General features: G+C 57.2%; 2 protein-coding genes across 7 annotated transcripts; both read right to left on the bottom strand.

Annotated features, from left to right (window-relative positions):
• Nucleotides 1-18,402: 18,402 nt before the first annotated feature.
• Nucleotides 18,403-84,397, bottom strand: PXDN (peroxidasin). 2 transcript variants are annotated; one of them, XM_057742551.1, is made up of 23 exons: nt 84,102-84,396; nt 58,451-58,522; nt 57,442-57,513; nt 53,710-53,781; nt 50,427-50,498; nt 50,013-50,084; nt 47,928-48,097; nt 45,634-45,751; nt 43,870-44,039; nt 38,517-38,789; nt 37,348-37,464; nt 36,059-36,217; nt 35,206-35,318; nt 34,278-34,434; nt 31,879-31,987; nt 31,107-31,264; nt 28,627-30,130; nt 25,900-26,034; nt 25,388-25,596; nt 22,998-23,118; nt 22,689-22,821; nt 21,143-21,253; nt 18,403-20,466 (listed from the first exon to the last, which is right to left on the bottom strand). In XM_057742551.1, exons 1-23 carry the CDS (start codon nt 84,299-84,301, stop codon nt 20,347-20,349), a joined length of 4,437 nt encoding a protein of 1,478 aa, XP_057598534.1. In that variant the 5' UTR covers nt 84,302-84,396; the 3' UTR covers nt 18,403-20,346. The 2 variants fall into 2 exon arrangements, with proteins under 2 accessions (XP_057598534.1, XP_057598535.1); XM_057742552.1 differs by lacking the exon at nt 53,710-53,781 and having other exon boundaries at nt 84,102-84,397.
• A 15,230-nt stretch (nt 84,398-99,627) lies between these two features.
• On the bottom strand, nt 99,628-236,170 carry MYT1L (myelin transcription factor 1 like). 5 transcript variants are annotated; one of them, XM_057741706.1, is made up of 20 exons: nt 236,116-236,170; nt 235,924-235,957; nt 235,690-235,752; nt 211,100-211,464; nt 193,332-194,303; nt 188,696-188,830; nt 184,458-184,548; nt 182,798-182,905; nt 178,927-179,138; nt 171,737-171,984; nt 169,288-169,524; nt 167,456-167,577; nt 166,518-166,586; nt 136,429-136,491; nt 129,823-129,906; nt 128,372-128,593; nt 112,540-112,631; nt 105,054-105,163; nt 100,697-100,840; nt 99,628-99,654 (listed from the first exon to the last, which is right to left on the bottom strand). In XM_057741706.1, exons 1-20 carry the CDS (start codon nt 236,168-236,170, stop codon nt 99,628-99,630), a joined length of 3,453 nt encoding a protein of 1,150 aa, XP_057597689.1. The 5 variants fall into 5 exon arrangements, with proteins under 5 accessions (XP_057597689.1, XP_057597688.1, XP_057597685.1 ...); XM_057741705.1 differs by having other exon boundaries at nt 105,060-105,163; XM_057741702.1 differs by lacking the exon at nt 99,628-99,654 and adding an exon at nt 100,087-100,386 and having other exon boundaries at nt 105,060-105,163; nt 193,326-194,303.
• Nucleotides 236,171-282,526: the final 46,356 nt, after the last annotated feature.

Below are 282,526 nucleotides of genomic sequence, written 5' to 3'. Positions count from 1 at the left end.
ATAAAAAGGAACGAGATAATGCCATCTGCAGCAACATGGATGGACCTAGAGATGATCATATTAAGTGAAGTGAGTCAGACAGACACGTATCATATGATGTCACATATGTGGAACCTCAAAAATAGTACAAGTGAACTTATTTATAAAACAGAAACGGACACTCAGACGCAGAAAACTAATTTCTGCTTAGCACGGGGGACGGGGGGATTGGGGCACAACGTAGGCGTTGGGGCCGGACAGATACACACCATACTATGTGAAACAGACAAGCAACAAGGGCTGCTCTGCAGCACCGGGGACTGTATTCAACCTTGGAATTACCTACAGCAGAAAAGAATCCGAGAAAGAAAACAGATAAATATATATATATATATGGATAACCGAATCATTTGCTGTACACCTGAAAGTAACACCACATTGTAAATCAACTATACGCCAACAAAAAATTAAGCAATTAATTAGTAATGATGACAGCGGCGACACTGGGGTGTCCTGAGGCGACTCTGATGGCAGGCAGACCCAGTACACCGGCGGGCTTGAGATCATTTCTCATTTCTTTGTTCTACAAAAGCCTCAGATGCGGAATGCAAACTCATTCAAATCTCTCTAAACGGCTCTGTGCTGTAAAAATCCTCCTTGAGAAAATAGAGTTGTCCAAAGCTGCCATGTGAAATATTTTTTGTTGGCAGCATTTAAATCCACTTTCCTCCAACCCCCAACCTGGAAAAACAATTTTCGTCTGGAAACGCGTGGGATGCCGCGGCTGGGAGAGAGAGCGTTCTCAGGGTTTGTGGTTTCCCCGCGGGGAGTGCTTCCATATGTGCGCTGGGCTGGGACTGGTTTTCGTCTTTTCCAGCCAAAACGTGTGCACTTCCTGCTCCGACTGAGCGGGTGAGGGGCTGGGAGGTGGCCAGTCCACCTCGGCGAGTTTGGGAAGGGGTCACACCTGTGGCCGCAGCTCCGTGGACGCCTGGTGGCCAGGCCCGGCCTCTCTGGAGGAAAGTGAAAGATGCTGGGTCATGTCCAGGGAGCTCAGCCCCTGCATGTAGCAAAGGCCTCCTGGACCCGCTTCCTCGAGGATTTTCTAGTTCCCTGTTCCCCCTCAGACATTAAGGAGCTCGTGGTCCCCGCCATGGGTGACGTGTTCTTCTGCAGAAGCCCCCCCCGTGGCCCCCACCAGGCAGTGAGTCAGGGGGCTGTGGTCAGAGCTGCCCGGGACCCTGGCATGAGGCCCCCGCAGATGAAGCATGAGGCTGGAGAACCGCACACCTGCACTCAGCAGAGGAGACAGGACCAGCCCGGAGGACGAGCTGGGACAGAGCCACCCCGCCTCCCCCCTCGGTGTCCTCAGGAACCACGGACTGCAGGGCTGCCCGTCCCCTACTCGCTGAGATGTGTTTGTGACCCCAAATCGATGCTCACCGTATCCCAAGGTCACTGACAGCATCACAGAGCAGCCCCCGTTCCCAGCTGGGGGGCGAGCTCGGCCTCCACGCCACCCTGTCCTGTGCACCAGGGTCTCTCGCAGCCCACTTGGTGCCAGAGGTTTTGTGCTTTGGGTGGTGATGTCTCTGTGGAAAGTGTCCCCCAGCACAATGCAGCAGGGCAGCCTGGGGGCCACGGCCCAGGGTCCAGGAGGCACTGACATGCCTCAGGGAGAAAACACACGTGTCACCTGGGCATCTGTCAGGTACCCCTGCGGCTGGCCGAGAGTTCAAGGTTAACAAATCAGTCATCGGTACTGAGTATGGTGTCTTTACACAGAAGCACAGGGAAAGCAAGGTTGCGGGTCCCCTGCGGATGGAAGGCGACCCCAGGCCGGCCCCACGTCGGCAGGAGCGGGAGCGCTGGCTGCTGTCTCATTTCCTCGAGGGGCCGTGGCCGCGTGTCCCCCGCGCTGGGCCTGAATGAGAAGCACGTCCCCCCGACGGCCTGGGGACGCCCAGCGGGCACCGTGATGCGGAGCCAGCCCTCAGCAGCTCCGAGGGTCTGTGCCTCAGTCTTCACGACTCCAGCCCTGCAGGTGGTCCCATCGGGAGGGCCCAGGATGCGCTGCTCGTGCCGTCCTGATGGACAATCTCAGCTGCATCTGCAGGAACAGAGAGGACAGGGAAACCGCGACTCAGGCACCTCCGGCTGCAGGAACAGAGGACAGGGAAACCGCGACTCAGGCACCTCTGGCTGCAGGAACAGAGGACAGGGAAACCGCGACTCAGGCACCTCCGGCTGCAGGAAGGGAGAGCAGTCAGCACCCCCCCCCCCACGGGGTGCACGCCCAGCCCTGCCGACCTGGAGGCTGGCTCAGGCCACTTTGCAAGTGATTCCCCGAATACGTCAGCTTCAGGGAGGACAGTAAACCCCTCATGCGTGGCTGGATGTCCGCGTTTGGGAGGCTCCCACAGTGACTCAAACACCCTCTGCCTTGGTGAGGCTAAGAAGCAGAAACAAAACAAACAACAAAAGCCTCTGGTCAGACCCCTGCCAGCACCACCAAATCAGCCCCTGCCCCCGGGGACCCCGCGACTCTGCCCCTCATGTCACAATCCACCCTCTGAGACCAGGAAAGTGAAGCTGAATACTTCCAGACAGAGTCTACCTACAGGCAGTGTTGTGCTCAGCCAGACAAGATTCAAGGAGACAAGGGGTCCAGTTCATGGCCCCGTGCCCGGCTCAGAGGTTCACCTAGCAGGTTGGTTCACACCCGTTCTTTCACCTCCACTGCCCTGTGCTGAGCTGGGTCCTCAGAGAGGCATTAAAGAGAGCAGGCTGGGTCATTCTTGCATGAAAGTCCGACTAAGTGAGCACTGGAGACTTTACCTTCCCAGCTCGACTGTGGAATTGACCAGGCCCCCAACTGAGCATGGTTGTTACAAAGAGGCTTATTGTTAGCAGGAGGGAAACCACAGGCTCCACCCTGGAAATCATGAGTTGTTACTCGTGAACTTTCCACACTCAGAACCGTGAAATTGCTCAACTAGGCAATTTGGTGCAATGACACATTGCAAAAATAATACTTTAAAATGGTATAAAGAAAGCAGAAAAATAATCCCACCTTTACTGTAATAATTAGATTCAAAAATTCTCAAACAACAAACTGTTTCGAGCACCATGCCTGTTTATGCAGGAGAGAACGAGGGCTGACCACCTGCAAACCCAGCAGCCGGGCGAGACCTGCCAGGCCACGGACAAGCAGGGCACCCCATGCCACGGACGGTGGGCAAGAAACAAACAAAACTGTCCTTATTTACAAAAAAAAAATTGTATATGTAGAAAAATTGCTAAAAGCTATTAGGAGTTATGACTGAATTTATCAAGATTGTCGGCTACAAGGTGAAAATCCAAAATTCACTTGCACTTCTATGTACAAACAACATACAACTAGAAAGCGATTTAAAAAAAAGTGTTTACAGCAGTATAAACCAGCAATTACAAGAAGTAAACCTAAGAAAGCTGTGCAAAACCTTTGGAAAAGGCTCCAAAACTTTGCCAAAGCCTATTAAGCCATAAATAAATGTAGAACTATTTCATGTTTGCAAACAGGAGGATTAGGTATTTAAAAAGTCAACTGAACTTGAAATGAATTACAGATTCAATGTGATACCAATCAAAACCCCTGCAGACACTTTTCCTTGGTGGGAATTGACAAGCTGATACTAACATACACGTGGAAAGGGCTGGGACCAAATCCGCACAGATGGTCCTGAAGAAGAGGGACACGGCTGAATCACTTCCACCACCAGACGTCCAGGAGATGCTGTCACACCTGTGCGGTGTCGGTGCGGGATGAAGACGTGAAACCCAGCGCAGATCCGGGTCACTCGGTTAGACAGAGCCAGCACAGTGTGCTGGGGAGGGAGGGCCTTCTGCACGGACACCAGGCCCCAGAATACACACGGGAAAGGACAGGAGCCGTCACTCCTGTGAGGTTTTTAAAGTTATTTCCAAATGTATCCTAGAACTAAGTGAGAGGGGGGAAAATGTCAAACTATTAAGTCTTGTCAACTTAAAAAAGTGCACAACCTGAGAGTTGCCAGTTGAGTTTATCTGGGGCAAAATTAGGACTGCAGCCCTGGGAGACAGCATCCCAGATAACCCCGGGAACCTGTTCCAAAGAGGCAGGGGCAAGATGGGTATATATGTATTCTTGGTAAAAGAGGAGCACATGCCAATCAGGTACATTTTTTTGTAGGGGGTTTCTTCTAGTCACGAAAAGCAGACGTCACCATGTAGGAATTTAGTGCTTTTCTAGATATGAGGGGATGCAAGGGTTGGGCTCGTAAAATCAACTCCTGAAAACATCTAACTATCTGAAGACCTGTCCCGCCCATTTTTTAAAGCGCAGAGCGCCTCATTCCTGGTCTCCACCCTGAACTCCCTTCAGGGGGTGTGGAAGGTCAGCAGGTGTAGCTGCTCGGTGATTTAATCCTTGCAGTAGAGGCAGAGGGCAAGTGCCCATGGCAAGTGTCAGTTTATAGTTGACAGTCTCTAGACAATCACGTAGGGCAATATCTTTTATTTTTATTTTATTTTTCCCAGGTCTTTCTTTTATTTACTGATTCCAAAGAGGAGTGGGAAAGGGGTGACAGGCAGAGAAAGAAAGAGGAAAGAAGGCGCTTAGGAAAGGCCAGTCGACAGAGGAACCGGCAAAATTTGCAAAGAAAAGCATCAAATTTCGTGTAGCCTTAGTATGCCATCATGAGCGAGTTAATTTCTTAACAAGGTCTATAAAGTCACAGACTTCCCCCTTCAGATCAGTAATGAGTTTCTAACTGTAATATGGACCTGGGCTTGAATTTATTAAAAACAAACAAACAAAACTTAATGGACTGACAACTGTGTCTTTTAAGTTTACAATTTTTTAGCCTAAATGAATATAATCTACTAAGAGTACAAACTCCTGAGGAAAGGAACATTATCGTTTTGTTCCTTGATGTATTTCCAATTCCTAGAGAGGTAGAGAGGGATATTATCTCTGTCTCTATCAAAGTCCATAGGAGAATATCTTAATTTCCCTTAAGTTTTCTTGAAAAGGACCCCAAAAGCCCATAAAGGGAAAGACTGAGGAGTCGGAATTTGATTAAGAGCAAAAGTACCATAAATATATTAACTGTACTAAGAGTACAGTAAGAGAAGGAAAGGCAGCAGGTAAGAGAAGGTGGCCTTTCTGTGCGGTCTCGGGGGCCTCTGGCGCTTCCCTCGGTTTCCCCGTGACCCCGGGGAGGACCTGCAGCCTCAGCGCTGGGTCCCGGCTCCGAGCTGACGGGGTGGCCGTCCACGCCGGCCGCACGCACAGCTGTGTTAAGCTGAAGTGGGTCAGACCCCACGCCTCCACCACGGCTGAGTCCCCAGGAGCCCGGCACCCTTGAACGCCCGCTTTCCCACACCTGTCTCCCTTCTTCCCTCCCTCGCTTCTCTCTCTTAAGAGGGCTTCCCACCCACTCCCCTGTGACAGACTCCCCCTGGGGTTGGGATTTCTGCCCAGTTTCCAGAGTGACAGCCCTCAGCTGCATCCTCCTCCAAATCCTCTAAGTCCGTCGGACCTCAGCACAAAGCTGCCTGGTTAGAGAGGAGCCCGGCCGCCCAGGCCTCCGCCCCGGAGAGGGGCAGTAACGCGGGCACCTTGGCCGCCCCGCCCGCAGCATCTGGTCTGCAGTTGCAGCTCGGTTTTCACTTCTTCTCTCCCGTGTACCGAACGCGGGCGACTGGGGAGCCGTCCTGACAAACGTGGTCCTGGTCTCTCCCGGCCCCTCTCTCTCCTAAGAGACCACGACGGGAGGGTGGGAAGGTCACACCCGGGAGGACCTTCTGGATGGGCCAACCCCCAGAACACAGGAAACGGGATTTTACCGCCTATTTCTGTGTGATAAAATTGTCCTCCCAGGTCTGGCCGTTGGAACACAGCTGTGGGAGTCATGCCGTCTTTAGGGAGAACCCAGCTCCCCCCCACTTTTCCAGAAACTGGAGCTCAGTCCCCCTTCACGTGTGGCCACTCAGGCCTACGTGGCGTGTAGGGAGCAAAGCTCGTCACCCCCAGGGTCTCTGGCCTGTGGATTATTTTGAGCTGAAATCAGTCAAGGGGCAAGTGACCCAGGAAGAAACTCCGAGCGTCCCCCTCGCCGCTAAGGAATTGAGGTAGAGGGTGTGTTACAGGGACGCAGCATCGCCAGACGCGCACGTCCGCAGAGAGCACGGGCAGGGCTGGCGGGGAGCCTCCCGGAGACCAGAGCCTGCTGTGTGCCGACTGCGGCCTGCCCCGGTGCACCTTTGCTTGTCCGTCTCCCTGGGAATTGCCTTCCTCACGTTGCAAGTCCCAAAGCCCCAACATCCTCCTGTCTCTGGTTGAAGATGGAGTTTAAGGTGAGGGTTGGGGCCGTTTTGGAGCGCGACTCCGTTTTCCTGGGTGTCTCCTATGCATGCATGTTATTAAAACTTTGTTTGATGTTTTCCTGTTACTCTGTCTCATGTCGGTTTAATTCTTAGACCCGCCAGGGGGACCTAGAAAGGCAGAGGAATGCTTGCGTCTTCCTCCCTGGCAGGTGCCGAGGCCGAGTGCCCTGGGGCAGAGCGGCCCCCTCCCTCTCCCTGGAGCCCCGGGGTCCCTCTGCCATCTGGGGCGGGCACGTGTTGGCTGGGACGGAAGTGGACGGGGCCTGGCTGGCCCCCACACAGGTGTCACCACCCCAGGTTCTCGTCCTCCGGAGCCTCTGCTCTCTGGCCCTGTGTGTCCTCCCTCTGTGCAGTCGACCAGGAGAGAGGCAAGGGACCAGCTGCTTTTATAACCCTCCTGCCTCCCGCACCACCTCCTGGTCCCCAGCGCCCACACACACCGCCTGCCTCTCGTGCTGGAGACCAGGAGGGTCTGGCGACACGAGGCCTGATTTGGTCCCTGTACCCCTCAGTCACCAGGGTCTTTCAAGCAGAGGCGAAATGAGCGTTGGGGGACGCCTGTCCCGTGTCACCCCCCCAGATTCTCCCGTACTGCAGCTCACGGGAAAGCTCTGCCGCGGGGCTTGGGGTCAAGGACATCTCTGGACACTGGGGGACCGCAGCAATGTCCCTTAGTGCGACTGCATGACTGCGCCTGGCCAGCCTTGCAGACAAGAGAGGCTGTCACCTCTGGACACAGCAAGTTTTGTGCGGATGCAGGCTGAGCCTTGCACGTACCTTCCCGTCTTGCAGCTGAGGCTCTTCAGGTGGGTTCAGGGCACTTCTTAGGCTGTAACCACCTCCCCCCGGCAGCTGCAGAGCCTGGGCACCAGTCCGTCCTTTCTGGCCCCAGGCAGGGCAGGCGCAGTGACACGCGTCACTGAGGTGAGCCCCGAGGCCCCAGAGGCGAGGGGGCCCGGGCCCCCCACTGCAGATTCTTAGACGTCACTTCTGCCTCTGCCCGGACTGGGACAGGTGCTCTGGACGGGGGCACAGTTAGGGTCCCCGGGAAGCTGTGCAGGAGGAAGAGGAGGTCCCAGCTCTCAGGGAGACGCCTCCTCCTCCCCGCGCCCTGAGGGCACCCACTCCCCCCCAGCCCCGACGTTATCCTTTGGGCACCATTCCTCCTCATTTTGCTGGGCTGGGTGACCGCTGTGACCCCACAGGTGCCCCTGCTGCTCCGGCTGCCCTCCTCCCCTGGAAGCCAACACAGCCGAGGCAAAAACAACGGGCTTTTGTGAAAGAGGCGCTTGACCGGGAGGAGCCAGCTCCCACGCGTGGAGGACGGCAGCGCCCGCGCCACCTGGACCCTGAGATGCTCCGGCCCCTCAGGGACTGCGTGGTGGGGGGGCTCTGGGCAGGGAAGCAGCACAAGGACGTCTCAGCCTCAGGGGGACCCACTGAGTCAGAGGTGCCGGCCCCTCCTCTCCGCAGCTCCTGTCCCGGTGGGCGCGGCACATCCTTGGGGCCCTGCCTCCTGGGGGGAGGGGGCGGCCGCCCGTGGGCAGGTGGGCGAACTGGGAGCTGGTGCCTCTGTCCCTGCAGCGAAGCCCCTGTGCCAGCAGACATGGATTTTCTCACAGGGACTCTCACTTCACACGGCAGGACGGCAGGACCCCAGTCCCCAAACGGCCCTCGGTGCCGTCCCGAGACCGCGGGGTCCCAGCCCTGCCCTCTGGGCCAGCGTTCTTCTCTGCGGCCCCAGAGAAGGTCCTGGGGAGCGGAGCTCGTCCGCCTGTGTCCTCAGTGCCTGGGCTCCACTGGGCGCCGGGGCCTGCTCATTTCCTGCGACCACAAGAGCCTGGTGCCCGCCGCGTGGCCCCGGACACCTTGGGGCTCCCTGGTCACAGGAACCAAGGCCAATGAAGCGGGCCCCCTGGGCCCTGACCAGCGTCTCCTACATGGGGGTGGACAGGTGTGGGTGCTGCCCTGGGTCGGGTGAGAGGTCCTGTTCCTGCGCGGGGCGCTGGAGACGGGCTGCCTCCCCAGCCAGGGCGCACGGTGGGCTGACCAGGCAGCAGGGCTGTGACCACAGGTAGGCTCAGGCCAGACCGCGACCGGGCTCCGGGGGAGGCAGAGGCCCAGGGGCCCGAGGAGGCCTCGCGCGCCTGCCGCTCCCTAGGCGGGGCCGCTGCAGGCGGCGGCCATCCTCCTCGGGCCCAGCCGGTCACCGCGAGAGCAGAGCCGATGGAAGAGATGCCGCGTCTGTCCCACAAGCACAGCCAAACCCACCCGTCCGGGGTCTCTGCCCCAGGTGGCCCCCGTCCCACGCCCGCGGCGCAGGCCCCCGGGGGGGGGGGGGAAGGGCTCGGGGCCTCACAACCACCGAGAGCTTGTGCAGGGAGCTCCACCCCGAACCCCGACCCCTGTGCGCAGACTGCGCTGCACGCAGAGGATTCTGGGGCCGGCTCCGCAGTAGATCGCAAGCCTACCTTTCACCCTAACTAAGGGTTATCGAGAACTTGCCGCGTCCCAGATGCTGGGTAAGTGCTAGAGATGCTGGTGAACAGCTTCAGCTCTCTCTACTTAGAGCACAAATGCCAGACAAAAATACAGACAAAAGCAATTTGTGGGATTTCCCCCTTTTTCCTTACCGATAGAACCTCTTTTTAATTTTGTAGGTAGAAACTCGCCCATCTGAAAACTGACACTTCTCAGCCCATCCTGCAGATGGGAGTGGCCGTGGGCCACAGTCCTGGCCAGAGGCGTGGCAGGTGAGTCTTTGGGGTGGCTGGGCGGAGGACTCCGTGGCATGTCTTCCAGAGGGGCAAAGCCAACCAGCAGGCACCCTTTTGCTCTTGGGCCTTGTTTCTTCCTGCTTTCCTGAACTAGTAAACAATGGCAGGAGCCCCAGGAGCCACTTTGGGAGCATGAGGACAGGGCCCTGCAACAAGGATGGTGGAGCAGGAAGGCAGGCCTTACAGTGCCCACGGCAGATGTCCTGATTTATGAGAGAAAAGCAAATCCCTGTCTCTCTAAAGTGACTCTCATTTAGGTTTTCTGCTGTCGTAATCCACTCTCACTGGGAACTCTGCAGATAGACTCCATCACCAAGGCAACACAGGAAAACAGATGAATCGGGGAGATGTTCCGGTTGACGTACGGACACGGACGGGAGAGAGACCCAGTGGCAGGAGGAAGGTGCTCTGGATCCGGAGGTCGGGGAAGGTCGAGCTGGGGTGCCCGGGACGCGCCAACCCGCCACACAGGCCAGCCTTCCAGGCAGAGGCCGCGGCCACCCCGACATCTGAGTCTCAGGGAGCCGCTGGTTCGGCCGGAGGAGCGGGAGGAAGTATGGTGGACAAACGGCACTGAGCGGGGAGCCCGGGGGCGGGAGGTGGTGTCGGGCAGAGCAGGGAGGGTCCGGGGGCGAACGGGAGAGCCCCACAAGGCAGGGCTCCCAGATCACGGAGACGGTCGTGCAGCTGAGGGCCGGGCCGTGAGAGGTCGCCACACAGCGCTCGGGGGGATGGGAGGACCTGACCTGGGTGTCTGCCTTCCGACCGGGACACTGGAGGCGGCCTGGGCTGGGGGGGACGCGCAGCGGCACCACACCCCCCCCACGGCCCCTGCCGTCCCCAGGCACCGCCACGCTCCCCTGTCCCGTGAGGAGGGGACAGGGCACGAGAGGGGCGGGCGGGGAAGGGGGACCAGCGAGGAGGGCGCGGGGGCGGCGGGGCCGGGCCACGTGCCGGGAAGACCGCTGACAGACGTGCCGGCCTGTTGAGTGGCCCCCGCCGGAAACAAGAAGGATCCTGCGGGCCTGGCCCGTGCACAAACTGGGCCGCAGAACGTCCCGGACGCACGGAGGGGCCGGGCCCACGGGGGGGGGCTTTCTGCGGGAGCCGCCGGCAGGACTGAGGGATCGCGGGGCGGCGAGCATGGGGAGGGACCCCCTGCCCGGTGACACGGGTCTTTCATCTGCTGCCGCGGGGGGGGGACGAGGGCCCCGAGCGTGTGAAGCATCACGTGTGGACTCGGGCCCGAGAGGAGGCCGCGGGCGGTGGTGCTGTCCCTGAGACGGGGCAGCCTGGGCCCAGCGGGGGGCCCGCGCGCGCGGTGGGCCGTGGACAGCGCTCAGCTTCAGGGTGGACACCCGGGCGGGCAGGCGGCCTGAAGCCGGGGGCCGGGTCTGAGCTGCAGAAACGCTGCAGGAGCCTCGGGGGGGCGGGGGTTAGACGCACCTCCAGGGACCCTCGCCTTCACCGAGCGGGTGGCCCGTTCTCCCGCGGCAGGCCTTCAGGATGTGGGGACACTGCACCCGGTCTGGGGGTGGGGGGAGTCCTGCCATCCAGCCGCCGGCATGACGGCCGCTCTGTCCAAAGCAGAGCCTCTCGTGGCTCCTGTGACCCGGCGGCGGAAACGCTTGCCGTCTCCTGAGGGATGGAGGCCTCGGGCTGGGAGAGTGTACAGACCAGGACCTTTGGGGGGTGAGGTCAGGAGGCTCCCTCCGCTGAGATGACAAAGCACCTGGAAAGCACCGGGCCCAGACAGCGCGCACCAGCGGCTCCAGGAGTAACGTAAGCACCAACGGCCCCAGCTCTCGCCAAACGCAAGAAACACTCCCAGGAACCCGCGTGCACGGCCTCCTGACAGAAACAGCCCTGCGGGTCCCGCCGGCCCTGGCTGGAAGATTCTAGAAGACTTGGGCGGGACCAAAGCCGTCCACTCCCTGCTGATGGACAATCCAGATCGCTAACGTTTTCCTGAGTACAAGTGATTATAATAATTCCAGGAAACCAGATTTCAGTGAAGGCACTTTGGGCAAATCTGGAGGAAACACCTTTCGTTTTGTAAGACTGACTTTTGCCCTAAAAGATGGAAAAATACAGAGGTGGAGGGTAGGACCATAAACAGACAAAGTCTGAGTGGCTGTCAGTTGCCCCGATGACAGCCAGCTCTTCAGTTGCTGCTCTCCTGTGAAGGACCTGTGCTCCCTGGTGGCTGAAGGCGCGACGTGCCCGTGAGGGACCCGAAGGCCCCTGTGACGGGAGCCTGTGTTCCTGGCTCCTCTGAGCGCGACCGGCACGCCCTCCGCCTTCCTGAAGGCCCTGTCTTGCGGGAGGGGGCTCACCCTCCGGGAGGGGGTTTGAGCACGAGCGGCTGTGTCCCCACGGCCCCCAGGGAGGCCCCAGCGGCGGGCACCGCTGGTCTCCGGGCTGTGAACGGGGCCTGGTGTCAGGGGTCCTCGTCCTCCTGGGGGTGAAGCAGACGATGAGGCCCTGGAAGCCGCTGAGATCCACGACTTCGGCTGAGGGGTCATAGCAGCCGCGGGAGGGAAGCGGAGACAGGAGCTCAAAAGGGGGCCTGCCTCCTCGGGGCCCAGGTGCACCCATGTTCTCACGTGCCTCCCCAGCCACGTTCACGTTCTCTCTGTGGGTTGCGCTACGTTTCTGTCATTGGCTACGAGGGTTCTGACGGATCTAAGTTGTAATCCTGGGACTCGACGGTTCATCTTTTGAATTTCAGCCAGAGGGTGTCAGCTTAGCCTCTGAAAACATCTCCTTGGCATCAACAAAGACTCAGTGTCTGTCTCCAGGGACGGAAGGAGAGGAGGAAACCCACACCTAACGTGCTCTTACTTTATGAGGAAGGTGCTCTTCTTCCAGTCTCACATGAAGGGAAAGGGAACCCGGGTAGGTCAGGTGACTTCTCAAGAGTCAGGCAGGGGGCACGTAGGTGTCAGGAGAAAAACTCAGAGCACACCTGGTTTTTCATCCCGGCACACTGACTCTTACAGTGAGCAAGAAGGAAATAAAAGAACCCTGTCTGAGCCCAGAGGTGAAAGGGTGGGCCTTGAAACACCCTCCCTGCAGCTAAAGTCGTCCCCCAGAGCCGGCCACTTGTCCTACGACCCCAAGGGGCTGCGGCAGTGCCGGCCAGCGAGTGGGTCACACGAGAGAGAAGGATCCGGAGTCCGTCGGCGCCTGGGCTCCCCGGGCCCTGTGGGTCCTGGGGCCTCGTCCAGGGTGGCAGGGCCGAGGGGCGGGGGGCACAGTCAGGCAGGCTGAGGCGCGGCCGGCCCAGCTCTCCATCGTCCCCCCGTGCTGCCGGGACCCGCGGCCTCCCCAGAGTCTGCAGCCGTGGAGGGTCTGGGCGCCTCTGCCCCTCCGGACACGCGCTTAGGGCCTGGACTCCAGGCCGGTGGGGCCCGTGCCTGGCTGCCCCCTGGGCAGGTCGGAATTTAGAGTGGACTAATAGTTTTATGAGATGTAGGAAAGAAAACCAAGTTCACATGGCTTTTCCTAGGCCTGAGGACGGTATGTTTAAGAAGAAATAAAAAATGGTGGGGCCATTGTGGCTCACTTTTATGAAACCCAGGGGAGCCCCTGCGTGATCTCCCTGCAGTTTCTCTCTTCTCCAGGGCGGTGTCTCCACGGCAAAGAGAAAGTCGCGAAGGAAGCCTGTTCCTCGTCCGCTCGGTGAAGGGCAGCAAGTCCCAGCCAGCTGAGGAGGGCACGGGCACCATGGGCACAGAGGTGAAGGGTCACCGTCACGTCCTCGGGGAGGCGGCGGCCCCACCCAGACCGCGGGCAGCCCTGCCCTTGCTCCCCGCACCCCAGGCCACACCCACAGCGCAAACGCTTCGGCAGTTTCACCAGCTCACCTGTGTCTTCAGACGCGTTATTCGCAAAAATATTATTACAATCAGCCTCCAAGTAGAGATCTTCACCCTGAAGGGCAGTGGAGCTGCTGCCAATGAAACACCAGGAGCAGAACCAGTAGTGAATTTTTACATTTAATTTTAATTTTTTAAATAAATTATATCTCAATAAATCTGCTCTGTGTGTTTATTGGCTGCATGGGGTCTCTGTTGCTGCACACAGGCTTTCTCTAGCTGTGGCGAGTGGGGGCTGCTCTTGGTTGCGGTGCGCGGGCTTCTCAGTGCGGTGGCTTCTCTTGTTGCGGAGCACGGGCTCTAGGCACACGGGCTCCGTAGCTGTGGTGCACAGGCTCCGTAGCTCCGCGGCATGTGGGATCTTCCCGGACCAGGGATCGAACCTGTGTCCCCTGCGTTGGCAGGCAGATCCTTAACCACGGTGCCACCTGGGAAGTCCCCACATTTAATTTTTATTTTATACAGGGGTATAGTTGATTTATAATGCTGTATGTTTCAGGTGTACAGCAAAGTGATGCAGTTACATACCTATACCTATACATATTATCTTCTTTTTCAGACTCTTTTCCCATATAGGTTATTACAGAATATTGAGTTCCCTGTGCTACAGTAGGTCCTTGTTGGTTATCTATTTTATATATAATACTGCGTGTATGTTAATCCCAATCTCCTAATTATCCCCCCCAAGTCTCTCTGCCCTTGGGTACCCACACGTTCGTTTTCTACACCTGAGTCTGTTTCTGTTCTGTAAATTAGGTCATCTGTATCACAGCCTAGATTCCACATGTACGCAATATCACATGATGTTTGTCTTTCTCTGCCTCACTTCACTCGGCACAATCATCTCTAGGTCCATCTGCGTTGCTGCGTGCGAATGGTGTGATTGCATTTTTTTAATGGCTGAGTGATACCCTATTGTTTGTGGGGAGCAAGCAGGAACTCACAGAGACAAAGGCAGGAGGGGTCCCTAAGGAGCCTGTAACCCGGCCAGGACATAAGAGCCGAGCTCAGGGAAAGACGATGGTTGCGTCCGGGGAAGCAGGGCAGGCGGACAGGTGCCCCCCCTTTCCCGGCACTTTCCCGGAGGCCGGCAGCCAGGGCTTCAGGTGGTCGGGGGAGGAGGGAGGGCGGCGGTGGGGGGGGACATAGGAACAGTTCACTTAGTGAGGATGAGGACAAGGTCAGACACAAAAGCAGGAAAGGGGCGGGGGCGTGGGGGGGGGGGCGGGAATTCATCCGCACGGGAAGGAGGCTGGGGAAGGAGGCTGGGGGTGAGGCTGCATCCAAGGGCGTCCCGGCCTCTGCAAGAGCTGAGGCGTCAGCCGCTCGCCTCTCGTTTCAACATAGTCCGCGTCAAACGAGGAAGCTCCTCGTTAAAACTCGGCTGCCTTTCAATTCAGGCAGCCTAGGGAATATTTCAGCCTCCTCTCCCTCTTTCCTGTTTGAATGAAGACCCGCGTTACTGCGTACTGTTATTCTGAGATCTAACTGTGGAACCTGGGCACTCCGTCTCCAAGGCAGACGCCCCTGAGAGCACGGCTGCGCCCGAGTGGCCAGGACGAGAACCACACTCACGGCGCGTGTGTCAGAGCCCAGTTCTGTGCCCGGACGCGGTATGAACCCCGCTGTCCGTGCAGCCGGAGCAGGTGGTGTGAATTAACCTACACGTGTGCACAGTCCAGGGGCAGCGTCTCTATGAGCTAACACACGTGTAGGTAGGACTTAGTCTGGCCCAAGTAAGAACTCCTACTTCAGGCACGCAGGTTCCCAAAGGTGCAGAACATGTCCTCCCACGCGAGGAACAGTCAGTGAACCAGGCACTTCCAAGCAGCACCTCGGGGATCCAAGCATTAACTCAACACAGGTGTGCAGCTTCTCTAAGTGTGCTGAAATGAGCAAAGTACTGGCCTCAGTGTCAGAAGTGGGTCGGAGTCTTGGGTCCACGATTCCCGACTTCTGGGGGTGCCTGGGGGTCATGGGCAGCAGAAGGGAGACCCAGCCTGGCTGAGACGTTCCGCGGACACACGGCCAAGGCGGCACCCGCGTCCCACCCCCTCTCACTTTACTCACGCTGAATCACGGTTACAAGAAAGGATGACTGTGGCTATTCTCTGAGTTAATTTCTGGTGCTGTAATGTTTAAAGAACACAAACACCAATGTTTTACAGGAACTTCCTGTGAGAACAGCTGCAAACTAAGTCACCAGCAGAGGCTCCGTCTGTGCTCCCTGATCTGTTTTGCTCGAAGAGGACAAAACAAGGAGAGAACCTGTCCGTGTGCCAGGAAGGGCGGAGGTAATGGGAAAAGCATGTAACGACGATGTCCTGCAGCTCCGGAATCTCGGGCTTTCGATCGAGGGTTAATAACCATCACAGAGTGATTTGATTCTGATAAAACCCATCGAAAATAGCATTTTCTGTGATACTTAAGATTATGCTCCATGTTGGAAAAGGAAAGAAAGTTGTAATGAAAATCAGAAGGCTGCTACCCTCTCCTTCCCCAAACCTTCCGGACAGAAAAGCCACACCGGACTCCCGTGCTACCCTTGCACAGTCCCTGCAAGGGACAAGGGGACAGTCCCCTCCCTCCCCAGTAAGCACGAAGTGCCCGTAAAGAAGCTCTTTCTGAGAAACAGGGCTTCCTGGCGGAGCCGACGGGACGGGCGCGAGGCTGATGTTCAGAGTGGTGACGGGAAAGGCCTGAGCGACAGTCGCCGCGGAGCCAGGGAAGCGGCTACGACAGCCGGTGAGGCTGTCGCGGGGAAGACCGCGGAGACCCGCCGGACGGGCTCTCTTCCTCCGGAGACCCCGTCTCTGAACAAAGAAATCCCGACACTGAAAGAGCAAACAGGACGCTATTGTTAACAAACCCCATGGCCGTGAAAACGGGCACCGCCGGAGCTTCCGGAACCTTCCGCGTGCCAGCAGGCTGCCTCGCTGTCCGCGCCGCCAGGTTTCGGGTTTGAGAGTCTCTGTTACCACAAGCATAAAAGAGGACGAATCGCAACGTGACGATTTCAAGCATAAAGGGTTGGCACGCAGCACCCCAGCAAGGCCGCGGTCTGCTCAGGGCCTTCGTCCCAGCAGCCGCCTTCAAGGACGCCGGACGGCAGCGCAGAGGGCCGCCCCAGCGGGAGGGAGCCCCTCAGCCAGGCGCTGACGGACCGACGCAGCGGACACGGGCGCCCCAGGGCTGCCCTGCACTTGCGGGGGGCCTAGCGCGGGTCCCCCTGCCTCTGGGCCCACCTTCTCCTCCGCAGTCGCAGGACACCCCCTGCGGCTGTTCAAGCCGAGGCGCCCACCCGTCCACGGCGGGGATTCGAGGAAACTCAAGGCCCTGGTGGCTTTGGGGACGGACGACCCTGCACCCGATCGCTGACGTGCTCGGTCCTGCTCCCTCGTCTCCTGTCTCCAAGGTTCTAGGGTCTCGTGGCCACAGCTGCAGATGGTGATGAGGTAGGAAAACCAGAAAAAAAAAGGAAGAGAAAGACAACCTCAGATGACTTCCTGAAATTTTGTCAGGAAATATTTTTTTGAAACGTTTTTGGGTAGTCCACTGCGCACGTGGAAGCCCTCTGTCTTTTGGCAAATCATTTGGCAAACAAAACATAACCATTTATGTCACTGAGCACCTCATTTTGCTGTAGGAAACAGGTGTGACTATTTTAAGGAGGCACTAGGAATGGTTCCATACATTCTCCTCATTTTTCCTTTAAATTAAGACTTTCTTTAAGGGCAGTTTCAGGCTTACAGTGAAAGTGAGAGGAAGGTACAGAGGTGTCCCACGTACCTCCCTGCTCCCCAGTTGTTAAAATTGCTTACATTTTTAATATCTTTTTAATGATTTTAGATTTTTATTCTGAAACACAACATGCAAAAAATTACCTAAAACCGAATTGACAGCTTCATAATTACACAGAAACGCTCATGAAAACCACCGAGGTCAAGCAATTGGATGTCGCCGCAATCACCTCAAAAGCCCTTCCTATGTATCTTTTCAATTACTGTCCAGTCTCTTCCAATAGCTCCCTCCTTGAGCTTTTTTATATCAGTCCCTCTCCTCATTTTCTAAAGCAAGATGCCAACCCTTTTTGCCAATTTTGGAGCACCCATTTCATTTCAATTAAAATGGCACAGGGCACTTGCCTGAGTGGACCTGGTCAGCTACGTAGACCAGGAAAGCACCTCATCTAATTTGTCTTCTGTTGACTGACGGGTGGCGAGCAGGAGAGCTGCAGGTGGGCCAGGTGAACTGAACCTCTGTACCTCGGGCCCCAGCCTCCGGCCAAGGCAGCTTCCGGCCGAATGGAGTGGACTGTGGACCCCAGGTCCCCTGGGGAGGGGATCGAGGCACCACCCCATCCCTGTGCCTGCTCAGAACCTGGCCAAAGAGGGGTTCCCCTCCCCCCCCCCAGCTCAGACTGACTGATGGTCCTTCCATGGGCCAGGGGGCCGCCGTCCATCCCAGGCGTGGCTGGCACACGGCACAGGTGCAGGTCTTGGGGGAGGGGGAGGAAGACCAGGCAGGTCCGGCTCCAGGGCCACAGCCCGGCCTCCACGTCCACCTCACCCAGTCTTTTCTATCAACCTTCGGCCCACGTACCCTTCTGGAGCCGCTCTACCTGGGCATCTGCTCCTCGAGCTCCAACTCACGGCAATCCTGAAACACCCAAGACCAGGTGGAGCAGTTTATTCACGCCACACAAAAATGTACTGTGACACCTGTCACCCAAAGGGAAGACGGCTGCTGGAGTCCTTCCCCGCGATCCCTCGGCATCCCCCTGAGAGCTGGGCGAGCCAGCAGAGGATGCAGGCTTAGCATCGCCTGCAACGAGGCGGGGGCATGGACGTTCAAGTGTCTCGTTACACATTTTGGAGTGATTTGGCAACTTCAAAAAATTCAATACTTAATTTTTGTCTTTCAATTTTCTTCTTGTGATAATTCTATGAAGAGTCATGATTTTTCCATCTCCTGCAGAGACACCCTCACATCCCTTCCAGGTCCCTTCAGAACAGCATCCTCTCTCCTGCCTGGACCCAGGGCACCAGGGGCTGGACAACTGTCGAACAGTCACAAGTTTCTGGCCACAGAGCCAGAAGGGGGGGTGGGGCAGGGCAGGGGCTGGAGGTTTCTCCTGGGAGCTCACGCCCCACCTGCCCAAGATTCACAACAAGGAGGCCAGCTCTGCCCACAGGACAGCAACGCAGCCACAGGGGAGGACAGATTCCATTTAACGACTCCCCTACTCTTCCTTCCTTTTCCACATTTTTCTATGAATGGTGGTCTGTGCGGCCCCTGGGCTCCCCCGGGGACCTGCCTGCGTGATCAGCTCGTGAAAATAAGAATCGCATTCTCCGTTTGAAAATGTGGCCCATTTATTGGAACGGAAAGGCATCGTTACATAGTGCAAACGTCTCTTTGGTGATGGACTGATTACAGTGAACAGAAGAAAGGCACTTGCTGCTGGCAAACGGTTAGAAGAGTCGGTGAGTATGTACACGCTGCTTCCCCCACGGGGGCTGGGAGGCGCGTCCAGGCCCCACCCACAGCCTCGCTAACCCGCGGAATCTGCAGACGTTTCAACCACAACTGCAGAACTTTCCTGTGACTCGCAGACGGCCTCCTGTCAGGTTAGACAAGGCCGTCCAAGCCACGTGTCTAAACCCACCCGAGTGCCGCCGCTGCACGAGACCACGGATCAGCCTTCCCGGCACCTTCAGACACCAAAACCCTCCAGAATGTGGGATTTTATACCTGAGCAACTTACATAACCATCAACTTTCAGACAAAGTTATCCATTTTCTGTTTACAGAGATTGGTTCCAAGATGTGGTTATTTATTCAATTTGACGTGATGTTTGAAAAGAGGTCCTGGGCCCCTGAAACGCGGGGGCTTTACTGGTCACCTAGTGAGGTGAGGACACACGTCAAGCTGACCGTGTTTAAGCCGACGTCACGTCCTCAGGCTGGAATGTGAGCACGGCAGGCGCTGCGGTCTCCTGCTGCGGGAAGGAGGCCTGTGCTGGGCTAAAACCAGGCTTTCACACGGCCCACTCCCTGCGGGACGCTGACGGGAGACCTGCCTCCCCTCCCCCGCCCCCGTGATGGGCTCTGCACGGGGCCACCGGCCTTGGACTCGCCCATGCAGACCGAGACGGCCGGGGTCCTCGAGGGTCTCCCACGGGAAGGGCAGGCGGGGGCCGCGGACACGCGGGTCTGTGGAGCTGAGGAGGATGTCCAGGGACACAGCTCTCAGAACACAGACCACTTTGTATTTGGAACAAAACAGGAGGTTTTCGGTCAATTAAAAAGGCAGAGACCATGAGGTATGAAAGTTGCTTTTCACTGACGCCTACGAGAACTTTTGCAGAGTGGAAATGATTTCTCTGGCGTATCTAGAACTAAAACACAGGCGAAATTTCATAAAACATCACACATGGTGAAAATACAAACGAGGTACAGGGACTGGTTGGTTTCCTTCAACGCACTCGCAACCTGCCGTTAGTTCCCAGCATTCGAATTCCCCCTTTGGAAGACGCGTCTGGAGCCCCGGGGCCCTGCTGGGGGCCCTGGCGGGACAGCACGCTGGCCGTGGACCACGCCGGCCTCGTGGAGCAGTAGGTACCGTGGGGGTGGTGGAGGCTTCCACGTCCGGGCCACAGCAGGCAGCGTGCGCGCGAGTCACAGGTGGACGCGGACCTGTCGTGCACGCGGCTTTCCTAACAGCCGTCCAGTCCCGGCTGAGGGCGTCGGGAGTTGCAGGATGTGCGGCTGCTGCGGGCGGCGGGTCACCCGCCCCTGGGTCCAGGCGACGCCCGGGAGCCGCGGGGGCCGGGGACGTGCACGCTGCCGAGACTGTCCGCCGGCGCGCTCCGCTCCGTGGAGGTGGTTCCGTGTGCCGGAGACCCATCTTCCTGCACATCCCGCATCCCCTCTGGCAGCGGCCCTCTGCGAGCTCCTGGTGCCAGAGCAGGCAGGGCTGACTTTCCGTTGGAAGAAGCGGTGTATTAGGTGAAATCAATTTAGGAGCCTAAATGATTTAACTGTGCAATTTAATAGTAGCACCAATTTTTCATTTAAAAAAATTAAATAAAAACCTGAGAAATCTAACATGACGTCAGGACACGTGTCTGCTCCGTGCTCTGTGGGTGGTGGACACTCCGGCCTGTGCCTCCTGGGCGGTTCCAACACGGCTCCGTCCGCGGCCCCGAGACGTCCGAGCCTCGCTGTCCCCGTCCCCTGCGCCGCCCGTTCCGGTCTCGCTCTCGGAGGCCGAGGGAGAAGCTCTGGGCTTCCAGGCACTCAGGGCTTCTTCCCCGTGGAGTCTGCCGGGCAGACTGGACAGCAGGTCCCGCCAACCTTCACGGGCACTGGACACTTGGCCGGCTGGCACGTCTCCACGAAGCAGGTGACCTGCCCGTCCTGGGGGGAGACAGCGCCCGAGCCCGTCCGTCCCGGAAGCTGCCCCTGCATCTCACCCCTGCCCCCCAGCTCTGACCGCGCGGGCTCTGGCCTCCTGGGGGGGACTCTGGATGAAAGAGCGTCTGACGCTTGGGGCTGCTTCACAGCACTGATGCCCCGCTCCTTCCAGAGGGTCCGCTCCCCACCCCCCACATCTGGCCATCGTCCCCGATGTGGCCTCACACCGGGGGCCCCGGGGATCACGTCTCTCGTGTTGAGCAGGAGGAGGGCCGGCCAGAGAGGAGCTGGGAGGACAGGGCTGTGTCCAGACCATTAGCCAGGTGGCCCCCGCTCTGCCCGGGCCCGGAGCCCTTCTCCACCTGCACCGACCCGCCCGCCGTCCTCCCGTCCTGTCCCCCGACTCTGCCCAGACACTCCTGCCCAGCCTGGGCAGCAGCCAGGCCTGCACCCACCCCCCGTGCCCACCGCTGCCCCTCCTGTCCACTTGCTCCGAGACCGAGACCTGCCCGGCAGAGCCACGCCCTCACCGCCCAAGCGGACACCCCCACGCTGACCAGAGGCAGCGAGGTCCGGGGGAGGAGCCCTGCGCGCGCACGGGAAGAGGGAGGGTACACCACGGCGGAGCGCCCTGACCGCCCGGCCGCCTGCCCGGGTCCCACGTGGGGCCCGCACTCACGTGGCATTCACAGACGGTGCAGGGGTCCCGCTTCCACTTGGCACCATCGTCGTGAGAGCCGCCCTCCGCGTCCACGCACGCGGAGCTGAGCCGAGACTCCAGTTTCTTTATCTGCAGCAAAGCAGCAGCACTGGTCACGTGGACGCAGCGGTCCGCGTGGGGACCGCACCTGCGGCCCCGCTTGAAACGCTGCCTCGTGCCAACAGGGGCCAAGACGAGTACTCTAAAGTACTTTCCTGGTACCTCAGATGTACTCATTAGGCAGCTGGTAGCTGTCTGTCCGAAAGCTCCACGGCGACAGCCGGACCACTGCCCTGAGGCCAGAAGCGCGTGGATTGGAAACACGGTGCGTCGTCAGTAAAGAAGAGAAAACTTAGAAAAAAGCAGGAGGACGCTGACACGGGCCTGGGTGATGAACACGCCGCCCAGCTTCTCAAAGGAGCGCAGGGCTGTGACCGGACACGGATGCCAACAGCATGCCGGCCCCGCGCGGGGTGTCGCTCGTGCTGGGAGGGTGGTGCTGACGGGGTGACGGAGGCTGGAGACCCTGGGCCTCTGCACCGGGGAGGGCCCAGCAGCCCCGGCCCCCCACGTCCCTCTGGAATGCGTGAGCCGAGAGTAAAGCTCCACTTCACTCGGAACACCCTCATTTGGGTTTTCTGAATCTCTACGAACTAATAAATGAGGCCAGGGCCGGGCACGGCAGGGTGTGGGGTGACCGGCCTCGCGCCGCCCTGTCCTGCCTCCCTCCCATCTCCGGTCAGCCTGGCCCGTCTGTGCAGCGTGACCAGAGCGCACGCCCTGCCCTCCACTCCCTGTGGACTCTCAGGGGTCGCGGTCCCACCACCCGGCCCTGGGCCCTCAGGACACCCGGTGCCGTCAGCTCAGCGTCTGCTCGGGGCTGCGTCTCCAGCTCCAGGCAAAGGGGCTTCTTGTCCCGGCCGGGGTGGGCCCCCTCCCTGCCCCCTGCCCGCCCCCTGCCCACCTGTGGCCGAGTGTGTCCGCACCCGAGGCTGCCACCGCTGTCCCCAGACCCCGAGGCAGGAGATGCTGCAGGGCGAGCACAGGGATGCAGAGCAGCCAGGGCGCCTCCCCGCGGGCTGAACAGAAGACGCGGACGTCTTCCAAGCCCGAGCACGGGGGCCCCCAGACGCGGGACGAGGCCTGCGCCGCAGACCCCCACTCACAGGCCTGTCCCTGCAAAGCTCCGCAGCATCAGGACCCCTTCTCCACAGGCCCTTCTGAGGCCCGCACGCTTCTGATGAACCTGCGACCTCCCTCTCTACTCGCGCTTAGGGGGCGTCCCATGGAGACCCCGGCACAGACACGGGGTTGGGGGGAGCACTCGCTGTCTGCAGACCCCACGGACGCCCAGGGAAGAGCCCTGGAGGACGCACACGCGGTGCCCGCTCCGCACCCGAGGGGGCCTGACCCCCAGGGCCGAGGACCAGAGGCGTCTGGGCAGCGTTTCCCTTCGCGGTCGTGGAGGAAACGCACGCGGGGCCCAGGGGTGCAGAGGGGACTCTCAGGCTGGGGAGCTGCCCACCTGCGTCCTGAGGTCCGTGATGGTCTTCTGCATCTCCAGGACAAACTCCCGGAAGGCGCTGGTCCCTGCTACTTGCGGAGGCTCCAAGGTGGCGGCCGTGGCGTTCCTAAGACGCGTCCCGGGCTTCCTGGCTCTGCTCGGGAGACGCAAGCAAGACTCAGCGACACAGCTGCGGGCGCGTGGCCCCGGGGCCGGAGGGCGGGGGCGCGTGGTGTGGCCGTGTGGGTGGCCTCACGGGACCTCCGCACCCCACCCCGCGCCCAGGGACCAGCTGGCAGGGTGCGCGGTCTAGGTGGGGCTCGGCCGTACCCTGGCATCTTCCCAGGCGCCACCTCCGTGGCCGGCGTGTCCTCCTGGTGGCTGAACTCGAGGGACCGCCTGCCTCGTAAGTGGTAGGAAAATGTGTTGAACTGCCCCCGGGTTCTGCAGTCTGAGGGCAGAGGGCAGACGCGTCAGGCTCACGATCCTCAGGACGGGGACAGTAAGAACATCTCTGCGAGCATCCCCGTCCCGCCTGCAGGACACACTCGGCCTCACGTCAGCAGGGGCCGAGGCGCCGCCCCTGACCACCCCTCTCCCACCCCCTCCCCCGACGACACCCTCCCCCGGGGGAGCACGCGCCTGCTGCCCCACCCCGCCCGGGAGTGCTTGGTCCTATGCCAATAGTTTCTACAATCACTCTCATGCGTGTGCGTGCGTGTCTTCCTCTGTGCCTCCTCAGCCCCCACCGAGGAGCTGACATTCATAACTTTGGTCAAAAAAAAAGACACTGCCTCCTCCCAGCAGCAGCGTCTTAGGTATCTCACATGCGCAGATTTCGTACGTGGATTAAAGGTTAAACAAATACTCAATTAAGAGATGAAGCGCGAGAAACTTTGCGCTGAGTCCTTCATGAACAGTGAAGTGAAAAGTCAACCTCAACAGACGTGTGGTCCTGTCAAACCTTCACTCTTTTTTGGGGCACTTTTTAAGTATGGCTTTTGGATGAAGTTAAACACAGATAACGCTTATAAAGCATTCTTTAAGGTCTGGCAGCTCAGAGCTATACCTGCTATTTCAAGAGGAAAAGAATCCGGAAGAAAGTGTGAGAAACTGCGTCGGGTGCCTCAGCCTCTGAGCGCCCAGCTGCGGCAGGAGGTGGCTCTGGGATGCGACAGAGGACAAAGCCTGGACCCCAGACGCGGGCTCTCAGAGGACCAGGGGTTTCTGGAGCCAAAAAACAGAAAACCTGGCTCTCGCTTCTTAAGCAGGCACAGGGAATCTGGTACAGTTACCAGAAAACGAAGTTCCTGTATCTGAAAAGAACTGGCTTTTTACAAAGATTTCCAAAGAGAACCATTTTCTGCAAACACAAGAATAAAACTCCCTGCCCTGTGTGTGGAAAACTCAATAAGCCAGTCGGAACAGTTTTTTAAAAGACGCTAAAACAAAGCACGTTCCCAAGTTCCCAACAGTGATAAGAATGAGAATTAAATGCTTTGGAAGATGCGGGCAAGTAGTGAGCAAAGCCTTAATTTTTATGTGAATTCTCCTACGACATTGCAGATCACATTCGTTACATATATATTTAATGTATTATATATAATACGTACCATGTACGTACATCATATATATGCACAGAGAGAAGCCAGACACAGCATCACATCAGAGACACCCACACGTGCGCACACACATACACACGGAACACGTATCAGACCAGATTTCAGTACTTACTAAGGAAAATAACAGCTAATTGAAATCAAATGCTAGTGAGGACAACCTGGCCAGTGCTATTTCTTCAGGGAAAAGAGGTGGAAGAGGAGACTGGCTTCTGCACCTGGTGTTCTTGGGCGTCACAGGCCGGGGGCCGGGCTCCACGCCCACCTCGCCCACCCCGCCCGTGGCTGCGTGGCCTGGGGGGTCGCCCAGACTCAGGGCCCCATTTCCTCACCACAAGAGCGGGTCACCCAGAATGGGTCCTCAACCTCCCCCCGCTGTACTGTCGCCTGGGTCTCTGATCCGAGTTGGAATAAAACCAAAATCATGTTCAAATGAGGAGGTGCAGTGGAGGTTAACCACGGCCCGGATTCCGGAAGGCCCCGCAGGGGCCGCAGGGCCGGCACAGAGCTCCCTGGGCGGCCTGGACGGGGCACCCAGCAACGGCCCCCCGCCGCCCTCGCGGCCCCCTGAGGCCGGAGTGAGGCCACCTCGCAGCTGCCTGTCACCCCTCACCACCTCAGAAGGTGTTTTACAGCACGTCTCTCTGCTTCCACAAGTTATTCCAGACATGTAGGACACATGGCACACATTTTCAAACATCAGATTTGATGTCTGATGTGCTGTTGGATGTGCTTCTTGTTCATCTTTTCCCTGCAGGTACAGATATGCAGGCCATCAAATGTAGACATATGATAGGATTTACAGAAAAACTAGGAGCTTCCTGCACTAAAGTCCTGTTTTCTGTTTCTTGTTCTTAGCACTTCGGTTATCGTACTAACTCCTATCACCTTGGCACTAACATTCTTCAAAATCGTGACTTTAATTGTTTGAGGTTCCCCAGCACTGCTCCGCACGGACACACCAGCACTTAGCAACTCCCTCGAGAGCCTGTTTCTTTCCTGTTCTCACTGCCGCGCTGGTTCCAGCCCATCCTTAGCGGGGATGAAACGCCCACCCCCCGCCGCCGGGAAGGAGGACGGACCCAGCGAGCACACGCCCACCTTCACAGCAATCCTGCCACACGCGGAGGTCCACCCGGGGGATCTCGTCACAGCTGCTGTACCCGTGGGGGAACTCGGCCACTCGGAACACGTCCCTCTGCACACGTGTGATGTTGTCGGAATTGTCGCACACGATCCGGGCCAGCGACGTCTGCTTGATCTGCGTGAGCTGGGCGGGGGTGAAGACCCCCGGGTTTTCATACCACAACCTGCGTTCCCCAGAACGAGAGCGAGATCAGAGAAAACACGGAGACGCCGAAGCCCAGGGGGCTGGTAAAATATTCCTCCGCTTGATTTCGCCAAGGACACAGACGTAAGTGGTTCAACGAGGTTTCACTTAAAAACGGATTCAAACGTTGCTCTGAGCCACTCAAAAAGCAAAGACCAAGAAGTCTGCACTAGCATCAGCAGAGGCCAGCTCCTCTGATGAAGGGCACAGGCGACTCTCCAGAAACACCGCCCGCACGTGGCCACCTGCTGAGTTACCCGGCGGCAGGTGCATCTGCGTTTACCTGTCCCCGTCCCGTAGGCGCTTGAACTGTGTGCTCAGCAGACACATCAAGGTGGGCCCCAGGCGGCTGCCAGGGACCAGGTCCTCCACCATGAGGGCGGGAAACAGGTCAATGTTGAGAGGAGAGCCGTAGAGCCTGCAAGACCAACGGCGCCGTGAGCCCAGCGCGCAGAGCTGCGCGGGCAGGGAGCCCGGCAAACGCGAACGGAACCCGCATCCCGTCTCTACCGCCACCCGACGCCAGTCAGGTCTGCACTTAAGTACAGTCCAGTCGTTTCTTTAAGGCATCTATCCGTTATACTTTAAAAAAAGGTTCCTACTTCCTGTTTATAGATACGTGATAAAATACACAGATATATTTATTATGCAAAGCTTAGAGAAGCCAAGAAAACACAAGGAGGGAAATTAAAACCACACCTTTCCTGACTATTCAGAGACAGCCTGACATCTCACCGTAAACCCTTCCAATCTTTTTATCATACACACATATGAGGAGTAAGCTGAAGACACATTTTCAAAAGAATACTAGGATTCTACCACATGCTGAAAATAGATGTGCTATGAAGAAATTACCCACTAAGTAGAAATCGTGCAAAAGACCAACACAGCAAGGTTTAAACGTTCAGAAACAAACTTCGTCATCAGCTTCTTCCGATTCCTTAGAAATATATGCTCACAAGCAAAGGGCTGGCAGTTTCTACAACGTCACTCTTATCTAATCTCTCCTGACATCCTCTCAAGACGATCACAGCTTAGCTTCAGCTGCCATCCTCAGCTCCGCTGGATCTTTTAAATGCGTCCTGTAACCGAGACAGGGCCGTCCTCCGTGCCGCTCACGTCAGGTGCAGGGCGAGCGTGAAGCTGCCGGGAGGGCGTTTAGTCCCAGGACACGCCGTCCTCCCTCTCCCCAAGTTCAAGCACATTCACGCTGAACGTCACCCAAGTTCAAGGACGTTCACACTGAATTTTAGCTCGGATGGAAATACAGTCAGAAAGAGCCTTGCTAGTGCGGTTCTCTGCCCGCAGGGGCTTTTCCCAAAGGAGCCGCTCCGTTCCCGGGCGGGGCCCCCTCTCTGTCTGCCCCCACCCCCGAGCTTTCGGCCAGCACAGGCAGGCCCCCGCACGGGGGCTGCAGACCCCAGACCGAGGCAGGGCGCCCTGCCCGCTGGCAGCCCCAGCACAGGCCCTGCTCCCCTCTCACCACCTGCCCAGAAACGGACAGATCGGGCTGGATGCCTCTAACACGGTGGGACCACGCGCTCGTGGAAGCCCCGTCTAAAAGCCTCTCCCCTGACGGCCTCACCGGCCGACAATAGGGACCCTCTGTCCTGTGTGGTCACTCCTCCCGGGCCCCTGTCGCACCGCCGCTCCGTGAGGCTGGCCAGATGCAGGAGGGGATAAACGCGCGACTCTCGTGGTGGGGGAGGGGGGTCCCGCTGACTGTCTCTGCAGGGCCCTGGCATTCGAGGCCCAGGTCCCCCGCCCCCAGCCGTGCTGAGCTGGAGAGCGGGCTCCTTCGCAGGGTTTTGATGTACGTCGGGCACAGGAGAGAAACACCGGGAGAGTGGCCTCGTCAGTCTGGACAAGAACGATGGTGGGTGTGCGGACTCTAAGAGCAGGGTCCGCACGCCCCAGCCCAGCAGCCCTGCGACACGAAGCTCCCCAGGCCCGGGGTGGGGCGATCGTCTGCGGACCCGGCAACCTGAAACCATCACTCACGCCAACACGGCAACGTGTTAAACTTGGTAGACCATAATGTTCTATTAGTCGCAGCCTGCAACAAACTACGAGTAAAAAAGTCACTTTCTCCAGAAGGCACAGGCCAGGCCCTAAGGAGGTCACCGCCTGAACCGCAGCGTTACGTGGGCGACTCAGAGTGAGCGATTTACCTCTCGGGGAACAGGAGCCTGCAGAAGATACCCCAAACGAGTCTTTACAAGATTCTTAGACAAGTCTTTCAAATGCGACAGAACATACTGTGAACACACAGTGACCAGTGGGAAACCCTACAGAGAGTGGCTGTTTCCATGAAAGACCCCCGCAGAGAAGCTGGGATAAATAACATGAAAAACAGAACTTGAGGAGCCAGGGCAGACTGGACGCGAGAAGACAGGGGTGGGAGAGGCTTGAAAACTTTGTCTCATCAGCGACCTGAACACGGAGGGTCTGGGGAGGAGGCCAGCGCCGGCAGGAAGCCCCCTTCAGCCAGACCTCGGCCCCCTGCGGCCTGATGGGGCCGAGCTTGGCCTCTGCTCTGCCCGTGGAGGAGGGGCTGCCCGGGGGTCCTGAGGGGCCCGGGGCCCTCGAACTTCCTCCGTACGTACCCCCAGCTCAGGGAGGTCTCTGCCAGGAAGGGTGAGACTGCTGCCCGTGGGGGATGGGGGTTCAGGGATGTGGCGACGGGTCCGCGTGGGGGGCAGCGCGTTCAGGGAGAGGCTTCCGGTCAGACCCTCACAGCCGGGACGCGCGCGTCCTGCGGCCCGAGGCCTGGCACTCGGGCTCCCGAGGCTGCAGCCGGGTCTCGTCCCGGGAGCGCGGACGGGCCCGTCTCGGTCCTGACGACCTCATCCCTCCCGCCCCTCCCGCCGGGCCCACCAGACGGGTTCCTCACCTCCAAAGAAAAACCCCCGTCGGCCCCCGCCCAGCTCCATCCGCCCAGGCTCCCGTCGCCCGACCCCACGGCGGCCGCGCGACCCCCTCGGGCCGCCCGGTCCCCCGGCACACCCACCGTCGCAGCGTCTCCCGGATCTCAGGGCTCTTGATCTCGTTCCTCAGGTCCTCGAAGGTGTGGGCGGCGGACAGGTTGCAGTAGACGCGGTAGTCGTGGTAGGGCGGGATGCCGTGGTCACGGCCACGCTGGATGTTGATGGCGGCCAGGTCCAGCGCCACCGCGTGCGCCATGGAGAAGAGCCGCTCCGTGAGCTCTGTGTTGAGCAGCTGGGACGGCACGCGCATCTTGCCCGGCACGCCGAACAGGCCGCGGAGCAGCGGGTCTATGCCGCCCTCGTTCACGATGCGGAACGGCGCGAAGAAGGCCTTGTGCAGCGGCACGGGGCCGTGCGCCGTGGGCTGGAAGGCCTCGTCCAGCCGCTGCAGCACCGGGTTGACCAGCGTGTGGCCGAAGCGGAAGGCGGCCGTGGCGAAGGCGTTGAGGATGCCGGCGTTCACGCCCGGGTCGTAGCCGCGGTACTCGCCCAGCATCCTCAGGCCCGCCTCGCCCAGCACCTTGGGCAGCCAGTGCCGGTAGGTGATGTGCTGCACCTGCGCCCCCACCAGCTTGCGGGCCTCGTGGTAGATGGTGTCGCCGTCCCAGTGCGGGTTCAGCGCCAGCAGCTCGGCCGCCACGCGGTTGTGCTCGCGGAACCACAGCGTGTGCATGCTGGTCAGGCCCAGCTGCTCGTTGGCGCGGTGGTCGCCGGCCAGGAAGCAGGGGACGGGGCTCTCGTTCTCGTCGCGCATGCACTCGGTGGGCGGCCCGGCCGCGAAGGGCAGCAGGGGCTTGCCCGAGCGCTGCACGATGCCCTGGCGGAGCAGCCCCCGCTGGCTGGCCAGGTCGCGCACGGCGAGGGCCTCGCGCTCGGAGCTGCCGTAGACGTTGGAGGCGTCGATGTAGGAGGTGAGCTGGTTGATCTGCTCGCGGGGCAGCACGGCGTTCATGAGCAGGGACGTCATGCCGCTGCCGCACACGGGGCTGGAGCGCACGAAGAACATGCAGCGCGCCCCGCTGCGCGCCCGCGGGTCCTCGGGGGGGATGGCCACCGGGAAGCAGGGCGGGTCGCTGCTGCACACCGCGCTGCAGTGCTGCCCGTCGGAGAAGCGGGCCTGGCTCAGGGCCACCACCGTGGAGTCCAGGTCGTGGTCCAGGAACTGGCCCCACTGCATGAGCATGTGCGTGTACTGCCCGTCCGGGGTGACGGCCTCCGTGCCGATGAGCGCCGTGGACACCAGGCGCGGCATGGGCAGCGGGTGCCCGTGGTAGCGCCGGCCCGGGTCGATGCCGCGGGGCGTGTTGAAGCCGTTCTCGTACACGGCCTTCAGCAGGCGCTCGAAGGCGGTCAGCGAGGCGCCCCACATGGGGTGCTGCAGGTTGTTGCAGGTGCCGTCGTGCGTCCGGTACTTCTGGTGGAAGCACATGTCCGAGCAGTTGTTGACGCGCCTGTGGGCCGTGCAGCCCGACAGGTTGGCGATCAGGCTCAGGTACTGCGGGGACACGAGGTCGTTGTAGTGGTAACCTGGGTGGAAGCAGGGGATGCCGCTCAGCCACCCGGGTGCCAGGCGGGCACGCGCACTGCCCCGCGGCCCCTCCCAGCCGCGCCTGCCCGACCGCGTCGTGCGGGGACCCAGGAGGGGAAACGCAGGCAGGTGACAGTTCCAGCAGGAACGGCTGGGAAGGACCTGCTCCTGCTCTGAGCTCTCCCGGACCAGGCACACACAGAGGCCGCGCTCCCCCACGTTCCCACATGCTTGCCCACGGCTGGGGTCTGGCCATCAGGCATCTTCCTTCCAGAGCATCTCAGAGCCCATCAGGACCAACGCCACATACGTTTAAAGGAAACAGGAGACGGCACCCCTCTACAGAGGACAGCGCCTGAAACACTCCCACAGAGAAGCGGAAAAGAGCCGGAGGTGGAACTTCCCAGGTTGGGGGAGGAGCAGTGAGACATGCGCACGGGTGGCCGGCACAAGAAAGGCGCTTTGCAGGGACAGGTCCCGGGGCCCCCAGCACCACCCGGCCCCGGGCACGGACGGAAAGCCCGGCAGCTCCCACGTCCCCGGAGAGAAGGACGAGGCTGCAACGGCTGCTCTGTCACGGCCGCCCTGAAGAAGCCCCAGGGGTCTCAGTCCCGAACAGCCAAAGAGCCGGCAAGGAAACGCTTCCTCCTAAATGCCGTCTGGGAGCTCGTCCCCCTCTGGCTGTGCAGAGGTGCAGGGGCTGGGCACCGGGTGGAGGGGAAGGGGAGGGCGGCATCGCCCCCCCCCCACCCCGTCCGCACAGCACCCGCTGGGCCCCATAAGCATCCCCTCTCACCCCCCCCGGCCCTCCCGGGGGCTCTCCTCTGTCTGGAGGGGGACCTGGTGGAACCGCAGGACGGTCCCAGCTCAAGGCAACCTGCACGTGACAAGGCTCGTCACAGACGCCGGGGTGGCAGGCGGGCCCCGGTCGCCGGGAAGGGGCCCGGGGGCGTGCACCCAGCCCCAGGTACTGACTGGTCCCGTTCAGGTCCACCATCAGGCCGTGCTGCACGTGCTCCTGGATCAGCTGCAGCGTGCGCTCGAATATCTCCCCGGCCCGGGCCTGCTCCACCGTGTACGGGTCCCGCGGGTACCGGAACAAGGCCAGCAGGTCGTTCGGGGAGCGAGGTCGGCTGGCGCGCGTTTGGGGCGGAGAGGGGAGAAAGGAACACACGACTGAGAACGCACGTCTCTCGCGTCCAGAGAGAACGGCTGCTGTTAAATGCTTCTGTGGCTACGTTTCTACAGACACGAGGTACCGTACCTTACTTATTCCAAGCGGAAGGCAACAAAACAAACAAAACCAAAAGACACTAAAAACACATAATTAATTACGTCAACAGAGAAAACACCCATTTTTTTCCCATCTATTTTATTCTATCTATTTTATTCTACGTCTGGTCAAATGCAGAAAGAACACGTTGGCAGTGCCAGGATGAACAAATGCACTAATGGCTTACGAAATATTTTGTTTTTGCCAAATCATTGAGTAACAAGCCCAAATACTGAGTCAAAATGTTTAAAAAATGTTCTGTTTGTGAATCACAGTTCAGCTTCTACTTGGAAAGGCGGGTCCTTCTGCTGTCTTAACCCCCAGCAGTTACCGCTGGCTCTGTTTATGATCTTCAAATGAAAACAGTGTTTCACTCCCATGAAGCGGGTAAAAACTGCACGCGAGGACCGCCCGCCCTCTGTGAGCCACGGCCCGAGCGAGTGCGGTCAGAGCTCTGCCTGCCGCCGCACGTACCTGTCAAACAGGTGCGTCCGCGTGGAGTTTATGGCTCTGTCCACCGTGGCGATCGCTTCAACAATGGACGTGGCCACAAACGGGTCCCCGTTCCGGCTGACGTCGGGAACTGGGAGGGGCGAGGTCGCAGGCCATCGGGAAACACACACACGAGTGAGTCACAGAGCAACGTCCAGACACGACATGGCTTAGACTGAGGCGCGCTTTTCTCCAACGTTATTTCTGTCTCTCACACCAAACCTTAAGTTACTTTATCACAAATGCGGTGAGAAACTGTTTTCAAACTGTATGGAAGTTGCAGACGCTTCATTTTTAAAATCAGGGGATCCCCACAACAGGACAAAGAGGTATCACTTAAAACACGGACGTTCTTCTACCAGAGCACCACCCAACAGGGGAGGCCCTGACTCAGGCCCACCGAGCGGCCGCCCTCCCGGGCGGAGAGTGTGGTGCTTGGACGTCCGGCGGGTTCGGCGTGTTCCTCCCGTCAGAGGCCAACCTGCCCGGGGCTGGACCCCAACTCACTCCCCCTCCCGAGACTCCGCTCCCCTCACCCCACGCCCTCACCCAAGGATCCGAGCTGCGTGCACGAGCGCACGTCCACACCACGACCATGTGTACACACGTGCACACGTGTTCACGCACATTCAGGCACACGCGGCCAAACCTGCCCTCTGAAGCCACGGCTCCCTTTCTACTTTCCTCCCTTCATTCTTTTCTCACTTGATATTGACATTTTTCTAGAGTTTGCTAAATAAAATAACCTCGTTCCAACCAATATGTTATCTTTATCTTTCAAAATGTCTCACATCAGCTCGCCGACAACATGCATTTTAATAAACACAACAGTATTTTTTTCCTCCAAAACACTGAACCCTTCTAGAAAATCTGACGTGGTTGAAAATGTTCTTATTGCAATGCTGCCTTCACTCGGTTCTGGGGATACACACCCTCCCGCCTGGAATATACTCCCTCCTGACACTGATCTCAGAGCCCAAATTTACGCATTTTCAGAACCTAATATTTTTGTGCCACACGTCAGACAAATGGAGAGGACAATCTTACATAATTTTATCAGCCTCATATTTCATCATTGCCAATGATTTAAACTGAATTTGTTTTTATCTAAGCAATGACCACAGAAAAATAATCCAAAAACATATATATACCTTAAAAAAAGGGTAGAGAAAATTCACTAAAACGTTCATGGTGGTTATTTTTGGGGAGTGGGATTATGGCTGGGAGATTGTTCTTAAATTTCATGTATAACTAATCCATGTTAAAGTAACATTTTCAAGTATAAAAATAAATACTAACTGAAAGAAACACTGTTTTTAACTCAGGACATTCACTGGTTAAATTTAGAACCACTTCGCACTCTAATATAATGGGAAGATAAGGCCATTTAACATTAAAAAAAAAAAAAGCCTTCCAGTTTTGCCTTTACTGTTCTCTGCAGGTGCCTACAGGCTCAAGGTGCCGCGTGGGGCGTGGGGCGTGGGGCGTCCGCGTTCAGACGCCTCGCGCTCAGGCCCGTCTGAGGCTCGCCCGCCCGCGGGGAAGGCACGTTAGAAGATTCAGGTGGGGAAGGCACAAATGCAGATGCAGGTGGAGGCTGTTTCCTGCAGGAGGAACCGGGGAGCCGGCCAGAGGAGCGGCCTGGTGTGGAGGCTCTGCACCCGGGAAGCGAGGCTTTCTGTGCCGCGGGGGCCGAAAGCGGGGCACAGAGCGCGCTGGAGGCCACGCGCAGGTCTGGCGGGCACTGCAACCCCACGCAGGGCTACAGGCTGCGCGCGCCGCCCCGTTGGCCCAGCCCACACGGAGCCTTAGGACTTGCATTTCTAGGAAGATGGAGGTGACGCCTGGACGGACCCGATGGTGGGGCCGGCGGGGACGCTGTCTCCGGGCGAGCTCTGCAGGCCGGCACAGAGCCTGGGTCCGCCTGGCTCTAGGGCCACAGACCAGATCCAGGGAAGGGAACGATCCCTGGTTGTTTGTGGGTTTACAATGAAGACAACACACCCCAGGACTGCACACGGCCACACACACCCAGAACAGAGGGAACACAGAGCAGAGGGGCCAGGGTGCCTTCACCGCAGCAGCTGCATCTGTGCTTTTGCCAAATGGTGACTGTAAATTATATGCTGTAGAATTTGAGGGAGTCTGGGTGACCACTAAACCAACCACGAAACCCAGAGCGAGGAAAGATCTGCACGTGCACCACCACAGCAGCCTGCAGAGTCTAGAGCAGCAAGAAGGGCGGCTGTGCCTCTCTGGGCCCCGCCCGCCTCCCTGCAAAGTCAGGATGCGCTGTCTTCTAACACCCGCCCAACCCCCAAACTCCCTGCGTCCCTCTGTCACCTCCGACCCCGCGGGCAGCGTCCGCGCCGCGACCTCACCGTTCACGCTGAGCACCACGCTAACCGACGCCTGCCCGATGGTGTTCCGGGCCACGCACTCGTAGCGGCCGGCGTCCGCGGTCCCCACGTCGTGGATGGTCAAGAATCCCTCGGGGCTAATGTGAAATTTCCCACTTTCTGTCACCTGAACCCTATCCTGGAGCAAAATAAATGGAAAGAATAGTGGGATCAGACTGAGAAGCAGAGGCGTTTATCCTGGGGGGGGGTGCCATCTGTCAGGACCTCAGGAACAGAACCGACCGTCCCGGCGGCTGCGCTCAGACCACCCGACCCTGAGACCTCGCGGGATGCACATTCAAGGGGATGAACTTCTCCTACCCGCCTGCAAAAGACCCAGGAAAGCTTAAGACACAGACCTCGCTCCGCAGGACTTTACGGGATCTCGGGGGGCGGAGGGGCACAAAAAGCGACCTTCATGGGATGTGTGGTGGGGTGGGTGGTGCAGGGCAGGGGCACCGGGTCTGCAAGAAGCCGGAACGGGCACAAGCCACGCCCGGGAAGGCAGGCGATGCCCCAGGACGAGGAGAAAGCCAGGGAGGCCGAGGCTTCAGGCCGCCAAGGACCCACACTTCCCTCCCAGGGGACCCCTGCACGACTCCAGGGACGTGTTTCACATTAAAGCACTTGTGTGTGTTTAAACACTGACGCGCATTCTGTACCGGGCTTAAATAGAGCAACACAGAAAAACGAAGCAACAGAAAATCTTTGCTAGTGATTATGGGACCAAGGACCTAGCACGGGTTTTGTTTTTGTTTTTTGTTTTTGCTTTTGTCACCAAGGAGGACGTGTAAAGGAGAGCGTCCCGAGCTTGTCTCGTTACGTTTACAGTTTGGCTGTGTGCGCACGGGGGTCTGAAGAAGCAGCGGGCAGAGGCGCGGCCCCGCCGGCCACGCGCCGCAGCCCTTACCTTGTTCCAGGTGATGGCGGGCGCGGGCTCGCCCTGGGAGCTGCACGGCAGCTGCACGGAGCTGCCCACCTCCACCGTCATGTCGCCGGGCACGCTGCTGAACACCGGGGTGACTGCAAGGCAGGGACGCGGGCTGACGCACGTGGAGAACCCGGGAGCCTCCTGATGCGCACCAAAAGCTTCAGACCAGCAAAGGCCCCGCCCTCGGTCCGGGGAGGCCCAGGGCACCCAGCGCTCCCTCCGCGGCCGCGGGGTCGCGGGAGCCGCCCGGGACCCGGGGGCGGTCCGGGGCCGCCGCCCGCCACCGGAGCAGCAGCGTCCGGGCAGCCGCCAGCCTGTCCGCGCGGCTCCGGTGTGTCTGGGGGGCCGGCGGTGTGGACCCGACGCCCTGCCCCCCAGAGGCTGGCGATGGGGGAGGAAGCAGGGGGCCGACGGATGGCCTCCCCCACAGGCCCCCCGCCGTCCTGCCTGCTCGGCCCTGGAGGGGAAACCCGAAGCCCCCTGCCAGGCCCAGGCCCTGACCCCTACGGACCCTCCGCAGGCACCCCCTGCCCCCCAAGCCACCACCTCTGCCGCCTTCCTCGCCCGGCTTTGAACGGGGACACGGGGCCGGCAGGAGGCAGAACCACGCGTCTGGGTCGGGGGAGGTCCGCTCCCAGGACGGCCGCACTGCAGGGCCGGGGCCGCCTTGCTCGCCCCCGGGGAAGGCGACGTGACACGGCCTGTTCTACTGTGAGGAGCCGGCCGTGCCCGCAACCCACAGGCGGCAGCGTCCTCCCTGCTGACGTCCCGGGACGTGAGTCCAGGGGACAGTCCGCGGGGGAGGGGGGAGGGGCCCGGGACCGCCGCCTACCTCGGGGCTGGACCATCAGGTGTGCGGTGACCCTCTGGGAGCCAATGATGTTGACGGCCTGGCACTCGTACTGGCCCTGGTCGTGCAGGGCGACGCCCAAGATCCGGAGGGTCCCCGAGGACAGGACCAGGTGCCGTCTGTCCACCGACAGCTGGCTCCCTGCAAGGCGGGGAGGCACCCTCAGTGCCACGGACACACGGCCATGAGCCTGGCCTCCGTCAGAGCGGGGAGACGGGGGCCTCGGCGTCAGGCAGACCTCTGACCGAGGGACAAAGGGGTCCTAGAGCTTGTCTTCGCCGGGTCTGGCCCGGAGTCACCGTCCCAGCTTTCGTCACAAGCCTGTGCGTGTGTCACAACTGAGGGACAATCAGCGCACGGCCCCTGCCCCTCCAGACTCTCCAGGGAGGGAGCGACGGGCGGAGACCCGGGAGTCGGGGGCTCAGTAAGCAGGCACCGGGGGGGCACAGGGACTCAGGGACGCGGAGATGCTGGGCCCAGGCTGGGTGCAGAGGGACGGGGCCGGGAAGGGGGGGAGGGCGGGGAGAGGACAGGGCCCGGGCGTAGACGGACCAGGGGCGGGGAAGGGGTCGGGGGTGGCGTCGTTTAAAGCCAAGCGGCTGCCCAGGCAGGGACGAGCCTCTCCTCCCGAGAGCGGGGAGTTCTCCCTCGTCCGGGCCGCTCCCAGAATCCCTGGAAAGGGCTCCTCGGGGCGGAAGGCACGGCACCGCCCTTTGGTTCAAGGCCGGTCGCCCCCTTGGGTCCGGGGCAGACCCTGAGGGCCCACCAGCTCGGCACCTGCCTCCCCGGCCTTCCTGGCCAGGCTACTGTCCCCCCGGGGCCCACAGGCTGGGCCTTCCCCACACGGTGTGCCCAGCGGCCTCCCCGCTGGAGAAAGGGGCGGGGTCCACCCGAGGCGTGACCACGCTCGAGTCCCGACAGCTTGTGTGGGCAAGAGCGAGAACCCCGGGAACTCAGGTGAGAAAGTCACATGTGCCGACAGACAGTCTACCACCGGTTTCTAGAAAGCTCCACCTGCACACGACCAATCCCACCCAAGGGACGAATGCCGTGCGCACTGAAGGCAGGGCCCAGACTACGTGGGAGGGGACGGGCCCGACGCCCTGGTCCCCGGGGAGGACAGATCTCCCGTCCTGCCTGTGGGTGGGGCCCGTGACCGGACGCGCCCGCAGCTCGGGGTCAGGTCAGGTCCGGCCATCGCCGGCCTGCCCGGGGGGTCTGCGTCCCAGGAAGGGAAGGACAGAAGGTTGCCGTCCTGGCCGCCCCCTCACCTCCTTTCGTCCAGGCGATGACCGGCTGTGGGTAGCCCTTCGCCTCGCAGTGGAACTCAACTGTCTGACCCTCGATGACAGCTCTGTCCTGGGGCGTCACGGTGAACTGAGGGAGAGCTTCCGGGGGAAAGGCGTTGGAAACACACATTTAGGAGACAGCGTTGGGCGAAAACGGCATTTTTCTTCCCCGGAGGGAGGAGCCCCGCCCTCAGGGTCCCGCCAGGACCCCTGCTGTGGACACAGCGTCCGGAGCAGAGGAGGAAGATGCTGAAGAGTGAAGGGGATGCGGGGCAGGAAGAACGGCCAGGGCCGGGGCTTCCCTGCGTCACAGCGACTGCCGTCTGACAGCACCTCGGCCACAACCCAGAACACAGGTGGCGACCTGCTCCGGTGCCAGGGAGGGGCCTGACGTAAAGCGGTTCGTCTCACTCCTCAACCACAACCAGTATTTGCCGGTGTGAGATGCCACCCAGTGCCACTGTGCACAGTAACAGGAGTTATGTCATCCTCAGTGGGTGAAAAAAATAAATTACAGAATAACGCATGCAATATACTTCCATTTTCATAAAGGCAACCGCCTCCCCCAAAGAAAGTAAAAACCGGTGACGCGACTGCGTGGCCACGCACGCAAAGAACGGGCCAGAGGACGGACTAAGGGCTGACTTTTAGGGACGTGAAGAAGCTGGTGGGGACGGAGGAGGCCGGTGGGACGGAGGAGGAAGGAGCACATTCTCTGCATTTCCCACTCCTGTGTTGTCCCCGTGTTTCCCAACGCATGTCCCACTTCGTGATTTATTTGAAAACTAATAAACTCATTCTGGAGTCAACTGAGGAGTCTGGAAATACAAAGCATTACGTCTGAAAACTATACGTACTCTCAGACCTTAGGTCCAAACATCGACCTGAAGGACATCTCAAGACGTGTGCAAGACACGCTGACCGATTCAAGACACGTGGGCCTCAGCGAGTGCGCACGTATACCCACGTTCACATGGGAAACGCCGTCGAAAAATAAGCCCTGACCGCCTACGGCCTCCGTCCGGAGAGAAAACGTGCCACCCCGTCTTCCCACCGGAGGGGAGATGTGCTGGGAGAGGACGAAGCGGGTGCTGGGCGGGAGGACCAGGCGGAGCCCGCGGGAGGCGGGTCTGCGCGAGGGCCGCTCTCACCTTGCACGATGATGAGCGCCGTGGCGTGGACGCTGTCCACGGTGTTGGAGGCGAAGCAGGTGTACTCGCCGCTGTCCTCCTGCCCCACGTTCTGGATGAAGAGGCCGCCGGACGGCGTGATGCTCACCCGGGGGCCGGCAGGCACGGGGCTGCGGTCGCCTCTGGTCCAGGAGATCCGCGGCGGGGGATGACCCGTGGCGCTGCACTCCAGGGTCACGCTCTCCCCCACCAGCACCTCCGTGTTCTGCGGCTGGATTACAAAAGCGGGGCGCGCTGTCACAGGAAACACAGATTCCGAATTAAAATCCTCCAGCGCAGCGAACGTTTTTGCGTGGGGTTTTCTATGTTCACGCGACTCATTCTACCCACCGACGTCTAACATCAGTAAAACAAATACAGTCCAATGGCATACTGTGTCTCCTTTCCTTTTTATTTATTTTTTTAATTAATTCATTCATTAATTGGCTGCACTGGGTCTTCGCTGCTGCGTGCGGGCTTTCTCTAGTGGCGGCGAGCGGGGGCTACTCTTTGGTGCGGTGCGCGGGCTTCTCACTGCCGTGGCTTCTCTTGTGGAGCACGGGCTCTAGACACGTGGGCTTCAGTAGTTGTGGTGAGTGGCTCACGGGCTCAATAGTTGTGGCTCGTAGGCGCTAGAGCACAGGCTCAGTCGTTGTGGCGCATGGGCTTAGCGGCTCTGCGGCGTGTGGGACCTTCCCGGCCCAGGGATAGACCCCACGGCCCCTGCATTAGCAGGCGGATGCTTGACCACTGCACCACCAGGGAAGTCCTTCCTCTCCTTTTTTAAAGAAATGTGCAGACAATAAAGACGGTCCGTGGCCTCAGGTCAAACCACCATCCGTAGCCCTGACGGATCAGTTCCTTCTTCAAACATGGACCGGACTCTGGAGAAGGCTTACTTTTGTTTATTCTAAGTGTATCATGTCAGTCTTGTTGGTAAACCTTGCTAGCAGTTCTTACCGGTTATAAGACACTGTTTTCAAAGGGTGTTTAGAATACATAGAAATAACAGATTTCCCTCACAGAAAGAAAAATACAAATTAATGCTCTGAGATAATTATAATCACCACTATGATGGGATAACTTTTCAACTCTAAATCCAGACGAAAACTCCACACGTTTATTACTGAGCTTGTGCACCGAGGACGTACAGAAACAGAACGCTCACAGGTCAGTAGCGTAAACCGCTACGGTCCACCTGGACAGGAACGTGGCCACACACGTCAAAACTAAAAATCCATTCACCTTTTCCCCAGAAACTACACTCCTAGGAATTTACCCCACAGGACTGGGGTGGCCAAAAAGTCCATTTGGTTTTTCTGTAAGATGTTCCGGAAAAACCTGAACGAACTTTTTGGCCAACCCAATATTTTTATAGGCTTTAAAACAATATATGTACAAAAACCGTTTTTAAAAATTACTGTGCTGTTTCTTCAGGCTGACATTTTTATCCCCAATTTTCCAATCCAAAAATAAAATATCTTTTCACAACTCCTTTGTTGACAAACCTTGACCTCTCCAGCACGAGGCTACCCAGAGGCCTCACCGAGCCCCTCACTGGGAACAGCCATGCAGTTTGCTACAGGATTTCATATACTCACGGGGGGGGGGGGGGGGGGGGGGAGGGGGTCATCCAAGATTCTGTGACCATTCAAGTCAGCAAATGCATTAGGTACCACGCAGCCCTCCTGAAAAAGAGCCCCAAAGTCTGCATTTCAAACAACCTCTGGCCCAAGGGGTTTTGGATAAAGAGATGCAGACCTGTGACAGCCAAAGACGTCACGTACCTCAAAGGGAACTAGTTACACAGACGTCTCATCTGAACAAAGGGATTCCATGCAGCCGCCGTAAAAAGCGAAAGAGTGAGAAAACCCCTCATCTGCTGATATGAAAGGCCTTTAGATCCAGCAGGCGGGAAGCAGCTCTGGCCTTGCAGGCACTGACAGTATTTTCTAGAAGGATGAGTCATTTCAGGGGGTGGGAATGACATGGACCAGGGAAGGTGGCAGGAAAGAGACCTCCCCACATCTTTTCATGTTTGTTCATTTTTAAGCCCTGCTTACCACATATCGAAGTGCCAGTGGGTGACAGAAATTGCAGAAATGACATTAAAGGTTAGCAAACAGGAGACCGTGGAGCCGTTTACGGGGCAAGAACCAAAGCCGAAGCCCATCCTGAGGCATCTGCAGGGCCCTGCCGTGGTACCTGTGGCTCGTCAGAGCCTCAGGAGACAGAGAGACGAGGAACCCAGGACAAGAGTCAGACAGAAAACTCTAGGACGGGTCCCCGAGGGGCTCCGCCATCAGCACGAGAAGAGATAAAGTCAGCTCCTACCCCCACCCCCAGGAACTCTGAGTAAAAGCAAGAAATAAACCTCACGTTAGGCTTTAGCAACCCAAAGCGGGTCCTCACATAGGCCTGCTGTCTAATGCACCCCACGTCAGGCAGAAGGAAAGTGACCCCAGTGGAGGAGCTGAGATGCAGGGGGAATAAAAAGAGCGGGAAGCGGTAATTCCACGGTACAGCTAGAGAAACAGTAACAGTACAAAATAACCTTTTATACATTAGAAAACAGAACTCAGCCTAGAAACGAAGGTGGGTGGTTATACTTTGAAGACAAATGTAAAGACAGTAGCTGTAAACACTGATAATTATGGAATGGATTTGAAATTGTCTAGAAAACCACTTAAAAGAAATAAGGTTTATAACTTCCAAACTAGAAGTAGGAAACAGAAGATGAAAAATAATTATTTCAAAATAAAGCAAGACACACAGAAAAGGTTGGATACATAGTCCAAAATAAGAGGTAGAATTTATAAATCTAAATATGTTGCTACCTACAATAAATGTAAATGGACTCATTTTTAAAGTCAGTGTTTATTTTTTTTTAAACCTAGCTCTATGCTGTGTATAACGAACATCGAAAATATATAAATATGGAAAGTTTCAGAAATGGAGTCACAGATAATAAAAACAAACGTATGGTGCCGGGGGGAAGGAGGAGGGGGAAGGATGCACTGGGGCTCGGGGACTGACACACACACACACACACACACACACACTGCTCTGCACAAAGCAGACAGCTGCTAAGAGCCTGCGTGCAGCACAGGGAACCCTGCCCCGTACTCCCCGAGGGCCTGTGTGGGAAAGACTGTCTAGAAGAGCGGACGTGTGTCCATGTGTACGTCCTGAACCGCTGTGCTGAACACCCGAAACTAACACTACGTTGTAAGTCGACAACACGCCAATAAAAATTCATATAAAAAAAGAGAGGTTCAGAGCAACATGATGGGAAAGGTATAGCTGACAAATGCTAATCAAGAGACAGTGGGTTGCACCTGTATCAAATCAAATTAATCTTTTTCTTAAATTGTAGGAACTTTTATTGAGATACAATTGACATACGACTGCATATATTTAAAGTGTACAATTTGTATTTTTCTCATTAGGAATGTATATGTGGCAATCCCAGTTTCCCAATTCATCCCACCCCAACACCCCCCCCCCGTCCCCCATTCCCCCCTTGGTGTCCACATGTTTTTTCTCTACATCTGTGTTTCTATTTCTGCCTGTGGTTGATCTGCACCATTTTTCTGGATTCCACATATATGCGTTAATACACGATATCTTTTTCTGACTCACTTCACTCGGTATGACCATCTCTATAAAATCAAATTAATCTTAAGGCCAAAAGCACTGACAGAGATAGAAGTGCCAATAACCAAAAGTTTAATTCACAAGGAAGATGAAAACTGCAAAGGTATATGCCCCTAATAACAGAGCTTCAAAGTAGACAGAAGTCCATTTAGCCCTCGTGACTCACGGAGATTTACAGATGGGCCCATCATCTTTATCTACATCTCTGTGTTGATAAACTCCTGTAAAGGGCCACGGAGCGGATTTTTTGGGCTTTTCAGGCTATAAATCCTTGAGTGTGATTATGTTCCAATAAAACTTAATTAATAGATACTAAAATTAGAACGTCACATAATTAGCATGTATTCTAAATTATCACTCTTAAGTGTTTCAATTACATAAAAATGTAAAACATATTTTTCCTTCAAAGCTCTTGGAAAAACAGGCAGTGGTCCAGGTTTGGCAACCCCTGTCCGGGCTGGTGCCAACATGATCAGACTAGTGCATTAAAGGAGGCCCTCGTTCCCGAGACAGAACCAAAAATTCAGATCCAAAGGGGTTAGATTTGCAACTCTCATGTCAGAGAGAGACTGTAATACTCCCGTCTGGGAATCAATGATCCCACTAACACGGCAACTCTGCCACGGAAATGTGTCATTCACGTTCTGTCACTCCCTTTTGTCCTCTGACATATCCCTACAGAACTCTGTTCCACATTGTGTGGGTTTCCCTGTGCCTTACAGATAAAACACAAGCTCCTTCTGTGAGCGGGAGCTCTGTCTTATCTATGGCAGGCTCACAGCAGTGGGACTTTGCAAAGATGCTGGGCACCTTGTTCCACTCCGGGAACGTGGCTGCAGCGTACAGCCTGCGTCTTCCTTTGAAGTGCTCATTCATCGGTAAATCTCGGCTGTGCCTCTGCTGGGATGGATCAAGCAACCAACGAGGCTTTCATACTAAGAATCTAAACAAAGAAACACACAAACCACCTATCTTGCTGTCGAGGGCACTGCAGTGCCCTGGGCGCACGAGGGAAACACAGACCCCGGCAGGCCACACGAGGCCCTGTGGAGGCACCACAGCCGCCTCGCTGCTTCCAGCCGCCGCGGGGCCCAGGACCACCCCCCGGGGCTCTTCTCCAAGGGCAGCTCCTCTTCCGGCCGAAGCTCCAAGACTCAACACTTTGCCAAGGGTGGGGTCTGTGACCTGGTGGGACCCAGGCCGATCAAGGCCGCAGCCGTGCTTCCTTCGGCTGGAACAGTCTCTTCAGACCAGGTGCCAAAATTTAGATGTGGGCATTTTGCATAAAAATTCAGATCTTTGGCTTCTTTTAAAATAACTAAAGCCCTTAGCACAAGAGAGAGCCCATCGATAAATGACAGTAAGTGAGAGACGGCCTTGGGACCAGCGTGAGTGGGAGGTGTCGGGGAAGGCGGGGCCTGTCTCCCTAGGTGTCCACGGCCCCTGTGGACTGTGCTCCCAGCACTCCCTGCCTCCACTGTCCACTCTGAGTGCCCGCCCTGGATTAGGGCGTGCCCGTGGACCAGAGCAAGGGTCGGGGGTCACCTATGACCCTGAGCCAACCCTACGGCAGGAGCGTCCACGGGAGACCCTGGCATTGGTCTTTTACCAACAAAGAAGGGAGTGGACGGGGCGGGGGGAAGGCGGCTCTGAGAGCCCGAGGGAGCCCTCGACGTACCTGGAGACTCGAAGTAGCGGAGGGTCACCTCCTGCGTTTTCACCTCCCCGGCCACGTTCTTGGCCATGCACTGGTAGATGCCCTGGTCCGTCTCCCGCGTGTTCTGGATCATCAGGGTCCCGTCATCCAACAAGTTCAAGCGGGAATCTGTCTTCATGCTCAGCTCGTTACTGTAAAGACAGACCCGGCAGGCTCAGGCTCTGAAAGCACAAGGAAGTACCTGGTCCCCTGCGAGGGCCTGTCCTGGGACGGGGACCCCAGCCTGGAGGCACGGAACACCTGCAGCTGTGCAGCCCTACCTCGTGTTCCCAGGAACTTTCCTTCCCAACAGCCCGACGTGTTGGCATTTCTGGGAAAAGTGTGTATGCACGGTGTTTATTTGCATCTGTGATTAACTCACACATTCAGTTTTATCATTCACATGTTCGACCTACAAATGTTTTAAAGCGGTCCCTGTTCCAAAGGGGAAAAATGAACAGAGTGGAAAAAATTCACAGGAACACTCTCCCTTTGTTTTTGGAAAACTCACTCAAGATAAAAGGGTAGAAACGTTTAAGTTATTAAAAGCAGAAGATTACAAATGCCGAAAGAACAACACTGCCACCATCTGAGAGATTTCTCAGCACGCATCTCAGAACGCAGGTGCCGCAGGCTGCAGACCCCGTCTCGTGAGACGCTGGCCTGTTCCCCAGCCGCCTCCCTTGTGCTCCTCTCCACCTGCACCAAAGCACCCCCGTGTCTCGCCGTCCTTCACGAGGACTCCGGGTGGAGGCAACAGTCCTCTCAGGCCCCGTAAGTGAGGCTCTTGCAGACACGGACAAGCTGTCCCAGATCGACGGCACTGGGGACAGGCCAGCGTCTCACGTGGTCCCCGCGCAGCATGGGCCCCGAGCCCAGTGTCCACTCAGCTATGTAGACAACAAAGCCAGGCCTAGAACCACCGCACATCTCCACGCAGGTGCATCTCAGGTGACCCCCCGCCTCGGCCGGCTGCCCTGTTCTTCTCTGCAAACACCGCTGGACTCGAGAGCTGAGAGCCGGCCTCAGGGCGCCCACCTCCTTGCACCATCGTGACTGAACTTGGCCAGGGGCACACGGAAGCCACAGGAGGGCTCTGTCCTTTGGTGAGCGTGTGCCGAGGTCCTTGTGTTTATAACAAACACGGGTGACGAGGACGTGTCTCACGCTGAGGGTGCCTTCCCAGGACTCAGTTCAAAACGGACGTGTGACGACCCTCGGTGACCTGACCCCAGGGCCCCGTGGGGATCCGCCTGCACCCCCTCCCCCGCACCAAGGTGCCTGTGGACCAAAGGGCAGGCCTGGCTCTCAGGAGACCGATCAGACGCACAGGAGCAGAGGGCACGCGTTCACCTAATGGGGTCTCCCTGCAGACGCCGCCCGCAGGGACGACCCGCCCTCACCTCCTGGGGACCCGGGGGCCAGACCCCACAGCTGCCGTCGGAGAAGGCGGGTGGTGGGGGGGGGCACGGCCCCCGCTGTGTGCACGCGCCTCGCTGACCAGGACCAAGCCCGGCAGAGGGCGGCTCGGGCTGAGCACCCTGCAGAGGCCGGGATGCGGTGGAAACCTCGCCCCGCCTGGCGGCACCTTCAAGTCAGGAAAAACGTTCCCTCCCCTTTGCTTCCCTCCAGGGAGGAGGAGGAGGGGTCGGGGCGGGGCCGCAGGGGGCGCGGCACAGCCAGAGCTCGCAGGCAGCGGGAGGGACTGGGGCCCGGCGCCCCCGCGCCCCGTCCAGGACCGCTTACTTGTTTCGCAGCCAGATGATCTGGGGCTTGGGGTTGCCCTCGGCCCTGCAGGTGAAGAAGACGGTGTTGCCCAGTGTGACGTCTGCGTCCTGCGGCTCCGACGTGATCCGTGGCCTTTCTGCACCAGAAAGGAAACCAGACCCTCCGGGTCTTAAACTGTCTCGTGAACAAGGACCCAGAGCAAATGCCTTCACACGTTCAAACCAAAACCCTCCCCATGAGAACGGCAGGTGGGCATCTCCATGGAGAAGGCGCTGTTAGAGCCGAGTCCCACGGCCTTTCCAGCACTGAGGACCGTGGGACCACCTCCGTGGACGCTCCCCTCCGAGTAAGCAGACACAGCGTGAGAAGCGGCTTTCGGGAGTGAAAGGACAGGCAGCGGGGCTGCTCAGCTGAAGCCACGCCGAGGGTGGAGGCTGAGGCTGCACGGGCAGGGCCGGAGGCCCCAACCCCGGGACCACCTCAGTGTGGGGTCCCCGCTCCGGTCCCCCTCGGCCACCCAGTTACTGGCCACAGAGAGGTATCCTTCCTGCACTCCAGCTGCTGGGTGACTGTCCTCTCTGTGTCCTTGTGGCAGCCTGGACTGGTCACTTGCTAACTCGGAAACTCGGAGAACTGACCCCTCTAAGCCCAGGCAAACTCATCAACCTGCCCCGGGCACGCAAAAAGAAAATGTGTGCTCACAAGTGCACATACATGTGTTCCTATGTGTGCATGTGTGCACGGTGCCTTCACAACATCTGACATCCGACGGGCACAAACGGCGGTCCGCGTGTCTATCACTGCACAGCCGTCAGCAGGAAACCCCTCAAACTCACCGCCACCCACGCTGAGCCCCTGAAGCTGTGCTGCTCCCACTTTCACCCCAGGCATCCCGCGCCCCCCCCCAGTCCGGACGTCACGCTCCCTCCTGTGTGTCCGAGGCCCCCGGCCCACCTGGCCACCCTCACCCACGGGCTCTCTGTCCTCCCCGCCGTGTCGCGTGCGGGGGCTTTGGGAAAGCTCCCCTTCCCCACGTTCTCGCTCCAGAAAGAGCCAACAGTGGTGAAAGAGCCAGAGGAGGGAACCACCCGCCTGCGCCCCCCCCGGAGGCCCTGGACGACGGGCGGCCACTGAGGACCTTCCAGGACACTCGGGGCAGGAGCACCGTCCCCAGGCGTCCCTCGAGGCCCCAGGATGTCACAAAAAACTCGAGGCACCGCTGCCTGTCCCCCCGCAGCCCGTCCCTGTTGACAAAGTCGGTGGAGCTGGGCTGGCGGGTAGGAGGGTCTGCTCCTCCCCCAGGAGAGAAATGGGCAGAACCCGAGCTGACTCTGGAGGGAAGACCCAAGAAGGGCACAGGGAAGTTAACCGTCATGGCGCCCAAGCAGGTTCAGAGGTCAGAGGTCAGCGGGAGCATCCTCCCCTCCTCCCCCCGTCCGTTCCCCAGGAAGCTGATCCTAAGGAGGGAGTCTTGAGAAAGGGCACGCAGCCCCTGCCACCACTGCGGCCCCTACACAGACGAGAGGGCAGGACACACAGAGGCCACGGGACAGCCCGGGACTGACACCGGTCACCTGCACGCAAGGAAAGCCATAGGTGCTGTTCACAGAAGGTTACAGATGGTGACAAGTGAGGTTACAAGTAATCTGGGGGGGTACTATGACACGGAGTGACTCTCAAAGTAATCAATTTTGTTTTCAATATTTGAAAATAACAGTGATGCTTTGGAAAAGCTAATTTTAGCCGCCCCCAATCCCCAGCAAAAGTGCTACACCTAAAAGAAAAGCTGGATTCCTTGGGCATTTATTGACAAGCAAGATTCTGCCCTGAGAGGTTTGATTTCACTCCTTTCCTTATGGTTTTGCATGAGATGTCGCATACACGCAGGCAACGCACAGGTGCAACCAGCTGGACGAAATCGGCCTCCAGCCACCCTGGGTGGCCACCGCCCAGATCCAGGCACAGGTGCCGCCGGCTCCCCCCGGCCTGTGCCGCCTCCCCCAACGGACGCCCCGCCCGCCGCGGGTCCTGCCAGCCAGGCCGCCGCAGCCTCTAAAGGCAGAGGCTTGGAGGGAGCAGGGCATTTCACGTGGCTATTGTTTTTGCAGGGAAGCCTGAAAATAAAAGCCACGTTTATCACCAAGTCGTCTCGTCCAGGCACTACAGAGACAGGCTGCGTCAAGCGGGGTCCCGGTCAGGCTCCCCCCAGACGTGCGCCGCGGGCCCGGCCGGCGACCGACGGGGACAGACAGCGCCGCCCACGTGCCGCGGCCACCGAGGGCGACGCGGGAGAGGGCCCCAGGCTCACTCACCACAGTCCAGCTCTTCCGGGGTGATGGCGGCCACCGAGCGGCCCTGGACGCGCCGGGGGTACTCGCAGGTGGCCGCGGCCTGCGCGTTCCCCGACCGCGCGTAGCTCTGCAGCAGCTCCGCCAGCCACAGGCTCTCGCAGTCGCAGTGAAGCGCGTTGGAGTCCAGGCGCCTGCGAGAAGGGAGCGCGGCCGCTGAGCCGCGGGGCGGGCAGCGGGGGGCCTGCCCGCGGGCGGCCGCGGAGCCCGAGGGCGGGGGCCCCCGTTACACAAATAAAGGGCGCTCCGAGACCGTGGGTTTCAGGTTCAAAACAGAGGGACAGAGGCGGGCTGCCCGGGCCGGGAAGGCTTCGTGGAAACACAAGAATGGGCAACGCAGACGCCCCCGGCGCCCGGAACTGCTCCTGGGCTCCCACCACCTGGGTACCGCGTTCCCCTGCATCACCTCCTGTCGCCCCGAGACGCGCCCTAAGGGACCGTCCGCCCACAGGGCTCAGAGGCTGAACTATCCTGAAAGTCCCTGGGAAAGCGCCCCGAGAGGCCGGACCGCCTGTGCCAACACGTGGGGCCGGCGGGATGTCACCCCGCCCGCGGGAACCATGGCCTCTTCTGCAGCAAAGCACAGCGAAGGAGGCCCAGCGGCTCGGCAGAGGGGCGAGAGCCAGTCCATCACACCCAAGGAGGGGTCGCAGGGCCGGCTCCAGCTGGGGGGGCTCCCCGGGATCAGAGCCAGGGGCTGCCGGGGTGTCCAACGAGCTCACGCCCGCGGGCCAGAGCTCCCCGGGCGGCAGGCCCCACGCCACACCCCCCACCTGCGCGTCTCAGAGGCGCGGCCTCGGAGGGGTGGCCGCGCACCTGGCCCCCGGCCTGGACGGTCAGCTCTGACAAGCACATCCAGCGCAACCTGTGGGGCCCAGCGCAGACACAACAGGAGCCACCCCGGGTCCTCAGGCGAGCCGGCCGTGGGGGGCCCAGCACCTGCGCGGGGCCCCCTGCCCCACAGCCCCTCTGCATCAATCACAGGACCTCTGTGCTCAGGACGGGCCCCTGGGGCAGCGAGCGCGCAGGTGAGCCCAGGTGTGCGACACCCACCTGCCCTGCCTGGGCCGAGCGGCCAGCACAGGAAGCCCCCCCTCCCCGCACCCTCCTCCCTGTCATCTGGTAGGGAGGCGGATTAAATGGGGCCGAGAAACCTAGGGCTTCACAGACTGAGCAGAGAGGCAGAGCCAGGCCATCAAGGCCGAGGGCTGCCTTAGGCCAGGAAGGAGGTGGAAACAGAGAAACATTTCCCGCCGTCTCTAGACTCAGGGACCGGCCCTGAACGCGGCGTGCTAACTTCTGGCAATTTCTTTCCTCCTCTCTCATCTGTCACATGCGCGGTACCTATCTCATCTGCCACCCTAGAACGTAGCTTTCAGTTTGGCTGGGGATTTCTTGATCCTAAAGATAAAAATCAAAAGGCGTGAGGGAAGTCCGTGTCTCACTCCCCCGCGGAGAGGAACACAGGTCGCCCTGGGCCCAGGCGTGGTCATCTGGCTTTTCTGTCTCTTTCTTAAGTCTCTTTCTTAAGTTCATTGTACACTCTCAGGAATACCTAACTGAAAAACAATGGCCTTCGAGGCCTCAGAGAAAAACACAAGGAAGATGTCAGGTAGCTTTCTCCATCAGCTCTTACAAGAAATTACTCTGTGTAAAGATAAATTATTTTTGGAGACCTAAAAATGGACAGAATTTCCTTCTGCGCATACCTAAATAAAAGGATGGAATACAGTTTAGAGATTACTTCTGGGCCGATTTTGTTTCCATCAGTACAATATGTAACATGGAATTAAACATTAATTTGAAGAATTTAAAATTGATTTTTTAAAAAGTCCTACTTGCCCATTAAACGGTTAATCTGTGGCCACATCTTCTGAGCCAGCCAGGTCTAGGTTCTGCGTTCTGATGGTTTCATCCACCCTCCCTTCCTGACGCATATTCAGACTGTGATGAACTCTTCGAAACACCCAGTAAAAGGGGTCAGGTGAACGCATGGCATGGGGAAATTAGTCTTCGCGGAAAAGACAGCATAAAGGTGGTTATACTTACAATCTTTTCATAGACTCCAAGTGATTAAACGTTCCAGGAACCAAGTGTGTAATTCGATTGTTATGTAAAAACCTGTTGAAAGAGGTGATAAACCAAAGCGGTTCTTTAAATACTTTTTAGGGCATATAGAAAAGAGTGCTAGCCGTCAAATAAAGCGGCCTTTAAAGAAGACCCCAGGGACCAGGGACGGCACTTGTTTAACACGAATGAATTAGAGGACGATGCTATTTAGTACATTTTATGTCCACTCCCACTTCTGAACGGTTAGAGCAGGAGCACAGTTTCCCACCGAGACGTGTCCCGGTGCCTGAACAGACACAGACGTCTTTTCTGTTACAGGGAAGGTGCAGAGCCACAGCTCCAGGACCTGCAGGTAAGGAGGGGCGGGGGGGTGAGGGAGGAAACGCCACTTACAGCCTCTCCAGCTTCGGCAAATGTTGAAACGACTCTGGGTCCAAAGTTTCTATCTGGTTAAAGTGCAGGTATCTAGAGAAGTTTTTAGAAAAGGGAAAAAGAAACCAATTTTAAACAATTTTATGCTTTTTACAGATCTATAGAGTTTTGCTGCAAACATTTGTTCTCTAAGTCTTTTCAAATCCACACGTCAATAGATAACTCTAGATCTCCTACATTGTATGGAAAACAAGTGAAGTCATCAAAAGGAAGATTAAAGACAATGGAAAACTGAAAACTGGGCGCAGACTTTCAATGACTGGGCAATATAACTAAGGGTCAAGCACACCGGCTGGGCTTCCTCCCCACCCAGGGGGGAAAGCCAGGGATGCTCAGCTCTCCACGTATATGGACTTTTCCAGAAAAAAAAAACATCCTCGTAATCACAGCACACATGCAGGTATGTGAATGCCTTCACTCCAATCTTTTAACTTACAAACGGATTTAGGAGACTAACTTACACTTCAGGGTGACAATGGGCATGTTATTTTTCAGCTACAGAAACAACTACTACACAAATACCACAAGAAACCGGGCACTGAGTTGGGCGAAAAATGCATTTCCTCAAATGTCCTTTAGTTACATAGAAGATCCAGAGCTTACAGTCCTTTCCACTTAAGATGAGTCCTTACTTGCCACAAATAACACATTTTCCATAAAACTAACTTCTTCTAATTTTCCTGAATACTGCTTTTCTCACTTTGAAAACTGGTGGGTTTTCCCCTTAGAAAAACACGTATGTCACCTTCCACCTGGGTGCTCCTGCAGGAGCCTCTCCTGCCACCCAGGCACCCGCCCCGACGGGCACACGGCCTCATCTTCGCCAGATGCCGGGACCGGCAGGGCCACAGCACAAACTCACACAGAGGGGAGCTCTCTCCGCACCCCCTCCCTCAGGTACAGCCTCTCCCTAACCTTCTGAAATGACCTCAAGGTCCCCAAATTCCAACTGCCCTCGCCCTGCCCTGCCCTGTCCTGTCCGGTGCCCCCGGGCCAGCTCCCTGGGAGAACCCCCTCGGTGACCACGTGGCTGCAGAGCTGCCCGCCCTCCCCTCCCGGCAGCCTGGTGGGGCCGGGTCTGTGCCCCCCACCCTCCCTGGGAGAGCGGGGGCCTGAGGGCAGGAGGACGGGGCGGGAGGGGAAGGAAACCCTCCGGCCCGAACAGGACGTGCACCTCGAGCGGCCGCCCCGGGGCAGCCCCGGGGCCCGCCCGTCGGGCACAGACATGGCGGGGAGGGGCGGACGCGCTCTGCCCGTGCTGCTCAGGGGAGCCTGCGGGGCCGGCTGGCCATGCCCGGGGCGAAGCCAGGGGAGGGAGGAGAAGGGAAGACGTGCCAGGCCCGACGCGATGCTGTTTAAAATTCCCGTGCCGGCAGCCGGCAGCGCAGGCGGCCCGGAGGAGGCGGCCCGGACGCGGGTGCGGCCCGGGGGGCACAGGCCCCTGCTCCCGACGGCGGAGGAAACGGAGCCAGAGGCAGGAAGGGCACCCCCCGTCCCGTCCACTGTCCCTGACCCCCGCCCGCGGCCTCCCAGGGAGCCCGGGTGGGACGGACCCCGGGCTGCTGGACGGGCGGCTGTACCGGGTTAGAGACCAGAGGCGAGGACACGCTCGGGGCAGCCGGCCGGCCCGAGGCTGCGGCCCACCGCCCAGTGCCCAGCGCTGCACCCACACCTGCTCCACGAGCCTTCCCCCGAGCTGGGTGGGGGGTCCACACACGGCCGGCGAGGGAGGCCCCGTCCCAGTCGACGTTGCTCAGATAAACTCTGAACTGTTGGATAAGCCTCCGTTTATCTTTGAAGGCCTGTGACAGCAGAGACGCTGGGCCGACACGGGGCCTGGGACCGCGGCCTCCGCTCTGCTGGGGGCACGTGCTCCGGTGCTGGGCGTGGAGGCCCCGTGGATGACGGGGACCCCGGCGCGCTGCACTCAAGGGGGGCAGATCTGACCAGTTCCTGGGGAAGCTCCCCCGCCTTGTGGTGCCTCCCCAAGGGCAGGACGGGTCCCAGCCTGGCCTCACCCCCCACAGCGCCTGGTCCCGGCCTTGGAAGCAGCTTCCTGACTCCCCAGGGCCTCAGTCACCAAGTCGCACTCCGCCCTCTGTGGGGCCACTCCCCATCGCGCCTCATTTCTCCCAGACTTTGCCTCTGCTTTCCTCAAAAATAACCCCGCTCACCCCTCCCAAGGCCTCTCCTAACCCTCACGCAGTTGCAGTCCTGGCAGCGCCTGTGAGTCCCGGCCTCAGACCCGTTAAAACCAAGCCCGGTGCAGGAGCGTGTTCTGTGGGGACCCCCCTCCACCCGGGTGTCCTCCAGATACTCCCATGTGTTTCTGTGATGATCTGGTCTCTGCGCCATTCTCCCTGAAGCCCGGAGGACACAACCCCCCACACACAGCTGCTTCCCAGATCCAGGCCACGCCGAGCGCAGCAGGCTCGGGAAAGCGGCTCTCAGCTGGGGAGATAAACAGGGATTTAACCCAAGCCCTGCGTGTGCTTCTGAAGCTCCTGGTTCGGGTGCGGCCTCCCCAGCGCTGCCTCAAGGTCCCTGGGGATGTTTCTGTGTCCGGCCAACCAACAAAACACGAAACACATCCTCCGCTGCGGCATCCGCATGAGTAACACTGCCTGACACACGACGACTCCAGCCCACTGACGGACAAGTGACCGGCCAAGCAAATAAGTCAAAAAACGCCTGTGACCAGCAATTCTACTTAAAATGGACACACTGACTTCACAGCAAAGTCGGACTTCTTACGCAGCCCAGAAACAACATCCGGCATACCCTAACTGGAAACACATGGGAAAGTTTATCTTCTCCAAAATAATGACGTCATGAGTGAGGAAAGTAAACGGGACGTGCAGATTCACAAACAGGAAATACTGTGCGAGGAAAACAGCCTCCTGGTCCCCACTTCTCCCCGAAAGCCCTCCAGGTGCTCAGCTCTGCTGGCAAGTCTATCTTGTTAAACGGGGAGCCCCGTGGAGACACGCAGACACGGGTCAGCGGGCGTCACTGGTCCTCGTCCCAGGAACGCAGGGCACAGGGTGTGCGGCGGCTGCCCGGGTGGGCGGGGTCGGACGGAGGGAGAGACCACGGCTTTGGCTTTGTCATCGCATGCACTCGTCCCTACGCCCCCCGGGCACAGACATGCATCGTGCAAACAGCGGACATGGCCCAGTTTCCCTGCCAGAGGCAAAGGGCAGGTGAAATCCGACACACCGCAGGGCAGAGGAGGGGCACTTACAGTTGCTCTAGGGAGGCAAGTCCCTTAAACGCTTGCCTGTCAATTGCCTGGATCTCATTCTTGTAGAGATAGCTGAAACAAGAAACACGGGGGGTTAGCACACGCACACCCGGCCGCCAGCCGGGAGGGAAAGAGGATGTAGCCGGCTCGTGCACACGGCTTTCAAATTCATGATCGTATCAGGCTGCACGCAGGACGGAAGCACCACCGTTCCTCCGAGGAGGCCCCCCTCCCCCTTTCTGAGGAAAACCTCCCACTGGAGGTGGTCAGACCACCGCCATGTCTTCAGCAAACCCACAGATCCCCGGAGGACAGTTTATGAGTGGCTGACAAAGCATTTGCTTCAAAGCCTGAAGAAAATAAAACCATTTCCTGACAGACACGTAAAATGCATTGAATATAAAGTTCTGTAACCGATACTGATACAGTTCCAAAATGCCCAAAAATAACCTGGGGAGTAGAATTACAAAGACTCAATTCATCTGGACCTACTCACCCACCCAGAATCCCGTTCCTCTAAAACAGAAGCAACCAAGGCTGATCAGGAGACCCACCCCACGAGCCTGGTGCCTGTTTCTGTACAGCCTGCAGGCTAAGAGGCGGTTCTTTCATTTTTAAATAATTGAAAATTTTAAAAGAAGAAGAAGATTTCGAGACACATGAAAATCACGTGAAATTCAAACTTCAGAGTCCGAAAATACAGTTTTGTTGGCATGCTGCCACGCCCACTCAGTTACTGTGGTCTACGGCTGATTTTGTGTCCCCTGGAGACAGAGACGTATGGTCCTCAAAGCCTCAAGTGTCTACTGCCTCGTCCTTTCCAGAAGTTGGCCATCTCCTGAAGAGACCCTCAAGGATGGAGACTTTCACACCAAAGTATCCAACTCCCCCAGAACCACAAGGCCGCGTGCGCTGGGTCTGCCTATCTGTCCCGGCCCTCGGAACACATCTCTACCGCGGCCATCTGTACGCAGATGCAGACGCCTGCCCTGCGGCTTCCTCCGTCGCTGCCGTGGGCAGAGGGACACATCAAAGCCACACCTTTGCTACGGTGCAACTCAGGCAGATCCTCCTCTGCGTGTTGGCTGTTCCGTGGCTGGGCTCTCACTTACCTGCCCTTCTAATAAACGACACCGCTCTATCTCAGTGCCTGTAACATCGCCTACTTTGTTTCCGGGACATGTGTTTGACTGCATTTTACTTAATAACACCTGGTGCAGGGCCCAGTCTCACAGGACCCGCTCAGCTGCCTTCAGTCGCTACAATCCTTCCAAGAGTTTCCCCTCCACTCTCTGCACAAATCTGCAAAGGCGACTTCACAAAGAACTTCAAGCCTTAATACAAACCAGCCAGAATTCCCCTGACACTGAGGCCCAGTGCCTGCAAGAGGCCTGGCACGGATGTTACTTCTCCCAGGCTGTGGGGTTTGAATCCTTGAACTGACACTTACTGGCTGTGTGTCTTGAATAAGAATTAACATTTCTCTGCCTCAGTTTCTTTGTGTGTAAAACGGAGTGAACAGCAGTGCCTTACAGAATCACTGAAATTCAACAAATGCACAAAGAGCTTTGGAATACGGCCCCACACATGGTAACTCCTGTCCAGGTGTGAGTTATTTCTCCTATTGCTACTCCTACAAGAGGTAAGTCTGAACGAAGGTTTCTGTGCCTGTTTCTTAAAAACAAATCAAAAACAAAACAAAATATCAGCATGGACATCAGCTCGCATACACTTCAAAAAGATGAGAGTAAAGGAATCCTTTTAAAGAGAGCATACAATTAAACCAAACGAATATGTGTGAACGCACGCCGGTAAAGACATCGGGGCATACTTTGTTTTCCTAAGAATGACTGGGTATTGATCATAATCTAATAATAAACTATAAATAGTTCTCTACTGCATCACAGAGTTGACCCTTTGAATGAGTTCTAAGCACCTCGAGGGTTAATTTCATCATTAGGAAATCTTAGCGAAGGTGAAGGTGTATTCGTTACCAGAAGTCAGCGGGACTCCAGCAGATAAGAAACACTCAAGCTGCAAAGACGCGCTGGCCCCGATGAAATGAACACCAAGGCCACAATAATCAATAACTTGTGGACGGCTTCTTAAACGTTTAAGCTGCGTATTGCACAGTCTCCTAAGTCAGTGCCTGTCAGGACGGACCCTCCGGATGAGGTCTGGGGGGTCAGAGGTGGAGGCCGGGAACCGCGGCAGCCAGAGGGCAGGGTCACGGGACCCCTTCCCGCCACGGCGGCATCCCTGTCCTGGCGCCTGTCCTCACTGTGGTCCGCCTGCCCCGTTACTCAGCCCATCCTGGTGGCCCTGGGGCCTGCCGCGTGGGCGTCTCGGATGAGTTCGGGTTGGGGGGAAAGGCTGGCGCGTGGATGCCTTCAGAGGAAGCCCGTCAACAGACGAGGTTCAAAAGCGTTATTTTTAAAAATTGTCTTAAGTGAAAAATGAAGTATCCCAAACTACTGAACGTGAAATGTATTCACACAGTAAATAATAAGTTTCTCTTAAGTAATTCAAAAAAAAGTAAAAACTTTTTTAAAAAAAAGACTACACATGCACACACACTACCAGTACTGGCTATCAGCGAACAGACACCGCTTGCAAGAAATCAAGGCTTTCTTCTGGAGCTTACACAGCACTCAAAACAAAAACACACAAAGCACAACATAAGTAAGTACATGAAAACTCAAGAATAAATAGAAGGCCTTTCCCTCATTTAAAAAATGAGCAACAAGGCTTCGTGTGAACTTTGCTATTGAAAAATGAACACACTGCGTCAAAAGTGACAGAGAAAAATGGGTAAACACAACCCTTTCAGATTCTTTGTGGAGGAAAATGTATTTAATGAAGAGTTAATGTTCTCTCTTGCTCAGAACCACTGTCTCATCTCAACCCAACAGGACGTGGAGACATCCAGGTTCACTTAAGTCACACGTCTCCCTCAAAATCACTGATACAAATGCCTCATTAAAATGGCTCTAGCTGAACAGTTATCTAAGTCCTAAAATAAAGAGTAACTTCCTCAAAGCACATGATGCTTACTTCTAATCCGCTAGAACCAGCAATGTACTCAGTGTTTTGTTAAAGTTTCCAACTCAAACGCCTGCGATGGTACTGAACCAGGCGAGGTCATTTTCTAACTGCAAAACTGCCTTCAACAAGCAGATGTTTTAAATGCTAATAAACTCATTAATTCAAATCAATTTTTAAAAGTAAAATAAAACTGAACTACATAAAAACAAGAAGGTGAAATCACTTGGTGGAGGATGGGGGAAACTAGCAGGAATTGGCGATATTCCAAAGGGGTCAGTCTTTGTCACCCGCAGCTGGAGACAGTGCACAACGCTGCCCGGAAAGCTCAGATCCCACAAAACACGCCTCAGCTGTTCACACCGGGAGCTGAACGTAAGCTACCACCTTCCATCTCAAGAAGCGTCGTTATTACCCGAGGATGATTTCCAGAAGCTATAGTTTTAAATTTTATTCAATCTATTTTACTTAAGGCTCAGCAGATAAACACTAGAAATCACGTTAGCACGTGACAGTATTAACTCATTTTAAAAATCCCAGCCAAAATTTCACTCACCTTCTGAAAATAAAACCTCTTTTTCACACGAATGTATTTCCAATAATTCATGAACAGTATAAAATTTAGCTCAATGATTACACAGTCCTCATACAGGTAACAGACTTTGGGGTAAAGAACTGGTCATGACTTACAGGTATTTTAGATTCTCCAAGTCTTCAAATGACCCACCAGGTATACTCTTGATCTGATTATTGTTGAGAAGCCTGTGAAAGAAGGTTTCAGTAAGAATTTAAAAAACAACACCGCTTCTGGACTGTGGTATGAAAATCATTCCCATCGCCGTGGAGAAGGCCACGCGATGATTAAGCCACACCCCTTAATACCGACATTCGCTAAGTGCAGACCAACACCACCAAGAGCTGTACGGGCGCTGGACGCACGCGCCCCGCTGCAGGCTTCCTCGGTCGTCTCGTCCGTGTCCACGCACGGTGAAGCAACTCCCTCCCTCCCACACGAAGGTCTGTCTTCCTCCCGTGTCCGCCTTCCCCTCCGCTAGCCGGGACGGGAGGCCCTCATGGAGGAGCAGGGCGTCCCTGCAGCGGGTCTCTCGCCAGGGAGCCTTCCTTTCTACAGGGAGGGGCCGGGATGCCGAGCCACCCGTGGTCCTCCCCGGCTCACAGGGTAGCGGTGACAGTTCCCGACCCCCAGGCCCTGCACAGCCCCCTGCACGGGACAGTCCCCTCCGGGGGCAGAGGAGCCGGAACCCACCTCCCACGACGCCCACGGAGGCCTGGAGTCCGGCCCCTTCCCTGCATCCACCCTTGGGGTCTAAACACGGGGGCACAGCGGGACAGCACACCAACCCCGCCAGGGTCCGCACTAGCTCAGGAGGAGGGCCGTCCCCTCGACCCTGCGGAGGGAGACCGGCCAGCACAGACCCAGAGGACGGGCAGGTTCACGGATGTCAGACGAGACGGACCACGGGGAGAAAGCCCCGAACGGCCACCAAGCCTGGGACCCTCAGTCCTGGCCTCTTCACGTGCACGGCCCTCTGTCAGGCTCCACAGCTACCTCTCAGCCACGCCCACCCATCAGGGGTGACGGGGTAGACCTCCCCCAGCACCCGGGACCCACCCCCAGGGGAGGGTGTGGTCATTTTCATATCTCTTTTCTACCGGCTCCCAGTACGTCTGGACTTACAATGTGTTCAAGTTTCTCAGCCCCCGGAAGGCCCCCGGCTGGATCTCTCTGATTCTGTTAAAGCGAAGATCCCTGTGAAGAGACAAGAAACGCATTTACAGAGAGACATCTGGGACTGTTGCTAGTTGTCTGTCATCTTTAAATACTCAGTTTCCAAGCAGTGACAAGACGTTTAAGAAACTAAAGCTCACGGTTCATCCTTGGATGAATCCGCTCCGGACCGAGGCTAAAAACTCACGAATGTTTGTCTGAGTAACAGGCGGACGCTCTCACCTTACAGAGTTTGTTTAAACAGTAATTACTGGGAGATAAGAGGTTCCTCTGTCACTCATCCATCCGTCTCCGCCAGCCAACGAGAACGCTCAAGTCTCCGTGTTCATACAACAAACACAGGACAACAAACGCAGGGCCTCAGGACGGGAGTGGCCCGCGGAGCAGGCGTGGAAACACTGGGGTCCCCCCCACCCCGTAACCTCTGCGCTGGAACTCGCTGCCCCAGTGTGGACGTCCAGCCCGAAAGCTCAGGGCCACAAAGCTCATTCAGCACGTGAACTGGGAAAACAAGGCTATCTCACGTGTGCCTCTTAACACGTTAAATAAAGTCAAGTGCACAAGCAGGAGGATGGACAGAGGGAGGACCTGGGCGGCCCAGAAAGGACCAAATCACGAGGCGGGAGCCGGCCCGGCAGCAGGCGACGGGCAGACGCGGAGCAGGCCGGTGGGGGCTCGGGCCGGGCCGGGGCGGGTGTGCAGGGACAGGAGGTCGGCTGAGGTGCCCTCCCACCCTCCACCAGCTTGAATTAAAGTCTATCAACTGAACAAGGGCAAGTCACTGAAAATTAAACACAAAGACCCCTTTCTTGACCAAAGAGTCTTAGAAAAATTAAGATTCCTTTCTCACAGACGTAACCCCTTCCATCACAGTCCCGCAGGGTTGTCATTGGTGGAGCTGTGTCCCCACAAACTCCCAGGCTGAAGGCAGCCTCCCGGGGCCTAAGCACGGGACCTTATTTGGAGACAGCACCCTTCCAGAGGTGACCAAGGTAAGGTGAGGTCAGGGGTGGCCCTGGCCCACGACAGCTGTGTCCCTGTAGAAAGGGGAGACGGGGAGACAGGCACGCGGGGGGAAGCCGAGGACGGCAGCAAACCTCCAGAGCCGGGGCGGGGGGCCGTGGGGGAGGGACCTGGCTCACCACCCCCTCGCCGCCGTGGAAGGAACAGCCCTGCCGGCCCCCGACCTGGACATCCAGCCTCCAGGACGGTGGGAGAACAGACTCCCGTCTGAGCCCCTCCCGCCTATCCGTGGCGCTTTGTCAGGACGGCCACAGGAAGCTCCCAGGGGGCTCCCGGGGCAGCACCGGTCCAGGTCACGGCTGGACGGCTCTCTTAGGATATTTACCGAGCTCTCAGCGAATCTGATTATGTTGAGAAAATTCAATAGCTGTAATGGATCACAGAACTGGTCTTAGTTTACGGTGTGACAAGAGGCTTCGTGGGACGTGTCTGCTTGAATGGCTGAAACCACCTGTGTCCGGCATCGGGCAGAGAGTGAGACGCGCTGCCTTCGGGCATTTGCCTTCTGGCTTTGGGTCAAGTTCTCGGACCCAGGCAACCACGGTCAGCACCTGACCCTCGCCCAGGTCCAGTCTCCTCGGTGACCCTGTTATCCACCAACATGCTCCCCCAGGACGCCTCCTCCCCCGCACAGACAGGCTTGTCTCCTAATAAACAGCAATTTACATCCGTATTCAACACAGGGCAAGCGGCCCCTGGGGGAGGAGCTGGAAGGGGAGGGCGGGGGAGGGCAGTCGGGGGCCCAACCCCCCCCCCCAGTTCCCGCTTTCTGCTCGACTTCAGTGGCACCATCGACGCCTGGTTCTGTCCCCCCAGAACTTAACCCGGGTCCTGCAGGGCCCTCAGCCCCGGTCCCAGTGCGTCACCAGGCCGGTCCACCGTCCACAGACACGTCACAGCACCAGGCCCACCTCCTCCTCGTCCTCCACCGGCGGCTCCCGGCCGGGCCCGCCTCCTCCGCTCCTCTGATCTGAGCCCCGAGAGCCCGGCCGTGCCTGCAGAACGGACCTCCCTGCTGGACCAGACCCTGTCCATGACTGCTCAGCCCACTACCCCCCCCACCACAAATCCCCGCTCGGGATGGAGGGGGCCTTTCCGGGGGGGGGGGCCTTTCCGGGGGGGGGGGCCTTTCCGGGATGGAGGGGGCCTTTCCGGGATGGAGGGGGTCTTTCCGGGATGGAGGGGGCCTTTCCGGGGGGGGGGACCCACCCAGCCCTCCCGATGCTCCAGGCCCACGTGCAGCCCGCAGGGGGGACGCCGGTCCCCCGCCCAGGGATGCCGCCTGCAGACCCCGGAGCTGACGGTTCCGTGCCGGGGGCACCCGCGCCTCGCCCCGTGCCAGCACGGGGGATGGGGCTCTTCAGGGCGGCCACGTCCCCTCCACGGGGCCCCACAGCATGCATCGCAACCAGCTTTAGCGTGTTTCCGTTTTCTCAGCACTAATAACTAAGTAACTGTGACACGAGGCGCACCCGAGGCCCCGCGCCGTGCCCCTCCCGGCTCCCCCGGCTCCGGTCACCTGCCGGGATCTCCCTGCCCCACTCTCCCATTGTTCCTTTCTGAAAATAGAAGCACGAGGCGTGTCTATCCCTCCCCCACGCCTTGCACAAGAGGCCGCTGGCCGCGAACACGCTTTTCTTCCGGGATGAAGAGCGCGGCGCCCCGCAGCCGCGTGTGGACGCCCCGCGCTCCTCGCGGGCAGTGCCCTCGGCCGCCCCTGCCCTCCTGCGCGCCAAGCCGCCACGCAGGCACCCGGGGCGGCTCTCCGGACCCCTCGATGCAGGCCGTCGCTGGCGTATCCCCGGGGTCGACTCCTAGAAGAGGCGTGGCCGGGCCGCAGGATCAACACGCGTGCGGACCGCTGACGTCGGCGCGCCCACCAACACGCCACGGGAGCCCGGCCTCGGAATCCGCCCAGCAAGGCGGGGGCAGGTGACCCGTGGGAGCCAGACGGGCCCGTCGTCCTCTGCTCCCAGGACGACGCTGAGCAGCCGGGGCCCCAGGAGGCCAGAGCCTGGGGACCCAGCGGCCCAGGGTGACTGCACCGTCCCTCCCGACAAGGGGGGCGGACCCCCAGAGCCCGGGGGCGGGGGCAGCACGCGAGCCGGAGAAGCTTCAGGAGGAGCCGAGGACGATGGCAGAGTCGGTGGGCGCCGCCGCTGGCAGGAGGGGCCTGGAGGGCAGAGGAGCGAAGTGACAGCAGGAGGTCCGGGGACAGTCCTGGGGCCCCAGAGGAGGCACGCGGCCTCTTCCTGTCTAAGCACCAGAGCCGCACCAGCCACGTCCCTCGGGGCTGCCCGGGTGCATCCGTCATGAACACGCAGCCCAGCACCGGCTCTCCCAGGCCGGCCCGCGCAGCACAGACGGCAGGGGGACCAGACCCTGCCCGTCCGGAGGGGCCGGCGGGCGGCCCTCACCCTGCCTGCTGGTGCTGCCTAGGCCAGGAACGCGAGGCCCCACCCCCCTTTCTGGGCGGCCCCCAGAGCCGAGTCTGCAGGCAGCAGCCTTGAAGGGCAGGTGTTACCGCCTCCAGCCGCCCCACTGCCTGCCCACCGCTCCCCCAAAAGGGTGACCTCCCCAAGGTCAGTGCTCCCCTCCTCCGAGGGATGTGGGGGCTCGGGGACCAACACCCAGCCTCGGGGAAGGAGAGAGAGGCCAGGACGTCACCGCTGGGTGGAAGCTGTGTCCCCAGGGAGCAAAGCGATGGGTCAGGCGCTTCTGGCATCACCTGCTTCACTGCAGAGTTCGGCTCAACCACGGGACTCACTCTCACTAGGCTCTCCCCAAAGTCTGGTACTGATGCTGCTGGTTTTTAAAATGTAATAGGACTCAAATCAGTATTTCCTGAGTAGATTTGAAAACACAGGGGTCACAGAATGTTGCTGTGCTATGATAAGTGTATATTTATTTATGTTCATCTCTTTCCTCCTCCTTTCACAAAAAATTTGAGCCGCATAAAACAGTGCCCATAAAACAATAGAAGAAACAGCTAAAGGAATGGGGGGGGGGGTGTTTGAAAACAAGGGCAGAAACAGGACAAAAAGGGAAGCAGGCGCCGGCGGGAGCAGGTGCGGCTCAGAGCATTTGATAGGCGGTGCAGAGACAGCCTGAGGAGCACGAGGCTCAGCGCCAAAGAGCCCCCAGCCCGCTGCCCGGAGCAACGCGCTTTACTGATGCTAAGACACAGGCGAAGTTCCTCACAAGGGTGCCCACAGACACCGGGCGTGCAGGCGCACCTCTGAGCACACGGGCACACCTCCCAACACATGGGCGCACCTCCCGAGCACGCAGGTGCACCTCCGAACACACGGGCACACCTCCGAACACACGGGCGCACCTCCCGAGTGCGCAGGGGGACCTCCCGAGTGCGTGGGCGCTCCTCCCGAGCACCCGGGCGCACCTCCCCAGCACGGGTCCCGTGGCTGGCTCTGCGTGTTGCCCCCCGACCACTGCCCTGGACGCAGCGGCAGGGCTTCGGTGCGTGATTCGGCAAAGCAGTTACAGAACCTCATCCTGTCCATCCAAGCGCATCCTCCCAGCCTCTGAGGCCTCCCAGGGCCCCGATTTGTAGCAAGGACTCACTAAACCTCCCAGGAGTGTGTCACCTGCAGGCATCATAGCCACCCACGCTCCTTCACCCATATTACTGAAAAAAACAAAGGGATTCCCTGGCAGTCCAGTGGTTAGGACTCTGTGCTGTCACTGCCGAGGGTGCAGGCTTGATCCCTGGTCGGGGAACGAAGACCCCATAAGCCACTCAGTGCAGCAAAAACAAGAAAAAAAAAAAATTCAACCACGTTTAAAAAATAAATAAACGAAACCAGAAATGCAGGTCAGAGAAGAAAAGCGCAGCGTGTGACGGTGATGGGCCCGTGGGTTGCGTCAGAGGCTGAGGAGGAGCCACAGGGCCCAGGTGCCCTGGACCAAAGGCAGGGACAGAACCTCCAGGTGCGCCCATCACGGGGGGACGGCCCCACTCCAGGAAGGCCGGGCCCGCACACGCCATCTCTGCATGTGCAGGGGGCTCTCGGACACCGGACACCAGGCGGCCCTGTGTCCGCGGTAACGACGCCACAGTGCAGCCCTCCCGAGGGCCCAGGGTGGCCGTGCGTCCCGGCTGCCCGCGAGGGCCCAGGACACGCCTCTCAGCCCCACGCCTGTTAGAAACCACTCACCTTTGGGAACAGAGCCGTCAGGGCCAGAGAGTCCTGGCTGCCGGGTTCTGGCCCTGGTTGGTCTCGCTGTGGCACGGGGTGACCCACAGCTGACCCTGAAGGGGATGCGCCCGCGGGTCGCAGAGGTCCGTGCCTATCCCGCCACCGTGGCAAAAGGCCAAGTGGCTGGCTCTGCTCCGTCCTCCCACCTCTTTGTGAACTTTTGTAAAACCCAGAAGTGCTGTCTGGCTGCTGGGAAAGTGCCTGTATTTACCGGTGACAGAGCGGCCTTTGTGGGGCAGTGGTGCAGATGGCACTCTGAGCTTGGCTTCTTTGGGTGATGTTCAGGGCACCAGAGAACACGCGGGCCCCCCACCCGCCACAGGAGCCTCAGGGCACAGGGAGGGGCCCCAGCAGAAGGGCGCCCCTGCCGGGGGCTGGCGCTCCCCGCGGGGGGGTGGGCGGATGTCAGGGTCTCTGCTGACCGTGGCCTAGAGGACTTCCCTCCACGGCCCTCCAAGGAGATGGGTAACATGCAGGCCCCTGGGCGGGGGGGCCCGGGGTGACCAAGGGGCGAGTCCTGTGTTCCCCAGGAACAGCTGTGTTCCCTGCCACGCCTGCCGTCCGTGCAGGACCTCAGATCCCAGAAAAAGGCCACAGGGACAGAGGGAGGCGGGACGTGGGTGCTTGGGACACGATCTGCTAAGTGTTTCATTTTCCGTCGTCTCTGCCTCCGGGATTTAAGCCCAGGAAGCCAGGGGCCCGTCTCTTGGCTCACGGGCACGGAACCTGCTCGGAGAGCCGCCCGCGGTTCTGCAGACGGACGGGCCTGGGAGGGCCCCGGGCCGCCGCCGTCTCCCGGCCGTCGGGTCCTCGGGCACGGCCACCTCCCGCTCCCGGGGAGTCGAGACCAAAACCCGGCCAGGAGGGTGCAGCCCCTTGGCACAGGGCGGGGGACGCACTCCACGGGCAGCCGCGTCCTGACGCGGCCGGGCCTCGACCCGCCGCCCCGGCTCGGCCTCCCGCAGGCGGGACCCGAACCGAGTCCGCTCTCCAGCGACCTTCTGAGGCGTTCAGGGACGTCGGGCTCGCTGCGCGCGTGTGTGAATAAACACCAGAGGAAAGGAAGGCAAGACAGCCTTTCTCTCCTGACAGAGCCCTGTCAACACCCTGAGAGAAGGCGCAAAGCACAGCGCAGGAAACGCTGCTCCGAGAGAAAACTGACGTTTGGGAGATAAAGCAAGGTACTGATGCACTCAAAGAAAGGACCGTGTAAAAGCAGGTATTCTGGTCTTTGTTTTAGGTTTCGTACGGCTTACAAGAGAGGCCAGGAAGCACCAGCAGGGCTTCGGCAGATGGGAGGAAGGAGGGAGCTCACGCGTGGGGGGACCCTGGTCCCCACCCGACGGCCTGCACAGACCCCAGGACGGCAAACGTGTCCACCGCCCTGGAAACATCACGGCATCTCTGCTCCTGGCGCCTCGGGCAGCTCCGTTCTGCTGGGTGTCTCCGGGAACAGCCCTCGGCACAGAGCACTCAAGAGGCTGGACGCCCCGGCCTCGCCACCTCTCCAGCCCCCCGGGGGTCAGCAGGGACGATGCTGTTCACGTGCGGACTGCCCGGCCCATCGCCGTGCCGCTGCGCTCGGACTGCTGGGTCATTTGTTACGCGTCTCCTTGGAGTCATCACCGGGCCCCCAGCAACCACTTGGAGGGGCCGACTCCAGCCCAGGTCCCGTCCCTCCCCTCCGGGGACCGGGGAGGCCCCAGAGGAAGGCGCACCTGGCAGCGCTCGGAGACCAGCCGCGTGGGCCCGGGCAGCGCCCACCTCCTCCCGGCAGTGAGGGACCCCCGGCTGCACCTTCCAGGACCCACGCCGGGTGCTCCAGGCACAGGCCCCCAGGGCGGGTGTGCCCACGTGTCCCCGAAAAGGCTGGGCAGGAAGACGGTCAGACTCAGGCCCACGTGGTCTCCGTGGCAGCCCCCACGCCACTGTCCCGGCTACGCAGCCAGGGGCCTGCTCTGATCACGCACAGCTGAGAGCACGACGGACACCTGAGTCTCAAAAACCTACGACATCAGGAAACGTCACGCTTCTGACTGCTTTCAACTATTTAAAAACGTAAAACGCGGCGTCCGCGGGACAGCAAAAGCAGGTGCTGGCCGCTCCCGGCCTGGGCGCCGGGTCGGACGAGGGTGCGGCGAGGGAGGCGTCTGCCGGCCGTCCCGGGAGAGTAGCTGTTCCTGGGCCTCCGTCCCAGGAGCTTGGTGCCCAGGCCACGTGCAGACGCAGCGCCTCCCCCCAACCCCCCGCCGCCTCACGAAGGAGCGAAATGTATCTACTAGTTCACGCACGCTGTGTCCTCTGGGAAGAATGCCCAAGCTTCTCCCACGCCTGTTTAAAAAATGAGATCAGTATTTTCTTGCTTCCCAGGCCAATAAATGGCCAGACTGTGTACCAAAGACTCCTCCCGAGGCCACGTCACTGCGTCCCAGGAAGCCCCCCGTGCAGGGGCTGAGGCTGAGGACAGCCGTGTCAGCAGGGGAGAGGCCCCCCTCTCGTCCCCAAGCCCACGAGGAGCCGAGGCAACAGCCTGGACGAGCGTGAAATCCGTTCTCTCCAGCTCAGCGTGGCAGGGAAAACACGGCGGCCTGACGTCCTTTTCGTGAGAAACAGCCCAGGAAGCCGCGCTCGGCTGGAGGGGCTGCTTCCCAGCAGAGGCGCGCCGGCACGGCCGGCCGTGGGAGACGCAGCCCCCGCCTCCGCTGGGAAACAGGAGCAGGCGCGGCTGAGCGGGGGTCTCTGCGGCACCACGGCCCACCCCACCCCTGGCAGGGCTCGGGGTCTCGGAGGCTGGCTTCCCACCCCGGCCCGTGGAAGCCTGAGGGGCTGCGAGGGTGAAGACACGGGCCTGGGCGCTGGGCCACCCTGAGCAGCCACGTGAGCCGCTCCCAACCAAGGGGTCCTGAACGCCTTGCGCCCAGGCCCGGCGTGGGAGACGGGAGGAACGTGTGTCCGTGGGGCCCCGGCAGCTGCTCTGGGAACCTCATCAGCTTCCCAGCCGGGCGGCAGCTGGGGAATGTTCCCCAGAGGACTCACCAGGCAGGCCCGGGCTCACACCCCTGCTCCGCTCCTCCCCGGCTGTGCATCCTGGACACGTGCCTTGACCTCTCTGATTCCCGGTTTGCTCATCTACAGATGTCCCTGCCTCTCCTGTGAGGGCTGCACCAAGTGGGACCAGCAGAGCAGCACGCTGGCCGGTGACAGGGCCGGCGGCCGCAGTGGGCGGGGGGGGGGGGGGCACAGGTCACAGGCGGCCTCGGAAAGGCACAGGCCACCTCCCGCTGGCGCGCGCGGCGAGCCTTCACTTCACGCTCGGTGGAGAGGTTCAGAGAAGGGATTCAACTGGCCTGAAACCACACAGCTCAACCAGGCAGCCTAGGAGGGGCCACGCCTCGTCCTCCACGCCAAACGCATGTCCCCGGAGCCCCCCAGCTGGGCACAGTCCCACCCGCCCCCACCCGTGTGACCTGCACACACCAGAGCAGCGCCCAGCAGCCCCCAGGTTCCACCGGGTGAAGATGCACGCGCGGCTGGACACACACGCGTGATTTCAACACCACACTCACCTGGCGCGCGCACACCACCCCAAGCCCAGGGCTGGTAACCCGGCGGGGTGAGGTTCCCCTCCGGCTGCTCCCTCCCCCCCGCCCCGCCAGCAGGTCGCTAACCAGCAGGGAGTCTGCAGCAGGCTCCCAGGATGGCCCTGGATCAGCTCCAGTACCTTCCGCCCTGACAGGTGGATCCCCCCCGCCTGCAGCGGCGTTCCTGACCGAGACCGTGACCACACACCACCAGGAGCGAGGGATGCTGCAGACCTGGGGAGACTCCGGCCACCAGCCCCGGGAAGCCACTACGGGAGACCCACCTCCTTTACCTGATGGTGAAATTGCTGACGTGGCAAGTTCTCATCTACAGCGGAGTCTCACGCGGAAGGAATCTCAGAGCAGCAGCCTGGCCGGCCAGGCGGACGGAGACGCCCCAGCACCTGCGGAAGGGCCCGGTCTTCCCGGCTCCGCCCGCGCGCGCTCAAGGCACCGTCCAAGCCCGCCGAGCCCGGCCCCGCGCCCTGCAGGGCCGGGCGGGTTAAAAGGACGGGCACTGGTGGCCCAGCTCGCCCACCGCCGCCACCCCCCGCCGGGTCCCGGCTCCGCCCCTGACCGGCCACCTGCCGGGCGCTGTGGCCTCCCCCGGGAACCAGGGGCTCCGTGAGTCATGCCGGAGACCGCGTGCCCAGGGGACGACCACCGGGGGGTGGGCAGGGAGAGGCGCGCGGGGACCCGCGGACACCGCCCCGGGATCCCCAGCGTCCTCCGGGCACAGAGGACCGCGCAGAGGGAGGAGGGAGACGGCGTGGTGAGGGAGGGGAGGTGCCCGCAGCCGCAGAGCTTGTCTCCTCCCGCAGGGTCAGGAGGGCAGTGGAACAGAAGTCAGCCCAGAGATGCCCGCGAAGGCAGCCTCTGTGCCCCAAGGCTTGCGGGCTGCGGCACTACAAGCATTTTTCTCTTCCTTAAAGTCTTAAAAAATCTTAAACGAGCGGCCTTGCTTATGTACACACAGCTAAAGATGGCATTTTTCCCTTTCCTTTTTAAAAATAATTTTAATCAAAGTAATCAAGAACAAGGACGCAGGTGCAGAGAATGGACAGGAGAACTCGAGGTTTGGGGGGGCGGGGGGTGAAGGGGAAGCTGAGACGAAGCGAGAGAGTAGCGCAGACATATATACACGACCAACTGTGAAACACCCAGTGCGAAGGTGTTGTATAACAAAGGGAGTCCAACTCGAGGATGGAAGATGCCCTAGAGGACTGGGGCGGGGAGGGTGGGGGGGACTCGAGGGAGGGAGGGAATACGGGGATATGTGTATAAAAACAGATGATTGAACTTGGTGTACCCCCCCAAAAATAATAAATAAATAAATAAAATTTAAAAAAAAGTAATCAAGTTTTGGGCTCAAGGAACAAAAACTCATTCAACAACTTGCAGCCCTGAGCGAAGAGAGGCACGGACGCTGCAGATACTGGCTGCTCTCTGAGAGTCTCTCTCCCGGCCGGACGTGCCGTCACAGGTGTCCAGGTGTCCGCGCTCTTGCGACCCCCCGCCCCACCTCTGCCTTCTCTGCGTCCTCAGAGCTCTGAGCCTCTAATGGGCTTTCATGACCCCCCTGGAACCTCTACAGCACAGCCTGCCCACCTCAGCTCCACTGCCAGCTGTTTATTCCCCATGGATTTTCTAGTTCCTGTTACCCAGAGAGACATCTGTGCGCGCTAAACCTGACCACAAGTAACCGGCCAGCACGTGGACAGACTGTCCTTGATCTGGCGTCCACCCGCATCCAACCAACCAGCTATGGCCGAGAGAACCATGGTCACGTGACACTCAACATGGACCCGGTATCAGTCAGGGTTTCCCGGAGAAACAGAGCCAACGGGGGGGGGGGGGGGGGGGGGTGTGTGTGTGTGTGTGTGTGTGTGTGTGTGTGTGTGTGTGTGTAGAGAAAGAGGCTGAGATTGGCTTCTGTTAAGGAGAGACCTAATGTGGAGGCCGGCAGGTCCACAATTTGCAGGTGGGCCTGCGGGCTGGCCCCCCAGGGAAGCACCACCGTCTGATCCCAGGGCTGTCCTGCTTTTCTTCTCCCAAGTCCTTCCGCTGATGGGATGAGGCCCACCTGCGCTGTGGAGGGCAGTCTGCTTCCCTCAAAGGTACTGACTCAAACGTTCATCTCCTCTAGAAACACCTCCACAGAAACCTCTAGAATAACATTTGACCAAATACCTGGGAACTGTGTCCCAGCCAAGCTGACACATGAAACTAACCATCACAGCCCGCTGGGGTGTAGCCTGCTTGTTACAACAAATATTATAATTTACACAATGGAACGGGCTGAGGTTATTCTTACAGAGACAGACAGAGCTTACTCTCTGAGTTTAGCAAAATAAACGGATAAATCACGTTATCCCACTGGGCACTCATCCAAGACTTGGCCAACTGGCAAGTGGACAGTCACAGAAGCCAGCGGAAGCCAAGCCCAGGAAGTAGATTTCAGGCTCTATGAGACAGACTGGCTTTTGCCTGTTGCTTTTCTAACTGCCTCAAATTAGACTGTGTTGCAGTTACCACCACGGAGGAAATGGATCAAAAAGGGAATCAAGAAAGGAAACTATAAGCAAGACAAAAAGACAACCCTCAGAATGGGAAAAAATATTTGCAAACGAATCAACAGACAAAGGATTAATCTCCAAAATATATAAACAGTTCATCCAGCTCAATATCAAAAAAACAAACAACCCAATCAAAACATGGGCAGAAGACCTACACAGGCATTTCTCCAAAGAAGATATGCGGATGGCCAAGAGGCACATGAAAAGCTGCTCAACATCACTCATTATTAGAGAAATGCAAATCAAAACGACAATGAGGTATCACCTCACACCGGTTAGAATGGGCATCATCAGAAAATGTACAAACAGTAAATGCTGGAGAGGGTGTGGAGAAAAGGGAACGCTCTTGCACTGCTGGTGGAAATGTAAACTGATACAGCCACTATGGAGAACACTATGGAGGTTCCTTAGATAACCAAAAATAGAACTACCATATGCCCCAGCAATCCCACTGCTGGGCATATACCCAGAGAACACCATCATTCAAAAAGACACGTGCACTCCAATGTTCATTGCAACACTATTTACATAGCCAGGACATGGAGGCAACCTACGTGTCCACCAACAGATGAACGGATAAAGAAGATGTGGTACATACATACAATGGAATATTACTCAGCTGTAAAAAGCAATGAAAATGGGACATTTGTAGAGACATGGGTGGACCTAGAGACTGTCACACAGAGTGAAGTGAGTCAGAAAGAGAAAGAGAAATACCGTATATTAACACATATACGTGGACTATAGAAAAATGGTACAAATCAACCAGTTTGCAAGGCAGAAATAGAGACACAGATGTAGAGAACAAGCATATGGACACCGAGTGGGGAAAGCGGGGAGGGTTGGGGGGGAATGAATTGGGAGATTGGGATACCAAGTTGTACACTCTAAATATATGCAGTTTATTGTAAAAAATAAAAAAATAAAAAGTTAAAAAAAAAATCCAATGCCAATGCAGGGGACATGGGTTCGATTCCTGATCCGGGAAGATCCCACATGCTGCGGAGCAACTAAGCCCATGTGCCACAACTACTGAGCTCTGGAGACCACAAGCCACAACTACTGAGCCCACATGCCACAGCTACTTAAGCCCGCACACCTAGAGCCTGTGCTCCAGGGAAGCTACCACAGTGAGAAGCCCACTCACCACAACTAGAGAAAGCCCGCAAGTAACAACGAAGACCCAATGCAGCCAAAAAACAAGAGAGATGGCTGGCCAAACCGCCAGCTGTGTGCATTCGCCCAGCTGAGCTCTTCCCACCTTCCTGACACAAAGAAACCATGAGAGAATAAACTAATTGTTTTTAAAAGAAAAAAAGGGAATCAAGAAACACTGATATCAAATAGTCACCCTCCACCCAAGAGACCCGGGCGGGCTTGGAGGCTTCCTATGTACACAGCATGTGCAGTCCCAGTTAATTACTGGGTGAAAACACATTTTTAGGGCTTAAATGAGATCGTCTCATCAACCAGAAAACACCACAAGATAAAAGAAGTGGGGCGGATAATACATGCCAAGGGGCTTGCGACGGGTAGGTCGGAGGTGGACCGCTAGGAAGGTTCCTGAGGGAGGGGACACGGAGCGGAGCCCTGTGAGGGGAGCTCAGCTAGACCTCAGCTGAGTCACCGAGGGGACCTCACGCGGCCGGCCTGCCCCTCCTCGTGGCCTCCCCGGCTGGGACGCGGGCGCCATCCTCCCTGTGCACTGACGTGCAGGCTTCTATGGTCTCGCTGTCCATCTCCAGGGAGAAACCGAGAAGCCCTGATGCAGAGCCCACTGTACGTGAGGAACTAGCACCCAGGTCCCAGCCAGGCAGGACCTTTGAAAGAACTGAGAAAACAATCACTCCAATCATTTTCTGCTGGGCTTCCTTCACTCCCGACCCAGCGGAGAAAGGCTGCTAGACACAGAACTCTTGAGAAATCGTAGAAAAATGAGAAGGCTCCCTAAGACGGGGAAAATAACGAGGAAGTTGGATTTTAAAACCAGAGAGTTCTGAGCTTCGGAGGAAAGAGGCTTCGGTCTATGAAAGTTCTTCCCAGGCCATCTCCTTTCTATACCCTTCCCTGCTGGGCTTCCAACTGCACCCCTGAACTACGGGGTGGGAAGGATCAGAGATAGGTCTGCGCGGGATAGAGGCGCACTGCCTACACCATAGAGTGTGCCCCACAGCAGTGGGCTCTGCGCATCTCAGCACCAGGGCCTGACACTTACCAAGGACACCAGAAGCGGCGGGGACAAACAGACGGATGGATGGATGGATGGATGGATGGAAGAATGGATGGACACATGGATGGGCAGATGGATGGATGGATGGATGGACGGACGGACGGACAGATGGATGGATGGACAGATGGATGGATGGACAGATGGGATGGCAGATGGATGGATGGAAGGATGGACGGACAGATGGATGGATGGACGGATGGTCATATGGATGGATGGATGGATGGACAAATGGATGGACAGATGGATGGGCAGATGGATGCATGGATGCATGGATGGACAGATGGATAGGCAGATGGATGGATGGACGGATGGATGGATGGACGGACGGACAGATGGATGGATGGACAGTTGGGATGGCAGATGGCTGGGTGGCTGGCTGGCTGGCTGGGTAGACAGATGCCTGGGTGGGTGGGTGGATGGAAGAAAGGGTGGGTGGGTGGACGGATGGGGTGACATAGGCACTGACCTAAGAAAATTACACAACAAAATAACACGCACAAGAAAACAAATGCTCAGGATTAAGACTTGGCCGCCTGTTGCCATGCCAACACAAACATCCCACGTGTCTGAATCAGTAACAACCATGACTAATTGCATCCACTTTAATTGCTATTTTTAAAGGTTAAAGTGCTGCTCAGCTGGTTATGGATTTTTTAGAAATATCCTTCCACTCAGGAAGCGACAAGCCTAATCTAGGCTCTTCCCCTAAAGGAAGCCGGGACCAGGAAGAGAAGCGCAGCCCACGTTCCTCAGGCGAACGGCTGGCTCTCTCGCATTCGTCTGCAGTCTGGTTTCTTTCTGAGTAAAGAAATCTCCCACTTTTCCCCACAGAAAGGGAAAACATCAACCCGAACATTGCAGAGGCAAAATCTCCCCGTCTCCACCAACATTTACAGTAACTCTGAACTTCCATGCATGTCCTTAATTCTTAGCAAGTGATTAACATTAGATCTGGCTGGAATGGCATTTTAGAGACGTGTGAAGGGCAGGAACTCACAATTTTGGAGCATTTCCTGGGTCCCAGGACCACGAAAGGCACCTTCGGGTGCTGCCTCACAAGGGGCCTTGAGATGCTTCTTAAACATTTGTGTTTGGCCTGTGAGAGAGAACTGACTAAAATGCACTGGAAACTGGCCTAGTGGTATTTCCTGTTTGCATCGCAAGTATCTGCTTCAATTAAAGGCAGTGAACACAGTCAGGGACCAGCCCCGTCCCGGGAGCCCCCGCGGCCCAGCTCCTCCGCTGCCTGTCTCCCCTCCTGGGGCCCCTCTGGCTCTCGCCTGCCGGGTCGTGAACACAGATGGGATGAGGACGACAGCTTCCCCACAGAGCATCCACCCGGCAGGCCGACGCACGTGCACCCCCTCCCCCACGCCCAGGACGCCGCTGCAGGCAGCCCACCGAGGCTGCGAGGGGTGAGAGCCCTGCCCGGGGGGCACGAGAGGAAAGCTGGGAGGCGGCGCCCGGCTGGGCCGACCACACCCTGCGCCGCAGCCCGGCTGGATGAGCTCTCCTTCCCCCTCCGCAGGAGGGGCAGCCCCCCAAGACCAGTCTCTGTCCTCAACACCGTGGCCCTCACTGACTCCGTCTCCCTACCCAGGAGACCACGGCTCGTCCAAACCGAAGGCAGCCGTGTCCATCTCCAGGCCGGGCAGCTGGCCCGGGCACCTCCACCCAGGACGCAACTCCTGCCGTGTCACAGACAATAATCACACTTAACTTTGAACTTGATGGAAGCTCAAAGGCAAGATACTTTCTCCCCAGAGAAGATTAGATAGAGACTCCTAAAGACGGCAAGCGTCCTGCTACCTGGAGGGACCTGCCCTGTTCCTAACCGGCCGCGTGAACCCTGAGACCCGACTCCGAGGGAGGTCTGGGGGGAGCGACGGGGACGTTGCCGGGCGGGCAGCGTGACATGCCCCCCCCCCCCGGGCCCTGCACCCTGAGGTCACAGAGTCTCCGCCTGGAACACGGAGGACACTGTCCGGCCCATGGTGCGCGGATCCCAGACCTGAGACTCTTCCCACGCGCTAACGCCTGTCTCTGACCCCAGAACCGGTCCCCGCGGTGTCCCTGCCGCCCCTGAGGTCGCGCGCAGAGATGACGACAGCGGGAACTGGTGCCGTTTCAGGGTCTCCCCGGTGCCCCCTTGTTTGCGTTTTTGTGCCTTTTGTGGGTGACTCTGCTGTTTAAAACCTCCCGCGGGCGCGGCGCCGACGGGCTGCCTGGTGAGGCGCGTGCCGCGCGCTGCCGCCGGCACCCCGGGGAGGCACCCGCCCCGGCCGTGAAGGGAGGCTCTCGCGGCTGGAGCTCACAGGCCCGGCTGGGCATCGCTGCCCCGACGGCGGCGCGGTGGCCTGCGCCCGGCGGGACCCAAGCCTGGGTCTCTCAGAAGCCGGGTCCCCGGCTCCCTAACGCAGAGTCCTCGGCGACCTCGTAGAACACGAGTCCTCAAATGAGCAGCATCAGCCTTCAGCTTCGCCTCCGGGGACAGAGGTGGGGCAGAGCTGGAGCTCTCACGGCGGACCGCGGGGCCTCAGGTGACCAAGGCCCAGCAGGGACGGCCGGCCCCAGGGCGGAGAGCACGCAGGAGACCGGCCGGGACCCCACGGGCGCCGGGGCCGCGCGGGAGCCTGGGGCGGGGCCCGAGCAGAGCGGCCTCCCCAGAGAAAACGGGGCACGATTGTCGGAGCACAGCGGCTACGGAGCGAGGCGGCACAGGGCACGCGTCGCATCTCCAAGCGCAGCTGTGAGAGGTGCCCCCGGTGCCGTGCTCCCCGCGGGGCGCGACACGCACTCCCCCCTCCGCAGGACGCGCCCCTGGGCCAGGAGTGAATGAACCCGTTCTGTGGGAGGTGAGTGTGAGACGTTGGGCCCACGGAGGACCCCCGTCCTCGGGAAAACAGGGACCGTGTCCGGGAAGGAAGCCCCCAACGTGCAGACCCGTCCCTGGTGCGGACCACGCCCGCGGAGCACAGACACGTGCCCCGAGCTCCTCAGGGCACATGATCCCTGAAATGTGGACAAAGGCATCCTGAGGTACAGTTTGCAGTCGCAGAAAAGTGGAAGCAAAGAAATGACCCATAATAAGGATTTGATTCAATACAGTTGGCAAATCCCCAAAAATGAGCACCACGTGGCCAACGTGGCCGCCCGCAATGATGGTTGGGGCCTCTGACTCCTGCAGACACAGGGCTGCCCTGAGCGGGCGGGCTGCTCGGCATGCGGTGGGCACGGGACGCACACTCTACCCCGTGCTTGGAAACAGGGAGACAGGTGGGTGGGTAGATCCCAAGAGCTAACGCACAGACAGATGAAGAGACAGACACGGAGAGACAGGACCACAGATGAGCCACGGGACACAGCAGACAGACGGACGGAGCTGCAGACACACAGACACCCCCGCCATTCCGTGACCTTGTGCACTCACCCGGCCGGCTGTGTATCTGAGGCAAAGCCCGACCCGCTAACAGTCTCCTCTAATAATAGACATGTGAGTCATTTATTTTGGTGCTTTTATCTGTATTTTCACATTTCTCTACCACTGACATGCACAGCTTGTTTAAAAGTATTGAAAAATATGTTCTAAAAGGAAAGTACACAGAACGGGGCGCTGCGGTGGGTGAGAGGGCAGGTTTCACAGCAGGAGCCGCTGCGCCTCCAACCAAACCCTACAAACTCCACCCACGACAACCGCTGAGGGGCCTGAGGGGAGGCAGCCTGCAAATTTCCAAAGACCGCGCGGGCGACGTTGCAGGTACAAGACGTAAACGAGAGGAGCGGGGATCCCCGCCCCTGGGCAGCAGGCAGGGCACAGGCCCGCCCACCGCCCACGGGCACCGGCCGCCTGGCACTCTGGTGGCGGGAGACGCCGCTTACGTCCCGAGCAAGAACCTCAGAACCGCGGCTGATTCCGGGGGCCCAGGAGCTAAGGATGGAGCCTGAGGACTGAGGACTGAGGACCGCCCCCCTGGACTTCCTTCCTCCAGCCCCTCACCTCTTCGCCCGTGATTCCTGCAACTACCGAGGACCTGCACAAACCCCCGTCTGCCTCGTCCCGGGAGAAAATCTGAGTCAAGCCCTTGGCTCTAAGAAACCCGGCTGTGATCTACGGGTTACAGCCGCCGAGGCTGTTCAACACCTGCCACGATGGTCACATGGGGCAGTCCTCTGCTGAGCAGAAATGAACAGAATTCTTGTTAGAAGAAGGAGACGCGAGTCTTTAACCTCTCCTTACCCGTGATGGTCTCTGCCACAGCCCACAGTGGGGTCTAAGCTAACGGGGAAGGGAGCAGGGAACCACCACACGACACGCGACCCGGAAAGCAGGGCCAACGCCTCGCAGCCCTCTCTGTTCTGCAAGTGAGGGACCAGAGGGCCCCACGCGCGACCCAGCGAAGGCAGCGGGGCCGCCAGGCACCACCCGTCAGCGCACGCGACACTCCACATGCAGTCCCTTCCTGGGCAGGCCCGAAACACGTCCCAGGGCCTAGGCACCGGGCGGGGACGGGGCACCAGCGCCCCCCAGGCACCGGGCAATGTCAGCACAAGTGAGCCGTCCCCTCAGGGCAGCCGGGGCTCTCCCCTTGCTCACTGCCCCTTTCCGCTTCCCCAACAGCCCGGAGGGCCAGGGACAAGGATAGCAGAGCTGCAGGGTGGATGGAGCCTGGGTCCCCAGCTCACTGGCAGAGTGCCGTCACCTTAAGGAGCCAGACAGGAAGCGTACTCTCCTGTCACAACCGCCCAACCATGCCTTTGTCTTCAGAGGCAGTGCAGCCACAAGTGGGTGATGGGCGTGGCATGTCCAACACGATCAGCCCAGCACCAGGCCACTGTCCCACTGGCCGGGGTATGCAGACCCCTGGCCGAGAGCAGAGCCTCCAGTGACAGCTGCCCAGCGAGGACATCTGCCCTGGATTCTGCGTGAGGGAGGCAGGAACGCACATTGTTTTAATCCCCCGAGACCCTGCAACTGTTTATTACAGCAGCTGAAGTTTAACTCCCTGCCCGGTACAGAGCATTCCAGAGGCAAATGGAGAGTGGCGGGGCTGAAAAATTTTTAATTTTTTTGAGTCTAGACTTGGGCATGTGACTGCATCATTCTATTGTTACTTGCTTTATAAGCCATGTTGTTATAAAGTTGCAGAAGAACTTAACCAAGGTTTTACAAAATTACCAAAAGATGAGAAAACAGGGGCCAGACTTACTCTCCAGCCGGAAGCAACCAAAAAGCCGACAAAATACATGAAACAACTGTCTCCAAGATACCGTACATGAATCAGCAACAGACGGGAGCCCCGAGGGAGTGAAAACTAAGGAGGTGAGCACAGAACCATCCCAGGTCACTGCCCAAGGGACAGCAAGAACCCGCCGGACGTGGGCAGGACAGCTGAAGCTCCAGGGACAGAGAGGACACCCGGGACCCCGAGCACCCGGCGCTCAGCGGAGCCGCGCACGTGCGGGCAGCAAGGGTCGGAGCAGAGATCAGCAGAACAGGACAGAACCAAAAAGAGAAATCAGCGAACCCAAAAGCTGGGTATCTGCAAAGATCAATAAAACTGAAACCCTCTAGGCAGACGGATCAGGGGAAAACGAGAGAAGACACACACTTCTGACATCAGGAACAAGAGAACTGATCCCTACAGGTTCTCAGATGCGAGAAGGACAACAAGGGACAACTTCACGGTGACGGTCCCACGACTTGTGTGACGTGGCCAAGCTCCCAGCTCCCCGGGCTCACTCAGGAAGAAACAGCCCTGTGTTTCCTGAGGAATCTGAAATCACAGTTTAAAACCCTCCCACAAAGCGGACGAGGACATCTGCCCGGGGGCTTCCCTGGGAAGCCGGACCGGATGTTCAAGCAGCACGAAGCCTGGTCCCCTGGACGGGAGGCAGTGCCCCGCACTCGCTCTGTGAGGCGAGATCTACCCCGATATGCAAACCAGACAAAGACATTCCAGGGAAGGAAAACAAAGCCCAGAATCCCTGGTGAACAGGGACGCCGTCGCGTCCAGCGAGGCAGAACGCGGGAGGAAGGGCTGTCGGGGCCTGGGCGCGGGGGTGGGGGGGCCTCACCCTGGACGCTGCGGTGGCTGCGCACACGGGACCCGGCAGAGGCGCCCAAGTGCCCGCCACACACACGAGCCCCACTGCCTTGTCGACGGAATCTCATGAGGCTTTTTATTTTCCCAAGTGACAATTCGTCCAGACAGGAGTCAGAAAAGGGACTCATCGCGGGTTAAGCTTCCACCGAGGACCTGCCCGCTGAACAAAAGGGGATGAGCCTGCCGGCTGCTCGTGGGCCTCTGCGCCCCCCCAGGCTGGGTGACAGCAGCCACCGGCCCTGAGCTCCCCGGTGCGGGGCACCCACACGCCGGCAGACGCCGTCCCTCTCCTCGATGAGCTGGCTATCCAGTGGGCACCCAGATCTGAACAAACCACCCCTAACAACAGGAGTCTGAGGAAACCACACAAGGTCAAGGAGAGCCCTGGGGACACCGCGTCGGATCCCTGTCCACCCAGGATCCTCGGGGGACGTTCTTCGGGGTCAGCACCCTCTCTTCCCTACCCCCGAGGGTGCTGAGAAGCCGGGGAGAGAAGCGACTGTGTCCTGAAAAAAGAAACTCATCCAACGAGCAAGGATAAATGACCCTGTATCCGAGGATAAATGACCCTGTATCCGAGCCAGGAAAGGGGGAGCTGCGAGCTAAACCCTGAAACAAGCAGAACATTCTCACCTAAATGTTTTGCCAGTTTTGAGTCAATCACATGAGTCACCGCCGGACGGGGCCATCTTGGGATTCACCTATGTTTTCTGTGGACGCGTAGCATCTGAAGAGAAACCCAGGGACCCGGCGAGAAGACGTGTGATTTCTAGTTTTCAAAATCAACTTCAAGGTAAAGAAAATGTGAATCACCGGACTTAACAAATTTAGAAGGGGCCTAAGTTAGCGTCGATGACATTATTTTAAACACCAAAAAGCATTCCCTCCCCCACCGACCCTGGGGGCTGAGTTCTGTGCAGGTGCCCCAAGAGGCACGTAGCCCCCAGGTCAAGGCCGAGGCGGACGCCAGGCGCGACCGCCCGCAGACACATGGTAACACACGAAATGTCCAAGCTGACTATGTAAGCATCAAATTCAGTTATGCGTAACAGCTCTTAAACTGAATTTACCCAAAACTGTATTTGTAAACACGTCACGTTTTCTCATGTACCCCAAATCCCATGAAAGTCACAATTAAAACGCTTGTGAGACCTGGACGCTCGTTGAGGGGCCTTGACGTCTCAGGCACGGACGGTGGGCAGCGCGCCCCTCAGCGGCACGTGGTGGGAGGGGACGGGAGGACCAGGCCCGCCTCCAGCCCTGGCCGCTGCCCGCGGAGCTCGGCCCGGGACCCCGCGGCCCCCAGGCCCTCGCCACGGCACCGACGGAGTTTCTTTCGATTGGCAAGTGCCCAGGAAAGAGCCCGGCATCTCCAATCAAGTCAGCCAGCAGCACTCAGCACGTGCGCGGGGACCTTCCAACCTTCACCCAGTTTTCAAACGGACGACGAGACCAGCTCCGGAGACGGGGACTCTGTCGCTGTTCTGCTGGCACCTGTCACGGTGCCGTGGACGGCTCTGTCCAGCCTGCCCCACAGCCCTCCGGCAAGGAGCCCTGACCTGCTTCCAGCCTTGTCGGGCAGAGCAGATCCCATCCTTGGCTCCAGGAGCCGCCAGGCCCAAGCCCGGTGGGCACGACCGCCTGCCACCCAGGGGGCGCTGGGGACAGATGGTGGGTCTGTTCACACAATTCCCAGAACTGGAGCTCGTGACCGAGACTCATCTCGACACTTAGGCTGTGGGAAAGTAAGCAGACAGCTGCCGGGCCGTCACCAGGCAGGGAAGCCGAGTCGCAGGACTGAGGGGGCGGCCGGAGGCGCACCGAGGGGAGGAAACCACGTCCAGGCCACGGTGTCTGGGCCCCGGATGAAGCCAAGCTGGAGTCGGAGCTGCCTCCCGGCTTCAGAGCCACGGGGCCTGATGTGCTTGCTTTTTACAACTATTTCCTTGACTCGTTAGGAACACAAAGGAGAGGGGCCTCCCACAGCCGGCCTGCCGCAGCTTCCAAGGAGAGCTTTTCCAGACCAGCTTCCAAAGGCACGTTTTCCAGCGTAAGGGGGTGTCAAAACCGAGCACGGACCCAGGACCCACTCCCCGACGGCCGACGTCACGTGCAGCATCCGAGGTGGTCTCTGGAAGCTTCCGGGGTCACCCAGGTCTCCCCTCTGCACGCAGCACGCCGGGCGCCAGCAGAGCTGTGGGCCCTGGACGCCTCAGAGCCGTGAGCGGTGGGAGGAGGTACCTGGTCCACCACCATTTTGGAAAAATTAATCACCAAGATTCGGATACTTAAAAAATGTTCCTATGGTACTTTTCAAGTGCGTTTAAGCTGTGATAATGAGGGCTCAGACTCTATCCCGACACGGGGTCCAAACGCACAATTAGTTTCAGGTAAGCCACCGCTGCAGCGTAAAGGCTGCTGTCGCCGGCGTGCGAGGTGTCCTGCAGACACCGGGAGCCACAGGCTGCTCACATCTGCTGACCTTGTAAATCCCCACCCAGGCAGGGAGAGGCCAGCCGTCCCCGGGGGCCCAGCGCGTCCCCACAGGACGGGGGCAGAGAGGGGACCCCCTGAGCCCCAGGAAGACAGGAGAGGGGGAGCGAACAGTGTCGCTGGACAGCCCGCCCTCCATCCTGACCCAGGACACCCCCTCCCTCCGGCCACCTGCAGGCGGGAGACCTCGCCTCCACGCACAGGGAAGCTGGTGGGAAGTTAAGATTCTCCCATAAGCCGGGTCCCAGGAGCCCCGATGGACGCCAGAGAAGGGGAGACGCTGCGACCTGCGGGCTAGTCTCCAGGGGACGCGGGCAGTTAGGTGGCCTGAAGACTAGCCACCTACCCGTCCAGATCCCCGCGGGGGCCCTGCAGAAAGGCGGGCTCCGACCCGTGAAGCAGCAACAGGGACCTCCCGCGGGTGCGGCTACGGCCGCGACGGCAGGCGTCCACGCGCCCAGACCGCCAGAGGCGACGGCGCCCAGCGCTGGCCGCCTGCAGTCCCACACGGCCAGACACACCTGGACGGTCGGTCACCCTCACCGCGGGGCCACAGGGCCCCTGACCCTAGGGCCCCCGGAGATTGGGGACCCCTAGAGGCGGGGACCAGACTCTGGCACAGGCCCCAATGCACAGGTCACCAAAAGCTGATGCGGGGGGACAGCTGCTGGCGGGCTGACCGTGACCCCAGAGGAGGCGCTCTCGCCAGCCTCCGCCCGCTGCAGGGCCAGTCCGCCCTCCCCGGGGCCATCCAGCCCACGTCTCCGGGAAGCCCTCCAACACCAGGGCTTCCTTTCACGGGCGGGCGGCCTTGGGGCGGCGGTCAGCTTTAAGGGGGTGACCCCGCGACTTCACAGAGGAGGCTGCGAGACGAGAACGGGGTGGAGGGTGGGGGGCAGAGCCCTGGCGCGGGTGACGCAGGTGACTCAGGAGGCTGCAGGGATAGAACGTGACCTCCCCGAAAGGTCTGGGCTGAGACGCAGACAGGAAGCGGGCAGAGTAAAAATACCAGGTTTTAACACTAGCTTTTTAATTGTTACCGTGACAAACGTCCACTGCAGTGCCGAGCAGAGTAAAATATTCGAAAATTAAACAAGTATTTCAACAAAAGCTAAGCTGAGCCGGGTACCACGGCCGATGGTGAAGGGCTGAGACCGGCTCCAGCACCAGAGCCCGAGGACTCCAGACTCTGGGCAGCTCTGGAATCACAAGATGCTCTTGGACCATCATTTCTGAAGCCCCAAACAATGAAGCTAAACAACCCACTCTCTGGCCCCACCTGGACGCACCCTGAAACACCATGAGCGGGAGTCAAGTCTGATACTGCCAGGGACTCCCGTTCAGTCTCTCTGGGGGGCCGAGGGGAGGGTCCCGAAAGCAAAGGGATGAAGGGATGACTGGACGGCCCCGCGTCTTCACCCTCGTATCTTTTAAGTCCCACTTGTTACCAAATCAGTTTTGTAAATCGAAAAGAACAGCAGGCGCGTGAGAGCAGAGGCCTGGGAGAAACGCTGGACGTCAACACGACTCTTCTGCATGAATGGAACTTGTGACGTGGCTACATCCCAACAAGCAGCCCCCCAAGAAGGCAGCAGGAGGGACCCCAGAGGCCACGGCAGCAGGGCACCCCTGAGCTGGCCCTCCCTGCCTGGACGGCCTCCGCTGTGTTCCCAGGCCCGCGCCCCAGCTGGAACCCCTCACGCCAGGTCTACACCGGCAGCAGTGGGAGCTTCCTCCCCCGCGCCTCTGTCTACACAGCTGTAAAATGGGCGTGTGTCCACGTCACGAACAACCCGCTTGGTTCTGCAAGGGCTCCGGTCAGACCCCCCGCCCCCTCACAGCATCCGTGAGACCAAGCGAAGTCCTTTCAAAGCATCTCTGAAAACTATGCAACCCCATGAAAGCAAGAGGTGGAAGAAGGGTTTCTGGAAAACCTGCCCGTGTTGCCTGTTTCTGTCGCCTTCCCTTCCTGGCCTCCGCTGTTCTACAAGACCCTGTGAGGTTCTGTGGAGAATCTCACCCCCCCGCGGGAGGCTGCTGGCCGCATCTTTGTTCTGCAAGGGTCATATTTTAAAATACGGTTGTTTTTGAAAAGCAATTAAGATGTGAGGGCAAAGCACAGGACAAGTATTAGCTTTGGCCAGATGTGACAAATGGCTTCAGGGCCCACGTTTTTTCCACTGACTCACTAAAAAGAATTAAATGACCGTATCCAGAAAACCCTCACTCTTCCGCCTCCGAGCCCCCTTCTCAGAGCCCGACGGAGGCCCTCCTGCGGGCGCGCCTTGGCTGGCCGGCCCTCCACACGGGAAGGAAGGCCGCGTTTGTCTCTCCGGGAGGAACAGTGTCCAGACCGGGAGTGAGCCCTGCCAAGGACCCCGGAGGGAGCTGCCAGGACAGCCGCGACCACTAGGAGAGTGGTCTGTCCCTGCACTTCATTTTAAAAGTAAGAACACGGACCGCCCACTTCCTGAATAGTTCACTCAAAATTTTACAACTTCTGCAGGCTCTTCAGGGGTGCCAAAAGCACTCCGGCTCAGCCAAGAAAAGTGGAAACTATTTTTGGCATCCAGAAGGGCAGCTGTAGGACGCTCCGTACAGTCGGCGCCTGCAACGCAGACTGCCTTTTGCGATTTTGAACCTTTCTAGTGGGAAGCGCCTCCGAACAGGCCCGGCGGCACCCGGGCCGGGATGCGCCGGGGAGGGCGGGGGCGCCGGACGGCGTGCCCACCGGAGCGCCCGGCCTCCGCCCGCACCACCTGGGCGCCCCGGCTGGAGACGGGGCGGGCCGTGCCCCGGGTGCACACCCGCTGTGTCCACGCCCGCGCCGCCCCGCACCCCGGCCCCTCCCGGCCCTCGGCCAGGCTCGCCGGCGAGGGGAAGCCCGGGCGCCCCGCGCGCCCCGCGGGGCCCGGGCCACGGCGGGAAGGAGGCTCCCGGCGCCCGGGCGCACGCGGGGGCGCCGCCGCCACCCTGTCAGAGGGTGCGCCAGGGAGGCCCCCCGAGCCGGGACGGGGTGCAGCGCTCGGGGAGGAGGGGAAACGCGCAGCGGGCGCCGCCGAGGAGGAGGCGGCGGCGGGGGAAGGGGGGAGGGGAACGGAAGGGGGAGGAGGGGCCGCGGGAGGAGGGGGCGCCGGGCTCGGGCAGGAGAGGGGCCGGGGGCGGGGCGGGCGCGCTCCCCGGCGGCTCCGACCTCGTCCCGGGCCCGCGGGGATTGCGAGCGCCGAACAAAGGCGGCCCCGGCGGCGGCGCGCGCTGCGCTCAGGTCCGCCCCGCGCCCGGCCACGGCGGACAAAGGCCCGGCCGCACGATCCCCGCCCCGGCCCCGGCCCCGGCCGCCCCGCGCGCCCAGGTCCCCGCGCCCCGCCGCACTCACAGGATGGAGGTCTGCGGCGCCACGGCGGGCACGGCCTCCAGCAGCAGATGCATGCAGCGCACCGTGGTGCGGAAGCACAGGCAGCGGCTCGGACACCCGTTGCCCGGCTTGGGGGCGACCGCGGCCGGCGCCGCCCAGCACGAGCACAGCACGAGCGCCAGCAGGCAGGGGCGCGCGGGGCGCGCGGGGCGCGCGGCCATGGCCCACGGCGCGCGGGACGCTCGGACGCTCGGACGCTCGGACCGACCGCGAGGGCCCGGCGCGTCCACCGCCGGCTCCCGACTGCGCCCGCCCGCCGCCCAGCTGCGGCCCACGTCCCAGCTGTGCGCAGGGGGCGGGGGGCGCCAGCTGTGCACATGCGCGCGGCTCCTGCCTTCCCGCCCCCACCTCCCCAAGGGCCGGGGCGGGGCGAGGACCTCCAGCCGGGCGTCCGGCCGCTGGGCTGCCCCGGCTGCGGAGGACAGGTTGGGCCCCCGGGTTCCCATCCCAGGTCTCCGCTCACGATCTGGGGCCTGGGCCAAGCCGCGCCGCCTCGCCTCGCCTAGCGGCCCTTTCCACATGCGTGCAATGGGAGGTTTTGTTGTTTTATAAAACACTTTTAGAGTGCTTGGCAAGTTCCAGGCGAGATTCCAAGCGCTTGCGCGCCCGCGCTCTCTCTCTCTCTCTCTCTCTCTCTGTCTCCCCCGCCCTAACCCCCCCCTCCCCCGCCATGTGCACAGAGGCTGCAGCAGGATCAGAGCCAGGGGTCGGGCTCCAGGCCTGAGCGCCGAGGCCTGCTAAGCGTCCTGTGCGCTGCTGACCCGGGGACACTGTTAGGAGCACAGAAGACGCTTGGGTGGAGGCCTGCGTGCAGGGCTGGGCCAGGAGGATGCTCACTGCCCTTCTGTTTCTTCCCTTGAGGCCACACGCAGGAGAGCCCCACCGTGCCTCCCCAAGGGGGCCTTGCCTGGAGCCACCAGAAGATACAGGACCCAGCGGGAAGGAGGGGAAGCAGTCCCACGTCCGTCTGCCTGTCTGCCTGCAGCCCCATTCTAACACTTCACTCTCCAGGATGCAGGCTGTGTGTGACAGCCGGGGACGTCCAGGCTGTCCTTTGTCCAAAGCCACGTGGCCACCAAGTCCCAGCATCAGAGGGGAGCCTGCGTGTGCTCCGACCTCCACGCCATCCTGTGACCGGAGGGCGTGCTGCCCGGGACGGGGGGGACGGGGGGGACTGGGTGCTCTCCTGCAGCTGTGTCAGGGAACCCCTGCACCTGCACAGTTCCCGGGGGCTGGGCTGCACCCGGGGGCAGCGCGCTGGGGTCTGGCTCGGGTCCCTCTGGAGCTGCACATCTGTCACGGAGGCTGTCATCCCTGTTGCCACAGGGAGCAGCACGCCCAGTCCTCCAGGGACCAGGACCATGCCAGCCAGGGGTCCTGGGGTGTAACCCATCACAGGTCCCTCCCAGGGCTCCACACTCCTTTACAAATGCTGCCTGATTGCCCCACAAGCATTTCAGACTTCTGTGCAGGAACCCAAAACCTTACTCTCCCTGGAAAATGTCTGTTGTCTTCTGGGTCACTGATGTGACCCTCCAAATGGCTTTCTCAGACCCTCCAACCCAGAAGTGGCCCCCTGGGTCCTCACACACATGTAGAGAGGTGAGGACCCTGTGGATTCCAGTCGCCCCTCGTGGCTCAATCAGTTTCTGTTCTGCCATCCTCCCTCCCATAACCACTGACCGGCCCGGCCCTGCCCGTCGGCCTGGACCGCCACCGAGACCCCTGCGTGGTCCACCGCTCCATCCTCCCTTCAGCAGGCGGAGAGTGTGCCGCTGCTCGGACCTGCCCCTCCCCGTCGGAACGTCTGCAGGCCCCTCCGCTTGCCGTGGGCCAAGGCCATGTGTCACCCAGCGCCTCAGCCCCTGCTGCCCCAGGTGCAGGCGTCCTGAGCAGCACACGTGCTTGGCCGCTCTTTTCCGTTCAGCACCAGCTGCAGCTAAGTGTATGCGTCCCGTCGGCTGGACTGTCGCCCCCGGTGATCTGACCAACCAGGAGTCCAGGTGTTGTGCCAAAGGTATTGTCTAGATGAGGTCGGCATGAACTCCGACGAAGAGGAGTTCCCTCCGCAGTGTGGGTGAGCCTCCGCCACTCAGTTTAAGGTCTTTAGGCTGGAAACTGGGGTTTCCTGGGAAGAAGCTCTGCCTCAAGACCTCAGCATCCACTCCTGCCTGAGCTTCTAGTCTCCTGACCTGCCTCTGAAATGTAGGACCTACCAGTGCCCACAAGTGCGTGAGCCAGTTCCTTAAAATCTGTCTGTCCTTCCCTCCCTCCCGCCTTTCTTCCTCCCTCCCTCCCTCCCTCCCTTCCGTCCAGCCACCCAGCCACCCAGCCATCCATCCACCCTATCGTGCTGTCTCCCCGAGGACGTCTGTTGGGCGCACCGCCCTCCGCAGAGCCCTGGATGGAGGTGTGAGGCAGCGGCTGGCCGAGCCGGGGTTGATGATCAGGCCTGAAGGAATTCGTGTTTTAGTAACAAAGAGCCAAGTGTGCTTCCCACACCTCTTCTGCGGTATCTCCTGCATCTGCCCTCTGGAGGCTCACGGAGGCCTCACACCTTCAGGGTCTTGACCTTCCTGGGGAATCCTGTGTGGACATCAAAGCCACTCGAGTTTTCTGTTGCCCAAGGCCCCAGTGACTACTCCCATTTCTCTCTGATGACCACTTTCCAGACCTCGTTGTCTGCCCCCAATCCTGTGATCTGCCCTACAGCAAACATTCCGTTCAGGTGAGACTGTGCTGGCTGACAAGCTCCAGTCGTCCAGAGGTGCATACGAAGAGGCCGAGATGAGCGCGTTCCTCTGTTTTCTGGGAACGGGGTCACTGAGCCCCGCGGTGGACCAGGCAGCCGTGGGGGCGGGAGATCCGTCCTCCCGCTGTCTGAACGCCTGCTCTGGGGCAGGGCCTGTGCACGACTGCTGTGCACAGACACCTGAACCTCGAGACATCCCTGAGGAGATGTTACTATCCTCATTCTGTAAAGGAAGAAGCCAGTGCTGAGCAGAGAGAGTCACTTGCCCGAGGACCCGTCACGCATCCAGGCCATGCAGGAGGAGGGAGGGCAGGATGCTGACGGGGCACCGCACCTGCCAGCCCTGACCGGGGAGCCTCCGCTGCTGCCCTGGGGGGCGGTGGGGACCCTCCCGGATGTCCCTGGGCCCCGCACACCCCTCCCCCGCCCCACCCGCAGTGGCCGCGGACCTTCTCCAGAGACGCGCTGGGGCTCTGGGGGCCACACCCCGACGAGGCTGGGCCCGCTGCCCCTGCGGACCCCGCCCGCACGCGTCGGCCGTCAGGCTGCGGGGCTTCCTAGGCCGGTGTCCCCCCTGCTCCGTCGCTGTCCTCGCCCTGAGAGCCCCTCGCGCCGCAGGCTCTGCGGGGAAGACGCGTGCGTCTCCTCCTCGGTGCCCGCCGGGTCCCAAAGGACAGGACAGTTGGCATTTTCTGCCACTTCTCCCGACGTGGTGACCCTCCTGTCCCCCCCCCGTCTGTCTCCCCACCTGTCTCCGTAAGGATTTATGAGGAAAAGAACACGGGGTTTGCTACCAGGCCGGCTGGGAGGCAGGTCAGCCGCCCCCTGGCTCCCGGTGACATTCTCGCCCTCTCTGGGCCTCGCTTTCCCGTCTTTCAAAGGAGCAGAGCGGCTCCCTTGCAGGCTGTTGTGAGGCCGGAGCGAGGCGTGGGGGGGATGAGTGTCCTCCTCTCCGGGGAGGCTTCCCGGCTCCGGGTGGGCCCCCAGTCTGGAGGCCGAGGGGCCATTCCCAGACGGTGAGTCACCCCTCAGAACCTGGCTGCGCCTGCGGCAGCCCTCCCCTCCCCCCAGTCCCCAGGGCCTGTGCCTGCGTCTTCCTGCCCTGGGCCCGCCCACTTGCCGGCAGCCCAGGGGAGCAGGGCCCCCACGACGTGGAGGTGGCTCCGGGAGCCCATTCCGTCTCGGGGCTGTGGCCGTGAAGCCTCCCTCGCGGGCGCCGTGACCAGCAGAAACCTGTTCTCCCACCGTTCTGGAGGCCAGAATCCGAGGTCAGGGTTCCCTCCGGAGGCTCAGAGAGAGCACCCGTCCCAGCCTCTCTCCGCCGCCTGCGTTGCCGGGAGGGCTGCAGGCCTCCCGCCCAGCCCGGCCCGGCCCCGTCACCACGAGCCCTTCCCTGACTGTCCTCTCTCCTCACGGGGACACGCTGGCTCCGGGCCCCCCCGACGCCCTCCTCCTGACCCTGGTACTTCTGCAGCAGCCCCACCTCCAGAGGAGGTCACGTCTCGAGCCCCAAGGCCGGACTGGGGTTCTGGGGGACAGGGACAGTGAGATGGGGGTGGTGATGGGCCCTGACACGGGGGCCGGGGTCCTGCCCACCTGGCCGGCTGCTCCCGGCTGATCGGGGCTTGGTTCGCAGCGGGCTCCCTGAAGGGATGAGTGGGCTGGGCTGAGGACGAGTGCAGGATTAGGTGTGGCTCCCGCCGGGGGGCCGGGCCGGGTCTGCAGGCTGCCGAGCGCCGTCTGCTGCCTGCAGTTCCGCGATACACCTGAAACGCTAGGATCAGAGCTAACCTTGGGGCTCCCAGGCAGGCACAAGGCCCCGCACCCCTGCGCTGCGTGTCTTCCCTCCAGATAAGGACGCTGGGGGCCCCTTCCTCCTTTCAGGACTGCCCGACACCCCCACCCAGGAATGAAAGCACCGCCATGAGCCTTGCTGTCAGGTTGTGGTCATGAACTAGAAGGCAGCTTCTCAGCCACACGGGTCTCAGGTCAGCCCTTCCCCCGGGAAAGCCTCTCCTGTTACAGACTCCCTGTGCTCCGTAGCAACCCCGCTCGGAACCCTTTCCTGCACCCGGTTTATCTTGAAGCTTCGTGCAGCGATTTACACCGCTGCCCATTAGATCATCTAGAGCCTCTCGGTTTAAATTTAAATTCTGAAAAGGAAGCTGGTGACTCAGTACACCCACGTAGAGCTGCTTTAGACGGAAATCGACGCAGCCGCCAGCGGGCCTCGCCCCGAGGCTCCGACCGCCCCTTTGGGAGCTGGAGTGGACGGAGGTCCTGTCCCTGTCCGGCAGGTGTGGGGCTTGGCCCTGAGCAGGCCGAGGCGTGGCCTCTGCGGGTCCTGTGCCCCGTGGCCTGTGTCCTCTGCAGCCCCGCCAGGGACAGGCAAGCAGTACATCCCGCCCGGCAGCACGTCCCCGCTGTCCCAGGGCGCTCAGAGGTGGGCCGAGGTCGGCTGGAGACAAGGCTGCCGTGGCCTAGTCACCTTCAGCCCAAAATAACCCCCATGCCGAGGGGGTGCTTTTCGGGGTGTCCCCATCTGCTCCCCTCCACCTGCCGAAGCAGGTCCTCCAAGAGCAGCTCCATCGTGTTGGGTCCCCTCCCTGAGGGTTTCCCCAGCCGGATGACGCTTCACAGGACCGGAGACGAGATGGCGAGCCCACATCCAGACAGACTGTCACGAACGTCACCCCCATCCCGCCTTCTAAGAGCATCTGTCCTAAAAGCACTCCCCTCAGAGGCCTGCATCCCCTCCCCTCCCCAGTGAAGATGTGCGTAAACTCTCACGGCTCCCCAGTCTGGGGACTTTCGTGTGTCTCCTGGGAGGCTCTGTTCACACTATATTAAAAGTTCACCCACATCCGTGCCTCTCCTCCTGCTAAGCCCCCCGTTGTCGGTTCATTTCACAGACTGGCCATCAGAGCCGGGAGGGCCGAGGGCCTGACTTTCCTCCTCCGCGGCTTCGAGCCAGGACGCGGTGGCATCACAGGCACCCTGCCCGGAGACCACAAAGGCGGGGAAGCCTCAGCTTTGTGTGGCTGAGTGCGTACAATCCACCATGGTTTGGAGTCCGGTGACCGCAGGCCTGTCTCCTCCCAGGGGACTGGGCAGCAGGCCTGGGTCCAGAGGGCTGCGGTCAGAGATGCTCTCGGGTCCTGTGGGAAACTGCAGAGAGGGCAGAGGCTTACTTTAGCCCTTAGGAATGTGTACACACATTTGAAAAGGACCGGGAACGATTTCTGAAAGGAAAGGGAAACAATGGGACGTCGCTGTCTTCCACAGGAGAATTAAGCCTCTGGTTCTACCTTTTGTTCTACCTCACGTCCCCCTGACCCTGGAACCATCACAGCACAGACTCCAAAGGGCTCTGCCCAGGGTCACTGACACGTCCCGGGGGCAGGTACAGCCTCCTCCTCCCTCACCTGCTCTGAGTGGAACTCCGGTCTCTGGGTGGAGAGCACCGCACCCTCCCTGCTGGTCCCCTGAGGAGCGTCCCAGAAGGGATGCCAGTGTGGGTGCAGGGGGCGGGGGGTGGCGGGACAGCTCCTGTGGAGGTGGCTGCCGGGGGACCCAGGCCGGCCCTGAAGAGCCCTGAGCTGGGGCTGGTGGCAGCCGGTGTCCCCGTGTCAGTCTGCCTCCAGGTCTTTTTGGTCACATCTTAACAGGGCTCAGCAGGGCCACTGTCTGCTGCGGAGAACCAGGGCCGGAGTGGAATTTCTCCGGCTTCCCCTGAAACAGCCCTTTCCTCGGCTCCCCTCGGAGTGCCGCTGACCCTGATTCTTGCAGGATCCCGGGACGGGGCCTGTTCTCGTGACGACGTTCCCTCTGCCCTTCGGCTAAAGGTTCGTGCGCCTGACACGCAGGGAGGCCAAACAAACTGAAATGTCGGAGTCTGCCGCAGAGAAAGGGTCACAGCCGGGCCCGCGAGGGGAACGGGCGGCTTGTGCTCAAAACCCCAGACTCCCTGATGGTTTCCGGGGAAGCGCTTTTTATAGGCAGACTTCGGGGTGAGGGCCAGAGGGTGTGTGACTTTCTTCTGATTGGCTGGTGGTGAGGTCGGAGGGCGGGACCCAGGCGTCTGGGGCTCAGCCTGAAGTTACTGTCCTCACCGGGGTGCGCCCTCAGTTGCTGCAGAAGAGCCCAGGGATGCTGTCTGTGTCCCTGCAGGGGGCCAGGACCTGCGCCCTTGTCTCTGCATCCCCTCCCTCCCAGGGTTAGTAACTGTTGGCATCCGCCCTTTGGAACGAAGGAGGGTCTGGGAGGCCGAAACCTTCTTGCTGCTGTTACCGAGTCCACGCTGGCTCCGCTTGCCACAATAAATCAGGCCAATGCGTCGCGAGACAAGGTCTCGAGGGAAGCAATAGCGACTTTATTCGGAAAGCCGGGTGTCCGAGCAGGCGGTAGACTGGCGTCCTAGAGCACCATCGTCTCAGGGTTTGGTTGCCAGTTCCTTTTATAGGACAGAGGGGGGAGGAGGTGGGGAAGTAAACTAAAGAGGCCATGAGTCTTACAAACTCTCTCCTGGAATGGCCAGCCTCGGGGAGGGGTGTGTTCATCTCCTCTTCCTTGCAGCCATCCACGAGGGGACAGGGTCCGGATGCTTCCCTGAACAGAGGACTTTGGTTTAACCTGCAGGCAGAGGGGCGGGGCTCCCCGTGGCAGGCCACTGTGTCTGTCCACGAATCAGGAGGGAAGGAGCAGGGCACCACCTCTGAAAGAATGACACGGCCTGAGGACGCGACATACACTGGCTAGAACCAAAGGGGTCCAAGGTGGCGGACAAGTCAACTTCCAGGCACCGTGACAGTCCCAAGGTGGACCATGGGCATCAAAGAGTGGGACGTGGCCCAGTTCTGGAATAGTGTGCCCACTCATCAGCCTATGGCATCACCCACCCTTACAAACACTGACAACCCCCCCCATGGTGCCTTTCTCACCTTCTGAGACGGCCCACACTCTGTCTGCGGAGTGTGTTTCTCTCTAAATAAATCTCTAATTAAACTTCTTACCTATCACGTTGTCTCTTACTGAATTCTTTCTGTGATGAGACACCAAGAACCGGGGCTTCATTAAGTCCTGGAGGCAGGTGTGCGGTCTCAGCTGGAAAATCTCGGGTTTGGGCTGGGTTTGAGTCCCGGCCACGTGGGTTCGAGTCCCAATCTGAGCTGCACGGCTTCACCGACAGCTATAGACAGAGCAAAAACAATGTCAACGGATCCAACACGGGGGCAGATCCTGTTCTTTCCTGTCACACTGAAGAAACGGGGGACACGGGGAGGCTTTTGTAGCCGGGAGGGCCCAACACGGTCCTGCTGGGTTCCACTCCTGTTCTCAGCTGGGGCCCCTGGAGTAAAAGTGATGGACAAATCAGACGTTACCCACAGGTGCGCCTCTGCACTCCGGTGGCTCCTGGAACGCGAGGGTCTCAGCCAGGTGGCTCAGGGTTCAGGCGTGGTCACCCTCTTCAGCCAGGTCTGCGGGGAAGCGTGTGGAGGCCAGCTGTGGGGCAGGGGAAGCATGGCGAACAGGACGGGCTGTCGTGGGGCTTAAGTCGGGCCCTCCGGGGTGAGAGGCTCTGGTGACTTGGACTCACCCTCCTCCCCGGGCTCAGAGCGGGAGTTAGGGTGAATGAAAACATTGCTGCCGTCTCAGTAAACAAAGGACATTGCAGCCACGACAGCTGCCCCCATGGTGAGCCCCGAGGAGACTCGGGATGGAGACAGGGGGGCTGAGGACGGTGTTTTACTGGGGGGGCTTGCTGAGGACGTAAGCCCGGGACGCATCCTCTCAGGTCGCTCTGAGGGGCAGCTCCGAAGTGGGAAGGGAGGGGCAGGATATACAGGGGTTTTTGCAACAAAGACCAGGTAGTCAGATTACTGCTAATTAAGGAAAGCCAAACATTTCAAGTTAATGAATGTTGTGCTTTTCTGTGTATGGCGAGATGCAAAGTCTGGGCTCACGGAGATCATTCCTTTGATCTGCACCTCAGCTACCTGGGGCCAGCGTCCTGTACGCTCCCATCCTGAGTCTCCGCGGAGTGCACCGTGGGGGCAGCTGCCGTGGCTGAGGGTGTGGTGGTGGGCATCCTGTCTCCATCCTGAGCGCCCTCGGGGTGCACCGTGGGGGCGGCTGCTGTGGCTGAGGGCTGCAGCATCCTTTGTTTACAGACACGGCAGCAATGTTTTTTCATCCACAAACCCAGGAACGTAGTTTTGTGCCGGGAAGTGAGACGCCAAGCACGAGCACGTGTGGGCAGAACTGCTGCAGACCTCTGCTCTGAGCCTGTGGGCCCAGCTTTAGCAGAGGCGGACGTGCAGCAGGGAAGGGCTAAATCAGGCTCCGCGTTGGGTCTGTTTCTTTGACTTTAACCTTTGCTTTTCGTTGCTTCTGTTATTATAACCAGGCACACTGGCCTGCCTCTGGGAACCCTGCCCACCTGTCAGTGGCTGCAGAAAAGAAGAAATAACACATCCCTTCCCTGAGGCTAGTCGTTCCGGGAGATGTTTTGCAAGATTGATGGTCCTTTTGACTTTACTTCCCCGTCCCTCCCTCTCTGATTCTATAAAAGAAACTGGCATGCAGACCCAGATAAGATGGTTTTTCGGGCACACTAGCCTCACATCTTCTCAGCCTGTCGGCCTTCCGAATAAAGCTGCCTTCCTTGCCTTAGCGCCGCGTCTCCGATGCACTGGCCTGTCGTGTGGCGAGCACAGGGAGCTTGGACTCAGTAACAGATGTAAATCTTTAAGTTAAAGGGTCCAGAGATAAGGAAGGAAGCTACAAACAAACAATAAAAAAAAAACCCCACAACAAACCACAGAAAAGCCCCAGATGGACCTGTTGCAGAAAAGGGTGGGGCATGAGAGCAGGGTCAGGGCCCAGGGCTCCCTGGACAGGCCACCGGGGTGGGTCCCGGGCTTCGCGCGGGAGAGGACTCAGGACCGAGCCCCAGCAAAGTGAGAGCAGGTTGGTCTAGAGAGGGGCACACGCCATAGACAGGATGTGAGTGGCCCTGGGAGAAACACACGCCACAGGCAGAGTGTGGTCCATCTCTGAAGGCGAGAGGCCCCCACATACGGGGGGTCCGTGCCTGTGGGCCGGGCAAGCTCACAGGCCCGTGGGCAGGAGGGTTATCCCAGCTGTTTTGGAGAAGGGGCGGGGACTTCCAGGAACTGGGCCCCGCCCACATTTTGTCCACGTACGGCCTCGCCTTGGGACTGTCATGGTGCCTGTAGGTGTGGCGTTTAGCCGATGTGTTTCAGTGAGCGTGAGGTGAGGCTCAAGGTCCACTGGAAGTCAACTCGTCCACCACCTCGGACCTATTTGGTTCCCACTGATTCGTGTCGTGTCCTCAACAGCTGTCGTTCTTTTAAAGGTTGTGCCCAGTCCCTTTCCTGTCTCAGGACAAGCTGGGACCAAGATGGCGAGGAGACTGACCTCCGGCAGAGCCTGTCTCATCCCACGCTGATTGTACGGCACGAGCCTCTAAGCGACACACCTGCAGAGCGGGGCACGATTGCACGGGAGGGTCCCGGGAAGGACGCAAAGGGGACGCACCCCGTTCCCTGGGGGGCGCCCCACGCCTGCCTCCCCCTCCAGTAGAGGAGTGCACAGGCCTCCCGCCGTCCACCGCGCCCCTCTGCCCTTTGTCTGCACTGGTTTCCTTAAATCGCTTTGGCCAAGGGGGCGACAAGCTTATCTGTGAACTTAGTTCCTCTTCTCCATTCTTTGGCCCCTGAATAAAGCGTGTGCTGTGTTGATCTCAGCTTTGGTTTTGGCTGCTCCAACCTGAATGGAAAAGAACCCTCTGCTGCCAAGGCCGGGAGCCTCGGCCTGGCGGGGGCCTGAGCAGGGTCCGCACGTGGTCGCACGTGGAGGACACCGGCCACAGGGGGACCGGAGATCGGAGGGGGCAGCTCCGGGCGGGCTGAGACACCAAACCCTTCCCTGCGTCGGAGGACAAGACAGATGGGGATCAACTCCAGACATCCAGACACGCGTCCTCACTCGGGAAAGTGAGAGGGACTCCCCCTCATGCTGCAGGAAGGAAAGAACCTTAAACGTGTGACCCTGAGCTCCTCTTTCACGCTTTGCATCAGATAAGCCTAAAGGGTTTAGGAACATGTTTGAATCAACGTTTCACTGGATTCCAGGAAATGTTTTTGGCAATACGGCACATGATAAATGTAATTCACAAAGCCAGTGAACGGCAGAGACTTCCAGCTCTTCTGACTCTTGAGATGGGAGTGAGGAAGCAAGGGGGTCTGGTTGCTTCTAGTGTGATCGACCATCCGCTCGCAGCAAAACCGAGCCGGGCAGAACCAAGGAGGGTCCACCAGGGAGAACCTGAGGGTCGGTACCGCAGATACGGCTCCGAGGGAGCAGGGACACCCGTGAACACACATGTGAAAGAAAATTCATATTTTATGGGAAGACAAGAAAAATTTAAGCAAAACGTTTTCTCTGCCCTCTGGCCTCCTTCCCCCACTGTGCACTGCATATCTGCATTAGTGACCGGACCTCCCCATCAGCAGAAATACCTGCTCAGCCATAAACAGCAACATTCTCCCAGCATCTGCAAGACCACTCCTTAAAGAGAGCGTTTTTCTTGACCTTACTAGGGGTCATGTGACCCACCACGATGCTGAGGCTTGGCGCTGATTGCATTGATTACATGATTACACGTCAACAAAGCCGGGGGAGAAAGACCCGTATGAGGTGGGAGACGAACGAGGCTCGCAATCTGACCACACGGAGAGAATCCGTGTGATGGTTTTTGTGAATAGACGTCTAGATCTAAAGCTGTACAAATGCAAAAGAAAGAAGAATGAATAACGTTTGTTTTTCTTGATGAACATTTTAAATTGCTTAAGGCCAGGGCTCTCCTGCATGGCTCTGCTTTGCTGAAAAGCCCACACCGACTGGCGTTAAGGACGTGGAGGGAGGGCTCTGCTCACGGGAACCCTGAGCGTGCCCGGGTCTCCTGGAGCAGAAATGGCCCCGGATGAACGGGGCAGGGGGGAGGCAGCTGGGGGGCTGAGGTGCTCTGGGCGTCGCTAAGGGCGTCTCCTGTTCCTAGAGGGGCTGCTTCCTGAGGGGAGGGACCTCACCTTCCTTCCTGCTGAAGGGGCTTCCAGGAGGAGACTGAGGACAGGACCGGACAGACCCCGCCCCCCGCCCCCCAAACTGCAGGGCTGCGGGACACGAGAGCTGCGGGTCTCCGTCTCCAGCGCAGGTCCTGTGACCCAGCCTTGCTGCCTCCAGCGGCTCCGGAAGGTGCTCATGGTTCGCTTTCTGTGCTGTTCACCTGCTTCACCAGAGCATCTTATTAAGAAGGTTGGCTAACCATCGCCTCTATCACCACCGCAGCGTTCCGTACAGGGCAGTGGTCAAGCCTTCCTCTGTAGTAGGACTTTGGGGTTGTTTTCACTTATTTCAGTGCGTTTACGATTGTTTTGGTGTTTTCAGGAGGAACTTCTGGAATGACTGGGTCAAACATTTGAATTTTATAAGATCTTTGACATTGTTGCTAAACTGCTTCCCCAGACGTCTGCACCAGCCCTCAGGCAGGGCAAGTGGCTTCAACGACCAAGTTGCAAGAATTCAATCACTGACAGCAGCGCCTTGACGCACCACCACCGGCTTCCACTGCGTTTGACCCTGAAGGCGGGCCTTTCACAGAGGTGCACCCCGCAGCCTGGAGAGACCGAGGAAGCGGGGTCCTAGACGCATCCCTCCACCCTCCCCTCCGCCAGCCCTGACGCAGCTGACCAAGCTGTTAGGTATCAAATGCCAGTGACACTCTCTGGAGAGAGGGACTCAGCTGGCCTTGAATCTCAGAGCAGAAGATGCGGCTGGGACTGTGTTTTGGTTTTAACAAAGAGTATGTGGGTGTCTTCCTCAAATTTCATGTTTTGGGGGGCTGTGTCTATTATAGGTGAGTCTTTCTGGGATTTTGAAGGGTAACTGTTACTCACGAAGGTGATGGGCGGCTGGGTAATGCCTGGTTAAGTCACGCTTGGAGGGTACTTGAAGGGTTGTGGGCGACCCTCGCTGACAGCGTGGAAGGAACCACCGTGAGGATGCCCCCAGGGGCCGGTCCCAGGGCGAGGGGCCCCAGGAACCAGAGTGGGAGGTGCTGAGAAGGACACAGCATCTTCCTTGCAACTGAACCGCCTGGAGGCGCCATGAGACAGCGCTGACCGCCTGGACACTCCTCAAACCTCGGTGCCCTGCAGACGTGGGAAGGCAGGGGAGGGAGGGGACCAGGGCTGGGAACGTGGGAAGCAGCCTGTGAGCCCGCATGACACCAGACCCGGGAAAATCCATGCAGGACGTTATCGGCTCAAGCGGGAACTTTGGGACACAGATGCGTGTTAAGTAATGATGATGTCATCTCAAGAGGGGTAACCGTGGCTGTGAGGGTGCCCCTGTTCTGGGGGGGACACCTGCATTTGAGGTGACCTCAGCACGTGTGGCCTCCAGACAAGCTCCGTGCAGGAGCCTCCTAGACTCGCACGTCTGCCCTCGCAGGCCTCGGAGTAGAGAACTCAGCCTCCAACGCCTGACAACGAGAGCACCCGGCACTGGGGAGAAACGCTGCCAGGGGTCCCACCCGCGCCCCAGACACCAAGCGATTCCGGACTCCAGTGAAGACGTACATCCAGCTAGAGACCCATCGTGCTACAAATGCGGTAACACCTTTTTTTATTTAGAGTAAGATGTGTTAACATCCAGCATGACAAAATTTGTACAAAGTTCACAATTTAAAAATGAATATCACTGCAACTTGTGATTCCACACATTTATAGCAAAATTAAAGTGTCAACAAACCCATGCCGTGTAGTACAAAAATAAATCAAACTTCAGTTCCACAGAGAGCACAATAAATATTTATACAAAATTCTGTCTTCATAAATGATTACTTAAATTAACTTAGAAATGATTATGGAGAATAAGTTATAATAAATAAACTCTGATGACTCACAATAACTCCATATGAAAGGTCAGCATTCTAATATGTGACACTTGTGTGACCCCTATATAATAGTCACGGATAACTTCTGATTTGATATTAGGTACCAACGTTAGATGAGCAGCAGATTTGTGCTTGAAACCCCTTTCCATTGTACATGGGTGAGAACAATTAGAATCCCAAATGATACTACCTATTACTCTACGAAAAGCATCACTATATTGGCAAAGAAGCTGCAGACACGACGGGGCAGGAGACGCATGTGCCGATATGAACAGGGGCCCCCAGGGAGGCTGGGCCCTGGACGGGGCTGTGTGGCCGCAGGTGACGCGGAGCACCTGGCTTCAGCTCTCGAAAAGGCAATTCTGAGCAGGGCAGCTACAGCTAATCACACAACAGAAAGAGGGCTCTCCAGAGAAGGGGCTGCAGAGCCCGACTCATTACAGAATCTCTCCCAGCTAATGAGTGAAGTCCTCCTGGAAAACTGTCGGCTTTTGTACAGTGAGCATATAAAGTGCCGCTGGGATGTACATAGATTTATACAGATATATATACCGAGGTTGAGTATTGTATCAGAGTATTTGCTGTGAGGTCCCTGTAATCTCCCTTAGCATCATCGGGTCAGCCGGGAGGCCTCCTCGGATTCCTCCAGGGTCAGTGTCACGAGGCTACTGACGCAGGAATTGCACACCTCCGTACGGATATATAGGACAAGGTGAGTGCAAACAGTCGACTGGCACGTTGTGGGGACAATGACCCTGTAAGTCCTGTTCTGCTAAAAATATTTTTTTAAATTTTTACAAAACCCATCTTTTTTTTTTTTTTCATAACAAAATTTTAAAGTACTTTTGTACTTCCTGCATAACATCAAGACATGGAAGGAAGAATGCTATTACACGTGAGTCAAGTCAACAGCAGTCGAAAACACGACACACGTCGTCCCAGGGACGAGAGAGAGGAGGGGAGAGCGCAGCCGTGGAAAGTGGTCTTACGCATCGCGTCGTGCGGTCGTCGGGTAAAACAGTCTCCAGGGCGTAAACGCGTCTAAGATGATCTAGTGTAAAGCAAAAAAGTGCTGAAGTACCTCTAGTTACGCTCAACATCCGATTGCATTCACTCTCAGAGACGGTCAGGAGACAGCACGCAAGGCTATGCGAACGTTCTAGGGCCCGCTGGTCTCCAGCGGACGGGACGGGACGGGACGGGACGGGACGGCCGGCAGCGCGCACGCGCCCTGACTCTGAGCAGGACCCAGGCCCGCTCACAGCCAGCGTGGGGCGGGGGCCCTTCTCCGAGCTGCGTGCCCCCGCAGGCCGGCAGAGGAGTCAGCCCGGGCACTCGAGGGCCCACGGATCTCTTGCCTGAATCCCCCGCACGGAAAATCATGACAGCGACAACAGGAAGAAGGATCGTTTACGGCGGAAGGGAAATTGAGCGTAAGTGAAGACACGCGGCTCTGCTGGGAGACAGACAGTGCGGGGGCACGGAGCTCTCGGGGAGGGAAGAGGAGGCCGTTCCAAAGTGCGTGCGAGGGGAGGAGGACGTCTTCGGGCCATCCACCTCTCCTCAGCCCCTGTCTGAACGGAAGGTCCCACAGTCACACCGCGGAAAGCTCAGGAGTTAATGTAAAAGTGCGGTTTAAGCTGCTTTGAATCTTCTGCCAAGTTCCATGGCTTGATGTTGTCTTACAATAAATTACTTATCTCATTTCTTACAGCTAATCCACATGCCATTTCCTTGGAATGAAAAAACCTCATTTATTGCCCCCACCATACACCATCCTCCTAAAACAAACAAACAAAAAAATCACATAATATTTCCAAGCATTGTTCAAAAATAAAGCATTTTTTTTGCAACCAAGTCTTGCTATGAAACAATATGCACACAGAATGTATTTCTTAAATTCCGTAAAATCCTCCAACATGAGGCAAAATGATAACATCTAAAAGGTGGCTGCAGGACCACCGAATGAGCATTCAAAGCTGTTTTTTTTTTTTTTTTTGTCCATTTCAGTTCAAAATACTAAAACATTTAATCACTAAAGCGTTAAAAAGAATGTACACTCTATTTATTTTGATCGGCTTACCTCTTCAGAAATATATATACCCCCAAATGTGCGTACATTAGCAGCTATAAACAGTACATGGTATATCACACTATGTCAGCTTATATGAAAACGTACAAAAATGTGAATGTATTCCAAAACTATTCTGCAGGTACTATCTTTAAAGCAAGACATAAAATCATTATGAAGTCTTGTAAGCATAACACTGTTTCCAACAGAAATAAATATATAACACTTTCTGGTAAATTACAGCAGCAAAAAACAAGAGGCATCCTTTTTTTAAGCAAGATTCCATCACTACAGCAGCTGTTCAGACCTGAATTCCTCTCACAGCCTGCTTTATATTTTCCAGTAGAGCTTTATTTTCTGGGCTCTGATAACGGTCTTGATTTGTATACATGTCCGTCAAAGTAGTCACGTATGCATCAAAATTTTGTTCATTGATTGGATCCTACGAGATATTAAATAGTAGTTCATATGCAACTTTTATTTTCTTAATAGGATATTCACATCAGCATAAAATAGTATCACAGCATAACGCCACTGTCCTTATATCAAGGTTAGGAGGCTCTCAGAGCAACTTAATCTTAGGGGATTCCTGCTTCAGCCCCGCCGGAGTCTCTAGCAGTTAAGGCTATGGTCTGGGGAGGTAATGGCAACAGCCACCGTGCGAAGGACCGTGAGAACAGAGCAGACAAGACGCCTACTCGAGGACGCGCACGGGCACGGCCCCCGCGGCCCTCTGCGCGCCCGCCACTTACCATGTGCGGCAGCTGGATGTTGGCCAGGCTGTGGATCAGGGACTGGCTCAGGGTGGCCAGCTCGTGCAGCAGGGACTCGTTCTGCTGTTCGATCGCCTTGTTCTCCTCCTCGATGGTCTTCAGGCTGGACTCCATGGTGGTGATCTGCAAAGCACAGACGCGGGGGGCATGTAGCGCGCGCCCCTCCCGCGGGCAGAGGCGGCAGGAGGCTGCCGCGGGACAGGGCGCTCACCGGAAGGCGCGTTTTGTGTGCTTGGAGTCATCACGCGCTCACTTGGCACCTGGACCCTAAGCCCTTGTCTCTCTGGAAAGGGATTCGTGCGTAGGGGGGCTGGGTTCCTGGGCTGTGCTGACTGGCACTCAGGGTTTCAAAAGTCCTGCTCGTGCAGAGACAGTCACGTGGAGGCTGTCCCTGTGCCAGCCTGGCCCTCCAAGGGCGTGAGGGGATCACCTATTTGGATTGGTATCTTACACCGGGCGGCAGCTAACATGTCTTCTTTATAACCTGAACCTGACTCTGCACCGATAAGACTTGAAACATGGACGTCGTTGTGAGACACACCCCTGTCCTCTCCTTAGGCGGGAGGCGGGTGTCCTTACAGGCGTGTGTGACGTCACTGCATCCCTACATCGGATAGAGGTCTACCCGGGCTTCTTGGCCCACTCTCCCTTCCTCTGATGTTCCAGAGACAGTCTGACAGTTGCCGTGGGGACCAGATAACCAACACTTACTACATAGCCCGTCGGGAGAGCTGCCCCCAACGGCGTGGGTTGTAGGGACACAAATCGGCAGCGGGACGATGCAGCAGAGGCTGGTTACCGGGGCCGGGGGCTCCTGGAGGCCACGGAGTGTGTGCCGGGCCCCGGGGGCCCCCTGTGCAGCCCGGGCCAGCGTGGGGGGATGCGTGCAAGCCAGAGGCGCAGCAAGCTCACAGCCTCGGCGCTTTACACCGCCACCACCCACTGCCCCGAGTCACCGGGATGTCTGCTCCGTGAACTCTAAGCTCCGATTTCCCTGCTCACATCCAAGGTGCCCAAGGAGCTGGAGCCAGAGGGAGCCCCGGGCCTGGGCTTTGCGAGAGGAGCTGGGCTGGACTGGGCTCTTTCTGGAGCCCAGGAGCCACAAGCCTGGCCCATACGCACGTCTCCGTGCAGGAGCATTTGCCGTGAGGAGATGTGTCTTCTCTGAGACTTCGGATCCAGCCAGGGGTCCAGACTAAGCCCAGCGCCCCAGGAGCCTCTTGGAGAAGTGACACAGGAGGTGGAGAGCTGCTTGGAGACCCTGGGAACAACAGCTTCTCTCTCCTCTTGCTGGGCCCAGTGGAGGTGGCGGGGGGGAGGTGCTGACCGAGCTCCTGGAGGAGCTGCCCACAGGAGGGCGGGGCAGACGCCTTCCTCTCAAGCCCACCCCAGAGCCGCCATGGGTACCAGGTGTGGGCATCGCCTGGTACGGGAGAGGCCAAAGCTGGCTCTGATGGAGGAAAGGCCTGCGCGGCCCCCGGCGCCAGTGTGGAGGGGAGGGGCCGGTGGGAGGGCAGCTGGTTCCGCCCGCCAGCAGCCCTGTGCCCCGGGCCACTCAGCCTCGGGACAGGGATGTAGCTCGTCCTCCATCTAAGTGTTTGAGGAGCATCTCGTTTCGTGCAGCGGGCGGAGGAGGCCCCTAGGATGGTGTGTGTGTTTACGCAAAATCTAGACCCAGCTCAGGATAAAGATAAGCTGTATAGGAGAGGTACACAATCACTGATTCAATGACATGGAAAATATATGCAATTCTTCATGCTGTTCCAAGCATTTCTTTTTGTTTTTTGTTTTTTTGGCCGCCCCCGAACCTTGTGGGATCTTAGTTCCCCGACCAGGGATAGAACCTGTGCCCCAACCAGTGGAAGCGCAGAGTCCAAACCACTGGACCACCGGGACGTCCCCAGGTCTGAGCATTTTCAATGGAGAGGCCGTGAACTCTGTCCAGGCTCCAGCCTCGGGACCCTGCAAGGAGCCTGGTCTTCCTCAGTTTCTGCAGTTGGAAAGTGAGAGGGTTGTGGGCCACACTGACTGTTCAAAGCCTTTGAAGCCGCAGAATCAGAATCTAGTTTTACACTGAAGGCTCCCTGGAGCCTGCAGGTAACACGGGTAGGAGGGGGGCTCTGACGGCTGGGGCTCGGGGTCTGGGGGCGTCAAGCGCCGTGACCGTCGCCCCTTAACCATCCCAGTGGCCGTGCCGAGGGCTTCTGGGCGCCGTGCACGTTCCCCGTGTGGCTGGGGGGCCAGGGACCCCCGGGAGCTCTGTCCTTACCTCCGGTCACCGGACAAAACGCAGCACCGGGGCCCTCCCTCCCGGGTGTCGCTGATCCGGTGGGAGGTGAGGGTGCCACAAAGCCCAGCGGCAGGGCCCCCAGCCTTCCCGCGGAAGACGAGGAGGCAAAGGCAGGGACAGCAGAGCGCGTGGCCGAGTCGCCGTGGCCTTGGCGGGCTGGCCCGCGGCCTGGTCTGTCCACCAACACTAGGGGCGGGGGCCCTGGGAGGAGGAGCCGGCCCAGGTGTCAGCTGTGGTTTCTGGGGAGTTCTGCACCAGCTCTGCCCGGTCCCCAGCGCCAGGACTTTCCGTGATGTCCGTGGCCTGTCTCCTCACGTGGGGCTGGCATTCACCCAACCCACCACTCACCCTGCAGCCCACACGGCAGAGCTCAGCCCATCCCACCCCCTGAAGACAGCCGCCCGCCTTCCCGAGAGGGGAGACCCGCCCTGCACCTCTGGGGGGTCACCTCCCGTCAGCCAGGCCGGGGACACACGTCTACCCTTAGAGTTCATGGTGACGTCGAACGTGCACAGGTGCCACCAGAACAGCCACAGCGACGTCAAAAAAGACCCAGATGGGTGACGCCCCCCCGACCGGGGACAGTGGGGTCCTGGGGGGGTGGGGCCCCTGTGCTTCCCGCGCTGTGTCCAGGCCCCCGGGAGCCGGGTCCCCCCCCCCCCCCGTGTCCCAGGCTGGGCTCCGCATCCCTGCCTCGTTCACCGGGGCGGGGTGGGGGTGGGGCTAAGAACCGGCCTAGGGACAGGCGGGCAGACGCGCGGGGACCCGGGGCTCCCGCGGACGAGGGGCCTGAGGGGCTCGGGAGCTCCCAGGACGTGGGGGAGGGGGTCCTGGGGCCGCGGCCCTGTCACCCCGCGCAGAGGAGGACACGCGGCCTCTCGGGGCTGCGGAGAAACGTGCGGTTCGGGGAACCGGCGGGGCTGTCTGGAGCGGACGGGACGCCACAGCGCGGGCTGCCCGGCCCTGAGCGCCCGCCGCCCGGAAAGCGCCCTCCAGCCCTCGGCCCAGCCGCGGCCGAGACAAGCCCAGCTGCGGGCCGGGGGTGAGGAGAGCCCTGCCTGTCTCAGGAGCGCCTGCGGCCGAGCACGGCGGCGTGGGGGCGGGGGGTGAGGCCGAGGTCGCCGGGCGCGCGGGTGTTCACACCCGCGGACAGAACGGCCGGCAGAGAACCTCGGCCTCCCCCTCGCCTGGGGCCACGCACGGGCGGCCCTGGAGGCCCTGCGGCGTCCCGGCGGGGGCACTGCCGGAGGGCACCCCTCCCTGGGGAGACGGTGCCCCCGGGGACGAGGACGTGACCCATCCCTGGCCCCTGAAGCCTGCCGGCCGGCAAGACTCCCCCTAAGGCTGGGATGCCCTGGCGTGGACGGCTGCGGAGGGGCGGGTCCAGGCCACAGGGAGGGTGGCTTCGAACAGGACAGGAGCTGCTGGCCTCGTCTGTGGCGGCGACGGGAGGGGACAGGGGCTGAATCCCACTCCCTGGGCCTCGGGGAAGCGCGGTCCAGGCGATGCTCCGGCCCTGCGCCCTGCGGCCCTGGCTCTGCAGCTCCGGAATGTCGGGTGTCGGGTGTCGGGTGTCGGGTGTGGTGGGAGGCGTGGACACTCACCGTGTGGAGGACGGTGAGCACGTGGGGCGCGGGACCAAAGCCCTGGGGTCGGGCGTCTAGCAGGTGCGCAGGAAAGGCCCGCCTGCTCCCCTCCCAGGGCCTGGGCATCAGCACAGACGCAGGCGGCCCCAGGGAGTTGGAGGAACAGGCTCCGTGTTTACTGAGGTGGGTGGTGACCTCAGGGCCTTTGCATCTGGGGGAAGAGCTCACCGGCTGCCGGAACAGCAGCCTCGTAACCGCATTTCATTAAAAACACCAACACGAGACGGAAAACCAGTCGGCCAGTGTCCCCTCTGTTACAGCACGTTTTGCCACTGAGATGATCTCAGCAGAAAAGCGAGAAAAATGGTGAAAAAGTAAAGGGAAAACTGGGCAAAGCAAAAGGCGATGGCGTCTCCCCTACTTGCCCCGGCGCCAGCGGCTCAGCTGGGGCCTCAAGAACTGTTACCTGAGTCCTGAGCTTGATCATGTCGGCCTCCATCTGGGAGTTGGACTCGTTCAGCTCCTTGATCTCCTCGTCCAGCTGTTTGATCTCCTCATCGTTCTCTATGCCTGGAAGGGCGGGAGGGGCTCAGACACCACGCCTGGGACACCAGGCATCGAACACGGAGGTGTCCTTCTGTCTGGATTTGGAACCGAATTTCCAGGGAGAATATACTCTTGAATTAAAAAAAAATGGTCAGATTGTCTACCCCCACTGCCATCCTCCTTACACTTAAGGCAACTAAAAACAGAAAAAACCAACTGGGGGACAGAGACCCTCCCCCAGACTGAAAGTTTCCATCTCCCTGGGACGATTAACCCGAGCCTCGGGGCGGGACCCTCCGACTCTGGCCAAAACCATCTTTGTCCCAGATGTGGGTTTCCCAGGTGCAGCCCGTGACCGTGGCCTCTGTTTATTCGCTGTCTCTGTCTTCCTGTCTCAGTCTCTCTCTGTCTCTCTGTTGCTGTCTCTCTGTCTCTGTCTGCATCTCCATCTCTCTCTCTTTCTCCTCCGTGGGAAGGAACTAGGCTCTGCTGACACATCTGAAAATGAGGCCAACAGGGTCCCTGCCCTCCCGAGCCTAGATTTTGGGGAGGAAATTGATAAAAGATCCGTAACTAGAAACCCCGGTCAGTGGGCGCTGAGGAGGTGGTCCCCTGTGGGAGGATGAGGGGCAGTGACAGACGCTCTGAATATTGACATCTGACTAATAAACACGTGCCCCCATCTGAATGGCCAGGTTGTGAAGCTTTGCGGGCTGCGGTCCTGGGGGAGGGGAGGGCATGCGGACGCCCGGCCACGAGACGCCCCGGGGGCTGCACGGGCCGAGTGGCAGGGTTTATGAAGGGCGCGTTCGAGGCCGGATGGCTCAGCTGGTTGCTGGAACGTGGCCCCGGCAGGCTCAGGAAGATCCCCGTGTCTGCCGCTGGTGTCCCACGGCCGAGTGGCCTTAGCAGAAGAGCAGACACCCCGCGAGCACAAGGGCGGGACGGCACTCCCTTCACTCGCGCGGCGCCCGGGAGGGTCTGGGGGGCCCCTGCCCAGCTTTGCAGAGGGAGGGGGCCAGGACCCCCGAGGTGGAAGGCCCCAGACAGCCCGAAAGGCTGCAGACCCTACAGAGGGTTCCTCCTCTCCCAGGGGTTAAGAAGACAGAGAAAGGAGAGGGTGGGGCTTTGGATCTTAGCTGCTGTTTTAGTGACATGGGAGGAAAAAGAAAAGATTTGAGAGAGTAAAGGATCTTCCTGCAAAGAATCGCCTTTCTTCCACGACATCGTTTCCTCATAGAAGCCGTCACGAGGAAGGTGTCCTTGTGTTTCATCTCGTTTCCCCCCTAACTATCCTTCCCTCTGCACCACTTTTTCACATGGAAAGCGAGCCTCACGGACGCGCTGGTCTGGAGCACCGCCCGAGTCTCCCCCCTCCAGCGGCGCTCCTGCCGTCACCGGGGGGGGGGCGGGGGCGACCTTGACTAGAGGGACGGCTCTCCCGTCCGTGACCCCTGGGTGGCCTCTAGGGTCCTCCAGCGTCCAGAACATCAGCACGAAGTCTTCCTGTTTACCACGCACCCAAACAGCACTTCCAGATGTAATGAAAACACTGCCGGGAATGAAACGGGGTTCGCCCTTTCTCAGGTGTGGGCTGCTGTTTTCGCTCTTTTTACATGTGACCAGGCCTTCGTGGTGATCTCTCAGAACTGGCGGTTAGGACGGACTGAGTCAGTGTGTATAAAACCAGCACAGGGGAGGTCCCCGTTAAGGCAGTGGAAATGTCATCATTCTTCCGTAGTTGAAGTTCAGGTGCAACTCGAGATAAAAATGGGTAAAAATAACCAAGATAAGTGCCTGAAAATCCTGACTTGCAAACCAACTAAACCATGAGTCACTTTACCATCTAACGAGGATTCACCACAACATTCCTTTAAGTTGCTGGCCGTCCAAACGCACTGAGAGCATCCCTTGTGTAAACAGAATTCTTATAACCCCTCTATCCTTGGGCTTTGAGGGCCGGCTTTTCCAATGAATTTCTGTTAAGATTTCCGGGCAAGCTCTTCATGTCATATTTCTTCCGTGTTTTAGGTTTGGACAATTTGAAACTTTCTCTTGTTTCCAGGTGTGTTTTGCAGTTTCTGTGGAAGACCAGCTGTGTGAAGAGAGAGTTATCACATTTTTCTAAGAAGCACAGGAAGTCTTCCTGTGTTCTCCAACCCCTGAGGTTGGCTGCCTTTTAAGATTTCCGGATCCTTTGTTCAGATTCAGGCTACTTTTGAAGCCACCGTTACAGGTTCTGATGTTTTGCCCGTGTCCCCAAGGCCCCTAAGGCAACGGCTCTGAGCCTCTCTCTGTGCTGTATTAATACACTGTGCAAAGGAAATGCATCGGTAAATACAAGAGCAGTCTTCTCTCACACATTCAACAAAATGTCTAATTTTTACTTGCAGGTGACACTGAAAGTGTCAAAGAGCAGACACAACTGCGTATCCCGGAGGTAACTCCTGCCAGAGTCCGTACGCGAGGCTGGTGTATCTCTCCCTGGGGAACCAGCCGCTGTGCACCCCCAGGGCTGTTTGATCAAGAGACTTGATCTTGGATAATTCGTGATAGGAAGGGTGAAACGTGTACTGTTTAACTTTTGTGGAAAACCACAGTCCAAGCAGGGGACAGAGATCACGTTACCGGGAGATTTCCTGAAGTCTGGAGGCATTTCTGAACTGCCTTGATGAGAGGTTGTAGAAGTCTGGGGTTTAGAGCTGGGCTTTGAAACACCACAGACCTGGAATCTGAGTCCTGATTCTGCTCCGTAAGGGTCCTGTGATGAGTACTTTCCTTAATCCCTTGAAACCTCTAATCCCTCCATTTAAAAAGGTCCCTATCCTACACAGTGGCTGTAAGAAATCAACTAACTATATAAGATACCTGGCCTGCAGTGAGACCCGCCCAAAGGGGCCAAAGAAAAACATCAAAGGCTGTGTTGTCTGAGCAGACCGGCAGCAGCAGGGCGTCTGCAGGCCCACCTCTGCTCTGACTGGAAAGTAGCACAGACTGGTTTTGTCCTGCTGACCCAGTGATGCGAATTGACAAATAGTTAAAAGAAAAAAAGATACTGAATGTGGTCTAGTGCAGTGGGCTTCAATACTTGTTGAATTAAAGAATTTAAAGACGACAGCTCTCCATCACAGGTTCTAAAATTGGCATCTACACGTTGTTATTGTGACTTCAGTTGCTAAAAATGTATATATTTCTAGAAAGTTGTATGTTGCAGAGTGCTTTCAATACATTGATATTTCCATCAAAGCCTTGGACCAAGTGTTTAACTTATGAAAAAATCTACTGTAGAAACTAAGTGGCAAATCAGGCTTCATTATCAAAACAATCTACAGGTCAGATCAACCTTCCAACAGCCGGCACCATAAATCCAATAAAAATGTTAGCCAGGGCCGCCATAACGACTTTTCCTTCTCTAAATTTTATTCTAGGAGATGGATGGATGGGTGGATGGATAGGTAGGTGGGTGGAGGGATGAGTGGGTGGGTGGGTGGATGGGTGGGTGGATGGTGGATGGGTGGATGGATGGATGGGTGGATGGGTGGGTGGATGGGTGGGTGGATGGGTGGGTGGATGGATGGGTGGATGGGTGGGTGGATGGGTGGGTGGATGGGTGGGTGGATGGATGGGTGGGTGGATGGATGGTGGATGGGTGGATGGATGGATGGGTGGATGGATAGGTGGATGGTGGATGGGTGGATGGGTGGATGGGTGGATGAGTGGGTGGGTGGGTGGATGGATGAGTGGATAGGTGGATGGATAGGTGGATGGTGGATGGGTGGATGGATGGATGGGTGGGTAGGTGGGTGGATGGGTAGGTGGATGGTGGATGGGTGGATGGATGGATGGGTGGGTGGATGGATGGGTGGGTAGGCGGATGGGTAGGTGGATGGTGGATGGGTGGATGGGTGGATGGATGGATGGGTGGATGGGTAGGTGGACGAAGATGTGAGTTTTTGCCTGGATGAACTAAGAAGCACAGGCTGCATCACTATTTCCTCCTGAAACTCTCGGCCCTGCCTTCTGCCCTCCTGAGAGCGCCCTCAGGAGCCCAGCATTCGAGAGTGGTTCCTCGTTAGGTGCCTGCATGTGTGTGAGTCCAGGACTTGGAAGCAGCCTTTCTTTGGTGACGGCGGGGAAGGTGGAGAAGAGCTGGCAGATGACAGACAGGTTCTCAGTGCAGTGGAGTCTGGAGAGTCGGGTGGAATTCGAGGGTCTGGAATGAAAGCCATCCCTGTGGATATGCCCCTAGGCCCTCCCTGAGAGCCCCGGGGCAGGAGCACCCGGCTGTGAAGCCCAGTTCCAGAGAGAGAGCCTCAGCCCCAGTAGAGTGCGGCGGGGCCCTGGATGGGGGGTGTCCCCTGGCCTTGCTTTCACCTTTCACCTCTTCGAGTTTCCTTTTCCTTCCAGGGGAAGGGCAGCGTCCATACCCACAGGCGGGGCTGTTGGGAACGTAGATGAGTAAGTGCACGGAGCCCCTGACAGAGCTGCAGGCGGGCGAGGGGCGTCCCTCAGCTCACCATCCCCGACGGTAGCTGAGACGGGAAGAAGAAGCGTTATTTCATCTACTTCTCTCCTAAAGGCTCGGCCAAAACCCACAACCAAAAACCAAAACCGCCAAGCCACCTGCAGCTCAGCTCCGGGCGGAGATGCTCACAGGCCTGCAGTGACCAAGTGCAGAGGGTCCTGGACAGGACCCCGGATGACTTCGCGGAGCCCCGGCTGCCCGGAGAGCCGAGAGCTGACCGACAGTGTGGGGTCACTCGGGGGAGACCCTGAACCGTGAGACTCTCTGGGGGAGGAGACGCGGGCCGACTCTTCTCTAAACTTCAGAGAGAAAAAGGAAGCACATGGCATTTCAGAGCCAGAAGGAAGCTTCAGACTTTCGACTCGCTCCTTCTTATTCAGATAAATGCTTGGGAGAAAAAGCTGGGTCCCAGGACAGGAGCTGCCCGGCCCGAGTCGGCCCTGGGGCTGCAGCCGGTCCCCGGGCCGCGGTGCTCCATCACCGTAAGAGGACACGTGACACACGGAGGGTGAGTGATCTCGGGTAAGGTTTGCACTCAGGATGTTCAAGAGAGAAGAGCGAGAGCCCGTCTCTTCCTCGCACACAGCGAGGGCCACGCCTTTGACCGTAAAGCCCGGGCACAGCTGCAGGGCCGGTGGCCGCCGACCTCCTGTCCCCCGAGGAGCAGCAGCGAGTTTCTAGGAAATGCCTCTGGTCTTGGCAGAAAAGGTGCCCGACAGGCGAGAGGCAAGGGGACCTCCAGCCCTGGGCCCCAGCGCGGACGGGGCTCCGGGAGACCTGGGTTTGACCCGCGTCTGCTCTTCCGCTCCAGGTGCCCTGGGCGTCCCAGCATCCCCGTCTGTGAACAAGCGTGTGACAGAACCGACAGCAGGATGAAACGTTCCGAAACCTAGAATCACAAAGCGGAGCTCAGAAGCAGAGAGGAGGGCGGATGGCGGGCGACCCTGCAGGCGACTCCACGGGCGACCCCGCGGACCAGAGCGGAGCCGGGAGCTGGGCGCCCAGCCGGGATGAAGGCTGGGTTGGTTCCTCTCCTTTCTGGTTAGCAGCTGTGCCTGGCAGTTAGGAGGGAGGATTCTGAACATCAGGTGCCCCAGGAGAGACTCCAGCCTGGGGGACTCCCTGCTCTCCCCGGTGGGCAGCTGTCTCCTCCGGGTGTGCAGACCCGCTCCCGCCAATTCTGCCCGGCTGTCTGCACTGCCCTCCGTCCGGCTGGCCTCAGAAGCTGGCACAGACTCACATCCATTTGCTGAAGGATTTTTGCTTTAGCCCCTGGGTTGCTTTGTGGGTGAAATGTCGTGCCAAGTATTTTGGAAAGAGCTCAGTGGCTACTGTTTTCTCCCTGGCGAGCGCTCTGCCCCGCGATGGCTCACTGAGGAGTGACGCTGGTGACCCTAGAGTCTCAGGCTGGGCCCCTCATGCTGGCGGGCGCGTCTGAGAACCTCCCTCCAGCGGGTCCCCACGTCTCCAGCCCCTGAGCTGCCGTGAACAGAGGTGGGGCTCACGGGACCTGAGCTTTCAGGGGAACATCCCGGCCCCGTCTTCCTGGTAAAGGGTGGGCGGCGGGCTAAGGAGTGTTTCCTGCTGAGCCCCTCGCGCTGTCCTCTGGACGGAGAACGCGTGTCCGGTGAGCGACGGAGGCCTCAGGACGTCGGCCCTGCCCTGAGCCCGGCCAGGCCAGGATGCATCAGGGCCGGGTCCCTGTCTACATGGATCCGGTGGGGAGGTAGCCAGGGAAGCGGGGGGCGGGGCTGGGCTCTACCTGCAGCCCAGTCCTGGGGGCGGAGCTACCTGTGACGGGTCCGGGCCTCCAACCAGGCAACGAGCTGTGTTTTCTGTGGTTTGGTTTCTTTGGGGAACACAGAGTTCAGGAGCCTGCTTCACCGCTTTCACGGTGAACCCTGCTCTGCCTGCACCCCGTCCCTCACAAAGCCCTCTGGAGGGGCTGGAGGGGAGGCTCTCGTAGGCCCCTCTGCTGCATGGTTACAACTGCACAGATCATTGACTGCACGGAGAGGAAATTACAAATGACTCTCCTCAGTCGTGAGTTCTGCTCTCCGAAGTCCCTGTAAACTGCACCGGTGACCGCCGGACCTCAGCTCCCCCGGGGACACACGCGGTCCAGCCCCTGCGTGTCTCTGGCGGGAATACGTCATCAGCACATCGGTACGTGTGTTTCTGTGACAGACACGTCCTTACTTAGCGTGTGTGCTGATCCACTAAGACTGCAGCCCCGGCCAGCGGCCCTAAGACCGAGCCTGTCTAATGCGTGTTCTCTCCCTGAGGCCCACCGCAGCCACGCCCGGACTCCAGACAGCACTCCACTGGGGGCCTTTAAACAGTGCTGTCTCCAACAGCAACGCGCAAAAATTCAAAAAGGCAGCGCCCCGTAGACCGTGAAGAGGACCCTCGTTTAGGGCTGAGCTGGAAGGAGGAGGCAGAGAGGACGGGCCTTGGGGGAAAGTGGTTGCAGGCTCAGGCGTTCCTCCCCTCCCCGTGGCCTGAAAGCACCATGCCTGCTGGTTTGGGGTGAGAAACAGACTTTAGAGAGCAGGCGCATTCACAAACGTGGACCGCGAGGGCCACGAGGATGGACTGGGACCGTCTCCCAGGCTGAGCCGCCGCGTGCGCCCCCCGTGGCCTCCCGCCGCATGCAGTGGGGAGCACGGAGCGCCTGGGAGGAGGGCTGTGAGGACAGACGGACGCAAGGTCAGGCCCCAAGGGAGGGCGAGGGAGGCAGCGAGCGGCTGCGTGTGGCCGAGGGCCCTGCCTCTGCCCCGGACCGGGCGGCGGGAGAGACGGCCTCCCCCAGGGACCGGCCCTGCCCGGGGGGGCGGCCTCTGCCCCCGGGGCTCCGGTGGGGCAGGCGCGTTACCGTTGCTGGCCCGCTGCCGGATTGTCAGCATCTGCTCCCCCGACAGCTTCGCCTTCTTCATGGCCGACGTGGCCCGCGGGCACCCGGACAAGCTGGGGACGAGAGAGGAGACGGCGTGAGGCACGTGCTCGGCCCGGGCCTGCCGCGGAGCCGCGGTGGGCGGCAGGTCCCCGGTCACCGGCAGGTGGGGGCCGAGCGGGCGGTGGGCAGGGCGGCCACGCCCGGGGGCGGGCGTGCGTGGACCGCGGGCTCCGGGGCTGACCCGCAGCTCAGGGCCGCAGTGTGGTCTGGGGGAGGCCCGGCCGCTCGGCTCGGGCGGGAGGGGCTCGAGCATCTGGGGGAGCGACTGTCTTGCTGTAAAAAGCTGCCTTATTGGGACTCCCCTGGCGTCCCACGGTTAGGACTCTGCGCGTCCCCTGCAGGGGGCTTGGGTTCCATCCCGGTCTGGGAACTAAGGTCCCACATGCCTGCCGTGCCGTGCGGCCAAAAAAATAAATAAATAGCTTCATTACTATGGAAAGTCTCCAACTTACACAGGGTTGATTCAAAACTTAAGGTCAAACGTACAAAAGGAAAAGGCAGAGTGATGTGCTCCCACCCAGACCCACATCCTGACTCACCGGGCCCCTCCCCAGCTCCGCGTCTCCCCTGAGGGTGTGAAACGCCCGCTGACGCCCCAGTCGTGCCCCGAGGTCCCCGTGGGCTCTGCCCCCCGGGCAGCGTCTCTGCAGGACTCCCGCCTCCCTCTTTCTTTCTCTCTGGGTCCGTGTGGAGGATGAGGGCCTGAGCACCGTCCACGGGGGCCGAGCCTGGGCCTCCCCACCCCTCCCCCTCCGCCCCCACCCCCCCAGCTATGCTCCCAAGAGGCCACACGGAGGGCCCACTGCACCGTGGTCCGTGTTCCCTGGCGCTTCACACACCGGTGAGACGGAAGCCAGCGTACGTGCGTAGTGTTCTCCAGGTGCTCAGGGCCAGCGGACCCTGTCCCCTGGGGGTGGCGCTGGCTGGGGTTTCTCTACATCTGGAGCCACCCAGCACCCGGCGGGGGGGCAGGTTACGTGGTCACTAAGCGACATCTACGTAACGTCCGCGTTTACACGGGGAGGCCTCCTGAGTGCCTTCAGACACGTCTTCCAGCACCTCTCCTGCGGATTTTAGCAGGTGTCTTGAGGGAGGACACATCTTTGTGCAACAGATGCCTTCACTGTTCTTCGCGAGGAAGTTCCGAGCTGCTGGTTCGGGAGATGCTCGTGTCTGGCGACTGAGCGGGGTCCTCCCCGAAGGCCGCGTGATCACCGTCCCTGCCGCTCCTCCCAGCACCGCCCCGGGGCCGGGCTCGCGCCCGGAGCTTCCAGGTCTACAGGGGAGGGGGCGGCGGGACGCCCGCCCAGGGGGTCTGCCTCCCGTGGGTGCCCACCGGGGCCGGCACCCCCGAGGCCCCTTGCCGAGCGGCCGGCCTGTCGCCCGGCGTGCCCGGGGGCTCCAGGATGGGCAGCTGTGCACGGCGGGGGACGGCCACCCGACTCTCCCCGGAACACCAAGCGGCCCGAGGGGCTGCAGGGCAGGGCGAGGGTGGCGTAGCGGGAAGGAAGCGCAGGCCCGAGGAGCCCGAGGAGCGAGGGCTCGGCGTCTCCGCACACCCGTCCCCAGGCTGGCGGGGCCCACACCCCGATGTGCGGCCGCGGGAGGACCCGGAAACAGTTTAAAACACAGCGTCCAGGCCCCACGCGGAGGGGCAGAACCAGCCCTCAGCCTTCCGTGGCTTCTCCTGGTTTCCGGTGAACTCAGCTGCCCGCGGGAATGACGGATCGCGGTGTCCGCGGCCGGAGCCGGGGACTCCACGAGGAGACAAGCCAGGCCCCAGCGGGCTGTGTTCTGTGCCGAGGGGCCTGCGCCGCGCTCCTTCCATTCCGATGCAGTGACTGCATCCCGGCGCCGGGCAGGCCTGGAAGCGTCCGGCGCAGGCGGGGCGGGCGGCGGGGCCCGGCGGGGGCGCAGTGCCCTCTAGCGGCAGCTCGCGGCAGCTCGCGCCCGCCGCGCCTTGGGCGGGCGCCGCGCGGGCCCAGGGCCCTCAGGGCGCGGGCCCCGAGCTGCTCCCGCCTGGAGAGGCCCCGGGGTCTCGGTGCGGTGAGCGTGGAGTCCTGAAGCGGAGACCCGGCGGCCTTTGCAGACGCCTCTCACTCACGCCAGAGCCCGTGGAGTCTGGTCGGGAAAGGCCGCAGGATCCAGGCGGCAGGAGCCGCCCCGTCTGCACCAGCGCCCACCTCTGCGCCCCAGACAGCGGGCCCCGCTCCACCAGGAACTCCAGGGAGGCCCCGGAAGACACGGCCCAGGGCTTCGGGCGGGGACGGAGGAGGAGGAGGACCAGCGTTCCATCAGGACAAGCCCCCCACCCTCGCCCCCATGAGAGGCACTTCCTTCAGAACATCACCACTGAAAATGGCTCACTGCATAAAAATGTCCGGGGGTGGGGTGGTTAAAAAGACACCGGACTGTGCGGGTCCACCGGGAGGAAAGTGAGAAATCTGAGAGCGCGTGGGGTGGGGTGTCTGCTCAGATGTTGCTTCACGGCCCAGCGGGGCTGGGCATCGGGAATACAGGGCCCCGACGGGAAAGGCCCCGTGACTCCGTCTCTCTCCCAGGAAATGCGGGTTTGCTGTCATGACACCTTGTCTGGTTCACTATTTACAATTTCACCATCGATGTTAAAATCGGTGGACTCTAGAAAATGGTACAGAGGGACCTATTTGCAAGGCAGGACTAGAGACACAGACGTAGAGGACAAACGTACGGACGCCAAGGGGGGAAGCGGGGGCAGGGGGATGGTGGGATGAACGCGGAGACTAGGACTGACATATACACACTATGGATACCATCTGTCAAATAGAGAACCAATGAGGACCTGCTGTACAGCTCAGGGGCCTCTACTCGGTGCTCTGTGGGCACCTAAATGGGAAGGAAATCCAAAAAAGGGGGGATACATGTACATGTGCTGCTGATTCACTTTGCTGCACAGTGGAAACTAACACAACGTTGTAAAACAACTATACTCCAATCAAAACGAATGCCCTTAGTGAGGACATGCTACCTCCCTGCAAGCACACAGGTTGCTATGCTAATGCCACCCTCCCTGTCATAACACGGCGCTGTGTCACCAGCTGACTCTGGGGGGCAGGGCACTGCAGGAAGACGCTGAGGGGACTGGCCTTAACACCAGGGGCTCACAGCCCACTCGCCGGAGCAGCCAGTTTTGCACGTGCTTCCTGGGACCTCAGGGGCATGTGTTGAGGGCACAGGGTGACCTCTGACCCCCAGGGAATGTCTGCCTCCGAGGATGTATCTGATCTGCTCCCGTCTCGGTGGGAAGGGGTGTCCTTGTGGTCCCTTCTCAGCCCACGATGCAGATTTGGAGTTTCCCCCCCCAAATATTCTGAGTTTCTCCCAAAACATATTCAGCGCTGGAAGCGTGCCCTGAGCCTTGGACGGAAGGAAGCGTTGGAGCAGGCGCCGACACCCGCGCCTGGTGTTGACTAGCGGGGGCTGTGGGTGGGACAGGACAGGGGCAGGCTTTGCGATCGCCGTATGTCTCCTGCTCCATCGCCTCCACCCGTGCATTGTGATGGCGTGTGGGGGGATCAGGCTTCTGTGAGCATCTGGGTCCTGGCCGGCGGCTGTCACAGGTTGCTGGGGTTTCCTCTCCCCGCCGAGGACGAGGGGCTGAGGGCTCACACACGCTCCTGATAAGGCCACTGCTACTCACACTGCTCGGACCCCGTGCTTTTGCCCAGCGTTACTGCTGAGCCTGAGCGCGCTCCGTGGGCAGATGAAAGCACACGTGCGCTCAGTTACAGGGGTGGCTCTTCCGAGGGTCCTTCCTCAGGTGTTCTTTCCCTGAGTGTCGTGACGGTCACTGCTGAACTGCAGGGGCTCCAACGTTCACCTCTGGGGCGAGTGTCCCTCTCGTGTGGCTGAGAGTGACGTTTGTTTATGAAAACAAGGCTGGTGCCTCGGGCAGGAGGCCTGGGCGCTGGGGAGGGGGCGGTCCTGCGGCCCCCAGGCCGCCCAAAGGCCTCTCCCGCGGCCGTCCCTCGGGGGCAGCCTGGCTGATGGGCGCTCCCCTGCGCTGCCCTGGTTACTCGCGAGGCGTTTCTCAAAACTCAAAAACCCAAGATCTTCTCAAAATTCAAAACCGTCAAGCTCTCAAAAACGCAAGGGTTGGTCCTGGAGGTTTGTCAGGTTTCCTTCTTTGATCATTTTCCTCTTCCACTGTCTCTCTTTTCTCTGCTTTTCCAGAGATTCCCAGTAGTTGGTTATTAAGTCACATGCATCATTTCTCTATTTTTAAAATATTATCTTCTTTCCTCCCCTCTTTATAACTTAGGGGAGAGTTCCGCAGCTCTGTGTTCTTTCTGTCTGGAGTTTCAAGTTTTACTTACCTTATTTCTTTTAAAACGATCTTCCTTGTTCTCTGAATGTTTCTTGAATTAAGAACACAATAAACGATAAGGTTTTTTCTATCCTCCTTTTCTGTCTGATGACAAACCACAGTTTTCTGGGTTTTCTTTTTTGTCTTTTCTTTCCTGAAATGTCTGCATTTTCTCTGAGCTTTTTTTCCTTTCCTTTCTTCTAAATGTGTTTATTCTGCTTTCTGTCCTGTTATGGGTGCGTCCCTTAAGTAGCTGGAAATCCTAGGCTGCTCATCCCATTTTCCAAATACGGGCACGCAGGCCTTTCTCCGGGACGCGCTGGTCTCGGTGGGGGAGCCGCCGTGGGCCGTCGAGGTGGGCGGGGGGGTGCGGGGCCTCCACACGCCACTTAGCGCTCCCGAGTGCAGCACGAGGGCCACCCCGCGTCCAGCCGCTGCCGCGGTCCCAGGCCAGAGCTCCGCCCGCCGCTGGGGTGACGGAGGCCTAGGCTGGGCATCGAGCGGCCAAGCTTCTTCTTGTGGAGGCTCTGAACTGGTCCTCTGTTTCCGAGGCTCCTCTGAAGCCCCTGCAGAGGCCCCGCTGGTCCCTCCGCCCCGTTCCCTGCCGCCCCTCCTCCCTCGAGACGCAGCTCCCGGGACTGGGGGGGCGAGGCGGAGTTCACGTCTCTTTTGAACATTTTTTATCATGTACACGTATTCGTGGGTTTATAAAATGAGAGCAGGTCACTTCGGTAAAGTTCTCAGATTCAGCGGAGACGGACGAGCTCTCAGTCTGTGCAGCGTGACCAGGACCTTCCGCAGGGATGCCCCCCGAGTCCGGGGCCCCGTCGGCTCTGTGGAGTGACGTGCGCGCTCTTTCCGCCCCTTTCCTGGGGGTCTCCTCCTGCTGCAGTGACGGCAGTCCTGGTGGCCACGTCCCGGGCCCACCCGGTCCAGGCAGCGGAAGCAGACGCGTTGCCGTGACGCTCGGTGGACCATCCTCCAGGACGGAACCGCTCTCCATCCAGGGACAGAAACGGACCTGGAGACGCAGCCCCGGGGAGTCAGAGGGTGGAGCCGGGGGCTGGGTCCGCCCTGCGGGCCGGGCCTGGTGACGTGGGGCCACGCCTAGTGACCTCGTGGCCCCCGCGCCCCGCGCGCTCTCCTGCCGCGGACGGCGACCGCGTCCCAGCAGACGGCGAGGAAACGGCGCCTCTCTGGGTTTCTCCTCTCGCGCGTGTCTCGGGAAGCTCGGGGCTCAGGCTCGTGTACGTCACTGCCGTGTGCTGGCGGTGGCCCTGACTTCCAGAACCCGTGACGAGTCCTTATGGGACACGGGGCCTTGGCAGATGCCGTCGGGTCAAGATGAAGTCGTGCCGGGTGGGGGGGCGCGTCCTGTGACTGTGCCCTTACGAGAAAGAAGAGGGGCATTTGGACACGCACACAGAGGAAGGCCAGGCGACGACGGGGCAGAGGTGTGGGTGACACCAGGGACTGCCGTCCCCCCACGCTCCGCCCGCGTCGTGACCTCTGGCCTCTGACACCAAGAGGATAAATTCTGCGGTTTTAAGCCACCAGGTCTTGGTGTGCGTCAAGCAGCCTAGGAAACTGATTGCATCCCGTGCGGCAATGAATGGTGGGCTCCTGATCCAGATGTTTTCCCACTTCCTATGAAATTCCTATTAGCTTTTAGATACGTGAACCTAACTGTTCCGTGAATATGCATTTCGGCCATGAGCTCAGGCGGCGTTGACGCGCTGGGGTGGGGGACAGAGGTGACAGAGGAGACCGCGCCCGGCACTGAGGACTCAGGGCGGAGACCGGCAGGAGAGGGGACGCGGGCCCGGCCGCGGCGGATAGCGCGTGTGGCCAGGCCTGCCCTCACGCGGAGGGGGCACCGGCGGGCAGGGGGCGAGGACGGCAGAGGGCCACCCCACGGGCCGCGGGGCCGCGAGCCTCGGGGAGGGGACCGGGCACGGTGGGTCGGGCCCGCGGGGCGTCCGAGGCAGGAGCCCCAAGCCCACGTGGGTCGCGCTGAGACATACTAACTGAAACCAGGCGACTTAAAAAGCCAGCCCCGGTGTCTCGGGGACCGGACGGCAGCCGCGGGCCCGCAGCCTCGCACGTCTGGTGACGACAGAGCCGCCAGCGGCACAGCAGCGGCCGGCCGTGCCTTCGGTGATGGGGGCACCCCGGAGCGCGTCAGCGTTTCTGCAGGGGGAGCGCGCCGTCTCCGGGGGTCGGGCCGCTTTGAGTTTGGACACGGAGTCTTCTCGCAAAGGGAAGTCGAGGAGGAGCTGGTGGCAGCGGCCGACGTATTAAACTCACCTCACGTCTAAGACGCACGCCACGCGCAGCGCTGACGGGAGCGGCCCCGCTGGTTCTCCCAGGGACCTCAGGGTCGTGGGGTGCGTTCCCCCCATTTCTCCAGGGTCACGGAGGCTCCCAACGAGCCGGTGACACCGCCCGAGGGGCCAGCATGCAGGGCTCCCGCCTCTCGTGCTGCTTTGTTTCCCAGGAAATTTCTTCTGACTCCACGCTGCTCAGAGGAGGAGAATAGAGCACGAAAGTCGGGTCCTCGCAGGCCCGGACGGGGCGCCCGGGGGACAGCGGCTCGCGGGGACGACGCTGCCCTCGGAGGGGAGAAAACGCGACGCGGCCCCGGGGCCAGCCCCGCCTTCCAGCAAAGCTCGGCAGGAACACAGCGACGAAGACGGTCCTCATCCGAGGGCTCCCCAAACGGCACGAGGACCAGGGCTCGAGGGCCGCAAGGCGCGTCCGCGGGGGCGCGGCCGGGAAGGGGGCGAGGAGGCCGAGGGGGGTCTCTCCCAGCTGCCCGGTCCTCCTGCTGTCAGGATGGACAGGGACGCTGCCTCCGCAGGGTGTGGGCCTGTGACGCCCCAGCCCGGGCTCGTCTGCGTGCCGTCTGTTCCTGCGGTCCTAGTGCCTGGACCTCAGGGGCCCAGGGAGGCCTGGCCATGTGACGGGGCCCCTGAACGCCACCCTGGCGGGGGCTGCATGGCACCCACAGGCTGGGGTGGGGTCGGGACGGGGAGGGTGGATGGGAGCCAGCGTCCCTCAGCGGGTGCGGTGTTCTGTTCTTCCTCTTTGCTTCACCACCGGTTTTGCTAGGAGACGCGTTTGCTGCCTTAGAGCTGAAAGCGGAGAAAGGGTTTGGGAGTTTCAAAGCCTCATTGTTTTGGAGACGCCAGATCCCAGAGTCAGAAAGCGGTCAGGGTCAGCGTACAGGCTGTGGGTCTGGAAGAATTCCTCCTGGCGAAATAAAGACTCCTGGAGAAGGGGAAGGAGAAGAGACGGAGGGGCGAAGAGCTGAGATGCTGGTGGTTCCGAGAGGAGACCCAGCCCGGCAAGGGGCGGAGCTGCTGCACGGACCCGGCTGCCCCCGGGTCGGGGAGGTGGACGCTGCGGGAAGCTGGCCGGACGGGCCCGGCGACACCGGGAAACCAAGGGCCACGCGTGTGGGCTGATGGCCAGACCAGACGACCGGGGGGCCCCAGGCTGCCCGCTGGCGGGGAGGGACACCCTTGGCGGGTGCAGGGGGCACAAGTACTGGAGGCCCCGGGCTAGGCTCGTGTCCCACAGTGAGGACGGGACGGAGACAGTCACAGAAATTGGGTGGATGTGTGGGCTCTGGATTTGTTACGACACAATCACATTTCAGAAATTGCTGAGTTCTGGAAAACCTGCTGTTTGCTCAAGAATTGAGGGCGATGTGCTGGTCGGAAATGATGGGAAGAGTCGAAAGTCCCGTGTGAGTGAGTGTGTGTGAGAGTGAGTGTGAGAGCTGTGTGAGTGTGTATGAGTGTGAGAGTGAGTGCGTGTGAGCATGTGTGTGTGAGTGTATGTCTGTGAGTGTGAGTGTGTGTGAGAGTGTGTGTGTGTGAGAGTGTGAGTTTGTGTGTGAGAGTGTTAGAGTGAGTGTGAGAGTGAGTATGAGTGTGTGAGCTGTGTGTGAATGTGTGTGAGAGAGTGAGTGTGTGAGCTGTGTGAGTGTGTGTGTGTGTGTATGTGTGTGAGAGTGTGTGAGCGTGTGAGTGAGTGTGTGTGTGTGAGTGTGTGTGTGCAACTGAGACTGAATTGCATTCTGGACCCGAAGCTTTGAAGACTTCAGTTTCTCCATCTGTTTGTTGGAGAGAAGAATGACCTCATGGGTTCGTATTAATTTTTTGTTTGCACATCGCTTTTCCCTATAAAATTGTGATGGGCCAAGCTTCTTGGGGCAGGACCGTACTAAGAGATTTATTTCTCCAGAGAGCCTTGCACTGTGGCCAAAGCAGCAAGCTTGCGGGGGTCCACGTTCTAAACCGGCCCTTGGGTCCCTGCGAGGTGCCCAGGCCGGCTTCAAGCCCTCCTGGAATGCCGCAGTGCCTGCGGTGGGCGGTGGTTCCCGTGGTCGGGTCACAATGTGTAAGGCAGCCCTGGGCGACTGGAGGGGGCCTGTCTGCCTGCCGTATGGAGGGCGATGTGGCCAGCACGGAGGGCACCTCCAGCACCGAGAGCCACCTCGGCCAAGAGCCAGCAGGAAGACGGGGCCTCAGTCCTGGAGCCTCAAGGAGCTGAATTCGGCCCAGACCGGGATGAGCGCTGGGCTGGGTGTGGGCCGGGTGGGAGCATACCTGCAGACACCTTGGTTGCAGCCGGTGAGGCCCGAGCCGGGCCCCACGGAGGCCGGGCTGGACTACAGTCCGCAGAATCCGAGGGGGCAGCTGGGTGCGGCTTGAGGCCCTGCGTCTCTGGTTCTCTAGAGAACCGGAGGGAAACATCCAGAAACCTGCTGGGGACGCGGCCCGGGCGTGTGCACCACTGGGAGCCCAGCTCCAGGGGAGAGGGACGCTCAGCTGAGTTCCTGCAGCCTGGCCGATGCGTTCGAGGCCCGGGATGGACGGACGATGGACGTGAACGCACTTCGGGAGGAGAAAGTCTGAAAACCTCGAACGCGCTGGTGCTTCCCCAGCAAAGGCTGTGCCAGGGACGCCGTGGTCTCGGGCCCAGGAGGCCGGCAGCCGTGGGCCGGCTTCTCTCTGTCACGGGCCTTTGGGACTCGGTTTGGAACAGAGGTTGGATCTGAGCTTTTCCCTCGTTAGTGCTTTCTGTCAAATTTTGACATGTGGAGACGAGAGGAAGGAGTCGGGACGCCCGAGGTGCTTGCGGGGCAGTGGTCAGCGTGGGGGCCTTTCCCACGGGCGCACCTGGACCGGGGACCGCGGGAAGCTGGACTTTAAGGGCAGCGGATTCAAAGCCCCTGAAGGCTTTCTCACGCGGCTGTGGGACCAGCAAGGCCAGTGGTCCCAGGAGCAGCTCCGAGGAAGCGGGCACGCAGGGCGGCGCGGAACGTGGCCTCGAGGCCGTGGGTTCTCGGTGCTGCCGGCTCATCACCGTGGGGCCGGGGAGCCCCGCGCTTGTCCTCTGGGGGTGCAGGAGGCCCGCAGCCCCAGCAGCCTCCCCGCACAAAGGACTAGCTCCTCCGCGGGTCTCACCACACTCCCTCCTCCCAGGGGCTCAGCCCCGCGCAGAGCACAGCGCAGCCCCCGTGCGGGCCTGGCGCGGGCGAGGGGGGCGGTGCTCCCGGTCTGGCCTCTTCCTGCATCCGAACAAGTGCAGAGAACAGGCCGGTCGGCTTCCTGTCTCCTCCTGACAGGCGACCTGGTCGGATGACCCAGGAAAACAGAGCGAAACAGGGGTGTGGCCGCTTCCCCGGGAGCAGGAGTCCCAGGAGGCACACACGCGGAGTCAGCACGCGGTGGGCTCTGCATGAAAATGGTTTCCACCCCCCACGGCATCTACTCCTCTGGAGGGGCCACCCCAGCCTGCCGCCTTCCTCACCCCCCACCCCTGGCAGATCACAGAGAAACCCAAATGCAGATGTTTCCTCCAGTTGTAAAGTGAAATACGGTGTTTCCAATGTTTTTGTCAAACACAAGACCGTCAGCTGGTCTGGGGGCCCTGGCCATGCCTCCCGTTCTCCAACCCTCTGGCCCGGAGGTGGCAGGAGGGGGTGGTCGGGGCTCAGAGGGCAGGAAGGGGTGCGCGACAGCCCCAGGGGAAGGCGACTGTCCAGGGGCTGGACGAGAGCCCAGGAGCAGCGGGTGCAGGGCTGGTCTGCGGCGGGGTCGCAGCTCCTGGGCTGTGACGCTGAGGAGTCTGGGCTCGTCATCAGCCCGCCCTGAGTAAGAAGCACGGGCTGCCTCGGTGCCCTCCGTCCCACGCTTGGCTTGGGCCTGGGAGGGAACAGAAGGCCCACCGCCACGCTCCTGGGCAGACGTGGACCCGTCCGCGGAGGCCAAGGGCAGCGGGCATTCCTCCTGGGGGAGAGCTCTGCCCTCTTCACGCCCTTTCCCTGGGGTCCAGCCAGTGAGACCTGGTTTCTCCGCTCCCTGCCCTGTGCAGGCCCTGTGCTTGGTCTTGCAGGTGCACAGACAGACAGACAGACAGACAGGGATGCAGAAGCTCCAGGGATGAAGCCCCCAGATAGTCCTTGGTTGAATCCAGCTTCCTCCTTACTGGCAGCAGTGTTCTCATCTCTAAAATGGGATCTACATAGACCTCAGGGAGCTGTGGCTGCCTGTTCATGTATGTTTGGTAAAAACTATGGCTTTTCCATATTACAGGAGGCAGGTGCATAGAGGCTTGCTCTTCTCCTGGGCTCACAAGGACCACAGTCCCCAGCATCCCACACAAACTACATTTCCCAGCATCCCATGCAGATGACATCTCCCAGCATCCCACATGAACTACATTTTCCAGCATCCCATGCAGACTACATCTCCCAGCATCCCATGCAGACTACACTTCCCAGCATCCCAGGTAGACTACATTTCCCAGAATCCCTGGCACTAGGTGATGCTATGGACCTGGTTCCACCAATGGGATGTAAGGGAAGGGATCCGTGCTCCCCTGTCTCCCAGGTGGATCCTCCAGGTTCTTTCTCTTCCTGGATGTGGAGTGAAGACCACCCCCCCTTGGAGAAGGTGCTGAAGGTGGCCGAGCGCTTTTCTCCTGTTCCCTCATCCAGTTCTGTCATGTGAGCAGGAGATAAACTCCACTCTCTGGAGCCAGTGTGGGTGCCCTGCTGCGGCAGGCAGCCTGTCCCGCTCATACTTACAGTAAACGAGATGCTGACTGCAAAAGAAGCTCTTAGTACATGCTCAGTGTGGTGACGTATTCTACCGCAATTCTCCTGGGACGTATCCAGCACAATAAACATCCTGAAAAGGCCTGTCTACTCACTTATAGAGAACGGTGGAGGGACTGAAAATAGATGAACTAGGTCATGTGGTTCAGGTGGAAGGGGTTTAAGGGGATCTGTGAGGTCATTTTTTAAAAAATTATTTTGATCAAGCTCCATGAGAGAGGACTTACTTCTAAGATTGTTTATTTATTTGCTGGGGTTAGAATCGGGGCTGTGATTTTGGAGCACCTGCCTAACCCACGTGAGGGGGTAAGGTGAGGTGACGGCATGGCAGGCTCAGCCCACGGGCACACGCGCAAGCGGTTCCGCAGTTGAAGACCCCCCACCCCTGCCTCAGCCCGTCTCTCTCCCGCATCGCGGGCTCCGCAGTGCACGCAGTCCGGACACCCCCACCCGGGCTCGGGGGGCTTTCCGGTTAGCCGAGCCATCGCCCACCCTCCACCCCCGCCCCAGCCGGGTGAGACCCTGGCAGAGTCCTCTCTCCCGACCTCGCACCTGACATTTCTGCCCCTGATCCTGGAGTCCTGAGTCCCTGGACCCTTTCAGGTACCTCGTCAGGTCTCTGATGAGACCCCAGTGCCTCCGTCTGCACCTCAAGATCTCGCCCCATTGGGTCCCCGTGACCGCTCTGTGCCTTTAATTCTTTCCACCCCCCAGTTTCTTTCCTTCAGGTAGATCTCGCGTCCAGTTTCTCCCCTCTTAGAAAAGACTCCCTTGCTCCCCAGCCCCTACGAGCTAGTCTCCCATCCCACCCTCAGCTTTTGAAGCGGCCAGTCCTAAGGATAGAGGGAACCCCTTCCTAGTCCTTCAGAGCAGCTCTGCTCAGGCAGCAGGGACTGGGAGGAAGACCTCCCACCCACCCTTACACGGGTGAAATGAGGGGAAATGATTTCACCGCAACGGGGACCGTGGGAGCTCAGGGCAAGCAACACCTCGCAACGTCCCTGTCCCAGAATATCTGTGTGGTCATCTCACGAGAGGACCGTGAGGCGAGCGGGCTTCCCGGGACCTGGCAGCCAGGGCGGGTGCTCCCCCTCATGCACGGCGCCTTAGGAAGCGATCCTTTATCATCTCACTGTGTGGTCACGACTTGGAGGAATTTCTGTTTCCTTCTGCTCTTTTTCGGATTCTAAAAGCTGCTTGGCTTTCATGGCACGTGGGTCGTACAAGGAACCCTGCATCTCAGGGTACCACCCATGTCTTCCTGGGAGGCCCCTCCTCACCGACGCCTTAAAGGTCTGGGGAACTGCCAGTCGGCTCTGGACAGCGGCCATGCCCTGGGCCTCCGGGGGGAGAGGCACACGGGCTCCCTGCTAAGGCCGTGTTTGTGCCCAAGCTGTGTTCCTGCCCAGGATTTCGATGCTTACTCCTCCAGGGAACGATGTTTCATCTACGTGATAAAATAGATGAAAACGTGTTCAACAGATGAACACTGCACGCTGACATGTGACAGGACACGGTTCAGCCTAAAAAGGAAGGCGATGCCAACACGGGGGTGCTGTGCTTCACAAGAGACGTGATCACGGGGCAGACGCCCAGTGAGTCCACGTAGGTGAGGACCAGGGGGTCAGATCGCCTGGACGGTGGCGGCCCGGGGCCGGGGTGGGGGCTGGGAGTGTGTGTCTTAGCGGGGACCGGCTTTCCCTGGGAAGGGGAAGGGCTCCAGAGGTGACGGCAGCGGCGGCTGCACGACAGCGGGACTGTACACGTTGCTCCGAGACTGGACACTGACAGGTGGGTGAGACAGTACAGGTTACGCTATGTGCTTTTCACCACAATTTAAAAAATGCAGGTCAACACTCTCAGGGTCCTGTTCATCCCTCTAACCACTCACCCCTGCAAGACACGTTCACACCTGGAAGGAGGGCACCCACCACCCGACGCCTCTGGGTTCCCAACCCTTTCCACGCAGCATCTACGTCCCTTTCCTCCTCAGAAGTGACAGAAGTAGCAGGTCAGACGGCTCTGATTAAGTTTCACGGGGAAATGAAACACCCGAGGCTCTGTGCAGCTCTGCCCACCACGGGCAGGGCCCCCCGGGAGCTGCTTCTGAGATGCTGCGAGACTCCGCCCTCCAGCTGCATCTCACGGGGGAGCCACAGTGCCCTGGACCAGAGCTCCCAGCACAGGCTGGGCGGGCACTGGGGTGGACCGGGCTGGTCGGTTGTGCCCTGGCCTTGGGGAGCTCCTCCCGGGACCCCCTCAGGGCTCTGGGTGAGCTGTCTGCAGACCCCAGGGTGCATCACGGGGGAGGCTAGAAGAGAGAAATTCTGCCCGGGTCACAGGAGTCACCAGCTGTGACTGTCATCACTAGACCTGTCCAGAGAGTCCCTCCAGCTGGTCAAGACGAGGGCACCTTTGAATCAACGCCCCCCTCCTGGCCAGAGACCCTGGAGATGTGTCCCTTAGGGGAAAAGGAACAGGGAAGTCCAGGAACCAGGAGAGCCTGGGTGTCTCTATGAGATCGCTGGGTCCCGGCACCTGGGTGTGGAGCCGGAGGGTGAACAGGCGTGGGGTGAGGGCCCAGCAGCACGGGAGGGCTGGGGCCGAGGGGCCCGCCTGGTGGACTTGGAGTCTGGGGCCGCCGGCTGTCCCTGTGAGCCCTGCAGGTGCACTGAGCGGCTAGCCTGTGCGGGCAAGTGTGATCTGCGGGGCAGGTCGTAACAAGGCTTATTCTTCTGCGCCTGAGGCAGCAGTGCGACAGGAGGCCTGCGAGCCAGCCGTCACCGCGCAGCTGGCGGTTACACGGACGCCCGGCTTCTGCTGCGGTTTCTGGACCCCGAGCGCGTGCATTTAAGCGGCGAAACGGAGCTTGTCTTCATTTGTGTCAGGCTAGCCAAACACGTATACCCTTACTCACAGGTCGTGTGGGCAGGATTCTAACATTTGGAAAAAATGTTATTGATTGCCGAAGACTTAAGGAAGTAGGCATTTTTTTTTGGCGGGCATTTTGGCACTACCTACGGACACGTAAAAACTAGCATTTTTGCTTCTAGGACTGTATCCTGAAGACACCCTGGCCCAAGGATGTCCTGGTGTCTGCAGAAGGGAGCTCCCTGTCGGGTAACACCCCACCTAGAGGGGGATTGGGGGTGCAGGTCGAGCCTTCCCGCTGGGAAGGAGGGGCCCCTTTGAGAGGGAGTGAGACGTTTATTGGGCAGAGGGCACGCCTGCTGCCCGCTGGGCGGCAGGGGGTGTGCTGGTGAAGGGCGGGCCCTCGTCCCATGCAGACACCTAGGAAACACCGTGACCTGTTTCTATCACCGGGAAGAAACCGGTGTGCGGTGGGGCCGGGGGTCTCTGTGCCCCGGGCACGTTAGGCCGGGCTGTGTGCCTCTCTGTTCAGGGGGCGCTGTCTGAAGGGGGACGCGGGGACCGCCCGCCTTGGGAAGAGTCAGGGAAAGACACTCATGTCTCTCTTCAGGTCCCTCTGTCCCGCCTGCCTCTCTACCCGAGCTGGAGTTTCTTTTACAATAAAACACACTTCCTAAAAAGTGTTCAGCCTCACTGTCACCTGTCACTCCTTTTGGCGGATTCTGTGTCCTAAGTGGTTTTGCAGATGGTGGCAAGGTGCACGGGGTCTGTGGCCGGAGTGGCCGAGGGAGCCGCGCGGGTTTACGCCGCACGTGTGATGCCGCGTCCCCAGCACCTGGCTTCCGGGAAGCCGGGACACGCCTCTGATTGGTCCACAGCGGTCATGCACGCTGACCCCACAGGCAGCACTGCTTCAACAGAACAGGCCTCTTCTTCTAAGACCAGGTAATCGCACATATAGACATTTTAAAACGAAGCAAATGACAGTCAGTGGGGGTGGCGGGCTCTTCCGCAGGTTTCCTGACGCATCTGATAAGGCCCCTGTACCACGTGCCACTCACCTCCCTCAAGCGGGACCTGCCTGCAACATTCAGCTGAAATGAAAAACGAAATCCGCAGGCATTCTTGTGAGCGCGTGCACGCGTGTGAAACGACAGCCTATTTCTTCCTGCAGATCCTGATCAAGGACACTTGGAAACCTCTACACCGACACAGACGTGGCAGGATGCGTCTGTGCTTTGCAGAAGAAACAACTTTGTTCCTTCTCTTCCCAAGCCTCAGAACGTCATGAGTGTAGACCACAGTTTTCAGCATTTTCTTTGTCAGCCTGAGGGATGGGCGTGGAACCGTCGCGGCCGCCCCCCACCCCCGCCCCCGCGAGGAGCCCAGGCAGGCGCGCTCACCTGCGGTGTGTGAGGAAGCTGCCGCTGACGTGCCCGGACCCGTCGCAGCCCGGCGTGGGGCACGACATGCCCTCCGTCTTGACCGACTTCCAGGAGAACTGGGAGCCGTTGAGGTACCCGTCCTTCTGCCTCTTGGCTGCCAAGGGGCACCCGGACGCGCTGCGGTGAGAGGCATACTTGCCGGTGATGTGGCCCTGGCCGTCGCACCCGGGCACGGGGCACCTGGGGGACAGAGGATGTGCGCTTGACTCTCTGGCCACCCTCCACCCGGAGGCCCCGCAGCAAAGTCAAATTAACCGGACACGAAAGGAAAGCCAGCATCCTCTGCTCCAGCAGAAGGAAAGAAAAAGAAAAGAAATAAATAAAAATCGCTCACAGACGCCACCTCGTGGAGCCTCGCAGTAGTGCGCCCTCCCGGAACCGGGTGCAGGGCAGGTGCGAGGAAGCTGTCCCGGAACAGAAGGTCCCGGCTTAGCGAGGGATGCGCACACGATGGTGAAAAAGCAGAACCGGTTTGTTGGAGCAAGTGAGTTGCAGGCGTTGGACAGAGTCACGGCTCTTATGGTGGAGATGTGCAAAGTCAATGGGATATTATGGGATTCTTTTTCAAAGATGATCTTATACACCTGTGTTCTCGGGCGCTGGAGAACATTTATTTGTTGGCTGTGTTTTCTGAGATCACAGGATACCCTTCCAGCGAGGCAGGATTTTGAGCAGCAGAGGTGGTATTTCGTTAAGTTTCCTGGAATAGCTTTGGCACGGGGCACCCCAGGAGCATTTTTTTTTTTTAATAAAATAAATGGGAAAATCATGGGCTGGAGCTAAAGTTCAACAGCAGGCTAATCAAATCGCGCTTCTCAAACTTCTCTAACCGGGTTACGGCCACGGCCTGAGGACTCACGGCCAAGCCGCAAACATTTTAATTTTAATTTTTTTGTTTCCATCAAAACTTTCCTCCAAAGACACGGAGTGAGATTAAAATTTCAGGAAGATGGCAACAGGTTTATCTCACAGATTTTTGAGACCCAGGCTCACTGGGCAGTGATTTGGGGCAAATGCCTGTGGGGAGGGGTGGGGGCCTGGCCTTCGACCCTGGCCTCCAGCCCGCCAGAGGGAGAAGCAGAGCACAGACGTAAGCTGGACGTCAGCCAAGTGTTCACTTCAGTGCTGTGGTTAATAACTTCACGTCCTCTCATGAACCTAGCGTTCCCAGTTAAGTAAGCTGCTCTTCCCAGCGAAGGGTAGAGGGAACTTATAATTCGGTTACTCAGAGCATCGAATGGGTGCATATTTGGTTATCGCCTCACCGGTCACCTAGAGGATGTTTTTGGCCAGTTAGCAGGCGTGGGTGGTTCTGGTTGCGATGCTGCCACCTCCGACGTGACCGACCTCTCTAAGTCCGCCCCCCCACCCCGCTCCCGGCGTGTCCTGACCGCCCCCGGCCCGCGTACCTGATGGGCTCCTGGTCCTCCTTGTCCTCTTTGCTCTGTGCTATCCTGATGCCACTCTTCTTCGCTCTCGGGCAACCTGAAAGGCTGAGGAAGAAGCGTGATTTCAGAAAGCGTCCTGTGCCCTTCAACCTGCGGGCCCCTTTCCTGTCGATGGTGCCTTGACTCAGTTTCCTCCAGAAGCCAGTGCTTCTTGGCGTGAAAACAAAATCCAGGGGAGGGAGTCCTTTTGGGAACAGCCCCTCTATGCTTCTCCAGGCCTTCAGACACTGTCGGCGCCCGCCCCCTCCCTCCCAAGGGCACCCAGAGCCTGGTGGGGAGAAACCGGCCCCGGTAGAGTCAGGAGTCCCCAGAAGAGGCCAGGCTGACTCACCGGAGGGGGGGTGCTCTCCGCACAGCAGGGGCCACGGTGGGGAAGCAACACGCCCGCACCCCTCTGGGTGGTCGCGCCTGCAGTCAGACGCCAGAGCCCTCCTGGCGTGGGGTGGGCTCCACGGGTCACCTGTCCCCGTTACCTGAAGTGTGGCTCCCGGTGGCACCTGCACAACGTGCGGTGCAAGTTGGCCAAGTTTATTTTGTTTAATTGTGGGGATTTGGGGAAAAGTGGCTCACATTATCCAAAGGAAAATTTCCAGCTGGAATGTCTATATCTGAGTATTTTTCGGTTACACAGAACAAGCGGAATTCTTTGCAGGGATCCGGGCACTGGACCATTTCCGGAGCTGCCCAGGGAAGCGTGGAGGCGGGGGCCGCGGGCCGAGGCAGGGACGTGCGCCGTGTCTCCTCTTCCCGGCTTCGGTGCATGCCCTCTCGTTGGCACTGGCTTCTGTCTGGGCACGCTGGTCCTCGGCCAAGGGCCCTGCCGTCCTGGGGGACCCATCACCCTGTCACCACCGTCTCCCCAGGGTGGGTCCGTGCTTGCGCAGCTGCCCGGCCGCTCCATGTGAATCTGCACCTCACGGGCGGAGGCGGCCGCAGGGTCTGGAGCCCCGGGCCTGAGCCTGGGGCGGATGGGTGTCGGGTCCCCAGCCCCCGGGCCCTCCTCGTCCCGTTTTCTCGTGTCCCAACTGCCCTCGCAGGCGGCCTCACCTGTCACCCTCTACGGGACAGCGGAAGACAGGGCTTGCCTCGAGTCCCACTTTCCTACTACCTCCATCTCTCTCCTCCCTTTTCTGATAAAAATTTGGAAAGCGGGGTCTGTGTTTTCCCCGCTCCGGCCCCCACTGGGGTCTTTTATGAGAACCGCTCTTGCGCGGGTCATGGTGACCCGGGGGCGGGGACGCAGCCTCCGCAACGCGTGACCGTGACCGTGACCGTGACCGGCCGCGGCTCCTGACGTCCTGCTGGGCCTGTGGCCGCCTCGGCTCCGCCGTCCAGCGTCGCTGGCTCTGCCTGTGCTGACCCGGGCCCCCGCCAGGCCCTCCTCTGTCCTCACGCTGCCGCGGCGCCTGGGTCTCCAGGTACCAGGCGGCGATGACGCCCGGCTGCCCCTCTGCTCCCAGGACCGCGGCCTGTGGGGACGGTACGCCCGTCACTGCTGCTACAGGAAATCCCCCTCCTCCCCGACTGAGCCCACCTCACTTGTGCCTGCTCCTCTCAGTGGCCAGAGGCCGGTCGCCCTTGGTGGCTCCTGTTCCCGGATGAGGCGTCAGGGCAGCACTGACTCCGCTGCGCTCATGTGCCGTCTGCTTAGTCTCCGGGCTCCTGACTTGCTCAGGACGGGCCCACATCCCTCCACGCAGCCCCCGAGGCTCCCTGCTCGCTGCCCCACGCCATCCTCTCGGAGGCTTCCGGCACCTCCCCGTTGTGGCAGGGCCACCCTTGGACCCGACATCCCTCATTGGTTGCTGGTCCATCCTCGTCTGCTTGGCCTCAGCCTGGATGGCGCTTCCTCCAGGAAGTCCTCCTTGACCTCCTGCCGTCTTGACAGCAGCCTAGGGCTCACGGGGCCCTGCTCTCCGTGGTGTTTCACACTCCGTCCTGCTGGCCGTCCATTCCCTTGTCCACACATGTGTTAGTTCCATGTGTTTGTTCTCCTTTCTTTCTCTGACTCCCAGGCCGGTGCCTTGCACAGAGCAGGTCACAGTTAGATGTTGTCGTGAGCTAATGAGTGATTAGGAGGGGTGGGAGAGGACGCGAGGATTCCACCTGGGGGCCTGTCTCTCCGGCCTGTCCCTGGACGGGGACCTTAGTGCTGAAGGGAAGCCAAGGCCTGGACGCCAGCTGGGGCATCCGGCTCTGTCCTGCCCCGCCTTCCGCCTCTTTCACCTTGAACTTGGGAGAGAAGGGAGCCTCTGGGCCCCCTCCGAGACAGGGCTGGGAGCAAAAATGAACTGGAACAGAACCAAACCAGAACAAATAGCACAGCAGGGAACTTAGTCTGGACCTGACTCTGGCTCCAAGGAAACCTTGGCTCTGACTCAGGGCTGGTCTGGAATCCCAGCATCCTCGCTGGGGGCCGGCTCTCCCAGGCTTGGCAAGGCCGGCCCATGGGCAGGAAGGGGCACGGTCACCGCTGCGTGCGGGTCCCGTGTGCTGGCCCGTGAGACACGTGCACGTGGGGCATCTCTGACGGCCTGGGTGAAGAGCTCTGCGGCCCGTTAGGGCCGGGGCCGGTGCTTCCTGAGAAGGGCGCCTGTCCTGAGTGTGACTGGGACACGTCTACCTCACGTGGGCAAGGCCTCCCAGGCTCCGTGGGACCAAGTCGCAGATCTCAACCCCGCGTGCCCGGAGGGCAGGCCGTGCCCGTGCTATGAAACCCCAGAGTGACGGTGCCCAGGGAAACAGGACTTGACCACGGGGGGCTGGGGACCCCGTGCCGCTTCCTCACGTGCCCTTAGGATAAGAGCAACACTCGCGGCGGGTCAGAGCTTTCGTGCGAGGCGCTCCTGGCCTGTGGTCAGTGCTCCGCACAGCCTGGCTTCTGTCGTCGGCGAATGTGCTGGAGCCGCGGGGCGGGCGGCTGCTCTGCGGGGCGGGGGCGGGGGCGGGCCCGGGGGAGCCAGAGGCGCGCAGCACCACCGCTTGTGAAAGGCCTGGGCGCCCCCTCCGTCCAGGAGCACGTGCGCGGGCCTCCAGGCTGTCAGCAGGTGGGAGGACGGAGCGGGACGAGGCCCGGGGGGCCCAGGGGGGCCTCACCGAGCGGCCGCTGAGCCAGCCCGTCTGGAGACCTCAGGAACAAGCCAGCCTGGAGAAGGGGCAGGAGGAGAGGAGCGGTGCCTGGAAGTGGGATCCTTGTCGGGTTCTGTTGTTGTTGTTTGAAGACAAGGTGACCGGGACACAGCCTGAACGCCTCTGTGTCTCCACCGAGGACGGACGGGAGACAAAGCGTCTGATGACCGGTGTTCGTCGACAGAGCATCAGAGACGGTCAATAACGGAGATTAAAATGAATTTAAGAAAGCTTCGGAGGCCATGCTGAGACAGAGGACCGCACCCCCACTACAGCCCCAACAGGAGCAAAGGCAAATCCGACCCCGCCTGGGGGGCAGTGCTCCTCCTTCCCTGGGGGAGCCGACGGCGCAAGCCTCGCGGGTCCGCGAGAGCCCAAGGTCCACCCAAGACCAGAGGTGACGCTGGCGGCGGCCACTCGGCTGAGTTTCGTCTCTGACACATAACCACTCGGAGTCTGTTTCCTCAGCGCAGAGAGAAATGAAATGACCTGCCGCTTGGGGTGGCTCTGAGGACGGCGGGGAAACAGACATTCCTAGTTCCCGGGACGGTGCCCGGGACACACACTCCTCGGTGGCAGCTACGTGAGGGAGAGGTGACATCCTGTAAAGTAGAGAGAATGTGAATGTGCGTCTTCGGCCTGGGGGGGGTGGTGGGACTTGGGGTCTACAGCCCAGCTGCTCGGGGGTCTGAGGGTCCTCCTGCCGTGGCGTCTCTTCTCCCGGAGCCCAAGGAGGAGTGGGAAGACCTCTTTTTGTTGTACTTTGCTTTACGGTGCTTTGCAGACCTTGCGTTTTTCACAACTTGAAGGTGGTGGCCACTCTGAGTGGAGCAGGTTCTATAAGCGCCATTTTTCCAACAGCATCTGCTCGCTTCGTGTCTCTGTGTCACATCTGAGAAATTCTCACGGCGTTTCAAGCTTTTCCGTTATTGTTGTGTCTGTTACAGTGGCTTGTGATCAGTGATCCTTGATGTTACTATTACAAAAAGATTACCACTCGCTGAAGGCTCAGATGATGCTAAGCATTTGTTAGCAATATGGCATTTTTAAATCAAGGTGATCACATCGTGTTTTAGATGATGCACTAACAATGCTACTGTACACTTGAGAGACCACAGTCTAGGGCGAACGTAACTGTTACGTGCACGTGGAGACCGAAAATGCGTGACCCGCTTTATCGCGGGCTTCGCCGCTGCGCGGTGGGTGGTCTGGAACCGAACCCCGTGTCGCTGAGGCGCTGTGATGTCTGCCACCTGAAGGCTGAGGATTCCTAAGAGGATTTTCCCTATGACGTGCATGCAGGTAACATCACGTGCCGTGTGAAACAGACCACATGGGATCCACCCGGGAAGGCGTGTTTCTACAACCTTCCAGGGCCATCGGGCCTGAGGGTCGCTTTTGTCCTCCCATGGTGCCCAGTGTGCACAGGACCTGGTACCCTGGCCCCGCTTCTGCTCAAGCCCACTCTAACTTCTACGCACCGAAGGTATTTACAGCATAAATGATGCTGTGAAACGGGCTCTACTTTTAACATGCCAACCCACCTAGCTGTGCTGAAAACCACATCAAATTTACTTTCCAACTGTACACGCCAGTCCTGGTGTTAGTACTCCAGGCAGAGGGTACAGCGTCAAGTCAGGCTTATATCACAATTGATTCACAAGTTTATGCTATACGGACACCCACCATTCTAAAATACAAGTTAAAGCATACAACTGTTTAAACTAAATTATGAATAAATTTATATGATGTCAAATCAAAAAAAAAAAGGAGAAAAACAGACATCTGGACATGAAAAGACGAGTAAGGGTTCACTTTTAGTTTGCAGGCATTATCCAGAGTTCTCACCTTGGGAGGACAGAGATACATTCTGAGGTAAAATGAGGAACAGCATAGAATGTGCTTGACTGAGATACTTAATGAGAGCTTTATTTAATTTTATTTCATTTATTTCATTTTCTCTAAACCAGTGCTCCTACTCTGGAGATCCCGTTTGGAGGTATTCACCCTTGTTGTACATTCACGATACAGAGGCTGGCCCCGGGCCGCCTGGCAAGGCTCCTCTTGACCCTGTGGTGCGTGGCGGTGGCTCTGGGAACACTGGGGCACGTCTGGGGACACCTGGTTATTACGCATGGGGGTGGCGGGGCCACCGGCATCTAGCGGGCGGGGGCAGGGGTGCTCCCCGGGTGGCAGCCCCCAGAGCAAAGACTGCTCTGACCCCCATGTCACAGTGCCCAGGTGGACAGCCCTGCCTAAAGGAGGAGGTGTTTTCATCAAGTGGGCATGAAGAACCCGCCATAAACCGCGTGGTTCCGTCTCCTCGTTGGTGTTCCCAGGCCTGTGCTCTTTCAACAACGCTCCCAACGGTTGGAAAGTGGACACGGACGCCTGTGACGCGCCGCAGGACCCTCACGAGGACACAGCCCGCCCTGCGCGCTCAGGCCCTCAGCCGAGCCGAGCCTGCGGGCCGGGGGCGCCCGTGCCCTGCTCCGAACGCCCGACCTGGTCCCCGGGGCGGCCGCACGGCGTGGCTCCGCGCTGACCCACCCGGCGCACGGACCCCTCCCTCCCGCTGCCTCCTTCTCTCTCTCTCTGTCTGCTCTGTTTTGCTTTGCGGGGGGCTGTTGAAAGCTGAAGGGCTCGTCCGCGCTCCGCTGCCCCCTGCGCGAGCTGAGCGGGAGGGCGGCCGGGGTCCCCTGCGGACCCCTCACACGCAGCTCGCGCCGCGAGGGTCTCCGTCCAGACAGGCTCTCGTCCTCCCCTCGTCTCCTTGATCCTCACTGAACACCCCAAGGAGTTCCGTCTCCGGCCCGCAGGGTCTACACCCGCCTTTGCGGAGACGTTCCGCCAGAGGCTCTTTCAGTCCACTCCTGACCGGGGGCCGGGTGTGTACCCTGCTCAGCGGCCCTGGGGGAGCGTGGCACTCCTGTCCCGTAGGACCGACTCTCCATGCTGCACCCGGACGCTCCCTGCCCTCCGGGACCGGTGGGCGGGGCCTGGGACTTCACGGTCAAGCACGTCCCTGCGTTCAGCCGCGCCGATGCCTGTTTGTAGCAACCCTGTAGCCGTGCGGCGAGACCTCAGCGTTTAAGAGACGAGCTCTTGGTGGGATTAGCATGCTTGCCTCTCAGGGGCTGTCCTCAGGCATCTTACAGCACCTGGCTCTTTTCCTCATCCCTTTTCTATTTAGAAAGACGTGCCCCTGGGTGACTTGAGAAACCTCTCTTGCAGGTGGAGCTGGTGGCACCATGAGGGGGGCGTGGGGGGTGTGGCCCTGAGAGCTGGTTGAAGTGAGGCCCTGGGGACAGCCCTGCCTTGTGGGCAAGGGTCTCTGGACCCTTCATTCACCAGTGGAGGCAGCCTGAGCCGGTGCGGAGCCCCCACAAGGGGTCTGCAGCGCAGCGTACGGGGGCCGGGAGGGTCGGGGGAACGTACCTCCGATGGGACGCGTAGTTGCCGGTGATGTGCCCGGAGCCGTCGCAGCCGGGAGTGGGGCACCTGCAAACACAGAGGATGGAAAGGCATCAGATCCCCTGAGCAAGGGACTGTCTCCTTCACCCAGATGCAGAACCTCCTGATGGAGGAGGCGAGACGGGACCGGAGGGTCCCTGCTGGGCGGCTTGGACCCCCTTTCCCCCCACGCACAGCGGTGCCGTCCAGGGAGCGGGGGTCTGGGGGCAGCCACCCCTTGTCCGCAGCCCCGCAGCACCGCCGTCCCTGGGCGCTCACCCTGTGTCCCACCCCCTTCCCATTACTTCACGTTCAGTGAAACCAGTCACAGCGGGGCCTGTTGTTGCACCATCCACACAATGCAAGATTTCTGCATAAAAAGGTACACACGGTGGCCTGAGGCCGGTCTTTCTCTAAACTCCAAACGCCAGCGTTACAAGGAGCCCGGCACACGGACCCCTCCCCGGCCCTGCTCCTGGTGGACCCCAGAGTGCGGTGCTGGCAGCCGCCTGTGCAGCCCTGGGAGTTAGCCCCGGCTTTCAGACCCCGTGTCAGGCACTCAGGTAGCTCTGATTAATCTTAAAATCCTTGTTACTCTTGACCGACTTGAGCAGGGCACAGACATCTCGTCAACCAGGCCAAGTCAGCTGAGATGCTTGGGTTAGTTCGGGCACCTACGCTGCCTGTGTCTAAACCTTTCCAGGCAACTCCATCCAGTCTCTTAACCACTGCATCGCCACTGTGCGAATGGGAGAGGATGTTTTTTTCAAAGAGGTTTAAGACCATCGTCCTGTGTGTCATTTCTTAAATACACCATCTCACGAACAAGTAGTCCTACAAAGACCGTTCTCCTTAACTGCTTCGGCTGCGTGTGTACCCACCAGGACCAGAAGAAATAAGAACTAAAGGTAAGAAAAAGTATTCTTCCTTTTCAGCAAATGTTAACGCTCCACAAACAAGGATGAACTGCTTTAGTATCAACACCACCACCGGCAGTAACGCTCGGATGGTTCCCTGTGACCCAGCCCCGCTCAACGAGCATCTGAGTTCCTGGCAAGGAAAAAGCCACACATTTGATACGGGGAAGATTTGTCAGTGCTTCCTGGAGATCTCAGATTGCTTTCCACTCGGAAAGCCACGCTGGGTGTTGGATGTTGACCTGAGGCCAGCTGATGACTTGCTGCAGGCAGACGTCCTCACAATCGGTGGGCGTGTCTGGGAGCGTGAGGGGCACCCTGCAGCTGGGCTGAGGTCAGGGGTGCGGGTGTCACCGTCTGACACGTCGGTGTGCAGTCAGTCGTTGGCATTTAGAAACTGCTCCTTCTCGTTCAGTCCTGGGAGAGGAGCAGGACTCCAGCCCGCAGGTACAGAGCTGATGGGAAGGGTTACAGTTTACTTTATAGCCTGTGCTGTGGGAGAGCCAAAAAAGCACCGGGGGAAAAGGGGTAGAAAAACTGTCTTTATGTGGAAGCGGAATCGGGACGTAAAAATAGGAGTTTGAGGCAGAACGCGTTTAACAGTGTCGGTCCATCAAAGACGACACCGGAATCAGATTGTTGACCTGATTGCCATTAAAGGAACAGCTGTTCATGAACTTTGAGCTTAGTCACAAGGCTGTTCTGTCAATTATAACGTAAATGACTGAATTTAACTAGCTGATTTCCCAAATGGTACCTCCTGTGGAGACACCCCAACCCAGAGGGAGGCCATTTGGAAAGCAATAAAAATCACTCTAAGAGAAGCTAATCTCCATGCACCTTTCTGTTTTGAAAATGTACCAGGAAACAGAAATGTTTCCCACCAGCCAATAATATACATGTGGCCTTGCTTTTCGGTCAAAAAAAAAAAAAAAAAAAAATCCTTCAACTCTTCCTAATTTAAGAGCCTAGTGCAAATTTATTTAAAATTTATTCACTTAAACATGAGTAGAAATTTGTTAGAGTCTTTTTTGGTAGAGGCAGGAGGAGGTTGACATATTCTGTTCAAATTTAAGTGCGGCATCGTAACCAAAACCATGCAAACGAAAATAAGATCTTACTAATTATAAAAAAAGAGAGAAGGATTTCAGAGTAGTTTCTGTGTCTTTAAGCCGTTTACAAATGCAACATCTGATCAAAAAGAGGCCTTTGAAATGCTTTTTGTCACCATGAAAGCAAAGAAAATACTGCTTTGGCTCTTTTTCAGAGCTTTCACAGTGTCAGGAAAGAAAGAAACATTGCCAGAAAGAGGCCTGGCTTTCTTGAAAGGTTTGTTCTCAGTTTCCGGGTTTCAGGTTGGGCAGATGGGGTCCAGTCCCCGGCCTGCCACTTGCGGGCTGCGAGCACGTAGGGAAACGGAAGCCCCCAGGGTCACGGCCCTCGACCGGGGGAAGAGGAGCGGGGGCCCTGCTCTGCGCTTGTCAGAGGGGGCCTGAGGGGGGCCTGCCCCACGCCCCGCGGGAGGCCCGGGACCTCGGGGCGCAGCCTGCTCTCAGGGCTCCTTGCCTTTCTGAACACAAGCTCCCAGCACCCACCCCTGAGAGAGCCAGCTCTGGTTTCCGGAGGCTGGTAGTTTGGCGTTTTCACCTTCAGGTGGTGCTTCTGGACCGCACGAGGCAGCCCAGGATGCGTCCTCGACCACTCTTGCTTCCGCCGGCTCCACGGTGCTCATTTTCGTCTTCCTGTGCAAGACGTTAAGGCTTTTCGAAACGCTGCGGTTTGCACACAAATTTCCTTGCTCTGATAAAGTGCGACATTAAAAAATACAGTTTTCTGCAGGGGGTGAATGAGGAAGTGCCTATTCACGTAACAGAAGGGGTCTTCGCTCCTCAGATGGACCGGCTCCAGGATGCTGGCTAACAGGCGGGGGTAAAATCCATGCACAGAAATCCGATGTGCACGCACCCACCGGACAGCACGTCTCTTCCGCGGAGGGAGGCCGGGCAGGACCCTGCAGACCCCCGGGGGTGGAACCAGATGGCAGCCTGTGCCGCACAGCTTGGGTTTAGAAATGGTAGCAGAGATTGACTGGGTTTCCATGGAAACCCCCGGCAAGGCAGGCCCTGGTGCTCCCGCTAGGCGCCTGGCCTCGGGGAGGCCACCCCGGCCGGCGGTCCTCCTTCCTCCCTGCCAGTTGTCACCGACACTTGCACCAGGTCTGTTTTAAGTTCCCCTGGTTACAGAGGTAAAGCTGTGATAAATAAAACACCACTTCTTCATGCTTTTCCCTCCACTCCAAAGGTACTATGGGTAAAAACACTCTGAGACAGGAAATGATGAATCCGTAAACTTAGAATCTCTGTATATTCCAGACAGAAATACTTGTGTCCCTTCGTCTGGTCTGTGATCTTCCATTTGCCTTGGGATTTAAGTAATATCGAGAGAGAGTAATTTGGGGATAGTTTATGTTATCATGTGGCTGGAAAAATTGGTCTCATGTATGTATTTAAAAATGTCAATGGAAAAATTATAATAAAATGCTTTAAGCTGTGTTTATATTTTTGCAGAATCCAGGCAAAATCTAAAAAGAAAGAAAGTCAGGACTACTCACAGACTTCTGGATTTCTGATTTCCTGGAACCAGCCTTTCTCAGTGGGAACAGATTAGGTTTCTGTGGTTGTTGCAGGTCTAAGACGTCAGAGAGGGCTCTGAGCCTGGACGTCCGGGAAGGCCCTTTGTGGTCCTGACTTCCTCTTAACCACCTGCCCCCTGATGAGTCGCTGCGGCTCGCCCCTCCGTGGCGGTCGTGAGACGCATCATCAGAGGAGAACCTACCACCTGTGCGTTACAGAAGGTATACGGAAACCCGCCACATCGCGCAGGTGCTCCTCACAAAGTGCGGCCACAGACCCACTTCTCACTTCGCCTCTGATGCGTCCTTCTGCGAGACATATCACCCCTTCCTGTGGTTTTTCTCCCATTTACAAAACCACGACCCTGACACAGGGTCGCAGATGTGGCAATAGTTCAATGTACCGACTGAAGTCGTGTTATCACTTAATTATTCATGAGAATATCTTTGAAGTGCTTCCTCCATGCTCTGTCATCCTCTCTCTCTTTTGAAAAGAAGCGTGAGGACTTGATAAGTAGCTGTCGTACGTAAGACGTCGGAAGTACGGCATTTTCTTTGCCAGGGGAGTGCCTCTCCGTCAGCGATGCACGCGCTGCCGTCCTGGGCAGAGAAGGCGAGCCGCCACACCGGCCCCCCGGCGGGGAGGCAGCGGACTCCCCGGGAGGACATCCAGGGCGGCCTCAGACCCACGTGCGCTTGTTCTCAGGGATCAGGGCTGCCGCGCGGGAAGTGGAACCAGAGCCGGGCAGTCTCTCTCCACCCACGTGGGGGGCAGCCTCGCGGCCGAGAGGCAGGACCCCCGAGGGGTCTCGGGCTGGGGGCGGTTGTGGTCCCGGGTGACCCCGCCTGCCGAGTGCCTGCGACGCCAGCAGGACGGGGGCCCATCTGCTCAGAGCCACTTTGCAGGGAAAAATGTTAGGAGGAGACTCACGGTCTCGCATCTTGATAAAGTCAGGGACTTACTTTTAGAAATCTCACAAGTAAAGGCTGACAGTACGGCCCACAGGTGTGAACTGGCCCTGGCGCTCACCTCACCTGGTTGAACCCACCCTATGAGGTCAACCAGCAAACATACCCTGATGCTGACGTAGTAGCTGAAACAGACAGAAAAGTGCTCACTGAGTACCTGGGGTGGTAACGTAAAAGGTCAGACCCGGGTTCTGGGGGTTCTTTGGAGAATTCCCAGGCGAGCTTCTTTAATAGTCTTTTGTCCCTTTCTTTTACGACCACTCTATTGTGTCAAGTAAAACACAAAATACTTTCAAATTTAAATACTCTCAACTTTAAAGGAAATCATGAAAATGTAAAATCAGGCCTTATCTTTAGTAGCAAAATAGACTTGTAATTGGAATGATTCTGGTCACCTGTGTAAAGACTTGTCCTGTTTACATAAGAAGTTCAGGTCTAAACATTGTTTTTTTTGGCTGAAAGAGATGTGGGTCTAAGAATGTATTTCTTTTGAATTTTTTGTCACATAAATGGGAAACAATAAAGGAATGCAGAGGGTGCAGAGTGAAGGCATTTAAAGTAGAAACCTGATCTGTGCTGATTCTCCGGCTGCCCCCCCTGCAGTTTTCTCCCCAAACAGAAAGAAACCAGGTCACCTGAAAGCAACATACATCACCTCTGTCCGTTTCCCATGTGCATTTCCTGAAACTCAAGGAAATCCAAGATCTCCTAAATCGCTCTTCAGATTGTACAACAACCAATAATTTTCTCTTTTGTTGGAATTCGGTGTTGAGTACGCAAATTCGACCTTTACTCTCCCCCCTCCCCACCCCCCACAAGCACGCCTCACTGGGAGCCGCCCCGCTCCCCCCCCACCCCCGCCCGGCCCCGCCCCCAGTCCCATGTCTCTTGTCCTTTGCCCGCCTCCTGTTAAAGGTAGCAGGTGACACAGCATCGCGGGCCCTTGTTATGCCACCTGCACGGCCACCGCTCGCCTGCAGAGGGGGCTGGTGGGTGGCCCTCTGTCCCCGGCCCCTCGGGAGGCAGGTCCTGGGGAGGTGTTTGCAGACAGGCCTCCCATCTTCGTCCCCAAGACACACCCCAAGGTTTCTCCCTGTCTCCTTCATTCCCAAGAGTCATGTGATGGTCTTTACCGGGGACACTCGGGAACTTTGGGGATGTTGAATTTCTACACATTTCAAGTTCTGATACTAGTAGACTTTGGGGTGAAGGTGTTGCTTTCAGATATGACATGTAAGCCAAAACCACATTTTCCTTTTGGTTCCAAGTACTTTTAAAGTTACACTCAAATTCAAACAAGAAGCGAAAAAGAGTCATAAAAGTACCCTTAACATAATTTAAAAAAAATGCATTTTGGTGATTCAGATGACATTTTGGAAAGGGTTAGGCCTCAGGTTAAGAGAGCAGAGTGGCATCCTGAAGAGGACGTTCAGAGCTGTGGTTCCAGGGGACCCGGGGCTGCTAGAACGCCCACGGAACTGTGGGCCGGGGGGCGGCAGGCGGGCGCGGGTGGTGGCTCGGTAGCGGCAGGGTTCACCAGGGCCACGGTGCCCGATGACCGCACTGCCTAGAGCGCAGGCTGCGTTCTGCAAAGTCCACACGGGTGATACGCTTACCGCACAACCTGCTGATAAACGGTGTTCACTAGCCGGTTTGAGTTCTGACTGAGAGGCTTGCCCGCCCGCCATCAGCCTTGAGTCACCTCTAGGGAGAGCTGTGAGCATCCTCTCTGCCCGTCCCCCGCTCAGGCCCCGGGATGCCCTTGGAGAGTGAGTGCTGCCCGGGCCCCGGCTGTCAACGCTGGACCGCGAGGGCTCCGGGGCGCTGGACCGCGAGGGCTGCGGGGCGCCGGCCCTCTCGCGGGTCCGTTTCCGGGGGCCCTCGAGGGGCGGTCCGGCTGTGTGGGGAGCGGGGCGGGGGCGGGACGGGGAGGGGCCGCGACGCCAGTGCTGCCGTTCACACGCACGCAGTCTCGCATGTTGCAGGCATGCATCTGTGTTGCTCACGCCTCCCGTCGGGGCTGGGGCTGACGCGGGCCCCCGGGCGGGCGCCGCTCGGAACCGCGGCCCGTCGCCCCGGGTACCTCCAGGGACAGGCTCCTGCCCGGGGCGGCCAACGTACCTAGCAGTCCTGACGTCCCTCTCCATAACGGGAGGCGTCCATGGGGCACTGCTGCCGGAGCACATGCACGTCCAGCAGCAGGGGAGCGGCTAGACCGGAGCTGGGGCAGCCGCGGTCAGAATTGCAATTGGACGCGAGGACCCATGCAAAAGAGAACACACAGAAGGTGACTTGGAGAAGCCGCCGCTCCCCCGCCAGCCGGCCACGCGTCCCGGGGCCGAGACCGCGCGGGGCCGGGGCCTCAGGGCGGGCGTGCGGGGCCGGGGGTGCGGCGGGCACTCACCTTCCTCGGCGGCCCTGAGCGCTCGGGCCGCGCGCCGCTCACGCGCGGGGAGCCGGCACCCGGACTCGCGTGCGCCCGGGGGCAGGGGCTGCTCCCGCCCCGGAGCAGGCTGGGGCGCGGGAGGGTCCCCGCTGCTGCCCCCACAGCGGCCTCGGCCACGTCCCCCCCCCTCCGGTGGGAAAGCGTCCGTGACCGTGTCCAGGGGTCTTTGGAGGGAGGAGGCCGACCCTGGACTGGTGAGCGGGCGGGGCTGAGGTCCCCCGAACAGGATGGGGTGGGGTGGGGGGCAGGGATTCTCGCGGGGGCTGCGGGCGCGTCCAGGACAAGCTTCTCCACGCCGCGAACCGAGGGGATGGATGGCACTTGAGGCAGAGGGGGACCGCCACCCGCCCGGGGACCCTCCAGGCAGGCACGCACCGGCCCCGCCCCGCCGCCCAAGGCCGCGGGGACCGGAGGGGCAGCTCGGGACCCGGGGCCGAGGGCGCGGCCCAGCGGCGCCTGCCGGGTGGACACAGACTTCGGCAGCAGGGGGCCGCGGGGCCCCGTGGCCGTGACGTCAGGACGGTCAGAGCCACGGCGACCCCGTGGCCTCCAGCGGCTGCAGCTCTGCCCACCGCGCCGGACCCTCCTTGCCAGGCAGCGGGGGAAGGGTCAGGGTGCTACCATTGAACAGCAGGTCCGTCTCCCAAGCTGTGGACCACCGCCCGCGTTTGGGAGGCAGGTCGTGCGGGGCAGGGTGGGGAGGGGACCGGCCACGCTGTCCCTTCGAGATGAAATCTTGTGCCCACGTCTTACGTTCTCACTTTTTTTCCGCTTGTCTCATATAAAAATTATTTTATTTCTTGAAGCCTCCATCTCATCTCATAGAGAAAGTGTTTTTCTAGTCTAAGCAGGAGAAATTTAAAAAGATTCCATGCTCCATCTGCTAGCTGAGTAACCTGGGAATTCTCCGTTTGATGTTTTCTCTCTTCCTGTCCCCGAGTCTAGCCGCTTGCCCTGTCCTCTTGTTTATAACTATCAGGTTTTTAAACATCTTTCACGTTACTTCTTCCTCTCAGTCTCTCTGGCATGTCCTCCCTTCTTAGGGACTTTGCCTTTTCCCCCATCTCACATCTTATTTTTTGGTGAAAATTTGAAATGATTTCATAGACACTTAGTTTTGCAAAAGTTTTTAGAAATAGATTCATCAGATAGCCTTACTCTAAAGGCAAGAAGACAAATCCAAACAGGTAAATTATATGTTTAAGGTCACGTAAAGAGGGACACAGCTGAGATCACAACAGAAATCTCTCCTCTTCTGGTGCTTTTTTTCTTTACTCAGCGAGACTCTCGTTAAATGTCATCTTTTTAGCAATAATTCCTAGCCTACGGATCTATCATGTGGTCTAGTGCTCCTTTGGGGGAGGTTCATTTGACTTTAAAAACACAAGAATGCATGGGTTCCTCTGTCTGCAGTTCACTGACCCCCATGGACGTCTCGGTGTCTCACAAACAGGGAAGAGTGGACACCCGTTTCTGCGATTTCTGCATCAAGCGCACAGCCACGGGCCGTGTCTGAACGCCACCGACCGTCCAGATTTTCCTCCGGTCACGAGGAGGGACAAGAGAGCAGACGGGGTGTCGGAACATCAACAAGCCAGGCGTCCGGCTGCGACCCCATGTGCAGGCCTGGGGTCAGGAAGGTTCGTTCCAGCAAGGAAAAGCCCAGGATCAGACAGAATGTTCCTGGGAATGCCAAGAAGGAGAGGCCTGACACGGTGGGGACGGGCAGACGGAGGAAGAGAGAGGCGGGCAGAGGCTAGGAGGAGATGCTACGGCGGGTGTGAACGACCCGGGGTTCTCGTACACGCCTGATTCCAGCCTGGGGCCACCCTGGTGGTCAGGGCAGGGGCCTGGGCGGGCTGGGCGGACGCCATCCCCTCTGTGACCGTGGCACGTCTGCGTGGGGTGCCCTGTGGGGGGGCGCAGAGGGGGTACCTCTGCCTCTCCAGGGCCACCGAGCCCAGGAGCAGGCATCCACGCTGGGCACCCGCCGGAGAAGCAGGGGGTCCCCCAACGGCACGCGTCTGAAGGGCAGATTGGGAGAAGCAGATGGAACGAAGGGAGAGAGATGCTGAGAAGACAGAGCGAGAAGCGGACGGAGAGGAGCCGATAGGGGAGGGGCGTGGAATGAGACGCAGCCGCCCTGAGACCCGCCACCCAGGCCAGGCTGCGCGCCCAGCTGTCGACCCCGAGTCCCTCACGCGGCCTCAAGCCAGGTCACTGGGGAAGAGGACAGAGCGTTTGGAGACACTGAGCTCGAAGATTCGGGGAAGGAGTCCTGCCCTAGAAAACCCGAAGGGCTTTCGTGCGGGGGACAGGCCTCTGGTTCTGAGCTTTTAGGAAGAGCTTTCTCAGAGGGCCGCTAATGGAGGAAAGCACAGGCGCTCCTAGGGGGACCAGGGGGACCACGGGGAACGGGGGGCCACACGAGCTGGCTGGGCTGGGCCCGCCCGTGACCTCCTTGAAGGCCTCAGGGCTGAGGTCCCAAGTGGCGTCTGCGGCCTGGGATGGCCCAGAGGGGCTGTGCGTGTCCACCCTTTGGGGAGACCAGGGCCCCTCTGCAGGGGTTTCCAGGAGGCCCAGCCTCTTTCCAGGTTACTGCACACTCAGGAGAGGCTTCTCCAGGCCCCCAGCGGGAGGAGGCAGATCCAGGCGTCCCGGGACCCCTGCCCCGGGCTGCCCGTCCCCTCCTGCACCCTCCTCACCAGCTCCTCGGTGTCCCTGAGCCGCAATCTCACCCCCACGGGGGCCTCCACTCCCCAGCTCGCCCCCGAGGCCCTGCTTCCCCTCCGGACCCTCGGCATCACAGGGCCCCGCGTCCCCCCCCCGCATCTCCTCCTCCCAGGGGTCTTCCCGGCCACCCCTCCCGAGAGCCGCCCCCTCCTCTGCGCCCGGCCCCCGCAGCACACAGAGCAGGGTGCTGTCCTCCGTGTCCTGTCTCTTGCTCAGGGCCACGCAGCCGGCTCCTTCCCCCCGACTCCGAGGCACGGGCGCAGGTGGACGCGGGGGCCTGGCTCCCCCCAGCCTGGACCTGGGCAGCCGGGCCTGGCAGCGGTTGTCGTCCTTCTCCGTTTCCTGATCGGCAGACTAGGTGCCAGAGGCCCAGAGCCGGCGCGGACGCCTCCGTGCGCACGCACGTGGCCTCGGGGGCCTGGCCTACCTGCCCCCTGGTGTCCGCGGGCCTCGGCAGCCGGCAGATCGTTCAGCTGCGTCCCCGGAAGCCAGCGGGTCCTCCACGTAAGCGCCGTCTTTCTTTTCAGCCGGAGCCGGCAAGCCGCCTCTTCCTGTCACGGGTCTGTGGGCCCCGGCACGGCCCCGCAGCTCCTCTCGTGCGGGAGGAGGGCTGAGGACGCTTTCCGGGCGGGGGGCCGCGGCGCTCACCAGGTACGAGGTCGTGAGCGTCTTGGTGGGCGGAGCCGGGTGGGGCCCCGGGGACGCTGCGCACAGGCTGGTTGAGCCCAGCACCAGGCCCCCCGCGCCTCTCCCCACCGCTGCCCCCAGGTCTGACTCTGAGGCAGAGGAGGGCAGCGGCCCAGCCCTGGGCTGGAATTCACACAGCGGTCGGCTCCGCATCCCTCAACCCATCTCAGCCTCAGAATCCGTCAGACAGGGTGAACGGGGCCCCCCAGCCCCCGGGACCCTTGGCGGGGTGACGGTGGGCCGGGTCACAGAACTCCTGCCTCTCGGGGAGGCCGCTGAGCGTTTGCCGCTGACGTGGGGGACAGGCCAGAGCCCAGGTGAGCCTCAGTGCAGGGCGGCGGGTCGGAGCAGCCGCTGTCACTGACTCCCCAGAACCCCAGGCTGTCCTGGAGCCTGCGCCAGCGGCCAGGGAGCCCTCCTCACGGCGGTGCATGGTCGAACCGCCCACCAGGCCCCCGGCAGCCCTGCCCCGAGCATCCCAGACACGGCAGGCGCAGGGGTGGCCAGGGCATGGCCCAGGCCGGGCTCGGCTGCCAGCCGCCCGCCCGAGGGCCGGGGGTTAAGCTGCGGCTGGCCTGGTGGGGACGCGCTCACGGGACCGTGGTGCAGGAGGAAAGGTCAGAGGGACACTTGAAGGAGCACGGGGGGCAGCCTGGGGTCCTGTGGGCAGAGACCCCCCCCGGGCCACAGGAAGGGGGAGGGGCGGACAGGGAGGGACCCCTCACAGCAGGCACGTCTCCTCATCCCCTGGACCACTCGCTGGGCGGGAGGCAGGCGGGTGCGGGTGCGGCCCCCGGCGTCCGGGGCTGGGCAGGCAGACGGGCGGGTCGGCAGCGGCCCCGGAGAGGCGCTCGGTCTGGACGCCGCACGGCCCGGCCCGCCGTGCTCGCTGTGCCTGCTGCCTCTATCTCGGGGTCGGGTTCGGACGCGTCGGGTTCTCCTGAGCTCTAATCACCAGCGCGGACAAGTGTCCTCGGGGATATTCTGCCCGGGGCGGGTCCCTGGCTGTCCTGGGAGCAGGCCTTAGGGTGCAGGGGGCTCCGTGGGCGGCTCCCCTCACGCCCAGGATGCCTCTCGCAGCCGCGGGCAGCGGGGTGAGCTCAGAGGCAGACGGCGCGTTCGGGAGATAAACAGACCCGGGGCCCAGGTCCCTGCGGACACACGGCCACCGCGTGGTCTCTGTTATGACACGTGGGGAAACCTCTTCCAAAGAAAACCATGTCATGGGGTCTGCTGACTGTAGAAGAAGTAAATCTCAGCAGTCTCTACCTGTGCTTCGTGAAAGGCAACCTGGATCTGATTTTTAAGGAAATCGTTTTAACTTATGGCCGCCCCAGTGCGTATTTTAGTGGAAACTAAATGTGTTTCATAGGACATGAATCACATTTTTTTAAAAAGATGTTTGTTTTTGATGTGGACTATTTCTAAAGTCTTTATTGAATGTGTTCCAACATTGCTTCTGTTTTATGTTTTGTGTTTTTGGCCACGAGGCATGTGGGCTCAGCTCCCTGACCAGGGATCGGACCTGCACCCCCTGTGTTGGAAGGCGAAGTCTTCACCATTGGACTACTGGGGAAGTCCCAGAAGTGAATCACATTTAAAAATGATTTTTGTTATGTAAGCTATAAAGGAAGAATTGGAATTATTTTCTGGAAAAAGGAGGGATGGAAGAACAGAGGGAAGGAAAGGGGAGAACCTTTCTAATTGGGAGCTTTTAGATGACAAGAGGACTGCAGTAATATTTAACTTGCATGTTTCATCAGCAATTGCGTGGGTAGATCTCTGGGGTGGGGGCAAATCCTTCGGCCCAGAAGGCAGGGCAAGTGTGACCCGCCTGGGAGGAAGGCTCTCTCGCTGTTCTTGCGGGGTGGGGAGGACGTTCTGCCCCCCTCCCCCTGCAGCACTGCAGGGCCTCCTGACACTGGGAGGGACCGCAGGATGAGGGAGGGAGTTGCTATGGCAACCTGCTCGCTCAGTCATCGCCATGGTGCTGCTGGTTCTGTACGTGCAGGAGAATTGGGAAAGCCTGGTTCTGAGCAGAGGGAGCTGCGGGGGAGGCAGGAAAGGTCTGCCACAGGTGGGGCTCCGCTAACCTGCCTCTTGCCCGGGCGGCAACATACGCCAGAGCCAGGAACTGTTGGGCCACATACACGGGACTTCAGTGCTTCAGGAGCCAGGGCTCTGAGAGCCTGGGGAGCCGGAGGCCGCCCTCAGCCAGGGCCCCTCGGGGCCACTGGGAGAGTCTGAATCACCGTGACTCCCAGCTCAGCTGGCACTTCTGTGTCCCAGGACATCAATCAGAGCCCTGGGCTACCACCACCCTCTCCCTTGGTGCTGCTGAGAGCAAGGGCCTTACGGGACCCCCTGCCACACCTGTGACCCCCACAGCAGGGTCCAGGGAGCATGGCCCGGCCTGTTGAAAGGGGGTCCGAGCTGGGCAGGGTGTGCACGTGCGTGTGCAACGCACCCACAGGCTCACGGAGAAGGAGCACGCTCGGGGGCCGGGGGAGTGTCTCTCTGCAGACACGAGGACCACGGTGTCCACAGGCTCTGGTCTGGGCTCCGCAGAGGGGACCTGCACCCCCAGGCTCCGACACGCTCCTCTGGTCAGCCTTCCCCAGACCTGACCCATGGCTACTATCTAAAGATGAAAAGATCTAGTGTCCAAAAGAGCCACGTGACCCGTCCAGGCTGCCTGGCGAGTAAGCGGTCACATGGGCCGTTGCTGTAACTCCAGTGGACCCGGAGCCTGTGTTCGCCTCATTGCACGACAAGGACGTTCACGTCTTATATCAGGAAAAGAGCTATCGACCTAATAAGCTGTTTAAATTGAAAGGACGTGAAAAATAAATGAACTTCATCCTTTGCTTGTCAGAGCGGCGGTGTGGGGGCTGGTGCATCCTTGCCTCGCGTGCTGCCCGGCCGAGCGTCGGGCGTGGAGGTTGTCCTCTCCACTTGCAGGACGTCCGTTCTTACAGAGGCTCCTGGAGATACTGAAGCCCAATCATAAGAATTTCTTCATTGAGGTTGTTTGCTGAAATTATTTCCTGGGCCAGAGAACACCAGCTAGTTTCCTGGAAACACGCCATGAATTCCAGGAAGCGCTCACGCTCTGTCACCATTTGCTGCCTGGGGACTGGCCTTTCTCTGGCCGCTCTCACTTGCACTCCCCTCTGCTCGGCGAGGACCACGGAGAGGTCACGACCTCTCTGCCTGCTGGGGGCCCCCAGAGAGAAGCGGCCTCCGGGCTCCTCAGGGACCCCCTCCCTGGCCGCCCCAGGAGCGCGGCTGCTCTGCTCCGGGTGGGCGGGCGTCTACCCCTGCAGCGGCCTGCAGAAGCGTCCCCCGGCCTTGCCTCCACGGCGCGTGTCTTTGGACCAGACCAGCTCACGTTGTAGAAGAAAAGAAAGCAGGTTTCTTCTGGAGCAGGGCTCCGGCCTTGTCTCAGACGCAAGTGCACTGTAAACTCTGAACCACCTGCCCTGGTGGGATTCGGAAAGGGGCATTTTATGTGATTTTTGTCTTTCATTTATGCAGCGTATCAGGGGCTGCCTCACACCAGAGAAGCCAGACGTCGTTTTCTGCTCTAGTTTACGGGCGACCGGGCTGAAATCCCGTCTGTGTGAAGAGCAGCTTGGGAATTTCAGCTGAAGTGGGATACTTGTTTTGAGAAGTTGCGCAGTCTTGGAACATTTCCTGTTGGTGGAATAGCTTCCGCTGTGTGGAAACCCACTCCTTCAAGGCAGCGGCCCCGCTTTGAGATGGCTGCTGTCTTCTCGGCTGGTCTCACCGCGTTATTGACCCTGCCCTCTGCGAGAGCCACTTGTTGGTGAAATGGACACATTCAGTATTGTGAATGCAACACAGAGTCCGCACGGAAGGGCAGGAAATGGCTATGGTGAGCGTGACCGAGTACAAGAGGGTCCCTTCGACAATCCCCAAGCCCTTCTTGGTTTCTGGAATCCGTGAACATGCTTCCGGAAGAGCATAATTAAGCCTCACCCAAAACTCCAGTTATTTTCATGAACTGAAAACCACGTGACTTAGCGTTCAAATGGGATCCTCCTCTATTAGGCAACTTCCTTAACCCTGAAGGGCAACCGGGATGTGCCCAGATGGAGGGTCTGCTGGGGGCTGGTCCCACGGGACCTGGTCTGACAGGGAAGTGGCTCTGTGATTCCAGGAAGGTCCCTCCGCCTCCCCTTCCCCTCCGCCCCGCGCTGTAGGAGGGTCCCGGGCACCCCTCCTCTGCGGAGCTCAGGACCCCCAGCCTCGCCCCGGCACCGGACGCAGCATTACCTCGGGGGCCCCCACACACATTCTGTGAGGTCGGGGGACGATGTCACCCTCACTTTTTCTAGATAAGAAAACTGAAGTTCAGAAGTTTAATCAACTCACTAAAGGCCCCGCAGCTAGAGACTGTAAAGGACCTGAACTGACCTTCCGAGGCCCCAAGTCATGGTCCCTCCTGTGTCTCACCCCGAAGGCGCTGCTGCCTTCCTGCCTCCAGTGTCCCAGGGCCTGAGAGAATGGGGATGCTGAGAGCACTGCTCGTGCGGGTGAAATGACAGCAGAGCATTTGGAAAGATCGCCGCAAAGTGTAAGATGCTGTGACGTGGAAGAGGACTGGAGGTTTAAAGCAGGGTTGTCGTTTGTGATACCAGGAGGTTAACATCAAAGGCTCCCGGCAGGTCACGCCTGAGACAGAAGCTCAGGAGGAATCAGAGCGGTTTTTGCACGAGATGAGGCATTTGTGGAAAAGCTACAGCACGGCCCACGATACACTGGCTGGCAGCGAGGCCGGGGCCGTGGGCACAGCCTCACGCAGACGGAGCCAGCACGAGACTGGGAACGCTGACCTGCGGTCTGCTGTGGGCCCGGCTGCCTGGGACGTCAGGGCCTGGTCTGGCTGGGGTCTCCGACACGGGGAGAGAAAGAGAGGGCGTTTCTCCGCCTCTCGGCGCCGCTCTGACCCACGGCAATGCCCAGGGAATGAAAATGCCTCTGTTTGCATCTTGTGCTTATCTTAAAACACGTGTTACCCCAGAAAGCAGAGAACTGAAGCAAGTACTCAAGGCAGACTGAAAAATACAGAAATGGCAGAGAAGAAGATGGTGGAAGCATGCCAGCTGGGAGCATGTTCTAGAATTCAGAACGTGGGAGAAGAGTGAAGTCAGCGGGCATGAGCTCTGATGTGGGTCTGCTGGGCTGATGGACATTTTTATTGGATGATTTTCAACCTGATTTGCAAGTCTGATGTGAGCACTTTAAAATAACACCATATTAGACAAGAGAGAGAAAAAGACACATTAAGAAAATGGAATCCTTTCATCTCTGAAATATTTTGATCTTGGTCGTTGGAGTTTCAGTTATAAGAAGCTCCGTTTCATTCATGTGTTGCTGGAATTGGGTCAGACTGTGGGTGTTGATTACCTGTGTCTTTCCCCCCCGACCTCCCCACCCACAGCCCCGTCGGCCTCACGTCTGCGGAGACCCCTTCGGCCCGGCCCACCAGGCCTCCCGGGCTGTTCTCGTCTCTCTGTCTCCTCTCAGACCGCGGCCGCTCATTAAGACGCTCTTATCACACTTTTTCTGGGAGCCAGGCTGTCCCGCGCGCTTGACAGACAGGAGCCCGTCTCATGCCTGTAACCAGCCCCTGGGGTGGGGAGGCCGCAGCGCCCTGCCCTGCACGCAGGGAGCCCGGAGGGGCCGCCCCGCTGTGGGTGGCAGGTGCAAGGCCCGCAGCCAGGAGGCCGGCGTGGGGCGCTCGCTGCCAAGCCGCGGCCCTGCCACTGACGCTGGGGCAGGGGGGCGCACGCCCGGGGGGACAGCGCCACCTCCTGACGCGCGCGGTCTTCTTACATCGCACTTTCAAAACCCGGAGGTGTTTAAATGCCTCCAGGTCTTGGAGGGGGTCTTTATTTTACTTCATTTTTTTAGATTACATAACGAGTTTAATAGCACACAGTCTGAAAGTTACAGAGCAGAGACTTTATGTCATTTCCCACAATCTGTGTACAGAGAGACGTATCTGGATAAGTCTGTATCTCTGTCTGTGCTGATAGATCTGGTTGGACCATCCGATCTCCCTCAACCTCACCTCCTTTCCTTGAGCACATTTATGACGGTTCCTCACCTGATTTATTTCCCTCCCACCTGAGCAATGGCCCTGCTGAGATACTGGTCAAGGTTAGTGATGGCCAATCCGCGAGTGACCAGCGTCCATGGGATCTTTCGTCTTTTCTCACCTGATCTGAGCGTATGTGAGGGCTCTTTATTAAGGTGCCTGAAATATCCTGACGGGATTCGTAAGACAATTTTCCAAAGAAAGTAGATGATAGATCTCAAATACTCGCAATGGAGCAATAAACACAATTTTAAATTATTTCTACTTAACCTAGAGCCGGGCTCCATTTGATATCCCCGGGGAACTAAAAGCCCAAGACAGGCATTTTCAAGGGTGAACAAGGCTTGTCACGATGTGAAAGGGGAGAAAAGTAGAGACAGCGGAGCGAGAAGGCCAGGACCCCAGGTATGCGGAGAGAAGACGACCGAGCCACGCGGGCCGCGTCTGCCAGGAGGGCGCCAAGGAGCAGAGACAGACCTCCCCTGGGAGAGGCCAGAATTAGCAACAATGACTGAAGTTCAGTCCCCAAGCACACGCCCAGCGCGTGTGACCCAGGCCCCGTCCTGGGTGCCGTGCCTGCGGCCCCCAGGCAGCCCTGACCGCACGTGCTGGGAGAGCTAAACTGAAAACACCGCACGTTCCGTTTAACACAGAGAAACAAAAATGGGAAGTCCAAAGAACAGGTACACAGTTCCTTGGGAGCCCAGAGCTTTGGAGAAGAGAACATAGACACGCTGTTTGGCCTAAAAATGTACGAACTCAGAATCTCAGCAAGGACACGTCTCTTCCATCGGACACACATCACAGGTGCTGGAGAGGGACGGCCAGGGACGACAGAGCGGGGACCTATGGGGGAGGGGGCTGCAGGAGAGAAGCCACAGCCAGGAGGGAGGAGGCGGAGGGGGGACCCACGGAGGTGCCCCGATTCCCTCCTCTCACTGCTTCACAAAGAGCCCAGGTCTTGAAAACAGGTGAAGCTCATTTTCTTTGTCTTAGACGCGTTGGAACGTGGGGCGGCTACAAGTGAGAAGATGTAAGTTCCTCCTTCCCTTAAGTGTCCAGTCCCCACCTGCAAAGGGTCCTCCGCGCCCTCCCTGCTGCCGACTGAGCGGGCGGCGGGCCGGAGAGGGACGAGGGGCGGCCCCACCTCTTCAGGGCTGAGCTCAGACCCCCCGAGGACGCGGCGAGGCTGCTGAGGGCTCAGGGCACAGCGGCGGGCAGCGTGGCCTCCCGCTGGACGGCGACGCTGCCTCCTCCCCGGCGGCCCGGCCGGCGGCCGAGAGCTTATGTCCTCCCTCCGCTGTTCACGCGGACGTCCCGGTCCCGGTGCCGGCGGCGCTGCACGCGGCGGCAGCGGCAGGACGAGATGGGGGCCGGGTCCTGCAGGTGCTGCCGGGTTTTCTCCTCCACGTGGCCCAGCCCCCGATGCCACCCTCGTGCAGCTCTGTGCCCTGTGCCAAGGTGACCTCACAGAGCTCGCCCGCCACCACTGCCTCCCTTCCACCCAGGGCGACAGCGGTTCCGAATTAACTGGAACCCTCCAGGTCATCTGGCCGAATCCCCTCCCTTCACCTGGGAGGCCTGGGGCTCAGAGCTGTGGCCGCGCCTGCCCAAGGCCACCTGGCTGGCCTGTCTACTGACCCCACTGCCTGTCCTCCGTCGTTTTCCCTGCAGGACTCACAGGCTCCTTACAAGGCTGTGTCGCACACATCGGCTGGTTCTGATTCATTCATTAACTCGTCCACTCAAAGGCTCGGTGTCCCTGCACAGGGCAGCCTGCTGTTGAGGAGGGGCCGGACGCTGAGGCCCCCAGTGGTGCCCTCAGGGGAGGTGACCGCACAGCCACAGCATAAGACGGAACACGCGCTGCAGAAAGAAGCCAGGGCGCCGGGGTGGGGGGTGTGGGACCGAAGCCCCGGTCAGGGGAGTAGCCGCTCCGTGGAGGGCGGACCTGGCTCCGGAGCTGGGCTCCAGCAGACAGGCGGGATTTGGATTGAGAGGAGGGTCAAGGAAGGTCATCTCAAGGGGACCTGCCTGCGTTGCAGAGGGCGAGGAGGGGAGGACACCGGAAAGTTCGTGTACCATGAAGTATGCATACCTTGTAGACAGTTATTTGAAGAATCAAGAAACACGCAGCTCAGGATCTCTCAAGCAACCTTCAAGCCCCAAGGTGAAATGGTCTGCAAATCTATGCTCAAGGTGAAACCGAGGCGCTTCTCCCATGAAAGGACATCCAGCCTCACGGCCCTCCCTCCCTGCCGGATGCCGAGCTGGTGGTCACCAGACATCAGCGTGGATGTGGTCCTCACAGCAAGAGCGGAAGCGGCACCGCTGGATAATCAGATCGTTGCCGGAAGCATCTCCTCTGAAAGACCCTCGTGTTCACGCTTTCCCGACCTTCTCCCGGTGCATCTGCCCAGCCGCAGCCTGACGCGTCCACGGGGCCCGGCCGGAAGAGGGGGCGTCGGGGGAAAGCAGGCAGGGGAAGCCCCCACCGGACGGGGGTCCTGTCCCTCTGACGCATCATCACAGCCACGCGGGAACCGTCCCGCAGCCGTCACACTATCGTCACACGTCGGACGCAGTTTTCATTTCTGAAATGCCGTTCTGTCGAAGCACAGCCCAAGGCAGGGTGTGCGGGCCGGCTGCCACCGTCCGTCCGCGGGAAGTCTCCGGTGCGGCCCTGCTCTCGTGGGAGGGACGGGGGGGACACGCAGGGACAGCCGGACATCGGAGGGGACACGTTTGTGACGGGACTTGGAAGTTTTGTGATCATCTCCACTTCCAGGAAGCGATCGGGGCACCCCGGGCCCCTCCCACGGAGTCAGAACAGGAGACCCAGAGGCTGAGTCGGGGTCCTGGTCCTCGTTTTCTCCGCGGACACACACTCCTGGGGATTCAGTGTCCTAGTTGTGCAGCTTTAATCGCCCTGTGTGTGCTGACAGCCTCCACATCCAGGTTTCCAGCCCCCGCTTCCCCCGAGCTCCGCACGTGCTCACAGGACCCTGTCCTGAGCACCGAGGACACTCAACCCTCGACAGGTGGCTCCTGTGTCTGAGTCTCGCCCGAGGCTCCTCCTCTTTCCTGGAAGCACAGGTGCTGGGGGCACCTTGGGGGGCACTCACGCCCTCTCACCCCCCACATCGCGGTCCCCTGGCAGATCCCCCGGAATCTGGCCGCTCCTCGCACCGGCTCTGCTCCTGACCTCGCCTGTGGGGTCATCTCCAACTCGCACGGTCGCCAAGGCCTCCCAGCGGGCCTCCCTGTCACCCTTGCGGTCCCACAAGCCATCCTCTGCGTGGGAACTGCAGCGATGAGTGGAAGATGTCAGGCAACGTCTGTCCCCATGGTGCTGAAACCCACCTCCCTCGGAGTGGAGCTCAGCGTCCTGCAGGTGGAGTGGGAGCGCCCGATGGGACCTGACCCCCCACGCTCTGCTTCCTGTTCTGGAGCCTTCCCCGGGCTGCCCCTCCTCGGACCCCCGGGGGTCCCTGCAAGCGCGAGGGCTGTGCCCCTGCTGTTTCCCCGGCCGCACCCCGGAGTTGGATCCCAGGGAAGAGCACATGCCCTTGGCCTGATGTCCTCGCTTAAGGCTTATCCACGGGAGCTGTGGGGTCCACGACACGAGCTGGGCGTGCGCAGAGCTCATCACCTCACTTCACGGGGCGCCGGCCCGGCCCATCCGTGGTCCCCGACCACCCTAAAGGCACGGAGACGGCCTCGGCGGCTCACGGGGCCGAGGCCGGGGGGCCGTGCACACGCCAGCCGCCCGCGTTCCGGGGCCGGGGGTCTGCGTGCGCGGGTCGCTCCAGGTCAAGAGGGAAGCTACAGGACCCCCCGTCCCCCCCAGAATATCAGGCAGCTATAAAGACTCCATGACCTACAGGGCACCCAAGAAGCAGGCTTCCAGACCCTTGAGAGATGTGATGCATGAAGTCAACACGCATACTAGAGAGATGAGATTAGATACCATTTTTCTTCCCCCACTTTCTCAATCTCTGAAGCTTATATTAGATTCGTTTCCAAAAACTCAGTGAAAAATGCCCTGGTCTTGTCAGGAGCACAGTGCCCCTCTTAGCGAAGCGCCCCCCCACCCGCCCACGGGGGCAGACCCACGTCGGATACGATTCAGCTGGACACAAGGCGGCCGGACGATGCGCCATCGCTGCCTGACCTCAGGGGCCGGGGGCGGGGGGTGAGAAGCCGTCATTCACACGCCCCGGGGGGAGCACGGACCTGGGGGGGCATGGAGCGGCGGGTGGGGCACGGAGCCCGGGGGGGAGGACACGGAGTGGGGGGGCACGGAGCCGGGGGGAGCACGGAGCAGAGGTGGGGGGCCCTTGGCCTCGTGCCGCGGAGGCCGAGACCGAGCTGCTGTCTGCGGCCCCGGGCTGAAGAGGAGCCGAGCGAGTCGGGACCCCGCGCGGGTAACGGCCGGGCCCCGCCTGGAGGAGCCGCACCGCCCCGGGCAGGCGAGCGAGGGGCGCGGAGCCGGGCTTCCAGCACGTGGGTGCCGGCCTCCACCCCCACCTGCCCCTCCGGCGTGTGCGGTCCCTGCGCACCCCCGCCTAACAGAGCTGAGTTTCCGCACACGTTTGGAAGGGATAAAGTCGATTCGCGTTTTAAAGTAACAGAGGCTTTCCACGACCTCACATTGAATCTGCCTGAATGGCCTGAAACAGCGAGGTTTTGGTGCAACAAGTAAATATTCTGTTCTGAAAAAACCCTGTGAAACGTACATAATATTTCCTTTTAATGGGTCTGTAAATGGCATTACATTAAAAGAGGACAGTATGTAAATATAAAAGGACTGACCTATTGGTCAGTGGTTTAAAAATATAATAAAAATGTTGAGTACACAGACACAGAAAAACCATACACTTTTCAGCTGTAGGAGTAAAATATTCCTGAATGTGTATTAAAATGTAGTAGAACTACAAGGAACAACATCCGTGAGGTCTAAGGTTCTATGCGGCGCTGTCCACTGAGGCTGCCCACTTGACAGGGGTGGCTATTTAAGTCTGAATGGATAAAACTACGTGCAACTAGAAATGCAGCTCCGCGGCCACAGTGGCCTCGCCAGGTGCTCAGGGGCCTGCGGGGCGGTGGCTCCACCCTGGACGTGTCCGTCCCTGGAAGTCCCGTTGGACAGGCTCGTAGACACTCATATCCTAAGGCCAAACTACATCTTCATGTTGATTATTAGGAAGTATCTGCACTTTTTTTTCCTTAAAAAAGCCAGCTAAGGGTGGGCGTTCTCATCTCGCTCTGCAATAGTCTCAAGTTTTCTCTGCGGGCGCCCGGATTGTTGTGGACAGAGAACAAGATTAAACACCTGGGCTGCCTGGAGACAGAGGAGCAGAATCCACGGGCGCCTGGGACACGTCTCTTTTCGTAAAAATGAAAAAAAAGAGACTAGAATGGAAGGGACGTGGTTTTCCTTGAACTGTGGCTCCTGGAAGATCAGGGATCACCTTTAGGGACAAACACTGACAGCTTAACACACACAGATGGCCACACGCACAGACGGGTGGCAGGCACCTCACCAGCGTCTCCGCTCCCGGGGCCCATCCAGCACCCCCTCCGTCCCCTCAGAGTCGGGCTTTCCAATCAAGAAAGAAACCCGAAGAGAATGCTTCTCGTTCCTGAAACTGCCAGGAAAAAATGCCCTCCAAAATCCTTGTCCATAATTTCCCAAAGGGAACATCTACTTTATTTCCAATTTCGCTCATTTCGCTCCAGGGAACTGTAAATTAGTGACGTGTTTACTGGCAAAAAACCTCAAATTTACAATGAAAGTCCAATGTAACCTACTCCTTACGGCCAGACATTCATTTCCGCCACAGAAGCAGCTTCTCACGCAGCTCAGGGCCGGGGGTGGACGCCCGCCGCGGAGCTTGAAGGGTCATTTCTCAGAATCGCTCCAGAGGAGCCCAGAGTGGGATGAGAATGGGACCAGATTCCCAATAATTGGGAAAGGCCAAATTTAACTGGATGTAATGTATGGAGAAGACTCAGACAGTTCAACGTGTTTTCTGAAGGGCCACGTGTTCGGCTTCGAATCCTGGCCTCACGACACAGATAACAAAATACGTGTACTCACGTACGTGTGTGTTTACACATTGACAGACAGTATATGTAAATAATATGAAGATACATTTAAAATACCCTTAAAACTGTGGTATTCAAAATTGTAAGGAAAATACATTTCTCCTTCTGTTCACATGCACCAAATATGCAGTATGTTTTATTTTTATATTCTTAATTTTATAAAGAAAAGTAATTTTGCCGTTAAAAAATACATTTATTGAAAGAGTAATTTTCGAATAGTTTGTATAGGGTGGATTATTTTAGCTTGGATTAGGTGACAAATTGTGTTTTAATTACTGAGAAATAATTAGTATCATTTAGTACTGCCTGATGTCTGTAAAACTTCCCGGAGGAACAGAATGCTATGAAATATTTCGTAAGAAAGGTCTTCCCCATGGCCTTATTGTGGATTTAAAACCTTCCCCAACTTTGTCACAAGAAAAAAACACAACAATCTCAAGGCCAGCCTTAAATTAGAAATTCAGCCCCATCCCCGGGAGGGCGTGGGCTCCTGCCGCTCAGGGCACACACGGCGGCCACTGCCAGCTGGTCTTTAAACCGCCAGTGTGTGGACTGTTCAGGTGGCAGGAGAGAGAGCTTTAGCCCAGAAGACAGAAGGTAAGACAGGTTGAAGGTGAAACAAAACACGGATGCCAGTCGAATCTACCCTGCCGTTAACAAAAGAGGGCGCTGCCTCTGCCTCTCCGGGACGCGGTGCTGCAGCGAAACCCCTCCCCTCGACCAGGGGCCCTGATGACGGTTCAGGTCTACAGAGCTTTCACACAAGACTTAGATTATTTTGTGACTTAGCCGATAGTGGATCGGGGATCTTGTCCACGTTCACCACGTTTCATTCAGTTTTGATGAAAACGGATGATGAAGCACCGGTGAACAGCTCGAACATTCAGTTTCTAGGAGCTGGCGAGGACCAGGTTTTAGGGCCGCCTTGCGGCTGTCCCGCAAATCCTTCATTTTGAGCAGAGAAGGCCCCGAGGGGACCCTGAGAGCACAGGGGTCAAGCCAAGGCGCCTTCCCGTGGGGTGGCACAACCATCTGCCATGAGCCTTGTTTCAACCTTGGCCCCTCGGATGGAGCCCAGGACGCCGGCTGAGCCAGAGGTGCCCGGTCTGCAGGGACTGCAGAGCTGACCACCTGGCTCCCTTCTGCCTCCACCCCCTCCGCTGGCTGAGCAGGGCGCGCACAGGGCTCCAGAGCCCTGCCCGGACCATCCTTCCCCCAGCTCTGCGGGCCCCTCACTTCACCCCCCCCCGCCGCGACCCTCCTGCACGGCCTCCTCCTGCCCCTGCAGGTCCACCTGCTGCCCACGCCCGGCACAGCTGAGCTCGGGGTCCTGGCTGCCAGGACGTGTCCCACCGGCCCAAGCCCTGCTGCTCCCCAGCTGTCCCCCCACCCCCCCACCGTCCACCTCCCGGGACGCCCTGCACGGGACGGTTTCCTCGGTGGCTGCAAATACTGGACATGGGGACTTGAGGTCAGAAACAGTGTCTTATCTCTGAGTGCAGATTACAAGTTTTTAAAATGAAAGAATGAAACAGCTCGGTTTATGGTTTTCCGGGAAATGCCCTCTCCCGGTTTCTACTTCCACTTGGAAGCTCAGGGACTTTGCCAAACGTCCCTCTTCACTGAGGGGATGTGAGTACAGAGGGCAGAGACGATGCCCAGGCAGCAGGAAGTGCCCACGTGCTAACCAGACGTGAGAACACCTGTGCTAGCCTGCACACGTGTGCACACGCACATGTACACACAGGATCTGCAGAAACATGGCAGGGAGAACCCAGGTGGGCACCCCATTCTGCAGGGACCACCCCTGCTGCGTGTGTCAACAGGGGTAACCGCCGCAATGTCTTTCCTCTCTTTATTTTTCTTTATAAATTAAAGGGCTTGCTGTAAAGTCCTCCGAAGCCAGAGGCTCAAAAGATTTTGGAGTGAATTAAAGTTCGTACTTCAAGGAGGTTACAAAAGGTAAGGGGCACAAAGGCATCCAGCAAACTTGAAATGAAGGTTTACGTTTTCCTCCTTTGAATTCTGCTTAATGTTGTCACACAGCCAACCATTTAGCACGAGCTGTGGGACTTGCGTGTCTTGTCTTGGTGACGATGGCTCTGCTGAACGTCTACAGGGAGCCGGGTATCGGGACGCCCCCATTTCACAGGGGAGGGCTCCACGCCCCTCTGACCAGAGAGGCCGTGCTTTGTGTTTTGTTTTGCACAGAGAGTCTACTGACACAAAGCCGTGTCTTGACCAGTCGACTTCCCGGCCACATCTGTGCCTTTCTTGGGTGACTTAAGTCTGGTTTTTCACTCTGCAAACCTCCCCACAACCTGCACCCACATGTGCAAGCCGGTGGAGAATAACAAGGCATTTCGAATCTGCCAGAGAGCTCCACAGATGCTTTTGCAAAGCACAGATCCCTCTATAAAGCAAATTAAACATCAAGGTTCTTTTTTCTTTTTTGGCTTTGTTTTGTTTCTGGTTGATTTGCGTGTGAATATGGTTAAAGGCCATTAAAACACAACCCCAAACCCAAACCCCTGGAGCGCTCCCTTAATAATCTGGGTCTAATGCGGGCTGTTAGAAAGAGAAGCAGATTCCTGGCAGATCCAGCTAGAGCAGCAAACAACCCAGCGGCACGTGCCAGCCCGGCCAGCGTCCGGGGAGGCGGCCCCTGCGGTGCTGACCGTGCACGAGTCCGCGGGTCACAGACACAGAGACACCCAGGCTGTCCTCCAGACCCTCCCTCAGCGCCGCAGGAAACTCAGCGAGCCCAGATCTGCGCGGGAGGCTTCGCTTTATTTACTACGTGTTTGTGTGTTCACTCGCATGAGTGTGTCTGTGTGTCCGTGTGTTCTGTGTCTGTGAGTGTGTGTGTCTGTGTGTCTCTGCGTGTGCAAGTGTGTGAATGTGTCTGCGTCTGTACGTGTGAGTGTGTTTGAGTGTGTCTGTGAATGTGTGAGTGCATGTGTGCGAGTGCGTGAGTGTGTGCGCATGTGTGTGAGTGCGCGTGAGTCTGCGAGTGTGTGTGCAAGTGTGTGTGCGCGAGCGTGAGTGTGTGCGTGAGTGTGCGAGTGTGCGTGTGTGAGTGTGCGCGAGTGTGTGCGCGCGAGTGTGAGTGTGCGTGTGTGCGTGTGCGAGTGTGCGTGAATGTGCGTGTGTGCGAGTGTGCGTGTGGATGAGTGTGCATGTGTGAGTGTGCGCGAGTGTGAGTGTGCGTGTGCGAGCGGGGCATGCGGAGGGCACCTGGGTGCAGCGTGGAGGCGGCCGCCGGGCCAGGGTGTCCGCGCCCCGCCTTCCCGAGGGCCGGTCGAGCAGAAGCGCCGTGCGCACCGCCGCGCGGGGGGCTCCGGGCGGCCCCGGGGAGCGGGGTGAGGGGGGTCTCCTGCGGCGCCACGGGCGCCCCAACTCGCGAGGTCGCGCCGCTTGTCCCCGCGACACGCACTCGCACTCGCGCGCCCCGGGCGGCCCCGCGGCTGCAGAACAGAAGGGTTTTCTAGCCTGCGGAGGACATCCGGGCCCCCCCAACCCCGAGAGGGAGGCCGCCCATCGCCTGCCCCGCAGCCGGCCGGGCCGGAGCCTCGGGGCGCGTCGGCCGCGGGCGGCCCCCTGCGCGGGGACGGAGACGCGCGCCCGGCGAGGCCCGAGGCCGTGGGTCACAGGCGCCCCGCCGCGCGCTCCGTCAGATCCCGGGAGATGCCCCCCTCGCCCCCACGCCGGCGCCACATTCCTGGATTCCTGGGAGAGAGCAGCCCGCGGCAAGTCTAGACGTGAGGAGCCTTTAGAGGAAGGTCATCCTGGGGCCTAAGTTCAACAGTGTCATTCGCTGATTTAAATAAATGTAACCAGGTTTTTAAAAAAGGGTTTTTTTGTTTTGTGTTTGGTGTATGTGGTTAAAATTGCTCTCTGTCTAAGGTGAAAACACCTGGGAGACATGCCCCGGAAGGGCAGAATCCACGAAAACGTCGTAAAGGCAGAGGACCCCAAGGAGGACCGCCCCCGCCCCAGGAGGAGAAAATCCAAGTCCAGGCACGAGGAAGCAAGGGAGCCGGGGAGAGGCGCTGCCCTCTCCTGCCAGGGCCCACGCCAACCGGGGCATCCTGGGCCCCTAGGACGGCTCAGGGATACTGAGGCTGCCCCAGGCCCGCACACAGGGGCGCCCGCTGGGGGTCCAGGTCTGCCGCTCATTGCCTCTGGTCGAAATCAGTTTTGACTCGGTTTAAGCTGGCCGCAGAGGCGGCTAAGACACCTGCATGATGCCCGTGTCTGCGCTGACCATACATCTGGAAGTAGGAAGAAGAATTCCTGGCTGGGAGGATGTGGTTTCTTTAAAAAAAAAAAAAAAAGCTGAGGATAATGTGATGTGATTCCCAAGCTCTTTCAAGTTGCTACTTTCAGGTGATCTTAGCCAGTGAAATTTTTAGAGGAGAAACTTCCCTTGAGAATCAGAGCTCCAGTTAGGCAGAGTTCTCACCAGAAAATCACATTCATTTGGACAATTCTATTCTTTTTCCCCCCCTGGCCTGGGGTCTCAATGACCATCACAGTCAGGCGTCCTCTATGGGGGGTGGAGCGGGTTCCTGGGAGTCCATGCCGTATCATAAGAACCAGGCTGGGGGGAGGTGTCTGCTGGTCTTGGGGTGCTGCGCCGCAGCCATCTCGGGTCCCCTCCCCTGCCTCTGGGGCTTCCCCCAGCCTCCCGCCACGGTGCTGTCACCTGCCTCCCTGCCCAGCCACAGACCTGCTCTCTACACCAGACGGACCGGGACGAGAAAGCACTAGCTGCAGAGTTTGGGTGAAATTCACGAACACATCACATTTTAATACATGTTCAGTTTCTATGTTGTACATAAGTTGACAAAGTGACCGGCTGCTCTTTAGGACTGTCCCACATGCACTGCTCTGGATAAGAACAGAGCAACGTCTCAGGAAGTTCAAGAGGATGGAGGACCCAAAATCCAGAGCGTATCTCGCAAAACTCGTCTGTCTGAGATCAAGAATGTCCCGTCAACGGCCAGCTAACAGAATTCAGCGTTAGAAGTGACAAGAGGAACGTTCCCAGAGGTTCTGTGTCTTAGCTGATGCAGAAGAGAGAAAACTTTTGAAGCCCTTGGGACGCACTTCCTAAGGTGTCTCTATGAAGAAGTGGAGATCACCGCATCACACAAGGACTCTCCATCAGGCAAGAGGCTGTGCACTGGGAACTGACCAAAGCTTTTAAAATACCCATGTAAAGAGGAGCTATGGGAAAGGGCACATGCGTGAATTATTCTAGAGAAGGCAGTTGCAAATCCTACAGGGATTAACCTCTGCTCCAGTGCACGGCAAGGCCTTTGTGACCCACATGAAAAAGCCATGGATGGAGGGTGTCTTCAATTAAAAGATTAAAGGAAGAAAACCCATTATAATCTGTGGTTTCCTCAGTTGAGAAAGACTTATCTTCAAGTGAAAAATGGTCATGTACACATCAGACTGTTTACAGCAGACACGGAAGTGAAATCCCTAGTTCTGAAGGTCCATTCATAAAAACAAACCATTTTAGAAAATTTGTCCTTTGCAGTTCGCAGAAAAAGGGACAAGGTACAGGTGACTGTGACTTTTAGATCCGCTTAAATCAGGAGAGGCCATCGCCCTCTGGAAGATAGGGCCTCCCCTCCAGGCGGAGGCTGGGAAGAGGGAATGGACTGCCCAGCACCACCCAGGAGGATGTGAAGGGCAGACCGCACTCTGAAGATGCTGGTGGCGTGGACCGTCACACCCTCCTCCAAGAAGAGACACGACAAGAAGAGAGTGCCAACACCGCAGGAGGAGCAGGTCTGCCTGGAACTTCAGATCAACTCACCCTTCTAAGCCCAAAGTCAAGGGATGCAAACCAATGAGAACCAGACCCGTCGGAAGCCTACTCTGGTCTCCGGGGTCTGGAGACCACCAAGGAGAAGCACACTAGATGCAAGTGGTCCACAGGCTGTTTTCCTGCTTATAGCTGGCCTGTTGGAACTGCAGATGGGAAAGCATTCCTCATCAAGAGAGCCAAAGGGAAGTTGCCACGTTCTCATGTGTTACCACGTTCCAGGTGCAGGTAACCACGTTTTGATCGTGAGGGGAATACGGCTGCAAGCCACGGAAAAGGAGGTCTTAACAGAGCGGCCTGGGTGATTCTTGCTAATTCTGTCCATCTGAGGTTCTAAGAGCTATTTGTCCGTCAGGCACCGCGTGGACGGCAACAGACCTTACGGCTGTTAAGTAAGAGGATGGCCTCCTGGTGTCTACACGCCACGAAGAGAGCTCCCAGGGCCTCGTGACGGGAGGGCTAGTTCAGCAGGTCCCTGAATATGAGCAGGTGGTCTATGGCGCTAGGGCCCTGGGCAGGGAGCCTGCAAGAAACAACACGGTGTGAAACAGCCTGCGCTCTGCGGACGCTCTGGTCTGGCTCGAGGGGGCGGGGGCGCGGGGCGGGGCCCAGGGAGAGGGGTCCAGCGGGGTCTGAAAACAGCATTTTCTCTGTGTTGGAAACAAAGCCTTTTCCAAACAAAAGGGAAGCCAAGCGATCTGAAGCGATGATTTTTATAACAGGCCAGGTAGTTAGAAGCAGTTATGTGGGAATCCTGGTTCTCATTATGTTGTGGGACGTTCCAGTCTTGCCCTTCTTTCCTGAGAGACACCTGAATGTCCACTCCTACTCGATGACCAGAGGTCTTAATACGCTGTCTGTGGCTTGGACTGACTTCTTCCAAAACCTGTCTAGGCACTGAGTATGGTGAGATATATATCTGTATATCTATGTATCTGTATATCTATATACCTATATATCTCTATATATGTATATACACTCACAAGGAAGAAAACCTTGAGTCTGGTGGTGTAAGTGTAGCTGACCAGATTCATGCTGAAAGTGTAGAGAAAATTACAGGTGCAGAGGAGAGAGAGGGCCGTGCTGTCTGTGCGCTGGTGAAAGCCTTAGGTAACCGTAAATTATCACTGCCCTGATGAGTATTAACAGCTATGACCACAGTGGGCTGAAGGAATTAGCTAGGATCATGGTGGCTTTTTTGTCATTCGTACTATTTAAATATCCATTTTTAAAACAATCATATTAAATGCTGACTCCTAAGAAATCAATTTTTGACTTCGTACATTACAATCACTTCCTAAAAGTCTGGGTAACTCGTAAAACTCCCCTCCCATGTGCACGCACATCTGGAGAGAAAATGCGTATGCTTCAGAAAATTCAAGATAGAGAAAGGACGCAATGTGAAAAGCTAGAGGTAAATGAGAGGGGAGAGGCGGACGGGTTGTCCAGAGAAGCGACTAAAATCCCAAAGACCAGCCGTGCGTGCCAAATCGAGGTGCCGACGCACGCCGCGGCTTCTCAAAGACGTTTTTCTTTTCAAATGACACAACCTTTTGGTTAGTACTAAGCGAACAGCTTTTAGAAAGAGAAGGATTTTGGCGAAATCTTACTTGAGTTCTTGTGAGCTGGTGGCCAGCATACTTCGAATGCTTTTGTCAGCCAGCGGGCAGCCGGACAGACTGTAAGACAGGCCAGAAGAGCCAGGTGAGTAGCCCCGCGGCAGCGTGCGTTCCCGAACAGACACAACATAAAACTGAAATCAAACAGTTGAATGCAGAAAAGCGATGGGCAAGTGCTGTATATTGAATTTTTCGGTATAATTCACTAATTCACGCTTCCGTAAAAATGTAAGGAAACGTGTCTCTCCAGAAGCTGTTTGAAAAATGAGATTCGAATACGTGTGTGCTGTTTGGGCTACGTGCTGGTAAATCATCTTCCAAATTTAGGTCGTGTGTTACAGAATAAAAGGCACTATACAACATGCCAATCAGCATGCTTTTGAAGCTCAACATATAGCACTTAAAGGGGTGACACATACTTCAACGTTTGTACTTGGACAGCATTGTTGAGGTAAGCTGAAAACAATAAATTGAAAAGACAGGATCCACCATGAGGAAAATGAAGGCACACCTTCTATGTGAGGCGTAATGACCAGTCACATGACCGCTCCCATCACACCTTGGTGTTGGACATCTGCCACCAGACAAAAACAGAAACAGCCGAAATAGTGAGTGTGTTTCCAAAAACTCGAAAAAAGTTTCATTGTTTCCAGTTTAGCTGCAATGTCTGCACGGGGAGTTAAGCGCCCTGGAGAAAAGCTGCAAAATGCAGGGGATTACACGGACATGGTGTCTCCGCAGCACAGAGCATCGCTCGGAGCAAGCGCGTCCACGGCTGGCCTCGCGCGCTACCCGCCTGGCAGCTGGGGACATTGGTACGCTGCGCACGTCGCATGCTCAAACGGCAAGGCATATACAGACCCGGTTTAGAGGTAAGCCCAAGAGAGGGAAGGCTCGGAAGAGAGAATGTCACCTGGCGCCATGCTTACGTTATCAAGTCCTTCTTGCTCTCCTTGCACTGGGGGTACTTGGGCTTGGGGCTCGGGATGGTCACCTCCCCCGGGTACCTTCTTTCTTCCAGAGCCTCCTGGAAGGGATCCAGGTCTTCCGGCTGCAGGCAAAACACAGCTTCAGGGCTGTGCCGATGACCGCTGGACACAGCGGTCAGAGGCCGCGTCCCCCGGCGGGTGGCTGACCTGCATCCTCTCCCAACCTCACCCTTAGGGTCGCGGTACACCCTCGTCCTGGGGACGCAAACCCAGCTTCGTTCAAAGAGCATCTCTCGTCTATTAGGGAATTTAATTTCTCATCACTCGTTCTCAGGTCCTAAAATTAGGGTAACCTGCCCGCGGGCACATTCAAGCTCCTTACTCACATTCCTGCAGCTGTACCAACAGGACAGGCAGATAGGCGGTCTGGCAGCCAGAGAGGCCGCCCAGTGGACCTTGCTCCCGGGTTCAACACCTGCAGCAAGACCCAGCACCCACGGGCGGAGCTGACGCGCTCCACCCAAAGATAGTCGTGACTGGGGCTTCCCACAACCTTCGGTAAGTATTCCACACGGTAGAAATACTCTATGTGCTTTAAGTTCCAAGGCAAGCATGTTGATGTGATTTTAAATTACTCCTAGGCAGCATTTTTTTTATTTTTTTAAATGGGAAGTATGGACTTTGGCTAAGTGGGGCCCCTTGCAGTAACCTAGGGATTCCTCCAGGTGGCGGTGTTCAGCAGACGTGTTTCTGGAGTGCAGGGTTTCCACTCGTGACACGCTTATGATGGGAATACTGCCATCCTTTTATGGGAGCTTAATTTTAATTAAAATAAATCTGGAGATTCAACTACCGTGCCTTATTTGGTAGTAACGACTTAACACCATAGGAGAGAAAAAATACTTTGGAATGTAGCTTGCCACTCAGATTCCATTCTCCTTTAAGATGCCTGGATACTTAAATCAATTTGAAGAATAAACACAATAGGCTTTAAACGTAATGGCCTTATAAACAGGTGTCTTCCCTGCCAATTCCTACAAATAGCTAATGTTTCCCTTTTCTCCACCCCCCTGTTTCAGGAAGATGTTTTCTCTTTGATGTGTTAAAAAAGAATTTTCAGTTTTCAGGGAATAAAGAAGATGTCATAATTTTCAAAATTGAACACTGGAGAAAAAGTCAGTCTAATAAAGAACATTTTTTTTCATTTATTTTCTTAGCCTAAAGGATATTATAACTATTTTAATGATCTGAATTTGAAAATTGTAACTATTTCAAAAATGTGTTCTTGACATAGGTGTTTTGGTAATATTATAGCCAACAAAGATTTAGATGATTGTACTAAAATGACTTATTCTAGGCTGGAGTATACTCTTCTGCATATTTTAGGTTTCTTAGAGAACAGACACTGTCCTTAGCTTCAATGAGTCAGCTAATTAACAGCCCGGAATTAACTGTTTAAGTATTTAAGACTCTCCTTGTAATTCCCTACCTGCAAGGGAAACCCTGCATTCTATCAGCTTATCACCCAGAAAAATGAACTGGTAGGCTGTTTATGCATTTTCTTAGAGGAATGGTTTGCAACAAAACACATTTGTTAGGAAATAAAATTCATCATTTAAAGGAGTCGGTGGTTTGTTTCACTCTGATCAGTGTTAGTCCCAAATCTATCCTGGGTCAACCAGAAATGTCTTCTAAGCCCTCGTCAGCTAAAGGCCGTATTTAAAGAGAAAAGACACTTTCTGTTACGGCGTGTGCCAAGGGCATCTTCCCTCGGTGGCGCCAACTTCACCTGCTGAGTTGTTGGGGGGGGGCAGTCCATGAAAAGCACGTACAGTAATCTCTTTGGACTCGTCCTCATCGATCCTCCGGGGCTTCATTTTGGTGTAGTCCACGGGCAAGTCCCAGCAGTCGCCCTCGCTCAGCTGGAAGCACCGGCTGCCCATCAGCGCCTGCTGCTGGGGGGACATGGGCTCCAGGGGCGTCAGGATGGGACAGCAGCCCTCGCGCGGCCGCGGCTTGTTCATGCTCAGGTCGAGGGTCCCGTTCTCATCCACCTCCACGTCAGGGGTCTGCGAGACAGAGGACACGGCGACCATGCGCACCCATCCCCCAGGCCACGGCCCCCCAGCACACAGCTCGAACGGGAAGCGCTCACTGCAGCCTCACGTGCAGGAGGCTCGAGGGGAGGCGAGCGGTCCCCTCCTCCGTCGTGCGTGCGCACGCGTGGCTGTGAAACCGGTGAGCGGATGCACGCCGGCATCTCTCGCTCTCCTTACCGACGAATCGCCTCTCCATCTCTCTCTCTATCTTATTTACTTACCTATCATCTCTCTATCATTTATCTACATAGATCTATATGTTTTTCTCCTAATACATCTCTGCTTTTAGAAATAAGCCTGGCCAGGAGAAAAACAAGGGCCCAATGTCAATTCTATTCCAGTTCAAACACCTCTTAAGAGATCAGAAATGTATGTGTGTATGTGTACAGATTATACATATATACTTTAAAAGATACACATACTTAAAATCCTCCTCTCGTGTCATTGATGCTACTGCTCCAGGACTTGGAGGGGAGGAAAACACAATGACTCGGAAGAATGGAGGCGAGGAACTAGAACTTACTTTCTTCTTCCTTTTATTCCCCCATTTTTTGGACAAATATGTAGAGTCCTACCAGGCACAGGCTCTGGGTATATAGTAGTGAACAAAACAAAACAAAAGTCGCCACATAGAATTTACTTACTAATACAAAACCCTACGCAGAGACTTCTCCCTTTTGAGGCAGGGAGATGGGTGATCAGAGCCCCACACCCCCGCTGCAGCGAACACGGGCTGACCTGCTCCAGGCTTCAGCAAACCTGCAGTTCAGTCAACCAGCTTGAGAAGAACTGAAGAGGTACAGGGTGAGGGTTTTTTTTTTTTTTTTAAATGTGATGCTTTAAACAGATCAAGAATTCCTCAGAGCCTGCCTCTCAGGAGGAGGGAGAGAAGGAAGGGCAGGTGGAGGACAGAGTGAGAAAAATCAAAATCCCCCCTGACAACCTCCATTTTTTTCCCCCGAGAGTTATACTCTCTTGAGCAATTTGATTTCAGAGCTGGCGTGAAAGCTGCTGCCTGCTCAGACATGTAGCAGCTCTTTCCTCTGAACGTAATAGCGGAGGGAAGACGCTGGGAATGAGAACCCCGTCCTTTGGGCTGTTACCTTGATAAATTACAGCGTATTATTCTGCCTGAACTCTTCTTGTCAAAGTGCACTCCTGGTTTCCAGCTTTCATACTAATTTAGCCTTCATCATGCTGGATCATAATTCTCTCTGTCTTAGTTTAAATTTAATAAAGTGAGAAAAAACTGGAAGGGGTTACAGTCTTTTTTTTCCCCCTTGCCACAGAATCTGCTCCACGCTAGCCTCGCATTTCAGCAGCCCTGATCACCACGGACATTGCATGCCTGACACTCTTCCAAAATCTAGGAATAAAAATATTAACGGAGAGGAAAGCCTTTGCAAAAGATAAAACTACTGACCTTTCTCCATTCATACAAATCACCCTTCTTTCTAACAACTACGGTCAGTGTCGCTCGCCCAGCAGCACGGGGCGGTGGAGAGACCCTTTGTCCTGGAGAGGAGGTGCCGGCCCGCCGGCCGCGCGCTGGCCCCCAGGGCGCGATGTGCGCGCGCGCGCCGCCTGCGTCCCCGGCCACCCAGGGGCCTCGCCGGGCGGCTCCGGGGCGGCCGCAGGACTCCCTCTCCTGCCGGAGCCCGTCGGCGAGGAAGCGCCCCAAGCACTGCTCACCGTTCTGGCACCTATGGTGTCTTGACCTAAGGGAAGCCGGCCCGAGCGGCCTGGCTGGGAGCCCGTGGGGCAGCGGGGCTCGCGCCCTTGCTTGGCGCCCCGGCGCTGGGCCGGGGGGCGCGGTCCTGCGTTCCATCGGAGCGCCGCGCTGCCCGCCCTCCCCTGCCCAGGGCCCGGGGCGCACGGCTGCCCGAGCTTCCTATGCTCTGCGCAGCCCTCGGAACCGCCAGGCGGGGAGCCTGGCGTCCTTTGTCTCCAGCAGTGACTCTGGGGCCTAAAGAGGAGGGTCTCCATGGGCACGTGCCCCTCAAACACCTGACGACTGCTCCCCGCTGGAAAAGGCGCCCCCAGGCCCCGCGCTCCCAGGCCGCCTCGGCGTTGAGGCCGCGGGGCGGGCGGGGGTGGTGGGGATGCGCCGAGGCCCCGCCCCGCCAGGTGCGCCTCCCCCGCCAGGTGCGCCCCCCGCCAGGTGCGCCCCCCCCGTGCTTACCCGCGCGGCGCACAGGTCCTGCGGCTTGGTGGACAGGTTCTGCGGCATCTCGCGGCAGCGCGTGGACAGGTTGAGGATGGCCGTGGCCGCCATGTGCGCCGCCTCCACGTCGTGCGTGTAGTCGAAGCTGCTCTTGCTGCACGTGCTGCTGGCACTGCTCCCGCCGCCGCTCAGGTTGCTGCTGCTGCTGGGCGCGTAGGTGCTGGCGGCGCTGCTGCTCGGGCTGGCGTCCTTGCAGAACCGCTTCGCTGGGGAGACAGGGCACAGGGATGCCTCGGGGCCCCCGCCCAGGGCCGCGGCAGCAGAAGAGCCCCCCGCGCCGCCCGCCCGCCCGCCCACCCGGTGCGCCCAGGCCTGCGCGTGGGTACCCAGGGGGACCCGGCGCCAACCGGCTGGTTCCTGACCCAGACAGGCCTGGCTTTCCCCCTTTTCTCCTTGGGCCGCACGTCACGTGTTTGGATGGGCAGAGCCGGGGGCCAACAGGAAGAGCACGTGCGGCTCTCAGGCACACACTGCGTCACCTGTCAACGTTGCGCCCCTGTTTAAGGCGTGGCCACCAGGATGTGGGGAACGACTGGCCGCACCAGGCTGATCACAGCCGGAGGGAGGCTCCCGTTATGACGGCTCGCCGGGTGCCCGGGACCCTGTAGACCTCTCATCCCTCTAGAGACCGGACGGTCCGTCCTGCCAGGAGCGGCCAGTCGGGCTCACGGTCCTGTGCAGGTGACCCAGCTGCAGAGGTAGGGCCCCTGCAGACCTGTGGGCACCTGGACTTCAGGGAGTGGCCCTCCGGTCAGGGTGGGGGCCGGACCACAGCTGAAACCCCTTCTCTCTGTGTTTCTAATAAAGAGCTGTGGGTGGGGGGCTGTGCAGGGGACAGAACCACGCACACCTGTGGACTCGAGCCAAGGGAAACGTGAATGCGTCCGGGGACGGGCAGACACCCACGCGAGGGCCCGCCGCCCACCCTTCGTGTGGCAACGGCCTCCCACACAGGCACCAGCTTCCCTCACAGGACCCTTCTGAACAGTCAGCCTCCCTAACAGCCAGACCGGCCTGCAGGAGCACGTGTGGTTTCTAGGGCTGCTTAAAACCTCCTTTAGCGCAAGGATGGGAAGATGACCGATGGATGATCGACTAGGGTGGGCCCGGGTCGTGAAAGGCACAAGACGCCCGTTGCTTAGGGGTCCGCAGCTCACCTGACCCTGCAGAGGGAGGAATTACTCTGGGGGGAGCCGCAGGGAGACAGGAGATCCCTCTGCAGTGTCCTGCCCCCCCTCCCCCCAGCAAGACACCCTTTCACGAGACACAGGCGTCTCGCCCCCTCCTCCCTGCAGCGGCTCAGCCGGCCCCCCGCGGGAGCCCGAGGTGCAGGGGAGAGCCCGGCAGCAGGGCTCCGGCTGTGCTCCCGGCTGCCTGTGTTCGCAGGCCCAGTCAGGATAACGGTGGGGGGAGGAGCCGCCCTCTGCTGAACGCGCGGAGGGCCCGCCGCTGCCGTCCTGTCCTCAGCACTGGCCTGACGGCGTCTGCAGCCTGGGCCCCGCAGGTGCCCTCTGACCAGAGGACGTGACCGTAACCTCGCAGCCAGCACGGTTGGTCGTCACAGCACCAAGAACTGCCCCAAAGCACCCTATTCCGATACAAATGAAAGAACTAAGCTTTCACTAGGGACACCTTTTGAATTTGGACGGAAGACTGAGCTTCCTGACACTAAAGACGTGGCTTGGCGATGCGCTGAGTGCGTGGTGGCCTCAGGGAAGCTGTCTCCTTGTTGTGGCCCCTCGCGTGGACCAGGGGTCAGTTCCACACCCTCAAACCCGCGCAGCAACGAGGAGTAACTTGCAAGGGAGTTACTTCCGTTCTGCTGATCTGAGGCAGCTGAGCCCTGGGGACCCGTCCTCACACCCGTGTGTGTGTCTGTCCTTCCCTCCTCTCTCCTCTGTGAACGCATCTCATCAAAGCAGCAGCCGGAGCAGTGGGGCGGCAGCGGCCTCACGTCCGAGCAGAGACGGGGAGGCCTGGGATGGGGAGTGCAGGGGGGGCTGCCCAGTGGGTTTTGTAAACCAGCCAGGCCCGCAAGGCCACTCCGCAGCTCATGAGACTCTCCAAGTGGACTAAAGTTTGTGGCTGTACGTCGTTCACGATTTCCTTATAAAAATAGGAATATAAAAACTGTGGGAAAAATGAAATAACACTTACGAGGGATGTTCCCCTCGTGAGGGCTAGACACTGGTTCAGGAAAAGAAACGTGGTGCATGTAAATAAAAGTCTTGTTTTGAAATGAAGGAATTTCATTTCCTAAGGCGACGTGAACAGGACACGTGCGTCTATGCAGCACATGGTAGCAAAGTTCTGGAAAGTGCATCTACTGTACCAAACACGTAAATCAAAAGATTCTCCTGCCACCAGGTTCTGCCGAGTCGGTGGTGGTGGAGGAACTGTGGACAATTTATTGACGGGCCCATCAGCTCACGCGAGCCGGGGGAAAGTGAGGACGACGTTCATTTCACAAGCATCCTTTCGCTAACGCCATCAGTCACGTATTGTTTTGTTCCAAATGGAAATAAGGGTCTCTATACCTCAGATCTCTCAGGTAAGGGAGGACTTTGGTTTTAGTAATTATCACCTGCTTGTAAAATATTTACGAAGCGGCTGGTGTCCGTAACCTTTATGACCAATCACACTTGGAGTTTCCGGGGCTCATTGCGCGGACGCGGGGGGGCATCTGCTGCGGAGGGGGGGCTCTTGCTGCCTCCCCCCTTAATAAAGTCAAAACACACTTTCTTTTTCTTTTGACAAACAAAGCTCTTTTCGATCAAAACTTTTTCCAGTCAACGTGCAGAGGTGTGTGTTAATGTTCTCCAGGTGCCGGCCCGTCACTGAGCTTATGGGACAGAACGGCTTCTACCCTCGAGTGACAGCCTGCATTTACAATCCCAGACGTCCGCCGGGTCGTACACGGTACTGAGAAGCACCTCGCCAGGTCCCCTCGTGCAGGAAAAAGAAAAACGGTATGGGATTTACAGTGATTGAATATGATGAACTAGAATAAAAAACCTTCCAACTCATTGACCGACTCTGCAGGTAAGAATCCTGCTCTTTCTTCTGCGTTTACATTTTCCTGTGGGGAGTGGATAAATGTGTCCTTCCAATCTGAATCTCCATGAAAAGCAGACAAAAGGGGGTACGGCCCAGAGGTGTGCCTCCTGAGGACGTGCCCCGCCGGCTGCGGCCCGCGCCCTCTAGGCCTGCTTGGACTCGGGGGTCCACAGCCCGTAACTCGTAGCTCGGACTCCCGGTCTCTACGTGGGTTCCCGCTGTGCTTTCCTGAAAGTCAAGCGAGCTGCGGCTGCAGAGTCCTGAGTGGAGCGAAAGGCCTTCCTTGAGAGCTCAGCTGCGCGGCGACCTCTGCGCTCGGTGCTCAGGCGGTTTATCCTGTGGAATCCGAGTCCGGCCTCCCGGAAGGGCTCCCCCTCGCCCACTCGCTGGGTGTTCTCTGCGCGGCTCTCGTCTGCCCAGCTGGCACCCGTCTGTGACGTTCGGGTCTGACCCTCGGGAGCGTGTGGTCCAGGGGCAGACGGGACGTGGGACCCAGAGCTGCAGGGGGTGGGCCTGAGCCCCTCGTTCTGCACAAGCAGCTCTGAGGAGGTTGGGAGGAGGCCGCTGAGTCCAGGCAGCGTCTGTCCAGAGCTCTGGCCGGAGAAGGAGCTCCTGGAGGCAGAGGTGAGTGTGGGGGGGCGTGGCTGCAGGAGAACAGGGCAGCGGGTCTTAGAGGCTGGCCTGGGAGCAGGGATGGAGAGCGGGGAGGCCCTGCCCAGAGGATGGGGGCCGGGGGCACGGGAGGGCCAGCCCGGGGGCTGTCCAGTGACGAGGCCTGGACCAGGGGAGGGCGACAGTGGGGGTGGGGGTGGGCAGGTCAGAGACAAGGCCTTGGAGCAGCAAAGGGAGGTTCAAAGATGATCTAGGAGTTTTGCACTCAGGAGATTTAGAAGCTGGGAACAGGGGGCTCACGGGAGGCGCCTGTTCAGGGCTGGGAGCGTCTGGGTGTGAACCAAAGCCTGAGGGGGGATACGTCGCGCAGGGACACAGCGGAGACGGCTTAGCCCCGGCCTGGCGGTGCTCGAGGCTCGGTGGCCACAGGGTCTCTGCTGGGACCGCACGCTCGGCTGTTGTCCTGGGAAGAGCCACCGGCCATACACGGAGGCGGCCGGGCGCCGGTGAAGCTGCTCCTGAGCCCTGAAATCCCAGTTCTTCTTCTGTGTCATCTATTTTAGGCTGGGAAGGCCATTCTTAGTTCACCACGAAGCACAGGCATGTGTGTGTGGCGGCGGAGGTGCCAGCCTGGGGCTCCCAGGGGGCGTGGCCCCCAGCTTTCCTCCTGTCCCGCAGCTCAAGTCCAGCCTCATCAGCCTGCTGGCAGCTCCCGCTCACCTGTGGGTTTCCTGCCTTCTCGTAACCTCCACTCAAGCTAAAGGTCAAGTTTAGAATCTGCCGCTTTGGTAAAGCGCATGCTAATCCCTCCAGGCAGAACGGATGCCTTGCTCCACGGCGCCTGAGCACGGTGTCACTGCCTTCTGTTTACAGTCTCTTCCTTGAAACTTGTTAGAGAGAAAGAAAGAGGAGAGAGGTGATGGACAGATGGATGATGGATAGATAGGTGGGTCCATGGATGGACGGATGGAGGGATGGGTGGATGGAGGGATGGGTGGATGGAGGGATGGAGGGATGGAGGGAGGGATAGATATATAGACAGGTAGATGAGACAGACAGATAGCAATTGCTGAGTGTCTGGAAGAAGGCAGGTAGACCAGTCGATGTTTGCTGAGTATTTAGATCACAGCTGGGGGCGTCTGAGAGATGAGCCTGGGGCCGGGTCCTGCTTTTCTCCCCCACTCTGCACCCCCAGGCCCTGACCTTGATCCCAGCACGAGTGCCCCCTTCCCCACAGGAGGCTCACTTCGCTGCCTGTCTTTGGGAGCCATGGCCCAGCTAACTGTGCACCTGGGGCAGCCCTCGGGGACAGCCCTCCTAGGGGTGACTCTGGGATGTCCGCTGCCCGTCAGCCAGGCACAGGCACGGTCCGGCCCAGCTCACACCCCCTCCAGAAACCTGACCCTCCCCGTCGCATCCCTGGTGGGTGCTTCCCTTGACGTTTTGACTGTGAATCTGGTAGAAGAGAAATGGAGTTGTCTGTCTTCTTCTCAGTAGATTGTCCTAAAGGCTGCCTTTCCCTTTTTCTTCGCTTCTCAAAGGTCTAGCATTGAAGTTTCTGTTCTGCATTCTTCTTCTGGGGGTCAGCGGAGGAGCCGGCTCTGCCCATTTCCAACAACAGGCATTTTTCTGGGGGGTGAGAATCGATGCCAGGGATGCTGACATGCCTGAGTGCCCCTCTTCAGCCTCGTCCACCGAGCTCCTTGATACCCCCCCCGCCACGGCCAGCAGGCTGAGAGTGATCGCTACCTCTGCTCGTGAGGAGACGACACGCGGGAAGGTCGGCGGGTCTCCCGTCACAGCACTCCTGGGCGGAAGACTTGGGCAGTGCACTGTGAGCAGGACGCGTGCTCTCCTGCTCCCGGCCTCACCCGGATCCCACCAGAACAGTGGGTAAAGGAAACCGGGTCTCACAGGACAGCAGCAACAAGACGCCTGTAGCACTGACCGCCTGGCCACAGTGCCCATCAGATCACTACACGATGTCCGGGCGCTGGTGACCCTGCAAGCAGGATCCTCAATCAGGTGCACTCAGATTCCTTTGAGCCTTCATTTGCAATCCGATGAATGAAGTTATAAAGAAGCCTGAAATTGGCTAATTATTATTAAAAAGAATTCAAATTATTTTCTGTTATACCCCAAGCCACTCCCTTTTTTTGCACTTTCTGTCTTTGTTCCTATATATTTAGAATTGATTCGTGCAAGTGTAATCAATCAGAGATACAGCAAAGAAATATTACATTTCGTTCACCATACAGATTAATTGTCATTAAGGCGAAGAATGACTAAAATAATGTAGAAAGATGTGCAGCAACTCATATAGAATTGTAAAAAGGCTTTGAAACTCCCCAAGCATTCAACTTAAATGGATTTTTTGTTGTGCCGTGATTTTAATTAAATATCTTTTTCAGAGAGCAGCTCCTAGATCTTTTAAGCCCTCTCTCCTCGCCTCTGCTGGAGAACGCCAAGATAAGACGCCTTAGTCACCCAGTGTACACAACCCACATCCCCGTCAGTAACATCTGCCGACTAAGTCCACATATCCTAGAATTTAAAGTAGAAACGTGGTTAGATAAATAAATAAAATCACAGAAATGCAGTCTTCCCCTCTGTGCTTCAACCATTTACCAAGTTAGCTCTGTGATGAAATGGGAACTAGTCTGTTTAGAGTTTACATCCCTGGTAGCGGGTTCACATACGCGTGAGTAAAAATAAACCACCTTTTCCTGGGAAGCACGCAGTGTTTATCTGTTTCACAGGTGCTGTTTTGTTGGTGGACACGGTGGCAGCTACGAGTGAGGCCAGTGACAAAGTCACAGAGTCACTCAGGGGGCTCCCCAGGCCCCCACATCTGGGTCCGAGCCCCCTGGAAGGAGGCCGGTGGGACCTGCAGAAGCTGTGTGTCCCTGGCTGCCTGTTAGGATCACTGGTGACTTTTTGGAAATGCTGCACACAGAGACTGCCTCCAGGGAGTCTTGTTTACTTGGTCTGGGGTGCAGCCCTGGGCATGAGAATTTTAAAAATCTCCCCAAATTAATGCACCATGCATCCCAACTTGAGAACGGGGGAAGAGGGTGCAGATCACGGAGCTTCTCACAAAACCCAAGGACTCTGGGCAGCTACCCCCAGCTCTCCTGGTTTTGTCTGTGTTGGGGCCTCTATTAAGGGACGTCAGCAAAGATGAAGACCCTGTCTTAGCAGCAGCGTGGAGCAGACGCGCCCGCGGCTGTCTGTCTCCACGTCCCGCCAGCAGCCGGGACGCTCTGCTCTGGGGGTGACGGGGAAGGGCGTCTCCCTGCCTCCCCCGGTCCTGCGCGCCCACACCTGTGTGTCCCTGGGGCTGAAGGGAACCCGCCTAGGCTGCGTGGCGCCCCTTGAGTGACCCCATGCTCGGTCAGTGTGCAGGAAATGGATATACACAATAACAACATTATCAACGGCAAGCGTGACTCTCATGTATAAGAGGGTGCACCTCCTACCATCATATCCTTTGGGGGATATGTCCCTGGTTTGCACCTTGGGAGCTATGGCCCGCTTGCCGTAAGGATGGCTGTCGTAACTGTTGTATTCAAACGACGTCTTGGAATATTTCTCCAGCTCTTTGGCCAAGTTGGAGCGAGGCGTGGTGGTGGGGACGTTGTTTCTGTAGCCGTAATGAGGGATCTCGAGCTGCTTTACAAAGCACATGGGCCTGGAAACAAAAAGAAACAGCGGACAGCTTGCTTTCCCACGGCTGCGCGTGCGACATGGTGCGTCTTAAAATGAGAGCATCTTGTGGCTTAGCTGCGTTAAGGACCCAGAACCCCGCACTGAAATCCTGATTCCATGTTCCTGAGAAAGGACCAAGGGTGCTATAACAACGTAGCAGCGGACCAGCCGTCTGCCTAGATGCCAGCTTTGCAAACAGAAAGAACAGAAAATAAGATACTCAACCTTTTGCCCTTTTCTGTTTTCCTTTTCAGAGTCTGGGGAGGTAGGATGAAGATATGAGATGTGGAGGTGGGAGAGAGTCTCCCATCCGTGCGTTTCCTTTTGCGGGGGTTACAGAGAGTAGGCATTACACGTGGCGAGGAGAGCTAAAAAGAAACTCCCGTAACAACATATGAGGACATGAAAGACATACCCTTAAGGACATGATGGAGATGAACCTAGATGGGAATGTATCCAGCTGCACAATAAAACGGAATATGTAGTGGTGTGCTTTGACAAATATCAACATGCGCTCTCAATGTCACTACCTAGTAGTCATTCATTTTTCTACACTTTGGAATAAAATGTTTAAATGGAGAAACTCTCAATGACGTACTCATTAATATCCTATCTTGTTTCTTCTTGTGTCCACCTATCTCACGGGTGGAATTTTTGAACTTTTTTTGAAATAATTTTAGATTTACAGAAAAACGGTGCAGAGATTCCTTTGGAGTTTTTACCTAAAATGTCTCATGTTGACAACTTTATCAAATCGCCAACACATTTACTTTGATTTCATTAATTTAGCCTGTTTACGTCTTCTCAAATCAACCAAAAGATGTGACGATTAGTTAAATGTTTATTGTTATTGGTGTTTTACCAGGCAGGGGCAGGGCAGGGGGGTCATGAATGAATGCAGCCTGAGGCCGTGCCTTCAAAGAACCCCTGGAGCACAATGTCGTTTTAGGAACCCAGAGCCTCTGAGAATCCCGAGGAATGGAGGACGCTCCTGGCCGCAACAGTGCCTTCAGTTTTAAGGGAGAAGGTGGCGTTTGTCAAGGTTAAGATGCAGGGTGGGGTAGGAAACACACCAGGAAAGCTGAAGGACGGGGAGCATCTCTGGGGAACTGCAGGAGATGAGCTGGGGGGACCAGATTGGGACTCTGTCCGTTCGTCCAGCTGGCAAGGCCAAAGGGCCTGGAGCTGGGAAGGCACAACCCCTGAGCCTTCAGGAGATTCGGACCCGCTCGGACAGAGGGCGCCTGGGAGCACAGGCATCGGGGAGGGTCGCTTGATGAAAAAACGGAACAGGTGGTGGAGGCCGGCGGCCAGGGGGCTGCAGAGGGGGTGGGGCCTTGGGCGGGACTGTGGCCCTCACCTGTGTCTCGGCTTCCTGTTAGACTTTTAAAATGTTAAGAAATTGAACTGTTGGTTGACATTGTTCTTTTCTTCCTTCCTTCCTGTCTTCCTGTCCTCCCCCTGGCATGAGTGTGCCCTGCGTGGAGACGTGCCCGGGGAATGTGAAGGTGACGGGCACGGACACCAGGCCCCCCAGACCTCACTCACAGCCGGACATCACTGCCCGAGCTTAACCCCTGGGGGCCCGGCCTGGGCTGGTCCCCACGCCGCCCCCGCAGTGGGAGGGGGTCCTTCCTTCCCTGGGGGCCTGTCCCCACGCTGCCTCCCCCCACCCAGCCGGAGGCTCGGGAAGAAAATTGTCTGTAGCTGCACAAGTGCTGGCCCCGGCCTTCTGTTCTGTTGTCATTTGACGTGGTTTCACAAGAAGAAAGGGCCCCAGGCTGTGAAGTACAGGCTCGGATCAGGATGGAGGCTTCTGTCTGAACCAGGGGATTTGCCCTTTCGGACGAATCTTGTCCGTGTCGAGCGGCCAACAGAGCTCCCCAGTGGAAGGCAGGCTTGGTACTGACCCCAGGACAGGGGGCCGTCAGCCATGCCTTTCAGAAGGATGTGGGCACAGAGATCTTTCCAGCTCTCGGGGGTCTGGCCCAAGTGGGGGAGGGAAATTAACAGAAGCACTCGGCCTCAGCTCTCTCTCCCTTTGCTCACACCTTCCTTTGGGGGGGTAACCCTTCCTCAAGTGCACCCAGCCCGGGGGCCGGGGGAGGCTGTCCGCTCCCGGTAACCGAGAGTGGGCTCAGGAGTCCCTCAGGGAGGGCCCGTGGTGTATCCGGTGCCGCCTGTACGATGAGTGAGTTGCAGGCACCGTGGGGGCAGGTACAGTCTGCAGTGCCCTGACACAGAAATAGCTAGAGGAAGGTAGCCCAGAATTGGCTGAGGCTCTATCCCTAACTGGTAGGGTCACGGACGGTTTTTATTTTCTTATTTTTGTCTGGTGAAGTATTTCTCATTCTCTATAACGATCTTAACTTTTCTACTGAGAGATAAAAAGGGGTTTAAGGACAGTGGTGAGAGCCTTATGGGAAGATGGGAAAGGACCCACGGCAAAACCAAAGAGGTGTTTCTATCCTCTGCCTCGTGGTTTCTTCCAAGTGATTTATCCCAGAGAGAGAGTTTAACAGACGTGGAGTTGTGCATGGGAGTGTGTGCACGTGTGTGCCCATGTGTGCAGTGTGCTCATGGGCACGTGTGTGGATGCGTGTGTGCATGTGCGCATTGTGCACACACGTGTGCGTGTGTGGGTGTGTGCCCATGTGCGTGTGTGGATGTGCATGTGCGTGTGTGTGCACGTGTGTGCACGTGTGTGGGTGGATGCGTGTGTGCATGCGTGTGCACGTGCGTGTGCACGGGTGCTTACTGCTCTGCCTTTAATAGTGAAGCTGGAATCGCCCAGAGTGCCTCAGGGTTAGGACCCAGTCCTAGCGCAGGCGGCGCCTCCCCGGGGGGTACCAGCCGCTGTGAGGGTGGCAGTGACGGTTCTCACACAGACGCGGAAGCTGCTGGTGTGACCCCTGAGCAGGCAGGACGCACGGGGCTCGTCAGTTTGCAGGTGGGTGAGGGTTTGACGGGAACATGCAGAAATGAGCGCTGAGGGGAGTGAGGCTTCCTCCTCCACCTGCCCCCCCCCCCCCGAACCATCCCAACCGTCCACAGGGGCGCGCAGGTGGCCCTCGTGGCCTCCCACGCTCACCGCCTGTGACCGAGCGGTTTCAGCTGAGTCCTCTCGCCTCCCTGCGCCCTGGTTGCCTCGCTTGCCAAGGTGGCATGAAGATGCGGTCCCGCCCGCCTCCCGGGGGCGTCTGAGGTCGGGCCGAGGCGTCTCTGCGTGTGGGGGGATGCTGTCACCCTGACGCCCTCGGAACACGCAGCCCGCCCCGCAGGCGGAGTGCTGCCCTCTCCTCCAAATGAAGACGAAACTACTTGGGGCAGCTCGTGAGTTCTCGAAGCTTCCTTTCCAGCCAGCACTTCTGACGCATCAGGGCCAGAACGATAGCCAGACACAGCTCCCTCTGCTTCTTTCGTGTGAACAGTCCCTCGGGGTCTGGGAGACCGGGGGGACAAGCCCCTGCCCCCACAGCGCCCCTGGGGTGGAGCCGTGGGCAGGGTTGTGGCCCCAGCAAGGTCTTCTCAGGGCACCGCACCCCCCGCCTCCTGCCGCTAAGCAGGACCTCCCCTTGCAGAGTGCCTGGGCGCCTGGCCCCTGGGGACGGCCTGGACGGGGCCCGGAGGTGTGTCTGGTACCTTAGCACTCGGTCCGAGGCCTGGTTGGACTTGGACACGTCACAGCTCTGGTGCTTTTCTTGGGCCTTTGCCAGTTTCTCTGCCGCAGCAATAGGACATCCGGAGAGGCTGCAGTGACAGGAGGGGATGTGAGTGTCTCCTCCGAGGCGTCCCTCAGTGACCCCTCGCCTCCCCCACTCTCCCTGGGGCAGCTCCAGGCTCCCAAACCCATCAGGGGACGGGGCAGCATCTGCTCCTGGTCCCCAGAGGACCGTGCTGATGGCCGCGCCGCATGTGCAGGGCACGCGGTCCTTTCCAATGACAGCAAGACAGAGCCTGCATCGTTCCAGGGAAAGTGAAACTTTAGACACGGCTTCTGTTCCGGGAGGCTCGCGGTTTCTGGAGCTGAGGAGTCCACCACTTGGGAGGGATGGGTTTCCAACAAGCCTGAGAGTGGGGCTCCCTGGCGGCTGCTGACCGCAGCATGGGGCACGCGGGGTGACTGGCCCGCCTGTGTCCTCCCCGGGAAGGGACGCAGAAGCGGGAGGAAAGCAGAGTAACCTCGACGCTGCCGCAAAATGTTCTCTGTCACTAAGTCTTTACAGGACAAAACACCCCACGTGCGGTTTTGTGTGTGAGCCGATTGTTTGGGAAACCCTGGTGTCTGCTGTCCGTGTATCTGTGTCTCTGCACACAGTATGGAGGCTTGGTCTACAGGCACATGGTGTCTGGAAATGGTGTGCTTCTGGAGGAGCTGCTGCTGTAAACCCTGTAAACGGGGCCCCGGAGGGACCTTGCCGACCCGTCCGCCACGTCCGCCTCCTCCCGAGGACGCCCAGGCACTCTCTGAAGGGCTCAAGCTGGTGACCTCAGTCATTATAAATGGAACACAAGTAGCTAAATTTACCAGTGAAGCAAAAACTACAGTGAAACTTATAGCGGTTTTCTCCATTCAGATATAATTTTATGCGACTTTGTGATGCTGAAACCATTGGCAGTACGAGAAAAATTTGACAGAACCACTTTCAGGCCACTAAGAAAAGGATCTAGTAGGAGCTGAGTGTTAGAAGTCACTTAGCAAATGTCGGGATGAGACAGGAAAAGAGAACTGGGATTTGTCCTCAGCAAAAGTGTGACTGAGCACCTGTGCCTGCAGCCACAGCCTGGGGAGGGCCCGTCCCCTCGGCCCCCTTTCCCGCCATGTGTTCTCCCACCAGCGCCTCTGCACGTCTGCTGGCACTTTGGTGCCAGCGGGGTCCCGGGGGCGGCGGAGGGGGCTCAGTCTCGTGGCCTCTAGCCGTCGACCTGTCTGACGTGGACGTGATGGGCCCTCTCGACCCCCGGAAGGTAACGGAGCTTTCGCTGCCTTCCTTGAAGTCACTGCAGGTGGGTAGGGTTCCATCTAGGACCTGACCTCAAGGAGGACACCTGCCAGGGCCGTGTCACCCCGTCACAATAAGGTGCGGGGGACGACGGAGAAACTCCAGCCCGCACACGAGGGAGCTGAGCGCGGGGCTTCCCCGGGTGCCCTGGGCCCGCTCAGCTCCCGCTCCCTGAGGGCGACACCCGGGCCGCCTGTCTCCCGGGGCGGGGCGGGCAGGGGCCGCGCCCCCTCCGGAGGGCACAGAGGCATAGCGGCCGGGATCTGCTCCCTCACCCCAGAACGGGGAGCTCTGCTTACCTTCTGTGCGAGTTCCTGTTGCTATTTACGTGCCCTCGACCTGTGCAGCCTGGAGTAGGACACTTGAGCACATTTTCATGCATGGCAAGAACTTGACAGGGAGAGGCAGAGAAAACAGCCCAGCGTTAAAACACAGAAACGGTCCCAAGGCGAGAGTATGCAGTCATCTTAACAAAGGCTGGGTTAGTTTACAACAGACAGTCCTACGCACGTCTGTGATGGACATGGGTGGGGAAACACACGCAGGAAGGAAGGAAGGTCGTCTCCGCCTGACTCTGACGGGCATGCAAAGCAGGGTGCGCTGGGCGGGAGCTGTGGCCTCGGGGAGCGGGAGCACGGGACTCTGCCCGAGGGGCCTCCCCTGGGACCCCCAGACGTAAGCACGGAACGGTGGTTAGCCATGTAACAGCACGTAGACTGCCGGGTTTTAAAACATGCCTCTGCTTTGGAAACACACAGTATTGGGAGGGTGTGGTGGCCGTGGGTGAAGAGACAGCCCCAGACCTGACTTCTAAGTGAAATGAATCAGACGATGCCTTTTCATCTAGGAAGTGGGTACTTTGTTATTTATTATATGAGGAGGAAGGAAGTGCTGTGTGGGTCCCCAAGTGAGACCAGGAGGGAGACGCAGGGCCTGGTCCACAGAGCACAGAAGCTGCGCTGCCCGGAGACCGCGTGCGCATTTCCTCGCGGTGTCACCGGTCTGCACTGTCGCCCGTCCTTTCCTTTCTGGTCCTCAGTGACCGCTCGCTGCTCTGGGCTGTGGGGATGGCTGGGGGTGAGCAGTGTTGCTGGGTCAAGAAAACGGACCCCCCGCCGCCCCCAGGGCCCGCAGCCCGCAGTCTCTGGGCTCCGCAGAGCAAGCTGCGGCCAGGCTGCTGGACCTCCCGCGGCGAGGGTCCCCTGGCGCAGGGCGACACGGTCTGCGGCAACTGGACAGTGTTGGGATTTCCTGCAGTTCCTCTCCTCTCCAGAGCAGCCTGCCACTTTCCCCTGAACCCCCTCCTTCTTCCTCCCGATGTGGCCCTCACACCTGCTCTCCTTGCCCCGGGCAGGTCCCTTCGGCTTCATCTTTGCCGCTGTCACAGCTGCATCGCCCGCACAGCTGGTGGACGCTCCAGCCATGGGGAGCTGAGCCGGGCCTCGCTCTGTGCTGGGACCCGGCCGGGGCGGCCTCGGGGTCTCCTCTCCAGGCCCTCCCTCCCCCGTCTGCGCTCTGACCTGCCCTCCTCCTCTTGCTCCGGGGAACGGCCCTTCCTTCCTGATCCTTTCCTCACACCCGATCATCTTCTTATCACGTCACACAACCCTCCCCGGGACGCGGCTTCCTCTCAGGTTAACACACTTCATTCCTCTCCTTTCAGGCTAAATTCTTCAAATATTAGGTCCCCCTGGAGATGGACACGCCTTCCGAGCCCGCCTGCGGCTCAACCGCGCTCTCCTGCTGGCTCCTGCTCCGTCCTCGCGCGGGCCCAGCCCTGCGACGGGACCTGCGCGACTCTGTGTCTACAGGCGTCCCGCTTCCTCCACGGCCCCGTCTCCCTCTCAGGGCGCAGCTGCTCTTAGCCCTCCGCCCTCTGCAGCCCTTTCCCGTTCCTGGCTCCCGTTCACCCTCCGTCTAGGCTTCCTCTCTGGGCAGCTTCGTCTGGTTTCTGCTAACACTGCGCGGAGGACGGACCAGGAGGCCCCCTGTGCGCCTGACCGTCTCCAGGCGTCCAGGCTGCGCCGCCAGCAGCCCGCGGGGAACGTCACACGCAGCTTCCTGCTCCAGCCGGAAAAGTCCAAGCCGTTCATTCCTTGTTAGATGTGGCCCTGCTGGATGATGGGCTCGTCAGCCTGACCACGGATCCAGGGCTCCCTGGCGGCTTCTCAATCTCCCTCCCTTTCTCCTCTGCACATCCGGTCCTGCTAGCCTGTCTCTGGAATGTTCCCTGAATCTGTCCCTCTGCCACTGCCTCCTTCCTGCCCTGGTCTCCCGCATGGACCGTCACGGCAGCTTTTAGGAAATGCTGTGGGTTCTCTCTCTCACGCAGGACCGGCTCAAGCATCCCCCAGGAAGCCCTTGGGAGGCTACGGTCCCTGATGTCCACAGCAGTGGCCACGCAGTGGCCACACTGCCTCATGCCCACCCACCCCCCGCCGTGCTGGGTCGGGAGTCCCGGGAGGGCCAGAGCTGTGTCTCACCCATGGTGTGTCCTCCGTGTTTCTAACAGTGTGTTGTGAACTGGGGTGCAGCCTACTTTACGGAATTCAACTGGACAGAAGTGTGATTAGGGGACGCTAGCCCAGAGGAAGCAAAAAAATAAAATGTAGGAAAAGAGAAATATGCCTTCTGCGGAGCCCTTTAATTCTTTTACACTTTTATGGTCCTATAAAAAAACGCATAGGAGTAAATCTTTAGAAATGGTTTTCTGTGGATGCTCTGCAAGGTGTGTGTAACTCTGGTGTCAGAGCTGAGTCCCCACGTCACGTGGGCAAAGGTGAGGCCAGGTGGGAACTGCCCGGGTCTGTGTGAGCAGGTGCAGGCTGCAGCTTGTCAGGACACGGGCCTCGTTTGACCGCGTTTAGACTTTCCCTGTGAAAATACAGGGTCAGGAGGATTGCTCAGCCATGAGAAGGAACTGATGTCCTACTTTGATGTCTCAAAGAAAAAGCGCAGAAAGAAGCTCTTTCTCCTTCAAACAGTAGTGCTGGGTCCTAACGCCTTGTTTGCAGATGAGGACACGAGGTACAGAGCTCATGTCACCTGCCCCGCGACACACAGCTTGCTGGGACTGAACCCAAAATGCCAAACCCAGGTCTCCTTGGAGACGGACTGGCTCGGGGCTGGGACAGAGGCGGGTTTGGGTCTGAGCTCTGTCCTCTCCTCAGACGCGCTCAGAAAGCTCCGCGTGTCCTCAGGGCGCCCGGCGCTGTGCCGGCTGCCGGGGGCGGAGCTGAGCGTCTGGCCTTCATGGTCCTCATCCCACAACAGGGCCGATACCCCCTGCGGGGTTTGTTGGGATTCGATGTGTGCCAGCCAGCGGGGTGCCCGACCGCAGGGGGTGGCTGGGGCGGAAGCTGCTGTGGTGCAGGGAGCTGCCCCTGCTCATGTAACACACGGGCCGGCCCCTCTCCAATCCGCGGCGGCCACAACCCTGCACCTTGGCCCGCAAGACGGTTCCAAGGAACACGGCTCTATTATTGCGGGGCGGTCGCTTGCAAACCTGGAGCCACAATAGCTTCTACAAGCACGTCACCTGAAAACACGCAGCTGAACCTGTTTGCTACGCTACGAACTTTTCTCGGGTCTTGCAAACCTGGCCACTGTGAAGGGAAAATCCCCGGAAGGTCCCCTCACCAATCAGCTGGTGATTGTCACATCTCAAGCCGAGCCATGACACTTTCCCCGCTAGAAACCATGCCTCACAGAATGAGGAAGACCCCTACCACCTCAGACTCAAAAGCAGGATCTGACACTCCCAGAGGCGTTTCTGGAGATGTGCCTTTTCCCTGAGCCATCAGTCCTGATGGTCCCTCCACATCTGGCACATTCTACGTGCCCAGAGAAAGGTAAACAAAATAAGGCACGTCATTGCAGTTCTGAAAGAAATTTAGTTGTTTTCAGAGGCTGAGTGCATTTTCTCAGAACCTAACTAATTCAATCGGATGCATGAGATCCAAACCCACCCGGGCTAAACCTCCTCATTTAAGATTTTACTCTGCGGAAGTGTCGGGACAACATGAAATAGATTTTACAAGTAAAACACAGTAACACGGAAGTACTGGTTCATGGAGATGGAGAGGCTCAGGTAACGGGGCAAAAGACGTCTCAAGGTCCTTTTCCTCCGGGATTCATAGCTGTGTAGTGCTGGGAGGACGGCTCAGAGATGACCTACATTCAGGTCTACAACCGTGAGGAGAGAAGGAGAGAAGCGGCTGGCTTGGGGTCACAGAGCAAGTTAGAAATGAAGTAACGACCAGAGCCCAGGCCACCTGCTCAGGGGCCAAGCTGCAGAAGGCGACCCTGGATGGATGGTGAGCCCGGGTCCCGGGACAGGTCCACGGGGACCACGCCGAGGGAACCCTGGAGGCTCGGGGAGGGGCAGAGCCCTGGTCCTGGCCGAGCTGCCCGTCCGTACAGGAGGGGACACCTAAGTCAGGTGCACTGACTGGAGATGGAATGACAGAGGCGAGAAGGATGTGGAAACGAGTCACAGGTGTGTGCGCTCCAGGGCGCTGGTGAGACACGGACTTACTTTCTGGAGGGACCCTATCTTTGTGCGGGCATCCGGACAGACTGCGGTGATGCGGATAAAGCCCGGTTACGTGGCCCGTTCCATCGCACCCGGGGGTGGGGCACTTGCTCTCTTTCTTTTCTGCTCTCGAGGGATCTAAAAGCGACAACAGGTGTCAAGAGAATGAATTGTTTTTACCAACTGAAGACAAATGTGATTATTTAACAATCTGAAGAGAACTTGATAAATAACGAAATAAAGCAGGTGTCGGGACAGGATGTGATGCCGCTGGATAGCTCTCTGGTTTGGGGTGAGCTGCTGCCCTTAATCGGTGTGGTCATGAATCATGAACTATTTTACTTTCAACCCTAAAGGAAACACGTCTCTCCCTCCCTGAGCTCTCGATTGACTGTTTCCCGTGTGTTACATGATAAGCCGTAGCTCAAAGAAATCAACATAAACAACGATGAGGCAGTGACCTTCTCAGAGAGCAGAGCGTCTCCACCATCCTCAGCAGCTGCTTCGTGATATCCAACCAGGAACCCTAACGCCACGTAAACACTCTCGAGCAGAGCTTCTTTCTTACTGAGCGCTCTGATCCTACAGGCTGTGAGCCCCGCAGTCTTACTGGCACTGAAATTTCTTCTCTTAGCACACCAATTTAGCGCTTTTCTCGAGACAAGCTGAACTCTTAGAAGGCACTGCAAGCGAATGACCGAAGTGCTGGCGATCCCACCCGACACAGGTGATGTGCGACCAGAAATGTTTCAGAAGCTGCTGGAGCAATAATCTGTTTGGGTCTCTTTGTCTGTACCTGGCACCAGAGGCGGGCTCTGACAGCGGTGCGTGCATGCAGAAAACTAAGAGGTGATGCTTCTAGGCAGCCCTGCGGCTCTGCAGTGCCAGTCCGGGAGGAGCAGGGCAGGCGTTTGGTCAAAACTCGAATGCCAGAAGCCAGAAGTGCAGTGATGTTGCTAACAAAATTATTTCTATACCCAGAATTGACCACAGTTCATAAATGTGCAGAAAATAACTCCAGAAACTATGACTAAGATGAAACCCAGGCCAAATAGTCACGTGAGTGGGTGAAACACTATTTCCGAGCCGGTTTTCAAAACCAGCTGCACAGATGATCAATAGATCGTGACTGTTAAGGGTCTGGCCCAGGGATGCGACAGTTAGAATTTCTTTAGGGGTTTAACACTTCTATAGGGATAGCTCATTCGTCAGGCCAATCACGGTCACTAGAAAATAGATGTTTTACTTTTCGCAAAGAATTCATTTTATGTCAAGGAAAAAGATTGGTTTAACATTTTTGAAACTTTTGTGGGCTTTTTTCTTGTCATTCATGGGAACTTGAAACAGACAAAGGACTTACAGGAACATGTAAAGACTTTTATGTTTATATAAAAATCCTTCCTTTTAGTTTTTAGCTAGCATTTTATTCTCTGAAGTGTGTCATTCAGGTCCTAGCATCTCTTAAACCAGTGATGGCATGGAGAGTAGTGTCCTACACGATGGTCGGCTGCTTATAGATACCATATCTACTTTACAGATAATAATCTCTGAAGACAAACCTAAACCTATGTTGTTGTGACGTCATTTCTAATTAGCTTATTGGAGCTTCTCTTACACATGCAACCAAAAAGCTCGGCGTTTTATTGCCTTTTGAGTAATTTCATAATAATACTGGTACAACAGAAAGAATGCAAATATAAAATAGTAAGTGCGTAGTAACAGTTTCAAAGGGAAATATTATTTAAGATCATAAACTAGAGATACACCTTAAAATCATAACCTAGATATAAAAGACTTTAAAGGCTAAAACATAAGTTATAACTACTGGTAATCATTAAGAGACTCCTTTTCAAGAGTATATTTACAGTTTCCTAACAGATTAGATTATGTCAGGATTTTGAAAGTGTTCTGAAGTTAAGTGCAGATTTGTGTAAACGCTGTGTGGCTTCATCTATTGCCGTTTTGGAAACACCAAGGGTGTACTCTCCTCTCGATGCCTGCGTCCTGTGCAGGTGGGTTTCCTTTGCCTTCATCAGTACCCCCACCCCGCGGCTTTCTCCCATCTTGCCATCCCAATTCATCTCGAAGGCAAATGTTTGAGCAAACGCAAAACAACCAAGCAAGCAAACGAGCCAGCAAGTCAACCGAAAACCTCGCGATGACTTCTAGAGAAAACGGAGTGCTGGGTTTAGCCTGCTTCCCTTCCTCCCCTTCGCGGAGATGCTCGAGGAGAAGAAAGACAGAGGAAGTTTCCTGATGAACTTTTTTCTCTTTTAGTATCTTTTGGCCACACCACGTGGCATGCAGGATCTTAGTTCCCCCACCAGGGATGGAACGTGCACCCCCTGCATTGGAAGCACAGAGTCCTAGCCACTGGACCGCCAGGGAAGGCCCTGTGTGAACGTCTCTGGTTTCAGCTCTAGCTTTTGGAAAGATGACTCATTTGTGATTTAAATCCTTTTAAGAAGATTGTGTATGAATGAGACTTGGTATGAGTGTTCTCTCCACCTTTAATAAAATAGCAGATAAGCTGACAACAGGTGGCTGACATGCCGTGTGGCCATGTTGGTAAGAGAGCACTCCGCTTTTTTTTTTTTTTAATAAGGATGGCATCCATCTCTTTGCCCCACTTTGGGTGTCCTTGCTTGGCTTTATTTATTTGGTTTTGAATATAACCACAGACATCTTCAAAAGAAATTTGGAATTGATGTGGAGTGCACTGATAAGAAACAGAGACGTGCTTTGATCAGAGGAGGAAGATCTGGAAAAACTGGGGAGAGGCAGAAGTCAATGCTTTCCAACTCATTGGGAAAGTCCGAATCCCCAGCCCTTCCCCCATTTCGGGGAAAAAAGCACGTCTGGGTTTTGGGGTTTTACTCTGTTTCCATCCTGTCCCCATTTATTTAGGGGGAGCAAGGGCTTTGAATTCCACTTCTTGCCAAAACCAGAATAAAACAAAATAACAACAATCACGACATCAAATGAGTCAAAATCTACAGCAAGCTGCTGGGTTGAGAGGAACCACCGAAGTCAAAGAAGGCAACGCTGGTTCCGCGTGAGCCTGTGTGTTTCCTTAGTAAGGACAGCACTGCTTTCTCTACGCTCAGACTCAGTCCTGAAACACGCTCTGCAGGATTCCCAGCAGAAGGCTACCGCATTCTTCCTCCTGAACTAGCCCACTATTTCTTCCTAAAAGTGTCTACCTCCTGTGGGAGTCTCAGCTACCCGACCAAAGATTGCTGAGAGATTGCGCTCTAGTTATAAACACACCCACTGCGTCTCCTGGTCTTGGCAACACCCAAAGCAAGCTTGACACCCCACTGAGCTCCACTCTGTGGCCTTGAAGACGTGACCCTTCCTCATACCCTGTGCTGCACCTTTGTTATGGAAATGGCCGTCAGCACCCAAGCACCTGCCACATCCAGAACCCAATGGGCCTCTGGCTAAGGTTCGTCTCCAACAGGGGTTTGGTTAAAGAGAAGCCCAGTGTGGCCCCAGAGGTACGTGCACACACGGAGAGGAGAATACACACCTGGGTGACCGCAGAAAAAGGAGGTTCTGATCGTTTGATGTTTCCGTAGCAACTGGTTTTCAAACCAAATTCTTGAACCTCATTCTGAGGAAACTCAATGTTCATCAGGAACAGGACAGTGTACAAAACAGAACTTTCTCATACTAATGTGGAAGAATTTAAGGAGTCAGCGATTTCATGCTTGAAGCTGTGTCCACTCAGTTCTGAGAAGTCTTGCAATTAAAATATTGACAAGGTCCTACACGAGGTCAAATTATAATCCGCCTGATACTGAAAGTGGACACAGCGGTTGCTGGAAACATGAGTCAGTCGCTCAGATTGGAAATACACACATTAGGTGTCGTGACTATATATGGATGGGGTTAAATTTATAGAACTATGCGCACATGCACCCGCTTAGCTCACACATGAAAACCTGGTTGGAACTGTCGCAGCAGATGGCTTTGAGTGTCCCCAGTAAGGCTCCGTGATTGTTTCCACAGTGGAGCGGAGCAGGGAGGGTGGAGGTACTGAAGGGGTGACTATTGACCTGAGCCCAGGACACGCTCCCGCGCTTACTCTCTTACGATAACGAACGCGCACTCACAGCTCTCGTGCTATGCTATCCGTCACCCTGGTACCCTTCAATTTCCATCTGCATGTTTTCTGTGGGGACGGCTTCATCAATAACTGTCATTTGATGATAATTTTATAAATCACAATGCCACCTACTCCATGCAACTTAGCAAAAACGGGCCTCATGCCCGACGGACTAATCGTCACGTGAACGCTTGCCCCTCCGCACGGATTGTGGTTCACCTGCAAGCACACTGGCTCAGCCTCCTCGTTTCCAACACGTGGTGGGCTTGTGCGCGGACCCTATCTTTCTAAAGCATGCATCATTCACTGAAATGTCGTGTTATTCGGCTGCCTTGCGTATGTCTCAGATATTTTATTTGCTCCTCAGAGACGTCATCACAAGATATAGCTCTGGGATCAGCGCTAAGGAGCACGCGTCGCGATGTAATGGAGTGGGACGCGTCCTCGCGTGGCAGCCTACCCCTGACAGCCTCCGCCCTAGCGCGCGCTCGCAGAGGCACTTACGTTAGGTAGAAATATTACCTTTACCATAGTATGGCTTTTTGACATGGCTGTCACCGGACTTGGGCTTCCTCTCCTCCCCGGGGAGCGGGCGCGGGGACGGGTCCTCGTAGGACCGCAGGCTGTCCCTCCTTCCGGCCTCCACGGCCATCTTCTCCCTCATGGCCCTGGCCCGCTCGGTCTCCAGGGCGATGGCTTTCTCCAGGAGGGTCAGGTTGCCCTTGGTCATGTCGAACACCTCCTCCGACCGGTCGGAGGTCACGGAGGCGGCGTCGTCCTCGCGCGCGTGGTACCCGTCCTCCTTGGCGCAGCCGGAGAAGGTTCTGGGCCGGGGGCTCAGCTGCTCCTCCAGCCGCATCAGGTTCATCATGTCGGAGTAGCTGCGGTCGGGCGTCCGCCCCGCGAAGTCCTCGTCGGGCCGGCCGTGCGCGCGGGGGCCGGCGCCGGGCAGCGGGGGCCGCTCCTGCGGGCTGCCCTCGCTCAGCTTGCGGGCCAGGTCGAAGCACTGGTTGCGCAGGCACTCCAGGCTGCTCAGGCACACCTCCTCGTCGCTCTCCTCCACCAGCTTCTCCGCCAGCCCGTTGTTGGCCGGCTTGCCCAGCGGCCCATAGGGGGCGGCCCTGCCGTCGGGCGCGGCCAGCGCGTCGGCGTAGCCGCGGTCGCCCGCGGGGTCGCCCAGCGCCGCGCCGTGGCCCTGCGCCAGCAGCTTCAGCGAGTCCACCGTCTCGCGGACCACGTCGCTGTCCAGGTCCAGGCTGAGCTCGCCCTTGCGGCCGGGGGCCTCGTTCTGGTCGCTGCCGTCCTCCGGGCTGCGGGACGTGCTGCTGTTCATCTCCGACTCGGTGCGCGCGCGGTAGGCGGCGTCCTCCGCGATCTTGCCCAGGTTCAGCAGCGACTTGGCCACCAGCTCGTCGTAGTTCTCGTACTCGTCCGCGTTGTTCTCGTCCTTCTCCACGTCCGGCAGCAGGCGGGGCCCGTGGCAGCTCACCTGGCGCGCCTCTGCAGGGGACACAGGGCAGGAGAAGAGAGCAGGAAAAGTGGCTGCACCTCTAGGCGCCCGGGGCGGACGGCGAGCCCAGCACGTCACAGGACCTGGGGCCCCACCTGCGGAATCTATGGTCTCACCTGTGGGACCTGGGGCCCACCTGCCGGACCTGTGGTCTCACCTGCCGGACCTGGGGCCCACCTGCTGGACCTGTGGTCTCACCTGTGGGACCTGGGGCCCACCTGCTGGACCTGTGGTCTCACCTGCAGGACCTGGGGCCCACCTGCTGGACCTGGGGCCCCACTTGCCAGACCTGTGGTCTCACCTGTGTGACCTGGGGCCCCACCTGAGAGATCTATGGTCTCACCTGCCAGACCTGGGGCCCCACCTGCCAGACCTGGGGCCCACCTGCGGGACCTGGGGCACCACCTGCTGGACCTGGGGCCCCACTTGCTGGACCTGTGGTCTCACCTGCGGGACATGGGGCCCCACCTGCAGGACCTGTGGTCTCACCTGTGGGACCTGGGGCCCACCTGCGGGAGCTGTGGTCTCACCTGTGGGACCTGGGGCCCACCTGCCGGACCTGTGGTCTCACCTGTGGGACCTGGGGCCCACCTGCTGGACCTGTGGTCTCACCTGCGGGACCTGGGGCCCACCTGCTGGACCTGGGGCCCCACTTGCCAGACCTGTGGTCTCACCTGTGTGACGTGGGGCCCCACCTGAGAGATCTATGGTCTCACCTGCGGGACCTGGGGCACCACCTGCGGGACCTGGGGCCCACCTGCTGGACCTGTGGTCTCACCTGCGGGACATGGGGCCCCACCTGCCAGACCTGTGGTCTCACCTGCGGGACCTGGGGCCCCACCTGCAGGATTTTTGGTCTCACCTGCCGGACCTGGGGCCCACCTGCCGGGCCTGTGGTCTCACCTGCGGGACCTGGGGCCCACCTGCAGGACCTGTGGTCTCACCTGCGGGACCTGGGGCCCACCTGCAGGACCTGGGGCCCCACCTGAGGGATCTATGGTCTCACCTTCAGGACCTGGAGGCCCACCTGCCAGACCTGCGGCCCCACCTTTGGCACATGGAGGTCCACCTGCCGGACCTGGGGCCCCACAATCGGGACCTGGAGCCCCACCTGCTGTACCTGGGGCTGACCTGCGGGAGCTGTGGTCTCACCTGCGGGACCTGGGGCCCACCTGCCGGACCTGGAGGCCCACCTCTGGGGCCTGGGGCCCACCTGCGGGACCTGGAGCCCCACCTGCGGGACCTGGGGCCCGACCTGAGGGATCTGGGGCACCAGTTGTGGGACCTGGGGTCCACCTACCGGACCTGGGGCCCCACCTTCAGGACCTGGGGGCCCACCTGCTGGACCTGGGGCCCCACATTTGGGACCTGGAGCCCCACCTGCGGGCACTGGAGCCCCACCTGCGGGACATGTGGTCTCACCTGTGGGACCTGGGGCCCCACCTGCGGGACCTGGAGCCCCACCTGCCGGACCTGGGGCCCCACCTGTGGGGTCTGGTGCCCCACCTGCAGGCCCGGTGACAGTGGCAGCGTAAAGAATGCAGTGTGCTCAGTACACAGGAGGCCATTAGAGTACCTGCTGACACCATGATGTCATGAATGAGTGTTCAGAGAAACCACTCGAAGGGGTAAATACAGTTTTAAAATGTTACTTTTTCGTTACTTCTAAGTTTTAAGCATTGCTTTTTTTATTGGCTTTTTTAATTTACTGCCCAACCAGATGCATAACAGTTACGTTCATTGTGTGACTAGGCTTTCTAAGAGTTCGCGAACTTGTCGCCAACTCATAAGCAGATGTTCTCAGCAATCGCTTTTAAATTGTTTTCCCAGCCATGCCGGGGCAGCACGGAAGCAGGCCCGAGGCTCTGGAGGGTCCTGCAGGGACGGCTGGCGCTGGCATTGGGCGGCCAGCATCAGCGACGCGCATTGGGGCTGACGGTGGTTTTGGACTTCCTGCCTCAGAGGCCACTCATCAAGGTACACGGTGAAGCAACAGGAAACGAAATCGGATTCACCGTGATTCTCTGTACGTATCTCAGCAGGCGGGAGAGGGTGGGGGAGACGTGCGCAGTGACCAGATGCCCATACGAAGCAGGACTGCGCTGAGCCGGTGCCACCGTCGCACGCAAGCCGGCATCTGTTCGTTTCACCCGCTCCCCCCAGCCTCGGGAAGGCTGCGGTGAGCGGGTAGAAATACGTGTCAGTGTCACATCCAATCTCAAAAGATATCTGGAAAAACTCATTTAAAAAAGACCACGTTAAAAATTACATGAAAATGCCATCTTGCATCTGAAGTGTATTCTGTTTAGCGCTAAGCAATATTTGGGACGTGCGTCTCTTTCCCTCGTGTGCGTAATGCTACCACGAATATTGCAGAATATAGAGAACAGCAAATGGGTTCTCAGAGGGACCCCTCCCCCACTCCAGGGCGGATTTGGTTAACTGCCTGCCATTTTCACATATACTCTCTGTGCCTATGATTAAATAAACCAGAGTAAGAAGAATTTTTAAAGCGTATTAACGAGGAAAGGAGGCGTATCGATTCGTGGAAGATGCCGGGCGACTCAGAGCTGAGTCGGGGGCTGAAGTGCTTTCTTTATGGGTTTGTGCTGTCCCCGTAGAAGAGGCTTTTGCTGGTGAACTGGATGTGGACGTGAACACATCAGTAACAGAAAACAGCATCCTTGCGAGCCCACACACGGAACCAACATATTTTTGAAATCTAACACATCTCTGTAAACATCAGCAAATCAAATTGGCTGTGTATTAGTCAGAGAACATCACTAATTGACAAAACAAATATTGTCTCTCTTCTGGATAATTTCTAAGCGTCAATTTCCTTAAAATTAAGGATACACATTTCCCCAAAGAGCATCAAGAGGAAGGAAAACAAAACCACCAAAGGCGGTCGGAAACATCGCGGACGTGCTCACCTCACGTGCACACCCCGCACGGCCCAGGGCTGAGCGCCCAGGACGCAAGGTGACACCGCCCTCAGGAATCCTTGGAAATGTCACTTATATTCTCCTCTCGACTTACGCGCTGTGGTTTTTATACGCGTGGGCTGATCAGAGAAGCGGCCTCTGGATAACCAGGCTAGGTCGCCTCCGCACGGAACTGGGGTTTTGGGAGCCGCACCGCTGCACCCACAACCCACCACCAGATGAAGCTACAGGTTGTGATTCGAACACAAGGCACCACGTGCAGCCACTGGAAGCAGAAGCCGCGTCGGGTGAGAGGCGGCGTGGCCCGAGTTCCTTCTCGCGCACCTGGCAGCTGAGAGCCTGGGGCAGGGGGCTGTCAGTGAAAGGAGGGACCAGGCCGGCAGGCTGTGCCCCGCGCCCCTGCGCCCGTGTGAACCATGGTGAAGGCTGCACGGGAGCCTGCCGCCTGCCACACCCACAGTTTATGAGCCTCCCCGCCTTACCCCAAACTTGTCATCCTCATGATTTTAGTGATTCCCCCAGATTCAGAACCTCAGGGTGACCTTCAGCTCATCTGCCCCAAAAAGGAAGTGGTTTCCCCTCCATGTCACACAGAAAAGGGACACGGCTCAGCTTTGCAGTCACCAGACACCTGTTCCCGTCTCCACGGCTTCCTTGTCGCTTTACACGGAGATTAACCGAAGGCGGACACATCGGTGAGGGAGGCCGAGAACAAGCTGGGGGGTCCCGCCCCTCCTGAAGACCCTGTGTCGCGGCATCAGGATGACAAGACAGTGACGGGGGACCTGTACCTCCCGGTCCAGGCCGAGCCTTTGCTGTCACTGGCTGGGTGATGCTGGAGACCAGCCGGGTCCGGGCTCTTCCCGGAGCCGTGAGAATTCTGTGCTGCGTGAAGACCCGCAGGGTGAATGAGCCCTGCGGGCCTGGTGGCAGGTCTCGGGAAGGCCTGGCCCACAGAGCAGATGCGGAGGAATCCGCCCCCTTGCAGGAGAAATCTGGGGCTTCGAGGGGCAGTGTCTGACTGAGCAAGGCTCTGCTCTTCCTCCAGGTCACCAGCCTGTGTCCCCTGAGGCTGCTGGACCCCCAGCGGTAGGAGTGGGGGTGGCTGGAGAGACCACAGGAGTGGCAAAAATCCTCACGGACTAACGGAATTTTCCAGGTTATGGGTATCTAGCTCTTTCAAAACGCATGTGCGGTAAAGTCAAGCCTTGATGGCGCGGGTGGAGGGAGGGCCTCCGTCAGGCAGCCCGTCAGGTCCAAGCGTCAGCCTCCGGAATCCAGCACGGCTCGCAGCGAGCTCCTGGCATTCCCCCCGTGGGTCTCGTCTCTGCGTCAGGCAGTCTACCCTTCCAGCTATGTCTTTGCTGAGGCTCGTAATGAAACGAGGGAAAACGGGCCAGGACTTTCTGGGCCAGCCAGGCATGAACAGAGTGGTACCGACAGTCCCCAAACTGCATTTCCAGCCCAAGGAGATTCCGGAGTCAGGGGCAGAGCCCTTCATGTGATCGAGATCCAGGAAACAGGGAGCGTGCATGTGTGATGAGAAGGGGCGTTTTAAAGTCAGGTTCACATTCTAACTAAAAGAGCACTGCTACTCAGATAGAGGCTTCAAGGGAAGGCCGAGGCCAAGGCCAAGGCGGCTCGGTGTCCTGATCATGGTTTTCTATCTGGAGCCTCCCCTGCAGCAGCGCTGTGCATCACAGGCAGGAGAGGAAGGTCCCTGCGGGGGGCAGGGGGTGGGGGTGGGGTCAGGGATGCTCACCCCAGGCGGGAGCTGGAGGAGATCTGGTCCTGCCCTCCCCCCAGGGGAGGAGCCTGCGCGGAGAAAGCACAGGCGGTTCAGCGGCTCGGCCCACGTGGTCTCCACAGTGTTTCCTCACCAAACACAGGCCTCATTTTTACCGCAATTACATGCCTTTTTGGGTTCCTATGTGCGCTTAGCCTCAACAGCTACAATTAGAAAACCAAAAAAATTTCTCTAAAACATAGAGCCGTGTAGGGTGTTTTGTCTCCATCTTCATGACCAGAATTTGATGTGGTTACAACTCTGTGGATTATAACTTTGTAAATACAAGCATTGGCTTCTTTTAGTATTTTGTCTCTAAAAAATACGTCTGAGACCCACCTTTTGACTCTTTCAGTCTCCGGCTCTGATTATGTTCTTTCTAGCCATCAAAATAGGCCACAGGCTAGCAAACAGAAACCCTCGCTGAAAAAACATACGAGAACAAGCAGAAAGCAGAGACGCTTCTTCAAAGCAGAAACTGCTCTAGATTTGCCGGGTCAGAGAAGACGTGGTCTAAGAGTCCACCTTCGTGGATTTCAAATCACCGAAGCCCACGGTTTCTTATGGCATTAATAGGTGTTTCTTTTTGATTGTAGAAATAAATATCAAAATTCATTTCTTGACTTGTAACTACAGAAATGTGATGATATATTAGATCCTAGTGAGAAGATGATGGTGTTTTAATAGCCACTGAAACTACAGGAAAGAAGTAAAAGTGGTGGTCATCGCACAAACCTCATCACGGGAGCAGAGAAAACAGCCCTGGTGGTCAGTCTCGTGGCCTGTGGCTGTCGGTCCTCGTTTCGTGCCCCAGGGGCCCCGTGAGAGGGGAGTGGCACCTTACTGTCCTCCCGAAGGTGACTGTGGCGCCCCAGAGAGGCTGGTGTTTTCCCCACATCATCCTGTTGCTAGGTGGCAGTGGGACGCCATCTCAGGATGCTGGGCCAGCACCGCCTCCTGCCACAGCTTCCAGGCCTGCGCGTCCTCGCCGACACGGCCTGTTCCAGACTCGTCCCATCTGGACGTCCAGCTCTCCCTCATCACGGTCTCCGTCTGCCAGCCACGCGGGGGCTGCTGTTCTGAGCCCCTCCTCCACACTGGCTGCTGAGATTGAGTCGAGTTACAGCACCAGCTGGTGAAACGTGTGCTGGGGTTGACAGCTTTGCAGGCCCGTCACCTACGAGGGTCCTGACTTGCGGAGTTTAAGTCCAGTCTGATGTGGAGAAAGGATCTGGAAATTCGGCGCGTCTTGGGCGGGCTTCACAGGGCCAGGGTCCCGGGCAGTCCCTTGAGGGCGCTGAGCGGGTCGGAAGGTAGGGGAGTCAGGGACACCGGAGGTGAGGTTGTGCAAAGAGAGGGGAGGGAAGGAGCAGAGGAAAGACGGACCCCCTCACGGGCCCACGGGCTCCGACCCTCTGATGACACGTAACTTGCGCAGCCTGTCCCCGAGACCAGAATGGAGCAACGTGAGTTTGGTCCTTCTGCAAATTCCCTCCACCGTCTTTGAGGCGATGTGGACTCCTTCCCTCTGTGGGAGCAGAGACCCTCCCACCTGCCCGGGTGCTGCTCCCACGACAGCTCCTGCTGGGGAGGCACCAGCCTGGAGCCGGTGGAGAGGGTAGGTCCCGGCCACAGCCCTTCTCCCACGACCAGCACTGGCGCCCTGGCAGCCCTTCCTCCCCAAGCTCACTCCATGTTCACGGTTTTGACAGTGGTTTCTGGGTGATTAGAGGTGAGGATGATCCTAGCAGAGACGTGCTCTCAGGACCCTCTCACACAAGAGCACGAGACAGATGGCCGCGTTCCCCAGGGTCAGCCCTTGTCCTTTCCTTAGGAGTGTGGGGTCGGTGCTGGGAAGAGGTGGGGAGGGCATTCGGTGAACGCTCTCACGTCGCACGTGGTGACACTCAGGTCCCGGGAGCTGCAGCAGCCTGCCAGCTGTCACCAGCCTTCGGGTGGGGGGTCCTGGGTCGTCCTGGGTCCTCACACCCCTCCGTCTCCATCACATGGTGCTCCCGCTTCGTTCCAAAACTGGTCACGATTCAGGGCAATTACAAAACCGTATAATCCCAAAGATAAATTATCCAAGAAATAAAATGAGCCAAGTTAAGGAGGCTTTTCAGTGTTTCAAGTAGCAAAGGCCACTCTTGGGCATCACTGTTCCTCTGCTGGAGAGATGGGAGGAGGCCACGCTGAGCAGAAGGCCCGCTGGCCCCACAGCTGACCTCCCCACCCCAGCTGCCTGACCTGAGCGAGCGCCCGGGAGGAGCCCAGGACTTCATGGGGTGGGGGGCGGGCACTGAGATCTCTTCTGAATACGCGTCTCCTAATGGAACGGCCACCCTGAGGCATCCCTGAGTCTTTAGCTTGAGTCCCAAGCGCTTGGGCTTCTGGAGGGGCAGAGCCGCATGCTGGCCTCCACGAGCCAGCCCGGTACTCCCCCGGCCTCTCTCCACCGAGAATTCACTGCTTCTCGTTTTCTCCGTAGATGCCGACGTGGGCTGATTCTACTTGGATTGCTCTATTCTTTCTCTTCTGAACGGCAGGGCATTTCTCCACCATCACCGACTCCCTGCAGTCCCAGAGCCTCCAGCGCTGGTGACACATTTAAGAGCACACGTCAGACGTGGCCCAAGACACCGGCACGGAGCTGCGCCCGCACACGGTGCGGATGGCCACGTGGGCCTGGAGAGGTGCCTGGGTTTGTGTGCACAGACTCATCAAATACTCAACATCTCTCCTAAGAGTTGTTTAAAATGGGTGGTTGCCATCTGGCATAGGACTTCCCTATCGATCGTGAAAAAGTATTTAGAATTAGTTGAAATTGTTTTCTATTAAGGAACGTAGAAACGACACCCCAGTGATGATCTCCCTGCGCTGTGCGAAGCGACCAGAGGCCCCCATGCCGACGTGAGCCTCTCGTGTACAGGCTCCACTGGGGCACAGCTGTCCCGTCGTGCGGGGCCCCAGGGGACGGAGTCTTGTCTGCAGGTGCTCTGCGGGAAGGGACAGGCCCCGCGCCCGGGGGTCCTGCTCTCACGTGCACCCCCCCGCTGGCCTCTTGCTTCTCCTCCCCTGCCCGCCGCCAAGAAGTCGCCGGGATGGAAGAGGTGCTCGGAGGTGGGGGAGCCCGACAGGCCCCCGAGGGGTTCTGGTGCTGCCGGCCAGGACGACCCCACCGAAGGTTTGGAAGGACAGACCGCGTCTCCTAAGGAGCGCCCTTCGGCTTCGGTGCCGCCCACGCCCCGGGCCTTCCGTCTGTTCTCACATCAGACAGAACCGTCTTTGTTCTCGCCGTGCTCGTCACGGGGAGATGATTTGGGTGAATTATATGCAATCACCCAAAATACATCCCCAGCCCTTTCCTCGGAGCTGTGTGTTGTTGCTCCCGTGGCTGCTCTGGGCTCGGCCCCACGGCCACACCTGCCTGCACTGGGAGCAGCTGGACCGACGTCTCCCCGAGGAGCTGGTTGCTGGACGGGGATTTGCTCCTGCTGCTGTGCCTGCGGCCGCCCGTGGCCTCCCGTGTCTGTACAGCAGCCGATTCTGTGCGGCAGGACACACGCATCCCTCCACCCGCTGCTGTCCCTGGGCTCGGGCAGGACGCATCCCGGCGGCACAGGGTCCTTTCACAACGCGCCAGGCTCCCCAGCGAGCCGTGTGCTGCTAACACGTTCCCGATCTCCGCTCCTGGCCTTGCCTGAGAGCCTTCCTTAACCTGAGAGGAAGCACGCGGGACAGACCCGCACGGCCGTCCCCAGCGCATCCATTGTCTGAGGCCGTAACCCTCGGGTGCCGCCCGGGGCCCGACCAGCCGATTGACTGCGGCCGCGTGGCCCTCGGGCGGTGACGGAGGCCCGGAGACGCCGGCGTGGGAGCTTCATCTGTCTGCGTTTCCTCCGGTCAAACATTGGCTTTTCTAGATCGCTTCCTCCAACTTCAAGAAAACATGCAAACTTCGGAGAGGACAACACAGGACAAGTTTTACCCGCTCACGGACAGGGGCTCTAGTTGTCACAGTTGTGCTCAGGCCGGTTCCGGCGGGCCTGGGGACACGAGGAGACTGTGGCTTGTTTCCTCGCTTAACTGCTGCTTATCCACTTAACCGTGTTGCGTGGAGCGGAAGGATGACCCCAGGAGGCGGGGGGCCGGCAGCAGGGACCTCACCGTGTACTTGGTGGAAGAGAAACAGACGGAAAATAAACATAAACTGTGATGTCGGAGGGTGGCCTGTGCTTCGAGGGGCCGGGGACCAGGACGAATGAAGGTCACTTCAGGTGGAGTCAGGCCAGGCTCGCCAGGAAGGTGGCCTCTGGGCAGAGGTCTGAAAATGAGGCGACTGCGCCCCGGGAAGAGGAGCCACTCTGGGAAGGCTGGTGGGATGAGGGCCTGGAGTTTCAGCACTATGCGATTTCAACTCATTTAAGTTATATGCAAACTCAGTGTATTTCTATTTAAACAACCAGTGTGGCCAGGGGCCACCGTGTTGGCCAGCGCAGGGCTAGCACGTGAAAGTTCAGTGGGAGCTGAGCTCTGACTTTGACTTTTATAATATACGTGTGTATAACTTATATGTGGATGTACGTAGCACGGATTTGATAGAAACCACCCGCCGCCAGATCACAGAGGAGGAACAGCTCTGTGACGTCCTGTGTCCCTCGGCAGGTCCCGGGCACCAGCCCTGGTGTGGAGGGTGACACTCTGGTCTTGACCACGTGTCCCGGGAGCCGGGTCTGCAGGGCAGCAAGCATGGTCTGAGAGCAGAAGGTGGTCCTGAAACATCTGCTGCACCGTCGCCAGGGCAAAGCCCGCTGCCTGGGCGTGTGGCCAAGAGGGTGGGCCGTGTCCGCACGGAGCCCCGTGTGTCTCTAGTCTGTCCCTCCCTGCCACCGGCCCCGCCATCACACACGGAGGTCACGGCCATGCGTCCCCTTGCAGGCCCGAGTCAGACCTCACGCGTGTGCAGTGCAGCCGACCCGGCCTGGAGCGGGACGGCTGGGGGCCCAGGCAGAACCCTGCTGGCCTGACGGCGTCCGCAGCACCGCCTCACGTCACGCAGCGGCTCTGAAGAGGACTGGTGGCTTTTTGATTCTAGAAGCTGTTCATTTCACAAGCTGAAGCATGATTTTAAAATGTCCTTTAAGCTCAAGGAGATAAACTGAAGGGAAAAATGATGGTTTTCACAAGGGTCCACACTGCGTAGTAATTTTTAATGTAGAAGAATGTGCAAGGTATGCTTCTTCCTTACAGTTTTTATTCATTATGGGTCTTACTGAAAGGAACATGCGCGAGGAAAGTTCCATTTATTAACTAAGTTTTTAGAAGCTTTCTACTTGATGACATTTTAGGTATGTGGTTTAGCTACGTTTGGGGACAAAATATAGAAGAGTCATACCCCCCATTCAAACAAGAGCTAGTTGAAATTAGTAGTTTTCAGACTGAGATGGACCAGAACACACTAACCGAGACCAATTGCATCCCTCTCTCTCTTTCTCTCTGTCTCTCTCCACACAGACACACACACACACACGTATGCACACATCACACACACGCACACGCACAGCTCAGAGACTTTCCACGTTCGTCGGACGACCTGGAACATCGCTGGCCCAGCACAACAAGGTTACTTTGATTACTGCTGACGCTCTGAGCCGGGAGTGGAAAGGAGTCTGTGAAAACTCTTCTCCTCTGTTTTACGGACGGGTTCGAAGCGGCCATTCCAATGAGTATGTTTGATTGGATGGAACTTGGGAGGCATGGGGCCCTGCTCTTCTCTTCAACCGTATTCAATCCCCATCAGACAGAAAAGACTTTTCAGAAACACTACTACCTTCTTTGGTGACCTAATGTAAAGCTCACAGTCTTTAGCATCTGAAAACTTGTGCTCCTGTTTTCAACCCAAATCTTTAAAGCCTCCATCTCGGCGTTTGGCATCTAATGCTGCGCTTTGTAAAGAACCGTTGTGTCTATATTTTCATGTGTACACTCCTCTTTCATGCTGTATTATGCGTTTCTTTTGGGCAAAGGGTGGTGTCTATTGAGTTTCCGTGTCCACACGGAACCCAGCGCACTTCCGTGTACATGGAAAACACGTACCGTGTTTTTGAAGTGAGCTGTCACCATGTGCTGAGTCTTTTAAATTAAATTAAAGCGGCCTTGATGACCGTATAGATCTGCTCCGTACCGCCACGGAGCTTGGGTTCAGGGTTACAAAGGGCTGGAGCTACCGTGGCTACACGGCGGCTCTGGGCCCCGCCTCTCTCCTGCGTCTCTCTGTCCTTCACCTGCTTTAAGCAGTGAGGCCGATGAAGGGTGACTATTATCACCCGAATCTCTGGATGCCAAACTGAGGTCCAGGCAGAGCGAGAGAGGCAGGGCAGCCAGAGCCGCGAGACATGCCTGCCCGCCCTCACCCCACCCTCTGCATAGCCAGCGTTTGGAATAAAAATCCAATTAAAGGCAGAGAAGTAGGCTGGACATCCCTTCAAGTGGACCTTAAAAACAAACTGAATAGAAACGTGTTAGATCTACTCTCTTACATCTGTTATTTTTCATTCTTATGTAAAAAGGCCTTTCTCTGTACTTTATGCGTGCTGCCTGCATCGCAAATGTACACGGCTTCACCTGGTTAGCAAGTTTTCTGGTCTGTATTGAAGTGTCTGAAAATTAATGAAATAGAAGATATAATTATATTTTCTAATTATGCGAAATTAGCTTGCAAGAAGAAAGTTTAATTTTTATCACAGACTGATACATAGAAGCGCCTAATTCTGCCTTTACTCATTTCTGAGTGCCGGAGCCCTGCACTCAGTGTATTCGAACACCAAACTGCCTAAAATGACGCTTTCATGGATGAAGGGAGAGACTAATTTTTAAGATGCTTAAAAGCCATCATATTCTTTCTCCCAACTGCGCACCGTTGAGGCCCTGCATACTAAACACATCTCGGCTTCTCCGCTGGTCTCGGGACTCGCTGCGTTTCTGCTGACGCGGGAGAAAGCCGGGGGGCTGGCTCTGATGCTCACGGTCAGTCTGCATCTCAGCCTGTTTCCCGCATCAGGGCCGTGCCCCGAGAGCCAGGCAAGAGGGTGACGGGCTGACCCCGCGAGCACCGTGTCAGGAGGGAGTCTGGGGAGCCCCGCGGCCACAGGGAGGGACCCTCACCCTCGTCATTCTGTCCCTTCTTATGGAGGTTCAAGGCCATCGATTGCACGTGGTCATGAAGCTTCCATAACCTGGCACCTGGCGAGTGAATAAAACACACCCTGGAAATGTGGCAATTAAAAAAAAATTTGTTTCTGTGAGGGTGGGTTTTGTCTTGAGTTCCCTTCAAAGGCAGTTGAGTTTGTGCAGACAAGCTGGATGGCGCAGGGGTCCGCTGGCTGGGGAGGGCGGTGCAAACAGAGCTCAGAGTCAGAACTTGACGGGCACTGCCCGCCACCCCCGTGCAGGGCTCCACGGATGGGAGAGGAGGCGCGCTTCGCTGACCTGCCTGAAGCGCACCGGGCTCTACACCACGCGGGCTGCTCTGCCTCTGGTCAGCGCGCCCCACCACCCGGAGCAGCCCTGCGTGCACTGTACGTTCTCCAAGGCGCTGGTCACGTTTCCCTTCAAGCCACCCAGTTTCTTCCTGGATGTGAACGTCCAAGGACGCCATCACACATCTTTGGCTAATTCACATGTAGAACAACACGGAGCCAGAAAACCTCTAGAAAAGGAAGGTGTTTGCATTTTTTATCTAATTTAATCCAATAGGCAAGTCAATTGCCTTCAAATTTAAATGGTCAGAAAGTCCCAAGATTCAGTAAAGATTAAGTAAAGAAAGGACTTTTCATATTTACAAATGTATTTCAGAAACAGAATATATTAAGAAACAGTTATGTGTTAAAGACTGCAGTGGACGTGAATGTTTTATCTCATCTGGACAGCAAACTGCTGCATTCTTCCTGAGGGAATCTTCTTTCTTGTCAGTGGGCAGATACAGTATATACTCATAAGGAGATATAGATACATACACACGTGTGTATAGCTATTGTTTAAAGATGCATTCTTTTTAGTGGGCTGTAGTATGAAAATAAGCCATGACTTATTAAATAACCTTTGAATCTGTGTTTCTCAAATCCCAGGAGTTTGAAAAAGTACCGTGCACAAAAGGTACCATGCACAAAATCTGCTATTAGAAAAATCTATGACCCCTGAACAATAATTTTCTTAACTTTAGGATAACAAGGGTGCTTTAATCTAATAATTACAGACTCAGACCACCACATGTGTTTTGAAAATAAAATTCCTCATGCAAAAGACCAGCCTGTGATAGGTCAACTGGACAAAATATAATTTTGATTAATTAGTTATTAATTTAATGTAATCTGAAACGAATTACTCAGATAGCTTTTCATGTTGTTCAAATACGCAGAAAGTGATAAAAAGAACATGAATGCTGAAGGAAGAAAAACCACCAACGGAGTCTGAAAATAATCTTATTTTTCTGAGCCTCAGTTTCTAGTTAGAACAAAGAGGGTGAAACAGTTTCTACCCTGCCTGTTCTTACACAATCACTTGAGGACAAGCACAGTACGTACATTACCAGACCGACTGGAGACGTACATTATTAGTAATATTTTGGTTCACGTGTAACGGCAATGCCGGAGGACTCTTGGAATTAGAATAAGCACCTCATCTGCAGGTTATAAATAACAGTGCCGTAAGCGGTGGGCTCCTAGGCGATAACTTGGGGGTTTGTATACGTTTGTTTCCTCTACGACAAAACCTCTCAATACACTGCACGTTGCAATTCATAACAGAGGTGCAGAAGGAAAGCAGCGTCCTCTTGGGGGACGTCGTCGGAGGCTGCGCACCCACCGGCCAGGCGGAGGCCGCCGCCCTTCACCCCCGCGGCCCCGCCTGGCCGCCCCGGTGTCCTCGTGCCGGCTGACCGTCGGCCGCTGTGACGCGCCCTGTGAGCAGCCCCTGGGCACCCGCGACGCCCCCACTCACCGTGACGCCTCGCCTCTCTGCCAGGTATCGGTCGCTGTCTGCGCTGTTTGCTAAGGGAGCGGCCCAGGCTCCCCTGGAGAGGACCTGCTGACCGCCCAGCGGTACAACAGTCGCCAAGCGGGGAAGGCCGACTTCAAGACGCTAACCCAGAACCGGCCACCAGACACAAGAAGTACTTTCCCCAGTTTTTCAGAGACGTGCAGTTTCTGCCAACACAGGGAGGGGACAGACGCCCGCCCGCAATGTGGGGTGTCCTGTGCCGCGTTTCTCACGTTACAGACACGCTGCGGGGGCAGGAGCTCCGTCTGGCTGATCATGATCTGGGCGCTAAGCTTCGCCGCGGGTAAAATAAAATGCATCTGAGGAGGACATGAAAACAGGAGACGGACAGACGTGTGCCTTTCAAAGGCTGGTTGTCCTAAATCACGCGCGGCTAGGAGTCCGATCGCAGCTAGGAGTCTGACACACCTGCTGGATAACCCACCTGGCGTATGGTCGTGGGATACTGACTAGGTCGGGTCTTGGAACCCCTGCGCGTGGGCTCCTCCGACGGGGGCTTCTCTATGACAGAAAAGCGTGGTGACATCGTCTCCAGGCATCAGGCCTCAGAAGTGGTGTCTTCTTAGGAGGGACGCTTTTGTTTGACTTGGGAATAGAGCAAGACTTTGGGGCCTCCCTGCGCAGAACTTAGAATAAATCAGAACCGCAGCACGGGGTCCGTGACACGGGCTGTCTCTGATCTAACGACTCCTTGGCACTTAGGGTTTGATGAGAGGCTAAGAGGGAGTAACTTGTCACACTTTACTGCTAAAAATATTCGGTAAAATGGACATAGGTGTCTTATAACAGAAGAGGTAGCCTAAGGACCCATAAGTGGTCACCATGGCTGAAGTTCTCTTTACGAGCTCTAGTTGAGTCCTGTAAAGTTCACATAACCCATGATTCTAGAAGGCGCTTTGCTGGGGAACCCAGAGCTGAACATGGGTTCTGACGCAGCTGATCGTCTATCCTCTGGCTGGGCATTTTCCTTCCGGAACCAACTTGCTTACACGCCTCCAGCCTGGACTCAATGTTTGCAGAACCCTGAGTGCTGGTTCCAGGCTGGGTGGGTCACCTACTCAGACGTCTGGGGCCCACGTTATAATTATGCAATCATTTCCTGGTCCTATCACGCACCCGTGATTATCCTCACTTACCTGGATTTTCCCAGAAAAATGTCTTTAGCTTTGCTTTGCTTTCTCACTTCTCACAGCAATTCTAAGTGTTCAAGTCAGAGTAAACAAACCCAGTGCAGTCACACGCTAAAGCTTTTTCAATAAGGCTGGGATCGCTTTTTCAAAACATGTCCCTTTGCACTTTTAAAAATAGATGATTTAGAACATGGCCCTAAGTAAACTAGAATTGAAACTTTAATGCTAGCGAACGGAGCACAGACCCTAAACCTTGGTTAAGACGCTTGGCTAAGTGACGCGTATGTGCAAATGTGCTCCCCCCAACCCACCACACACAGACGTCTGCAGCTTCAGACGGTGATGTGCACAGCTTTCCCGACATAGACCGAGGACAGGAGAGAGCAGCATTCTACAGCATCTTCCTACGAAGCCGCGGGTAAGCTACAGATCAAGGGTCCGCCTCAAGATTTCACCCAGAGCTGCACACATTTGACACGGTGTCCAGAAGCAATCTGCGTCATTGGTCAGTTCTCCAACTTTCCACGTTTTATTACTTGGAGCCGCTGTTTTCAGTTCTCAGCTTGAAAGCCCCGTCATCTCATTAATGACGCCACAGTCTTAGCAGAACCAGTGGCGTGTGTGTGTGGGTGTGAAAAGTAACCTGGGGAGACCAGATTTTAATTCATGAAGCTTACGCGTGTGTGTGTGCGTGTGTGCATGCATGCGTGTGTGCGCGCGTGCACGTGTGTGCACGTGTGTGTGTGCGTGCGCACGCGTGCGTGTGCACATCTGTGTGTACAGATACATGTGTATTATCCACATACGTGAAGCAGTCAGTTGCTTTCCTAAGGACCCTGAACCACAGTAACAATCTAGGATTATTTCATAAAGTCGGGTTCCTGGGAACAAACCTCTGAGGCAGGAAAGCACCCGCAGGCCCGCCGCACAGGATCAGCAACACCCAGCTCGCCCTTGCCGGATCTAAAACATCTTTGTCCATTGGCTGAAGCCACTGTCCTTTGTGTTGAGAAATTAGCCTTTCTCAGAATTCAGATGCTTGAAGAGCTTTGAGCCCAAGGAAGACGTAGAAGGAAAAAATATTCCCTTCACCTTTTAACCCTGTTCTGCCATTTCTCTGGGGCAAACTCTAAGCCAGCGAAGCCTAGAACAAGACTCTTCCGAAACCTCCACTACTTTCTAGCAGAGAAATGCCTTTTGTGAAAGGATTGGCTTTGAAGTCCTACTTCTGAGTCTGACACGCATAGTAAGCTGGATGTAAAAGCAAAACCGTGGAAATGTGCTGCCCAAAGATGCCACCACGTGTGCAGTGCGCTTTCCACTGGTCTGTCTCGCTGGACCAGAAGCACAGTTTTCAGACGTGTAAGAGGGTGACCTGACAGCCACGAAGGTAAAGCCTTCGCAAGCGACAGACAAACCTGCTCCACCCGCTCCCGTGCCGGGGTCACACAGGCTTCCAGCTCCCGGCACGCAGGCGAGCTGGGCGGTCCCGACAGCACGGCCACCACAGTGGCTCACGATGGGATCTCTTGGGTACAGCATCCGAGGAGATGCACACGGAGCTCTCCGGATAAGAGTTGCTAAGCTAAACAAACATGCCCACCACAGGTATTTCAGCAAATTTTGGGGACGGCCAACCTGAATAACAACTTGACTGAAACAACACCTGACGTCTAACGGACGATTGAAAGAAATTCTCTAGAAGGACAGTGAAAGACACACGGGCAGCTGCTCCTCCCATCGCGGCCCCGGCCGCCGCGTCCCTTGGGCATCGCTCACGCAGGTGCCACGGGCACCGTCCCCCGGCCGCCCTCTGGGAAACCAGCCCCGCCCATCACTTGGTGCTGGGCTACCACTTCAATGATTACCGTCCTCCTCGTCGTCCTCCTCCTCGTCGTCCTCCTCCTCGTCCTCCTCGTCCTCCTCCTCGTCCTCCACGTCCTCGCCGTCCTCGTCCTCCTCCTCGTCCTCCTCCTCCATCTCCTCCTCCTCCTCCTCCCGGTCCCCGTCCCCGTCCTCGTCCTCGTCCTCCCTCCGCGCCTCCTCCTCGTCCGAGTCCTCCTCGTCCTCGTCCTCCTCCTTCTCGTCTCCGTCCTCGGTGCCGTCGCTGTCGTAACACTCATCCACCGACGAGCTGTCTGCTTTCACCGCAAACGGTCTTCGCTTGGGAGCAGGTTCTTGGGGCTGCTTGTCTTGTGTTTTTCTTTTTTTAGCCAAGGGGCAACCGTATACGCTGTGAAAAGAAAGAGAGAGGAGATCTGAGTTACTGTCTTTGAGGATCCGGGCAGCAGGAGTCCTGGGTGAACCGGCTGAGTTTCGGCACACATGCAGGGAGGGTGTGAGCACACGGGCTCCCACGCGTGTGCCGGCACCTGTGCACGGAGCAATGTCGCACAGGAACACAGCTGGCCTGTGTCTGTTGCTGCTAACCTTTCTCTCCTCCTCTCGTGCCTTGTCACCACCATCCACGTGATCACACGGGAATCCTCACAGCATCCCCGAGGGGGCTTCACGAAGCACGTGCCCAACAGCACGTAACCGACAACACACGTTTACTAAACATCTCACCAAGTGCATACGGGGTGTAATGCACGTTTCCAGTTAGGAGTTAGTTCCTGCACACTATATTAACATATATACGGTTCTGTGAAATATGAAAATACTGTTGTGAAAATGCCTTGGATATATTTGGACTTGTGTGTCCTCGAGATAAAATTATGTCTGTAGACAGAATGACCACTCAGAGAAGACGGACCGTGCACGCCTGTTGACAGGAACAAGTTTCAAACACTGCAGAAGGGGTTGGACCTGCCCCGGCATCACAGGAAGCAGACTTGGTGTATTTGGCAGCCAGCACTCATCATGCTAAAATTGGTCTAAACTTGGGTAAGACCCTTACAGCTGGCGCGCATAACCTTTCCTTGAAAAAAGGCCAATTTTCTGGAGCACAGTTGCTAATTAGAGCCCTTTTCTTCTTGGAAACCCTACAGACGCACTGCAAGGGACGGGGAAAGGCGTACAGGGAGCAGCGCTGTGGTCAAGTACCCTCCGTGTCTCAATGAGATGTGAGACATCATCGCCAGCCAGACACTTCGGTAGCGGACGCCTGCCGGCCACGGTGAGCTCACCTGTGGACCTAGGGCCTCATTCAGTCATGACCCCACCCACTGCGTATTTTTGGGGGAGCCTCCTCTGTGCTGGACCCTGTGCCGTGCAGGAGACTCGGAGGTGAAAGGCACAGACCCACCCTCCAAGTCACTTACGGTCCAGCGGGGCCTCAGACGTGGCAGAAATCCTGCTTCAGAACCTCTGCTCACCATTTACCTCCGTGCACCAAACTCCCGGGAGTCACGGGCACTCACGCAGTAGTTGCTGAATGAACAGACAGAGTGTGACAGACTCCCCGGGGAAAGTGCGGAGAGGACACTATGTCATAAAATAGAGGGGCGGCCAGTCAGGGGGCTGGGGTGTCCCCAGGAGGAGGCTACTCGAGACGGGCCTCGAAGGAGATGCCCAGACGTCTGGGGGCGAGCGCGAGGATGGAGTGGAGAACCGAGAGCCGTGCGGGTCAGGACAACCTTGCGGGCTAATCACGGGAGTTGTCTGAGTTCTGTCACGCAGTGGATGATGTGATCATATTTGCAAGTTGGGAAGGTGATGGCGGGGGCAGTGAGGACAGACTGAGGGTGTGGCAGACGGGGGGGGCAGAAGGCAGGCAGTGCCTCCGCCCGTGACACACAGGGGGACGGGTCACCTGCCCTTTCCCTGTTCTCATACTGTAAATATGCAATAATCCAAACAAGAGTAACATTTATTATAATCAGAAAAAAACCGAAGGAAACAAATTTTGGTCTAGAGAGTGTTTCTAGTAGGAAATAAACAGATACCCAAGATTTCTTTTATGCAAACATTTACATGGGTTTGGGGAGAATCTGAGTCAATCATCTCGGACAAACATTCCGAAGCATTAAAGGACCAAATCCGCCCACCTCCAGCCTTGACAGGTGATCAAGTGCAACTTCCATTCCAGCCCCGTCTTCTCCAGACGGTCCTGGGTCTGAGTGCACTTGTAATGTATTTGCTCCGCGTTTGTCTGAATGGATTAGTAGGTGTAACGGTAAGTGTCCTGGTTCTTCTGGGCTCTGCCCCTGGACCTGCAGCTTCCCAAACCTCCTCTCTCGTCTCGGTTCATCAACACATTGCTGGATGTGTCTGTTCTGCATCAAAGCTGCCTGCACACCAGGCGTTTGCTGGGACAGACCACCATCAGATTCACCCCGATTCTGGGAAACGATGGGAAACCAGTTGACTTGTGCTACGCGGTCACGTTACTGAAAACGGCCCCACCTCCGCTTGGCGGTGGGAACATCTGTAGATGGTGTAAACCCAGCACCACGGCGGCCTTCTTGTCGGTTCTCTCCCCTCTCAGCTGCCCTGAATCGAATTCGCTGGCCTCAAGCTTCCGGAGTCTTCTGCCGACTCCCAGGGTTTCATGCTCAAGCTTCTTTCTACAGCCGCTAACGTAAACTGTAGACAGAACTGCGCTCCACCTGCAAACGGGTTCGTTTTGCCCGTTCTCTATTCAGCACGACAACCGGATTCAAGCCCACAGGACAGGTCTCACTTTCCTTGGGTCAAACTCCTGGATGGAGACCCCACTCGAGTCAACAGATGCTTCCTGGTCTGTGAAACCCAGTGGTTCGGAATATTTCAAAGCGAAGCCTTGGGAAGTGATTCCGGGGCATGCATTTGGGGAGCGCAGGGCCTCCTAGACCCGTCCACGGGGCCCTGTGTCTGCCCGCGGGTGGCCGGCAGGACAGGGTCTGTGCCGCGGAGGGAGAGCGGGTGTTGCCTCTGGTGCACCTGGCAGGTGCTGGGAAGGCCAGCCTGCTTCCCGGCTGCGGCTCCTCCGGGTTCACCTGGGCCCACGCCTGTCAGCACGCACGTGTCTTGCTGAGAAACAAGGGCCCGCACGGTTCTGGGACGTCCCCGCAGAACAGAGCAAAGGGCGGGGTCTCAGGGCGCGTCGGGAACGTGGCAGGCTCCCCGGCCGCCCTTCCACGCGATCCCCACGCGGGGGGTTCCTCGCCCCGCTCAGGGTCAGGGATTCACATCCGCACCGCCCCTCCATTCTGCTTCTCAGCATGTCCTCTGGCCTCTGCCGCGGGGACAGCCGCCTGCTTCCCACGGGGAACCTCGTGTGGGACGGCTACGCAGGGAACATTGCTGCGCGAACAGGCCATCGTCTCCTCCACTCATCAGTCCTGAAAGCACCTTTCACACCCTGTGTGCTTGTGGGGTGACACGCTGCCTTGCCCTTCCCGGGACTGAGAACATGGCCCGTGTCCGACGGTCTGTTTTATTCTTCGAGCTGCGGTGTCCCATACAGTAGCTGCTGGTCATGTGTAGCCATCTTGTGAAGCGGAAGCAGATTTTAAAGTGAATTCCTCAGATGCACCCGTCACGTTTCGAGAGTCCAGTGGCCACACGTGGCTTGTGGCTACCGTAGTGGACACAGCAGGTTCTCAGTAGTATCTGCTGCGTGAGAGACCGACGGGAAGGACACCGGCTACTGAGGGAGGAGGAGCAGGGGACAGGAGGGAGGGGCTGAGCTTCAGGAGGAGCTCGGGGTCCCGTCCTGTGGCTGCAAGAAGCCCCGGCCTGTGGCCCAGCGACTGCAGGGAACACTCCCTGCGTGACCACAGCATGCTCAGACTCAGCCGCCCCTGAAGGACAAGGGCACGGCCGGGGTGAGTGTCCCCGCTGATCCAGCATCCGAGCCGCTTCCGGACCTGCAGGACCTGCAGGCTCTGCCCCACCCCCGAGCTGAGAGGAGAGCCTGGAGGTCAGGTCAGCGCCTGCAACGCACTGACAGCACTTCACCAGCTCTCCCGCATCCTCCCCACTCCGCGTAACACACAGCTTCCGGAGAGGACAGTACACGCATTTATACGTTTTCCACACAGTGGACACGTCACAGCATCAGGAAGTATGACGACACGTAACATCACGGCTGCGAGTCACTTAAGGTTCAGATGGAAGTGTTGCAGCCTGAGCGCCTCCGGCCTCCAGGCTTAGCTGCTCTACAGCATCGCTCTGCTGGTCCTGGTACCTCTGCAGGTCTTTCAGTTGCTGCAGCTTTTACAACCCTTTTGATGTTAACTTGATTTAAACAACGTTTAGTCTTTCGTATCAGGTTATTCTAGAAAATTGGGTACTTGCCACGGAGTCTCCGCAGTGAGCACACATGTATAAAATACTGTGTATTACACGCTCCCGAGGCCAGTTTCCATGTTATTTTTAATGGTCTTTTGCTTGACATTTTCGCTTCTCCAATTTTAATACAAACAGGGGACAGGGTCTCTGGAAAACACCTGTGGCCGCTGTGCCCCGCTCCCAGCTCTCCTGTTTCAGCTGCGACAGGAGACACACGCCAAGGATGAGAAGGTCTTGGCCCTGGCGCCTCCCCACCAAGGGGGATGCTCACAGAGCGTAGAAAGGCCAAGGTCAATTCTGAGGCTCACGAGGGGTTCTCTGTGGTCTCTTCTCTGATGGGGGATATTTTTCTTCTGTTACTTGAGGCTGAGTCAGGATAAGTGATTATTTTGGAATAACAGAAGTTCCACCTGTATGTGATTCTGCATTCCTGGGTGCTAAAGTCAGCTTGGCTATGCTCACAGAGCACTTAGTATGTGCCTGGTGTTTCCCCAAATCTTTCCACATATGGATCCAGTAAACCCCGCAGTGGCCCTGCAAGATAGGTACTGTCATATTCCCATTTTGAGGGACAGAGATTCTGAGTCACTTGCTGAAAATCTCAAGGCTGAGTAACATGCCCCGTTCCCCATGTCTTGGCTTCCTGATCTTTGAAGAGGGAGACACCCTGCCGTCTTGCTGCCTGCGCTGTAGCGAGAACCTGTTAACACCTCTGCTTCTCCGACATCTGTCATGCGGTGAGTGCACTCGTCACAAATTCTGCTGGATGAGTAGACGGGTTCATTTGTTCAGGAGACGTCTCCTTGTGCCGTGCAGACGCATTCCTTACCTCACGCCACAGGAGCAGAGAGGGTTACCCTCGTGGAGAGGATCAGGGATCGGGGAGGCTTCACAGAGGAGCCCATATGGATGGTGCAGGAGAGAAAGACACAGGGAGAGAGACGGAGAGACTGTGACAGAGAGAGCGCGAGAGGGAGACTGTGGCCACCGCAGTGGGGTGGCGGGAGGCCGCCCTGGGGACGGCGGGGCCCGTTGCAGGCGGTCAGTGGTTTCCCAGGCAGTTCGGTGGGGCGGTGCACTCGCACGGGGAGCAGCCTTGCTGTGGCTGCAGGAGCCAAGGCCACACCCCCTGGCGTGGAGAATGCCGAAGGCTCAGGACTCTGCGGGGTTGTGGTGGGAAAAGGGCAGGAAGATCGGGCGGACGTGGGTGGGCTACATGCAAGGTGTCCCGGGTTCCGTAGCAGCGGGAGGGGAGGGACTCAGGAGAGAGGTCTGGCCGGCAGCACGGTCTGGGTGCTCAGTGCACAGCGGGCTGGAGCTGGCTTCCCGAGAAGAGTGGAGAGAGGGGAGGCGAGAGCGTCCGACAGGCCCGCAGGGACACAGGGATCTGAGGAAGGGCACGGGGGGCGACGACAGAGACGCAGAGCACAGAGGACCCTCCGAGTGCCCTGGGAGTGCCGAGGAGGCCTGGGCTGGTCCCCAGGGGCTCCCAGTGTGGCTGGAGGGGCGGGAGCAGAGACAGCTGCGGCCCCCGGACAGCACTCCGAGGCCCCCGGAGGCCGCAGGACTGGGAGAAGCGTGACCCGGGCCAGGATGGACGTCGCGCTGGGAGGTGGGCTTTGAGCCTGGCCTGGAAGCTTGGCCGTATCTACACAGATGGCGGAGGGTCCAGGGCACCGAGCCCGTGGAGCTGCGGGCAGCGTCGGTGCTGCGTGCACCTGTGTTTTGTCATGTTGCGTTGTTATGTTGTGCCACGTCGCGTCGTGTTGTGCCATGTCATGCCGGGTCGTGCCGTGCCATGCCATGTCATGCTGACTCTGCTGAGCACATACACTCAGGTAACTTGCTCAAGATTACACAGCTACCCACATCCGGGCCGTTTATTTAACCCCCGCCAGCCCCAGTCTCTCCATCTGTAACAGGGGCACAGTAATACCTATTTCAGACTTCCGGCGGCAAACGACAAACGGAGAAATGTGTATAAACCACCTCCCGAGTGTGTGGAAGGTGCCCTGGGAACCTGCGCTCTCTTACTTTCTGCATCCTGTTGTCTCGTGCACGGTTCATATCCCTTTCCACCTCTGAACTTTTAAGTGACTATTCCTACATGTCTTTAGAATATATAAAGGTGTTTAAAAATACTTCAGAAGTAATCTAATTCACTGATTTATTCAGTTAAATGGCTAGCATTCCAGACACCTTCCTGCTATCTTTTCAACAACATATATATTCACAAAACCAATTCAGTTTTGACTACATATTGACATATTTCCTTAATTTTGTTCTTTTATTCTCTGTAGATTGCTGTAAACAAGAGTCAGACAGATTTGAAAAGTATACATTTTTAAGTTAAGTTTGGCATAAATGTTCTAGGCATTGTAAGACATTCAATGAATAATTTTACAAAATATTTACTTGACCCTCCTGCTTTAGAGAATTAAAAAAAATCTGTTTCTGAAAGGCAGAGACTTGCTTTTTTTAAAATCATTTTAAATGATGTAGACTGTTATTGAATATTTATTGCCTTGAATGGCAATTTAAAGATTCGAATAAAACATAAGATAATCACTGTGTAATTTATTTTACCTCAGGAAGAACACTTCTCCAGGGGAAGGCGGCAGCCTGGTGGGCCCGTGGTCCGCGGGCAGGGTGGGTGGGGACATACGGGGACTGGGCCCCTTTTCCCAAGCCCGCTCTCCAGCAGAGTTGATTATTTGGCTGCTGAGACTGTATCTTACATTTTAAAAAATGCTTGAAATTCTTATAATATCCCCTCTTCTTTTTCTTTTCACCCGTAAGAACCTGTGTGTCTCTGTTCTTCCAAAGCCAAGAGAATTCAACTAAAGCAGCCCTGGTGTCAGCACAGCACCAGCAACGCCTCCCTCCCCTCCCCCTCCCCTCCCCCTCCCCCCTCCCCCTCCCTCCCTCCCCTCCCTCCCCTCCCTCCCCTCCCCTCTCCCTCCCTCCCTCCCCTCCCCTCCCTCCCTCCTCCCCCTCCCCTCCCCTCCCCTCCCCTCCCCCCTCCCCCCCTCCCCCTCCCCTCCCCCTCCCCTCCCTCCCCTCCCTCCCTCCCCTCGCCCTCCCTCCCTCCCCTCCCCCTCCCCTCCCCCTCCCCTCCCCCTCCCTCCCTCCCCTCCCCCTCCCTTCCCCCTCCCCTCCTCCTCCGCTCCTCCCTTCCTTTTCCCTCTCCCTCTTCCAGCCCTGCTTCTCTACCTCCTCTCATGCTGACCCTTTAAGACCATCTCAAGTTCTGCTTCCTCCATGAAGTCCTCCCTGGTCAGTCTGGAGTTTACATCCTCAGTCTTTAAGAACTCTGCACTACCGGTTACTTAGCACCCGCTCTGCACCTGCCTCATCGTGTCCTTGACTTTCCTATGCGTCATCCTCTCATCTCAGTTTAGCCCCCGCTTTGTCATCAGGGTCCCGCGTAATCCTTTCTTCTCAGTCGCCACTGAGCCCGTGAAGGAGGGGGTGCAACACCTCACCTTCTATTCATTGACGCTATTGGTGACTTTGCTGTCGGCCTCCTGGGCTTCAGGTTTGTTCCACCAGCACCCAGCTTTCAATGAAACACTTGCCATTTACTTTCCGTCTGCAAAATAGCACTTTTTACACCTGCCGCTTATAAGACTAGAAGATGGAGAATGCTGAGAACATCAGATAAAATCACCCCAACAGCTAATCTACTCCTTGGCAGTGAGATCGACAAATTAAACTGCTCTGTAAATTCACTTTAACGCTTCCTATTTGAGCTAAAAATCTTGGATGGTTAAAAGGTTTCCTGAAGTGGCCGGTTCATGACGGTCTGGGGAACCACGTGCTGGGAGACAGTCCTAAGACAGCACCCTCGGAACAGCAGAGTCTGGAGGAGAGAGGAACTCCGGCAGTCACTCCAGCCACCTCTCACTCAGCAGGGGGTGCCCTCAGAGGACGCGCCCAGCCTGGCTGTGGGAGGCTGTGGCCTTTCCAGAACTTCCCGTCAGAAAGGACGTGGCAGGAGTGGGTGGCACGGGCAGGGGTGCCACAGACCAGAGGGATCACGCTGCTGTATTCAGACGTGATTTCGCTGGGAGTCCTGTGTGTGTGCGTGTGTGTGCGTGTGCGAGACCCGGCCCCAGCTCCCTCACACCGACCTCTGCCACGCGGGCCTCGCTCCTCTGGTCTTAGATTCCTAGAAGCTGCGCGGCCCCGCATGGGCGCCCCCAGGGTGCTTCCTGCTTCTTCCTTCTTGTCTCCCCCGAGCACGTGGCTCCTTTACACTGGGCCAGGCCGTCCCGGTGAGAAGGCTGTGACTCCCCACAGGCCCCGGGAGGGGGTGGGCTGTCGTCTGAAAACCCACAGAAAGAGGAGGGGCTTCCCAAGGGGCCACCCTGCACAAGGGTCAGCTCTGGAGGTAGCAGCTGAGGAACTTTTTTCCTTTTTTAAAGAAATGCAATCTTGCTCCACTCAGGTCACGCGGACGGTCCGCGAGGGGCCTGGGAAGAGGCCGCTGGGCTCACCCAGCCTCCGTGGGGGTGGGGACCTCCCGGCTCAGGAGAAAAACCATCACCTCCAGCTCAGCCATTGGTTGGATGTAAATGATGCTACCATGTTTTATCTGTCTCTGTATTTAATAACACTAAATAGAGGAGAATTTTTCTTCTTTTCTCTCAATTTTCTCAGGAAGTACCCACCTCCCCTCCCTGTGAACAGAAAGGTAATTCTCAGCCCGGCAAAGGCTCTCAGACATCTTGGTCAGGAACTGAACTCAGGTCTGGACCAGAAGAGCTGGATTTGAAGCCTCCTATTAACTGTGTGACCCTGAGGGGGTCCCTCCATCCCTGGGTCGTAGCGCCTCATCTCCAGGAGGTAGAGGCCACTCAGATCCCCAGGGGTCTTCGGGGCGCCCTCTAGAACCTGGGCTAGAGACCAGGTGTCTCGGGGCCCCTGTACCCTGGGGCCTCCCTGCCCGTGGAAGGCTTCCATGCGGAGGGGCCTGGGGGCTCAGCGTCTCGTCTGATGGCTAAGGCCCCTCATTCTAGGATTCCACGCTGTTTCCTTTCCAGGTCCCTAATGTAGTCAGGTTCCTGCCATTTTTTTTAATGTATCTTTCTCACACGATTAATAGCTATCAGGTCCTAAGAAGACACGAGTAAGGATCTGTGCACAGAGCGTGGGCCCGCCTGGGGGTGTCCGCTTCTCGGAGTTAGATGGCTGCGGACATGACAATGGACGGCAAGGAAGGTGTCACACGGCCCTACGGCCGGACAAGCAGCAACAACAACAGAACCTGAAACGAGAGGCTGCACGCGGGTCCCTACACGCGACACGCACGGGGCTTCCCAGGGCCACATGGCTGGCGATGCGGCCGGCACTGACGGCAGCCCCCTTTGGAGATGACCACTGGCCCAGACCATGCCGCGCCTGCCCCTCTCCCTCTGGGGGTCAAGGGCTTTGGCCTGAAGCCTGGGTCTTGAGAGAGAAGGGGTGGCCGCCCGGGCCCCAGTCCTGGCCTCGCTTTGCTTGGTCTCAGGAGCAGGACGGGGCCGGCGGAGGCCAGGCGCGCTGAGGGGTGGGTGCCCTCCGTGTGTGCTGGCTCAGGACCCCACCTCCAGGGGGTCGCCTCAGGGGAAGGCCTGCAACCCGCAGTAATTTGGTTTCCCCCAAAGCGAAGCTTGGGTACCGAGGCTTTCTCGCCACGGGGCTGAGTATGGCTCTGCCTGGAGGGTCCCCCTCCCTCCGTGGCAGAGGGGCAGGTCTGCTCCCAAGACAAGCCGTGCAGGGCGGCTGGGGGCCCCGGCTCAGAGCCGGGCTGGGGTTGCACGTGGAGCTGAGTGACGTGACCCAGGGTCCACCAGGGTCCCTGCCAACCCCGAGGGCCGCGGCCATGCTGCAGGGTCCGTGGCAGCTCAGGCCCTGCAGGACCGTCCACCTGGAGATGCTCGTCGACTGCTTTCTGCTCCTGAAAATTTCTGCTGCGCCGTGGAAATCACTGCATTTTCAGTAATTGGAAAGAAACACCCTAAAAAGAGGCATTTGACCTCAGCTTTTTGGGAGCTTGCAGACCTTAGGGTGGTGGCTCTGCACGTGGGTGCTCCCCAAAGCCTCCTTCACCCCGTGTGTCCTCACGGTGTCCAGGGAGAGAGAGGCCTGTGGCCGCGGTGGGTCCCCGGCTTCAATTTACTCCACCAGGACCCTCACAGCATCTCAGGCTCCTGGGCCGGCACCTGGGCTGCACGTCCCGCTCTGAAGTGAGCGACAGAGCAGAGGACTGTCTCTGCCGGGACCTGGCCCGACGGCCGGCAGCTCTGCTGGGAAGTGGGCAGGGCTGTGGACGGGAGGCCCGGCCTGCCAGCCAGCGACCAGCTCCTGTCGCTCAGACCCCGGCCTCCAGTTCTCACCACACAGCACGGGGCAGACAGAACGTTCTCGTGCACGGTGAGGTACACGCAAGCTGCATACACAGGGCGTCCGCCTCGGACCAGAGGACTTGAGATGAACGCGTCGGCCGTGGCACAGAAACCACGTGGACTGTGTCTTGTCCTCCCTCCAGCTGCTGGGCTTCGTGCTGAGCTGTGGACCGCAGGACGCAGGGCCCTCTTCCTCCCCGCGCCACCGGGCGCGGCTCTGCGTCCTGCTGTGCCCCCAGTCTGTCCTCTTCTCTCTCCAGTCTGCTCCCGCCTTGGGCCAGGCTGGCTGCTGTCCGCCTGGTCCCCAGAGCTTTCACTCCTCTCTCCTCCTGCGATGCGCTTCCTCCCTCCCTCCCTTCCCCACCCCCCCCCCCTTCCCGAGAGGATAAAACCTAACCCTGCCCGTGCACATTCGGTCCTCTGTGAGACCCACCGGGCTGCACCCTAAGGCTGGGGACTCCTTGCCCCCTTGTCCCCATGGGGCATCTTCCACGATCATCGGGGTCTTCTCAAGGCCACAGCCTCCTTCCTCGCTGAGCTTTCCTCCCACACCTCCCGTCCCCACTGTGGGGGCGGCTCTGGTCCCACCGAGGACGCTGCCTCCTTCTCTGGCCCCCCGGCCCCCTCTCCCACCTGCCCGGTCAGGCTGACTCGCTCAGGCCTCAGCGTCCCGTGGCGGGAGCTCCTGGGGCTGGGGGCTCCGAGCCGCCCTGAGGCCAGGGATCCCATCTGTCACCACTCAGATCTCGGCACTTTGCCCAGCTCTGCTTAACACAGAGCTTGGCGTCACCAAGGGAAAGGATGGCTGAACGTGTACCCCCCACCCCCTATGCCTCGTCACACGCTCCTCTCCTCCCCTGAGGTCCCGCATTCCCCCACCGGCCAGTCGGAGAGTCTCCCCCTCGGGAAGGCTGACCGGCCCGGGGGATGCACCCCTTCCTTCTCTGTTCCCTGGTCCCCCAGCATGACTCTAAGGGCCCTTGGGACATTCTGTCACATCTGTGTACCCGCGGGCGGCTGCGAGAGGAATGGCTTCCTTCCCGTGACGCCTCTGTGCCCGGCCACAGTTCTGACTCGTGTGGAGGAAATGGAAGTCAGAGGATAACGGAGAAGACGTCCCCCAAGGCGGAGACATAAGATCTTACTCAGGGTTATAAGTTTAGGCAGAACTGAACGTAACTTAGCCTGTTTACTTGTAGAAATTCTGCTTCTATTTTTCCAATCATTTTACCTCTTCAGCATCCTTTCGTTACGTCGGTAGCAACATCTTCCAGCAGGTACTGAATGAACGGCCGCCGTGAGCGGAGGAAAGGATGCCGCAGGGAGACAGAGAGAGAGGATTCCTGTCTTCTGAGGGGTCAACGGCAATCCGTTTGGGAAGAAAATTGTGCACGTGGGCGGGAACCAAGCAGCTGCGGCAAGTGTCTAAGGATGTTTGTGCGGGTTGGATATCGTGCTTCAGAAATTGCGTTGTGACGAGTCCTGTGTAAATTACACAGGGTGTAGATGAAACCTGGGTGACGTCTGCGGTCCTGCCAGCTGGAGCCAGACCCGGGACTCAGCAAAGGTCTTCCAACTCCCACCTCCTAGAGGTCGTCAAGTCGGGAATGTTTGTGCCCGTGCATGCCTTGGATTAAGGTGGCACGCAGAGTGCCCACTGCACTCACGAGCGATGGGAGGGAAGTGAGATGACCTGTCCCTCCAGCCCTGCATCCCCTCCGCGTTTTGGGGAACGCGGCGGAGGTCGCACAGGGGGCAGGCTCTCGGGGCGTCTGTGCATCCGGTGCTTCTCCCAGGACCCTTTCTCCTGCCGGCCTGGTCACACCCTCCCCTGCACCCTGTGCGTCTGGACGCACGTGCGCATTGCTGTCACGGGCCACACACCTTCCCTCAAAGGGTGGGGCGTCCCTTTGTCCCCAGACATCCCCTCCGCTCGACGGCTGTGTGTGCCATGGCCCCCAGTAGTTAGCCAAGCAGAGCCTCTGTGTGGCAGTCTGTAGGCTCATCCTCTACCTGGCCACAGAGGTGACCATGTCACACTTCCTTTATGCATTTCCCTCACAAGTATGTGCTTTCTGCAAGGAGGCACCTGGGCGCCGTTCCGCCGCAGGTGAAGCCAGCGCGCCCCCACGGCTCGCTCCTTCCTGCACACTGTCTACACACCACATCCCCCACGTCGTGCGGGAGCTGGGAACCGTCCGTTTGCTTTTTGTGTCCTTGGTGTGCATGTCTAGGGTTGGTTGCTAAGGGCAGGGCTGGGCAGGACGCCGCCCTCGGTCGCACCCCAGGGCCTCTGCACGGCCGCAGCCCCAGAGGTGTCTGCTCACCTGCTCCCGGCTTGCGGCCCGCGCGGCCAAGGGGAAAAAGTGACTCTGACTCACCTGGAGGCCCTGGAGGCCCCGGCTGAGCTGGAGAGGGCAGGGCAGGGCAGACTCCCAGGCCTGATGCAGACCTTCTGCTCCTTGCACGCCTGAATGTCTATCATTGTAAAATCTAAACACACTTTTATATAACGTTCAGGCAGAGTGTCTTCCCTCAGGGGCTCTGTCCCCACCCTGACGCGCTGGGCTGTGGCTCTGGTGACTGGCCACTGGCTTCTCCTCTGCTCCCAGGTTTGGAACTCGAGGCTGGCGGGTGGCGGGAGGGGGGACGAGGTGAACGGGACAGAGACCGAGAGCCTTTCACCTTCTGCCTGGCGCAAAGTGTCACCCTCCTGCCTGGAAGCCTCTTCCTTGCTCAGCTCTGGAGGGTCTCACCCGAGGGTCAGTCTATGGGGCAGGCAGCTGGAGTCCAGCTCACCTGAATACTGATAAGTGAGGTCATTTAAGAGGAAAGAAGTGCAGCTTAAAGTTTGAACCATGTCTCTTTCCAGAATAATCTGGCAATAGCATTGTTTTAAAAATGACCAATTCTTAAGGATGCAGATGCAGAGAATGAACTGGAGGACACGGGGTTGCGGGGGTGGGGGGTGAAGGGGAAGCTGAGATGAAGTAAGAGAGTAGCATAAACATATATACACTACCCACTGTAAAATAGATAGCCAGTGGGAAGTTGCTGTATAACAAAGGGAGATCAACTCGATGATGGGTGATGCCTTAGAGGGCCAGGACAGGGAGGTGGGAGGGAGTTGTGGGAGGGAGAGGATATGGGGATATGTGTATAAATACAGCTGATTCACTTTGGTGTGCCTCAAAAACTGGCACAAGAGTGTAAAGCAATTATATTCCAATAAAGAGCTTTAAAAAAATGACCAATTCTTTAAAAAATCATCCTTTTACAAAAAATTTTTTTTGAGTAAGAAGGAAGCGTTTTAAAAACAATTATTCCATATTATTTGTGGAAGGAAACAGGGATACCTTCTCTTCTGCTGCTGGGAATGCAAACAGGTCCCATTTTGGGAGAAAGAAACTCTTAAAACTGCTCCTGTCCTCACATTCTTCAAGCCAAGGCTCTTCCTTGTAACAATCTACCCCAAGGAAGGAGCCAAAAGCCGTTAAAAGCTATTTGCAAAAATACTTATCACACATGATCTATAACATGAAAAAGTTTGAAAAACAACACTAAATAATTTCCAACAATAAGAGTTGCATAAGTTACCATCCACCATACGATGGAACTTAGCCGTGAAAATTAAAATTAAATATTTAGTGGCATCAGAGAAGTCTCATGTTACAATGTTAAATAAAAATTAAAAAAATACAGATCTACATCTATAGTATGAGACTAATTCAAAGAGTAAAATACATTAAAAATTCAAAAAAAAAAAAAAAACACCTAGCTGTGGCCACTGACATTCTGGGGAAATGTCACATTCCTCTGAGCTGAGCACAGTGACAAAACATGATAGACATTCATGAAAAGCTGCCCCCACTTCCACGATTCTTTCTTTTATAATCCCATTTTTAGTCCTTGCTTAAGAAAGTGAGCATCTCCCACCTTTCATCCTAAGTCAGCTTTGCGCCCATGCAGTATGTCTTTCGGTTTCTGCTGTCAATAAAACTTCCCTGGGAGGATCAGTTAAGACAATGTAAAAAGCAAACTCCTTTGTATCTTTTCAGGTCCTGGAGTTTCAACGCTGTAAGGCGCAGGCCTTCCTGCCCCGTTTCAGGGAGAGGCTGGGGCCGGGCTGGGTGTGGGGTCCGGCGGCAGCTCCCACCGGCGGCCCAGCTCAGGGGGTGATGACAGGCGGTCGCTGACTCCCGGCAGACAGGCCTCTTGTGAGGACCTCAGTTCCCGAACCTCCCCACTTTGGCCTCCGTCTTCATTTGTTAGAAATCAGCAAAACCATGCTGCCTCGGGGAAAGTCCAATCCATTAGCCACTCAGGGTGGTGGCCTCACGGTAATAATCTGATGAGCGTCTCCTGAGATGCGGGCAGGCGCCTCCTGAGATGCGGGCAGGCGCCGGGCGGCCTGGAGCGGCAGGGCGTGGAGTCACCCAGGCAAGGGGCTGCGGTCCGGAGAGCCTGTTACCACAGCGGCGGCGGGGTGGGTCCCTCTGCCCCTCCCGATGGGGGGGCGTGCTCCTGGACGCAGCATCGAGAAGCGGCTCCGTGATTAGCTCCCGGCCCCACTGCCCCACGCGGGAACCGTGGGGAGCCCCCCCCCCAACACCGTGCCCAGCGCAGCCTGCACCAGAGGCCCCGGCTCTGGGATGGCGGTCTGCCGGGTCCTCCACGGGGCCGCCGCTGCCTCCTTGCCCTCCTGGCCCTCAGGCCCACGCGGGCTGGGAGGGTGGTCCAGAGGGCCCTCAGGGCGGCGCAGACAGTCCACTCAGAAGCACGGCCCGCACGTATGCGCTGGCGGCTGACGCGGTGAGTCGAGAACAGCACTGCGTCCTCATGCGTGGTTGATGAACCGAGGTTCTTCCGAGATGCTCTCCGCTCTGACCTCCTCCTCCCCAGAGTCTCAGGAGCTGCGTGCACTTCTGCGGGAAGCACATCTCCGGCGTGAATACAGCATCAGCGGTGTGCATGGCCACGGAGTGGCTACTGAATTACAGCGCGTGAACCTTTTAAAATCTGCTGAATTATACAGGGGAGCGCAGAGCCTTCCCTCAACAGGAAAGGGAAGGTGCGTTTATCTTCCTGCTCCCAGGTCCACAGGGCCTCGCGGAGGCTCACGGGCCCCGGCGGCTCTGTCTAAACGAGGCAGGCAAGCCCCCCACACGCGTGAACAATCTCCAGGACGCATCCAGGTTTTCTTCCAGTTCACCTGCTCTGGCCCTTTACAATCCGTGTGCTCCCGGCCTCCCGGCCACTGGGCTCTGTGCAGGCCGGACACGCGGGGCAGAGGTGGCCGGTGACACAGAGCCTGGCTGGCCCAGGGGACAGGGACAGGCCCAGGGCAGGGCCGGCCGGCCGGCCGAGGCTCTGCACTGGACCTCGTATGCGTGGCCCGAAGGCCCGTGTTGGCTCTGGGAGGGGATCCCCACGCAGGCCGAGGCTGAGCCTGCAGAAGCTGCCTGGTCCTCAGCCCTGACCTGTCCACACCTGGCCGTCCAGTCCTTCCCCAGACAGACGGCCACTCAGTTCTTTCCCCGACGGCCAGCTGCATCCACGCTCTGGCTTTGCTAGTGGCTCGCCTGGGACATGCCCTCTCGTCCTGTTACTGGAAACCCATGAGACCCCGTGTCGGCTTTTGGCACACACAGGCCTGTACCTTTGGGGGCCGTGATCTCACACTCGGGGAGCAGCAGAACCCCCCGAAGCAGAGGGAACCAGACAGCGGGGTCCCACCCACCGCTTCTGAGTCAGCATGTGTGGGCTGGGGGTGCAGCCAGGAGGCAGCCTTTCCAGGAAGTTCCCAGGTGGTCCTGCGGTTCCGGCTGTGGGAAGGATACCTTGCCTAAGGGAGGTGACTCACCGTCAGTGCAGGGATGGCTCGGTGGTCAGGGGGCTCGGGCCCGCCCGTGGGCCCACTGGAGCACCCGAGCTTTGAGGACAGTGCAGGTGGCTTCTCAGGCGTTCCTCCTCGCTGCTCCAAGGCAGCTTCTGGATGTGACCCCTCCAGCCTCTCATGGACATTGGGGCCCTGGCAGGCAGGCCCAGGATGAGGGGAAAATCAGCTGCCGCGGGATTGCCAGGGAGATGCCAGACAGTGGGGCAGGAGTCCTGTGAGTTGACCTCAATGCCCAGTTTACGTGGACAGTTCATTCTGTACCGCGTAAGCCAGTTTGAGATGGGGTTTCCTTTTTTTTTTTAGTTGGAAACATTCTAAGTGACACAGAACCTTTTCAGACGAAAGCACTACAACCTCATCAAATTAACGTTCCGGCTAAGGGACTCTAACTCTGCCACCAGTTTTGGCAGAAAGAAGGTTCTGGCGTGTGGGGGGTTCAACCATTTCTTGGGGGCTCATCTTGGAAGCGCTGTGTTTTCTTCAGCACAGAAGATCCGAGAAGGAGGAGAGGCAGCCACTTGGCATGTCAGGAGGGCCGAGGTCACGCTCGCGCATCCGCGGGCTGCTCAGAGTGTGGGTATAAGTGCCAATTCCAACGGCGCAGCCGCCCTCACACATGGGTGTGAAGAGCGGGTCACGAGGCTGACTTCTCCAGAATCTCCGGTTCTCCCTGCACGTTCCGCCGCTGCATGGGCTTGTCACTTGGACGCGCTGGACTCGGCGCGAGGGGCTCACACCTCCTTTCTGTCCCACTCCCCCTGCCGCCCACACTCCTCCGAGGACCACCCAGCAGCCCCTGACTGTGTGCAGCGCCGGCCCGTCCCTGGGGGTGCGGGTGGGCGGGGGCCCCGCACGCCGGAGGCGGAGGACCGGCTCGGGGATCCGGAACCAGCCGCCTGCGGGTGTGGGGCTCCCGGTCCACGGCCGCCCAGCGAGGTCAGCTGCCCTCCGCCCTCACCCTCAGGCCAGGTCCCCGTCTCCGTACATCGGCTCTGAAACGTGGCAGCTGTGTATGTGCCGCAGTCCCAGGGCAGACAGGGGTCGTCGGAACGAGGAAACCCAGACGGCAGCCCTCCCGCGCACCAGCGCCTGCTGCATGTTCTGCAGACGTCTCAAAGCCATGTTTGTGTGTTTGTAATCATTACCCGAGAAATCAGACTGAGATTATGATTCCTGCGTTTAGTCTTAAGCAATACAGGCTGTTAATGTCAGAGACTCTCTGAGTAGACTTCTGTTTTCAGCCCCGACCTGCAAATACCTATATTCCTTTTCTTTGAATGTGGACTTATTTTAAAAGTATATTGCATCTTATCAAATGTCAAAAATCTGCCCTGAAATGTGCTACATGTTTTATTTGCAGTGTTAAATATACTGAACCGGTCACGCTGTCTTCTGAATTATGGAACAAACTTGGCCAGGGACAGAGAGCTGTCCGTTTGGGCAGACGCGCTGTACGCGAGCAGCAGGCATGCCATTTTCTTGGGATGAGGGCCAGAAAAGATTTTTTTTTTTAAATAGAGGATTCATTGTGACAATAAAGGTTAATTGCCACCATAGCCCAGAAAGACGATGCCTGCATTTTGGGCCTGCGTACACACGACTCAATAATAAGTCACGAAGCAATGGTGAGTCTGGGAAACCCACTTGCTCTGAATCCGCGCTTCGTAAAGATACGTCCCTGGACCTCAACACGTTTGCTCCCTCTGCAGCCGGGCAACTGTGGAATTAAAGTGAGAATAGGTGTGCCCTACCTTCTGATTCATAATTCTAGTGGCAAATAGTAACAGGGACAGGCGTGCCATAAAGTTTATGGATGGGGTGATGCACAAGGGTGTCTCATAAAGAATGAGGGGGGCTGGTGCGCGTGGCTCCTGGCTGGCTGGCTGCGTGCACAGAATTCCTGACAAACGCCCCAGAGTGTGCCCTGCTGCACGGCAGCCGTGCGTTAATTAGAGCATAAAGCAGACACTGCAATGTTTCCACGCACCCAAGTGGATCTTCATTTTTCACATGCGGGGCCCTACTAATTAAAATCAGCTTTGCAATTAAATGTGGAAAATTGTGTTAAACTTTCAAGCGCGGTTAGAAAAAAATGCAATTATTTTTAGGGTTTTTTATTTTAACGCACATGCAAATTCTATCGGTGTGAAACCAGTGCAAGGGAGGCGTCCGTACCCCTACGTCTCCTTCTTCCTCTCTGTCTCTTTCTTTCTTTCTCTCCTCCTTTTGTGATTACCGGTGCCCCTCTCAGCTGCACGTCGCAATGCTCCACTCTCTCTCCCGGTGCCTGGCTCCCTTCCAAGGCTTTTAGTGAGAGCTCTGTGTCAAGGCATGAATAATACAGCCCCCAGGCTGCTGGCAGCATCCAAATGAGGCGTGCATACATCAGGAAGCGAGCCCTCAGCCCCAGCTCCGGAACAAGCTCCCGTGAAGACAGGCAATTACTCACCAGTGGCTGCCGCCACGGCGCGCACACTGTGGCGCAGAGGTAGAGGAGACGGAAAACAATCCGGAGGAGGAAGGTGAGCCACAAGCCAGAGAGAATACAATCATTTCATAATAAAGAAGAAATCTGCCATTTGGAGCTTTTAATTTTAAATTTTCAGGATAAACTGATTTGACTCTGAATTTCCTAGACTGGGAAGGATTTAAATATGATACCAAAACCATCACCTGGCTTTTGGGAGGGGCGTTGCTTGTGCAAGACTCTAAAGCTAGATTTCGGGTCAAATATCTCACCAGAACCCTGTGCTCAACACACAGTGACTTAACACAATAGCTGTGAAGGGTAAGTGTTAAGTAAAATGCATTAAATTTCAGAAGTAAATTCAGGGGATTCACAAAACAGAGCATGTGAAGCAGGAACCCACATTAAGGCTTCTCTCCCTCTCTCTCTCTCCCTCTCTCCATCTCTCTCCCTCTCTCTCCCTCTCCCTCTCTCCCTCTCTCCCCCCTCCCTCTCTCCCTCTCTCCCCCCCTCTCTCTTTCCCTCTCTCCATCTCTCTCCATCTCTCTCTCCCTCTCTCTCCATCTCTCTCCCTTTCTCTCCCTCTCTCTCTCTTTCCCTCTCTCCGTCTCTCTCCATCTCTCTCCATCTCTCTTTCTCCCTCTCTCTCCCTCTCTCTTTCCCTCTCTCCCTCTCTCTCCCTCTCTCTCCCTCTCTCTCCATCTCTCTCTCTCTTTCCCTCTCTCCCTCTGTCTCCCTCTCTCTCCATCATCTCTCTCCATCTCTCTCTCTCCCTCTCTGTCCCTCTCTCTCCCTCTCTCCATCTCTCTCTCTCTCTTTCCTGCTCTCTCTCTACCCCTCGTTGGAGGCTTATATGGAAATCACCATTCAGAAAGAAATAAGTAAATCCAATTAATTCCAAATGGTCTGGTATGTAATAACTATTACAAGGAAGGCTAAAATTCAAATTCCTCTACAACATTTAATATTTATTAATCTGTAATAGGTATTAACAATTTTTTATTATTCCTATTTCTAATTTATTTTTTCAGCTTTGATGAGTTCAGCGTCTATATATTCACTGTATCTTTAGCACAAACAGTGTTTTATATCAACACGGGGAGAAAAATCGTGACCATAAGGCACTAGAACGTTCAATCTTAGTCAAATGTTTGGGACTAGATTTTTGCAGAAATGTTTTGACATTCTGCACTCTGCCTCCTATCCTAGTATCTGTTGGTGTAATTCTCTGGATTAATAACCCTTCTCTTTTTCAGGCCTTTGAACCAAACCAAACCAATTACAGATAGAGTGACTTGGGGCCCCCTGTCCCTATGTCTCATCCATGAGACATCTGTCTTCAGCTGGGGGGCTGCCACCAGGACACGGGAGACCCGGTCCCCTGAGATGCCCTCTCAGCTCGGGCTGGTGTCAAGCTCTTCCTGCCCTTGGTGTGGCCTTGACACTCAGAGCCCAAGGCCATGGGCTGGGTCTTTGTCCTTCACACCTCACCTGCCTGCAGCCTCCAGCTAACCGACCGACAGCCCAGCAACTTCCTTAACCCCAAGTTCCTGGCCTCCACATATTCCATTTTCTTCCTGCCACCCAGGCTGCAGGCACGTGGGAAAATGCTCTTTTTTTCACCCACACGTCACATGTCTGCCTGCACAGTAGGAAGCAGGTGGTCCAGGGAGGAGAGCGGGGTGGGCCCAGGACGCTCTCTTCCCTGAATCTGGGCGTCTAGAACCAAACTCTGGAAAACTCACTTAGGATGGTGGAGCGGTAGTTTCGCACCTGCTTAAAAGAAGCTCTGGAATCGGCCCCCACGTTTGAGATGCAAACTTCAGTGACCCATAGACACCAGTTTAGAAAAGCCGTGTGCACTCAGAGCAGTGTCGTGCGCAACGATGAAATCAGATGTGAGGTGTGGTGGAAAGGAAGAGGTCAGGAAAAGACCGAGTCAGGACTTTGGTTCATGACAGGAGACTTACTTCTGGCCCTGACTGCAAATTCCATGAAGCTTTTGTCATCCTTGTGTGCCAAGAATGTAAAGCCTAGAAAAGTCAGAGCCATGTGTCTGGATACTAACGATGTGTCCGAAGATAAAGGCTGGTGATCTCGTTAGCTACGGGGAGGCCTGGCCCTGGTTACAAGCACCAGGGCACCGCAGTATCGACCGAGCTCGGAACCCTGCTGGTCAGTGTGCGGGGATCCAAGGAAATGGACCTTCAGCGCCAGGACAGCGACCCCTGTGAGGACCCGGCCTGCTGCCTGCGTCAGGGGATGGGCTCTGGCATTCGCCTTCCTCTTTCTCACCTTGATGCCCAGAGACTCAGTCCTGAAGGGGGTGCTGTACCAAAACCCTGGATACTTCCTGGGTTCCTGGTAAAATTATATTTTCATTTCCCTATGTTTTCCCCAATGTATCTCTTTGAGTCGACCTTTCACGGTGCATTTGGACATGTCCTTATCAGGCACCTCAAATTGTTGGTGAGCTATTGACACAAACGAATACCCACGAATAGATCATCTTTAGGTCAAGGACTTAATTTTCGAACAAGGCAGACCACCCAGTAAAGTATGTATTACACCTTTAACTCCTACCCCTCAATTTTTAACCAGGATCTTAAATTGTGACTTCCTTGTGAATTCAGATTATTGTTTAATGTCACAGGTGTTTCTGATGACTGACCCTCCTCTGTCCCCTATTCCCAATTTCTTACAAACCCACAGCCTGGCCTCCATCACCAGAGGGACGCCGTCAGTCTCTGCAGCTGCCACGAGAAGCCAACGCCCCCTTGGAGCGGCGAGGCCACCCGCCGGCGGCCCCCGCAGCGCGTGCCCTCCGGAGCTGTGAGACGGCACACTGAAACTGTGGTCAGTTTTGATTTCCTCAGAAACTGTCTTGTGTTCGGAATAAAGATGAACGGGTAGGCATCGTTTTACTGCTTGATATCAAATTTCCTAAGAACCTTATGTTTTACGTTGTTGATTCCCCTGACCGGCCTCCAGTGAATTTCTGCACGTTCAGATGAACAGACACTTCAGTAAACGAAAAGAATGCTTTTTTACTTGGCTATGAACTGGTGTGATATGTGAGTGAATAATGAGATTGTAGCCTTAATGGGACTGCATTCATTGCAAAACGTGTCTTTCAAAGACCAGTGTAGCAGGCAATTTCATCACGACCCAAACGGAGCTGCCGCTCATGTCCTATTTGAGGAGGCCTCACGTGCTCCGAGTCTCAGCAGGGACACAGCACAGGACAAGGTGACACCTGTGCTGGGGGCAGGGTGGGGAGGTGCAGGTATTTATGTGGATGAGCAGCTGTCAGAGAGGAGAAACTTTCATTTAGGAAATCTTTTTAAAATAGAAAGAAACAAAGCCAGATATAATTGAAATCTCACCAGTTTGACTTAGCAACAGTCAGAAGACGCGGGTGTGTACACGGCTCTTATCTACTGCAAGGGGCCCCTTTTCAGTCTGAGAAATCATAACGTCACCCCTTAGGTGAAAATTGCTGATAATGTATAGACATTGAAAAATGAAACTTAGAAAGCCTCACTTGATACCTCAGTGAGATTCCTTGGAGAGAATTCTTATCTGTCATGTAAGTTTTGAATGGTAATTAGTTTTACATAACAAAGTCCGCAACTCTCTCATTCTAAAGCCGAGGAAATCGAAGTCAATGCATGTTAAATAATTCACCCAGAGCCCCTAGGGTCATTCGTGGCAAAGGGGAAACGGCCCTGTGTCTGTGTACGGGGGTCCCACGGTATGCCTCCTGATGCACTGTTTCTATTAAAACGGTGGGAATTCCAATAACTGCATACACGATGACTCACGGTAAAAGGAACATTATTCTAAATTTACAAACTTGAAATTATTTTTGTTGTGAAATTTTCCAATTTTGCTGTTCCTGTGAACCCTCTCTAAAATTCCGTCTCCTTCACTCCCGGGAGACGCAGGCGTTCTGTGTTCTCAGCAGCTTCAGGTCCCCGAGGAGGCGGGGCCTGGCCGTCCCCAGCCTGTCCCCGGCCTAAGCCTGAGCATCATTTTCTAAGCAGGGGAGGAAATCCGGGGACAGGAGTGCACACACGGCATCCCGCAGGGCCCATCGGTCCACAGCTCGAGGGGATGAACCGTGGGTAGGAATACGACGCCTGAAACAATTCTTTGGGAATGTCATGATTTTTGCTGCAAAAGGGTGGTTATGACACGCAATTAAAGCTAGCTGACACCTCATTAAAACTTTTTAGCCAACGTTAGTCACTCCTTCTAGTAGGAATGTAATCAAGTTTAACTACTGTCTAGTCAAGAGATGATTGGGGAAGACATTCACTCATGGTTGGCTAACTGTTTTCCATTGTAAACATAAACCATCCAGTTTTTAAAAACTGGATTTTTTAAAGAATTTACAAATATACTCCTTCATCAAATAACAAAGACTTTAAACCACGTATTTAAATTACGTAATTCAATACGTTACTATTTTACACAGTAAAAATCATCATATAATAGCTGACTATAATAATTTAAGTCACAAAACTCTCCCACCCATGGCCTGCCGTTCCTTGGGTATGAAACCGTTGCACCGTGGATGCCCGTTAAAACCTCCCTGGCTCCTTCAATGCTAGCACGAGGATTTTGGAGGAATTTGTAATTTTCCCCTTGATTTTGCTAAAGGGCAATCATAGTAATTGCTTGATTTCACCTGTGAATTAGCGTTCAGCGGAAAAGGGAATAACGCGCCAGGCTGTGAGGGACGGCCACCCTGGGGTGCTCGGGGCACCTGCCGCAGGACCCGAGCTGGGGTGCCCGGGCCTCGCCCCGACCCCGGAGGGCCCGGTCCTCGCACGCTAGTGGGTGGGAATTAGTGTCACGGCCCGTAAACACGTCCGACCCGTCATGACCAAGCCCTTCCCCTGAAAGGCAGGCCGCCTCGACCCCCCCAGGGAAGGGGACCTCGGGAGAAGGGACGCCGGGCCGGAGCCGCGCGAGGCTCGCAGCCTCGGCGTGAAGGCGGCGACGCCGCTGGGGTGCGTTTTGGCAGCGACTCCGTCCGCCTCCTGTGCTCCAGGGGTCCCCGCACCGTCCCCGTCGCGGCCCTGGGAGCATCAGCCTCCGAGCCCCGAGGCCTCAGGACCGTGATCCGTCCCGGTCCTTCCCCTCCTGCTCCGACCCCCCCCCCGCCCCGCCGCCGCGGGGGCCAGGCCCGGGCCTCCTCCCCCAGCACAGGCCGCGCTCCCACAGGGAGCTCCGGGAGGCCACGCCTCACGTCCCCACGCGAGGTGCACCGTCCTGCGTGAGCCGCGGCACGAGAGACCCAGGAGGAGGCATCCGCCCCCCTGGCCCAGGCAGGGTCCCTCGCGGCCCCCTCGTGAGGGGTGGAGCCGCCCCCGGAGGCGGTCCCGCGGCGTGCAGGGGCCCCCGTGCGAGCAGGCCGGGACAGCGTCCCCAGGACGGTCCCCTCGCCCTCCGCGCGCGCCGCGCCGCGCAGGGACTCACCTTCTGTGTCTCGCATACTTTCCGCTGACGTGGCCGCTGCCGTCACAGCCGGGGGTGGGGCAGCTGCGGGAGGGAAGGCTGGGTCAGCCGCTGCCTCTGGACCGGGGGGGACGTGGGGCACGCGCACGGACAGGGAGCGCGGGAACCGGGGAGGAAGGGGCCTGGGGCGCGGGCCCGGGGCCCCCGGGAGGCACGCTCCCTGACCCGCCGCGGCGGGCGCGCCCTGCCACTGACCTGAACAGCTCCTGTATGGCCGGCTCCACGGGAACTGCGGAGAGAGGAAAGAGACGCTGATCCATCCCCCATCGCGGGACCCCCCCGCCACAGACAGCTCCCGAGCGGGTGGCGTCCCCGCCAGGCGTGGCGGCTCCCGCAGGAGGAGGGGATCCCAGGAGGGCCCCCAGGGACCGGGGAGCACGGACGTACCTCGAACCCCTTTGGACCGCGTGCGATGCCGCTTCTCCTCGGCGTCCACCTCCATCTGGGGAGAGAGGAGGGCGGTCAGTGTGCCTTCCTGCCGGCCATCTGGGGACGGGTTCCCTCCGGAAGGGGCGCTGCTGGGGCGGGCCGGACAAGCTAGACATGTTGTTTAAAAAGGACAGAGCGGCCCTTGGTCTCGCAGGGGCCCCGCAGGGCAGGGCTTTGATCAGGGCTCAGCTGGGTGGATCTGCTTTGAAATCGACCGTCCGCGAGGCGAGGCTCTGCACAGAATCCCAACAGCCCGCGGGCAGCTTGCGGTGTAACCTTCATACCAACTGACCCACAAGCATTTATTTATGACTCTGTGGGTGGAGTAATAAAATACATGTAATAAAAAACATAAGCTCACTTCATGAGCTTAACATCGTAATGGGTGACGTATCTGCGCAGATATAAGATTTGCCAGATTTAATAAAATGAGAATTTCAGGAAAGGAGGAGCCAACGTGAGGCGACCCGCTGAGGGGGAACGTCTCAGGAAGGTTGTGAGACTGCGGACCGCTAGGCGTGGAAGGAGGAGGAAGAGACTCGCACACAGACCCGCACATCCAGGTACCCGCAGAGGCTTAGCTGATGTGCAGATACTGGAAGTGCGTAGCTGGACGAATGGGCCGGTGGACGAGAGGGTGACCCCGTTTGCTGGGAAGCTGGCGGGTCAAGGCGGCGGCGGGAACCAGGTGGGACGTTGGAACCAGGGGCTTGGTGGAGCAGGGAGGGCTCGGGCCACAGGGCCAGTGGGAGGGACCTGTCCAGACCTCGGAGGCCTGGACAGATCCCGAGGGTCTCGACTGGCCCGGCGGCTATACAGCCCTTGTTGATTCGTGAGCGCGGGATGGACCCCTCACGCGTATGTTCAGAAAGAACTGAATGTGTTAGCGGTCTGGGAGCGCGCAGAGGGGAGCAGCAGTGGGGCCGGCGGAGCCAAGACGAGATGGGCCTTCCCGGAAGGAAGGAAGGGCCTCCTCCACGTCTGTCCACCTCCTGAGGTGCCACCGTCCCGGGAGGAGAGACGCAGGGAGACAGAGCTGAGCTGAGACACGTTTTAAGGCGCATCCGCGACGTGCGCAGCGGAGCCGGGCCCCTTTGGGCGTCGGCCCTTCCTCGGTGCCGTCAGCACATGCGCAGGGCGTGCAGCCCCGAAGCAGGTGCGTGCGTGGAGGCACAGGGTCAGTCGGCACAGCCCACGGCGCACATCAAAGCTCTGAGGTGTTGCTGCACCTGGAGAGACTCTCCCAACACGGACATTTTAGCAAAGCCTGTATACGGGGGCTCTGACCCAAGGAGAAAGGGTGATGGAGAAAACGCCGGGTCTCGTTCTGTGTGAGTGGTGCATCTCCTGACACCGCGCACCTGTCGTAGGACCAGGGAGGCAGAGACGACGGGATGGAAGCCTATTTTTTAAGGAATTCAAAACCGAGTGGGGATGTCGTGTGAAGGCCCCGAGCTGAGAAGCGTTCTGAACGTAACAGCACGGATGAGCAGCAGGTAAGCCTTCAGCAGGCGGAGCGGGGCTCCTGGAGGAGTCGAAATACACGCTGAGTTTTAAGGGAAAATTTCAAGTTTCAGGTTAAAGCCAGGGTTGGGGCAGAGGTTCCAGGCAGAGGGAACAGACGTGCAAAGGCCCTGGGACACAGCATGTAGGGAGTTCCGAGGGACCTGGGGGCGCTCAGGGTTGGCTGGGGGCTTCCTCCAGCAGGCGTGGGCTCCTCGGAGCTTCGGGGCCTGTGGCAGTCACGCCCGGGAAGCCCGTGCCCTGTGCCAGGTGCCCGTGCAGCATCTGAAGTAAAACCCGGCGTAGCAAGGAGAGGACCTGTCACCACAGGGTATCAAGGCTGTTGCTCTGTGGGGAGGAAGACGACAGCCCTGGCTTACTAGCTAATTGCTGGTCTGGTTGCCTAAGAATTGCTTTATTTTTTACATTTAGGTTTTAGTCCATTTTTTTACCTATATGGGACAACCTTATTTTCTTCTAGGTGGACAATTCATTCTAATCCCTCAATTAATAAACACTAGTCCCCCCTCCCCAACACACACGCCCTAAAATATGCCTCTTGCTGTGCTAAGTCCCCAGCCCCGCCGGGCCCTCTGTGGACCGTTCTGGGCCACGGCTCTGTTTATCCCGGGGCCGATCCTGCTTGAATCCAGGCTCCAGTGTGCTTTGCTCTCTGATAAACAGTCTCTAAGGTAGGGGTGAGCGTATACTCACTCCTGCATGCAAAATAGGTACCCGGCAAGGACCTGCTGTGCAGCAGGGCCCCGTGCTCAACGTGGCCCGATAGCTCATCGGGGAAAAGGATCTGGAAAGAATGTGTGTTTGTATACGCATAGCTGAGTAACTCTTGTGCACCTGAAATGAACAGCATTGTAAATCAGCTATATTTCTATTAAGAGAATATATATATAATAAATAAATTATAGATTCTTGGAAAAAAATATAAGCCTCCTTTACTGTGAGGGTTGCACAGGATAATTTGTAAACAGCACCCAGCGCAGACCTCCCTGGGGGGTGGTCTCTCCTCCTTCAGCCAATGCAACCACCAAGAGAAGTAGCAAAACCGATTCAAATCCCTTTCACACCCACGTTTCGATGTCCGGAAACTGCCGTCGAGGTTCAGACGAAGCAGAAAGCATACAGGTCATGGTGGGAAAAATGAGGAGAGCTTCCACTTTCCAAGTTTACACCTGGGAGTGTGGGCGAGGCCCCTGCCCCTGCAGACCTCTGCCCGCGCCCCAGTCCACCTGTTTTCACCCGGACTTTCCCACCCAACGGCGGCTTCCTCGGAAGCATCAGGTGAGCTGTGATTTTGAATTCGCTCTTCCGGGGGTGAGACCTGAGCTGCAGGAGCTTCGCTGGTGATGCCGGAATGGTTTGGATGCAGCACCTGCTGCCCTACGGGCTCTGGTCTCCCCTGGGCCCGGGCAGGACCCCCCGGTTCCTGCCCGGGTCTCTGAGTCCCTCTACAGGGATTCACGTTTAGAAAAATCATCCTTAAGGGACGAGTTCGGTGCACATTCTTTTATTTTTGAGCCCAGTGTTTATTTTAAAAATAAAGAGAGGTTTTGGGGGGAGCTTTCAATGGTTTTATACTTAAAGTCTAGAATTTAAGAAATTTACTTCTGCACCAGCAGAAGCCACGAGAATGGCTCACTGAGGAGAGGGCAGTGAATTGTGTTGTAATATGTGAACGTCACACCTGGAGAAAGGATTTATTTTACTATTTGATCCCTGCAGTGAGATGCACATGCCTGTCAGGTTGAGCCTTCGTGAAGATAACAGAATATTAACGACACCAAAGAGTCCCACATTTGTAGATTCCTTCAAGCCTTTGGAGGCTGAGCTGCTGAACAGGCCACGGCAGTGCCCCCGGGAGGGGCTGGACGTGGGGTCCTGGGACCTCGAGGGCCCATCAGCCTCCTAACCCACACCTCCATGCACCATCCCGTTCTCCCCCTGCAGGGACGGGGTAGGAGGGACCCTCGGGTCGCGGTCCCCAAGGAGGGCAGCTGGGACTTGACACAGAGACCGTGTTCCCCCCAGCCACTCCCCAGCCACTCGGGAAGCAGGCGCCACTTTGTCGTCAGCCGGGCCCTGCCTCTCACCTGCTGCCCCCCGACCTGCGGCCACTCACTGCTCACTAGCACCGTTGGGGAGGGAGGCTGGCAGGCAGGCGGCAGCTGGAGGCGCGTGACGGTGAGGACGGCGGGGAGACGCATAATGAAGAGAACCCAGAAGCTCTGGCAAAGCCAAGTGTGCAGATCAAACTGCGCACAGCTGTTTCCCACGAGCTCCCGTGCCCAGGGTCACCGTCTCCTAGGTAACGGAGGCCTGGTTCCACGCAGCTTCACGTGATGGGAGCTGCTTCCTGTCTCAGGTCAGACTCAGGGAAGTTTTGGATCATAAAGAAAACCCACCAGGAAAGACCATCGAGAATCAGAGATTCTGTATCGTCGTCCTTGAGCAGAGAACACTGTAACAATTTAAAGTGTTTTCCAAAATATGACATTTTCTGCTTGTTAGTGAATTTAATGTAGTGCAAATACGTTAAAATTGAGGGTTTCTGTTCAATATCTGTGTTAAGAGAAAGGATAACATTGTTATCCAGAGGTTACACAATTAGAAGAAATACATGGGTTTATGGTCCACAGTTTATAACTTTGCAGTTTAGTTGTCCCACGTTTTAGGATGGAAATAAGGAAAAATTAGCAAATAAAACACAGGCAGAGCCTTGGGTTGTCTGCTCCTGACTTTCCCTTTGCCTCTTCCTCGTCTCCCTCCGTCTATCCCCGAGGAGGGCAACCAGCCGACTCTCCTCAAAGGAAGGAGACCCGCCCCACCTCTCCGCCCCAGGCTGTCAGGTGCGCCTGTTTGCAGAGGGGGTGGTTGGTGCCAACAGAGGCAAGAGAGACTGAGGTGAGAAACCAGGAGTTTTCTGAGCAAAAATGAGCGGGAAGGTGCTGCCCCCCGGCCCCGCCCGTGACCGTGGTGTGAGCGTGGCCTCGGCCGCGGTGACCCACACGTGAGCCGGCTGCCTCTGTGCTCAGGAAGCCGAGGGAAAGCCTCGTACACGTCTCACTAATGGACAGTTTTGTGGGGAGCGTTTCTGGCGGGTAGATCTAGGCTAGTAGAGGAAGGAGCGTATCTGAACGTCATTGGAATGAGGAGGCTTGGAGGCTAATTATTTTATGAACTGGCCAGTAAGTGCTTAGTAAACGTCAGGCAGGTGGCATACGAAGAACTCCTCAAGTCGTGATGAAACACGGCCCGAGAAACGCCACCGCGACCACACTGGAGCAGGAAGTGACGCCCCTCTCTTTGAGGCTCTCGGTGCCTAACGCATCAGACGAACACCTGGAGGCTTCGTGTCCGAATCTGAATTCCTGATTTTTTGGAAAAATCGGGGGATCTGGAAACTCTAATCTCCTGGCCACCACTGGCTAGTGTGGCAGTGTTCCACGTGGCAGCCCACCCTCCGGGGGCCCCGTGTCCACCCAGTCCCTTGTGTGTGACACCCGCCCAGCCCTGGGATGTTTGTGTTGCTTTGGATCTGGTCCCAGTTGGCGCAGAAGATGGGCTCTGACCACGCTGACCGCTGTGTCCAGGCTGCCTGGGGCGGGGTCTCCCTGGGGGTCCCCGCTCCTTCCCGGGGCTCTCTGCCCTTGAGGATAACAGCGTCTGAGGACAGCAGAGCAGAACATCTAAGTTCCAGGGCCTCTGGAGAGTCAACAAGAAGCCAGACCTAAAGGACATAAGCCTTGTGGGATTTTATGTAATTTTATAGGAACAGAATTGCATTCTAGCTCTAGACCGCAGTGCTGTCACCAGGACCTCCGTGGGCAGTGGGGACCCCAGGTGGGCACTGGGAGGACTGGACGGAGAGGCCAAGGTTCAGCACACGGCAGCTTCTCCAGAAGCCTCCTGTGTCTCTTGCTGAGGAGCTCGGGCTCAGTGTTTAGTGATGTATTTAAATCCCTCTTCCTGGAGGAGTTCTTTAATTTCCCAGAAAGTTCCTGCAGACAAGTTTACAGAGACTTTGTACTTGTCTTCAAAGGCATCGCGCTCTTGTCTTCAGGTGCTTGTTTAGGCGTCCATCTTCCCCGGAGACACCTGCGCCTCCTGTCTCTCCTGGGTTCTGGCACTCAGCAAGGACCCACCCAGGAGGGTGGGCGAGGCGGGGAAGCAGGTTCCCGTGTGGCTCCTAAACGACTCTGAGCCCTGGAGACGGTGGGGTGACCCTCTAACCGCCAGCTCTCCTGACAGAGGGGCTGGCGTCCTGGGACTCCTCTGTGTCAGCAGTGACCCCCCCCACTCTGTGGACACCTGTCCACCCATGTGTGCAGTGATGCAGCTGCATCTCAAAGGCAGGTACCCAGGTGACTGAGGCTCCACTCCTGCTAACATAGTGAATCTCAGTCCCAAATTCCTACTTATCCCACTGGGTGGTCAAGAGACTTGGATGGAATGATTTTATGGGAGAACCCAGTCCAGCGCGTGGTACCCGAGAGTGCGTGAGGATGTCCGGGCATCCTTCTCAGCTTAGTTTTCTAGGTGTCCTGTTTTCTCAAAGGCATGGAAACAGAAACGCTCATGATACGCAAGTTAAGGACATAGATAACTCTTGTGATGTAGGGTAAAAGGATGCCATCTTTGTGTTTTTAAAAAATTTAATTTAATTTATTTTCTTGGCTTCATTGAGTCCTTGTTGCTGTGCGCGGGCTTTCTGTAGTTGCGGAGAGCGGGGACTACTCTTCATTGCAGCGTGCGGGTTTCTTATTGTGGTGGCTGCTCTTGTTGCAGAGCACAGGTTCTAGGTGTGTGGGCTTCAGTAGTTGCGGCACACGGGCTCAGTAGTTGTGGCTCACGGGCTCTAGAGTGCAGGCTCAGTCGCTGTGGCGCACGGGCTTAGTTGCTCCACGGCACGTGGGATCTTCCTGGCTCAGGGATGGAACCCGTGTCCCCTGCATTGGCAGGCGGATTCTTAACCACTGCACCCCCAGGGAAGCCCCATCTGTGCATTTGTAACCAGCTCTTCCTAAGACCAAATGTCGTATTGGTCTTTGAGCGTCTGAACTATCCCCATGGTGCACAGCTTCAGAACGAAGCCTCCATAATGTCTCCTAGAGCCCCAAATTGGCTATATTTACAAAACTTAAAACATGTGTGTGTGTGTGTGTGTGTGAAGTGGGCCACAAACTTTCTTTTCTAGTTTTGAGTATTTCTCTTGGACTTTTGACAATCTTTCTTAATTCAACTATTAATAGTTTCTAAACTCCTAAGTTCCCCAGACCAGGCAGGAGAACTGCTATAGTCCTGGCACCTGGGGAGATGGGGCATCTCATGGAAGAGCCCTGCCCACCTGTGCACGAGAGGACCTGGCCCCCGTGAGCAGTGCTGGACAGGCTGGGACAGAACAGGCGGCGCTGGTCTTTAGCCCCTGGCGTGGTGCCTGGTGCAGAGGAGCTGCTGGGTGGTAAACATTTGCTGAGTGGTACTTAATAAACATATTCATACATTTCCTTAAAGATCGTGTGGACTTTGGGCAAACTTTCTTGACAATGTGGAGGGAAGTTATGTAAGGGGCTCGGATGTTCTACACAGTAGAGGAAAGGAGGGAAAAAAGGCGAATCACTTCCTACAACAGAATATTCCTCCGTAGGAAGGAGAAGCGTCCCAAAAGTAAACAAGGAATATTTGAAAGAAAGGCTGAAGGTGGTTTTCTTGACATCTCACAGGGTCCTCACAGTGACTCCGGCTTCTGCCTGGAAGCAGCACCACGGGTGGGTCAAGATTTTGGACAAAGTCCAGGACCCTCAGAGGGTGGGCGACGTGGGCCAAGGTCAGGCGACTAGAAAAGACGGCGTAGTCGGCGGTCATGGCCAAGTCCCGCTCTCCAGCGCTTGACCGCTGCCAGCCGCCCCTGCTGCGGGGCTGCAAGGCCACCTCCCAGGGGCCTGGTCTCCTCTCTGCCCCCACTCCCTGCAGGTTCACGCTGCTCCTCTCACAGGCCCCCCTGCCCGCCTTCAGCTTGGGCCCCCCACCTGGCCTGCTAACTTTGGCGACTGCCCCATCTTTCCTTTGCCGTGAAACTTCTCCAGCAGCGGCCTTTCTCCCGGCCCCTGTAGGAAGGCCGTCACCCCTAGAATCCTCTTCCGAGGTTCCCGGGGCTTGTTTCTCGACGCCCCAAGGCCGACCCGTCCCATCTCTTGGCAGACGCTCCCTTCCCCCGAATCCGTGCTCCTGGTCCCCGGCTCCGTGCGGCCCCGCAGGTCCACACACACTCCGAGCGGGTGTGTCCACTGCCCCGCGGCCAGGGCCCAAGCCAGTGTCTCTCGTCCTGACCTCCCACTTCAGCCTCGCGTCCACACTCTGGCTGCTTCCAGGGTGTGGTCGTCTCACAGCACATTCATCCGAAAACCAGCCTCACGTGTCTCTGTGCCGCGCGGGGCCCTCCCCGAGGCGCGTGGGTTCCTGCTGTCCCGCTGGTACTATCGCTCTGCCTCTGTCCTCCTCAGCACCGTGTACGTGTCTTTAGCAGATGTTTGTTTCTCTGAACGACGGTCAGAAGGCGCTCCTGCCTTGTTGCGTGAGGTCTTGTGAGGGGCGAGCCTGTGAAAGCCCAGGGTCCGTCTACTATTTCTCAGCGGTTGTTACGGATCAAATGAAGGGGTCCGTCTTTCAGTCTGATCCTATTTGGCGTGTTCCTAGTCTCCGTTTCTCTGTCACATCGTTTATCACGTCTGCTCTTTGCCGTTGTGCCTTTTCCCCTCTTCTTTCCACCTCCCTGGGTACCACACTTGTTCAAGCCTTTACCCACTAAGACCGAGTCACTGCCGTCTTCCCCTAGATGCCTGTCCCCTTGTCAACCCGTTACCTGTACAGCCGTGATGCTACCCAGAAAGTTTCCTGTTGACTTCCCTAAGCCTGAGCAGCAATGCCTGCCTTCCTTTCTTTACTTCCTCTGCGTTATCGGGTTGAAAATAGTCGAAAGCAGGGCATGCCGTGAGGTATCGGCTCTGCAGAGGATAAAGCAAGAGTTAGAGCCTCTCTTCCTCCAACCAACTCCCGCATCCCGAGGTGACCGGCCTTCTCTCTACCCCGAAAACAGGATGAGTCAATAGAGCAGCTTTCCCTCTACATGTTTATTGTCTGTAAAAGCCAGATCCATTAGGCACAGACTTCTCTCTCTGTCGCTACTTTTCCCTCATTAAAAACCACAGCCAAAGGGAGATCAACTCGTTGATGGGTGATGCCTTAGAGGGCCGGGACGGGGAGGGTGGGAGGGAGTAGCAGGGGGGAGGGGATATGAGGATATGTGTATAAACACAGCTGATTGACTTCGGTGTCCCTCAAAAACTGATACAAGAGTGTAAAGCAATTATATGCCAATAAAGAGCCAAAAAAAAAAAACCAAAAAAACCCACAGCTGTTTCTCCAGGTCAGTTCCTGTGGCTCACACTCAAACTCTTCTTAATTGAAATGTAGCTGATTTACAATGCTGTGTTAATTCCTGCTGTACAGCAAAGCGATTCAGTTATACCTGCATAAATATATACATAGTCTTTTTTTATGTTCTTTTCCCTTATGGCTTATCATAGGATATTGAATACAGTTCTCTGCGCTACACAGTAGGGCCTTGCTGTGTATCCATCCGATACGTAAGAGCTTACATCTGCTAATCCCAGTCTCCCAATCATTCCCTTACCCAGCACTCTGCCCCCCGGCCCCAGCAACCACCAGTCTGTTCTCTGTGCCCGTGATTTTGTTTCTGTTTCATAGACAGGTTCATTTGTGTCCTATTTTAGATTCCACATATAAGCGATGTCATGTGATATTTGTCCCTGTCTGACTTACTCCCCTTAGTATAATCATCTCTAGGTCCATCCATGTTGTTGCGAACGGCATCATTTTGCTCCTTTTTACGGCTGAGTCATATTCCAGTGTATCTACGCACCACATCTTCTTTACCCATCCCTCTCTCGGTGGACACTTAGGTTGCTTCCATGTCTGGCCATGGTAAATAGTGCTGCAGTGAGAACAGGGGCGCATGGATCTTTGTAAATTACAGTTGTGTCAGGATGCATGTGCAGCGGTGGTATTGCAGGACCCATGATGGCTGTGTCCTTAGTTTTCTGAGGAACCTCTGAACCGTTCTTCACAGCAGCTGCACCAGCTTACATTCCCACCCGCAGGGCAGGAGGGCTCCCTTCTCTCCACACCCCCTCCAGCAGCTGTCTTTTGTAGACTATTTAATGGTGGCCATTCTGACTGGCGTGGGGTGGTTCCTCACTGTGGTTTTGATTTGCATTTCTCTAGTGATGAGTGATGTTGAGCATCTTTTTCATGTGCCTGTTGGCCATTTGTATGTCTTCTTTGAAGAAATGTCTGTTTAGGTCTTCTGCCCATTTTTGTTCCTTTTATTAAAAAATTTTTATTTATTTATTTATTGACTGTGTTGGGTTTTCACTGGTGCACACGGGCTTCCTCTAGTTACTCTTCATTGCGGTGCGTGGGCTCCTCACTGCGGTGGCTTCTCTTGTTGCGGAGCACGTGCTCTAGGTGTGTGGGCTTCAGTAGTTGCGGCACATGGGCTCAGTAGTTGTGGCTCACTGGCTTAGTTGCTCCGTGGCATGTGGTATCTTCCTGGGGCAGGGATCAAACTCATGTCCTCTGAATTGGCAGGCGGATTCTTAACCACTGCGCCACCTAGGAAGTCCTGCCTATTTTAGGATTGGGTTATTTGTTTTTTTTGTTGTTGAGTTGTATGAACTGTTTGTATACTTTGGACATTAAGCCCTTGTTGGTTGTATCATTTGCAAGTATTTTCTCCCATTCTGTAGGTTGTCTTGTGTGTGTGTGTGGTTTCCTTTGCTGTGCAAAGGCTTGTAAGTTTGTTAGGTCCCATTTGTTTATTTTTGTTTTTATTTCTATTTGCCTTGGGAGACTGACCTAAGAAAATATGGATACAATTTATGTCAGAGGATGTTTGGCTTCTGTTCTCTTCTAGGAGTTTTATGGTGGCATGTCTTATGTCTAAGTCTTTAAGCCATTTTGAGTTTATTTCTGTTACAGTCATTTTTTTGAATGGCTGCATGATATTCAGCAGAGTGTATATCCAATAACTAATCCAATCATCCCTGTAAATTCCCCTCCTAATAGATAGGTGGTTGTATTTCACTTACTTGTTCTATTCCACTCTAAAAAGGATGCAATAAATATCACACACATCTTTGTGCATGTTTGCATAACACGGTTTTCTTAGAAGACAGAGTCGGCACTGCTAGGAAATGTGAAAGTCCACGCACTCGTTAGTCATGTGTGATGATGCGTGTTTGTCAAAGCGCTTGTCTCCAGTGGCTCCCGCCATCTGCTGCTTCTGCGGAGTGACGGTACTGGTCACACAGTCACTTACATTTTTCCTTCCCCAACCACGAAGGAGGGTAGTATTTTCTAGCTGTCGGCCTCTTGAGTTTCCCCTGCGGGGATGTTCTTATTCCCACCCCTTGCCTATTTTTCTTCTTTTGAAACATTTTCACATCACTTTGTAACAGCTCTTTGTATATTGAGGTGGTAACCCCTCAGCCCACAGTCGCTCTTGCAAGTATTTTGTGTGTTTTCCTTGCTGGTGGTGTTTTTCCCAAATAGAGGTATGGAAAGCGGGCCGCCCCACAGTCGCCTGGACGGAGTCCCAGCGCTCTACAGCCTTCCCCACCGAGCCCCGTCTCCCCGGGCTCCCAGCCCGCTCGCCCGTGGACCCCAGCGCCCTGGGCCCTGGCTGGGCTCAGCCCCTCACGACCGTGACGGGCACGGGCTCCCCCCGCCCGGCGTGTCCGGCCCCACTTCCGGGGTCTGTTCTGCACCCTGGGCTGTGTGTTTGTGACCCGGCCAAGAAGGAAGCTCCCTCGTCCAACGAACACCTGCCTCGCCAGACGAGCCCCTCAGGTGGGAGTGAAAGAGAAGAGAGACAACACAGCAGAACCACAAAGGCGACAGATGCACCGACGTCAGCAAGATGTCATCAGTGTTTTACACTACGGAGCAGATCTGCGCGTCTGCTTCTGAGAACACACGTGGTCCCCGCCCGGCACTGCCTCACTTTACCTCTCCCCAGTTTAAATTCTGAGGAAGTGGCACAAAAAATAAAATTCAAAGATTCAGAAATGTTGTGGCATAAAAAATGAATAGAAATGTTCATTTATATAAACATTTAAAATTAGCCTAGTGATTTTCTAGTTTATAAGCGTTTTTTAAATCCACTTTTTAAAATTATTGTACTCCTTTTTAAGGGGGGACACTACTGAAAGAATAAAGAACAGAAAGATTAGAGAAGCTTACGCCTGCAAGTGAGAGAAAGTGTCATCTGTGAACTAAGTTTGTGTTCAGGGGAGATGAAATACACAATTCACTGAAACTTTTCAGAAATTAAAACGTTTCAGGAATTATTAAACAGGAAACATACATGAGCTTTAGAGAGAAAGGGCTGGGCTTGAATTTAGGTCCTCCCCTTGCTGTGCCTTTTCCCCCTGCAAGCCTCAGTCTGAGCCTCCGCACGGTCTGCACAGACAGGCGTGTCTTCCTGCGAGCTCGGTGGGGGGTCAGGGGGGTGTGCACGCTTAGGATGGCTCTGGGGCTTTGTGAACTGCGGGGTGCTGTGCCCACGCAAGGAGGGACCCCGTGTCCTGACTAGCCTGTGACCTCACATGTCCTCCTCAGCTGGAGGAGTGCACCAGACGGGACACGCCCTCGCCTCGAGGAGCCTTCAGGCATTGAAGTACATGTACCCGCAGAGGAAGAGCCACCCAGATGGTAGGATGAGAACCCAGGGAAACAGCACGTAACAGGAAGCAAGGGGGAGAAAGTTCTAGAAGGAGGTGGGGAAAGAGCATGGAGCTGGGACCCCAGGGTGTGAGGGGTGCTGCCTGCAGTCGGCTGGTCCGACACTGACCCCGCTGGGAAGCGGTCAGGCGGCCACGGGTCGGCCTGGGGCAGTTTCATCCCTCCGATGACGGGATGCGGGCCTGGAAGACCCCTCTGACCCCCCGACGTGGCCCGGACGTGGTCTCGGGAGCCCGGTGGTGGATTTCTGAGAGAGATCCCGGGAGGTGGGGGGACAACAGCCAGAGGCCCACAGACCCCACAGCAGACAGGCAGGAAGGGGGCACCGCCAGGCCTGGCCCCACAGGGACAGGGGTGAGACGGGAGCTCGAGGGGGGTTGAAGGATGCGTCTCTCTCTTTTCTAAACCCCCGAGTAGGGTCCTTCAGCCCCCTGGGGGGGAATGGTAGATGTCAAGAGAAGAACCTCGAGGAGGAGGAAGCGGGGACGCTTCCGGGAAGCACAAAGGCAGCTGGAGGGACAGGCGGGGCGCGGGCAGCCATCGTGGCCACAGGAGGATGCAGTTTGCAGACCACGGTCTTGACCCGGCACCTGACCTGTCAGCCCTTCACGCACGCGCAGCCCACACCCCCCATGGACCACATGCAGCTGGGGAGTGGGGGTTACCTTGCAGGAAGTCTTCTCTCCTAGGAACGGAGGCAGCGTGACTCCGTGGGCAGGACACAGGCCCAGAGTCAGGTTCTCTCTAAGTTCGAGTTCGGGTCCTCCCCAGCCTGTGACTGCGGTGAAGTCACTTAACTTCTCTGTGCCTCGATTTCTCCATCTGCAAAACAGGGAGCACAGGGTAAAGCACCTAACAACTTCATGGCAGCACCAGGAAGCAGCGTGAATGGAGAAGCGCAGTGACCAGCAGTGACCACGGCCCCTACAGCTTCCCCCAGGGACCGGGTCTTCTGTCCTATCCACGGACAGTGGTTCCCTGCAAGATTATCCTCCTGCGTCTTCCCTGGGCTCCGTCTGCTTCTGTTCTGGGGTGTCCTGCTCCCGGCCAGCCACGCCAGCTGTGTGGGCTGTGGGACGAGCTCCTGGTCGGGGAGGAGCAGCATCCCTCCAGCCTCCTTCCCAGGTCTGGGCTGGAAGCGGCCCGCGCGGGGGCGAGGCAGGCGGTGCCGTCCAGGGTTCCCACGCCACCCTTGTTCCGGCTGTGATTCCTGCAGGGAGCTCAGGGGCTGTAGGGCGAGGCTGCTCTCCGTAGTGTTTGCGGGGCTAGAAAACTTTACTCAACGCCGTTTCCTTATCCATTATGTCATTTATCCAACAACCAAACTACGCTAACATTCTGAATGAAGAAACTGACACTCAGAGAGGTTGAGACGTTTGCTCAAAGCTACCCAGCTCGTCACTGGGAGAGTCACGAGGGAAACTGCACCCTCTTGCGCGCAAATCTGGGGCTCTTCCCGGTGCTGCCGGGCTGTTCACACCACCCCCCGGAGAAGCGAAGGGGCTGAGACCCAGGGCCGGGAACCTGAGCCCCGGGATGACGGACGCGCCTCTGGGCGGCGGCGTTGGTGCCTCCCCCAGCAGTCGCGGGGGCGTTCATTCACACGGGCTCGTCCAGTGCGGGGGTCCAGTGCGTCTTGCGCGTGTGGTTTGCTGGAACTGAAAACCTCCGGGAACTGACATTTCCGCTCACAGCTTATCGCAGACAGCCAGCATAATGCCCAAGTATGACATCAACTTTCTTTGTCATTCCTCATGTGAACAACAGGCAGCTAGATGGCTGAGTCAAATAAGAAAGCGTCGCTGGGGTCGTTGTGCTTGGAACTCAGCCATCCTGCCTGTTACCTGGGGACCAGCCGCCCCGTCGGCTCCCGTCCACACGCAGGGCTGAGCTGTAAATGCCTCCCTTGAGCACTTGATCTCCCCAAGACCCGATTTCACCCACACAGACAAGGATGCAGAGTTTGCACATGCATGTCTCGCCAGGGACACAAGGACACAGACCACAGAAGATTTAAACTCATAAATTCCCAGAAAGAGAAAGGAATTACAGCAGATTTGTCTTTCTTCTTTTCATCTTTGCCATTTTGAACAAAAGACCATCTCCCCACCTTGTCCTTGGGACTTGATAACTTCCCCCAAACGTTCCTGCTTCACCTGTTTCAGGGCTCAGCCCTCAGGCCCCTGACCCCGGAGCAGCCACACCACCCGCCTCGTCCGAGGTGCTGCCGCCAGGGTCTGGAGAACACGGCTCTGCTGGTAGGAAGACTAGAGCAGAGGAGAGAGAAAGAAAGGAGGGAGAGACAGAGAAAGAAGAGAAGACAGTGCTCCTGGGGACCCGCCTAGGAGGGGTTCCTCATCTAATTGAGTGGATTATGTTACTGCCAGCCAGTAACAGGTTTAATGGTTAAAAGCTTTGCAATCAGGTGGACTTGGGTCCCAGAAGCACGTCCACTTACTACCTCATAACTTGAGCTCACTGTTTACAAGCATTAATTGCCTAGAATTTTTCAATATCTAAAGTAGATAATATACAAGAAGGATCTAGCTAAGCAAGAATGCTCAGTAAATGGTAGTATGTTTATATGTTATTATTGCTGAATACCTGTTTATTAATATGCCCACATAATATCCCTGAGTCTCAGCTTCTCATTTATGACCTGAGGAGGTAAACAACTCCTGAAACAGGGATGCCTTTCATTATTTCTGTGATTTACTGAGGGCTCATGGCCTGCACCCTGCTAGACTTGGGGGACTCGGTATAAAACGAGAGAGGTGAGACATCGCTGCATAAACTCAAAGGCGGAGCAGAGCAGTGAGCAGTCAGGACCAACACAGCTGCAACCCTTCATATGCAGAAAATAACTTACTCGGAGTGTGAGGAAAAAGAGAAAGGATGAAGGCGCAGAGGGAAAAACCATAGAACCGTATGTTTCGGTAAAAGAGAAATTCCATACCCATCACTAAATTCATCAAAGAAACCCCAATAACTGGGACAATACAACATAATCTACTAAAACGCAAATTAAAACAAGTTAATACATCGACAGCCTGCTCAATTTTGATACTGTGACATGTGGATGTGGGCTTTTAAAAGAAATTGTTTTATAAAACCATAGCTATAAAAAGCACTTTGCGAGCAGCGAATATTCAGCTCAGTGTGAGTACCATTATCAAGAGATACACGTATACAGAGCTCCTAATATTTAGGCATTAAAGAATTACATCGTCTAGGAAGGAGTGATGCGCAAGCTGCTGGTTGCCGTTCAGCTCCTGTTCTCGCAGAGGTTAAGTTGGATCTGAGACCCTGTCCAGTGCGGTCGTCACATCACCTGCCGCACACGTGTCTGGGGCTTTTGTGTTTCGGCAGCAGCACCGTCGTGGTGGACGACGTCCCGCACGGAGCCCGTGGGAGGGCAGGGCTGACGCAGCCGCAGGACGTCTCCCCTGGAAGTGGCACGTGGACTTATTCACTCAGAGGGCGGCTTCCCGTGGCCCCGAGCTGCCCGAAGCCGAAGGTTCCCTCCCTGGGGCAGCCCGGGGGGCAGGCTGAGTGCCCCCAGACCCCGGCAGCCGCAGCGGGGTCAGGCGTCCGGCCCAGGGGACGCCGGGGCGAAGAACCGACCCGGATCCCTGTCCTTTGGGACCCAGTTCGTTTCTGTTTTTAACTTTAAAAGTCAAAGGCAGAAATTCCCTCTGGGAAATTTATTTTAGGAAATCAAGGTCTCAGACCTATTTTTTTTAAATTTGCTTTTGAAAAACGTGCATCACAAGTGTCCTTCCTGAGCGCTTGAGAGGAAGAGAGACCGCTGGGTGCTGAGGGCGCCCCATGGACCTCACGGCCTTGCCTCCCTTCATCCTTCCAGACACAAGGGCACTGGGGCTGTTGACTTTTCAGTATGGTCTCCTCCCTGGGTTTCTCCTCTGCTTTGTTGGTACTCAGCCCAGGCAATTTTCCAGAATGAGGACCACAGGAAAGGTTGCCCCCGAGATCTTGCACGTCGAAAAATGTCATTTCACTCTCAGGCGGAACTTCCTAAGTGTAAATCATTTCCCCAAGACTGCACAGCCCGGCTTCCATCGTGACCTCTGCCACTGAGGCCAGTGTGATGCCAATTTTCATCAGAAGCAGTTCTCCTTCACCCTCACGCTAAGCCTCACCCTAAGTCTCACCCTAAGCCTCACCCCAACTCTCCCCCTCCCCCTCCCCTTCCCCCTCCCCCTCCCTTTCCCCCTCCCCCTCCCTTTCCCCCTCCCCCTCCCTTTCCCCCTCCCCCATCCCCCTAACCCTGGGCTTGTGTGTCACTGGGGGAATCTGTTCTCCATTCTTACTGCTCAGCACCTGGTCCACACATGACCTGAAACTTGCTGGTCGTTGAGAACTTGCTTTTCCCGTCTTTGATAACTTCTTCCTTTATATCTTCTTTACTGTGCGTGTTTTTTTTTTTTCAAATGTGTACTGAATGGATTTGTATTGTCTAAATATATCCTACTGATAAGTTGATCCTACTGAGCTTAGCTTTTTTTTTTTTTCATTCTTTAACTTTCTTCTCTATCTTTTGGAAGTTTTTTTCAAATTTGTCTTTGAGTTCTTTGATTGTATTTTAAAATTTCAAGACTCCTACTTTGTATGCCCAAGTTAGTTTTTATCACAGTTATACATTTGCATTTACTTTGGTGATTGTCTGTCTTGACAAGAAGTGTAAGACCGTTCCTCTGGTGGGCCATCTGTCCCCCTTTGACTCAGTCCCTGTCATCCCCGGAGAAGCCGAGGGCACCCCAACTCCCAGGCTGGCTCAGGTGCCCTCCTCGCGCTCCTATGGCATCTTGAGTTTCTTTTTATCACAAAACGTATCTTATTGTTTATGTGCTCGTCCTATTCACGTCTTCTGTTTTATACCTTTTCTTACTTCAGACAGAAAGCACGTTATTACGTAGTACTGTAACAGTTTGCTTTCTCTTCTATTTGAAGTGGTGCAAAACCCTTCCTTTCACATTTTGGGTGTTAATAGCTTAAAACAGGGACTGTGCCGTGGTCGAGCCCGTCCTGGCGGGAGTCCTGGCTGGATTCTCCTGCTCCTCCCACTGCTACGGCTGCTTCTGTGTGCGGAGGGTGCCAGCAGCTGAGATGTACAGGCAGCAGGAAGTCAGGGAACATCGTTTCCCTGTAGGGCTCTTCAGACCTCGGTGACAACATTCGAACGCAACGGGCGGCTCAGGGTGACCCAAGAAGCTATGAGTCTGGAAGGCCGGAGGCTGGCTTTCTCTTGGGAGGTTCTGCTTGGCTGTGAGGAAGCTGTGCGGGGGTGGCAGAGGCGGTGGGGGGAGGGGGTGGTTAGATGTTATCTGTTCTTCCAGGGCCTGTTGCTGCTCATGGCAGCATTTTAGGATGAAAGGTGTGACAGTGTCTACGTACAGATTCATGACTCTGGGTCAAGCCCTGGTACCTCTTGGAGTCCTCAGGAAGGTCAAGATGGAGTTGGTCCAATGATGCCATGATGCTCCTACAGGAGGACTTCCCCATCACTGGAGACACCCAATAATGGCTCGGTTGCCTCTTCTAGGAATGTGGTACCACAGGAAGAACAAAGATTGATCCCAGCTGTGCTACCTATGACCTTTGTAACCGTTAGGATTCCACAGCTAACATCACACAAAACAAAGCAGAACTTACACTTCCATTTCAAAATGTGCTACAAAAAATAGTCATCAGCATAGTGTGGTACCGGCATAAGGATAGACATATAGACAAATTGAATAGAATTGTGAGTCCAGAAATAAACCCATACATCACGGTCAACTGATTTTCATGACGGTGCCAAGACCACTTACAGGGGGAAGGATAGCCTTTCCAATAAATGATGCAGAGACAACTGGACATCCCCACGCAAAAGAATGAATTTGAATCCTTGTCTCACACCACATACCAAAATGAATTCAAACTGGATCAAAGACCCAAATGTAAGAGATAAAACTATAAAGAACTTAGGAGAAAAGCTAAGTGTAAATCTTCACGACCTTGGATTTAGCAAATAATTCTTCGATATAACACCAAAAGTATAAGCAACAAAAGGAAAAAATAGATAAATTGGACTTCATCAAAATTAAAAAAAATCTTTTATGTTAAAAATACACTATTAAGTAAGTGGAAAAGACAGCCCACAGAATGGAAAAGCATATTTGCAAATCACATATCTGATGAGGGACTTGTATCCAGAACATACTTGTATCCAGAATATACTCTTCTAACTCTATAATAAAAAAGACAATTCAATTAAAGATGGCCAAAGAATCTGAGCAAACGTGTCTCCAGAGAAGATGTACAAATAGCAATAAGCTCATTAAAAGATGCTCATTGACACAATTAGTCATCGGAGGATTGCACGTCAACACCGCAGCGAGATGCCACGTCACAGCTACCAGGACGGGCGGCATCAGAAAGCCGGATGATAAGTGTGGGGAAAACGGGGGGAAACCACACACAACTGGTGGAGACGCACGTGGTGCGGCCACATCAGAAAACAGCCAGGCAGGTGACCAGATGCTCAGACAAAGAGTTACCGTGCGACCGGGAATCCCTCTCCCAGGTAAGAAAGGCACGCGCCCGCACGCACACTCGCACGCGTGTGTTCACAGCCGCGGCATTCACGATATTCCAGCTGTGGAACCCACGTGAATTTTCATCAACTGAGGAATCGATAAACAACATGCGGTCTCTTCTCAGAATGGAATGTTGATCAGTCATCAGCAGGAATGACACCGGTTACAACACGGGTGAGCCTCGAACACACGCTGCTACATGACAGAATCGGGTCACGGAAGGTCACGCATTACATGATTTCATGTGTACGAAATGTCCCGAATTGGGAAATTTACCGGGACGGAAGGTAGATTAGGACAAGAGGGTAGCGTGGGGCGTGCGGTGGGAAAGCTGAAGCCTATGGGGTTACTTTTGGAAGTGACGGAAATGTTCTAAAATTGACTGCGGTGACAACCGCACCGATCTGTGAATACACGAAAACCCACCGAATTGTGCACGTTCAATGGGTGAATTGTGTGGTATGTGAGTTATGTCTTAATAAAGCGGTTAAAAACATCCCTAAGACACCCCAGGCAACACTCAGGAGTTATCAGTGAAGCCACCAGGGAGCAGACCCCATCCTGCTTCCATGCCTGGGTCCGGATGCTCCTGGGTCCAGCGGCATTTTCTCCCCGGGCTTCAGGTGTGAGGCTTCTGCTGCTTCATCCTGGGGGGCTCGCGTGGCCAACGCCCTGCTCCTGGCGCGCACGGCTGCTTCTCAGGCAGCATCCAACAGCGTATCTGACTGTCGCCGACCGACAGATGGGGTGCTGCCGGTGCCAGCCCTGCTGGGGGAGTAAGCAAGTGGAGCCCCCGCTAGGCCCAGGGGAGCGCCGAGGCAGGCCCCGGCTCACGGCCGGTCGTGGCAAAGCCGGCCAGGACCTCAGTCTCGGGGCGGCTGGCCGGCACGGGTGCTGGGCCGGGTGGGGCTCGGGGACGCTGCCTCCCGAGGCCGGGCGTGCCCGTGACGTCGGCTGCCCCGCCGGCCACCCCCAGGAGCCCAGCGTCCACTCCTTGCGGAGCCCCGCGACGCTTTGGAAGCAGGCTGCCTCCCACTCCAGCTTGACGGTTCTCAGAAAGGAGGGAGGCTCACTTGAGAAAGGCGAGGTTGCCGCTTCCCCGGGGGGGTGGGGGGCTCCGAGCGGGGGTCCGAGTCACGTCAAAGGAAACGCCCCTGCGGTGTCCGCAGTGTCCTCATGGCCCCTGCACGGAGGCCTCTCCTGCCCGGTGCGCCGTGGTGTAGGCCGCCTGTGCCGGGAGGCCTTCTCGCCTGGACCGTCTGGTTGACAAGCATTAGCTGAAGGCATCACCACGGCAGCGTCTGACCAAGGTTCTGGCCGCTGCATCTCTTCTCTATGCACCGAGTTTACCTGCATCACAACTCACCGCTGAAGAAGGCCGGACCCCTAGCAGACGGCTGCCCTGCTCTCTGACCCCAAGTGCGGTGCATCCTAACTGGTGCTACTTCATTCTTCACCCGGAGGTGGGACGGTAGGAATCCTGCTTTCCTCCCGAGCAGTCGGGAGGCTTCAGTGACTTTCTATCCAGCGGCTACGTTGGGCTTTAATACGTTAACCATCAGCCCGTGTGCCCCTGAGCCACCTTTGGTGGGAGAGCTCCAGGCCTCAAATTGTCAGCCCGTCCCAGAGGGACCCCTGTGCCTGGTCTTCTTCGTGATGCTGACAGCCTGGAGCTCAAGCAGGTGAAGGGTGGACACCGTGGGTGTCTTTAGCTGGAAGGGAACCCAGCGGGCGGGGGGGACAGGATGTGTGAGGTGCAGAGAGAGGGCTGCAGGGCGGTCAGCAGGGGGAGATGCGGCCCACGAGGGCCCGAGGGCAGGAGATTCCCCTGGAACCTCCTGTGGGAGGAGACAGAGGAGAGGGAGACAGGGTCTGCGCGGCAGGGGCAGCTCGGCCGGGGGTGGGCGGTGGACACGAGGGCTCCGGATGCTAACACCGACGGGGAGGACGCGGGCTGGTTGCTCTCGTGGAGGCGGCCGGCTGCCTGCTCGGGAGCCGTGCCGACTGCAACCCCAGACCACAGTGAGGGTGACAGTCTGCTCCTGAGCTGCGAGGGATCGGGTTGTGCTCTGTCTCGCATACTCAGGAATCAAGACAGGACGTGGGCTCCTGGGCACGCGGACCACGAATGTGTCCACGTGGAGTTACCGAGGGCGCCAGGGCCTAAAACACTGCGATTCTACTGGCGTGGATGAGAAGGCCTTAACAAGGGACCCAATCCAGTCTCAGTCATGATGACGCAAAACTAAAAGGTGTGCCGCACTTGGGAGGCTCACAGCAGCTCTCACGGCCATCTGTTTGGCCCCTGCAAGAAACCCAGGCACTGGGGTGGCTGCGGTCCTGTCACTGTCGGGGAGCCAGAGCTGGGAGAGGCTGGGTGGCCTGGGAAGGTCCCACCCTCTCTGCACCGGCACCTTCTCAAGGGCAAAGCAGGAGCCCATCCGAGCAGCTGGTACAGTGTCCGGTGCTCAGAGCATCTCATGGCTACTGTGCTGCCTGTGCACTCAGGTGCTGAAGGTGCGCCGGCTCCAGCTTTATTCTAGAGAAAGAAGAAAACCACACAGAGGAGGAAAGAACAAGGTGGGTAGCGGCTGGGCAGGGACTTCACAGGTAACAGGCGTGGCATCTGCTGTGTGCTGGGTCCCGGGCCCCGTCCTCCCGACATCCAGCCGCCCCTTCCTCTCAACAGTCCTGCCAAGTAGCATCCTCAGTCTCTCCTGCAGATGAGGCTTCGCCCAGACAAGGTCAGAGCAGCCCCAATGGGATCCAGCACCTGTGTGGCCCCTGCAATCAGACGATGCTGGGACGAAAGAAAGAGTTACAAAAAAACAGACAAGAGGCTGGTAACATCGAGAGACATGCACCACATCCTTCCACGAAATGCCAACTTAGAAAGAAGCATGTACACTGATTGCGGTTCAGCTGAAACCTGATAAGGATTAAGTGACTTGATCCTTCAGCAATTAGGTGTGGAGACAGTGTCCACGTCAGGTGTCTGTCAGGTGCTGGGGACATGGCGGGGACAACACCACCCAGCGTCCCTGCTCAGGAGACCCCAGAGCCAAGGGCAGGGGGTAGATGTCAAACCCTGGGTGGGCGGATGTCAGGGGAGGAGGCTGGGGAGAGAGTTGGGGAAGGCCGAGCGAGGGGCTGGGGAGGGCAGGGGCGGCCCTCCTGCCGGGAGCTTGGACAGACAAGCAGGGAATGTCCCCCTCCTGCCTCTCAAGCCCCGACACAAGCCTGTTGGGCATCTAGGACGAGGCCGTGCACGACACCCGCTCCAGGGCCCCGCAGCTGCCAGGGCTGCCTGCTTCCCGCGGGCACTGAGCGGGGCAAGGCCCGGGGGCACCGGATTCTGCAGAAATAAAGGGAAGCCGGCGCCTCCCGCGTGTGCCTCCTGCAGCTGCCGGTGGGCGCGGCAGCTTCCCGGCAGGGCGGGGAGCGTCCGCCAAGGCAGAGTTTAAACGACAGTAAAAGAACAATAATACTCAGAATCAGGAGAGAGAAGCTGGCTTGCTAGGTAAGAACAGCAAAATAATAATGTAGAAAATGTATATATATATTTACTTGATATGAAAGCATGAAGCCGCACAGGACCAGCCATTGTGCGCGTCCAAGGTGTCTGACTCCCTGACCTGTCAATCTCAGCGCTGACGTCCTGAAGCGCATCAGCCAGGTTACATCCAATTAAAGCAGACCCTGACTGTCTTGGTGTGGTTTTCACCACACAGATGGCAATTCAAAAGCATCTACCTGCTTGCATTACGATTTAAAGGAGGTGGTGGTCATTGAGCCCGCAGGCCCCCCAGCAGCTGTGCCGCCCTGCCCTGCCAGCAGCCGGAGCAGGGTGGCGGGAGGTCGCCTGGGGATTGGCGCTGAGCCGGTCTCTCGGCGCTGAGCCGGTGTCTCAGGAGGGAGACCAGTGGGTCGTTTAGGTCCGCGCCGCCAGGACTCCGCTCTGTCGCCTTGGGGAGCATCCCTCAGCATTCTCACCGCCCCGGCGAGGCCCGGCTCCCGAGTGTGCCCGGCACAGACGGTCCTCTTCCTTCCCTCACGCTCCACCTTCTCCGCTCTGCACATGTCACGCGGGAGAGTGGAAAATGCAAAACAGCCTAACTCCCAGCGACGCAGAGGCCACAGGGCTCCTCACCCGTCCGCTTTCCGGAGTGAGTGGGGAGACCACCAGTGTTTGTCGAACAGCCTGGGTTCTGCCTCGATCAGCTACCAGCCAGCTCTCCCGTCTGTTGACCCAACGGCCCTGAGCCGCAGGTTCCCTCCATGATGTGGGGTGAATTCCTGCCCATTAGGTGGTGGAAAAGTTAAATGAAGTAACAGCTGAGATGCCCAGCACAGAAGCCCTGCCCAGCCACGGCAAGCCTTTCTCCCCACGGAAGACAACGGTGAAGACTTTGTAGCAATGTTTGAAGTGCTTATGATGTAATTTTGAAATAAATATTAGGTTATAAAAGTACAAGTATAATATGCTCCTAACAAAAAACACCATGGAAATGCACACATATTGGCAAGAAATAAGTACAGGTGTTACTAATACCTGTGATGGGGGGTGGGATTTTCGAACACCTGCTTTTTAGCCTCCAGACGTTCCCTCGCGTCTCAGGCCCTTCCAGGGGGGCAAACCTGTTTATTAACTTTGCTTGTGTCTGCGGTCCCATTCATGCGCGTCTAAACACACGCACACACACGCACCTAGACGTGGTCAGTACTACCACATATGTAAATGCATAGAATGACTCACTTTTAAACATAAATTCAATCACACCTTCCACATTCTTCTACAAAGTTTTTTTCTCAGTTATAGTTGGAAACATTTCCATGTGGGTGTAATAAGCTATGCTGCAAGTTTTGTGATTGGTGGTAATTATTCCATAATACGGCTAGACACGTTTTATGAAGCTATTAAATATCTTGATATAAGTTCAGATCGCTTCCTGTTTTTCACTAACCGATGCAGATGCTCTAATAAGCCTTCTTGTCTGGGTCTCCTCCTCAGGCACATGGACAGCTATTTCTCAATATTTAAAATTTTAACAGATACCAGGGCTCTGCCTTTCAAAGTGACCGAACCCATTCACAACCAGGAAATGCATGGATGTGACATTTCCCAGCACCTGTGAGGTACCTGGTGTCACCAAACTTTGCTTGTTTCACAGATGACGTGAGTCCAGACTTACTGCCATTTCTCTCTCCTCTTCTGTGATCTAGTTGATTATTCCCTTTACCTTTTTGATTATGTTTTTACACATATTCTGGATATTTACATTTTCTGTGTTATACATGCAGCAAATACTTCTCCCTAGTTTATCACTGGTCCTTTGGCTCTGTTTCTGCCTATTTTAGGCATTGACGGGCTTACACTCAGTCTTTCCTTGTGTAGCTTCTACTTTTCATGCTGCATTGAGATGGCTTTTCCAACTCTGAGTGCAAGACTCACCCCAGGATGTTTTCCTAAATCCTCCCCAACCACAAACAGCTCACGTCTGTTTGGCAGGACGTGGCCGGTTCCAGGGACCCCGCGGCCTAGATCGGCTGCCCTGGGATGACAGCCCTCCTTCAGAGCCCGTGAGCTGCCCGCCTGGTGCAGGAGCAACACCAGGCTCTGAGTGAAGGCAGGAAATGGGCAAAGGGGTGATGCCCTGGAGGGACGTGCCGGGGTCTCTTCCCACAGGAGGGCTCTTTATAGGTTGGAAACCTGCTTCCCTAGGGGGTGTGTGGGGTCTGACCCCAGGGAAGAGACAGCTGGCTGAGGGGGGAGGGGGAGGGGCACGGGCCCAGGGTGGGAAGGACGTGGGGGTTAAAGGGATGAAACAGGCAGGGCAGGTCCTCACGGCTCCTGGTGCTACAGAACGGGTCTCGGTTCTGTGCCGGGTGTGGCAGGAGGTCAGGGTTCGAGGAAGGGGCACGTGATCCGGTTACGTTCTGAAGAGGCCCCTCGTGCCTGGGCCTCGGTGCCCCATCTGGGAACCGGAGTCGGGCCAGGGCAGCCGGGGACCCTCCTCTGGGGAAGCAGGCTGTGCCCCGTGGGTCTGACACCAGCTGAGACGTGGCCCCTCGCGGGGCGGGGAGTGTGGCTGTGCTGTCTGTGAAGGTGTCCAGGTCCTGAGACGCTGCCGTGACCAAGCTCTGTCTTCACGCAGGGGAGCACCAGCCAACAAGCCATATTTCCAGAAACTTCTGAGAGTCGGCAGATGCGGGCTGGGCCCCCACCCTCAGGGCTGAGGGCTGCAGGGAGACGGCCCCGCCGGAGCCCCAGCTTCACTTGCTCTGCATCGGACCCTGGTTGTGCGTGGAGCGACCTCAGCGTATTGGCGTGCTGGGGCCTGACTCTGCCATGGCAACCCCACAGCACAGCGCCGCTGAGAACATGCAGGGCCCTTCCGCGGCGGGGAGGCCTTTGCAGGGTGCGACCTTGGATTCTTCTCCCTCCAAACAGATAGGAGCCCCTTTCCCGCCCCGAGCGCCCTGACACCCACCTCCAGGCGGTCTGAAACCGCGGTGTAAGCTCAAGGTTGGTTAATACCCTCTTTATCTGATGGAAAAGTAGTTTTCCTTTGTTACACGCAGTGTTCCATAGCACTAGTTTAAAATGATTTTTTTATAAGAAGAAACACACATTTAACCAGGCAAAATAACGTGTATTGGGAGACACATCCGTCTTTCCTTTTCCTCTTGAGCATCTATCACAGCGTCTCTGGGTTCAGAACCAGATGCAATGTGTTGATACGCTCACCCTTCATCCTTATCCATCTACAATGCTGCGAGCTGACCCTGTCACGTCGGTCAAACGTGACAGCAGGTGGGTCTTCCACGCAAGTGGGACCAAATTCACGCTCAAGTGTGACTACCGCTGAGAATGGGCCATGCGTCTGAGGGGCTGGAGCCGCCAGCGTGGTCCACGCCCAGGGCTCACGGCTGTGGCCGAGGACTAGGCAGCCTTCCCCACCATCTGGAAGGAAAAACAGCCTCCACGGCCATTGTAGGACTGGCCTCCTCTGCTGTGAAAGCACGACCACCGGCGCTGCGCTTCTGAGTTGTTCCACTCAATCGAACTGTGAGGGTTGAATCGTGTCTCAAAAAGTTGTAGGTTGAAGTCCTAAGCCCCAGACCTCAGAACATGACCTTATTTGTAACCAGAGCCATTGCAGATCAAGTAAGGGGGGTTGAGGTCGTACAGAACAGGGTGGGCCCTAACCCAGCATCCCCTTATGAAAAGGGGGACTTGGGAGGCAGGGCCTCAGGCAGAGAGAGGGCTTGAGATGTTACACAGGGATTGGGGGACGCTTCTGCAAGCCAAGGAAGCTGAAGATCGCCAGCAAACCCCCGGAGGCCAGGCGGGGCCTGGGCCACATCCTCCCCACAGCTCGGAAGGAACCAGCCCTGCCCACACCTGGTCTCAGCCGTGAGTCTGTCCTCCAGACTGTGAGACAGCGACCTTGTGGTTTAAGCCCAGTGCTGTGGCAGCAGCAGAACACACGCATGCATCTCGCTGCCCGGCCCCTCAGAGGCGCTGTCCCTGGCCAGCCCTGGGGTAAAGGGTTCACAACACTGGGACCCAGGGAAGACGCCTCTGGCACACCCTGAGCCTCCTCGCTCATTCCTGGCTCTTACTTCAAAGCCACCGCCGACAGCTCCATTGGGGGCTGTTCATTTGGAGGGAGCTGAAGGTCAAGGGTCACATCCAACCATGAGGCCCGGCACCCTGGTTCCGCCCTCCAGGCTGAGGGGCATTTTGGGCAAATTTCAAATTGCCCTTTTCCCTTCAGATCAGGCCCCAGGAACCGTCCATCTGTCTCTGTGGAAAAGTGGGATGTCACGTGGAAATAGCAAATCTTGGAATATCATGTTTTATCTTTCTTTTCCACGTTTCTTTGTATGTGGGTCTGAGCCTTCACCATGACTGGAATGAGGGTTAAGATCGCTTTAGCTGGAATCCAGAATTAAGATAAAGCTGTCAACGCTCAGCTGTGGTGACCTCTGCAGTAAATCCTCGGGTGTCGGAAGGAAGGCCGGAGGAAGCAGGGCTCACGGCCTGCAGAGAGAAGGGGGGCACAGGTGCTGGTCCCGGGCTGGCGGAGGGGAGAAGGGCAGCAGGGGCACCTTGCAGGGAAGGGGCAGGGGGCTGCGGCGCTTCTGTGGCCCCGGCCGTGCTCTGTGCAGGCGCCCAGCCTGACCCAAGCTGCCTCCCGGAGAGGGGCTGGACCACACCCGTGCATCCTGGGTGGCCTGTCAGGTGCGCAGCTGTGCGCAGGCCGCCAACAGAGGGAGGGGCGTTTCACGCAGGGCGGCCGGGTCCTGCCTACAGGTCTTCCGCTCCCTGTCCTGAGGCTTCCTTGTGCTCCAGGGCCAGGCTGACGTCCATGCAAAACCGTGTGGACACGTTTCCTGTTTTCCACCAGTTCTGGCGCTTGTGTCAATATAGATTCCTCTGAGGGGGTACTTAACACCCCCAGGGTGTGGGAGGCGGTTCCCAGCACCTGCTCAGAGGACCTGGCAGAGGGGAGACCTTTACACCTTCACCATCCAGTGAAGAGACAAGCAGAGCAGGGTCTCCGGCCCTGGAGACACAAGATTTTCTTTTGTTTTTTTCTGACAGTAGAGCAGCCAGTTGCTGGATGGAGAGGAAGCGGAGAAAGTTCCTGGTGTGTCTTCTCTCCTTCTTGGAGGTTCTGGGACCGCTGGTCTCTGACACAGAGGAGTGTCCGGATGCACAGGGACTTACTTCTTCAACCCCAAACGTTAAAATCAATAAAGGATGTATTTCCTCAGGTGAGACCGTCCTTTCAGGAGAAATGTAAAGCCCTGATGAGATTAAACATGGTTTGTTGCCTTAGGTGTCCTCGAAACTGCCTAATTTGAAAGTCTCTCAGTTAAAACAAAAATTCAGGGCAAACATTTTCCTGCCAGCTCGCTTTTCTTATATCCAGAAAACTTGGACTCTCTTCTGAGAAGATATTTTACATTGATTTAAAAATACTTGCCTCCAAACAGATGCCAATTTCAAATAATTCTGAAATTTTTGATCTTGACTGTAATCTCAGCACTAACATATTGTATCTCCCGTCTGCTCTTACTGAGATGATTTTCTCAAACCCACCAAATCCAGTCTTTCTCAGGCAGCACTGGACACGATGGGTCCTCTTCTTGGTCTGGAAACCCCTTCTTTCTGCGGCTGATGAAACTGACTTCCTGATTTTCAAGCTGCTTTTTCTACCCCCAATTTAAGACACTCTCAAGATTCTATTCCTGAGCCTCTAGTCTCGTCCTGGGCAATTTCGTGCACGGTGTGAATTTAACTTTTACCTCTAACTGAACAGCTCGGGAGGTTTTACCTCCAAGCCTGTTTTTCCATCACGTCTCTCCTGAATTTCAAGCGTCTGCCCCGTCCCCCACCCAGACAACCAGGGACTCCTCAGACTTGGTTTCTTTCTCTGCCAACCATCCATCCTGACTCCCAGGTCCACCTATGCCGCCTGGACCTTCTCAGCCACCTTTCCTCGAGCAGCAGACCACCGTTTACTCTCCTTGACCCTTCGAATTTCCAATCGGTTGCAAGGTTTTGAAGTCTTCCCTCTCAGCTCTGAGATGACTCTGAAGTGTCCCCTTTGGCTTCTACCTGCTCCCACTACACCCCCCTGAGTCTGGGCTGCACCGTCTCATCGCTGGGCTACCTCATCAGCTTCTAGAGTCTAAAGCATCCTGTGTGCTTTGTTTGTTTTCAGGTTGGAAAATTTTTGTTTTTAAATCTTATGCAGAAACCCCACCTACAAGATGCACGGAAGGTCTGACACTCTGGATGAAGTGGGGTGAGGGGCAGAGGGTTTTACTGGCTCTCTAACTGGGGCTTAGCAGAGCACAGCTGAGAAGTCCCTTCTGCTGAGAATCCTGGGGTGGTTCCCCCAAACCAGCGGTTACGTGGGACATTCCCGTCTGGAGATCTGAGTTCCAGCTCCACTGCAGTGCTGCCTACTGAGCTGCCAGGTCCCGGAACGGGAGAGCTGCGTTGCATGGACCCAGCACGGTGTTCCACGCTGAAAAGGGCCCAGCAGTATTTACTGAGTTGAAACCAACACAAAAACCAGCACATGTAAGAAACGTCTAGGCTGGTTTCTACATACATGAAGGCATGGATACCTTGGAAGATATCCAGGGTTGCTTTTTCTCATCAGGAATAGTCTGGGGGAATTTTGAGATCTTTTGAGAAAAGCTATCGGATTGTTTTCAACGAGGACATAAATGTGCCGCCAGTCATCCTGGGCTGGCAGTGCTGGGGGCTCCCCGTGGACTAACCTGTGAGGATGTGACAGCCACGGCGCTCACCTACGGCCCCAGTGGGGCATTAGCACACATTTACATACATTTACATATAACATTCATGTCACCCCCAAGCTTCCAAACCTGCATACTGGATACATTTTTTAAAAAGGTAGCGTGACCTATGGCAATTATATTCAAACCTGGTATTCAGAACAAGATACACGCAGCGAAACAAAAATCTAAACCAATCAATTACTTGCCTGATTAGGACAAAGACAGGCAGAGCTTCAGGGAGAAACAGAGAAGCCGGCGGAGGGGAGGGGTAGGTGCTTCTCACACCAAGAGCTTTACGAGGGGTGGGGGGCAGCCCCAGCCCCTGTGCTGGGACATTTGCTGAGCCCCAGGGTGAGCCGGGCTCTGCGTTAGCCTTTAAGGTTTGATTTCCAGTTTCTCCGATCGAACAACACCGCACAGGGGCCTCACCGTCCCAGCTGCCCCCACCCCCGACATCCCACCCCTCCCACCCCTCCCACCATCCCCGCCACGCACACGTCCTTTGTCAGTTCAAATTGGCACTTCTCCACGTTGCCTGCAGGTGACCGTTACATCCCCTGTCTCCTCTCGTGTTCTCCCGACCAGGTCCGACGCGGGCTGGGTGGGTTTCTGGGGGCCCTGGTAACCACAGACCCGCCGCTGGGGGCAGGGGTGGCAGGAGGGGCTGGAAAAGGGCCTGGCCGGGGAGCCTCGGGAGCGGTCGGGGAGCAGGTCCACGTGAGCTGTCCCGGGGGAGTCCCAACAGTCAAGCTCGCACCACTCCCGGAAAGCTCGGGGCCTCCGTGAAAAGCAGCTTCTCCCTGGCCTCCTGGGGCCACCTCTAGGGGTCCGTCCCCTGTCCTGGGTCCGGTGCCATGGTTGAGGCGTGGCTCATCAACGTGGCAGCCCTTCCTGACCCGGGGCCGGGTGGTGTGGGGATCTCTGGGTCCCCCGCTGGCCTCTGTGCCCTCCCTGCAGCTGGGGCAGGTGTGCTGCTGGCCGTGCCCGGCTCCCCCCATCCCACCCGGGGTCCTCACGCCCACCTGGCTCTGCGGCTGGTGGGGACGGGCTCGAGGAAACCCACCCCCCTGCTCCCTTAGGGGAGGTAGAACCGACCTGCATGCCTTGATTCGAGACGGTGAGGGGTTTTCACGGAGCAGGAGAGGTCCAGCCGCGACCAGCTGAGCAAAGAGGACAGCGACCCTGGGCGGGCGGAGGGGTGCAGCACCTCCGCACGCGATGCGCAGCCTTTCCCTTGTCACGGCCAGGAAGAGGGTCAGAAACGTGGTCGGTGAAACGTACAGAAGGTACGTGACAGCTAGCAGGACGTTTTAATACGTAGACGGAGGACCTACTAAGTAGGCTGCTATGAACTAAGTCAACGTGTAAATAGTATTGTTAAGATTATGTAACAAAAAGTAGCTGTCAGATAGGAGTTGGCTATGTGAGTACATTAGGAATACAAGGGAAGAAAGAATGTGACGTACAGGAAAGATTCCACATAATCACAGCAGCACCGTGGAGAGGCTGGCTTAACGTGGCAAAACCAGCAAAGGGTCCAGACTTGCCAACCCAGGGCTCCCGCTAGACAACAGCCCAGCGGGTGACACGGCTGCCTGCCGCTGCGGAGTTGATCCGGTCAGGATGAGAAGCGGGGTCCGTGCCCAGAAAGCTCCTGGAGCAGGCTCGCGCACACGGCCTCTAAGACGACGGTTCGTCTAGAGCTTAGAACCACAGCGAATGTGAACACTGCAGACTGTGACAGTGGCACGACCGCTTGTGGCTCCTGCAGCCAATCTCATCATCCGATAGAACTGAGTTTCCATCACATCTGGGGTCGTAGCACTGGCTTAGTTAAGAAAATCCTTTCCTAACAACCTATTGTGATGCTCAGCCCATAGCTTCTGATTTAGACACGTTTCCTCAAGCTCCTCCAGGTCAACGGTACAGAGCATCCTCTCTGAGACTAAGGAGAACAAGCCTGTCGGTCCAGCGTGTGAGCCCATTCAGGCCTGAGACCCTGTGTGGGGCCGGGGTCCACAGGGCAGGTGCCCTTTAAGGAGCACGGGCTTCCTGTCTCGGTGACCTCTGGTGGCTACGCGGACGTGGGAGCAGCGGTGCCAGGATGAAAATTTATGGGGCAGAATCGAAGGGACTGAGTGACAGAGCCAGTAGCTCCAGTCACGGTGAAGGTCAGATGGTGATGAACAGAAAGGGAGGCTGTAAATCTGCACCGCGTGAAGAGCAGGAAAAGAAAGGGAAGGTCAGGCAGGACCACGGAAATGGCCGATGTTACCCACGGTCCACACTTTAGAGAATTTTGTCTAATGGAAGGAATGTTTTGTGTGTAGTTAATAAAGTTGGCACCATGGCTCCAGACATGCTCTTGGAAGGCAGGCTGTGCAGCACAGAGACAAGACTTTGTCTGGAGATGTGGCTGCAGACCTTGAGCTGTTAATGAAACCTTCCTTCTCTCATGCCCCAGCTTTCACTGGAGCCCCGGGAGGGCAGCCCAGGCCAGCTACCAGGGACACAGGGCAAATCACCTGAACCTTCAAGGACCCAGTCTAATGGGCGGTAAAAGCCAAACCATTACTTAACCGGAGCGGGAAGGACGGGGCGTGTGTCAGGGACGCCTCCCGAGAGGAGGGGGATTAAACTGCATCTTCTTGAGCAAGTCCCTCTGAGCCTCGCTTTCCCTCTTTGTAAAATGCAACCCTAGAACGGATGCTTTTTAAAGCTTTTTTCAACTCTAATATTGTAGCATTTTGGAAAAAGCTTCTAGGTGTTCAATAACTCAGAGAGAAGGGCCCTGTTCTAAACATACCAAAAAGAGAAAGGTGATTTTTGTATAGACCTGTAATTACCCAAGGCAGCTGTTTCCACTTTAGACTAAAGTGGCAGTAAATTACACGAAGGCCTGGCTGACACACGCTCGTGCACGCCCATGGCACATGCATGAGCACAGATGCACACGCGTGCTCATGTGTACACACGTGTGAAGATGCTACAGGTTCACTTAACTGGTTCTCCATGCTTCCTATGATTTGGAGCTGGAACTACCTTAATATGCATTAAATAATCTAGGTTATATTTCCTTGAAAAGAAATAAATAAATTATCTCCAAAGCTGCCAACTGAAGAAGTTGCATCTAATTTAGAAAATCATTGGCCTCTGACAGTTGCTGGTGTGTCAATATATATTGACCAGCCACATGTTCCTGGGTGTAATACTACCCAAAAGTAAACATACACAATCTCACCGTGACTCACTAACTGCTTACCTCACATGTAACCGTGCTTATCGGCATGTTACATAAGATGTCTACGTTACTCACATCTTCCCTTCTGAGGCAAGGGCACCAAGGACAAACTCCCCTGTGGCGGAGCGCCAGGTTAGCCCGCACACGGTCTAGCGGGTCTTAAGTAGCCAGGTTCCCATTCTGTTTCCAACACCCCTCATCCTCCCTGTCATGTGTTCACGTGCTCATCTGTGTGTTTTTACTCTAGATGCAAACTGAATGCAGTCTATTTGCCTGCTGTAGTTCTCGATGCTAAAGATTCATGAAAATGAACAAGAGAAAGCAACTGGCTTAACTATAATTTAAACAAGCCAGTTTAAGATACTCTCTTCTTAGCTTTATTAGAAAGCACTTGTAAGCTGAATGTATATCCTTAGACATCACACGGGAGTTATAAATGTAGGTTTCTTCTAACGTATATTGCAGTAAAACTTCGTGAATTTGTAATAACGTCCCTGAAAGTACAGCCTAAGGTAGTGGGAAACCATAATGCAGTCTGAACCAGTGTGACGTATACGTCATTTTAGTTATATATTCGGTTGGCCTTAAGCTACGTCTCTGTTTTGACTTCCAGCCAGAGCGACTATGCAATTTGGGGCTCGTGGATGCGTGGTCCACACGTTTTCACGTTTCAAAACGGAATCAGATTTATAAAATCTACATTAAATTCTGACAAAAGCATTAGGTTCTAGCGTCTCACGTTGTGAGGATGTAGCTATTTCTCAACCGTTTTGGTTTTGTATTGATGTTTCTACGACTGACTGAAATTGTGGCCCTTTCATCAGCAGCTCCAATACACAGTGTGGCTACTAATGTCCAGCAATCAAGCCTCTAGCTTTACAAGTTAGAGTTTACGTTTCTGTGGCTTTTAGAGGCGTGGCCCGTCAGCATCACTGAGCTGTGGGCACCTTGGGCCCCTGGGACGGTCCTCCTGACGTCACGGCCGCCGTGGTGCTGATGCTGAAGGGATGCAGCAGACGGAGGAGGAGGAGGCCCTGGGGGCGGCGGGGGGGGGGGGGCGACAGTCAAGACTGAGCCAAACCGGATCCAAGTAATCACCTCTTTAAAACCGCTAGGAAAGGCGGGGACTCATTCGGTGAGTTTCCCAGGGCACAGCGGCCGGGACAGGCGGGGGAGCCGCACGTCCGTCTCGGCCCCCGTCCCAGGGCAGCGAGACAGGACTCTGGCTTGGACGCTGGGGCCTCGAGGCCAGTCCGCCTGCAGGGCTGCTGCGTTAAAAGCACTTTGACATCAAGAGAAAAGTAGCCTCATTTTTCAATGTGTGATGCTGACGTCAGGAATTAGAATTTTTATAGAATTCTGGGTTTCACCTGGCTACAGAAATGTGATTTTAAGTCACTAACTTCTAACGGAGAGGACAGGGAGTGGGGAATCTACGGGGTAAAGAGGCTTCACCGTCCCGGCTGCTTTATCCCCCATTCAGAATGTCTGGAAGGACGCGCACGGTGACTTGAACAGCTTGGCGGCCCGTGGCAGGTGGTGGGATGTGCCCTGGACACCCCCGCTCAGGTGGCCCCGCCGAGGACCGTCCACCCCACTCGGTGTCGCATTTGCATTTCCATTCAGTCACACTGTGGTAATGAGGAGGGTTGGGCGGATTGTGGGTTTAATCCTGACAGATAAACGCACCTGCATCTTCAGGCCCTGAGCAGGGAGCACGCAGGGCGGGAGTCAGGAGCCTGGGCTGGTCCCAGGTCTTGTCTACGTACATGCAGGACTGCAGATAAGCTGTTCAATTCCTCTCATTTTAAAAATGCGATAGAAGGATTAAAGCTTATTAAGTGCTCCTACTGTGATCTCTGAAAGTCCTACAAACACTGAGCGGAAGTTAGCTCAGAAAAGAACGTTAGTATCAACCCAACACCAACATTCAGACACTTAGATGTGCTCTGAACCTGATGTCCGACCCCAGGCTTCTTGGGTCCGGGACGGATGCAGCTCCTGACCCGGACCCCAGCCTCTCTCCCCAACGTGTTCCGTATCCACGTAACGGAATCTGTCCACACGCCTGCTCACGTCAGAAGCAGGGTCATCTTTCATCCCTTACTCCCTCTCAAACCCCCACATCAACGTGTCTGTACGATCCTAGTTCCAAAACACATCTTCAATCACTTTTCTTCAGGAACGCGCTTAGTCCGTGACATCATCTCTCACCTGACCAATGAAATGGTCCCCTCCCTTCCCTCCCCTCAACAGTCAAACCTCCAGCCTGGTTCAGCACCAGATTTGAGATACAAGTGCGCTCTGGGCCTTGCCTTCTTGGAAACCCACCAGGGGTTTCCGTTGTCCTTAACCTTCAACTCCCTTCTGACTGTGACAAGGCAGCGTGGAAAGCGTGCTCCTTGGTCTCGGCCCCGCTCTGCCCCGTGCTGCCCTGCGTCCACTGGGCTCCAGCATCTTCCCTGGGGTCCGCAAACCAGCCAGTGCCGTCCTGCCCGTCTCCACTCTTCGCTCCTCCTAAAACTGCCCCCACTGTCCTCAACCTCTCCTCTACTGTCTGCCAGCCTCAGCGCCGTCTTCCTGGCAGAGGCGTTTCTGAGCCACCCTTCTGAGGACAGAACCGGCTTCATTGTCTCCACCCACCACCTGCTCCCCCAGCCCCCCGCTCAGCAGACTTGCTGCAACCTGCAGTCGCTCTGCGTGTCCGTTTGCTCGTCCTCTGTGCCCGGCCCCCGAGCGCACGCGCCATGGTAGCTGGAACTGCCCCGCCCTGTCCCCACTGGTTCTCCCCCTCCCGGTACAGAGCGTGGCCGGCAGGCCTGCGGGACCGTCACAGTGGCTGTGAGACCCGAAAGTATCTCTTTCTCCAGCTACAAGGAGGGGGTCACCTGTCTGGGACCAGCACTAGGGGGGTTTGGGTGATGAAAAATAGTGACGGGGCCGAGTCCCTGAGTCACGTGCACCTCGCCCCCCCAGCACCGATCCCATGCAGCCCTGAAGAGCGGCTCTTCTGTCCATGGGTCTTGTTTCCCTTATGAGATGATACATTCCTTGGGGGTGGGGTTAGGGCTTAGCGAGCTCAGCACTCCACGGGGGCCTAAGGAAATCTCTCAAACGCTGAACATTTGCTAAGCGGCAGAACTGGGGGCTCAACGAATTTGCGGAATTAAATGGCATTATTTCATGGCCTGCGTGGCGCCTACGGGAACGAGAGAAGGGCCCGTGCTGTTTAAGCCTCACTTGGAGAGACGACGTGCCCCTTTCACCACATTATTTTTTTACTGCACCTGAATTCCACGTGTAAAACTTTGAGATGCCTTTTTAAGCTAAGGTGAAACTGTGGAACTTTCGAGGGTGACCTCGGCTGTGGAGACTCCCTGCTCACGGGGGACCAGCCAGCTTCCTCCCAGCCCCAAGGGTGGCTCCACCACCAGCGCCGTGGCCCCAGCCCGGGACTCGGACCCCTGCCTGCTCCCCCTCATCCCACCCTCCGTCCCTGTTCCCCAGAGGCCTGTCCAGGCCAGCTGGGCTCCCTGCATCTCTCCAGCCGCCCGTTCCGTCCCTCCTGCCTGCCCTCCTGGTCAGGGGCCGCGTTTGTCTGCCCGTGTTCCTGTGTGTTGCCTAGTGGTTAGTCCTGCCGCCAGTTACATCTCCTCCTTGTCCACTTGTCTGCCGTGACATCAGTCATGAGGTCGATTTGTCTGCCTTGACATCAGTCATGAGGACGACCACGTGTGTGGTCCTGCAGCCTTCAGAACAAAGTCCAGCCCCCGACGCATCCTGCAGGGTCGTTCGTGGAGAGGCCCAGCTCCCCACAGGACAAGCCTGCTCCACAGGACACGCCAGCTTCCCCCTGCACACGCGTCCCCCGCCCTCTCCCCTCCCCCCTCCCCATCCTGGGGCTGGTGTGCAAGCAGCCCTGTGCCCCTTGCGCACGGGTCCACTGTCCTCCGCGAGATGCACCGATTGTGACGCCGGCCACACGGTGCTGTGTGCCCAGTCACGCCCCCGCCACCCCACCGATGCACACTCGGCACACAGGCTTCCGCTCTGTGCGTCCCGTCCAACCTCACGTGGCCCGCAGCCAGCGAGCACTTGCAGAAAGAACAGCATTTCGCTGTGTGCATTTTTCGTGATTTTGGTGAGTGATCACTGGGGAACTTCTGTGGCTCATGACCCTCTCTCACAGGAGTTGTGTTTGAGCCTCACTGTGTCACACTCATATTTGATGAAAATCTGTGTATAATCTTTACATGTTCATCCCAAACTCTCAGTTCCATGCATGTCAATTAGCTGGAATCTCCACTTCCTGCTGTGACAAAATGGGACGTTCACCACCTGAAGGAAGGTTCCAAGTTGAATTTACGAGTGGAGGGAAATTAAGGGTGAGCACAGTTATCGCTGAGGAACAGCTAGGACGTCGGATGCACAGATGCTCCAAAGACAGAAAACTCCCCACAGGACGCTGATGGGCTTTGGAGAGAAATAAGATGCCCTTGGCTCAGCGCGGGGCATCTGTCTGCCTCCAGGAGCCTGGACCCACTCGGGGGATGGCGGCCGAGCCAGGAGGTGAGGGGGGACCAGGAAGTCTGCTCCTGGGACGGTGCTGGGAGGGAGCAGGAGGAGGACTGCGCCTCTGTCGTTACTCCCGAGCCTGTGAAAGCGCGTGTGTGAGCGTGACTTTGGGGCCCCCCACCCCCGTGTGCTCACGCCCGGAGACCTGCGCCGGCTCCCGTGTCAGCTTCCCCGCGCTCCCTGGGCTCCGGGCCACCCGGCCTCCGCCGGCTGAGGGTTTAGGGGCCCGGGTCCATCTGCCGGGGACCATCTCCCTGCGCACGTCTCCTGCGTCTGCTGGACGCCCAGTATGTACAGCCCCACACCCCACGTCTGTGCAGCAGGTCCTCGTGCACAGACGTCCCCGGGGCCACGGGGCGGGGAAGCGGAGGCAGGAGGCCGGGCAGGAGCTGCGGGGGGCCCCTCGGCGCTGCGCCCGTGGGTCCAGGCAAGGGTGGATGTCGGGGCATCCTCCCGCCCAGAAGTGCGCTGTGTGTGTGTCTTGTGCGGCTGCGAGCATCCGGGCGGGACGAGTAACTGCTCACGGATTTTCTGTTCGCGTCTTCAGGTTCTGGAAGGGACTTGAAACATGTTCTTATAAAGAGTCCCTTGCCCTCTTCTCAGAGAACATTTAAAAAGTGTGATAGTTATTTGGGAAAAAACATTGCTATCATTTTATTTTCCGTCCATTTCTAAAGCAGGAGTCATTCATGGGGGGCTGGTCGGGGTGGGGGGGTACTGGTCATGGGGGGGTAGTTATTTGCAGCTCTGAGGTAAAAGTACTTCCTGCTAGATGTAAATATCTTCTGTTCCATCCACGTGTCTATCAATTTCAGGTCAAAGCTGCTCCATGATTAGCTGACTCTTTTCATTGCATCTGTTCAATCACTGACTAATAGCACCTCCAAAGTAACGGCCGTGCTTAGAACGGGGAAAACGGGGACAGGAGAGGTCATGCTGAAGAATAACATAATTCTGATTGAATCACCTTTTCTGGAAAGATATCTTTGCTTGTAAAAATACACTTATCTAAAGATGCAGACGACCTGGGGTTTCGTTCGACCAGCACTTCACCCAGTAAGTGAGTGTAAACACACACCGCTGCTGTGCGGATGGTCTTGTTGCTGGTAAGGTGATCTTTTTAGTTAAAGTTTGGAGGGAAGGTTGGATTGAAGATACCCGGCGTGAATTTTCTGCTGGTGGACGTGGCGGCAGCTGGAGATCACGCGTGTGCCGCCGGTGTGGCCAGGACCGCCTGCCCCCCAGCCCAGCGTGCCCCGTGGGGCAGGCGGTCCTCGGGGGCATCGAGCTGCGGTGGGGACCCTCACCGGGTCCGCTCTGCCCTGCCCTGCTCTGCACGTCGCAAGCTGAGCCGGCATGAGTGCTGGCTGGGTCATGCCACAGTTACCTTCGGTTTCACAAAGATATCCTTTGTCTTTTATCATGTGTCCTCCCCCAAGCTTGTGTCCTCCCGCTCCGGGGCAGAGCTTTGGGGGTGTGACACCCCTGCCCCCGGCGGCAGCACCAGCGCCTCGTGTGGCTGCCGGGTCCGCGGGGGGGCCCACGGCCGCCGTGGCCCCGCCCCCGGCTGCCCAGAGGCAGGGGGACGTCCCCGTGGCGTCCGGGGGGGCCTCTGGGAGGAGGGGAGGGGCTCCGAGGGCCCGCACCCCACAGCTGAAGCCGACGGTCTCGGGGGGGCCGTCCGCAGCCGTGCCTCCACCACCTGCGCACCCGAGGGGCCGTCTGCGGGGACGCAGAACCTGGAGATGCTCCGGCTGAAGGACAGGTGAGGGGGCGCGGTGCGCGGATCTTACTCCTTTAGGTTCTCGGGAGGAAACTGTCCAGGTGACCTCTCCCCGTCCCTCCGGCTCTGCTGCCCAATAACCTTGGCTCAGGCGCCCCTGGCGCGCGCATTTCCTGTTCCGGGCGGTGGTGCGGTACCCGCGCCGACGCCGAGGGGAAACCACGGACGTAACCTGTGCGACCCGTGACACGCGTTCCCGGGCCGTTCAAGGGGCCCTGTACCCACCGTGCCACGCGTCGTGCGTCCAGTCGCACCCATCCCTTTGCTTTCCTCGGAGCCCAGCTCCAATCTGTTGGCCACGATTCGCGCGATTCACAGAGAGCGCCCGCGATCGCCCCTCCGGCCTCGCCCGCCAGCGGCCCTGAGGTCGGCGCCTCCCTCCAGGCTCTCGCGACCCTCACTCAGTCGCTAAGCCTCACGTGCTGGGGACTGCGCCCTCCTGACCCCGCCTCTCACGCCTCATCCTTGAAGTGGTCACAACGGCGGCCTCTGGGGCTCAGGGCCGGGCAGCCGAGCGCCCTGCGTGCCGTCCCGCTGCCCCCACGGGGGCTCTGCCCCCCGGCGACCCCTCACCTGGCCGTCCCGTCCCCAGCCCCTGCGTCATCCCGCCCTCTGTCCTCGGGGCTCTGCTCTGCTCTCTGCAGCGGCCCGGCTTCTAGAACAAAGCCCGGCCCTTCGTGGGCGCTCTGTCACATGTGCTGGGTAAGCGAGCGCGTGACTGTGGACACAGAGCGTATCCGGTTCTCAGCACAGCGGTTAAAGTGGACATCCGTTTACAAATAGTCTCTAGTAAACGTGAGGCCACAATTTGACTGAAGGAGACTCTGATTAGAGAGGAAGACATAATTTTGATCATTTTGGTTAACAGAGAATGATTCCATCAAACAGATTATTTTTCCTAAAAAATGGATTCATGAAGAAAAAAACTCAGAAAGGTACTTTTCTTCTGTTGTTAATTTAACGAAGTGAAGTATTGGTTTCCCGGATGAAAACTTTAAAGTCATTATTTTATTATCTCATTTCCCTATTAATACACAAAAATCTTCTACTAATCTGTCTCTCACACACATGTTGCTTTTGTGCCTTAACGTGTTACCCATTTACACACACAAGGACACGTGCAGCAGGAAGACAATACCTCCTGTGACTGTCTGTCTGTAAATTGCGCACAATTTAAGTGAACAAGGACAGGTTTCTCTGTCACAAGCCACCACACGCGTCACTCACCCTCAGAGCTGGGTGTACCTGAAGTCACCGTGTGAACTTTCTGCATATGGAAGTGTTTAAATACAAATAAAGTGAGCCCACATAACGTCAAACTCCCCACAACCATCTCCCACCTCCCGACAACAGACACTGCACAGCTCTGAGCGTGACGGTGACGTGCAATTGGCATACGTTCGAAATAATCACGGGAAGCATTCGACAGGCTTCGGCGAGTGCCAGTGTCTCCCGCTCAGAGGCAGGGCAAAGCTAAGCCCGCCTGTGTCCGTTCAGACGGCCCCTTGGAAACGGCTCTAACTCCCCTCAGCCTGCTTGCCTTGACGTCATAAACGGACCCGCGATGTCACAGATGCGAGGGAAGGGGCGGCAAGTGAGCGACAGGGACCCGTCCAGCCTTCCTCCCCCCAAACGCAATCCCGGCGTCACAGATAGGCTGGCGCTTTAAACAGGACCGGGATCTGTAGTCACTTTAAAAATAACTCAGTTCACAGCAAGGACTGGGTGTTCCTTCCCTCTACCCCCACCTCTATGTTGGGATGCGGGCCGTGCTCCCTCGAACAGAGCGACGCTCGCAGCAGGTACAACGGCACGTGGGAATTCGTTGGCTCGGGGCACTAACTGGGCATCTGTACTTGCAAGGATGATGGTGCAAGTGGGAGGTGTTTAAACAGTGAGTTCAGAGCCCTGCTTAGGGTCCATTTCCATAGATGAAGAGGCAGCTTCTGCGCAATCCAGCCCCCGGACTGCAGGAACGAAGCCTTCAGCGGGAAAACCAATACAGAAGAAAAGAAAACCGGCTTTTCTCCTCACCTTCCCGCATGTAAGATTTATGCAAGAAACTCCCATTAGTACTAATGAGACTTATGCATGTAAATCTCCCATGAAACGACGGGAGATTAGCCTCATCCATCACCCCGCAGACACGCTTTCTGGGGCAGCCTCCAGCAGCAGACTGCCTGGCCGCCGCGCTTCCGCCCGCCTTTCCTCTGAGAGGGGGGGCTCCCGCGGAGCTGCACGGGGGGTGGGGGGCAAGGCCGCAGATCCGCAGCGTGTGAAGAGTTCAGCGATCACGGGCAGCGCCGCCCACCCACTCACGATGCTCGGTGCTAGTGCCATGAAACCAGTGGCCTGCATCACGTGGTTGGAATTCTCTGCCCCTCACGGCTTTACAGTTTTTCCTTACGAGAAGGGGCAGTGCATTTAAAAGACATTCCCAGCAGCCAACTGCCCCCATTTTCCCATCCTCTGATCCTGCAGCTGTGCTCTGCACACACCAGAAATTAGACCAATCGCCTCTTTTCCAGACAGGACCTGGGTTCCTGCGGTGGTGCCCTTGCTGGTACTGGAGGACGGTTCTGTCTCCACCACCCTCTCAGATCTGAGGACCCCTCGCTTCTCCCCTGAGTCTGGCACTGGTATCGCTGTGTCCATTCCTTTCCCACAAATCCGCCCCAGGTCCACTGTGCCAGCCTCTCAGGGAACATCTGACCTGTGCCGGGAGCGTCAGCTCCACCCGAGGCTCTCCACGAAATGCGGTGACTCGATCATGAATTTCCAAGGGGAGTGGACATAAAGATGGGGCAGCGTCTGTAACGGGTCCCCAGGCACATGGCGAGGAGATGTTCCTGCCCTGTTGCCGTCTAACCCTGACCCTGAGGCAGTCCTTCCTCCGAGGCTCCAACACTGACAGCATCTGCGTACAAACACGCTTTCAAAGTACACGTGTGGTCTCACTCCCGTGGCTTTGCACCCTGAGAGTTTTCATTTCACAACATATGCTGGGCTGGGTTCACATGAGCTCCCGCCTTCAAAAAATCATTCACAACGTTCTGCTGCGTGAATGCAACGTAACCCCCTTAACCGGCCTGTTACGGATGGATGGCTGATTCCTAATTCCTGCTCTTGCAGGCAAGCCTGTACTGTGTGATGGAAATAGCCAACTCTTCTAAAATGCTTACTATGTGACAAATGCCACTGAACTCGGCCAATCCTTCCCCCAATGCTCCAAGGTAAACATGCTGTGATCATTCCTGACGTACAAAGAAGGAAACAGGCTCATGGAGACAGTCGTTTGTCCAGGGTCGTGCTTGGACACGGATCCCGCGGTGTCTGTGCAGAGGCCGTGCTCCCTGGGCACCGCCTTGCCACAGCTTCAGACATACAACACGCGTGCAGCTCCTGAGTGTGGGTATCTGTGCACAAAGGACGTAGACGTGGAAGTGCTGATATGAAGGCAATATCCTTTCTAAGCGTCCCTGATGTTGCCAATAACTGTCTGCACCCCACTCTCCTCAATACTGTGAACGTGGCTGGTAGGTAAACGATGCTATGACCCTGTCGCTCTGTGGGTCCCTCGGGTGTGATGTCGATGAGGTTGAACACCTTTTCTAATGGGAACGCCGCTTGCGTCTTCTCTGAAATATCTTCCTGTATTCTTTGTCCATGTTCAGTTAATATTTGTTGTCAAATCCAATATGCTAGTAAGTCACTGTCTACCTTCTTTCTGCTCGATTCTAATGGGGCCGCTCCCTGTTCGTTTGTTTGTTTAATGCCACCCTGAAACAAGGCATGCACTAAAATTTCCACCTTTGGAAAGTGATTTTGATTAGGGAAGATTTATTCATTTAACTTCTATGTTATCTGTGTTTAAATCCAAGACTGTAATACGTTATTCATCACGCTTTGACAAGTGTCTGTTAATTCCCACCCATGAATTTTACATTGGATTTCAACTGTGCGAGGCTGCTCCCCAGAGGGTACAGCCCGACGTGATTTTTATTCCGGTCAGAGGAGAACACAGCCACAGGCGAGTGGAAACGGTACATCTGAGCATAGATGTATTCCCTCCCCCAAAGAAAAGGTGCATATACCGCCAGTGGCCACTCTAGAACCTTCTATGGAATATGGCTACCTGAATTTCTCTCCTAAGAGTGAGGAGGAAGCTTGTACATCACTAAACATCACTACTTTGGCACGTGTTACACAAAGCTCAAGCTATTGACTCAGGTTACAAGTTTCCGTCGTTGGAAGGAAATTTAAATCTCAACATACTACTTTTTTTTATGATAACAAAAATCCCACTAACTCCATGTAGAAGGAACTGTTGGCATTAGCAGACTAAGAGGTTTAATTATAAAAGCTTCAATGGAAGATGTCACCAGTTATTTAAGCAGAATGTGCTTCTCTAAACATACTAATAAAGGTAGGTCTTTATAAATAAAATCGTGCACCGTCTTCTTGTCAGACAAACGTTAAGACCAGGGAAGGATGTGAGCTATGATTAAGGAGGAAATACAAAAGTGGTAAAGGATGTCAGATTTTGATCGGCACCACAAAATCTCCCAGCAAGGCGTCAGGACACAGATTTCTCACGCGTCACAGATTTTCAGGCAACGATTGCATGGCTAGTCTCCCCGGGGGACGTGCCCAGGTCCCTGCCGTGCGTGTGGGGCTGTCCAGAGCACACCGCGGAGTGTGGGACCCCAGACTGTGAGCGCACGGAAGGCATGGCCACGCCGGACACCCAGCACCTGCCCAATAGGTGTTTCTGCTTTTTGGGTTTTTTGAGAAATTCATGATTTACTGTCTGATGTTCAAATCTCCTGGTACCAGTGACCTCAGGGGTCCCTTTAGCAGTCTGCACTACTGTGTCCTCCCCAAACACAGCTCAGAAAGCGGTCCTGCTGAGGTCGGGGCTGAGCAGCTGACTGAGGGTCACGGACTGAACGGGTGGCTTCAGCAAAGCCCTGGGCTCTCTTGCTCTCTGGGCATCTTTGGCTTTTGACGTTTCCCTAGTCCTGCTCCAAGGGAAACAGGCGGGAAGGGCGTTCTGACTCTGAAAGTCGCGTGTGGAGAACGCACGTCGCCCCGAAGCTCTGGCGGACCCGTGGGGGTCCGGGCACCTCCCGACCTCACAGTCACCCACGACGCGTGAGGAGCGTGAGGTCACCGCGAAGGGGTCCCGGGCTGGCCTGGGTCACGGCAGCAGGACCTCCACTGAGTCAGGAGGCGCTCCTCTCTGGTGAGCTCCTGGCCTGCAGCTGGAGCCCGGCTGGCAGAAGCCGTGGATCAGAGGCCCCTCGTCACCCGCACCCCCACACGCCCTCGCCTACTCCCCAACTCAGCGTCAATCAAAACGCCCATGGACGGAGGCGATTGTTCTCAGCTGGGAGGAGAGAAACGTCGTGATCTGCAGTGCCCGTCACGCCCCAGGGGAGGAGGGAGGGTTAGTCATTTGTATCCTACTTTCCAGGAGAGTGGTGGTCCAGGAATCTGAGACAAGTCATGAAAATTGCGAATTTCCACTATCTCCTCAATTCCAGAAAAATCAAAGCCCAAACCCTTTTATTCATTTTTCGCTATTCATAATATTTTATAACATCACATTTGACAAATATTGTTATAATGGCAGGTAACAAAAATCATAAAGAAGGTTTAAGCAAAACTGATGAATCACTATGAAAATGACTGAAAAGCATCATGTCATGAATTAAGGATGATCTTGACAAAACACGGCTCGAAATCATTGGGCTATTTTCTGGCCAAGGGTGCACGGGGGTGGTGAACGCAGAAGCCTGTCGACAGCACTGCCCCTTTAGGCAGAACAGTGCGAACACAATACTTTAAACGCACACATGCATGATACCTAGTGTAAATATACGTGGAATAGCCAGAGGACGGCGATGTGTGACGTCTGCATGGGCTCTGGGCACACGGCAGAGGCAGGTGGCTGCAGACTGGCCGGGAGCGGAAACACCCGCCTAGGTTTGTATCCCGTCTGTGCCATTTACCGTGTGACGCTGGATGTTTTCTTTAACTTCTCTGTACGTTACTTTCCTCCGATATAAATTGTGGATAAGAATCTGGAGAGGAAGAGTAACAGTGCGTTTCGGGGACTAGACGGGGTACAGTAAGTGGGACTCTGAGAACGGAGCTTGGTACGTCGTGGGTCCTTACTGAACACTGAGCTGCTGTCACCATGATTTGTAAGTTACAGCATTTTCGTGTAATCCATCACCCTCGATCTAGCCCTTCATCCCTGTTTCACAGAAAAGGAAAGTAAGACTTTGAAGGGATTTGCCCGACGGGATACAAATGGTAATTGGCGGTGCTGGGACGAAACTAATAGTATTTGTCAGCTGTTTTAAATAAATCCGTTTCAAAGGGTCAAACACCACAGATTTATAAAGTCGGAGCCATTTCAGCAGATTCCTCCTTCTGGACGCACGATACACTTTTCTTTAAAATAGTCGCCATTCAGAACACAATTCATGAAGTTTTTTGGGAAACAGATATTGATTTTATTTTAAGTAAAGTCTTTAGCATGGAAATTGGATGGGAGTGTGATTTTTCTCTTTGGGCTCTGGTTCAGAGGAAATTGGATTTCCTAGAGCGCCAGCTGCGGGGAAGTCACAGGTGCTCCACTCGGCAATCACAGTGGCTAATTGGGACGCTTGGACGGAAAATGCCCTAAATCTGAATCTTGTGCTAAGGCACTTTCACATCCCCACAAGAGCAAGCCCCAAAGTCCTTCGTGGCTGGGGATGCTAAGGGAGGCTGGGGCCGAGGACAGGAGGTATGGCCCACGGCGGGCCGAGGAGGGCCACAGGCTGGGGAGGAGCTGGGTGTGTGGGGGCTGCAGGACCGGGGCCCTCGATTCAACCGCTGCCGGCTGAGCAGCGCGATGGGACCCCGGGCCCTTCCCTCTGCGTCCTGCTGACTCGGAGTTGTAACCTAAGTAGAACCAATAAAGGAACACTCCTGGGAATCTATAGTTCAAACAGCTGCACGGCAGCAGCTAAACAAGAAGCTGGATGGTCGGATACGATGACGCTGGACACTGGAAGTAGAGAGGGCGGCGGGCAGACGCATGACAGCAGCCTGACCGTGATCAGTTTCCAGGACTGAGAGCCCTAGGGTGGACCATTCCACACGCTCCATCGGAAAGGACGGGGACACGGCGCCACATCGTGTCCTCTCTCGCATGGACCACAGATCACACCTGCTTCTACACCAGACCCAAGCAGGGAAGAATTAAGTCCTTTGTCCTAACAGTGGCTGTGCGTGCCAAGTGGCTGGCATCTGTGCGTGTGCCCTGAGCTCATCTCTGCGTTTTGTATTTTCCTCCTACACACTAAGTCAATCCCAATTCATCCATCTAATGAAATAAATTTTAAGACCCAGTTCGGGGGTCACTGCCTCTGCAAAGACATCTCTGCCCCCCGTTACTGGAGCTAAGATCTCTGTTTCCTCCTTCTAAGTCATCTTACCCAGACCTCT

Source organism: Hippopotamus amphibius, chromosome 7, assembly GCF_030028045.1.
Source record: "Hippopotamus amphibius kiboko isolate mHipAmp2 chromosome 7, mHipAmp2.hap2, whole genome shotgun sequence".
Lineage (NCBI taxonomy): Eukaryota > Metazoa > Chordata > Mammalia > Artiodactyla > Hippopotamidae > Hippopotamus > Hippopotamus amphibius.
This window is presented reverse-complemented; position numbering and strand designations above follow the sequence as displayed.

Bases quoted from the DNA above. Each gene is read 5' to 3' on its own strand.
- PXDN (XM_057742551.1), bottom strand. From the start codon at position 84,301: ATGGCCGCGCGCCCCGCGCGCCCCGCGCGCCCCTGCCTGCTGGCGCTC. The intron at 38,790-43,869 runs GTACGTCGAGGG...TTCCTGTGACAG, and splicing joins CCGCTACTTCGAGTCTCCAG to CGCGCCCCGCTTTTGTAATC. The intron at 30,131-31,106 runs GTCAGTACCTGG...GCTTCCACCCAG, and splicing joins GGTGGACCTGAACGGGACCA to GTTACCACTACAACGACCTC.
- MYT1L (XM_057741702.1), bottom strand. From the start codon at position 236,170: ATGGAGGTGGACGCCGAGGAGAAGCGGCATCGCACGCGGTCCAAAGGG. The intron at 211,465-235,689 runs GTGAGTCCCTGC...TTCTTTTCACAG, and splicing joins AAGTATGCGAGACACAGAAG to CGTATACGGTTGCCCCTTGG. The intron at 188,831-193,325 runs GTAATATTTCTA...TGTCGCTTTTAG, and splicing joins AAAGCCATACTATGGTAAAG to ATCCCTCGAGAGCAGAAAAG.